At 46.6% G+C, this 287,362-nt stretch overlaps 5 protein-coding genes across 33 annotated transcripts; all 5 read right to left on the bottom strand.

Annotated features, from left to right (window-relative positions):
- Positions 1 to 39,892: 39,892 nt before the first annotated feature.
- On the bottom strand, positions 39,893 to 50,902 carry LOC135187205 (protein disulfide-isomerase TMX3-like). 21 transcript variants are annotated; one of them, XR_010307279.1, is made up of 14 exons: positions 50,318 to 50,892; positions 49,322 to 49,420; positions 48,048 to 48,199; positions 47,450 to 47,569; positions 47,278 to 47,331; positions 46,910 to 46,966; positions 45,978 to 46,100; positions 45,506 to 45,618; positions 44,523 to 44,613; positions 44,271 to 44,425; positions 43,628 to 43,696; positions 41,340 to 41,452; positions 40,830 to 40,927; positions 39,893 to 40,133 (listed from the first exon to the last, which is right to left on the bottom strand). XR_010307279.1 is itself a non-coding variant. In XM_064165778.1 (12 exons), the coding sequence occupies exons 6-12, from the start codon at positions 46,012 to 46,014 to the stop codon at positions 39,956 to 39,958; spliced, it is 681 nt and encodes a 226-aa protein (XP_064021848.1). In that variant the 5' UTR covers positions 46,015 to 46,100; positions 46,910 to 46,966; positions 47,278 to 47,331; positions 48,048 to 48,199; positions 49,322 to 49,420; positions 50,318 to 50,513; the 3' UTR covers positions 39,893 to 39,955. The 21 variants fall into 21 exon arrangements, 8 of the variants coding, with proteins under 8 accessions (XP_064021848.1, XP_064021852.1, XP_064021850.1 ...); XR_010307280.1 differs by having other exon boundaries at positions 40,890 to 40,927; positions 50,318 to 50,890; XM_064165778.1 differs by lacking the exons at positions 41,340 to 41,452; positions 47,450 to 47,569 and having other exon boundaries at positions 40,890 to 40,927; positions 50,318 to 50,513.
- A 10,458-nt stretch (positions 50,903 to 61,360) lies between these two features.
- Positions 61,361 to 171,289, bottom strand: BIN1 (bridging integrator 1). The gene is given in 21 exon segments (XM_064165767.1): positions 61,361 to 62,136; positions 65,402 to 65,503; positions 69,604 to 69,714; positions 70,155 to 70,247; positions 74,400 to 74,423; positions 76,261 to 76,368; positions 79,097 to 79,225; positions 82,836 to 82,986; positions 90,389 to 90,471; positions 94,106 to 94,181; positions 97,542 to 97,627; positions 102,412 to 102,504; positions 105,247 to 105,354; positions 109,691 to 109,786; positions 112,107 to 112,166; positions 112,168 to 112,202; positions 112,670 to 112,724; positions 116,839 to 116,919; positions 160,189 to 161,952; positions 162,076 to 162,166; positions 171,107 to 171,289. Coding segments are annotated over 19 exon segments (1,683 nt in total). The 5' UTR covers positions 160,273 to 161,952; positions 162,076 to 162,166; positions 171,107 to 171,289; the 3' UTR covers positions 61,361 to 62,028.
- A 4,587-nt stretch (positions 171,290 to 175,876) lies between these two features.
- On the bottom strand, positions 175,877 to 198,454 carry LOC135187184 (cytochrome P450 27C1). Of its 6 annotated transcripts, XR_010307227.1 has the most exons (11): positions 198,091 to 198,454; positions 193,368 to 193,558; positions 191,654 to 191,853; positions 189,102 to 189,311; positions 186,812 to 186,975; positions 182,920 to 183,086; positions 182,076 to 182,154; positions 180,892 to 181,095; positions 177,883 to 178,079; positions 177,105 to 177,148; positions 175,877 to 176,124 (listed from the first exon to the last, which is right to left on the bottom strand). XR_010307227.1 is itself a non-coding variant. In XM_064165720.1 (9 exons), the coding sequence occupies exons 1-9, from the start codon at positions 198,427 to 198,429 to the stop codon at positions 177,963 to 177,965; spliced, it is 1,671 nt and encodes a 556-aa protein (XP_064021790.1). In that variant the 5' UTR covers positions 198,430 to 198,454; the 3' UTR covers positions 175,877 to 177,962. The 6 variants fall into 6 exon arrangements, 3 of the variants coding, with proteins under 3 accessions (XP_064021790.1, XP_064021824.1, XP_064021813.1); XR_010307226.1 differs by having other exon boundaries at positions 177,105 to 178,079; XR_010307225.1 differs by having other exon boundaries at positions 175,877 to 177,148.
- An 8,489-nt stretch (positions 198,455 to 206,943) lies between these two features.
- ERCC3 (ERCC excision repair 3, TFIIH core complex helicase subunit) lies at positions 206,944 to 230,300 on the bottom strand. Of its 2 annotated transcripts, none has more exons than XM_064165706.1 (15): positions 230,285 to 230,300; positions 229,702 to 229,907; positions 228,172 to 228,408; positions 227,508 to 227,557; positions 226,196 to 226,331; positions 225,849 to 226,013; positions 225,078 to 225,282; positions 223,838 to 224,152; positions 222,551 to 222,735; positions 219,248 to 219,450; positions 215,318 to 215,414; positions 214,484 to 214,601; positions 213,290 to 213,408; positions 209,048 to 209,200; positions 206,944 to 207,724 (listed from the first exon to the last, which is right to left on the bottom strand). In XM_064165706.1, exons 2-15 carry the CDS (start codon positions 229,741 to 229,743, stop codon positions 207,590 to 207,592), a joined length of 2,160 nt encoding a protein of 719 aa, XP_064021776.1. In that variant the 5' UTR covers positions 229,744 to 229,907; positions 230,285 to 230,300; the 3' UTR covers positions 206,944 to 207,589. The 2 variants fall into 2 exon arrangements, with proteins under 2 accessions (XP_064021776.1, XP_064021767.1); XM_064165697.1 differs by lacking the exon at positions 230,285 to 230,300 and adding an exon at positions 230,045 to 230,115.
- Positions 230,301 to 230,598: 298 nt separating this feature from the next.
- Positions 230,599 to 283,976, bottom strand: MAP3K2 (mitogen-activated protein kinase kinase kinase 2). 3 transcript variants are annotated; one of them, XM_064165653.1, is made up of 18 exons: positions 283,541 to 283,974; positions 264,262 to 264,331; positions 261,910 to 262,028; positions 260,186 to 260,226; positions 256,808 to 256,907; positions 254,889 to 255,002; positions 254,215 to 254,314; positions 253,210 to 253,340; positions 250,400 to 250,479; positions 248,498 to 248,565; positions 245,592 to 245,687; positions 242,830 to 243,036; positions 241,962 to 242,110; positions 240,181 to 240,312; positions 239,505 to 239,634; positions 238,310 to 238,487; positions 236,331 to 237,134; positions 230,599 to 234,573 (listed from the first exon to the last, which is right to left on the bottom strand). In XM_064165653.1, exons 2-17 carry the CDS (start codon positions 264,263 to 264,265, stop codon positions 236,909 to 236,911), a joined length of 1,875 nt encoding a protein of 624 aa, XP_064021723.1. In that variant the 5' UTR covers positions 264,266 to 264,331; positions 283,541 to 283,974; the 3' UTR covers positions 230,599 to 234,573; positions 236,331 to 236,908. The 3 variants fall into 3 exon arrangements, with proteins under 3 accessions (XP_064021723.1, XP_064021734.1, XP_064021744.1); XM_064165664.1 differs by lacking the exon at positions 230,599 to 234,573 and having other exon boundaries at positions 236,597 to 237,134; positions 245,592 to 245,684; XM_064165674.1 differs by lacking the exons at positions 230,599 to 234,573; positions 236,331 to 237,134; positions 238,310 to 238,487 and having other exon boundaries at positions 238,501 to 239,634; positions 283,541 to 283,976.
- Between the last annotated feature and the right edge of the window lie 3,386 nt (positions 283,977 to 287,362).

Raw genomic sequence — 287,362 nt, 5'->3', positions numbered from 1 at the left:
CAGCGCAGCCAATGGGAGCGCTGCTGCCCGAGCCCCACTGGCCAATCAGAGCGTGGCTGGCCCTTCTGCTCGGGTCAGCGCCAGGAGGGAGGGAGGGGAGGGGGGAGGGAGACCAAACGGCAGCAGGGGCACATTGGAGGCTCCCAGCGCCCTCAGAGCAGCTCCCAGCGCCTCCAGGTAAGATTCCCAGTCCCATCAAGCCCCCTCCCAGTCCCCCCCAGTTCCCTTCCAGACCTCTCCAAATCCTTCCCAGTCCCTCCCAAGTCCTCTGCAGTGCCTCCCAGTTCCCTCCCAGACCTCTCCCAGCCCCTCTCTAATCCCATCCCTGTCCCTGCCCAATCCTGCTCCAGTCTCTCCCAGACCCCCCCCAATCCCCCAATCCATCCCAGTTCCTACTAGGATCGCTTTCAGTTCCCATCCAGGCCCTTCCCATGCCCTCCCCTTCCAGTCCTTTCCCAGTAAACTCACAGTCCTCACCCAGTCCCAATCCAGTCCTTCCCAGTCCCTTCCAGTCCTCTCCCATTTCCACCCAATCCCCTATCAGTCCCATCCAGCCCCCTCCAAATCCTTCCCAGTCCATCCCACTAGCTCCCAGTACATCCCAGTCCCCTCCCAGTTCATTCCAGCCCTTCCAACTACCTTTTAGACCCTCCCAGTCCCTTTTCATTCCCTTCCCAGTCCCTACTAAGTCCCCTCCCTCACCCCCCAGTCCCTCCCACTCACTCACAATCCATTCCAGATCCCTTTCCATTCCCCTCCCTGTCCCCTCCCACTCCCTGTCAGTCAATCCCATTCCCCTCCCTGTCCCCCCCCACTCCCTGTCAGTCAATCCCATTCCCCTCCCTGTCCCCTCCCACACCCCTGTCAGTCAATCCATTCCCCTCCCTGTCCCCTCCCACTCCTTGTCAGTCAATCCCATTCCCCTCCCTGTCCCCTCCACTCCTTGTCAGTCAATCTCACTCCCCTCCCTGTCCCCTCCCACTCCTTGTCAGTCAATCCCATTCCCCTCCCTGTCCCCTCCCACTCCCTGTCAGTCAATCCCACTCCCTCCCTGTCCCCTCCCACTCCCTGTCAGTCAATCCCACTCCCCTCCCTGTCCCCTCCCACTCCCTGTCAGTCAATCCCATTCCCCTCCTGTCCCCTCCCACTCCGTGTCAGTCAATCCCATTCCCCTCCCTGTCCCCTCCCACTCCCTGTCATCAATCCCATTCCCCTCCCTGTCCCCACCCACTCCCTGTCAGTCAATCCCATTCCCCTCCCTGTCCCCACCCACTCCCTGTCAGTCAATCCATTCCCGCCCTGTCCCGTCCCAGTTCCTTCCATTCTCGCACCATATCCCAGTCCCCTTCCAGTCCCTTCCATTCCCTTCCCAGTCCTTCCAAATCCCCTCACAGACTCTTCCAGGCCCCTCCGAGTACCTTTCAGACGTTTCCACTCCCCTCCCCCTACCTCCCAGTCCATCCCAGTCCCCTTCCAATCCCTCCACTCCATCCCTGATCCCTTCCCACTCCATCCAATTCCACTCCTTTCCCAGTACATCCCACCCCCCCTCCTAGTCCTTCTCTGTCCCTTCCAGTCCTCTCCCATTGCCCTCCCAGTCCTAATCCAGTAGTTTCCAGGTCCATCCCAGTCCTCTCCCATTTCCTCTCAATCCACTCCCAGTCCCACCCAGCCTCACCCAATCCTTCCTAGTCCATCCCACTAGCTCCCAGTATGTCCCGCTCCCCTTCCACTCACCTCCCAAGTCCCTCCCAGTCACTCACAATCCATTCCAGATCCCTTCCCATTCCCTCCCAATCCCCTCCCACTCACTCCCATTCCTCTCCCACTTCCCACCAGTCCTTCCCATTCCCCTCCCTGTCCCATCCCAGCACCTCTCAGTCCCATTCCCCCTCCCTGCCACCTCTCCGGCCCTTTCCCAATCCTCTCCCACTTTTCCTCAGTCCTTACCAGATCCCTTCCCAGTCCATCCTACTCCCTCCCACTCCATCCCTCCTCATTCCTCTGAATTCCACCCACTCCCTCCAAATCCCCTCCCAGTCTCTCACAATCTCATGCCTCTCCTTTCCCAGTACATCCCACTCCCCACCCAGTCCTCTCTCAGTCCCTTCCAATCCTCTCCCATTTCCCTCCCAGTCCCAATCCAGTCCTTTCCAGGCCCATCCCACTCCTCTCCCAGTCTCTCCCAGTCCCCAGTGCCATTCCAGTCCTCTCCCAATCACTCACAATCCATTCCAGATCCCTCTTCATTCCCTCCCAATCTACTCCCACTTCATTCCACTATCTCCCAGTATATCCCAATCCCCTCCACTAACTCCCAAGCCCAGTGCATCCCATTCCTCTCCCAGTTCCCAACAGTCCTTCCCATTACTCTCCCTGTCCCTCCCAGTCCCATTCCCTCTCTGTCACCTATCAGTCTCCTTCCCAGTCCCAACCACCCTCTCTCACTCCCCTCCCAGTACCATCCCTTTCACATAATCCAATTCCACTCCTTTCCCATACATCACACTCCCTCACAGTCCTCTCCCATTGCCCTCCCAGTCCTAAGCCAGTCCTTTCCAGGTCCATCCCAGTCCCAGTCCTCTCCATTTCCTCTCAATCCACTCCCAGTCCCACCCGGCCGCACCCAATCCTTCCCAGTCCAGCCCACGAGCTCCCAGTATGTCCCACTCCCCTCCCAGTCCCTTCCAATCCTCTCCCATTTCCCTCCAGTCCCAATCCAGTCCTTTCCAGCTCCATCCCAGTCCCCAACCAGTCTCTCCCAGTCCCTAGTGCCATTCCAGTCCTCTCCCAGTCACTCACAATCCATTCCAAATCCCTCTCCATTCCCTCCCAATCCATTCCCAATCTATTCCACTACCTCCCAGTATATCCCAGTCCCCTCCACTAACTCCCATGCCCCTCCCCTCTCTCCCAGGCCCTCCACATCCCCTCCCAGGCCATCCCAGTCCCTCACAATCCCTCCACTCCATCCCTCATCCTTTCCCACTTCCCTCTCAGTCTCCTCCCACTCCTCCCCAGTCCCTCCCAATCCCATCCCACTTCCCAGCTCTCCCTCCCATTCCCCTCCCTGCCTCTCCCACTCACTCACAATCACCCTAGTCTGGAAGGGGACTGGGGCATACTGGGAGACACTGGGAAGGACTGGATTGGGACTGGGACGGTCTGGGAGAGGACTGGAAGGAATGGGACAGGACTGCGAGGGACTGAGGACTGGGAGGGGACTGGGATGAGTCCTTTCCCAGTCCAACTCCAGTCCCTCACAGTCCTCTCCCATTTCCTCCCAGTCCTCTATCAGTCCCACCCAGCCCCCTCCAATCCTTCCCAGACCATCCCACTGGCTCCCAGTATATCCCAGGCCCCTCCCATGCCACTCCAACTACCTTTCACACACTCCCCCTACCTGCCCAGTCCCCTCCCAGTCACTCACAATCCTTTCCAAATCCCCTCCCTGTCCCATCCCAGCACCTCCCAGTCCAATTCCCCTCCCTGACACCTCTCAGGCCCCTTCCCAGTCCTCTCCCAGTTCAGCTCAGTCCTTCCCAGATCCCTTCCCACTCCCTCCCCGTTCCTCTGAATCCCACCCACTCACTCCCAATCCTTCCCAGTCTCTCACAATCCCATTCCAGTCCTACCCAATCCCTCCTGGTCTCCTTCCAGTCTTCCTCAGTCCTTTCCAGGCCTCTCCCAATCCAAATCCAGTCCTTACCAGCCCCTTCCCACTCCCCTTCCCATCCCTTTCCCTTCCCTCCCAATCCCCTCCCAGTCTCTCTGTCCCTCCCAGTCTGATCCCATTTCCTCCCAATCCCCTCCCAGTCTCACCAGCCCCCTTCCAATCCTTCCCAGTCCATCCCACTCGCTCCCAGTACATCCCAGTCCCCTCCCAATGCCTTCCAGGCCACCCCAAAGACCTTTCACACCCTCCCACTACCTTCCCAGTCCCTCCCAGTCACTCACAATCCATTCCAGATCCCTTCCCATTCCCTCCCAATGCCCTCCCAGGTCACTCCTCCCTGACACCTCTCAGGCCCCTTCCCACTCCATCCCACTCCCACTCCATCCCAATGCCCTCCCAGTCTCCTCCAAGTCCTTCCCTGCTCCTCTCAATCCCTCCCACTCCCCCTCCCAGTCCCTTCCTGGCCTCTCCCAGTTCCCTCACAGTCCTCTCCCAGTCCCAATCCAGTCCTTATCAGATCCATCTCAGTCCCCTCCCAGTCTCTCTCAGTCCCTCCCGGTCCCGTCCCAGTCCAACTCCAGTCCCGTCCCAGTCCTCTATCACTCCCACCCAGCCCATCCCAATCCTTCCCAGTCCATCCCACTAGCTCCCACAATATCCCAGTCCCCTTCCAGTCACCTCCCACTCCCTCCTAATCCCCTCCCTGTCCCCTGTCCCCAGTCCCCTCCCAGTCACTCACAATTCATCCAGATCCCTTTCCTTCCCTCCCAATCCCCTTCCACTCCCTCCCATTCCATCTCATTCCTCTCCCACTTCCCAGCAGTCCCTCCCATTCCCCTCCCTGTCCCATCCCAGCAACTCCCAGTCCCATTCCCCTCCCTGACACCTCTCAGGCCCCTTCCCAGTCCTCTCCCAGTTCAGCTCACTCCTTCCCAGATCCCTTCCCAGTCCATCTCACTCATCCCACTCCTTCCCCGTGCCTCTGAATCCCACCCACTCCCTCCCAGTCCCATCCCACTCTCTCACAATCCCATTCCACTCCTTTCCCAGTACATCCCACTCCACACCCAGACCTTTTCAGTCCCTTCCAATCCTCTCCCATTTCCCTCCCAGTCCCAATCCAGTCCTTTCCACGTCCATCCCAGTCCCTTCCCAGTCTCTCTTAGTCTCTCCCAGTCCCTAGTGCCATTCCAGTCCTCTCCCAGTCACTCACAATCCATTCCAGATCCCTCTCCATTCCCTCCCAATCCACTCCCACTCCATTCCACTATCTTCCAGTATATCCCAGTCCCCTCCACTAACTCCCAAGCCCCTATCCCTCTCTCCCTCCACATCCCCTCCCAGGCCATCCCAGTCCCTCCCAATCACTCCACTCCATCCCTGATCCCTGGGGGGCTGGTCCTGAACTGGGACACACTGTTCCCAAACTGGGGGGCCTGGTCCTGAACTGGGATGCACTGTTCCCAAACTGGGGGGGCTGGTCCCGAACTGGGGCACACTGTTCCCAAACTGGGGGGGCTGGTCCCGAACTGGGACGCACTGCTCCCAAACTGGGGGGGCTGGTCCCGAACTGGGACGCACTGTTCCCAAACTGGGGGGGACTGGTCCCAAACTGGAGGGACTGGTCCCAAACTGGGACGCACTGTTCCCAAACTGGGGGCTGGTCCCAAACTGGGACGCACTGTTCCCAAACTGGGGGGCTGGCCCAGCGCAGCCAATGGGAGCGCTGCTGCCCGAGCCCCACTGGCCAATCAGAGCGTGGCTCTGGCCCTCCTGCTCTGTCCGCGCCGGGAGGGAGGGAGGGAGGGAGGGGGGAGGGAGACCAAACGGCAGCAGGGGCACATTGGAGGCTCCCAGCGCCCCCAGAGCAGCTCCCAGCGCCTCCAGGTAAGATTCCCAGTCCCATCAAGCCCCTCCCAGTCCCTCCCAGTTCCCTTCCAGACCTCTCCAAATCCTTCCCAGTCCCTCCCAATTCCTCTGCAGTGCCTCCCAGTTCCCTCCCAGACCTCTCCCAGCCCCTCTCTAATCCCATCCCTGTCCCTGCCCAATCCTGCTCCAGTCTCTCCCAGACCCCCTCTCAATCCCTCCCAATCCATCCCAGTTCCTACTAGGATCGCTTTCAGTTCCCATCCAGGCCCTTCCCATGCCCTCCCCTTCCAGTCCTTTCCCAGTACAACTCACAGTCCTCACCCAGTCCCAATCCAGTCCTTACCAGGTCCATCCCAGTCCTCTCCCATTTCCACCCAATCCCCTATCAGTCCCATCCAGCCCCCTCCAAATCCTTCCCAGTCCATCCCACTAGCTCCCAGTACATCCCAGACGCCTCCCAGTTCATTCCAGGCCCTTCCAACTACCTTTCAGACCCTCCCAGTCCCTTTTCATTCCCTTCCCAGTCCCTACTAAGTCCCCTCCCTCTCCCGCCCAGTCCCCTCCCACTCAATCACAATCCATTCCAGATCCCTTTCATTCCCCTCCCTGTCCCCACCCACTCCCTGTCAGTCAATCCCATTCCCCTCCCTGTCCCCTCCTACTCCCTGTCAGTCAATCCCATTCCCCTCCCTGTCCCCTCCCACTCCCTGTCAGTCAATCCCATTCCCCTCCCTGTCCCCTCCCACTCCCTGTCAGTCAATCCCATTCCCCTCCCTGTCCCCTCCCACTCCCTGTCAGTCAATCCCATTCCCCTCCCTGTCCCCTCCCACTCCCTGTCAGTCAATCCCATTCCCCTCCCTGTCCCCTCCCACTCCCTGTCAGTCAATCCCACTCCCCTCCCTGTCCCCTCCCACTCCCTGTCAGTCAATCCCACTCCCCTCCCTGTCCCCTCCCACTCCCTGTCAGTCAATCCCATTCCCCTCCCTGTCCCCTCCCACTCCCTGTCAGTCAATCCCATTCCCCTCCCTGTCCCCTCCCACTCCCTGTCAGTCAATCCCATTCGCCGCCCGGTCCCCGCCCACTCGCTGTCAGTCAATCCCATTTGCCTCCCTGTCCCCTCCCACTCCCTGTCAGTCAATCCCATTCGCCTCCCTGTCCCCTCCCACTCCCTGTCAGTCAATCCCATTCGCCTCCCTGTCCCCTCCCACTCCCTGTCAGTCAATCCCATTCCCCTCCCTGTCCCCTCCCACTCCCTGTCAGTCAATCCCATTCCCCCCTGTCCCCTCCCACTCCCTGTCAGTCAATCCCATTCCCCTCCCTGTCCCCTCCCACTCCCTGTCAGTCAATCCCATTCCCCTCCCTGTCCCCTCCCACTCCCTGTCAGTCAATCCCATTCCCCACCCTGTCCCCTCCCACTCCCTGTCAGTCAATCCCATTCCCCTCCCTGTCCCCTCCCACTCCCTGTCAGTCAATCCCATTCCCCTCCCTGTCCCCTCCCACTCCCTGTCAGTCAATCCCAATCCCCTCCCTGTCCCCTCCCACTCCCTGTCAGTCAATCCCATTCCCCTCCCTGTCCCCTCCCACTCCCTGTCCCCAATCCCATTCCCCTCCCTGTCCCCTCCCACTCCCTGTCAGTCAATCCCATTCCCCTCCCTGTCCCCTCCCACTCCCTGTCCAGTCAATCCCATTCCCCTCCCTGTCCCCTCCCACTCCCTGTCAGTCAATCCCATTCCCCTCCCTGTCCCCTCCCACTCCCTGTCAGTCAATCCCATTCCCCTCCCTGTCCCCTCCCACTCCCTGTCTGTGCAATCCCATTCCCTCCCTGTCCCCTCCCACTCCCTGTCAGTCAATCCCATTCCCCTCCCTGTCCCCTTCCCACTCCCTGTCAGTCAATCCCATTCCCCTCCCTGGCCCCTCCCACTCCCTGTCAGTCAATCCCATTCCCCGCCCTGTCCCGTCCCAGTTCCTTCCATTCTTCGCACCATAGTCCCAGTCCCCCTTCCAGTCCCTCCCCTTCCCTTCACAGTCCTTTCCAAATCCCCTCACAGACCTCTCCAGGCCCCTCCGAGTACCTTTCAGGACGTTTTCCACTCCCCTCCCCCTACCTCCCAGTCCATCCCAGTCACTTCCAATCCCTCCACTCCATCCCTGATCCCTTCCCACTCCATCCATTCCACTCCTTTCCCAGTACGATCCCACCCCCCCTCCTAGTCCTTCTCTGTCCCTTCCAGTCCCTCTCCATTGCCCTCCCAGTCCTAATCCAGTACTTTCCAGTCCCATCCCAGTCCCAGTCCTCTCCCATTTCCTCTCAATCCACTCCCAGTCCCACCCAGCCTCACCCAATCCATCCTAGTCCATCCCAACTAGCTCCCAGTATGTTCCCGCTCCCCTTCACCTCACCTCCCAAGTCCCTCCCAGTCCCCTCCCACTCCCTCCTAATCCCCTCCCACTCCACCAAGCCCCTCCCAGTCACTCACAATCCATTCCAGATCCCTTCCCATTCCCTCCCAATCCCCTCCCACTCACTCCCATTCCTCTCCCACTTCCCACCAGTCCTTCCCATTCCCCTCCCTGTCCCATCCCAGCACCTCTCAGTCCCATTCCCCCTCCTGCCACCTCTCCAGCCCCTTTCCCAATCCTCTCCCACTTTTCCTCAGTCCTTACCAGATCCCTTCCCAGTCCATCCTACTCCCTCCCACTCCATCCCTCCTCCTTCCTCTGAATTCCACCCACTCCCTCCAAATCCCCTCCCAGTCTCTCACAATCTCATGCCTCTCCTTTCCCAGTACATCCCACTCCCCACCCAGTCCTCTCTCAGTCCCTTCCACTCCTCTCCCCCATTTCCCTCCCATCCCAATCCAGTCTTTCCAGGCCCATCCCACTCCTCTCCCAGTCTCTCCCAGTTCCCAGTGCCATTCCAGTCCTCTCCCAGTCCACTCACAATCCATTCCAGATCCCTCTTCATTCCCTCCCAATCCTCTCCCACTCAATTTCCACTATCTCCCAGTATATCCCAATCCCCTCCACTAACTCCCAATCCTCTCCCACTTCCCACCAGTCCTTCCCATTACTCTCCTGTCCTCCCAGTCCCATTCCCTCTCTGTCAACCTATCAGTCTCCTTCCCAGACGCAACCACTCTCTCTCACTTCCCCTCCCAGTACCATCCCAGTTTCACATAATCCAATTCCACTCCTTTCCCAGTACATCACACTCCCCTCACAGTCCTTCTCTGTCCCTTCCAGTCCTCTCCCATTTCCTCTCAATCCACTCCCAGTCCCACCCAGCCTCACCCAATCCTTCCCAGTCCATCCCACTAGCTCCCAGTACATCCCACTCCCCTCCCAGTCCCTTCCAATCCTCTCCCATTTCCCTCCCAGTCCCAATCCAGTCCTTTCCAGCTCCATCCCAGTCCCCAACCAGTCTCTCCCAGTCCCTAGTGCCATTCCAGTCCTCTCCCAGTCACTCACAATCCATTCCAAATCCCTCTCCATTCCCTCCCAATCCATTCCCAATCTATTCCACTACCTCCCAGTATATCCCAGTCCCCTCCACTAACTCCCATGCCCCTCTCCCTCTCTCCAGGCCCTCCACATCCCCTCCCAGGCCATCCCAGTCCCTCACAATCCCTCCACTCCATCCCTCATCCTTTCCCACTTCCCTCTCAGTCTCCTCCCACTCCTCCCCAGTCCCTCCCAATCCCATCCCACTTCCCAGCTCTCCCTCCCATTCCCCTCCCTGCCTCTCCCACTCACTCACAATCACCCGAGTCTGGAAGGGGACTGGTGGGGCATACTGGGGAGACACTGGGAAGGGGACTGGATTGGGGACTGGGACGGTCTGGGAGAGGACTGGGAAGGAATGGGGCAGACTGCGAGGGACTGAGGACTGGGAGGGGACTGGATGAGTCCTTTCCCAGTCCAACTCCAGTCCCTCACAGTCCTCTCCCATTTCCTCCCAGTCCTCTATCAGTCCCACCCAGCCCCCTCCCAATCCTTCCCAGACCATCCCACTGGCTCCCAGTATATACCCGGCCCCTCCCCCGCCACTCCAACCACCTTTCACACACTCCCCCTACCTGCCCAGGCCCCCTCCCAGTCACTCACAATCCTTTCCAAATCCCCTCCCTGTCCCATCCCAGCCCCTCCCAGTCGTCCAATTCCCCTCCCTGACACCTCTCAGGCCCCTTCCCAGTCCTCTCCCAGTTCAGCTCAGTCCTTCCCAGATCCCTTCCCACTCCCTCCCCGTTCCTCTGAATCCCACCCACTCACTCCCAATCCCTTCCCAGTCTCTCACAATCCCATTCCAGTCCTACCCAATCCCTCCTGGTCTCCTTCCAGTCTTCCTCAGTCCTTTCCAGGCCTCTCCCAATCCAAATCCAGTCCTTACCAGCCCCTTCCCACTCCTCTTCCCATCCCTTTCCCTTCCCTCCCACTCCCCCTCCCAGTCTCTCTCTGTCCCTCCCAGTCTGATCCCATTTCCTCCCAATCCCCTCCCAGTCTCACCCAGCCCCCTTCCAATCCTTCCCAGTCCATCCCACTCGCTCCCAGTACATCCCAGTCCCCTCCCAATGCCTTCCAGGCCACCCCAAAGACCTTTCACACCCTCCCACTACCTTCCCAGTCCCCTCCCAGTCACTCACAATCCATTCCAGATCCCTTCCCATTCCCTCCCAATGCCCTCCCAGGTCACTCCTCCCTGACACCTCTCAGGGCCCCTTCCCACTCCATCCCAATGCCCTCCCAGTCTCCTCCAAGTCCTTCCCAGTTCCTCTCAATCCCTCCCACTCCCCCTCCCAGTCCCTTCCTGTCCTCTCCCAGTCCCAATCCAGTCCTTATCAGATCCATCTCAGTCCCCTCCCAGTCTCTCTCAGTCCCTCCCGGTCCCGTCCCAGTCCAACTCCAGTCCCGTCCCAGTCCTCTATCACTCCCACCCAGCCCCATCCCAATCCTTCCCAGTCCATCCCACTGGCTCCCACAATATCCCAGTCCCCTTCCAGTCACCTCCCACTCCCTCCTCATCCCCTCCCAGTCCCCAGTCCCCTCCCAGTCACTCACAATTCATTCCAGATGCCTTTCCCTTCCCTCCCAATCCCCTTCCACTCCCTCCCATTCCATCTCATTCCTCTCCCACTTCCCAGCAGTCCCTCCCATTCCCCTCCCTGTCCCATCCCAGCAACTCCCAGTCCCATTCCCCTCCCTGACACCTCTCAGGCCCCTTCCCAGTCCTCTCCCAGTTCAGCTTACTCCTTCCCAGATCCCTTCCCAGTCCATCTCACTCATCCCACTCCTTCCCCGTGCCTCTGAATCCCACCCACTCCCTCCCAGTCCCATCCCACTCTCTCACAATCCCATTCCACTCCTTTCCTAGTACATCCCACTGCACACCCAGTCCTTTTCAGTCCCTTCCAATCCACTCCCATTTCCCTCCCAGTCCCAATCCAGTCCTTTCCAGGTCCATCCAAGTCCCCTCTCAGTCTCTCCCAGTCCCTAGTGCTGCCAGTCACCTCCCACTCCCTACTAATCCCCTCCCTGTCCCCAGTCCTCTCCCAGTCACTCACAATCCATTCCAGATCCCTCTCCATTCCCTCCCAATCCTCACCCACTCCATTCCACTATCTCCCAGTATATCCCAGTCCCCTCCACTAACTCCCAAGCCCCTATCCCTCTCTCCCTCCACATCCCCTCCCAGGCCATCCCAGTCCCTCCCAATCCCTCCACTCCATCCCTGATCCCTTCCCGCTCCATCCCATTCCCTCCCAGTCCGTCCCAATGCCCTCCCAGCCTCCTCCCAATCCCTCCCAGTCTCTCCCAATCCCCACACAGTCACAACCAGTTCCCTCCCAGTCCCTGACAATCCCTCACAGTCTGCACCCTGTGCCCCATCCCTGCCCGTCACACCCAGTTCCATCCCAGTCCCTCCCAGTCAGGCTCCCTGGGAGGGGCTGGGAGGGAAATGAGAAGGATTGGGATAGAATTTGGAGGGCCTGGGAGGTTGTGGGATGGAAATGGGAGGGGACTGGGCGGGGGACTGGGAAGGAAGTGGGAGGCATTGGGAGGGAGTAGGAGAGAACTGTTAGGGACTGGGAGCGAGTTGGGAGGGAACTGGGAGGTACTGGAAAGGGATTTGGAGGGACTGGGAGGGGAGGGCTGGGGACTGGAACAGAAGTGGTAGGGACTGGGACAGACTGGGAGGGGACATGAAGATGTGTTGGGGGTACTGGATGGAACTGGGAAGCACTGGGATGGGACTGGGCAGGAACTGCGAGGAAACTGGGAGGGTGTGGGAGGGAACTGGCAAAGACTGGGAGGGACTGGAGGGGACTGGGAAGAACTGGATGGGGAGTGGGAGGGACTGGAACAGAAGTGGGAGGGGAATGGAAGGGACTGGGAGGGAACTGGACCCCAACTGGGGCAAACTGGGCCCCAAACTGGGACACACTCAACCCAAACTGCAGGGGAGTGGTCGCAGACTGGGGGGGTCTGGTCCCAAACTGGGGCACACTGGAACAAAACTGGGGGGGACTGGTCCCGAACAGGGACACACTGTTCCTAAACTGGGGGGGACTGGTCCCGAACAGGGACACACTGTTCCCAAACTGGGGGGGACTGGTCCCGAATAGGGACACACTGTTCCCAAACTGGGGGGGGGCTGGTCCCAAACTGGGGGGACTGGTCCCAAACTGGGACGCACTGGAACAAAACTGGGGGGGCTGGTCCCGAACTGGGGCACACTGTTCCCAAACTGGGGGGCAGGTCCTGAACTGGGACGCACTGTTCCCAAACTGGGGGGGGCTGGTCCCGAACTGGGACGCACTGTTCCCAAACTGGGGGGACTGGTCCCAAACTAGGGCACACTGTTCCCAAACTGGGGGGGCTGGTCCCGAACTGGGACGCACTGTTCCCAAACTGGGGGGACTGGTCCCAAACTAGGGCACACTGTTCCCAAACTGGGGGGACTGGTCCCAAACTGGGACGCACTGTTCCCAAACTGGGGGGGGCTGGTCCCGAACTGGGACGCACTGTTCCCAAACTGGGGGGACTGGTCCCAAACTAGGGCACACTGTTCCCAAACTGGGGGGCAGGTCCCGAACTGGGGCACACTGTTCCCAAACTGGGGCACACTGTTCCCAAACTGGGGGACTGGTCCCGAACTGGGACACACTGTTCCCAAACTGGGGGACTGGTCCCGAACTGGGACGCACTGTTCCCAAACTGGGGGGACTGGTCCCGAACTGGGACGCACTGTTCCCAAACTGGGGGGGCTGGTCCCGAACTGGGACACACTGTTCCCAAACTGGGGGGGACTGGTCCTGAACTGGGACGCACTGTTCCCAAACTGGGGGGGACTGGTCCCGAACTGGGACGCACTGTTCCCAAACTGGGGGGCTGGCCCAGCGCAGCCAATGGGAGCGCTGCTGCCCGAGCCCCACTGGCCAATCAGAGCGTGGCTCTGGCCCTCCTGCTCTGTCAGCGCCGGGAGGGAGGGAGGGAGGGGGGAGGGAGACCAAACGGCGGCAGGGGCACATTGGAGGCTCCCAGCGCCCCCAGAGCAGCTCCCAGCGCCTCCAGGTAAGATTCCCAGTCCCATCAAGCCCCCTCCCAGTCCCTCCCAATTCCTCTGCAGTGCCTTCCAGTTCCCTCCCAGACCTCTCCCAGCCCCTCTCTAATCCCATCCCAGTCCCTGCCCAATCCTGCTCCAGTCTCTTCCAGACCACCTCCCAGTCCCTCCCAGTCTGTCCCAGTTCTTCCTAGGAGCACTTTCAGTTCCCATCCAGGCCCCTTCCAAGTCCTCCCATTCCAGTCCTTTCCCAGTACAACCCAGTCCTCACCCAGTCCCAATCCAGTCCTTACCACGTCCATCCCAGTCTCCTTTCAGTCTCTCTCTGTCCCTTCCAGTCCCTTCCAACTACCTTTCAGACCCTCCCAGTTCCTTTTCATTCCCTTCCCAGTCCCTTCTAAGTCCCCTCCCAGTCACTCACAATCCATTCCAGATCCCTTCCCATTCCCTCCAAGGCCCCTCCCACTCCATCTCAGTCAATCCCATTCCCCTCCCTGTCCCATCCCAGCACCTCCCAGGCCCATTCCCCTCCCTGACACCTCTCAGGCCCCTGCCCAGTCCCACCCAATCCCTCCCAGTCCCCTCCCCAGTTCCGCTTAATCCTTCCCAGTCCATCCCACTCCCTGCCACTCCATCCCAATGCCCTCCCAGTCCTTCCCAGTCTCCCACAGTTCCTCTGAATCCCACCCACTCCCTCCCAAACCCCTCCCAGTCCCATCCCTGTCTCTCACAACCTCATTCCACTCCTTTCCCACTACATCTCACTCCCACTCCTCTCCGATTGCCTCCCAGTCCCCTCCCACTCACAAACCATTCCAGATCCCTTCCCATTCTCTCCCAATCCCATCCCACTTCCATCAATCCCTCCCATTCTCTTCCCAGTCCCATTCTAGGACCTCCCAGTCCCATTCCCCTCCCTGCCACCTCTCAGGCACCCTCCCAGCCTCACCCAATCCTTCCCAGTCACTTCAGTCATTCATAGATCCCTCCCCAGTCCATCCCACTCCTTCCCACTCCCAGTCCTCCCCAGCCCCTTCCAGGCCTCTCCCAGTTCCCTCGCACTCCTCTCCCAGTCCCAATCCAGTCCTTACAGGTCCATCCCAGTCCCCTCCCAGTCTCTCTCAGTCCCTCCCGGTCCCTTCCCAGTCCAACTCCAGGCCCCTCCCATTTCCTCCCAGTCCTCTATCACTCCCACCCAGCTCCCTCCCAATCCTTCCCAGTCCATCCCACTAGCTCCCAGAATATCCCAGTCTCCTTCCAGTCACCTCCCACTCCCTCTCAGTCCCCTCCAAGTCCCTTCCAGGTCCCTCCAACTACCTTCCCATTCCCCTCCCAGTCTGCTCCCACTCTGGCCCAGTCCCCTCCAGTCACTCACAATCCATTCCAGATCCCTTCCCATTTCCTCCCAATGCCCTCCTACTCCAGCCCAGTGCATCCCATTCCTCTCCCAGTTCCCAACAGTCCCTCCCATTACCCTCCCTGTCTCTCCCTGTCCCATTCCCCTGTCACCTCTCAGTCTCCTTCCCAGTCCCAACCACCCTCTCTCACTCCCCTCCCAGTCCCATCCCAGTCTCTCATAATCCAATTCCACTCCTTTCCCAGTACATCCCACTCCCCTTCCAGTCCTTCTCTGTCCCTTCCAGTCCTCTCCCACTGCGCCCCGAGTCCTAATCCAGTACTTACCAGGTCCATCCCAGTCCCATCCCAGTCCCAGTCCTCTCCCATTTCCTCTCAATCCACTCCCAATCCCACCCGGCCTCACCCAATCCTTCCCAGTCCATCCCACTAGCTCCCAGTACATCCCAGTCCCCTTACAGTCACCTCCCAAGTCACTCCCAGTCCCCTGTCCCCTCCCAGTCTCTCACAATCCCATTCCTCTCCTTTCCCAGTACATCCCACTCCCCTCCCTGTCCCTTCCAATCCTCTCCCATTTCCCTCCCAGTCCCAACCACTCTCTCTCACTCCCCTCCCAGTCCCATCCCAGTCTCTCATAATCCAATTCCACTCCTTTCCCAGTACATCCCACTCCCCTCCCAGTCCTTCTCTGTCCCTTCCAGTCCTCTCCCACTGCACCCCGAGTCCTAATCCAGTACTTACCAGGTCCATCCCAGTCCCAGTCCTCTCCCATTTCCTCTCAATCCACTCCCAGTCCCACCCGGCCTCACCCAATCCTTCCCAGTCCATCCCACTAGCTCCCAGTACATCCCAGTCCCCTTACAGTCACCTCCCAAGTCCCTCCCAGTCCCCTGTCCCCTCCCAGTCACTCACAATCCCATTCCTCTCCTTTCCCAGTACATCCCACTCCCCTCCCTGTCCCTTCCAATCCTCTCCCATTTCCCTCCCAGTCCCAATCCAGTCCTTTCCAGCTCCATCCCAGTCCCCTACCAGTCTCTCCCAGTCCCTAGTGCCATTCCAGTCCTCTCCCAGTCACTCACAATCCATTCCAGATCCCTCTCCATTCCCTCCCAATCCTCTCCCACTCAATTCCACCATCTTCCAGTATATCCCAGTCCCCTCCACTAACTCCCAAGCCACTACCCCTCTCTCCCTCCACATCCCCTCCCAGTCCCTCCACTCCATCCCTGATCCCTTCCCACTCCATCCCATTCCCTCCCAGTCTGTCCCAATGCCCTCCCAGTCTCCTCCCAATCCCTCCCAGTCTATCCCAGTCTCTCCCAATCCCCACACAGTCACATTCAATTCCCCTCCCTGACACCTCTCAGGCCCCTTCCCAGTCCTCTTCCAATTCAGCTCAATCCTTCCCAGATCCCTTCCCAGCCCATCCTACTCCATCCCACTCCATCCCCATTCCTCTGAATCCCACCCACTCACTCCCAATCCCTTCCCAGTCCCTCACTATCCCATTACACTCCTTTCCCACTACATCCCACAGCCCTCCCAGTCCTTTTCAGTCCTCTCCCAGTCCCAATCCAGTCCTTTCCAGCTCCATCCCAGTTCCCTACCACTCCCTCCTAGTCCCTTTCCATTGCCATTCCACTCACTCACAATCCATTCCAGATCCATTCCAAATCTCTCCCACTCCATCCCACTATCTCCCACTATATTCCAGTCCCCTCCACTAACTCCTGAGCCCCTATCACTCTCTCCCAGGCCCTCCACATCCCCTCCCAGGCCATCCCAGTCCCTCCACTCCATCCCTCATCCTTTCCCACTTCCCTCCCACTACCTCTCAGTCCCTCCAAGTCTCCTCCCACGCCTCACCAGTCCCTCCCAATCCCATCCCACTTCCATCAGTCCCTCCCATTCCCCTCCCTGTCCCATCCCAGGGCCTCCCAGGCCCATTCCTCTCCCTCACACCTCTCAGGCCCCTTCCCAGTCTCACCCAATCCCTCCCAGACCCACTCACTCCTTCCCAGATCCCTTCCCAGTCCATCCCACTCCCTCCCAGTCTCTCACAATCCCATTCCAGTCCTACCCAATCCCTCCTGATCTCCTTCCAGTCCTCCTCAGTCCTTTCCAGGCCTCTCCCAATCCAAATCCAGTCCTTACCAGCCCCTTCCCACTCCCCTTCCCATCCCTTCCCCTTCCCTCCCAATCCCCTCCCAGTCTCTCTCTGTCCCTCCCAGTCTGATCCCATTTCCTCCCAATCCCCTCCCAGTCTCACCCAGCCCCCTTCCAATCCTTCCCAGTCCATCCCACTCGCTCCCAGTACATCCCAGTCCCCTTCCAGTCACCTCCCACTCCCTCCTAATCCCCTCCCAGTCCCCAGTCCCCTTCCAGTCACTCACAATTCATTCCAGATCCCTTTCCCTTCCCTCCCAATCCCCTTCCACTCCCTCCAACTCCATCTCATTCCTCTCCCACTTCCCATCAGTCTCTCCCATTCCCCTCCCTGTCCCATCCCAGCACCTCCCAGTCCCACCCAATCCCCCCCCAGTCCCCTCACAGTTCCACTCACTTTTTCCCAGATCCCTTCCCAGTCCATCCCAATGCCCTCCTGGTCTCCTCTCAGTCTTTCCTAGTCTCTCCCAGTTCCTCTGAATCCTACCCACTCCCTCCCAATGCCTTCCCAGTCCCTTCCAGGCCACCCCAACTACCTTTCACCTCCTCACACTACCTTTCCACTCCCCTGCCAGTCTCTTCCCAGTCCCCTCCCAGGCACTCACAATCCATTCCAGATCCCTTCCCATTTCTTTCCAATCCCCTCCCACTCTACCTCCTTCTTCTTCTTCTTCCCATCAGTCCCTCCCATTCCCTTCCCTGCCACCTCTCAGGCCCCTTCCCAGTCCCACCCAATCCCCCACAGTCCCCTCCCACTTCTGCTCCTTCCCAGATCCCTTCAGATCCCTTCCCACACCATCCCACTCCCTCCCAGTCCATTCCAATGCCCTCTCAGGCTCCTCCTGGTCCTTCCCCGTTCCTCTCAATTCCACCCACTCTCTCCAATCCTCTCCCAGTCCCTCCCAGTCTCTCACAATCCCACTCCAGTCCTACACAATCCCTCCTGGTCCCCTCCCAGTCTCTCACAATCCCATTCCAGTCCTTTCCCAACACATCCCACTCCCCTCCCAGTCCTTTTCAATCTCCTCCCAATCCCCTATCAGTCCCACACAGCCCCACCCAATCCTTCCCAGTCCATCCAACTAGCTCCCAGTATATCCCAGTCTCCTTCCAGTCCCCTCACACTCCCTCTCAATACTCTCCCAGGGCCTTCCAGGCCACCCCAACTACCTTTCACACCCTCACACTGCCTTCCCATTCCCCTCCCAGTATCTTCCCTGTCCACTCCCACTCTGGCCCAGTCCCCCCCAGTCACTCACAATCCATTCCAGATCCCTTCCCATTCCCTCCCAATGCCCTCCTACTCCAGCCCAGTGCATCCCATTCCTCCCCCAGTTCCCACCACTTCCTCCCATTACCATCCCTGTCCCTCCCAGACCCATTCTCCTCACTGCCACCTCTCAGTCTCCTTCCCAGTCCCATCCCAGTCTCTCATAATCCCACTCCAGTCATTTCCCAGTACATCCCACTCCCCTCCCAGACCTTCTCTGTCCCTTCCACTCCTCTGTCATTTTTCTCCCAGTCCTAATCCAGTCCTTAGCAGGTCCACCTCAGTCCCCTCCCAGTCTCAGTCCAACTCCTGTCCCTCCCAACCTCTCCCAGTTCCTCTCAATCCACTCCCAGTCCCACCCAGCCTCACCCAATCCTTCCCAGTCCATCTCACTAGCTCCCAGTACATCCCAATCCCTTCCAATCCCCTCCCACTCTGGCTCAGTGCCCTCCCAGTCACTCATAATCCATTCCAGACCCCATCACATTCCCTCCCAATCCCCTCCCACTCCCTCCAAGTCCAGCCCATTCCTTTCTAACTTCCCATCAGTCTCTCCCATTCCCCTCCCTGCCCCATCCCACTACCTCCCAGTCCCATTCCCCTCCCTGGCACCTCTCAGGCCCCTTCCCAGTCCCCTCCCAGTTCAGCTCAGTTGTTCCCAGTCCCACCCACTCACTCTCAGTCCCCTCCCAGTCCCAGCCCAGTCTCTCACAATCCAATTCCACTCCTTCCCCAGGACATCCCACTCCCCTCCCTGTCCTTTTCAGTCCCTTCCAGATCTTTCCCAGTTCCCTCACAGTCATCTCCTAGTCCCTCCCAGTCTCAGTCCAGTCGTCATCAGGTCCATCCCAGTCTCTCCCAAGCCCCTATCAGTCCCACCCAGCCCTCCCCCAATCCTTCCCAGTCCATCCCACAGTCTCCCAGTATATCCCAGTCCCCTTCCAGTCCTTTCCCATTCCCTCCCATTTCTCCACAAGTTCCCATGAGTCCCTCACAATCTCCTCCCTATCCCATCCCAGTACCTCCCAGTCCCACTTCCCTCCCTGCCACCTCTCAGGCCCCTTCCCAGTCCCATCCAATCCCTCACAGTCCCCTCCCAGTTCCACTATTCCCAGTCCACCCCACTCCCAGTCTCCTCCCGGTCCTTCCCAGTTCCTCTGAATCCCACCCACTCCCTACAACCCCCTCCCAGTCCCACCCCAGTCTCTTTCAATCCCATCCCACTCCTTTCCCAGTACATCCCAGTCCCCTCCCAGTTCTTCTCAGTACCCTCCAGGCCTCTCCCAATCCAATCCTCACCAGTCCCTTCCCAGTCCATCCCAATCCCCTCCTAGTCCCTTCCAGTGCCCCCCAACTACCTTTCACACCCTCCCACTACCTTTCCACTCCCCTCCCACTCTGGCCCAGTCCCCTCCCAGTCCCAATCCATTCCAAACTCCTTCCTATTCCCCCCAATCCTCTCCCTGGCCCAGTCCCCTCCCTGCCACCTCTCAGTCCTCCTCAGTCCCTTCCAGGCCTATCCCAGTTCCCTCACAGTCCTCTCCCAGTACCTCCCAGTCCAAATCCAGTCCTTACCAGGTCCATCCCGGTCCCTTCCCAGTCCCATTCCAGTCCTCTCCCATTTCCTTCCAATCCTCTATCACTCCCACCCAGCCCCCTCCCAATCCTTCCCAGTCCATCCCCCTAGCTCCCAGTCTATCCCAATCCCTTCCCAGTCTCCTCCTACTCTCTCACAATCCATTCCAGATCCCCTCCCAGGCCATCTCATTCCTCTCCCACTTCCCATCAGTCCCTCCCATTCCCCTCCCTGTCCCATCCCAGTACCTCCCAGTCCCATTCCCCTCTCTGACAGCTCTCTGTCCCCTTCCCAATCCCTCCCAGTCCCCTCACTCCTTCCCAGATCCCTTCCCAGCCCAGCCCACTCTCAGTCCATCCCAGACTCTCCCAGTTCCTCTGAATCCCACTCACTCCCTCCCAATCCCCTCCCAGGTCCATCCCAGTCTCACAATCCCATTCCAGGCCTTTCCCAGTACATCCCAGTCCTTCTCAGACCCTTCCAGGCCTCTCCTAATACCCTCCCAGTCCTCTCCCATTTCCTTCCAATCCTCTATCACTCCCACCCAGCCCCCTCCCAATCCTTCCCAGTCCATCCCCCTAGCTCCCAGTCTATCCCAATCCCTTCCCAGTCCCCCCCCACTCTCTCACAATCCATTCCAGATCCCTCCCAGGCCATCTCATTCCTCTCCCACTTCCCATCAGTCCCTCCCATTCCCCTCCCTGTCCCATCCCAGTCCATCCCAGTCCCATTCCCCTCCCTGACAGCTCTCTGTCCTCTTCCCAATCCCTCCCAGTCCCCTCACTCCTTCCCAGATCCCTTCCCAGCCCAGCCCACTCTCAGTCCATCCCAGTCTCACAATCCCATTCCAGGCCTTTCCCAGTACATCCCAGTCCTTCTCAGACCCTTCCAGGCCTCTCCTAATACCCTCCCAGTCCTCTCCCAGTCCCAATCCAGTCTTTAACCAGGTCCAACCCATTCCCCTCCCATTCTCTCTCTGGCCTTCCCCCCCCTTCCCAGTTCCACCTCAGTTCCTCCCAGTCCATCCCATTGCCCTCTCAGTCCCTTCGCAGTACCTCCCAGTCCCATACCCCTCCATGCCACCTCAGTCCCCTTCCCAGTCCATCCCAGTCCCCTCGAGTCTCTCCCAGATCCCTTCCCAGTCCATCCAACTCTCTCCCAGTTCCTCTGAATCCCACCCACTCCCTCCCAGTCCCTCACAATCCCATTCCACTCCTTTCCCAGTACTTTCACATTCCCAGTCCTTCCCAGTCCCTTCCAGGCCCATTCCAGTTCTCTCACAGTCCTAATCCAGTTCTTGCCAGGTCCATCCCAGTCCCCTCCCAGTCTCTCCCAGTCCCTCCCAGTTCTCTATCACTCCCACCCAGTCCTCTCCCAATCCTTCCCAGTCTATCCTACTGGCTCCCAGTATACCCCAGTCCCCTTCCAGTCCCCTTCATCAGCTCCCAATCCCCATCACTGTCTCCCAGTCCCTCCAAATCCCCTCCCAGTGCCTTCCCACTGCCTCCCACTGCCTCCCAGTCCCTCATCCTTTCCCACTTCCCTCCCATTACCTCTCAGTCTCCTCCCACTCCTCGCCAGTCCCTCCCAATCCCATCCCACTCCCCATCTGCCCCTCCTGTTCCCCTCCATGGCTCTCCCAGTCACTCACAATCACTCCCAGTCCCTCATCAATCCCTTCCCACTCCATCCCACTCCCTCCCAGTCTCCTCCCAATCCCTCCCAGTTCCTCTGAATCCCCCCCCAGTCTAGCCTGGTCCCCTCCTAGTCCTTCTCAGTGTCTCCCAAACCCCTCCCAGTCTGGCTTAGTCTCTCCAAGTCCCTCCCAGACCATCCCATTCCTCTTCCAGTTCCAAGTAGTCCCTCGCAATCCCCTCCCAGTCTCTCCCAATCCCTCCCAGTCACTCATTTATTCCTTCCCACTCCACCCCAGTCCCTCCCAGTCTCTCTGAATTCCTCCCACTCTCTCCCAATCCCTTCCAGTCCCTCCCAGTCTCTCCAAACTCATTCCACATCCCCTCTCACTCTCTCCCAATCCCTTCCAGTCCCTCCCAGTCTCTCCAAACTCATTCCACATCCCCTCCCACTCTCTCCCAATCCCTTCCAGTCCCTCCCAGTCTCTCCAAATTCATTCCACATCCCCTCTCACTCTCTCCCAATCCCTTCCAGTCTCTCCAAACTCATTCCACATCCCCTCTCACTCTCTCACAATCCCTTCCAGTCCCTCCCAGTCTCTCCAAACTCATTCCACATCCCCTCCCACTCTCTCCCAATCCCTTCCAGTCCCTCCCAGTCTCTCCAAATTCATTCCACATCCCCTCTCACTCTCTCCCAATCCCTTCCAGTCCATCCCAGTCCCCTCCCATTTCCTCCCAGTCCCCATCAGTCCCACCCAGCTCCCTCCCAGTCCATTCCTCTACTTCCCAGTATATCCCATTCCCCTTCCAGTCCCCTCCAGGAACTCCCAATCCCCTATCACTCTCTCCCAGTCCCTCTGCAGGCTTCCCACTCCCTCCCAGTTCTTCTCAGTGCCTCCCAAACCCCTCCCAGCCTGGCTCAGTCTCAGCCTCTCCAAGTCCTTTCCCAGTCCCTCCAAGTCCATCCCATTCCTCTCCCTGTTCCCATCAGTCCCTCCCATTCCCCTTCCTGTCCCATCCCAGGACCTCCCAGTCCCATTCCCTTCCCTGACACCTCTCAGTCCCATTCCAGTCCATCCCACTCCTTCCCAGTCCATCCCAGTCTCTTGCAATCCCCCCAGAGCCTTTCCCAATACCCTCCCATGCCAAATTCCCTCTCAGTCTCTTCCAATTCCTTCTGATCCCTTCCAGATGCCTTCCCACTCCCTCCCATTGCCAGTCCAGTCCCCTCTCAGTCCAGCCCAGTCTCTCTCAGTCCTTCCCAGTCCCCTTCCAGTCCCACCCAGCCCCTCACAATCCCTCCCTGTCCATTCCACTATCTCCCAGTATATCCCAGTCTCCTTCCAGTCCCCTCAGTAACTCCCAATCCCCTATCACTCTCTCCCAGTCCCTCCAATTCCCCTCCCAGCCCCTTCCCAGTCCCCTCCCACTACCTCCCAGGCCTTCCCCATCCCAATCCCTTCAGGCCATCCCTGATGCCTTCCCAGACCCCTCCCTCTCCTCCCAATCCCTCCCAGTCACTCTCACTTCCACTGAATCCCTCTCACTGCCTCCCAAACACCTCCCAGTCTGGCTCAGTCTCTCTCAGCCTCTCCAAGTCCCTTCCCAGTCCCTCCCATTCCACTCCCAGTTCCCATCAGTCCCTCCAAATCCCCTCACAGGCCCTTCCCAGTCCATCCCAGTCCATCCCACTCAATCCCAATGCCCTCCCAGTCTCCTCCCAATCCCAGTCTCTCCCACTTCCACTGAATCCATCCCAATCCCTCCCAGTCTGGCCCTGTCCTCTCCTAGTTCCCTCCCAATTGCCTTCATTCCCATTCCTGTCCTTTCCTCCTCCATCCCATTCCCCTCCCAGCCCCTCCCCAGTCCATCCCAGTCTCTCTCAGTCCCAGTCCCTTCCAGTCCTCTCCCATTTCCTCCCAACCCCCTTCAGCCCTACCCATTCCCCTCCCAGTCACTCACATTCCCTCCCAGTCCCTCATGCATCCCTTCCCACTCCCTCCCAATGCCCTCCCAGTCTCCTCCCAACCCCTCCTGGTGTCTCCAAGTCCCTCTGGACCCCTCCCAGCCGGGCAGCAGAAAGGCAGCAGCAGGAGCACATCCCAGCAGTAAAAGGATGTTAAATCCACCCCGACACAGGCACACAAAAGCCTCTGCAGGCAGCACAGCCTCGGCCCCTAGCCCAGCCCCTGCTCAGCTGCCCTGGCACCGCTGCCTCTGGGGCTCCACTGCCATCAGCCCAGAGCCAAGCTGAAAAGGCTGCACTGCACCAGCACCAACTGCACTGTGGCACAGGCTGCTGGCACAGCTGCCTCTCTGCCCAAGCACAGCCCTGAGCACCAAGTGGCACAGCTGCACAAGTGACCTGCTTTGGCCAGCACAGCAACGAGGCCCAGGCAGCTCTGCCTTCTGGCTGCCACCTCCTGCACAGTGCCCCCAGAGTGCCCCTGAGGGGAACAGCTCCCCGAGGGAGACCTTAGCTGCAGCAGCACTGCCCAGCAGCCTCTCCAGGGCAGAGGCCTCTCCCCACACCTGAACACCCCCTTCAGTTTTCACTCCTTCACACCCTGAGCTTCTCCTCTGCAACCATCAGCACACTGAAAGGCCTAAGAGAAGGCTTTAAGCAAGGCTGGCACTTGGCACCAACTCACCACAGAGACATTTCTGCCCCCACAGCCACAGGAAATCCATTTCTGAACCAGCTGCAAGCAGCAATTGCATTTCAAACAGCTCCACGGCCTGGGACCAAAGCATCCCACCCTGCCAGGGCTTGGGGCTGAGGCTGAGTGCAGATCTGCAGCTGGGCTGGGGCAAAGCAGTTCAGCTCCCTGCAAAAAGAGAGAACAAACACAGCAGAGAACTCTCACCCAGGCACAAACAACAGAGACAGAAAGAGGGAGGCAACCTCCAGAGGACCCCAGGCCAACTTAGATGCCCACAATGCCCCTTCTGATGCCCCTGAACCCTGCTGCATGACCCCAGGCCCATTTTACCTGTCCCCAGACCCTTTTGAGGGCCCCCAGGCTCACTGCAGATGAGCCCAGAAGCCTCTAGCACAGCCCCAGACCTTTTTAGAGACCCCAGAACCCCTCTACACACTCACAGATCTCCCTTAGATGCCTCCAGACCCACTTTAGATCCAGCCCCACCGCTTTAGATGCCCCCAGACCACTTTACATGTCCCCAAAAGACCTCTTGATACTCACAGACCCATTTTAGATACCCCCAGATCCCCTTTGGCCCCCTCAGAATCCCCTTAGGAGCCCCCAGATGGCCTTTAGCTGCCTCCAAAGCCCCTTCAGACGCCACTCAAGCCCCTCAGCAGCACCTGGCAGCAAGCAGCACCTTGCCAGGTCCCTCTCAACTCCTTCAGGACCCTGCAGAGGTACCCTTGGAGCACCAAAGGGCTTCCCCCAGAGACCCCCAGACACCTCTGTATGACCCCAGAACCCTTTAGATGCCCTCAGATCCCACTTTGATACCCCCACACTCACCTCACATGTACACAGACCCCTGCACAGGCTTACAGACCCTTTTTGGGGAGCCCAGAACCCCTCCAGATGCTCCCAGACTCCCTACACAAGCACCCAGATCCTCTGTGTCACCCCCAAAGGCCTCTGCACACCCCCAGACTGCCCTGACACCCCGCAGGGGGCATGGCTGCAGGTCCCAGGCCCTCAGGGGACACTGAAACACAGAGCAAGACCTCCCCAAACCCAGGGGCACCCCAAACTCGACACCTCACAGCTCCACAGACGAGCCCAGACACTGTGAGGGCTTTGCAGAGAGCCCCAAACCTCACTGAGAGCATCCCCAGCTCCTCTGGGATCCTCCAGACACCCCCAGGAGCCCCCAGGGGAAGACTGAGAGGCCTCACAGCCCCCTCGGGTACCCACAAACCCCATCCTGATGCCCCCAGACCCCTTCAGATGCCCCCAAAAGGCCTTTCGATAGCCCCCAGACCCCCTTGTCGCTCCCAAAACCCCTTCAGACGCCCCCGGATCACCTGCAGGGGCCGGCAGGGCAGTGGCTGGCAGGTCCAGGCTTGGACACTGAACACCAGAGGGGCACAGCCCCAAATCCTCAGCTCCCCAAGCCCCGAGACTGCACAGCAGAGCCCACGGACTGTGGGGACCCCACAGAGACCCCTAAAGAGCTCACCGAGAGCCACTCAGATCCCGCCCGAATCCTGCGGCGCCCACAGAGGCCACACAGCTCCAGAGACACTGCCCAGCTCCTTTGGGACCATCGGAGCCCACAGGGGACACCCAGAGGCTTACAGGCGCCTCCATGCGCCCCGCAGCCCTTGGGACGCTGCCAGACCCACTCCAGGGGCCCGCACAGCCCCTCCCGAGGGGCGGCAACGCTGAGCGGCCTGGGAAGCAGCTCCGCCGGGCCCCGCTCAGAGCGACACAGAAAACTCACCACGCACTAAGGACAATCCCTGCGACACTGCTACGGACGCTCACCGGCACTGCAAAGCCCTCCTCGGCCCGGCCCGGCCCGGCCCGGCCCCGCTGCCGCTCCACGCCGCTGCCGCCGCAGCCTTCCCCCCGCAGGCCTCTCAGCACGGCCCCGGCCCCGCATGCGTAACGAGGCGGCAGAGCAGGACGCATGCGCCAGCTCCGCCCCCCGCACAGCGACCCAACGCATGCGCGCAGCGCTCACTGCTGCCACCCTGTGCTTAACTGTGGCACTGCAGCTCCCTGGAGACCGTGCTCGCTGCTGCCACCCTGTGTGTAATTGTTGGCACTGCAGTTCGCTGGGGACCGTGCTCGCTGCTGCCACCGTGTGTTTAATTGTCGGCACTGCAGTTCGCTGTGGACCGTGCTCCATAGCAACGAGCCGCGACACGGCGCATGCGCGAAACTCCATAGCAACCGGGGGCGGCGCCGCGAACCCCCATAGCAACGGGGGGCGGGGCCGCGGCACGGCGCATGCGCGACACTCCATAGCAACCGGGGGCGGCGCCGCGAACACCCATAGCAACGGGGGGCGGGGCCGCGGCACGACGCATGCGCGAAACTCCATAGCAACCGGGGGCGGCGCCGCGAACCCCCATAGCAACGGGGGCGGGGCCGCGGCACGGCGCATGCGCGAAACTCCATAGCAACCGGGGGCGACGCCGCGAACCCCCATAGCAACGGGGGGCGGGGCCGCGGCACGGCGCATGCGCGAAACTCCATAGCAACCGGGGGCGGCGCCGCGAACCCCCATAGCAACGGGGGGCGGGGCCGCGGCTCGGCGCATGCGGGATACTCCATAGCAACCGGGGGCGGCACCGCGAACCCCCATAGCAACGGGGGGCGGGGCCGCGGCACGGCGCATGCGAGAAACTCCATAGCAACCGGGGGCGGCGCCGCGAACCCGCATAGCAACGGGGGGCGGGGCCGCGGCACGGCGCATGCGCGAAACTCCATAGCAACCGGGGGCGGCGCCGCGAACCCCCATAGCAACGGGGGGCGGGGCCGCGGCTCGGCGCATGCGCGAAACTCCATAGCAACCGGGGGCGGGGCCGAGGCACGGCGCATGCGCGAAACTCCATAGCAACCGGGGGCGGCGCCGCGGACCCCCATAGCAACGGGGGGCGGGGCCGCGGCACGGCGCATGCGAGAAACTCCATAGCAACCGGGGGCGGCGCCGCGAACCCCCATAGCAACGGGGGGCGGGGCCGCGGCACGGCGCATGCGCGAAACTCCATAGCAACCGGGGGCGGCGCCGCGAACCCCCATAGCAACGGGGGGCGGCACCGCGGCTCGGCGCATGCGCGAAACTCCATAGCAACCGGGGGCGGCACCGCGGACCCGCATAGCAACGGGGGGCGGGGCCGCGGCTCGGCGCATGCGCGAAACTCCATAGCAACCGGGGGCGGCGCCGCGAACCTCCATAGCAACGGGGGGCGGGGCCGCGGCACGGCGCATGCGCGAAACTCCATAGCAACCGGGGGCGGCGCCGCGAACCCCCATAGCAACGGGGGGCGGGGCCGCGGCACGGCGCATGCGCTAAACTCCATAGCAACCGGGGGCGGCGCCGCGGACCCCCATAGCAACGGGGGGCGGGGCCGCGGCTCGGCGCATGCGCGAAACTCCATAGCAACCGGGGGCGGCGCCGCGAACCCCCATAGCAACGGGGGGCGGGGCCGCGGCTCGGCGCATGCGCGAAACTCCATAGCAACCGGGGGCGGCGCCGCGAACCCCCATAGCAACGGGGGGCGGGGCCGCGGCACGGCGCATGCGCGAAACTCCATAGCAACCGGGGGCGGCGCCGCGAACCCCCATAGCAACGGGGGGCGGGGCCGCGGCACGGCGCATGCGCGAAACTCCATAGCAACCGGGGGCGGCGCCGCGAACCCCCATAGCAACGGGGGGCGGCACCGCGGCTCGGCGCATGCGCGAAACTCCATAGCAACCGGGGGCGGGGCCGCGGACCCCCATAGCAACGGGGGGCGGGGCCGCGGCTCGGCGCATGCGCGAAACTCCATAGCAACCGGGGGCGGCGCCGCGAACCCGCATAGCAACGGGGGGCGGGGCCGCGGCTCGGCGCATGCGCGAAACTCCATAGCAACCGGGGGCGGGGCCGAGGCACGGCGCATGCGCGAAACTCCATAGCAACCGGGGGCGGCGCCGCGGACCCGCATAGCAACGGGGGGCGGGGCCGCGGCTCGGCGCATGCGGGATACTCCATAGCAACCGGGGGCGGCACCGCGAACCCCCATAGCAACGGGGGGCGGGGCCGCGGCTCGGCGCATGCGCGAAACTCCATAGCAACCGGGGGCGGGGCCGAGGCACGGCGCATGCGCGAAACTCCATAGCAACCGGGGGCGGCGCCGCGGACCCCCATAGCAACGGGGGGCGGGGCCGCGGCACGGCGCATGCGAGAAACTCCATAGCAACCGGGGGCGGCGCCGCGAACCCCCATAGCAACGGGGGGCGGCACCGCGGCTCGGCGCATGCGCGAAACTCCATAGCAACCGGGGGCGGCGCCGCGAACCCCCATAGCAACGGGGGGCGGCACCGCGGCTCGGCGCATGCGCGAAACTCCATAGCAACCGGGGGCGGCACCGCGGACCCGCATAGCAACGGGGGGCGGGGCCGCGGCTCGGCGCATGCGCTAAACTCCATAGCAACCGGGGGCGGCGCCGCGAACCCCCATAGCAACGGGGGGCGGGGCCGCGGCTCGGCGCATGCGAGAAACTCCATAGCAACCGGGGGCGGCGCCGCGAACCCCCATAGCAACGGGGGGCGGGGCCGCGGCTCGGCGCATGCGCGAAACTCCATAGCAACCGGGGGCGGGGCCGAGGCACGGCGCATGCGCGAAACTCCATAGCAACCGGGGGCGGCGCCGCGGACCCCCATAGCAACGGGGGGCGGGGCCGCGGCACGGCGCATGCGAGAAACTCCATAGCAACCGGGGGCGGCGCCGCGAACCCCCATAGCAACGGGGGGCGGGGCCGCGGCACGGCGCATGCGCGAAACTCCATAGCAACCGGGGGCGGCGCCGCGAACCCCCATAGCAACGGGGGGCGGCACCGCGGCTCGGCGCATGCGCGAAACTCCATAGCAACCGGGGGCGGCACCGCGGACCCGCATAGCAACGGGGGGCGGGGCCGCGGCTCGGCGCATGCGCGACACTCCATAGCAACCGGGGGCGGCGCCGCGAACCTCCATAGCAACGGGGGGCGGGGCCGCGGCACGGCGCATGCGCGAAACTCCATAGCAACCGGGGGCGGCGCCGCGAACCCCCATAGCAACGGGGGGCGGGGCCGCGGCACGGCGCATGCGCTAAACTCCATAGCAACCGGGGGCGGCGCCGCGGACCCCCATAGCAACGGGGGGCGGGGCCGCGGCTCGGCGCATGCGCGAAACTCCATAGCAACCGGGGGCGGCGCCGCGAACCCCCATAGCAACGGGGGGCGGGGCCGCGGCTCGGCGCATGCGCGAAACTCCATAGCAACCGGGGGCGGCGCCGCGAACCCCCATAGCAACGGGGGGCGGGGCCGCGGCACGGCGCATGCGCGAAACTCCATAGCAACCGGGGGCGGCGCCGCGAACCCCCATAGCAACGGGGGGCGGGGCCGCGGCACGGCGCATGCGCGAAACTCCATAGCAACCGGGGGCGGCGCCGCGAACCCCCATAGCAACGGGGGGCGGCACCGCGGCTCGGCGCATGCGCGAAACTCCATAGCAACCGGGGGCGGGGCCGCGGACCCCCATAGCAACGGGGGGCGGGGCCGCGGCTCGGCGCATGCGCGAAACTCCATAGCAACCGGGGGCGGCGCCGCGAACCCGCATAGCAACGGGGGGCGGGGCCGCGGCTCGGCGCATGCGCGAAACTCCATAGCAACCGGGGGCGGGGCCGAGGCACGGCGCATGCGCGAAACTCCATAGCAACCGGGGGCGGCGCCGCGGACCCCCATAGCAACGGGGGGCGGGGCCGCGGCAAGGCGCATGCGAGAAACTCCATAGCAACCGGGGGCGGCGCCGCGAACCCCCATAGCAACGGGGGGCGGGGCCGCGGCTCGGCGCATGCGCGAAACTCCATAGCAACCGAGGGCGGGGCCGAGGCACGGCGCATGCGCGAAACTCCATAGCAACCGGGGGCGGCGCCGCGGACCCGCATAGCAACGGGGGGCGGGGCCGCGGCACGGCGCATGCGCGAAACTCCATAGCAACCGGGGGCGGCGCCGCGGACCCCCATAGCAACGGGGGGCGGGGCCGAGGCACGGCGCATGCGCGAAACTCCATAGCAACCGGGGGCGGCGCCGCGAACCCCCATAGCAACGGGGGGCGGGGCCGCGGCTCGGCGCATGCGCGAAACTCCATAGCAACCATGGGCGGCGCCGCGAACCCCCATAGCAACGGGGGGCGGGGCCGCGGCTCGGCGCATGCGCGAAACTCCATAGCAACCGGGGGCGGCGCCGCGGACCCGCATAGCAACGGGGGGCGGGGCCGAGGCACGGCGCATGCGCGAAACTCCATAGCAACCGGGGGCGGCGCCGCGAACCCCCATAGCAACGGGGGGCGGGGCCGCGGCACGGCGCATGCGCTAAACTCCATAGCAACCGGGGGCGGCGCCGCGGACCCCCATAGCAACGGGGGGCGGGGCCGCGGCTCGGCGCATGCGCGAAACTCCATAGCAACCGGGGGCGGCGCCGCGAACCCCCATAGCAACGGGGGGCGGGGCCGCGGCTCGGCGCATGCGCGAAACTCCATAGCAACCGGGGGCGGCGCCGCGAACCCCCATAGCAACGGGGGGCGGGGCCGCGGCACGGCGCATGCGCGAAACTCCATAGCAACCGGGGGCGGCGCCGCGAACCCCCATAGCAACGGGGGGCGGGGCCGCGGCACGGCGCATGCGCGAAACTCCATAGCAACCGGGGGCGGCGCCGCGAACCCCCATAGCAACGGGGGGCGGGGCCGCGGCTCGGCGCATGCGCGAAACTCCATAGCAACCGGGGGCGGGGCCGCGGACCCCCATAGCAACGGGGGGCGGGGCCGCGGCTCGGCGCATGCGCGAAACTCCATAGCAACCGGGGGCGGCGCCGCGGAACCCCCATAGCAACGGGGGGCGGGGCCGCGGCACGGCGCATGCGCGAAACTCCATAGCAACCGGGGGCGGCGCCGCGAACCCCCATAGCAACGGGGGGCGGGGCCGCGGCACGGCGCATGCGCGAAACTCCATAGCAACCATGGGGCGGCGCCGCGAACCCCCATAGCAACGGGGGGCGGGGCCGCGGCTCGGCGCATGCGCGAAACTCCATAGCAACCGGGGGCGGCGCCGCGGACCCGCATAGCAACGGGGGGCGGGGCCGCGGCACGGCGCATGCGCGAAACTCCATAGCAACCGGGGGCGGCGCCGCGAACCCCCATAGCAACGGGGGGCGGGGCCGCGGCACGGCGCATGCGCTAAACTCCATAGCAACCGGGGGCGGCGCCGCGGACCCCCATAGCAACGGGGGGCGGGGCCGCGGCTCGGCGCATGCGCGAAACTCCATAGCAACCGGGGGCGGCGCCGCGAACCCCCATAGCAACGGGGGGCGGGGCCGCGGCTCGGCGCATGCGCGAAACTCCATAGCAACCGGGGGCGGCGCCGCGAACCCCCATAGCAACGGGGGGCGGGGCCGCGGCACGGCGCATGCGCGAAACTCCATAGCAACCGGGGGCGGCGCCGCGAACCCCCATAGCAACGGGGGGCGGGGCCGCGGCACGGCGCATGCGCGAAACTCCATAGCAACCGGGGGCGGCGCCGCGAACCCCCATAGCAACGGGGGGCGGCACCGCGGCTCGGCGCATGCGCGAAACTCCATAGCAACCGGGGGCGGGGCCGCGGACCCCCATAGCAACGGGGGGCGGGGCCGCGGCTCGGCGCATGCGCGAAACTCCATAGCAACCGGGGGCGGCGCCGCGAACCCGCATAGCAACGGGGGGCGGGGCCGCGGCTCGGCGCATGCGCGAAACTCCATAGCAACCGGGGGCGGGGCCGAGGCACGGCGCATGCGCGAAACTCCATAGCAACCGGGGGCGGCGCCGCGGACCCCCATAGCAACGGGGGGCGGGGCCGCGGCACGGCGCATGCGCGAAACTCCATAGCAACCGGGGGCGGCGCCGCGAACCCCCATAGTAACGGGGGGCGGGGCCGCGGCTCGGCGCATGCGCGAAACTCCATAGCAACCGGGGGCGGCGCCGCGAACCCCCGTAGCAACGGGGGGCGGGGCCGCGGCACGGCGCATGCGCGAAACTCCATAGCAACCGGGGGCGGGGCCGAGAACCCCCATAGCAACGGGGGGCGGGGCCGCGGCACGGCGCATGCGCGAAACTCCATAGCAACCGGGGGCGGCGCCGCGAACCCGCATAGCAACGGGGGGCGGGGCCGCGGCACGGCGCATGCGCGAAACTCCATAGCAACCGGGGGCGGCGCCGCGAACCCGCATAGCAACGGGGGGCGGGGCCGCGGCACGGCGCATGCGCGAAACTCCATAGCAACCGGGGGCGGGGCCGCGGACCCGCATAGCAACGGGGGGCGGGGCCGCGGCTCGGCGCATGCGCGAAACTCCATAGCAACCGGGGGCGGCGCCGCCGACCTCCATAGCAACGGGGGGCGGGGCCGCGGCTCGGCGCATGCGCGAAACTCCATAGCAACCGGGGGCGGCGCCGCGAACCCCCATAGCAACGGGGGGCGGGGCCGCGGCACGGCGCATGCGCGAAACTCCATAGCAACCGGGGGCGGCGCCGCGAACCCCCATAGCAACGGGGGGCGGGGCCGCGGCTCGGCGCATGCGCGAAACTCCATAGCAACCGGGGGCGGCGCCGCGAACCCGCATAGCAACGGGGGGCGGGGCCGCGGCACGGCGCATGCGCGAAACTCCATAGCAACCGGGGGCGGCGCCGCGAACCCGCATAGCAACGGGGGCGGGGCCGCGGCACGGCGCATGCGCGAAACTCCATAGCAACCGGGGGCGGCGCCGCGGACCCCCATAGCAACGGGGGGCGGGGCCGCGCTTCGGCGCATGCGCGAAACTCCATAGCAACCGGGGGCGGCGTCGCGAACCCCCATAGCAACGGGGGGCGGGGCCGCGGCACGGCGCATGCGCGAAACTCCATAGCAACCGGGGGCGGCGCCGCGAACCCGCATAGCAACGGGGGGCGGGGCCGCTGCTCGGCGCATGCGCGAAACTCCATAGCAACCGGGGGCGGCGCCGCGAACCCCCATAGCAACGGGGGGCGGGGCCGCGGCACGGCGCATGCGCGAAACTCCATAGCAACCGGGGGCGGCGCCGCGAACCCCCATAGCAACGGGGGGCGGGGCCGCGGCACGGCGCATGCGCGAAACTCCATAGCAACCGGGGGCGGCGCCGCGAACCCCCATAGCGACGGGGGGCGGGGCCGCGGCACGGCGCATGCGCGAAACTCCATAGCAACCGGGGGCGGCGCCGCGAACCCCCATAGCAACGGGGGGCGGGGCCGCCGCACGGCGCATGCGCGAAACTCCATGGCAACCGGGGGCGGCGCCGCGAACCCCCATAGCAACGGGGGGCGGGGCCGCGGCTCGGCGCATGCGCGAAACTCCATAGCAACCGGGGGCGGGGCCGCGAACCCGCATAGCAACGGGGGGGCGGGGCCGCGGCTCGGCGCATGCGCGAAACTCCATAGCAACCGGGGGCGGCGCCGCGAACCCCCATAGCAACGGGGGGCGGGGCCGCGGCACGGCGCATGCGCGAAACTCCATAGCAACCGGGGGCGGGGCCGCGAACCCCCATAGCAACGGGGGGCGGGGCCGCGGCTCGGCGCATGCGCGAAACTCCATAGCAACCGGGGGCGGCGCCGCGAACCCCCATAGCAACGGGGGGCGGGGCCGCGGCACGGCGCATGCGCGAAACTCCATAGCAACCGGGGGCGGCGCCGCGAACCCGCATAGCAACGGGGGGCGGGCACCGCGGCTCGGCGCATGCGCGATACTCCATAGCAACCGGGGGCGGCGCCGCGTACCCCCATAGCAACGGGGGGCGGGCACGGCTCGGCGCATGCGCGAAACTCCATAGCAACCGGGGGCGGCGCCGCGAACCCGCATAGCAACGGGGGCGGGGCCGCGGCACGGCGCATGCGCGAAACTCCATAGCAACCGGGGGCGGGGCCGCGGACCCGCATAGCAACGGGGGGCGGGGCCGCGGCTCGGCGCATGCGCGAAACTCCATAGCAACCGGGGGCGGGGCCGCGGCACGGCGCATGCGCGAAACTCCATAGCAACCGGGGGCGGCGCCGCGAACCCCCATAGCAACGGGGGGCGGGGCCGCGGCTCGGCGCATGCGCGATACTCCATAGCAACCGGGGGCGGCGCCGCGTACCCCCATAGCAACGGGGGGCGGCACGGCTCGGCGCATGCGCGAAACTCCATAGCAACCGGGGGCGGCGCCGCGAACCCGCATAGCAACGGGGGCGGGGCCGCGGCACGGCGCATGCGCGAAACTCCATAGCAACCGGGGGCGGGGCCGCGGACCCGCATAGCAACGGGGGGCGGGGCCGCGGCTCGGCGCATGCGCGAAACTCCATAGCAACCGGGGGCGGCGCCGCGAACCCCCATAGCAACGGGGGGCGGGGCCGCGGCTCGGCGCATGCGCGATACTCCATAGCAACCGGGGGCGGCGCCGCGTACCCCCATAGCAACGGGGGGCGGGCACGGCTCGGCGCATGCGCGAAACTCCATAGCAACCGGGGGCGGCGCCGCGAACCCGCATAGCAACGGGGGGCGGGGCCGCGGCACGGCGCATGCGCGAAACTCCATAGCAACCGGGGGCGGGGCCGCGGACCCGCATAGCAACGGGGGGCGGGGCCGCGGCTCGGCGCATGCGCGAAACTCCATAGCAACCGGGGGCGGCGCCGCGAACCCCCATAGCAACGGGGGGCGGGGCCGCGGCACGGCGCATGCGCGAAACTCCATAGCAACCGGGGGCGGCGCCGCGAACCCCCATAGCAACGGGGGGCGGGGCCGCGGCACGGCGCATGCGCGAAACTCCATAGCAACCGGGGGCGGCGCCGCGAACCCCCATAGCAACGGGGGGCGGGGCCGCGGCTCGGCGCATGCGCGAAACTCCATAGCAACCGGGGGCGGCGCCGCGAACCCGCATAGCAACGGGGGGCGGGGCCGCGGCACGGCGCATGCGCGAAACTCCATAGCAACCGGGGGCGGCGCCGCGAACCCGCATAGCAACGGGGGGCGGGGCCGCGGCTCGGCGCATGCGCGAAACTCCATAGCAACCGGGGGCGGCGCCGCGACCTCCATAGCAACGGGGGGCGGGGCCGCGGCACGGCGCATGCGCGAAACTCCATAGCAACCGGGGGCGGCGCCGCGAACCCCCATAGCAACGGGGGGCGGGGCCGCGGCACGGCGCATGCGCGAAACTCCATAGCAACCGGGGGCGGCGCCGCGAACCCCCATAGCAACGGGGGGCGGGGCCGCGGCTCGGCGCATGCGCGAAACTCCATAGCAACCGGGGGCGGCGCCGCGAACCCCCATAGCAACGGGGGGCGGGGCCGCGGCACGGCGCATGCGCGAAACTCCATAGCAACCGGGGGCGGGGCCGAGAACCCCCATAGCAACGGGGGGCGGGGCCGCGGCTCGGCGCATGCGCGAAACTCCATAGCAACCGGGGGCGGCGCCGCGAACCCCCATAGCAACGGGGGGCGGGGCCGCGGCACGGCGCATGCGCGAAACTCCATAGCAACCGGGGGCGGCGCCGCGAACCCGCATAGCAACGGGGGGCGGCACCGCGGCTCGGCGCATGCGCGATACTCCATAGCAACCGGGGGCGGCGCCGCGTACCCCCATAGCAACGGGGGGCGGCACGGCTCGGCGCATGCGCGAAACTCCATAGCAACCGGGGGCGGCGCCGCGAACCCGCATAGCAACGGGGGCGGGGCCGCGGCACGGCGCATGCGCGAAACTCCATAGCAACCGGGGGCGGGGCCGCGGACCCGCATAGCAACGGGGGGCGGGGCCGCGGCTCGGCGCATGCGCGAAACTCCATAGCAACCGGGGGCGGGGCCGCGGCACGGCGCATGCGCGAAACTCCATAGCAACCGGGGGCGGGGCCGCGGACCCGCATAGCAACGGGGGGCGGGGCCGCGGCTCGGCGCATGCGCGAAACTCCATAGCAACCGGGGGCGGCGCCGCGAACCCCCATAGCAACGGGGGGCGGGGCCGCGGCACGGCGCATGCGCGAAACTCCATAGCAACCGGGGGCGGCGCCGCGAACCCCCATAGCAACGGGGGGCGGGGCCGCGGCACGGCGCATGCGCGAAACTCCATAGCAACCGGGGGCGGCGCCGCGAACCCCCATAGCAACGGGGGGCGGGGCCGCGGCACGGCGCATGCGCGAAACTCCATAGCAACCGGGGGCGGCGCCGCGAACCCCCATAGCAACGGGGGGCGGGGCCGCGGCACGGCGCATGCGCGAAACTCCATAGCAACCGGGGGCGGCGCCGCGAACCCCCATAGCAACGGGGGGCGGGGCCGCGGCACGGCGCATGCGCGAAACTCCATAGCAACCGGGGGCGGCGCCGCGAACCCCCATAGCAACGGGGGGCGGGGCCGCGGCACGGCGCATGCGCGAAACTCCATAGCAACCGGGGGCGGCGCCGCGAACCCCCATAGCAACGGGGGCGGGGCCGCTGCTCGGCGCATGCGCGAAACTCCATAGCAACCGGGGGCGGCGCCGCGTACCCCCATAGCAACGGGGGGCGGCACGGCTCGGCGCATGCGCGAAACTCCATAGCAACCGGGGGCGGCGCCGCGAACCCGCATAGCAACGGGGGGCGGGGCCGCGGCACGGCGCATGCGCGAAACTCCATAGCAACCGGGGGCGGGGCCGCGGACCCGCATAGCAACGGGGGGCGGGGCCGCGGCTCGGCGCATGCGCGAAACTCCATAGCAACCGGGGGCGGCGCCGCGAACCCCCATAGCAACGGGGGGCGGGGCCGCGGCATGGCGCATGCGCGAAACTCCATAGCAACCGGGGGCGGCGCCGCGAACCCCCATAGCAACGGGGGGCGGGGCCGCGGCACGGCGCATGCGCGAAACTCCATAGCAACCGGGGGCGGCGCCGCGAACCCCCATAGCAACGGGGGGCGGGGCCGCGGCTCGGCGCATGCGCGAAACTCCATAGCAACCGGGGGCGGCGCCGCGAACCCGCATAGCAACGGGGGGCGGGGCCGCGGCACGGCGCATGCGCGAAACTCCATAGCAACCGGGGGCGGCGCCGCGAACCCGCATAGCAACGGGGGCGGGGCCGCGGCACGGCGCATGCGCGAAACTCCATAGCAACCGGGGGCGGCGCCGCGGACCCCCATAGCAACGGGGGGCGGGGCCGCGCTTCGGCGCATGCGCGAAACTCCATAGCAACCGGGGGCGGTGCCGCGAACACCCATAGCAACGGGGGGCGGGGCCGCGGCACGGCGCATGCGCGAAATTCCATAGCAACCGGGGGCGGCGCCGCGAACCCCCATAGCAACGGGGGGCGGGGCCGCGGCTCGGCGCATGCGCGAAACTCCATAGCAACCGGGGGCGGCGCCGCGAACCCGCATAGCAACGGGGGGCGGGGCCGCTGCTCGGCGCATGCGCGAAACTCCATAGCAACCGGGGGCGGCGCCGCGAACCCCCATAGCAACGGGGGGCGGGGCCGCGGCATGGCGCATGCGCGAAACTCCATAGCAACCGGGGGCGGCGCCGCGAACCCCCATAGCAACGGGGGGCGGGGCCGCGGCACGGCGCATGCGCGAAACTCCATAGCAACCGGGGGCGGCGCCGCGAACCCCCATAGCGACGGGGGGCGGGGCCGCGGCACGGCGCATGCGCGAAACTCCATAGCAACCGGGGGCGGCGCCGCGAACCCCCATAGCAACGGGGGGCGGGGCCGCGGCTCGGCGCATGCGCGAAACTCCATAGCAACCGGGGGCGGGGCCGCGAACCCGCATAGCAACGGGGGGCGGGGCCGCGGCTCGGCGCATGCGCGAAACTCCATAGCAACCGGGGGCGGCGCCGCGAACCCCCATAGCAACGGGGGGCGGGGCCGCGGCACGGCGCATGCGCGAAACTCCATAGCAACCGGGGGCGGGGCCGAGAACCCCCATAGCAACGGGGGGCGGGGCCGCGGCTCGGCGCATGCGCGAAACTCCATAGCAACCGGGGGCGGCGCCGCGAACCCCCATAGCAACGGGGGGCGGGGCCGCGGCACGGCTCATGCGCGAAACTCCATAGCAACCGGGGGCGGCGCCGCGAACCCGCATAGCAACGGGGGGCGGCACCGCGGCTCGGCGCATGCGCGATACTCCATAGCAACCGGGGGCGGCGCCGCGCACCCCCATAGCAACGAGGGGGCGGGGCCGCGGCACGGCGCATGCGCGAAACTCCATAGCAACCGGGGGGCGGGGCCGCGGTTCGGCGCATTCGTAAAGGTCCCTATCAATAATACGCCCCCGGAGCGCCGGCCCGCCCCCGGTGCCTGCCGCTTTTAACTCCTCACTCCAATACTTACAAATCCAAACCAGTTCTCAGCTCTCCCTCCCACCTCTCACCTTCCCCTCCTCTCCTCCCCTCCCCTCAGCTTTCAGCCGCTTCAATCGTGCACGGCCTTTAGAGACGAGGCAGGAAAACGGGGGACCGCCGCGGCTGAGGAACTGCAGTGTGGACAAGCAAACACACGGTGGCAGCACTCAGCACCGGCGCCACACCGCAGCCGCTACACAACTGCAGTACCCACGAGCAAACACCGGAGGGCAGCACACACAACCGAGAGCGCCTCTGCGCCCGGCCGGGGGCAGCGCCTTCAGCCCAGCGCCGCTCTGCCTATTGCCTTTGCCAACAGCACACCGCACGCAAGGCACAGCCCACGCTCTGCCACTCCTACACACTCACTTTATAGGGACAGCTCTCAACTCCAGCTGGGGCTACTCAGCACTTCCTTGATCTACTCTGGAGGGATTTACAGACAGCAGAGGAGACACAGGGGGAGCTGCTGACACCAGAATTAAGGCCCTTCTGCAGGAGCTAGAGGAAAAACACAGCTCTTCTGCCAGATGAGGGCCACAAAGAGGAGCAGAGGACTGCAGCACCTCTCCTGGGAAGCAGGACTGAAAGAACTGGGGCTGTGGAGGCTGCAGAAGAGAAGGCAGAGCTTCGAGCTACGCTGCAGTATCTGAAAGGGACCTGCAGCAAAGCTGGAGGACTGTCTAAAAGGGCCTGTGCTGATACTCTGTGCATTTAAAAGGATTGCAGTGAAGCTGCTCCAAGAAAAACTTTAGAGACTGAAGAAATCAAAAACCAAACTGCCAGATTCCCTCACACAACTTCCTACATGACCTCAGCAAACCCCTTTCACTTCACATCGCTTCTGACACCCACTCTGGGAGCTGGACACTCCTTCTCTCCCTGAAGCCGGGAGAAAGATCTGGTGAACGTGGCAGCACGTGGCAGAGGGTCAAGACTTAAGCAGACACCTGATTGCTATCACAGCTCAGAAACGACTGAGACACATGCCCTCCTCCCAAACCTAGCAGTTAGGAAGTGCTACAGCTGCACCAGATCACACTGGGATCTGCTTCTTGCACAGGATGCAGCAGATTCTGGTCCATAGCTCAGAGAGGATTGCTTAGCTACTGCTGTTTATAAACACGAACCAAAAACAACCACAACAACAAAGGCTCAGAGCTGGAAACAGTTCTCAGCAGTGCAGCAAAATCCCTTTCTTTTATTCCATAGAGAGGTGCTGCAGTGACCTCAGGGGTTTTTAAGTCAAAAGCTGCTTGCTGGAATCACAGAATCAGTCAGGGTCAGAAGGGACCACAAGGACCTCGTTCCAGAGACACTTCACACTAGCCCGAGCCAAAACTAGAACGGTAGGAAAAAAGGCAAATCACAAAACACAGGACTGCCTTAACTGTCCTACATTGTAACTAGCAGCACCAAGTCCCAATCAATTCAGAGCCTTGGCACTGTTTCTCCTTGAAGATTTTAACCCTGGACACAAAGGAGTCCTGCTCTCAGCCATGGGATTACAATAAAAGTGACTCAAATGACTCAAAAGGGTAACACAAATGCCTTTTCCTGACCAATCTCTCTACATGTTCCTATGATGCTCCACTAACTCCCTCCTTCAGAGTGGCTAACAGTCTCCAACAGACACTGCACCAGCAGCTACCTTGAAGATCTGTAACCAGCTGAGGGAAGGGCTGTAAAACAAATTCACCTCCTTCAGAAAGCTTCTCATCAGTTACACAGAGCAGTCAGAGCCTGCTTCCATTCACATCTTTCTTTATCAGGTTCCACTGTGGAGTCAGAACACTTAAAGTTCACTTAGTCACAGGTTAAGTCGACTCTGCTGTTGGTATCCAACCCCATGCTGCTGGCTGAAGCAAAGTATTCCAGGGCTTGAAGTTGAGACTGCAACACGAGAGACCTCCTGTGCCAAGTGCTGCTTTGGGTTTCTGGGGTTGGGGTCAGGAGGGGATGGGTGGCAGGTGGCTGACTCCTGCTTTCTGCAAACAGAAACAGGCTAAGGTAATTGTGCACTGCAGGATCTCATTTTGTATTTACCTCTTGATCTCAACCCAGAGGGTTTTTCCTTGGCTGTGTTACTTTTGCCTCACTTCTGTGTTGGAGGGAAACAGGAGGCTAACCCATTACAGCACTGCAAGTTGTTCAGGCACTGGGAAAACAATTCAACAGGCCCCTGCGTTCCAGGAGGTTTATCAAGTAGCCTGCCAACATTTTCAGGTGCTAAAGAACTAATGAACATTCCATTTAGGAAACAGCTCCCTCAGCTCATAGCAAGCAAACATTCCCCACTGTCACTAATCCTAGGAGCTGATAAAAGACTTCATTGAATGGTTTAGGTTGGAAGGGACCTCAAGGATCATCCAGTCCCAACCCTCTGCTCTAGGCAGGGATACCTCCCACTGCAACAGGCTGCTCAGGGCCTCATCCAACCTCAATTCATATTCATTTACACCAAAGCTGAGAAAATAGAAAGGTCTGGGGCAGTTGTTTGGCTTTGGCATCAAACCAATGCACAACAGGTAGAATGGGACTTCTTGGGGAAACTAAACTGTCTTTAGCTATGAGGCTGAGAAAGACTTTTCCTATCTCTTCAGCCTTCATTTCACCTGACTCTGTGTTCAGCTGGGCTGTGTTAGGAGCAGTTCACCACATGCAGCAAGGCCAAGGGGCACTACCTTGATCTCGCTGGCAATGACCAATTCAAAACTCTCCAAACAGGGTCACAGAGTTGTTACCTGCAAAGCTCTTTCAGTCGCACTTGCTCTTGGTTTATCTGTTAAAGACAACCAAGAGAACATCCATGGGTTGGGGTTTTCCCCCCCCATCAATTTCTGAGGGGCCTGGAGTTACAGGCAAGCCCAAACCACCCTAACACAAACCAAAAGGTCCTCTCTCGTGATGACAATGACCAACAAATGACTCCCTTCAATAAATAAGCGACTTGGGAAATTCCAGAGAGTACTTTTGCTAAACAAGTTAGTCTCTTTTCTTTTCCATCAGGTCTTTCTGTTGAAGCTCAGCACCTGAAAGCTCTGTACCTCTTCCCTGCCCTCCTGCCGCTGCCCTCCACCTTTCCCCGGGCAGCCCCTGCCGTCCTGCCCCCACTCTCTGCCTTCCCCCGGGCAGTCTCTGCTGCTTTCCTCCTCCTCCTCTCCACTCTACATTACCAGCTCCTGCTCCATTACCAGTTCCATTACCAGCTGCTGCTGCTGGTCCGTTACCAGCTCCAGTTAGTGCTCCTGCTCCATCTTTGCCTCCATCGCAGAACCCAGAGCAAAACCTTCGAGGATCCAACCTCCTAGAGAAACCTCAGCCTCAGTAGCAACACAGACTTAGCACCCGTGAGCTAAGGTGGATGCTGCAGTGGGTCAGTAGCCCAGCCCTAAGGTGGCCCTAGCTAGCCAGGGGGCCAGCCAGGCCCCCCCGGCCTTTGAAACCCTCCACCACGCACCCGGTGCTCACCCGTGCGCACTCACCTGGGATGCCAGGCGGAGGATCCCTTGGCCCGCAATGGGCCCAGCTTGGGGCTGGGCTCCTCCTGCTCTGCTTATAAAGGGCACTGAGCAGGGAGGGCAAAGTGGCCACAGCTGGGGTGGGAGGAGACTTCAATTGACCTCCCCTTTTTAAGCTGCCCCAGGAGAGGCAGAAGCCTTTGGCTGATCCCCTTTGCGGGGGTAGGTTGGCTGTGTCCTTTGTGGGGTGGTGTTTTGGCTGTGTCCTTTGTGGGGTGCTTTTGCTTTTCTCTAAGCCACTCCTCCCCTTTGCTCTGCTTGGGATTTCTGTTCCTCCTTGGTATGCTGTGCTTAAAACTGTGCTTGAAGTTGTGCTGTTTCCTTCATGAGATAGGTTTGCTTTTGTGCTTCCTGCCTTGCTCCTCTCTTGTTTTCACCTGTTGGGGGCCAGACTCTCCCTTCCTCTTGTTGCAGCCTGGCAGCAAGAGTCAGAGTCCCTACAGCATCTCGTTGCCTCCTTTGCCCTTTGCTTGCTGCGACAGCACAGCTCTGGCCTCTGGTGTGGCTCTCGTTATTGTGGGGGAGAGAGAAGAGAGGAGGTGGGGAGGGAGAGAAAAATGGGGGAGGGTGAGGAGAAGAGGGGTGGGAAAAGAGAGGAGGTGGGGGGGTGAAGAGAGGAGGGGTGGGAAAAGAGAGGAGGTGGGGGGGTGAAGAGAGGAGGGGTGGGAAAAGAGAGGAGGTGGGGGGGTGAAGAGAGGAGGGGTGGGAAAAGAGAGGAGGTGGGGGGGTGAAGAGAGGAGGGGTGGGAAAAGAGAGGAGGTGGGGGGGTGAAGAGAGGAGGGGTGGGAAAAGAGAGGAGGTGGGGGGGTGAAGAGAGGAGGGGTGGGAAAAGAGAGGAGGTGGGGGGGTGAAGAGAGGAGGGGTGGGAAAAGAGAGGAGGTGGGGGGGTGAAGAGAGGAGGGGTGGGAAAAGAGAGGAGGTGGGGGGGTGAAGAGAGGAGGGGTGGGAAAAGAGAGGAGGTGGGGGGGTGAAGAGAGGAGGGGTGGGAAAAGAGAGGAGGTGGGGGGGTGAAGAGAGGAGGGGTGGGAAAAGAGAGGAGGTGGGGGGGTGAAGAGAGGAGGGGTGGGAAAAGAGAGGAGGTGGGGGGGTGAAGAGAGGAGGGGTGGGAAAAGAGAGGAGGCGGGGAGGTGAAGAGAGGAGGGGTGGGACAAGGGAGGTGGAGGGGGTGAAGAGAGGAGGGGTGGGACAGGGGAGGTGGAGGGGGTGAAGAGGGGAGGTGGGGGGGTGAAGAGAGGAGGGGTGGGAAAAGGGAGGAGGTGGGGGTGAAGAGGGGAGGTGGGGGGGTGAAGAGAGGAGGGGTGGGAAAAGGGAGGAGGTGGAGGGGGTGAAGAGAGGAGGTGGAGGGGGGGAAAAAAGGACTGGGGGAGGGGCAAGAGTGGGGTGGGGAGGGGGCTGGAAAGAAGAGAGAGAGGCCTGGGGATGTTTAGTCTGGGGAAGAGAAGGGATCTCCTTAACGTCTATACATTGCCGAGGGGCAGGGGTCAGCACCAAGGTGCCAGCTGCTGCTTGGTGGTGCTCAGCACTAGGACAAGTAACAACAGACAGAAGCTGCTCCGCCTCACCAGGAGCAGAGATTTCTTGGCTGGGAGGCTGACAGAGGACTGGGACAGACTGAAACCAAAACATTGCTCAGAACACAAAAGAACCTCTGAAGCGATGGCAAAAAGCTCAAGGAAAAGAGGTTGGATTTTCACGATTCTGTCCCTTAAAATACGTCAGACTAACAGCAGAGTGAAAAATGTGACATTCCTGCAGGTGGAACAGTTAGAACTGTGGCAGACATGATTGGCTGTTTTAATCCAGAAGTTCATTTGGTTTAAGCCTAGTTCTAAATAGTGACAATAGATACACTAGGCACAGCATAGCAACAAGCTTACATCAAAGCATTTCTAAAGCCTCTGCAACTAAGTCCTTCTTGACTGACAAGAGCATCACCTCACTGAATAAGCAATGAACTCTACCATTACAGCAGCCTTGGCCTCATAGAGGACTCTCTTGCTTCGTTGCAGAAGTCCATCACCAGCCTGTGCCTGCAATGTCAAATGGAACCATGTCAAAACTGCTGACACTTTGCAGTTATGATCCCAACAGTTCATTCTTCAGACCTCCCAACCCTTAAGTCCCTTAAGAAGGAAGTGAAAAGCAATTGCTCTTGCATTTCATGCTGCCCAGACGCTCCCAGCTCCTCCAGTAAGGCTAAGCATTCCAACAGGCTCATGCCAAACTCTCCCACAGTTGTTTGAGACCATCACAGCAAACTAACAGCAAGTTGCTGCTCTGCTCTCAGACCACAGAGGCTGCCTAGGGAGTCGCCGTCCCTGCAGCTGCTCAAGAAAAGCCTGGATGAGGCACTTAGTGCCATGGCCTAGCTGACTGGAGAGGGCTGGGGCTAGGTTGGGCTGGATGAGCTTGGAGGTCTCTTCCAACCTGGCTGATTCCATGATTCTAAGTGTACAAATACCCCAGCTGTGTGCTTTGAACCTTGTCAATAAGCTTTCTGCAGAGACTGAATGATAAGAAACAGGTTGGTTGTAGTTATTAACAACCTTTGCCTGGATACCAACATTAATATTGGTTATTAATTGTGCATCACTCATAACGCACCCATTCCATGGCTCTTGGAGTTCCCACAGTGAGAACAGCAAAGGATGGCACACCCCAAGCACTCCTCACCACGTATTCACTGCCAGCACCCAGCACGGGAAGACAGCCAGGACAGGAAGATAAATCACACGGCGTAACAATCGGAGCCACCGCAGCTAAGGGGGGAAAAACCAAACACCAACCAATATATCTCAAGCCACAACAAAGACTTACTTCAGCAGCACCATCCAAGATATCCTTCATGACCTTAACCATGTCCTCTGTCTTCTCCAGGTGTCTGTCTGGCAGCAAACACTGCTGGTTGGAGGCATTCAAGGCGACGGTAGTACGGATGGTCAGCTCGCTGGCAATGGAAAGCAGATGGGTTACAGGTTTGAAGAGCCACAGTGTAAAACACTGCAAAGCAAAGAATTCCTACAGCATGTCAGAGGGCGCTCAGTGAGCTTCTCCCTGTGTGTGTTCCCTTAAAGGCAAGAGGGGAAGGGGGAAGAGAATGGTACAGAAAAGCTTCTCAGCAGTACTTTGTCCCCTCACATCCGTGCAGGCAACGCGATGGAAGCTTACTGCATTTCACACCCCCACAGGTAGCTCATGACTTCCCCAGCAGCAAGAGATCACAGACAGGAACCTTGCACATGAAACGTACTACTAAGGTAACACAGGAAGTCTTTCAGCATGCAAAGGCAAAAGCACAACCCAAAACATTCCACATGGCCACAGTCCAGCTGAAGAACGAAAAACTGCTGGAACCAGTTCAGAGCAGGACCACGAGGATGAGCCAAGGGCTGGAGCACTTCTAAGAGGATAGGCTGAGGGAGCTGGGGCTGCTCAGCCTGAAGGGGACAAGACTCCAGGGAGACTTTAAAGCTACCTCCCAGTACCTGAAGGGAACCTGCAGCAGGAAGGCTGCAGAGGGACTTTTTCCATAAGGGTGTCTAAAGACAGGGCAAGGGGAATGGTTTGAAGCTGAGGGAGAGCAGGGCTGCTCAGAGTGGATCTGAGGAAGAAGTTCTTCAGCATGAGAGTACTTTGGCTTGCAGAGACAGAAACACTGTAATGCCTGTTCATGAATTTACAGCCAAGGTCACAAGCGTGCTTCTGTCAGCAATTACTGCTTCTATGCCCACCAATCACACAGTAGTGTGTCCTTTGTGAACAAACAGCATCTGAGGCCAGCTGCACCAAGTATTCAGCGACAAAACAAAGCAAATCAACAAAACAAATCTCCTACTTACCCAGCCCAAAAAGGAAACACTTCTCTGCCAGAGAAACAGGCAGAAACATCTCAGCAGACAGACAGAAGAGCTTGCACAGGAGAAGCAGGTGAAGAAGGTCTCCTTTTTGGCACCTATAAAGCACCAGATCAGTCACATCACTTTAACTTCAAATGAGAGACAGCTGCTTTTAGATTCACTGCACTCAGGTGTTCATCTAGAGACAGCCCACAGAAATCCAGAACTTGTGCTCCCTGAGTCCCCGTGAAGCTCCTAGAATCTTCCAGAGCACAAGCACAGGATGTTGTGCATGCTTTGATCACCCAGAGAAAACTTACAGAGCTGACATCTTCAACTCTGGTTTTTCCCTTCCTTCACTCCAAAGGCCAGAGAAGAAGTAGTCAACTGCAAATGCCAAGCAACTTCACTCCCGAATGATGCATTTGAAGACAATGACCATTAAGGGCAAATGTCAAGCATCTCGTTAACCTACTCCAATGTGCCTTGTCTGTACTGAGTGCAGCCAGCATCCTTCATGCACTTCATGCTGCTTCTCTGAGGGAGCTCAGTTGTATGCCTCTCTTAAAGAAAGCATCAAGAATGAAATGGGACTCTCCTGAAATCAGAAGCACAGGCAATGCATAACCATTCTTTACAGCCCCAGTTACAAACTGACATAACTTTGAATGTGCCTAATGCCCTGCAGAGTTAACTAAGGAAAACCTAAGTTACAGCTGTAATAGAGAAGTTAATTTAACAGAGGCCACATTTAATAGAGGGATGAGATTGAACAAGGCCAAGGGCAGGGTTCTGCACTTTGGCCACAACAACCCCGAGCAGCACTGCAGGCTGGGGACAGAGTGGCTGAGAGCAGCCAGGCAGAGAGGGCCCTGGGGGTGCTGGCAGAGAGGAGCTGAAGAGGAGGCAGCAGTGCCCAGGTGGGCAGCAGAGCCAATGGCATCCTGGGCTGGCTCAGGAGCAGTGTGGGCAGCAAGACAAGGGAGGTTCTTCTGCCCTTGTGCTCAGCACTGCTCAGGCCACACTTTGAGTACTGTGTCCAGTTGTGGGCTCCTCAATTCAGGAGAAATGTTGAGGTGCTGGAAGGTGTCCAGAGAAGGGCAGCAAGGCTGGGGAGGGGCCTGGAACACAAACCCTATGAGGAGAGGCTGAGGGAGCTGGGGGTGTGCAGCCTGCAGCAGAGGAGGCTCAGGGCAGAGCTCATTGCTATCTGCAGCTCCCTGCAGGGAGGCTGTAGCCAGCTGGGGTTGGGCTCTGCTGCCAGGCAGCCAGCACCAGAACAAGGGGACACAGTCTCAAGTTGTGCCAGGGCACCCAGGAAAGGGAAGAGCTCTTCATCATACTGTTTTCAGTTCATTAACACCAGATACAAGAGCAGAAAGAATATTCAACCAAGGATTTACTCACTCCATTAGCAAACTGTTCATGTGGTCATTCCCATCCATGTGGCCAAACTGGAAATCCCTGCAAGAGAAGCAGTGAAAGACAGAATGGTGGACAAGAAAACTGAACAATCATTTCCAGTGAAGGGTCTTTCTTAAACACTTTTCCTGTAACTAAGGAGATACTAAGCAATACAACCAGAAACCAGACAGTGTACAGGACAGTCAGCACCTCAGAACACGTTCAGTTAATGGAATAGTCTTGTTAAATTTCAGCATATGAATACTAAAACAGGCACTGTAGCATTTTTCATGCAGAAAACAAACCAATTCCTGCTGGTTTAGGCAGGCTAATGCAGAATGCTATTGACCATGGTACCATGTTGTGCCTACCTGTGAAAACTATCCCCATAATCTCTGGCAACTTCCTGAGTGACAGATTTTAGTCTGGAGGGAACAGAAAGTTAGCTCTGAAAAACTGCTATATTCTCTCTCAAAACACAAAGAATAAACACTACAGTAAGCAGCACACAGTAACTCCTCAGCAAGATGGACCAAAAAACACCTTGCTTGGTGTCTAAGGGTTGAAAGGCTGACTCCTAGAGTCTCAGACATTCAGGCTGCTTCGCTCCGTCCACTGACTCCTCAAGAGGCAGCACTGCGGCTGAAGACAATCCAAAGCAGCCTGGGAAAACAGCCTACACTGCACTGAAAATCCTTTCTTAGTCCACATGTGCAGTCAGAAAGGGACAGAAGAAGGTCTTCTTCCTCTCAGTCTCTTCAGCAAACTACAGTCCGACTGAAATGCCCCTCCTTAATATAAGTTCCATAGACAGTGAATATGTAAGGCATCACTCAAGTTGTTTTTAATGCAACTGAGCTGAGGAACAGTCACTTCCTTAAGCTCACTGAGCTCATCTCAAAGGCATCAGAACTCCTTTGCTCCTGTTTGTGCTTTAAAGGTGACCCAGAGGCTTTAGAAAGCCACGTGATCATTGTTTGCTCCTGTGACCTCATTACCAAATGGCAGAGGAGCAACACAGGAGCTCCCATCATCTCCTTCAGCTTGCAGTGTGCTACAACAGAGTCACAGGCTGAAGTTCTAAGCCAGGCAACATCCACAAGTCATAAGCCAGGGAACATCCACAAGTTCACTCACTCACCCTGGCATCTCTTCAGATCTAACAAAGTTCCCCAAGTTCTCTACATCATATCAGCAAACTTCTCCCACACTGTCACCAACACTCAGTTCTGTTCCTGGTATGTTCCACTGAAGAGTTTTTATCATCAATGACTGCAATAGCCACAAGTTTTCCTAAAATAAGGAATAAAATACTTGAAACCATTTAAAAAGGAAACATGCATTCCCAGCTGGAAAGTATTCCGACTTAGAAGATGAGCCTGCAGTGTGAGTGCAGCCCAGACAGCAACCCTGTGCTGGGCTCCAGCAAGCGCAGTGTGGGCAGCAGGGCAAGGGAGGGGATTCTGCCCCTTGCCTCTGCTCTCCTCACACCCCACCTGCAGTCCTGGGGGCAGTTCTGGAGCCCCCAGCACAAGAAGGACATGGAAGTGTTGGAGCCAGTGCAGAGGAGGCCACCAAGATGCTGAGAGGGCTGCAGCAGCTCTGCTCTGAGGACAGGCTGAGAGAGCAGGAGCTCTGCAGCCTGGAGAAGGAAACCTTGGTGTGGCCTTCCAGTATCTGAAGGGGACCTACAGGAAGACTGGGGAAGGACTATTGACAGGGTCTTGTAATGACAGGGTAAGGGAGAATGGGTTTAAACTGGCAGAGGGGAGATTCAAACTAGATGTTAGGAAAGGGTTCTTTCCAGCGAGGGGGGGTCAAACACTGGTGCAGGTTGCCCAGGGAGCTTGTGGATGCTCCATCCATGGAGGTGTTCAAGGCCAGGTTGAACGAGGCCTTGAGCAGCCTGTCCTAGTGGGAGGTGTCCCTGCCTATGGCTGGGGCTTGGAACTGGATGGGCTTTGAGGTCCCTTCCAACCTAAACCAGTCTGTGATTCCATGATAAAAACTACAGAGCAGATCTACCTCAAAGTTACCTGAACCCATCAGATACAAGACATAAACCCATCCAGACTTAAGACTTCTCAGTTCCCTGTAGGCACTGCAAGAGTTGATAGGTAGTTTATGCAAATCCTAAACTGCTCTCAAATTAAAAGGCCTACTCATTTTTTTGTGTGTGACTACTACAGGGTTAGACATACTCATTTTTTCTGTTGAGGAAAGGACTGGTGCAGGCTTTGGATGAGGCTTCTGGTCAGTAGAGCAGGTCTCACCACCACCAAACACAGACTGGCACTGTCCATCTTAACTGTAAATAATTTCAGGGGCTTGAAAAGTTACTTCTTAGTGCTCCTCAGTTGTTACTCCTGTTCCGTAGAAGAGATGGCAAAGACTTTAGTGGCAGCAGCAGCTCACCTCTGTCTCCAAGTTCATGAAGTGTAAAGCCATCCACATGAAGATACCCTTGAAATCTTGCTCTGTTTATCCAGGATGACAAATCACCATCTTCACACTCTGACAACAAAAGAGAAAGAAAGCAAGCAAGCAGAATGTGTTCTTCTGTTGCTGCTGTGAGGTGGGCAATAACATTTATTTCAGCCTAGAGAAGCCTATTTTTAACCCTCTACTGTTTCCAGACAAGGTCTCTCACCTTTCCAGAAATGTCACTCCTAAGCTGCTAAAGCAATTTGCAGCTGTTGAACAAAAAGTGTATTAGAGCACAGCATGCAGTGCTGATTGGCTGATTAGTTTCACCCAAACCAAGGACAAACAATCCTCTCCCAGCAGGGAATGTGACATGGGAAGGGAACTGTGACTGACAGCACTTTCCTGCCCAATGGTAAGCTGCACATAAAACAATATCCAGTCTCTTGCAGGGCCTCTGCACTGACTGGTTTACAAAAACCCTTCTAATACATTTTAAGAGAGTAAGATTTGTGCAAAGTGAATTAGGAGCCTGGATTGAAACAAGGCTTGTGTGTTTTGACAGGGGTGGCAAAAGCAGACAGGTCACACCACAAAACAGCAGTTTAAAATTGTTTCTCTTTGACAAAATTTCCTTCTCCAGGCCACTTCAAAAGTAAAACTAAATCAAATGCAGATCAAGGAGGTCACTGAGTGAACTTTTCTTTGGTGGGTGACTGGTTGCAAGGCAATAGAGCGAAGAGGAAGGCAAGCACAGCCCTTCCATGACATCTCAAAGAATACCCTTGAGGGCCCACCTGGAGTATTTTGCTGTGGCACCACAGAGTCACCGTGTCTGGAAGCGCTCAGGAACAGCCTGGGTGAGGCACTTAGTGCCATGGTCTAGTTGATTGGTTAGGGCTGGGGGCTAGATTGGACTGGATGAGCTTGGAGCTCTCTTCCAGCCTGGCTGATTCCATGATATGGCCAATATCCACTTTTACTTACCATCAGAAACAAAGGAAGCTCCATCTTTGAAGACCACAACAGCAGGCAACTCAGGCAAGGTCACATACTGAAAGAGGGGTTTTCAGTTAGTCCAGGGAAGATGAAAAGACTCTGAAAGACACCAGCAATATTCCCATGTGGAAATGTCATTCATTCCAGTACAGTTCTCCTGGTTATTTTCTGTTATTCTTATTGTGACCTTCCAGTAGCTGAAGGGGGCCTGCAAAAGAGCTGGGCAGAGACTTTTCAGGCTACCAGGTAGGGACAGGACTAGGGGGAATGGAGCAAAGCTGGAAGCGGGGAAGATTCAGACTGGACGTGAGGAAGAAGTTGCTCAGCAGGAGAGTGGTGAGAGCCTGGAATGGGTTGCCCAGGGAGGTGGTTGAGGCCTCATCCCTGGAGGTGTTTAAGGCCAGGCTGGATGAGGCTCTGGACAGCCTGCTCTAGGGCAGGGTGTCTCTGCCCATCGCAGAGGGGTTGGAACTAGATGATCCCTGTGGTCCCTTCCAACCCTGACTGATTCTAGCATTCTAGAGGTGGTTAGTGGGAAGCTCTAGTTGGCATGAAAACCAGCTTGCTGCTTACATGACTGTGATCAAAGACTCTTAAAGGGGACCAGCCTCCTTCCACTGCACCACTGAACAGTACTTTTGCTCAGCTGGGGCTCAAGTGCAAAAGGCAATACTCAAATTGATACAAGGCTTCTGGAAATCCAACAGTGCACTACCTGTGATGAAGCAAATTGAGATGGGAAAATGCAGGTGCCTAAAAAATAACTGATGCTAGTTCTCAAAGTCATGCATTGTCAGGCATGGAGGAGACTTTTATCTGTCCCACTTGGAGACAACAATACATGGAGAGACCTGCAGAATTCAACAGCAGCAAAGATTTACATGGAGTGGCTCTGGAAGCACCAGCTGCACGTTCCATGGAGTGGCCGTGCCTGGAGGTGTTGAAGCCAAGCCTGGCTGGGGCACTTAGTGCCATGGGTTGGGTGATTGGCCAGGGCTAGGCGCTAGGCTGGGCTGGCTGAGCCTGGAAGTCTCCTCCAGCCTGTTGGATTCTAAGTTATGCATGCTTATTGTAATAAACATACAACTCCTAATGAGATAAATGAGCACTCATCTACTGAGAGGTGTCCCCGCCCATGGCCGGGGGTTGCAACAAGATGATCTCTAAGTTTCCTTCCAAGCCAAACCATTCTAGGATTCTATTTCTCCGAGTCAGGCCACTAGGGTCTGCTGAAGAAAGGCTGCAGAACTCCTTTCAAACGCAGCTGAAAATCTTTACCTCCAAGGCAGACTCTTGAGAGAAGGTTAAACACTCCTCAGGAAAAAGATGGAAAAAAGGAGGAGGGAAGGGGAAAAATGAGGGCGAAAAGGGAAAAAACGAGGAGGGAAAGGGAAAAATGAGGGAAATGAGGGGGAAGAAAGGGAGGAAAGGGGAGAAAAGGAACAAAAGGGGAGGAAAGGAAAAAAGGAGACAACAAAAGGAAAAATAAGAGGAAAAAAGGAGGGGAAAAAAGAGGAAAAAAAGAGAAAATGAAAAAAGAGAAAAAAGAAAATAAAAAAATGAAAGAGAGAAGGAAAGAAAGGAGGAAAGACGCGAAAAAAAGGAGAAAAAAAGAAAAAAGAGAAAAGGGAAAAAAGAAGAAAAAATATTTTAAAAAGGAGAAAAGGAAGAAAAGAAGAAAAAAGGAAAAAAGGAGAAAACCAACGGGAAAAAGAGAAAAAAAGGAAAAAGAAGAGAACAAAAAGGAAAACGAAGAGGAAAAAAAGGAAAAGAAGATTAAAAAAAGGAAAAAGGAGGAGTTTGAGCTGCTCTGCCATTCACAGCAGCGAAACTCCCCTTATTAACAGCGGCGAAACCTACACCCTTTGCCTAAGCCCCCAGTCACGGCGGACGCACGCTGCTCGCCGAGCTCCCCTGTTCTCAGCGGACACACGCTGCTTGCCGAGCTGGAATGACTACGGGACCGGAAGTCGAGCACGCAACCTGCTCTAAGTGTGATCACAGAGCCCAGGAGGGTAGCGCTTGGAAGGGACCTGTGCAAAGCTACCAGCGCAACCCCCCTGCCACAGCAGCACCAGACAGCGCCGCAAAGACTACTTACGGCAGCTGCGCTAAAACGCGTCTCAGATGCGGCGCCGCTGCCGAGCAACTCACCTGCCCAAACGCCTCTGCTGCGAGAGAAAAAGAACGCAGCTCTGCCGGGGAACGCGTGAGGCTTCCCTCTGGCCCGAAACGCCCTGCCCGCCTGCCTGCCTGCCGCTCTGTGCTCGCCGCCATTCCGCTGCAGCCTGCTCAGCGACACTGCCGATCCCTGCGGCTCCGCTCCGCTCCCACTGCCGCGTGCATCCGACTGCGGAGCCCTAGGGCGCAGGCGCCGAAGCCGCCCCGCCCCCAGACCGGTGCCCCATTCCCACAGCCCCGCCCCCCTCCGCAGCCCCGCCCCGCTCCCACAGCACCGCCCCCCTCCCGCAGCACCGCCCCGCTCCCACAGCACCGCCCCGCTCCCGGTGCCTGCCGCTTTTAACTCCTCACTCGAATACTTACAAATCCAAACCAGTTCTCAGCTCTCCCTCCCACCTCTCACCTTCCCCTCTTCTCCTCCCCTCCCCTCAGCTTTCAGGCACTTCAATCGGGCACTTCAATCGTGTATGGCCTTTAGAGACGAGGCAGGAAAAGGAGGGACCGCCGCGGCTGAGGAACCGCAGTGTGGACAAGGAAACACACGGTGGCAGCACTGAGCACCGGCGGCACAGCACCGCTCTGCAACTGCAGTACCCACGAGCAAACACAGGGGGGCAGCACGCACACAGAAAAGCATTTTGGCTCCTGAAGGCTCCAGACAGAATGATCTGTCTTCTTCAGGCTACGCTCAATCCCTTCACTGGCAGCATCGTTTATACACCCGCACATTGATAAAAAGAAGCACTGGAAGTACCATTTCTCTCCTCCTGTGAGTGCTTTGATGGAACCTAAATGAGGCCTGGTAGGAGTTAAAAAGCACCAGAACAGTAGAAAAGTTGATGTGGGAATGAAGAAAAGTCATTACACATTTAACCAGCTGTGTAAAACCCCCAGGCTTGGAATTAAAAGCTTTGTAAAAGCTCCACCTGGACTCACCGAGTCATCAAAATTTAAAGGCAGAATTATTCCAAAGGAGATGTTAACCAGACCTTTAATTCAGTGACGGAGAAAGAAGTGGGGCAGGAGAGGATTTTAAAAAAATAAAGGAAAAAAATCCCCTCAAAGCCACTCATAGGCATGGGCTGGTCAAGTTACTGATAGCAGTGCTTCTGAGTGGTTGTAAATCCCACACTTAATCTGCAGTGTGGAATATGAGGAAAACAAAACACCAGAAAATTGTAGGGCAAGTTGCTGCAAAAGGCTTGAGTGTGCTGCATCACTCTCACCATCCCTTTCCAAGCAGTTCACCTCTTGAGAGTGTGCAGCTACCACACCCGAGATAGTGAGATCTCTAATCCAACATTCAAGGCAAGAAAGGCCTCTCCGGGTTAGAACTTCCTATGCCATGTCCATGGTTGTATCCAGGAGTCACAGAAACCAACGGGACTGATTGGTTTGTGACTGCCACTGTTTGGGACTCTGACTCTGAATATTGACTTTCACCCGTTTTCCCTTGTCCTTTCACACTCTTTAGCCTAATGCACAGACTGCTGCGTTCAAGAGGAGTACATCCTTCTTTGGCTTTAGAAACAGAGCTCAGAGAGACACAAATGTACAGCCAGTCCCAGTTGCAACACTTGGAAAGTCTCCAAAGGAAACTGTCTTTGGGGCATCCTGATTCATATTGAAAACCTTGAGGTCTAGCCCTTTCTTCTTCTTCTGACTATTTTAGTAGTACCACATAATCGAGCAGGCAATTACACTTTCTTTCCCCTTGTGTTTCTTAACACACTAAGCCCACAGCACGATTCCCTCCTGCTGATGGAGGTGAAAACAGTGCAAGCCTGGGGCTCTTCTACTGAGCAATACTCCTTTTGTAAGTCAAACCTGGTCAGCACTCCTCCAGCTGCATCACCCTTATGTCAAGCAATGTTGATATAACACAATCATGAAGTTTTGTAGAATTTCACTAACGTTGCTGAGAACATTTGTAGTAACATTATTATGGTCTAGTATTTTGGATACGGTTTTCAGTTTCACAGTTGCACCATGCAATTATAATCAGAAAATAAGAGTTCTGTGTTTGGCAGAATGCTATTTTGCATTAACTCAATTTTTAACTTACCACCTCAGTTTGCTTTTAAGGCAGATTTGGAGGACTTTGGCTAGCCCACAGCTTTTGTGCAAACTCCAATCCACATTTGTCCCTGCGCAAACCTCTCTCATCCAAGCTCTCATCCCTGACAGAGCTGGCCCACCTTGGCCTGGCTGGAGCCATCATGCCAAGTCAAGGCAGTCAAATTCACCAACTGCAGCAATAGTTTCAAGGGCACAGTGTGCTTCTTCCCCTCCCTTCACCCTACAATTTGAATCAAGTCTCTCTCAGTGCCACAGAGGTGAGAGGCTAAAGGGCACTAAAGCCCCTGGGCCATCTGGACACGAAAGAACTGGGCAAGCAGCGTCTGCCCAGCTCCCCATGCTGGCTCTGAGGCTTGCACATCTGCATGCTAAAGTGGAGAACTCTGGCAGTCCATTCATGTAAGTGCTAATTGGCACCAGTTTGCATCAGATCACATTCCAACCTTCGGCCAGTGCTTGCTATTTACATGCTGTGACCCACGCACAGTTGCATCAAACCTGTCTGAAATAAGGAGAAATCTGGAGGAGATTCAGGGGGGACCTTATCACACTCTACAACAACCTGAAGGGAAGTTCTAGTAAGGTGGGGGTCAGGTTCTTATACCAGGCAACATGTGATAAGGTGACAGGACACATCCTGAAGCTGCACCAGGGAAGATTTAGGTTGGATGTTAGGAAGCACTTCCCTCATGGAACAGGTAATCAGACACTGGAATAGAATGCCCAGGGAGGTGGTGGAGTTGCTGTCCCTGCAGGTGTTTAAGGAAAGACTGGACGTGACACTTAATGGCATAGTCTAGTTGATGTGGTGGTGTTAGGTCATAAGACAGACTTAATCTCAGAGGTCTATTCCAGCCCCAATAATTCTGCGATTCTGAGGCATCTGAGTGGCCTCAAAATAGCTATGAATCTTGCCTCTCTAATTCTGTTGCACATGGGTACCAAATCACTCTGGTTGAAGAGCAAGTGAAGGAGATATCTCATTAAAAGGAGAAGACCTCAAAGCCAGCCTGGAAACTAAGAGCTCACACAGGGTTACCCACAGGTCAAAAGGAGGTAAGCAGTGTTTGGTCAGATGGGGTAGGATACCAATACAGTGTCATACTCCCATCAGAGTGCTTTAAAAGACAAGGATCACATTACCTTGGAGTCAGTAGCTGTTAAAAAAGTAAACCCTCAAATCCTTCCATAGATTGCGTTTGTTTGGTGTCAAGTTCTCACAAGAGACTGGAACAGAGATAGCTGCTAATTTATTCTGCTATTTTACTCATTCAGGGAAGGACCAACACCTCTCCATCCCATGTGTTTGTAAGAAGTGTTAATGGTGCCTGGACAAACCAAGCTTCTTTGAACCTACTCACCTCCTTGAGGAGAATAAAGTCCTGACCTGTCTCATCTTCTTAATACATATGAAGGAAATAGTAAGAGAGAGAAAAACCAACACAGGACTTAGGATGACACAAATTGTATTTCTGAACATCGTCAAGAAATAAAATGGAACAAATCCATCTAGTATTTGTCACCTGAACTGGGTGTCACAGCTCTGAATACAATGGGAAATGTTCAGCTTTGTTTAAATGAAACAAAAAATAAAATAATTTAAAAAACACTCAAACTCCAAACATTTCTCATGTCACTGCAGTTAAAGACTAAATTAACAAAAGGAAAAGAGATTGTCAATACATTGCCAAAGTCATTATCATGTGATTCAGCTAAAGAGAAGCAATAAACCCAGGACTGCATCTGGCAAGTTTCAAGTAAGGACCATCTACATGAAATGCAGACTAGGAACAGTATTAGCAGAATATGCTGTGAAAACAGGTGAAGGAATTAGAGCTGTAAGACACAACCAGAGTACAAGTTCATACAGACCAGGCGTCAGAGCTGTAGCTTCTCCATTTAGCTTCATAAATAGAGTTTCTGAAACAGTCTTCTAATTCTCAGCCCACACAATACCACCCAGAGACCGCAAGGCAAGGAACAGCTTCCCTTATGGCAGCATAGAGAAGAAAAGTTGCTGCTTATTTTCTGGATTACCAGCATTATTACCATCAAGCTGCACTCCATAGGACTTGCTAATGGACATATTTGCGCATCTTCTAGCCTTGCACTTGAGGCTGGTCTAAGTGCTGTGTGCTACCATTGCCCTCAAAGAGCGTAGGAGAGATTGGGAAGTAGGAGATGGAGAGTAGGGCCAGATACTGAAAAACACAGAGGCTACTGAAATCAGGGGCTGCTGTTGACTGTGGAAGGTTGGCAGCTCCTCCTAGAAGGGGCTGAGATACCTCTGCATCCTCCAGTAAAAGACATTCATTGCTTTGGAGCATGAACTGCACAGCATCCAAAACTTACACAATAGTGGCAGAAAGCATGCAATCTGTCTGACACAGAGTAGGAAAGACGACAACTCTGAACTGAAAGTCTTGTGCAAGAGAGAAGTATCTGCTAGCATATTGACCATGCTCTTACTGACCACTACTATTTTGTTCTCCGCTCTAAATAAAGAGGTTCTGGACCTCCCTGGAATCAAGACCTGAGGCATTCAGTGCATCAGCCCAAAATGAAAAAGATGATTTATCATCCCTCCATCTGCTCCAAACATCTCCTTAGGTTTAGGCCTTTTCCCTTCAAGAGACTGTTGCAAATCTTAACTGAGCTGACATCCCAGTTCCAAACAGAACAGACAGCCCTTGCACCTACTCCAGGTCATAAAAGACAGACCTCTTTAACTTGGGGATGTTTCCCTTGGCTATGGTCTTTAGGTAGTGTGACAGGCAAGGGTTCTGCCACTGTGAACAAAGCTTCAAGCGCTGTGGCAAACAGATCACAAAGCAGGACTAGCTCTGAGCAGCTGGAACGAAGTCTGCACAATCCTTTCTACTGTATCACTTGCACAGCCAAGAAACACAAAAGCAGTAAAAGCAGGCAGCTGAGGAATGCCCATGTGTGAGTCCTGCCTGGAACAATGCATTCATCTTTACCCTGGGACCCTTCCCTAATTCTGTCTAATAAAGATATATTCCTGACATCACTCAGATAGAAAAAGGGAGAAAATGCAACGCCTTATTTCTTTTATCAGTTGCACAAACAGCAATTCCTACTGCACAGTGGGACTGGGCTCCAACTGGAGTGGCGTAGTAAATCTGTAGTCACAAATCTGACCAGACTGAGAGAGCAAGAGTCCTTCCAAGCCAGGCTACAAAACCAGTCAATGGCACGGGGTGAGAGAAGTTTTTATTATTCACCTAGTGAACAGTCAAGTGGAAGATTCTTAGATGGGGAAACAGCAGCTTTGCTGGGCCAGATATCAGGTAATTCCTGAAATGTGTCCAGTGTACCTGTCAGCGGAGCAGAACTGGAAGATAGGCTTCTTTGGGTTCTCTTCAGTGGTTATTGTATTCATCAGGGGCAACTGAAACCACTCATCAGATTAAGAAAAGGTGGCAAAGACAAAAAACGTTGCTAACACTGAAACATTTCTTTCAGCATTTTCAAAGCAGAAAGTTTAACATTTTTGCTTCAAAGCAACTTCTTATACCCCAAGCAACGGAGAGGAGAGGAGAGGAGAGGAGAGGAGAGGAGAGGAGAGGAGAGGAGAGGAGAGGAGAGGAGAGGAGAGGAGAGGAGAGGAGAGGAGAGGAGAGGAGAGGAGAGGAGAGGAGAGGAGAGGAGAGGAGAGGAGAGGAGAGGAGAGGAGAGGAGAGGAGAGGAGAGGAGAGGAGAGGAGAGGAGAGGAGAGGAGAGGAGAGGAGAGGAGAGGAGAGGAGAGGAGAGGAGAGGAGAGGAGAGGAGAGGAGAGGAGAGGAGAGGAGAGGAGAGGAGAGGAGAGGAGAGGAGAGGAGAGGAGAGGAGAGGAGAGGAGAGGAGAGGAGAGGAGAGGAGAGGAGAGGAGAGGAGAGGAGAGGAGAGGAGAGGAGAGGAGAGGAGAGGAGAGGAGAGGAGAGGAGAGGAGAGGAGAGGAGAGGAGAGGAGAGGAGAGGAGAGGAGAGGAGAGGAGAGGAGAGGAGAGGAGAGGAGAGGAGAGGAGAGGAGAGGAGAGGAGAGGAGAGGAGAGGAGAGGAGAGGAGAGGAGAGGAGAGGAGAGGAGAGGAGAGGAGAGGAGAGGAGAGGAGAGGAGAGGAGAGGAGAGGAGAGGAGAGGAGAGGAGAGGAGAGGAGAGGAGAGGAGAGGAGAGGAGAGGAGAGGAGAGGAGAGGAGAGGAGAGGAGAGGAGAGGAGAGGAGAGGAGAGGAGAGGAGAGGAGAGGAGAGGAGAGGAAGAGCAACCCTACAAATGAATGTTTCATTTTTGTTTGAAAGATTTTCTTTTTAGTGTTTGAGTTTTTCTCTTTCTCATTCCACTAAGACAATGGGGGGAGGAAAACAAATTGTCCCAGGTCGCCCTTACAATTTTTTTCCCAGGATTTTTCAGTTCAGCCTGCAAACTGAAAAAAAATCACTGTGGGCACAGCCTGCCTGAGAATGTGCTGTCCCTCCTCCGATTTGAATCAGTCCTAAGCCAAAGAAAATGGGGAGTGCATTTCACCAGCTAACACCAGCCAGAATCAAAGTATTTAGCAGACATAAAAATAGTGAATGCTGGAGAGTTTGGGTTGATAAAATGGGCTGAACGTGAGGAGGTAAGAAATCTCCTGGCTCCAAAAACCACTGCCATCTGCAAGCTATGCCATCCTACCCTCATGTAAGGCAATTACAAATTGTGGGTCTGATCCTGCATTTTCAGAACCTAAGATGTGCTGACACCACTTATTTGTGAGCGATGCAAGGTCCAGGTAACCCACTCCACCTGCTCTAAGCAAGAGGGTTTAGGGGCTGGGACTTCGGGGTTCAGGAAAAGCAAATGGACAGATGCAACATCCTCCCCACTAGCAGTATGTGAGCATCGCTCCTGTGACCTGAAAACAAGGCCCCTTTTTTGCAGAGTGTTGCCACTTCTGCAGGGACAATACAGTACTGAATAGTTGCTTTGCAAGCTCAGTAAAATGAAAAGGCCTAACAAGGATCTTTGCTGGGATAGTCACTTGGTTCAGCAGCAGACAACAACAGTAACAGCAAAAAACCCCACAATAAATTAGGTATCAGCACAGCTTTCCAAATGCTCTACAACAGTTACTTGCAAGACAACAAAAAAAGTCACAGCTCTGGTACTTGTCCTTTGCTAAAAAACACAAACACCAATCCACAGGTTTGCATAAAAATAAACATTTTAAGCTGAGAGTCTCAGGTAAATTGGATCAACCTGTTTTTCAATATATAGATTTCTACATGTATTTAAAGGTCTGGGGTTTAAATGAATATTCTTTAAAGGATAATGGGAGTCACGAATGCAGAAAAATAGATATTCTGGAAAACAAGAGGCATAATAAAGACAATCCTGGTGAAAAAAATAAGGGAAAAAAGACACATCAAGCAGGATAGTATTCTAAAGCAACAGCTCACCCTACTTACAGAGTCCAGTCCTTCTGTATTATGAGCAGTTACTCCTAAATACTGTTAGGTTTTGTAACAGTGAAGTAAAAAATAAACTCCTGTATGTTTATTTAGAAGAAAACTAGAGAGAGAGAGAAAGGATTTGGGTATATAGGACAGAATTTGATGCTTGTAACATTGTAAGTAACTATCACAGATCATCTCCCAAGCTGAAAGCAGGAGGAACTCCAGGAATTCATGAATTTATACTACATCTTCTAATCAAAATCTGATCTGTCTCTCAGAATTAACCTTATTTGTTTATAAGTAAATCCACTTTTGCCCTATAAATAATGAAAACAGACTGGAAAAGGTAGGGGTTTCAGTAGTGTGTGTGTCAGCATCCCACGCATCTTTGACAAAAGCCAGGTCCTAACAGTTAGGAAGATTATTTCAGAGAATGATCTCATCCATTTGCAGCAGGAGGTAACCTCACTGTTAAAAATCCCTTCAAGACAGAAAGATCATGGTGGGGGTAAGGAAAGCCACAAAAAATAATAGCCTGACCTGCTTGCCAGCTGCATCAGTATTCAAGTAGAGTTTAAAGTACCTTTGTGGGACTTTAGAGTGTTGGAGGTTCAGACTGGCTTCTTTGAACAAGTGTAATATGCACTCTGAAACAGACTTGTCATCTGCTTGTTTAAACTTAAAAGCAAAACTCAAAAACAAACAGAAGCAAAGGAAAGGTACAGGAAAGGCCTCAGAATCAGTACTAGACTGCAGAGTGTCTTCTGGAAACTGATACTTTGAAATTCTTGCCTTCCTTCCTAATGCGTTGAAATATCATGAAGTCATGCAGGCATCTCTAAATGAGGATTTCAAGAATACAGTTTTCATAGAGGTTAACTTGATCACCAGCACAGCACTGGAGAAAGCTGATCTAACAATATTTCACTTACATAACTCTTCAAAGGAAAACAAGAAATACAATTCCACAAGTAGCAATGCCAGTTAAGAACACAGAAAGCAAATTGTTTTTTTTCTTTCCTTCCATGTTTTTTCTTAGATAGTCTTCCAGAAAAAAAATTCTTCCCTCGTCTTCTTTTTTAAAAGCAAATTTTCTAAGTAGACATATTTTAGAGTGAACTTCCTCCTACATGAATCTAAGCTTTTCTGAAACCACTCAAACGGCTTTAGCAGCAGAGGATTACTTCTCCTGAATTTTGGAGCTATCTAAATGGTATCCACTTGTTTTGTCTTGTTTGTCCTCTTGAATTTGTCCATTCCCCTTACCATTTCACAGGGCAATACTACAGCATGAATTTAGGTGTCTGCATTTGAAAGAACTTTGGACCAAGCACAGCTTCACATTTTTCATCTTCTTTATGTCCTTTCCATGTAGTTTCCTCTATCTTCACCTGCACAAAATCACAGTTTGTGTAATGCTGTTTTAAAGGAAGAAAATAAAACACACACACACACACACACATTGTATTGCTGAACACTATATACTAAATATTTTTCCAACAGCATAACAGAAATTTTGGCCTACTGATGGTTGAACAGGTAGGGAAGGCTGAACTTTTATGGCTGCCATACAAGCCACCTTCAAGACAAAACAGATGAACCCATCCAAGAGCAAATGCAGCTTCTGCTCTCAAGCCATTAAACAAACACTGCCTTTCCAGGGATCAGACTGACATCTCACCAGTCCAGTCAGTGCAGTATTAGAGAACCACACTCAGTTGCTTCTGCATCAGTCCTCTGAATCCAAATGCTCTTAAAATCAAAAGGGGAAGAGGGTATTTGACTTGCCTTAGTATCAGTATGTATCTATTTTGATAACACTTTGAATTTCGATTTACTTCTGAAACCTTGCTATTCAAGAAGAACATCCCCTTCAAGTTGACTTTTTATTTCAGGCTTCTGTTCCTTTAAAATTCTCCTCTTTTTATTTTGCTGCTCTTTTTTTCAATATCTACCAGAAAACTTGTTTCTTCCAGCAGAAATGTTGACTGGTGGGCTTGGACTTTCATTGCACCCGCTCTGTGAAATTCTCAGGGAAAACCCCTCGGCATTGGTCAAGTTCCTTATGCTGGATCCAGTCAGACTCCTTCACACCCATCAGCCATCCTTCATCCTGAGGGAAAAGACAGATCAGATGTGAGCAGGGATTTTCCTTAGAGTGCAGGCCAGAGAGGTGTCAAGGCACTAACAAAGCCATGCTCATATCTGTCTTGGAAACAATCCAGGAAGAGGATGGGAGAGAGGGAAAAAAAATGTTTCCATTCCCCCTTAAACAGGGAGAAGACTACACCCTGTCTGAGTTGGTACCAAAAACTCCTATCTGACCCAGAGTGCCTAGAGACAATGAAATTGTAAACAACTATTAAGTGAAATACAAACATGTCATAATTTAAACTCATTGAAACAGAAAAAGTTCTGCTGAAGAAAGTCTCTAGAGCTGCAAGATAGGAGTCACCCCTGCCTGGATCAGTCAGGGCACATGGATGATTAGCACTTCAGAGAGGTTGGTACAGACAAAGTGAGACTCATTTGCTATGCTGAAATTCTGTTCTGTGAGACCTGAGAGCTGGGGAGCTCAACCCATCTCCCCAAAATCCAGCAGCTTTTTCAGCTTGATACAAGGTGAGGTTGGCAAAACTCCCAAATCTGTACTATACATAAGACTCAAGATCTGTCACAAGGGTCCTCCCTAGCCACCCTATCTATACATCTATAAACATGGATAAATTTTCACTGCTTGGTAGACCCTGGCCAGGAAGAGAACCAGACTTCCCACCCTCTGTCTGCTAGCACTGAGATTTCTGCTCCATCCAAAGTACGACAAGAGAAGGTTGAACTACTTGCAGTTCAGATGTGCAACCACCCTATTCTTCATGCCTTGGATCTGCTACCACAGAAGCACTCCTTCGGTGTCTGAATATATCTACTCACGTGAGTTATTTGCAGTGATGCAGCCCATAGGATGAGGTTGTAGCACAAAGCAAGATCGCTGCATGGGGGACTGCTGCCTCCAAACTTAACAGTCAGAGCAGGTAATTGGGTTTGGAATCAGCAGTTCCCCATGCAGCATCCATTTCTTTGGGCAAAGCATGCACCAGCCTCACTTAGCGATGCGTAATCACATTCAACTACCTCACTCGCCAGCGCTGAAGTACTCAGATGCCCTGAGCTGTGGAGAAATAGGGCATGCATGTGTGTGCTTCACAGTTGTCCTGACATTTGTGCTTTCATGGAACTGAGAGGCATTACCTGGGCCAAGCAATGTCTCCCTTGAAAATTCTTCAAAGCAGTACCTGCACAGTGCAGAAGTAAAGCAGCCCTCACTAGGGGTGATCCATGGGGTGCATACTGCTTTCTACTGCCATTCTGCAGCTTCTGCCCTCTGTCCTGTTCTCTCCATGTTTCTTGTAGCAGCAGCTCAGACCAGCCATTGTATTCCAGTTCCCTGCTCCCTGCAGACTGTACAGTTCCCCACTTCCTGAAGGTTCAGGTAGCCTTTGCTGCTGCCTTAGAGTTGAGCATTCAGGGGATGTGATGAGAAAGGCATGAGACAGGAGCCCAATCTGCAGCAGCCAGCTGCAGAGGCTGCATAAGGACCTACATGCCATAAATCAGGAAATGACTAGGCAGAAGATGCTGGGCCCAAGTGTTTGGAAGGCAGCTTCCAGCTCACAGCATGGCAAATGCAAAAGCTCATCCCTTTGCATATAGCATCTGTGCCATACAGCATGCATTACTCCCACTTCATCTTGCTACAAAGGGTCTCCTCAGCTGTGGGAATTAGACACAAGGACCCAGACTAACCTTTGCCAACTCTGAACCGTGTCACTTGAAGCGCCAGTTCAGAAGCACTGCTGTCCTCCACTCTTGCTTCTATCAAGAGAGAGGAATCCAGATCTGGCTGATGCACCCACAAACTGACAACTGAGCTGCAAGCTGGGGACATGGATCACAGTCTATTATCCTAAGCCTGTTCCACTCACATGCGCAGTTCTCATGCACATGTTAACAGCTAACAGTTTCTGGCTGCACACAGTCCACGTTAGGGAAATGAGTTGTGGCACAAGATACACTGTAGGAAGGTTAGAGGGCTTCAGTACAGCTACAGCATCATGTTAGCAACACTCAGAGCTCACCCTCTGCAGCTTGGAGAGTCTCGAGTTCATGGCTGTTGCACCCACATCCAGCTAGAGTGCAAACACAGGGCATTGAAAAACTCTGCTCCACAAATGCCGCCTCATACCACAGAAACCAGGGGAGCTGCCACTCACTTCCCATCCAGAAAGCTGTCTGAGGAAGAAATGCTCACAAACGCTTCTGCGGGGCAGTCCCGCGCAGTGACGAGTCTTGTCTCCAGAAGGAATCTGTCTCTTTCCCATACAACCCTTCCCCCCAGGCACACCTAGCTCTGCAGGAACATTTCACAAGCAGCAGCAAGATCTACCTCTGTAATTCACAAAGCCACCAGCTAATCCACAACAAAGAGGATCCACATCTTCTACTGCAAGTGAACTACATCACCTTCCCTTCCCTTTACTCTTTGTAGAATCCAGATCTTGTCTGGGCATGGCCAAACTCAAAGAGCTGGGGACTACTGATTCATTTCAGAGAATTCCCTTCCTTTTCCAAACAAAAAACCCGGAGACATGAGCAAGAATTTTATAATATCACCACCTCCTTCAGACAGTGTAGTAAAACTGCTGCAGACTTTATCACCCAGAAGTCCTGAAACACAGCAAGTGAGGGGGTTTTACTCAAGACTTCTGGAAATAGGTCGGATTGAAGATAAGCATCAACGATTAAATTCAGTTTGGAGACTGACAGTAAGACTGTTCTGTAAAGCTGAGTTATCTGCTCCAGTCTTTGGCTCTCCTGCCACCTGTTGACCAAACACTGTCCCAGCCATGATTATGCTCAACTGCAACACATCACCCACGGCAAGAGGCTCTCTCAGAACTCCACCATTCCTCAAGAGAATAAAATATTATCGGAAGCCGGTCACTCCTGGCTATGCCACAGTGTGCACAGTTCATAGGGAACGTCCTTCAAGCTTTGGAGCAAAGTTCAGAAGGCTCTGTTGGGGTCCCTGATGAAGGAAGCCACTGTACTGGCTTAAATGCCCTGATACAGGCAGGAAGCCCTGGCTATTTCACATGCTTTATGCATGATAAAGTATTCACTTTCCAGTCACAAGCAGTGTCCTCCACTCTGCAGGAAGCCAATCTCAAGCCCAAGGACAATCTGTTCTCTGGCCAGCTCCCAGCCACAAACTGATGGCTCAACATCCAGCCAGCCAACTGTTAGTGGAGGAAGCAGCAGCTTTGGAAATCGTCTTGGCTCCTCTCAACCCAGACTCACACCTTGTCATCCCCACTTACCTGCTCCTCAGGGTTCTCAAACGGAATCACAAGCACCACATCCCCAGCCTTCAGCTGCAGCTCATCACTGTCAGTGGCTGTGTAATCATGCATGGCTTGAACCTATGGGGAAAGAAGAGCTTAGGTGAGGCCAAACTTTTTTCACCCAGTTCTGAATGGGCAACAAGGCTTTCCTCTTCACTGATCTGTTGGGTGATCCAGGTTGGAAGACACCTTTGGAGGCCATCTGACCCATCCTGTTGCTTGTCACATCTGTGGCAATAACCATTCTGCTCCATGGCTACATGCTTGCTCATACAGCCTGGAATGCAGCTCACATTTGCCACAAGGGTATCCTGGTGAGTCTCTACTTCTTATGCACCAGCACATCCCCATCCTTACTTAATACGGTTGAATTACCATGGTATGGGTCTAAAAGTCTCACAGGGTAAAAAGACTGGATTCACTTGAATGGTGCCCTGTACTCTTCCTACAGCTGTACTGCAATGTTATTGGAGCTTACAGTCTCCTATTTCTGCCACAAGAGTGTAGGGAAGAGAATCAGTGTGGATCTTCAAGCGATTATATTCTACCCTATTTTTGCTTTGGTAATCAGGCTAATTCCTATCAATATCTCCATCACAGCTTTTCTGCTTCAAACCACAGCTCTCCTCTTCAGGCACTAAAGTCTGTAACACCATCTGTGAACAGTTCAAATGTGTTTGTTCTTCAAGGCTGTGTCATTCTTCTCCTCTTGGTGCCCAACTCCCGGAACAAGACAACTTAGAAGGTAAAATGATGCATGGGCATGACTAAAGCAGAAGAAAAGCATTCCTACGGCAGGAGACCATCATGTCTCTGGGCACTGTGCATCCGTGCTGGCCTGCTCTAATCCTGTCATTTTTTAATGTCCATCCTGGCTTTCCAATTTCCTCAAACACAAAGTTCTATGTCCCTACTGGTGTTTCCAACTCTTCTTTATTTGCCACTTGCATCAAAGCTTAGCCTATCTAGTTTGGAGCACAATTTCTTATCTACTAGCCAGACTTTGTGACTGACACTACCACAGCACCAGAAATAACTGCAGAAGAGAGAAGCAGGGACTTTGCTATACAGCACACCAGGCATTTAGACACTGATGCTCCTACATATCCTTCAAGGGATCTGGAAGTGCATGAAGCAAACTGAAGGAGGCTGAGGGTGGTAGGCCAGAGATAGGGGTAAAACCAGCAGCCCAGCTGAAGTGCATGTACACTAATGCATGCAGTATGGTAACAAACCAGAGGAGCTGGAAGCCTTGGTACAAGAGGAAAACTATGATATTGTCGCCATCACAGAAAGGTGGTGGGATGACTTGCACAACTGGAGTGCTGTGATCAATGGCTACAGACTCTTCAAGAGAGACAGACAGGCAAGGGAGAAGGGGTGGAGGAGTGGCTCTGTATATTAGGGATGCTCTGGATGCCATGGAGGTAGAGATTAAGGATGATCAAATTGAGTCCCTATGGAAGAGAATTAAGGGGAAGGCCAAAAGGGCTGACATCCTGGTAGGAGTCTGTTACAGACCACCCAACCAGGAAGAAGAGGTTGATTTATTACTCTTTAAGCAACTAGAGGCTGTCTCAAGATCACCTGCCCTTGTTCTTGTGGGTGATTTTAACCTGCCAGACATCTGCTAGGACTTAAATACTGCAGAGAAGAGGCAGTCTAGAAGGTTCCTAGAGTGTGTGGAGGACAACTTCTTATCTCAGCTGTTACCTCGTAACAGCCTACCAGGGGTGCAGCCCTGCTTGACCTGCTGCTCACAAACAGAGAGGGGCTGGTGGGGGATGTGGAGGTCGGAGGCTGCCTGGGGTCCAGTGACCATGAAATTACAGAGTTTTCAATAGATGGAGAAACCAGGAGAGGCACCCACAGAACCTCCACACTGGACTGCCCAAGGGCAGACTTCAGCCTATTTAAGGAACTAACTCAGAAAGTTTCCTGGGAAAGAGCCCTTAGAACAAAGGGGTCCAGGAAGGTTGGAGCTGCTTCAAGAGACAACTCCTGCAGGCGCAGCAGCAGCTGTGCCACTGTGCCGGCAGAGGAGCCGAGGAGGGAGGCAGCCAGACTGGATGGGCAGGGAGCTGCTGAAGGGATTAAAGATAAAAAAGAGAGTGCATCACCTTTGGAAAAGAGGGGAGGTGTCCCAGGAAGAGTTCGAGGATGTTGCTAGGTCTGGTAGCAAAAATAAAATTAGAGAGGCAAAAGCCCATTTGGAGCTTAGGCTGCCACTGCTGGTAAGGAGAATAAAACATGTTTCTCTAAGTATATTAATGGCAAGAGAAGGGGCAGGGACAACCTCCAGTCCTTATTGGATGCAGAGGGGAATACAGTAACAAGGGATGAGGAAAAGGCAGAGGTGCTGAACGCCTTCTTTGCCTCAGTCTTCAATAGTGGGACATGTTGTCTCCAGGACAGCTGGACTCCTGAGCTGGCAGATGGAGTCAGGGACCAGTAGAGTCTCCCTGTAATCCAGGAGGAAGAAGTAAGGGACCTGCTGGGCCACTTGGATCCTCACAAGTCCTTGGGGCCGGATGGGATCCATCCTAGGGTGCTGAGAGAGCTGGCAGCTGAGCTGGCCAAGCCACTCTCCATCATCTGTCAACAGTCCTGGCTCACTGGAGAGGTCCCTGAAGACTGGAAGCTGCCAATGGGATCCCATCCACAAGAAGGGTGGAAAGGAGGAGCCAGAAAACTACAGAGCTGTCAGACTGACCTCAGTGCCAGGCAAGGGCATGGAACAGGTCATCCTGAGTGCCATCATAAAGCACCTACAGGATAGCCAAGGGATCAGGCCCAGCCAGCAGGGGTTTAGGAAGGGCAGGTCCTGTCTCACCAACCTGATCTCCTTTTAGATCAGATTCCTGCCTGGTGAATGTGGGGCAGGCTGCGGATGGAGTCTACCTGGACCGCAGCAAAGCCTTTGACACTGTCTGCCACAACAAGCTCCTGGCCAAGCTGACAGCTCATGGCTTGGACAGATTCACTCTGATATCAGCCAAGAACTGGCTGCAGGGCTGGGCCCAGAGAGTGGTGGTGAATGGTGCCACACCCAGTTGGCAGCCAGTCACTAGTGGTGTTCCCCAAACATCAGTGCTGGGCCCAGTCCTGTTCAATGTCTTTATTGATGATCTGGACGAGGGGATTGAGTCCAGCATCAGTAAGTTTGCAGATGACACCAAGCTAGGAGCAGGTGTGGATCTGCTGGAAGGTAGCAGAGCCCTGCAGAGGGACCTGGCCAGGCTGGGTGGGAGGGTAAAGGCCAAGGGGATGAGATTGAACAAGGCCAAGTGCTGGGCTCAGCACTTTGGCCACAACAACCCCAAGCAGCACTACAGGCTGGGGCCAGACTGGCTGAGAACAGCCGGGAAGAAAGGGACCTGAGGGTACTGGTAGAGAGGAGCAGTGTGCCCAGGTGGGCAGCAGAGCCAATGGCATCCTGGGCTGGCTCAGGAACAGTGTGGCTAGTAGGAGGAGGGAGGTTATTCTGCCCCTGTGCTCAGCACTGCTCAGGCCACACCTTGAGTGCTGTGTCCAGTTCTGGGCTCCTCAATTCAAGAGAGATGTTGAGGTGCTGGAAGGTGTCCAGAGAAGGGCAGCAAGGCTGGGGAGGGGCCTGGAGCACAGCCCTGTGAGGAGAGGCTGAGGGAGTTGGGGGTGTGCAGCCTGCAGAAGAGGAGGCTCAGGGCAGAGCTCATTGCTGTCTACAACTACCTGAAGGGAGGCTGTAGCCAGGTGGAGTTGGTCTCTTCTGCCAGACAAGCAGCAACAAAACAAGGGGACACAGCCTCAGGTTGTGCTGGGGGAAGTACAGGCTGAATGTTGTTAGGAAGTTGTTGTCAGAGAGAGTGATTGGCATTGGAATGGGCTGCCCAGGGAGGTGGTGGAGTTGCCATCCCTGGAGGTGTTCAAGCAAAGCCTGGATGGGGCACTTAGTGCCATGGTCTGGTTGATGGCCAGGGCTGAGTGCTAGGTTGGACTGGATGAGCTTGGAGGTCTCTCCCAACCTGGTTGATTCTATGATTCTAAGCTGGGCTGCTGGGGAGTGAGATGTATCTCCCTTTCAACTTTCTTTCTCCATTTCAATGCAGCATAGCCCATGGCCATGATGAACAGAAGCAGTTAATTTATTTGAAAAATAAAGTCACCAGGAACTTGTTACCTCACTGTCACAAACTCACCTTGAAGAGAAATCCTGGGGGCATGTCAGCTCTTTCAGATGAAGCACCTCCTTCCACAGTGCCATTGACGGTAGCAGGGAAAGTTTCCACAACAACAGCAGGCAGAGAGCTCTGGTAGGCAGCGCAGTCAGGGAAGGGAAAAAAAATAAGCCAGTGAGAAAAGAGAATCCAAAATTGCAGCTCTAAGTCCGCCCTGGAGGATTCACATCCCCACCACACCCATGGCCCCAGCAGGCTTTCCCAGCACATGAGTCAGTGACACAGGCACTTCAAAGGACAGCAGAGACAGCTTGGCATGGCTTCACAACACGAATGAAGGGACAGTTCTTTCGCTGGATCTTCCAGAAGAGTTTCTCCATAATCACTGCACAGTTAAAATCCAGAAAGTAAGTCTGGCCTCTGAATAAGACCTTTGCAACTGCTGGAGTGGCAGAACTGTTTTTTACCAAGCAGCCACGCATCTCTTTTCGCAGCACAAACAGCATCCACATTTGCTGTATGACAAAGAGACGTAACAGAGAAAAGGGATTGCTGTCTCTCACGGTGCTTACCGATCCCGAATCGGCTTCAGTTTTAGAAGCTTCAGCTCCAGCTGTTACTTCTGAAACAACTGCTTCTGCTCCTGCATGGGCTGCTTCTGCGGACTACAAGACAAAAGTCATCCAGGGAGACAGTTAACACTCGTTGTGGCTGCGTGCTTGTGCAGAAAAGTGCAGCTCAGTTTGCCCAAGTGCTCTATGCTGCTGACAAATAGATGAGAAGCCTCAGAGTCTTAAAGAGGATTGTCTCCCTCTTTCTCTGCAACCCAGGAAAATGACAGTAAAGCCTGCATTCCCTCACTAGTCACACAGCAGGCAATACTGCAGAAGAAATCAACAGAGCACCAAAAAATCCTGTGCACCTTTATTTTCAGAATCTAAATCACAGACCTACTTCATACATGCCCAGTACCTATCACTATATAGATCGCCTACTTGTATGTGACTACAAATCCTCTCTCACACCAAGGAACAAGGATCTCTGAATAGGCTACTTCGCAGGACCAATAAACAAGAAATAACAGGACAAGGAGTAATGGGTTTAAATTGGCAGAGGGAAGATTCAAAGTAGATGTTAGGAAGGGGTTCTTTACAGTGAGGGTGGTGAGACACTGGCTGTGCTAGTTTGAAGCAAGCTAGAATGTTTTGGTAAAAGAAGTAGATAATGGGCAGTGAAATGAAAACAATTGTGCCTCTTCGCTCACAGTCTCACTGAGAGTTCTGGGAAGAAGAAGTAAAACATTCTCCATTTTGTCTTTCATTCTGCCTTTGCCTTCAGACCTAGTCACATCTCATTAACCTTGCTCCCACTAACCTTGCTCCCTAACCTCTTGGCTGCACCTCTCTTCTTTCTGAGAACTGGGGTAAGGTTGAGAGGGCCAGGGGAGGTGTTGAGGTGGTTTGAGAGCCCCTCCTGGGGACTGAGGTTTCTGGGAGGGGAGTTGTGCTTCTGTATTGTTTATCCTTTGTATATTTCTGTATATAACTGTATATTTTGTAAATAGCTCTTGTATATTTGCTGCTGTAAAATAAATAGCTTCATTTATATTCCCAGAGACCGTCTGAGTTAGCTGGGGCAATTCCAAAAGTGGGGGGGGGCAGGCAAGAGCCCAAACCATCACACTGGCACGGGTTGCCCAGGAAGGTTGTGGATGCTCCCCCCGGAGGTGTTCAAGGCCAGGTTGGATGAGGCTTTGAGCAACCTGTTCTAGTGGGAGGTGTCCCTGCCTACGGCAGGGGGTTGGAACTGGATGAGCTTTGAGGTCCCTTCCAACTTAAACCATTCTGTGATTCTGTAACCCAGCATCTACGTATTATCAGTAGTGAATTAAATGGAATCAAAAACTGCGGTAACTGTCACCCAGTTTGACTTTTGAATAGGCTCAAAGAGCTGTAAATGTGGATTCTATGGTGAATATCCTGTTACTAAGAATTTGCTATGAATATTGCACGAGTTGTGCGCACACATGCACACATTTGTGTAAGCAGAGAGGGAAGCTTCTAGCGCACAACAGCTGCCACCACCAGGGAGAGATATTCAGCACCACCTACAAATCATTGCCTGCTAGAGACTGTTCTGGAAAACCCGTGGATAGGGTTTCTGTGCACAAGAGCAGATCAACCAAACACCTCTGATACACTTCCAGAGGCTCAAATTTTTATTCTCCCTCACCTGAGGTCAGGCTAACTCCGTTTTACACAAAATTAAAGACCTTTATTTGTCCCTTCCAGAACCTGCAGCAATGCAGAAAGTTGATCTGGTAGCACCAATACTGCACGTCAGCCCCTGGGAAGACGGGTCAGGCAGCACCTGGGAAAACTCCTAACAAAAAAAGTTAAGGGTCTAATTTCCATTCCGAGTGTTTTCAGGGTCAGTGTATATCCATTTGCTCTCTACATCAGGTAGCACACACACTTCTTTGCAGAACTTAACCAGAAACTCAGTTTCTACTTGCACATTAGAGATTGCTATACAGGGATTTCCCATTTTCAATACATAATACATCAGCTGTAGCACATCCGCATTTGGTAAACGCATCTAGCCCTGAATACAGCCACTTTCAAAATAAGGCATTGTACCAGATCACTTAATGTAGCAATTCTCATAGTCCCAACTCTGCAAAAGCCTGGGGTAAAGTACTGACCATGACAACCCCTAACTGCACACCTATCTACGCTCTGGCACAATGCTCTAAGTAGGTTTCTCGTAACCGATGCAATATCAAAACATAAGTCCTTGATTCAACAAAAAGCTGCTACATTACCTTCAGCTGCTCCAGCGGTGCCATTTAACACACACTTTCTTCTCCTAGCACTTCTTTCCCCATGTCTCATCATCACCATGTCTACAGGCCTGTTCTGCCAGAGGATATCATAAACAGCAGAGCTGTTCCCATCCTGCAGAGGATTCCCACAGCAGCTTTGGTAGTGCAAGGGTAAATGCACGCATATGAAATGCTACAAAGGATTCTCCTGCTCAGTAAAATTCACTCCCAGGTTACTTTTTATCTGGATTCAGCAGAACTAGAACTGGGCTGGATGACAGTCCAACTCCATCTGGCCAAACATAAAAAACACCTGGACAAGAAAAAAACCCCTCAACCTTAATTCCTTTCTTCACAGCTGTTGATTTGCAGAACCAGTATGTAATAACTACAGAAATGCAATCTAAATTAATCCCCTGTATTTCCACAAAGGGCATTCTTATGCCAGCTACTGATTTTTCTTTGTACCTTTGGGCAGCCCAAGGCCTACAAATGCATTTACAGTCATGGAACAATACTATACAGGAAAGAGGAAGAATTTCTCTCTGCTGCTGTCAGATTTGAAAGCTTGGCTTATTCCAACAGCAGCAACATACACACCAAATGCAAGTTTGCTAGTCTCTAGAACTAAGCAAGTTCTGCTGCATCCAAGTTTCTCTGCAATTTTTAACCTTTGTAACCATGCAACAAGTCCCCTGTCATCAACAGCTAACAACATTATCACAAAAACACTTTGGAAGATTTAGAGAGCAAGAGGAAGATTTCTCAGCTAGAGGGAGCTCTGCTCTTTAACCCTGTATGCCAAGGACTGACACAGTAAGAACACCTTGTCTACTAGCATTCCCTGTTCGCCCAAATTGTCCTTTGGGTGAAATCAGTTTCCACGATGGGAGAAATGGTCCAAAACACGTCCACTGAAAAGGCACAAGATCTTTCCTTGCAAAAACACAGACTTCCTTTCTTTCTAAGACAGACTGACAATGCACATACAGGGGAATGACAGATGATAGGTATTTCCCTTGTGTGATTTTTCTCAGCGTCACCCAAGCTCATGTGAAGTGGAGCCCTGGCCACAGTGAGTCCTTGGGCCAGGCTCTCAGCAAAGGTCAAGTTGTGTTCTCCCAAATACTGACTCTAGGCCCTTGAGAGTGTTGGCAGGACTTAATTGCCCAGCATAAGCCAAGGACACGTGATTACATCCACCCCACGGGACAGAGTTAGCTCAAGTAGCAGGCTGGAGTACCCAGATCAAACGCTTTTTTTGTCCGTGCTGTTGGCTGTTTGTCCAGAGGGGCTCAAAAATAGCTGTGCTTCAGTGGTCTAACCTGGAGCAATCTGAGATCTTCCCAGGCCCAGCACTTTAGATAAAGAGCATAAAATGGGGTCTGGCTTTGGTTCAGATACAGAACCTGTAGCAAACTTCAAAGCTGAGGCTGAAGCAGATGCCAGGTAAGTCTTGGGCCTGAACTTAATTTTCAGCGTAGACACAGGCTGAGCTATTTCACATCAGTCTTTGTGGCAATGATGGTCAATGAACAGCAAATACCACAGGTAATTCCAAACATGTATGTATACCCACTTGTACAGGCAGTAGGGATGAGAGGCAGCTGAGACACTTACGCATTGCGCACAATATCAAGAGGATGGACAGAGTCAACAGTGGAGTGTGGAGGGTGAGCATGATGTCACAGTGGGATTACTTTTGAGAAGTGTCACAGCATCATGCCAAAGGAAAGATGAGTCAGTTAGTATGGAAAAGCAATGAAGCTGTGCACTGATGGTGACATTAAGGTTCAGAGTGCCCAAAGTGATTTGCAAACATCTGCCTGCTGATGGGTCAGTGTAAAGGTATGTTCAGCAGCGCACAGAGCAACTTTGGTTTGGGATTTGCAGAAAGGAATAGCAGCAAGGGAAAGGAAACAAGTATGCACACAGATGGCACTGGCACATGCATAGTACATCATGAGAGATGAAAGCCACGTGAAGTTCTTACCTCCCATAAATCCCAAGGTAAAGACTAAGCATGTCAAAGAGCAACAAAAATAAAACATTTATATGTGATTATTTCAATGAGTACAAACATTACAGATGCTGATCAGACTGAAGCAGACATACACATTCAACACCACTTATCTCTACATGGTTTTAAATTAGTTATTAGCATCCAAATTTATACAACCCTCCCATTGTTATATATTCAAACTTAAGCACCAAGGCATTTGAGTAAGGGGTTTTTCTTCCTGTAGTATGAAGGGAGACAGTCCAGCTACATTCAGTTATCAGTGGCAGATCACACAGACAGAAAAAAAAACACCCAAACAAACAGGAAAACAAAAACCAACCAAACAACCCACACACACACCAAAAAAAAACCAAACAAAACAAACCCTAAACAACCACCAAAGCTTCATGAGTTTGTGGTCTCTCAGGGTTAAATATGCTCCCACATATCCATACCCATTTGACTTAAGATTTCAGAATAAGACTTCAACCAATGTCTTTGGACCAGTAGCCAAATATCAGAGAGGTTACTCTTTGCCACAGTGCTCACTTTACAGGAAATAATTTGACTGCTTTACTTTGCACTAGATTTTCTACTGTGATTACCATTAGAAAGTATTGATTTCAGACTTTCTTTTAATGACTTCTGAAGCTAATAATAAAATACATTACCACACCAAATATGCTGCTGCTAAGGAATTTTGAAAAACCCATTCAGCAAAATAGTTGTTGCTTGTTGGAAGAGAAACAAATAATTCCAGTTTAAGTTAAATTTATACTCATGTCCTGAGTGTACCAATTTACCCAGGTTCTAAGTGGTAATTCAGGAAGAAAAATCCCAGTAAATGAAATATTAAAATAGGTATAACATGCAGCTTGTTCTCCAAGGCAAGAAGACACAAAACGCCAATCTGCCCACTAAAAGGAACTTGCCATACCGGTGTGTGTCAAACTATGATACTAACCACGATCTTGAAAATGCAGTATTTTAGTTTAGAAGAATCAGATGCCTAATGTTTGATTTCTCTAATAAATGAGGTCTTACTGCTACAAAAATCAGTGTTATGTAGGGTCTACTTGACATGATGCTGCTGCAGAAACACTAAAAACACCCCAGTTATGTTTATGGCAGCCGTACCAAAAAATAACCATGTCATACATATGAAATAGACAGCCTTGGTAAGACAACAGCCAGATTCAGAATGCCCTTCAACATCTCCAGCCATTTAGACATAAAATCAAGCACAGTCCACCTGCCTCTGACAGTGAATAGAAAAAGGTATAGAGCAGACCAGAATTAACCATCTTCCTTTTTAATAGTGCACTGTGCAGCAAGCATGCTCAGAGAGGGAAACTACTTCTTAACTATGAACAGAGGCTATGGTATATCCTGAAAAAGGAGGGTTTCACGTGACTTGAATGTCTATCTGTAGCTCTATTGACCTTAAGTATCTGCACACTATCAGTGTCCTTGAGAGCAATTCATAGCAGGAGCACAGAACTGAGGCTGAACTCCCATCCAGAGAGTAACAGTTTAAATCCTCAGAGCATTCACAGGATGCTAATTAAGGAAGAACATACACGAAGTTGAACAAGTTGTCAGCCAATAGATCAAAGCACATCCCACAAACAACTAGTGCCAGACTGTGGCTAGGCTAATAACTACCTGATTCTCACTGGGCTTACACCTCCAATAGAGAAGATCAAAGTGCCTACCTGCAAGGCACAGGTCTGGGCACCCAGCCCAGCTACCCACACCCCGGGCCAACATTATCATTCACGTGAGTGCGGGTCATGCCGCACTTGGCAACAAGTCAGTTATCAAAGGAGAAGGAATGGTGATATGAACCAACCTGGGAGGCGGGTGTGGGGTTCTTCCCCACAGTGGCATCTGGTTTAATGGGATCAAAATCCAGATCCAACAGGCTGGCTCCCTCCTGGAAGGGCCCAGGGGCATCAAACTTGGCAGCAGTAAGGAAGAAAAGCAGTACGAGCATTAGACACACAGGCGTGTGCACAGTAGAGCGAGGGTATGCGATGGCCAGGAGGTAAGGCTGCAAGCACAGATGATGTGGTGACAGTGCGAACGTCTGATGTGACTCCTGACTGCTCGCTGCCTATAATCACGGGCAGCTCGCATGGGTGCCACTGGAAACCAAACCTGAGTCTTTTACACAGTACTCATTCACTTTGCACCTGGCCAGATGAGCTGACAAGGTCTAAGCACCAGAGCTGCTGTGGCCAAAAGAATCACTGCCACTGAGGGTCTTCCACTTATACCAACTCTCCAGACCTCATCCAAATACCTTTGTAATGAAGGTCCTGGACAGACTCCCTTGGAAGCATACAAAAGAGCTGATATCCATGCAACTTCTCTCAGGAACACAGATCCAAGCACTCAAACTAATGGAAGACAAGCCTGAGAAACATCAAGCTAACTCCCAAAGCTCTTAATTTTCTCCTACCTTCTGACAGAATATGGCAGCTTCTCGCCCTAGCTCCTCAGTCCAAAAATGCTGTTTTCAATGGTTTGCATTTCTGGACATCCCAGAAATAGGCACATGTGAATCTTCCAACAAAGCATAAAGTTGAGAAGCTTTGCTACTCTCCTCAGTTAGCAAAACAATTCTCTTCTTTGATTAACACTCCAAAGACAATGGTGGCATATTTGCTGGTAACCACTACTGAAACACTAGGAATGGCAAGAACCTTTATTATTCAAAACTAAGTATCACTTTTGGGTTTTTTAGGTTTAACACAACCACTACAAGACACGACTTTGTAGCTTCTGAGGAAGCTACCCTCTCTAGGAAGATACAGCTCTGTTTTCACCGACCTTCCAGCCCACTGGCCCTGCTGCCTCAGTTACCCTTGCAACAACACAAAGTGTGGCAGGTTGGTCTCTCACAGTTTTTCCCCAATGGAAAAACTGCTGATATGTAGCAAGAGACACCATTTAAGAGAAAGTCCTCTGAATACAACCCACAACATCAACTTTCACCATCTCTAGTTTCCTCTTACTCCAATGTTCTTACAGATTTTTCTCTCACTTATGAACTGTTGAGAATCACAGGAATGAGGGCAAGGAGCCAAGCTCACCCATGTCATGGTAATAAACTCTGACCAGTATGCAAAGCCAACTGCCATTGGCTCCAACTCCAATCTTTGGTTTTGTTTGGTAGTGAGACATCAACGGCTCCAGTCATGGAATAATCTTACCATTCAAGACCTAGATGCAAGGGCTAGTAACCCTTGCCTTTACTCAGATCTCCTACAGAACAGTTCATTAGAGCTAAGACATCTGACAGGAGCGGCACTGGGCCACACAGTGAACAACAGTAGCTGTTGAGTTCTTTGGTGAAGATTACTCTGTCAGAGTTTGCTCTCAGAACTTTCCCACTCGATTGAAAGCCACAGCAGATCCAGTCCTGGGTCAAGGCAGTAGTTGGTGTAGAAGAGTACGTCTGACTAAAAGCTAGCACTCACATGAAAATACATGACACAAACCATGAGGCAGGTAAAGCTGTCCATTACAATACAGGAGAAGGAAGCATAGAAGGAAGCTCAGCTGCCTGTGGTACCCACTTTCCAATACTGCTGTTAAATCATCCCTCTGCTCTGCAAGCTTCTTCTACTGCACTGCAAAATCACACATGGACTCTCTTCCCTATGAACTGCACCTCAGCAGCTGGATAGAAAGTAGCAAACCAGAGGCAATGGAGCAGCATGACGCAAAGAAAGTTAGAGAATGAGTCACAGTGTCACAGTTAAGCTCTGATAGAGACATTACTTATGCTTTAATATGCATTTAAAGGAAAAAAAAAAGTATATATAAATTAAAAGTAGATGCAGGTATCATGATAGAGCCAGAAATCTGGTCAGGCTCCTATATACATAAGGATTCTCTGCCATTCTCCAAGATTCACACAAAATTCCCCACCTCAGCATCCTCTCTTGCAGAGACGCAGATCAAAAGGAAAGTGAAGATACTTATTCATAACATTTTTAAATGTTTTTCCCTTTTCAGTGCTTCAAAAGGCACATGAGAAGAAAAGAATATGCTTATGGGAGCCACTGGCTAGAGAAGAGCGACAGACTGTGTCAGCAGTGCTGAATTCACAGTAAGTACAGTCCTGCTCACCTAAAGTGGAGGCAGCTACTCCCTGCAAACAGAACTTCACACAATTCCTGCTAGCCTTCCTTATGCAAGTGTGTGCTTCAAACCACAAAGCCCATACCTGAAGACAGATGGAGAGCACAAAACTGCCCTCTCCCAGAACTAGAATGGATGCCAGGGTCAGCGATTGGGGATGCACAAAAGCAGAAAAGATACTTCATCCACGCCCAAGATAAGGGTCTCTGGAGAGAGCATATCATGGGATACAAGAAGACCTATAATCCATGTGCATTGTTGCTAAACGAATACAGTGATCACTTTTGGCATCTTCACCAGCCTCATTTTTCTTGTTTCTTTCATGACTGAAAGTTTATAAAAGGCAATCTGTTAGTCAAAGCTGCCTTCTAGCTGCTCTCTCCTCTATGTTAGCCTCCTATCTAACTTGTCCAATGCTGAGCTCATCTTCTTCATTCGCCTGACCAGGTTTCATGGCTTGATACCTCCAAAGAGAAGACAAGTCAAAAGGAAAAGTCCAGAGGCAGACAAGTATAATGCAGGGCATAGCAGCTAACCTGCGAAGGGGTTGTCACACTTATCTCAGGGACAAAATTGTCATCAAACAGACTGATGATGTTCTCCTGCTTGATCTCCTTGGAGGGGGTGACTTTTGGAGGCGGAGGCACCGGAGGCCCTTTCCTCAACTGCATGCAAGTGAGCACACGGCCACAGCACAGATGACGACACCCAAAAAAATCAGAGACAAGAACCAGGTTAGCCACAAAAACTGATGGCGAGGGAAATCACAACCACAGGCACATAGCAGGGTCCAATCAATGCCATCTAAAGAGAGAGGGAGGAAGGGTGAATGGCTGAATTAAAATAAACCAAATAACATCATGCCCCCAGAGAAGGTTTGGCACCATTAGTTACACTTCAGCTGTAGGTAAGCTTCCCTCTGCAGAGGAGAAGCATAACAAAATTAATATGTATTGCCAGGACATGCATACATAATTAAAGCATGTGCAACTTCCAAAGAACCTCTGGGCAGGGAGCAGATTAATCACCGAGAACACGATTTAATAGACTAGGCCAGCATTGCCTGGCAATGGGAGGCCTTTGCCACACTTACCGTGCCCAAGAGAGTGAGAAATCAGAGTGGATTTATCCTATTATGGGTAGGCGACCATGACGACAGACTCTGATCTGCCCACTACCAGCTTGCTGGTACACTGGTTTTCAGCAAGAAAAGTCTGAAGAAGTTCTTGATGGTATCTAACCGCTTCTCAGCTTTAGACAAGAACAATTCAAACTCCCGAGAGGCTATGACTGCTGTGGGTCCAACCCTGCTCTCAGTTTCACCAGTGAGCATTGATACCAATGAAGTCATGTTTCTCAGATGGAGATTCTGGAGGATGCACAAGAAAATCTGACCCAGTAACTCTAACCCATCCCAATATCCACCATCATGTTTAAATAGTCAGACTGACACTGCACCCACAACCTTGTGAGAAGCCATGGTCAGCCCTCTCTAGATCAACTCATCCACATCTTTTCCATACTGACTTGTGCCCAAGGTTCAGTGATTGCTGCTATTTGAAATTAAACTTTGATGAGTTGCTGCCATGTTACTTGATCTTCTCATCACACCTAGGATACCAAGGCAGCAAGACTCAGACATCTGACAATGGTGCAGTACATTAGTGTCAGCACCCACTCTCCCACTCTCAGAACAGAGCCACTATCTGCAGAAACAGAAGGCTCCAATTACAAACTAAGTCAGAAAGATCCCAACCCTTCTACTACTTATTTCTCTAATCAGTCTTCTTCCTTCTCCAACACTTCCAAGGCATCCAGCATTACCTCCAACCTCTAAAACCGTGTTCTGAAGGCAACCAGACTGTGTACTGATGTTGGGTTATACCTGGAGATTCAGATACAAATAACTGCTACGAGGCACACAACAGAACTTCTGAAATTTTTCCTGCTGACTTGGTCCCACAAAGCTTTATCTGTCCAAATTCACCATAGTTGTGCTGACGTGATTCACAAGTGTCATTACAGTGTTTCAGTGGTGTAACTGAGAGCAAAAGCCTGACCTTTGGAATTTCACAGACTTCCAAAGCCCTGTGGTCACCATCACATTACTCAGTGTGGATAGCTAACAGCAGTCGCTTCTTACAGAAGACAGAAATAAGCTGGGTTTGAGAATTAAAGCACAGTAAAAGGTTTTGTTGGGTTTTTTTGTCTGTTGCCTTGTTTCTTTGGTTGGTTGGTTAGTTGGTTTCTATTGGCTTTGGCACAGGTAAGAGTTCAACATTTAGTTAGTATTTTATTTGGTCTCTCCTGTTTGCTGTCTCTCTCCACAGCTTTTGCTTATGGTTTGCATTAGTATTTCAGACAGGAAGAGGCCAGAGATTTGTACTTGCTTGCTGCTTCTTAGTCCGCTCTCCTCCAGAGGATGAGGCCCCCAGTACCTAGGAGGACTCTAGAACAAGTCACTTACCCATAAGTCAAAAGTAGTGACACCTGTGAAGATTTCAGTATTAAAGTTGAACACTGTTGAGAGTGTAGACACTTGCGTTTTGCAGCTGACACACTTTCTAGACTTTATCTGTACAGACCCCAGACTTGGCTTTGAGTATGAAAATTCTCCTCTCCCTCTGGAGTCATCTCTATCTCTTAGCAAATTGTGCAACTGTGGAGTGTGTCTTCGTTCTTTACTGTAGTGAGGCCGTAGAAAATGAATTAAATATAGATGGGGAAGAGCTGCCACCCGGTGGCAGCATTAGCCACAAATAACATTGCAGTCTTGCCCATGGCCCATCTGAGGTTCCAGTTGGGTCTGTGCTGGAATACTCTGCTTGCTCGACAAGAGGTGCCTCCAGCCCCATTCCTGTGGGCAGGAAGGCAGCAAATGCATGAGAAAGCACTTGCAGGATGTCAAAAACAAGGCTTATTCACACTATTTAAAGGAAAGAGGAGAGGCAAACTCAGCAAGGCCAGCCCACAAGCAGGGTGAGTGAAATCTGCAGTGAATAACAATAAATCTGTACAATTTCTTGTTCCAAATTTCAATAATGTTACGATAATCTCTGGTAAAGAAACAAAAAGGCAGGCAATCACAGACACACTATTCTCTCTCTCCTATACACATAACCCTACTCCAAGATCCAGTGTGGTGGTGAAGCTGCTCTAGGCTGCTCAATGTTGAACAGTGCAGAGACCCTGAAGAAGTCCTGAAAAGTCACTGCCAGGCATCCACGCATTTCACAGGGCTGGAGAAGACCCTTTAGTCAATGTACAAACATTGTCCCTATGTAACTAAAAATGAAATTGAGAGAAAAATATTGTAAGAAGCTGTCTGGAAACAGGAGATAGTCTACATCACCAGCCTGGGCTGGGAATCACACTGCTACATAGGACAAGCAGCAGTGAAGTTCTCAAGTTGCACCCATTTCTTTTCAGAAGCAATAGAAATTCAGTTAGATCTCTCTGCTTGAATTCTTCCTGCAAGACTCCTTCCTGTTGTCTCACTTCAGCCATAAATCTGGCCTAGTTACTATTTTTCTGTCCTAAGCTTTTCCAGCACTCAGCAATCCAAAGAAAAAAAAATTCCTAACTCTCAAAGTAAAATCTCTCATATGATATGCTGAGTACCAAGAGTGACATCTGCTATTTGGAACACACTGCTGCATACCTCCTGGGAAAGGAAAGGACCAGCAAAATCCACATGGAAGGTATCAGACTCCATATAACAGAGAGTCTTCTTGGAATCCACCTAATTCTTCATAGCATGAGAATTCAATGACTTTATCTTTAGCATAATATTTTATCTTGAGACAAAATTAAAACAACTATGCAAAGCACAGAGTTCCTCCTCATCAATGTTAAACTTTTTTTCTTTGAACTTTCCTCAGTTACAAAAGTTGAGAAGTAAATGGGCCACTGAATTCCACAGCTTAATTCAAAAGTAAAGAACAAACTTCTTCATCTAGCTCCAACTCCATTCTCCCTGGGTCTTCTTGATCATCCTACCTGTCAGAACAATGTATTACCAGCCTTTCTCCTGTAGAGGCATTCAAAACCAGCCTAGTTCTTCCCTACACGATACAAAAATGACCAATGAGTAGCTTGCATTCTCAGGAACTTCTCAGAAGGCGGCAGCGAAGGGTAACAGCCCATCATGTCCTATCTCTGTGCTCAGGATCAGGAAGAAGTCAAAAAAAAGCAACTGATTGCAAGTCTTTGGCTCTTGTCTGTGCCATCAGTGTTCACACTGCAAAGACACGGTCAACGTCATGAGGACACTACCTGAGATGGTGACTTTGGGATGCTTGCCCCAGGTGCTTCCAAAGTGGATGGTTCCAGCTCATGGTTGACAGTCTTGGTCTCAGGGCTGGTGATGGGAGATCCATCTGGTGGAGGCGAGGGGCTTTTATTTGTTTTCGCTGGGGTGCTGTCACTGAAGGAAGTGGAGAGAGAAAGAGAGAAAGAGGGGAAAGAGAGAAAGAAGTCTGAGCCAAGTTTAGGAGGAGTTGTGCTAACCAGCACGTATCAGTGGCCTCCATTATCTCTCTGCTTCGCTGCCCAGACACGTGATGAAGACATCTGAAGCCTCTACAAGCTTCTGAGAAACATCTTTGCTGAGTCACTTGCAGTCCAACATACTACAGCAGCATTACTCTGCAGCAAGCTACTCACTAAATTCCTACTCTTCAGATATACTTTGCCTCAGACAGAAAAACAAACCCAAAAAACCAACCATGCCTCCTTAAAGGAAGTTATATTAGAATCTAGCACAGTTAAGTCACAATCTTCTAATAGTGGGGAAGCAGATGGGGGAAGGAGTTCTGGCAGCTTATTTAGTTTTAAATTCTGCTGCTAAAAATTGTTCTGCATGATGGTGTACCAAACGCTGCATGGGTTGTGACTAATGGATTTGCAACACCTGAACTAAGGCTGTATGTATAAAGTATCATATTCTTTCATGTGGTACAAACCAGTTAAACAGAAATAGAAGCAAAGTAGCCAAAGGTTTCATAGCTCATGCCAGACAGCAAAGAAACTGTAAGACTGTGGCTACTAAAGACTTCTCCATTATGGGAAGTCCATTATGTTTTCAATGCTTAACACCTTCTGCCTTTGCCCTTCCAGTTGGCCCTTATTCCAGGACTCAGACACAAAGTCAAGAGAGATTCTTCAGGGAATTAAGATGCAAGGAGAATATGCCAATGACATTTGTTGGTTTACAATTTGTACAGATTTAACCAGATTCACCAAAGGACTGACAAGAGGCACACCCCTTCCCCTAAGGGCATGCTCTGGACAAGTGTCATGTCAGTATGGAATTTCATAAGAGATCTAGTAAAGAGCCAGTTACCAGAACGTTTCAACAGGCTAATTCTCAGAAACAGCTAAATCATCTTGGCTGAAATTCAGCTCCTCAAAAAGCAACCCATCAATTCATCTCAAGTCATGCAAAAGCACAGACTGCAGTAGGGGATATTTTCACAGTAGTTATAGTTCGGCAAAACTACGCACAGCTGAAAACCAGAATATCACAGAATGCTGTAAGAGAGCTGTGCAACCTCATCTACAGCGAGCAATACTTGCCTCCACTTAGAAAGCAGCAGCTCTTGGAAAGTTAAATGCTTTGGGAGAAGGCTGAAAAGAACATATCCTTTCTTACAACTTGAGGTAATAAATACTGGCATAGAGCCAGGACTAGAGCAATGCAGACCTGATTCTGTCATTATTTCTTTGCTCTGTCCCAAGAGAGCCCTGAGCTCCAGACATGTACATCCACTCAAACCTGGAAGCCTGGGGTGTGGTGATCACTAGCTAACATGCATGATAGCCTCATTCCTAAACACTCACGAGTAGGGGGATAGCAAAAGGAAGAAGGGACAGCAAAGCATTTCAACAAACCTCCCCTTTGAAGCAAGCACTTTCCCCTGCATGGCATTCCAGCTTTCAAGCTCCCCCTCTCATACCCTCTTCATTCATTCCTCCTTTACCCATTCCACCCACTTTCTCCCCATATCCACACCCCACACACGTATTTCCCCACAAAGCACTTGTTCTCAGGTCTGCATGCAGGTCAGATGTTTCTGATAACACTGATGCCAGCAGCACACCAACAAGATGCAACAAACCCAGTGAGGTTCTCTGCCAGCAGCTCTCAACCAGGGGGACACACACCCAGGGAAAGGAAGAGGGTCTCAAGAAGATGCACACTAGCCTCTACAGATCTTGGTTTGACTGAATATGCCTCCAGGTGTCCTTCCTCAGAGGTACATTGAAATCACTTAACAATGGTGAGTTGTGTGAAGGATTCTGCAAAAGTGACAAGGCTGCTCTACAGACTAGAAGTAGTAATAGCTAATAGTTGGAGGGTGAAAAAAAGAAGCCCTGCTCTAAATTGAAGTCACCAGGGAAGAGCAGGAAATGACAAAATAAGTCCTCTGGTGCTAGAGTGGAGGGGGTTGGAAATCACATTACCTGCCCTAGAGCTGAAAGCACTTTGGAGAAGATAGGGAACATAGCTAGAAAGCTAGGATTCCTCAAACGCCCAGACTACACTGGGAATACTGGGACTATTGGCTACTAGCAGGCCTATCAGCACAAGTGTGGACTGTTCGCTTCCAAGGACCTGAAAGACACCATCTCTCTCACTGAGAAAGGAGTTCAGGCTTGCTTTCTAAAAGCCATGAAAAAACATTTCAGTGCCTTATTTCTGGTGTCTGACAGTGACTTAAATTGGAGATATATTGGTAAAAGGCTCCCACATGAAAGATGGCCCAGTTTCCTCCCCTCATCCTACAAGGGTTGAGAGGGCCCCACACTACAGCCTTCATTAAGTCACTACTATTTACAGTTTGTTTGATCTGTTGGCTGATTCCCCTAGCAAAATGCCAGTACTAATTTTGGCCGAGTTGTTTCCAGCCCCCCCGAGTGCTACCTTCATTCCTGCACTTGTTGCCTTGCACACATTTAGCCAGTGCAACTAGCACCAAGTGAGATTGTCACCAGGATCCTGTCCTTCATGAGTCCCCAGGGAGCACACACTGCCCATACAGAGCAAAGCCCTGTTTCCAAACTGGCTGCTTGCTCCAGCAAACAGGGAAAAGCAAGAGGGTGGGGACTGTCCACACTGACCAAATGCAAGTCACAGTAAACACAGGTCAAAAAAACCCAGACATTGCTCTCTCTCTTTTTCCTTCCCATCAGCAACTAGGATGCCCAATAGAGGAATATCAGGCAGGAAAGGGAAAGTGTCAACTTTCTTCTGCTAACAGAAGGCTGGGAACAGGGTCTAGTGCAGTTACTGCAGCTGAAGAAAAAGCCCGAATCCTCTAGTTTCATTGAGCGCTGCTGAGCTCCCAGACCTCTCACAGGGTTGGTTCATCTGTTCTGGAAGAGCGGAGTAACATCTGCAGATGGGTCTCCATGTGCTTGTACCAATCCTACACTAGAAGATGAAATCTACTTTCCAATATGGTAAAAACAGACCAGTGACCTCCTGCCAAATTCTCAAGCTAAAAAGACAAAAAACAGTTAGCACCTCAGCTAAGGCTCAGACAAGGCTGCTTTTAGCCAAAAGTAATTTATTCTTTAGCATCAAAGTAGGTTGGAGATTGATTTTCTAAAAATTAATAGTAAGAGAGGGAGCAGGAGGACAAAAAGGACCTACACACCCAAACATGTGGTGGCACAAATGCACATTCTTGCTGCAGACCTAAGAGTGACCAAATACTAGACCCTCCCTTTCTTGCACAAGAGGCTGCACATGTCTCAGTGACCCCAGCAGCTGCTCTGACAGCAGAAGCTATGAGTGCAGCCCAGGTCAGGCACCTCAAACACTGGGCCAGCAGGACTTTATCAGGGCAGAGCAGAAGGACATTGTGGCTAGAGCTCATCAAGATGAGATTTACTAGCCCTTCCTCTGCTGTAGCACATCTGTCCTCAGGGACTGGAAATATTAAACCTCCTTCCTAGCACAGGTACAACACTATTCCAACCAAGGACCAGAGACAGACATCCAGAAGTACTACTGTGAATTCTCTATTTCCTACAGTAGAAAACCTCAGAGCAGTAATATCCCAAGACACTCCTTCACTACTTTTCATTTGAAAATGTAAAAATCAAGATTTGCCCACTAGCTTCCCTGTGAAATTACCATTCTCTACTCTCCAGCTTCCCACTTTAAAAGAGATGCTTAGCAGTGACAAAGAGAATGGTTGCATGACTTGCTCTAGTCAGTGAGAAGCCAAGACAGGAAAAGCAAGGATCCCAATCCACCAGCCTGTGCTTTTATGGCTGGTAGGATACAATCTTGAGAATTGTAATTATTTTTTTTTTTCTCTAGTGACTCCATGCAAGGAGCACCAGCAGAGAGACTTAAATTTACCATGCCATTATGCAGCAATTTCCACTTTGCTCCAAAGCATGCTCTTATCAGGGTCCTTGACCTTGGCTATGGTAGCGATGGTAGCTCCAGGCATTGTAGCAATTCAGTTGTTCAATGCCATCATGGTCTTGAAAGGCAAGATGCTGCATTTGTCTTTGTACAAAACAACAGACTTCTTTTTCCTTCAGCCCTATACAAAATCTTTAATGGATGGAGCAAGACAGTGAGGATCCTCAAGAGCAGAGCAAGTAAGGAGCAAAGCTGGAAGTGTCCTTCTCGCACCTCATCAGCTGCAACTGGTAGATGGGACAGGACTTATGAGAATGGAACACTTGCCTCATAGTCCTCCCTAGCCAGGCAGGGAATGAGAATGCAGCATTTCAGACCTGTTCACTATGTAAACCTAGAAGTTGTTAGTCACAAAAGTCAGCTGTATTACCCATGGAAAAATCAACGCTGCGTTCTTAGTCATACAAGGACAACTGAACAGACAATGTCTGAGCTTTCACTCTGCATTCTTAGCTAGGAAAAGAAGCGAGAAATCAGACCAGGCACACAAGCAATTAATGCAATTATCCAGACACAGAAAGATCTCAGCAGGACCCAACAGGCCATGAACACATCATATCATGCAAAGGACTCCACTCCCATCACAGGGTTAACACGTGCCAGGCTGTTAGAGTCCAGTAACAGCTTCACTTGTTTTAAGAACTAAATCAAACACATCGAAATGCTGCTCTCCGTACCGGTACCTGCTCATCTTTTTCCTCAGCCTGGCGAACAGTTTAGGTTTCTTTCTGTTGAGGATGGCAGGCAAATCATTTTCGTTACAGGATGGCACAGTCAAACCAGAGAGGACAAGTTAAGCTTCTGAGCAACCATTCATTTGGTGCCACAAAACGCACAGTAATCAAGATGACAGGACCCTCTCTCTCTCTGTCTCACACACACAGATACACACAAGCACACAGAGACAAGTACACATTTCCTTTTGCTCCAAGAAAGTTACAGTCTGGTTTGGAGATGGCAGAAGAGGCCCTTTTGTTCCTGTCAAAGACCTATATAAATAGGAACAAACTAGTGTTCTCACTGCTCTTTGGAATATGCTGCCATGGTGTACATGGAGAAGAAAAGGAAACTGTACAGACAAGCACAGAACTGTAAATGTCCTTTTACAATGGTAATTGCAGCTTCTGACTCTCCCCTGTAAATACTGTTACCCAAGAAACAAGCTCCTCATTCTCCTTGATGTAAGGAATCTCTGTTCAGTCTTATACATGGAAGCTAATCAGCAGCATCCCTACCATGTCTTTTTCCAGTTTGTCCAGTCATACTAGGATAATGCTACAGATCTCCTAGGTCTTCTCAGCATCTTCTCAACATTCAAATTCTTTCAGAAATAAAGCCCAAACATGTGTGTGGTTCCCAAAGATACATCAGCTGCTCTGTATTGCTGTGCTACACAGGCAGCATCAGATTCATCTGATGCATTATTTCTGTAGAGTCTTGCATGAACGTCATCATGATGCGCAGAGATAACTGCTACTCTTTTCACACCTCCTCATTCATTTCCTGCCATTGTGTTCTTCTCCGATTCCCTTCCCAGAAGAGGGAAGCATCTGCTCCTGTTGCAGACCTCAGTGAGCAATCAGAGCAGTGAGGGCTATTTCCTCCCGTAAACTCTTGCTCCAGCCTTGCCAAAAAAAAGAGAAGCCAGATGTGCAGGAGTGACAGAAGCACCTCACAGCCTTTCCTGGTCACTGCACAACATATTCACTACTCTGGCAAACCTTTGCTACATCCTCCTACAACACCCTGCTTCACTGTGCTCAGGAGGGAGAGTTGCTCTAGGACAGGTTTATCATCTCAGACACGATGCAGGGATTAAGCAATGAAGCAGCAGCACTCATTGTTATCCAGACAGGATGTCTGTGCATACTCATTGCCAGATTTTAGGGCCATGTGGTCTTGTAGTCAGACAAAGAGCACACAACTGGAGCTGAAACACCCATTATAGCCACAGATGAAGCTAGAGCAGTTTTGTGGAAGTACGAGTCACATGGATAGGTAATTTATTCACTGGAAGCTCTTTGAGGCTAGAGACTTCATGCCACAATAACAACAAGCGTGTTTGGCCCAGGTTGTCACCACAATCATTTCCTTGAAGAAGAAAGGAAGGAGCTGGACAAAGCAATAGCTACAGTCCTGTTACCTCATTCTCTTCCAAGGACCCTAGAGCATACTGCTATTGGAGACATGGTTCATGGCAGTTGAGAGGACAGCTACCACAGATTCCTCACCAGGCCTCAGTCTTGTGGGGCTGTGATGACCAAGATGCCATGTGCTAACTTGGAAAGAAGGCAGTATTTTCACAAGAAGCATTCCTACTGGCATCTTGGAAATTTGGTGTTAGCAATCCAAAATTTGAGGACCACATACAACTGAAATGCTCTCATCCCTTACAGCTGGCAAATACCACACACACTGCTGGAACAAGACACACAAGTCATCTTACATGTGACTGCAACAGGAGGTTAAACTGGAAGGAGAAACAAAGCAGCACAAAGGTCTCAACAGCTGATGTAGCCCTTCCAAAGCAGTACACTCAAACCACAGCTTGCCCTTACTTCATGCTGACTTCACCTCCTTGCTCCATCAATACACCAATTATGGATTTGGGCTGTGCTCCTACTCACCCAGCACGTGGGATTAGCAGCAGCTGGAAGCCAGAGCTTGACACTGTTTCATCACTCACGCATTTGGATGGGAGCCAGACAGCTGAGCCCAACCTCTCCCTCTCCTCTCAGAGCTAGAGAATGTGCAGGCTTGCACTTAACCATATGGGACTGCACTCAGCTGAGGAAAAGAAAAACTAAAATCCTGGAGGACATTCACTCCTTGCACATGTAAAGGTTGGAAGCACTCTGAGATCAGGAGGCCTCATGTGATATCCACAATGCAGAGGAAGAGGCACAAGGGGTGCAAGGCTTTGCAAAACTGGTGCTTTAAAGTCTGGAGGGCCAAAGAAGAGGCTGGAGGAACAAACGGGCTCTTGGTGTTCAATCTTACAAGCTGTAGGTACATGCTGGAAGCTTTTGAGGGAAAGAACAGGCCAGGTGCTGGGCAACAGGACCCAGAAGGAAAGACAGCTCAGTATTGACCTGACAGTGCATGGAACTGAACTTTAAAAGAGCAGAGCTAAGAGTCAGTTGCCTAAATATCAGCATCTAGTGAAAGTTTATGCCTTTAGACATTATTCTAGAAAGGTAAGAGGCACTGTATTGTGTCTCAAAGTACAAATCTTGGATATGCTCTAGGGAGTCTCAGGATGGCACTGATTGGCGATATGCAAGTAGTTGAATCACTCCCCAGCTGAGATTTCAACACCCCCGTGGAGACATTCTTGTCCCTCTTCCACTGCTGAGGGAAAGACACTACTCCTACAGTTACTGACCTGGGCTGTGCTTTAACAGGGAAGGCATTGCCTGAGTACTGCTTGTCTAGACCCAGCAGGACATCATGGAGGTTTTGGTTCAACTGCAAAATACAAGAACAGAATAAATAAAAATAATAAGAGCCCAAAAGCCAGCAGAGTCTGGTCTGGCCTGCACAGGCATGTGCCCAGGCGCATACACGCACACAGCATCCCAAGAGAAGACAGCCCTACAGCTGCTTCCACTCCTCTCTGAGGGGTGAAATGTTAGAGAACTCCAACTGTTGAAGAGCCGCTAGTACCTATGAGAATGCTCCATCTCCCTTACAGATCATTCTCTTGGCTTCTCTATCACCTGTCCCCCACAGGCGTCCTGCAGGTACCACTGCAGAAGTGGGCAGAGTGTTTACCTAAGGACCTAAGTGCCAGAACTGAAGCTTCACTCTGGATTTCTAGCCACAGCTGTCCCTCAGACCTGCTTACAAATCTTGGGATATGGTCATCTCAACTGTGGAGCCGAAGGCAGCTGGACCTCTAGCCAGCAGTAATCCTTGACTTCACAAGCTGCCCGCACTATCCAGGTTGGGGCAGGACCTGGAGAGCCTTGCAGAAGTGCAGTATTAGGGGTTAAACTCTCACTGCAAAGGCTGCAGTATTCACTCCAGACACTCCTATTCTGGAACAGCCACTTCACCAATGGGATGAGACGCCAGATTTGTCATTGGCAGGAGGGGGGATCCAATGCAATCAATGTTGGAGGCATAGTGCCAGCAACACCAGCAGTTAATTAGATGCTGTAGCAGTAACAAGAAACAGATGGCTCTTATGGAACAAAGCAAAAGCCATGCTCTCATATAAAACTCCTCAGGAAAGAAAAATCCAAGACATAATACAAGAGAATTCCTGTCTAACAAGCACCTTTCCAGTGTTTTGCTGAATGTATGTTAACAGCAACAAACTGGTAATTATAGCAATCCTCCCTATTCTTAACAATCAGTTCATCCCTCATTGGAGATGAACAGGCTATTAATTTGAAAGGTCCCCATGAAGTGTCAGCAGGGCTCAAAACTGACACATTACACCAAGGCAGAGGGCCTCTGGCTGCTGGGAATTGAAGGACTATAATGTTGCTTGTTGCTTAGCAGCTGTCTTGTTGTCAGGATGACACTGGGGAGGGAATACAAGTTTTCCAGCTGGGCTCTCAGCCACTCTGTAAGATTAGTACAACATTTACAGAGAGCATGCAGCTCTTAGGAGCAGCATACAGACCTAAGGAATTCAAGACTTCTCCAGCTTTTAAGTGAATAAAACAAGAACATATTTGTAAATAGAAGTGGCAACGCAGGGGCTTCCCCAAAGTGTGAAGTCTCTGATGGATGCTGGTGCACAGTACCAGGATCCAGCCTGCTACCACCACATGATAACACTGCTTACTGCTACAGTTCCCAGTTTGTGGCCAAATGGCAGCCCATGCTAAGCACTTAAATGCCTTCTTTTGGGTAATAGGGCAGGAAAGGTGAAAATGCAGAGAGGTACTGCTGGAAAGTGCCTTCTTGAGGCACCAGTGAGGCAGGTCTCAAGTCTTCTGAGATGCACAGATTGGTGGATTCCCTGCTGTTTCCAGCCCCAACAGACAGATCAGGATTCATAGCAATGTACCGCCAGGGAGCAGACAAGGGGGCAAAGCATGAGGAAAAGGCAGAGGTGCTGAACGCCTTCTTTGCCTCAGTCTTCAATAGTGGGACATGTTGTCTCCAGGACAGCTGGACTCCTGAGCTGGCAGATGGAGTCAGGGACCAGTAGAGTCTCCCTGTAATCCAGGAGGAAGAAGTAAGGGACCTGCTGGGCCACTTGGATCCTCACAAGTCCTTGGGGCCGGATGGGATCCATCCTAGGGTGCTGAGAGAGCTGGCAGCTGAGCTGGCCAAGCCACTCTCCATCATCTGTCAACAGTCCTGGCTCACTGGAGAGGTCCCTGAAGACTGGAAGCTGCCAATGGGATCCCATCCACAAGAAGGGTGGAAAGGAGGAGCCAGAAAACTACAGAGCTGTCAGACTGACCTCAGTGCCAGGCAAGGGCATGGAACAGGTCATCCTGAGTGCCATCACAAAGCACCTACAGGATGGCCAAGGGATCAGGCCCAGCCAGCAGGGGTTTAGGAAGGGCAGGTCCTGTCTCACCAACCTGATCTCCTTTTATGATCAGATTCCTGCCTGGTGAATGTGGGGCAGGCTGCGGATGGAGTCTACCTGGACCGCAGCAAAGCCTTTGACACTGTCTGCCACAACAAGCTCCTGGCCAAGCTGACAGCTCATGGCTTGGACAGATTCACTCTGATATCAGCCAAGAACTGGCTGCAGGGCTGGGCCCAGAGAGTGGTGGTGAATGGTGCCACACCCAGTTGGCAGCCAGTCACTAGTGGTGTTCCCCAAGCATCAGTGCTGGGCCCAGTCCTGTTCAATGTCTTTATTGATGATCTGGACGAGGGGATTGAGTCCAGCATCAGTAAGTTTGCAGATGACACCAAGCTAGGAGCAGGTGTGGATCTGCTGGAAGGTAGCAGAGCCCTGCAGAGGGACCTGGCCAGGCTGGGTGGGAGGGCAGACGCCAATGGGATGAGATTGAACAAGGCCAAGTGCTGGGCTCAGCACTTTGGCCACAACAACCCCAAGCAGCGCTATAGGCTGGGGACTCACTGGCTGAGAACAGCCGGGAAGAAAGGGACCTGAGGGTACTGGTAGAGAGGAGCTGAAGATGAGGCAGCAGTGTGCCCAGGTAGCCAAGAGAGCCAATGGCATCCTGGCCTGGCTCAGGAACAGTGTGGCCAGTAGGACAAGGGAGGTTCTTCTGCCCCTGTGCTCAGCACTGCTCAGGCCACACTTTGAGTGCTGTGTCCAGTTCTGGGCCTCTCAATTCAAGAGAGATGTTGAGGTGCTGGAAGGTGTCCAGAGAAGGGCAGCAAGGCTGGGGAGGGGCCTGGAGCACAAACCCTGTGAGGAGAGGCTGAGGGAGTTGGGGGTGTGCAGCCTGCAGAAGAGGAGGCTCAGGGCAGAGCTCATTGCTGTCTACAGCTACCTGAAGGGAGGCTGTAGCCAGGTGGGGTTGGTCTCTTCTGCCAGGCAACCAGCAACAGAACAAGGGGACACAGTCTCAAGTTGTGCTGGGGCAGGTCTAGGCTGGATGTTAGGAGGAAGTTGTTGGCAGAGAGAGTGATTGGCATTGGAATGGGCTGCCCAGGGAGGTGGTGGAGTCATCGTCCCTGGAGGTGTTCAAGAAAAGGCTGGATGAGGCACTTAGTGCCATGGTCTGGTTGACTGGATGGGTGCTAGGTTGGACTGGATGAGCTTGGAGGTGTCTTCCAACCTGGTTGATTCTATGATTCTATTCCAGGAGCAAACAGACACTACGCTGAAAGTGCCCATGTTTTAGGTTACTGATCCATAACAGACAAACAACAAAAGGAAACACCGCAAGAGATAGGCTGGAAAGTGGCTTATCTTTCTTCTGTGGATGAGCAAATGAGCCCTCCCAAATACCACCAGCTCCTCATTGCTGCATAGCTCTGTGGTTTCTTCCTTGTGCTCCATCTTCTAGTGCCTCAGAAAAAACTAAAGGTTAACATTTTCCTTTGGCATTGGGCAAATGCTCCGTTTTCTCCAGCTGTTTCTTTCTGTTGTTTTTTTGATTAACAGTGAGGAGAGGCTGTATTAGTAGGATATACTGTTTAGTTGCCTTACCTTGCTCATTTCTTTGTGGAAGTTCTCTTCTAGGCCTGCTATACTCTGGAATGTGTTGACGTAGAAACCAACACGACTGCCAAATGAAAACCGAGACAGAAGAATGTAACAGACACAAAGTTTTCCCCAAAATTTTCAACCCTTCTATTACACCTCTCACCCACCATTTCCACTCAAACTCAACTCTGTCAGGTCTGATACATGCTGGAAGAGAAGAGTGGCAGGGAAGCACAAAAGCAGCCAAGGCAAGGTATGAGGCAAACATGTCCATGGCGAGGAGGCGGATGGGTAGGATAGGATCTGAATTCGTGCTGGCTAAAGGGAGAGAGAAGCACAGGGCAGGGAGGAAAGACATAAAAGGGAAGGTTAAAAAAAACAGGCCAGTAGCAGGGTGATGGAAAAGGAGAGAGACTATGATGCAGATAGAATATGGAGAGAATTAGGGGAATCAGCACGAAGACATTCATCGACTTTGAAGTCCCTCATCACCAGAGGAAGCAAAACACCATGAACAGTTTGCTTCCGGAGCAAAAGAGTAAGAAAGCACAGGATGGGCACGGAGAGCAACAGGAAAGCAGAAGGATCAGCTGGGTAGCAGGAGCCTGTGAACAACTTGTGACATCTTAAAATCCCAGCAGCCACCTGCCACCCTCCTTCCTCTAGCCAGCTTGCTAGAGGGAAGAGCAACAGCAGAAGGGAGATGCGCTCTATGGCCAGAAGCATCATCATGTTGCACATGAGACCACCTAGACGCCTGTATCCCTCTCTGCCTCTTCATCAGCCAAATCTGCATGCCGCTTTGAGCAGACTGCTGACCCAAGCTGGAAGGAAAGGGGAGTGAAGACAGACATCAACACTCTGCTTTCCCCCCCTGCTGCTGTCCACTCTCTTCATCCCCCATAGACCAGCATTGCCGACCCAGATATGATCACTGCATTTCAAAAACAAGAAACTGGGATGATCCTAGGAGGATTTTGACTGCTTTTCACCATGCCTTTGCCGTATGTCAGTTTCTGTTACCCTCCAAGCTGGATGTTGTCCTGTTTTTTTCCTTCTCCCTTTTCACTGCCATAACCACTGGTACGGCAAATCAGTCTCTCAAGTCTCCTCATTCTCCCAGCCCATCTTCCTCTGCCCAGAATAGCCTGGGCTGTCCTGGGCACAGTAGTACAGTTACAAACCAGCTTCTTGCTGTGCTCTGTGTCACACAGCCAGGATCACATTTAGAGACCAGAGAAAACCAGGATCCTCTCCTTATCTTTGTTCACCCAACTACCCAAATCCAAAAGTGGCACCCAAAGCACAACAACCTGTCCTCTTATCTGCCCTCGTGTCAAGTCTGCTGCTTCATCATGCATTCATAAGCTTGCATTTGCGAGATACAGTGATCAAGACATCATCTCTTGGCACTCTCTAACATCAGTAATCATATAAACTCCTCCAATATATCATCTTCCCTTAATCATTAATCAGGGCTTTAAATGGGATGTGAAGGGGGAGGGGGATAAAGTCATCAGGCTTCCATGTGGCAAGGTTTGGGAGAACACACCAGTGTGGGGAAGACTAGGAACCTGCTGTCCAGAAGCATGCCAGGGACAAAATAATGCAGTCAAAGTCTTACAGAGCCAGATCTCCTTTAGGTAGTAACTGACAACAGGAAAACATCATGTGGCAGTGATGACATAAGGGTAGAGATAGGTTGATAGGTACAGAGGTGCCTGAGCATGAACAGGTGGGATCTGCCCCTAGGGTTGGAGCACAGACTAAGAAAAGAGTTCCCAAAGATCAGGGTAAGGGAAAATCAGTCATAAGCCAGCTCCAATAAAGGCAAAACTGAAATGCCTCTGCACTAACACAAGAAGCATGTGGAACAGACAGGAAGAAATGGAAATCTGTGTAAGCCTACAGGGTTATGATGTCATTGGCATCACTGAGACATGGTGGGGTGTAGCTCACAATCGGAGCTAGGGGATAGATGGTTATAGACTCTTCAGGAGGGACAGGCAGGGGAGAAGAGGAGGGGGTGTTGCCCTCTCCATCAATGATAAACTGGAGCCCATGGAGCTACACCTGGGGATGTGCAACACAAAAACAGACAACTTACAGGTAAAGGTTAAAGGGAAGGCAGGGGAAGGTGACATTGTAGTAGGAATCTGCTATAGACCTCCTGAGCAGGAAGGCAAAGCAGATGGGCCTTTACAAACAAATAGGGGAAGTTTCACAATCACAGGCCCTAGTCCTCATGGGGGACTTCAACCACCCTGACATCTGTTGGAAGGACAACACATCAGAGCACCAGCAATCTAAGAGGTTCCTGGAATGCATCAATGATAACTTCCCCCTCCAAGTGGTAGAGGAAGCCACAAGAAAAGGTGCTGTGCTGGACCTAGTCTTCACTAACAAGGAGGCACTGGTGAGTGGAGTGAAGCTGAGGGGTAGCCTTGGCTGCAGTGACCATGAAATGGTGGAGTTTAAAATCCTCAAGGCATCAAGGAGGGTGCACAGCAAACTCACTCCTCTGGACTTCAGGAGAGCATATTTCAACCTCTTCAGTTGGCAGAGAGCCATGGAAAAAACCCTGGAAGGAAGGGGGGCCCAGGAAAGCTGGTCAGTGGTCAAGGATCACCTCCTCCAGGCCCAGCAGCAGTGCATCCCAAAAAAGAGGAAGGCAGGTAAGAGTGCCAGGAGGCCTGCACGGATGAATAGGGAGCTCCTGGGCACAGTCAGATGCAAGAAGAAAGCCTACAGAGAGCGGCAGCAAGGACAGGGAACCTGGGATGAGTACAAAGCAATTGTCTGTGCCAGCAGAGCTCAGGTTAGGAAAGCCAAAGCACAGCTGGAATTGAGTCTGGCCAGGGACAGACAGGGGAGCAAGAAGAACTTCTTCAGGTATATTAGTGAGAAAAGGAGAGCGAGGGGGAATGTGGGCCAGGTTGGATGAGGACCTGTTGAGCAACCTGTTCTAGCAGGAGGTGTCCCTGCCTATGGCAGGGGCTTGGAACTGGATGATCCCTAAGGTCCCTTCCAGCCTAAACCATTCTATGATTAAGGGAAGATGACATACCCTCTCAGCTGCAGACACTCCTTTCAGCCAGCTAGTACACCCACCCAAAATCTTAGTGACTCAGCTTGCTCTGTCTGCTGTCCATAACAGACACTGGGAAGTGTTGGTGAGGCAAAGGGATTGAAACACAAGGCAAAACACAGAAACACAGCTTTGGTTTGCATCAAAACTGTTTGGGTTTTTTTTTCAAAAGGACCTTGAAGTAAAACCAGAAAGCTAAGAGTGAACCTGCTAGGGGGAATCCTAGGACAGATTCTGAGAGGGTCCAGATGAACAGAGCAGACACTGAGCCTAAGCGAAGAAGGAAACTGATACAAGAGTTTGGGTCTTGCTTCCTTCCAGTTAGCCCTTGGGAAAACTTCCATCACTCACCTATTCCATAGCGAAGGCAGCTCCTCCTGCAGATCGACATTCATCTCTTCAAACACCTTCTGAGCCTTTACTAACTCTTCTTCAGCCTTAGTAACAGAGAAGGGAGGTTGTCAGCTGCACCACAGACAAGGAATCTGCAAGGCTGAGACAACTGTGGCTCTTTTCTTAGGAGACCAGGTAAGATTCTGGTATGGGGCTATCCTCATCCCAAATGACTGTCCCAGGAACCAGAGTTGCATCACAAGTGACCTGATGCCCCTTCAGCTTGCATGTGTTACTCAGGTTTTCTCTCAATAGATTTTCCTGTTTGCATACTCAGAAAGTAATTCAAACATCCAATAATGTTTTAAGTTCTACAAGTTTCCATAGCTTCCAAAATTGAATGGAGCTGGTCAGGTAGTTTGAACTCCAGCTTAGACACAGATGAAGATAATTGTGGTCTCTGCCCTTTTCCAAGTCTTTGAAAGATGTGAAATCCATTCCTAATGGCATTGAAGAAGAATCCTCCCTCATGGGGAGTCTCTCTGCTTGGGTAAGGCCATGGCAAAGCCCCATCTCTTCCAAAGAAGGGAGGAGGCCTGCATCATTGGTTCTTACAGCACTCTCACAAAGCTACCTGGAGAAGCAAGGAAGGGTATGCAAAGCCAGGCTGGAGTGCTTGAGCAGCAGGACTCGATTTCAGCAGTCTCACGTGCTCTTATCAGGAAGAATCTAACACAAGACTAATCTCTGGCTCATGGGTGCCAATACAGAAGGAAATATGCCTCATACAGGACCTCATTCTCTCAGTTAGGACTTGAAACTTGATTAATTCAGTGGACCTAGACACCAACAGATTCCAGCACTGGTGTGTGAATTCTGCTGGGTGTCAGCGACAAAAAGGACAATCCTAGTTTCTCTTGCTGACAGTAGACAGTAGCAACAAGCACACTCTCCTTCACATACTTGTCCTAGGTGACCTCTTCCATTTTTCAGTGCACCAACTTAAAACTCAAAGCTTGCTAATTAAAACGTTCCTATCTGGTGATTTGTAGCAGCAGCATTATTCCATAACCCCGTGTAGTGGGATGTAAGGTGATAAACCCCTGTATAAGCACCTTGATGACACATCTTAACAGGAAGGCCAGCACAAGTGCCTACTTGTATGTGTGACAACAGCAGGGAAGTCGCAATGCCACAGGGCTCTGCAAAGAGCCCACGAGGCAGTGGGGAAGTGATCTGTCTATGAGCATGAAGTCAGATTCTCACCTCTTCTATGAAATGCAGTTATCTCTTCCTTGTGCCAGCCTAAAGAAATCCAGCTTACTGCTCCTTAATGACAAGTTTATGCAAAGACCAGACTGGCAGAAGAAAGGATTCTAAAACAGTTGGTTGTCTGGGGTCCTGTTCCTCACAGCATTGTGCAGGATCCTTACACCCTCGATTTCTTTACAGACTCGGGAGCAAGCTGCTACTTTCCAACTAGCTCCATCTTTCAGCAAGTTGCACATTGCTGACAAAGGCCAGGCTAAGAGTTTACCAAAAAACCCTCTACTTTTCTGCTACACTCACTTAACACCAACACTTTGAAAGTGTTGGCACAAACCCCAAAAAATGCCCGTCACAACTGAGACAGTTTATGCGGGTCCAGGGACAACGATCACAAAGGCTCATTCTGCCTTAAAAAAACCCTACAGATGAATGTTCCTAAAGTAATCACTTTAACAGGAGTTTAAAAAAAAAACATCCAGCCCCTCCTTTGGCTTTTTTGTACTCTGATTTCCAAACCAGACTGGAATCAGAACCAACTCGGGCTATGGAGTAGCTGGGAAATAAGGCACCCTAAATGCTGATCAGTTTTCAGATATGGTGAATGTTTATGAGTTTTCCCACTCTCATTTTACCTGTTCAGAAGGTTAAAAAACCTAGGAAGAATGTATGAATATTGTGACATCCCGAGGTAAAGGCAAAGTCAGCAACAGGCAATGTTCACTCCAGAGCAGCTGTAGGGATCAGGGATCCATCTAGTGCTCGCAGTCCCACAGATAGCACTGAGCTAACTCTTCGCTCCTTTGTCAGCCCAGGGATCTGATCACCAGTGGGATTCACTTTGCCTGAGAAGCACTGGATAGTCTTAACTGCTTCCAGACGGAGCTGCAGCCAGAAAAGCCAGCTCATGCAGTACGGTGGGGAGAGGAGCAGAGACACAGCTTTCTGGGGCAGAGCCTGCTGGTACCGTACCTGCCTGCTTTACTGCAGCTGTCGGCATTGCCAACCTAACAGAGAGCTGAGGCAGGAGGATGTAAAGCTCAAGGGCCCACGAAATCTGAGCTCAGAAAATTCTTCCTCTGCTCTCTCTGCCCGAAAGGGGGAAGGTTTGAGCAGGAGCTGGACAACGCAGGTGCTTTCCCGACCCTCCCCCCAGCCAAGGCTCAGCCAAGGCAAGCATAACCAGTCAGGCTGTGAGAGGGGAGGTGCAGGAATTACTCCTCGTTTCCTACCCTCACCATCCCAGCACTCATGAGTACCTGACGATATCCAGCCTGGTGCTCCCAGGAAATGTGGTGCCACTTCTCTCCCACCCTGCTGCGCGAACTGCGGTGATTACGCACCAGCTGAGTGCCCCACCCCGGGCCCCAGCGCTCAGGGGGCCTCTCCGACGGCAGCGCGGCCCAGGGCTCAACCTGCAGGCTTCCTTCTAAAGGCAGACAACTTTCCGCTAGTGCTACAGCACCAAGGACGCTGCTTTCCAGTCTGTACTCAGCGTTCCTGAGGGGCTCAGCAGAAGCTGCCATTCTGTGCCATTTTTCCTTTCGTTTCAAAAAGCGCAGTCACCAAAACTCGTACCTGAAACCCCTCCAGCAGCCTTTGCAGAAAGCCCCCGCCGCTGGTTTTACTAGCGCTTGCCACGACCTAAAGAGCCAGCGCTTCGTACGCTGGTGGGAAATAGGCTTTGCTGACCTCATCCTTGCTTGGCGATGGTAAAAGCGTGAGGCAAGAAGAGAGAACAACCCAGCTGCTGCAAGGGGAAGGCCCCTCTCTGCCGAAGCGCCTGGCTAAGCGCGGTGTCATCAGCCTCCCTGCCTAACGTAACGACATTGAGTGCTGTCAGGCAAAGGGACAACTCAAGTCTTTTTTCCCCCCCCTGCCTGCTCTTCTCTGTGAAGAAAAGCTGGGAAAACCTCACTTCAGAGTAGAAACTAATCCTCTTTATTTAGAGATTGAAAACTAAGACCTGCACAAGTAGAATCAAAATAAAAAGCACCCAAGATTGACAGTTGTACTAACTAATTTGGGAATTAAAAAGGTAAAGTAAAAAGGAGGAGTCCATTTGATTTGAAAATATCTGGGGTGACTGAAAAAGAGTAGTGCAGGCAGCAGGAGGTGAAAATGTTACTTACTCCCTTGTCACCTCCTGTAGGGCAAAGTAACCCAGTACAGGGAAATTAACAATCCATGGCCAGCAGCCTGAGAGCAGAGTGCAATAAATCAGAGAGCACTCGCTGGCAGCTTCTCTAAGCAGTTATTCCCAGTCACCCCAGACAGGCTAAGAAGAGGGAAAATACCCAAGAGCTGATTTATCTGTCTGTGCCTGCAGAAACTTCCCATTCCTGCTGGGTTTTTTGTCCTCCAGAAATACCACCAGCTAAACAGACCAGTCAAGAACCAGAACGACACAGATCGCTCCCAGCACAGTGGAGGCACAGGAGAAGCCCTCAGCAGTCTGCCAAATGTCCTTCTTTCAATCAAGAACAAACATATTTCCTCCCTTCGCTAGCACCTTAAGCAGATCTACTAACAGCTGTTCTTTCACCAGGCTTTTTACTGATGTGGCAGTCATGACCTGATCTGCAGCCATGAACTGACTGTGAAAAACCCAGGTGCTTTACAAGGTGAGATGGAGTTAGTGTTTCCAAACTGCAATTCATTCTCCGACAAGGAATGTGAAAATGTAGGAGCATTTGAATGAGAACAGATGAGCTCACCAGGAGCTAGTGAGCAGGTAACTGGCACTCTCCCATCCTAGATAATGATTTAATATCCCTTGCCCATTTGAGGCATTCTCTTCTCATTGTCTCCTGTCATTTTCCTCTTATACCCCAAGGTGATCCAAGGAAAGTACCAAGGGGGATTCCAGCAGGAAGCCATGTTTTGCCTATGCAAGTAGGATTGAAATTCTTAGTCCCTGCAGTTTCTCCAAGCTGCTTTCATGTCCCTTAAGATGCTACAACCTAAAGATTCATCCAAGTTCAGCCACATGATGTAATCATGGTCTCAACCACATGGTATAAATTATGTGGTCTGGACTCATCTCTCCTCCTGTGCAGACAAACACTGTATGTCTGGAAACTGCTCTTTCAGACCTCAAAGCCAGGATATCACCCTTTTCTGAAACTTGCATTGTACAACAGAAGAATATGGCAACTTAACTCAGCAGCCATAGAAACTAATTCCGAAGCAACTGAGGTTTTTCTGGCTTTCAGCACAAATGCAGATGCTAGTTTTTCAGTGTTTCCTCCTCTTACCTTTTTTTTAATTTTTGAACAGCAACAGTAAAAATAGACTGCTTCTCTTAGAAGAAACCAATAATTCAAGGAACTATACCACATCACCCTTTGCCTTGGCACGCCATGGCCCTTCTTCATCTTCATTTCATCTTCGTGAGAGGAAGCACAACTTCAGTATCAATACATCTGCTAGAAGTCAATAGGGCAGGCACAGGTTCATTCATTGGTCAGCAATTTCCACTTATCCACTGTGGCTCAGGAGTATCAAGGACACACTTAACAGAAGGGACTAGAGTGAACGTTGCCTAGAGATTAGTTGCATGGCACAATCTAGAGCTCAAAATAGCGCATGCAGGGTTAGAGCCAGGTAGATCAGCAGTCACCTGATTTCGGAGCAGATTAGTTTGTGCAACGAGGTGAGCTTGTAGCTTCCCTTGACACCACTGAGGAGCAGCTTTCTCAAGCAGCGAAACAGGCTGGGGGAAGGGAGCATGTTTGAGTGAAAACAGGAGAAAAAAATAAAAGATAACAAAATAGGCACAAATATATCTCTTTTAGGATAAAAAAAGTTAGAATCACAGAGTTTATCTAGAAGCTGGGCCAAACCAGTATCTCCAAGGTGAGAGAAAAAGCAAACATCCTGGGACCAATCAGTTATGAATCCTTTGAAGCATGCCAAGTTTAGCAGTAATTAATGATCCAGTGTGGGCTGGGATACTGCAGACCGGCCAGACAGCTGCAGAGAGCAATAGATACAGTTGTTAGTGACCTAGCACACAAACAACCCTACTCCGAGCCATGGCTGTGAAGTGGGAACTCCTTAAAGAGAGGTCAGGATTAATTAACCATCATAATTTGCATGCAGCAGCTGAAAGTCCACAGTGCTTTCTTTTAATGGCAGATTGAGAGTTTAGCAGTAAGTGGCAGGAGTCCTGGGTGGGAAAAGAACATCTGCCTATTAGAGGAGGAAAAGAGAGACCATACAGAGCTCCAGGAAGGATTCTCATTGCTATTTCTGTTACCGTACCATGAGAGATCAGTCAAGTCAGCTCCAAACCGTATGCTGTCACAAGCACGGTTTTTCTATCATAGGGGCTATCAGCATATTTCAAAGTACCTTATGCACTGGAACAATCCCACTTCAGAAGGTTCAACCTACACAGGTGTACTTTCTGCATCAGCCTAGTGCATGCTGAGCCCTGGCTGCTGCCCATAGCCCTGCAGAGCTCATGTGGGATTGCAGGCTGGGCTGTGAAACCTGCCCTTTTTACAACAACTCATCCACAGAACTTGAGAGACTCACTGCTCCCACCTTTATAGCATCAAGACACTGCCACATGTCACGCAGTATCTCACATGTGATCTTATGGATTAAAGCACAGAAGAGGGCAAAAAGATCTGATCCAGTGCATATTTTGGCTAACAAGACAAGTCCAATCATGTACTAAGGGACGCTTTCATGGACTGAACCAGGAACAAAGCAGCAACTCCTAAATCTCAACATTGCACACTTGAAATTGCACTGTTCTTCATACTTAACAGAAGTGCAACAAACAATCCCTTGTTAGTAAGGTTTTATGTGAGCATCTGGGGCCACACGAGTGAGTGCAGAAACAATGAAGAAGGCCAGTCTCTGGTACAGATCACCAGATACCAACCCGAGTAGATTGATTCCTACAAAAAAACACTTCCACTGCAGCAGAGACCCCACAGGCACACACCAGTAACAGTACCATGCTCCAGGAAATTCTGCTCTTAGCCCCAGACACGGTGTACAGCTTTGAACAGAAGGCACAACCAGCTGGGCCTCATGCCTTGCATACAGAACCATTCTGGGGAGGTGGTGGAGTCGCCGTCCCTGGGGCAGTTCAAGGCAAGGTTGGACGTGGCACTTGGTGCCATGGTCTAGCCTTGAGCTCTGTGGTAAAGGGTTGGACTTGATGATCTGTGAGGTCTCTTCCAACCTTGGTGATACTGTGATACTGTGAGGACTTGCTTTGCCACACGAATGATGCAGTAACACCTGAGCCATTAGTCTCTCTCCTCAGTACCTGCCAAGGTTAATCACAGTGCACGCACTGGGTGAGCAGATGACTGACGAATCGCAGCTTGTAGAAAATAAGTACCGTGGCCATTAAATGCAGATCTTTCACACAGGAGAGACACGCATCTGTATTTCTTCTATGTGGGAGAAACACTAGTGTCTCTCACGTAGCCCTTCTTTCCTCCTACCACAAATCACCACAGGCAAGGGCTGACAACTCTACTCATTGTGGTTAGAAGACAAAGATTCAGGCTCGCATTTTCCTACGCAGCTTCTAGTCTGCAGAGTCCTGATGCACCATGGCCCACATGCAAGAGAACTAAAGATGTCTCCCCAGCCCTGGACTATCCTGTTGTGTCAAGACTTGAACCCACATGCTCCACCTCAAAGGGCAACTTGGGGTACTCAGCACACAGGAATCTTTTTTTGGCCAGGAATTCCAACCATGTGCCTCCTCTAGAACACCACCAACACTTTGACCTTTCTTCACCTTAATTTAAAAGAAGAAAAACTAAATTTTACTTTTAATCAAATGTATTAAAATAGAATTCTTCACTTGCATGTTCTGCAGTTGGCCTTGGATCAAGCTGTTCACAGGTACAAAAGACTCTGACAAGAGAAAACTCCCAGTTTTCTGCTTTCAGCCACATTTATTATCTAATTATTGTGACCAATAGACGACAACAGAACACAGTCATCAAGTGTACACAGGATGCATTTCCATCAATGTAGCTCACACTCCTAAGAGTCTATCCTAGGATATCAGAGGACTTTGAAAACAAAGCCAACCTCAAGTAATGCTTACTCCCACCACTGCTCTACGACAGGGAGAGGGTCCCAAAAAGCAGACAAGTTGAAATTTTTTTCTAGGGTACTGCAAGGTTTTGCTCTCCCCAGAGGCTTTTCTGACAGAGGTTACAGGTCCACAGTACCTAAAGCACTCTTGGTGGGCCTTGGCCACCAAGAGATTAAGACTGATGGAACTTAACAAATGAGAAGGAAAACCTCACTGTTTCACAACACCTCAATTATCTTAGAGGTCCTTTCCTAACTTAAACTATTCTATGAAAACACATCCAGTGAAGAGGCACAGATGTACTTAAAACCTGCTCAGTAGGCAAATACAGAGCTCTAAAAGTGAAAGGAAAGCTGCACATCCTGCTGCTTACTTTACCTTTGCAATTTTGGTTTCATCCTTTTTCTTCGCAGTTTGCAGAGCTTCGAAGTGGTGCCTGGCACTGTCATAATCCACAAGCTTCCTTCCTCGCTTTGCTATGCGAGACTAAGAAAAACGGAGAAAAGAGTTGTGACAATCTTTCCCAGCAACCAAAACAACAAAGCCTCTCAGGAAACCACCCTCCTCCTCTTCACCCAACCTCCAGAGCACCCCACGCTCTCCACACAAGGACATTCATTGGATACTCCATGAAGGCTGCCCAGAGAGGTGGCCCTGGGAGCCACTTGTAACAACCACCATTCTGAGTGAACGCCTCAACAAAAGAGCAGACCCAGCCAGGGAAAGCAAAGGGATCCAACCATCAACAGGCCTCACCTCTGGATGACAGCGTTTTCAGAACCGTAGCTCCAGCGGTTCCTAAAAGTCTCCCCTGGTACCTATGGACTTCAACACTTTCAGGGCTACAGCCAGACTAACCAACCACTCACAGCCCTAGCTCACATGGAAGCTCAAAGGATTCGATACAACAAAAGGCAGCATTTAAATTGCCAGCACAGCGAAAACAGTCACCCACATGTCAGGATATGCCTAAGACAGGACTTTGGATCCTGTAACAGGAGGTCTAGACAGAAGTGACCACAGCCATAGGCAGTGGCCAGAGTAGTTGGCTATTATGCAAGATGAGCACAAGGGAAAACCTGCAGCACTGTGTCACTAATAGGCAAGACACTGAAGCCACAGCAAACACGAGGAGGGAGACTACTAGGTACCAGATTCATGTTCTAGGAACAGAGTACTGGCAACTCAGTGGGTAAGAACACAGAATAGACAGACAGTCAGGCCTGTGGACTGATCCTTCATTGCCTTTCTTCATCTAAAGTACCTCAGACTCTCTCCCCCAGCACAGTTCCATCTTGGCAAAGCTCAGGCCTGATGGCCTGTTTCAAGAACCATTCATCCCCCTTAGCCTCTCACACTCTACAAACACCCAAGACTATATGGGTTGGAGCACATGCCTTCACAGTCTGACTCTGAGGCGCTTCAGCCTGGAGGACCTGGTTCAGCATCTGTGATCAGTAGACTAGATACAGGCTGGAGGGATGGAGTGAAAAGGCCTGGCAAGGGGCCAGAAGGGCTCCTACCTAACCACAGCACCTAGGGAAATTGAAACTGCAAGCTGAAGAATCAGCATTGACATTTATTTGCCAAAACAAAATACCCCCTCCACTGCACTCGGCAGGGACATGTGGCCTGCTCTCCCTAAGCTCCTCAGATGAACTGCAAAACCGTGCTCAGGGCTGATCTGCCAGACCAGCTGGGGACAGTCTGCACGTCTCCCACGCATGCTCCTCTGCACTTGCAGCAAACGCTGGAGCAGCTCTGCGCCACTCACAGCAATCTACAGCATCTCGGCCACACGCGCGTCCAAACTGATCTCAAAGTGCTCTGCTCAGTCCCAGAGGGGAATCGCCAAGAAGCTGAGCCACCCTGCAGTCGAGGTCACTAGAAGACACCTCCCAGATATCATACAGCAGCCAGGTACAGAGACAGGATGTCAGAGATGCCTTCCAGCAGCATGAAAACCTCTAAGATGCTTGTTTATGCATCTTTCACATACACCAGATAAAACACATGGACAGATCTGGGATTTAAGAGAGGATTTTTCCCTCATGATCATACTGGTAGAGATAGTTACAGTTTTGCCCACCTCTGACCCAGCAAACAGACACTTCCTGGTTTCCCTGCCACTCCAAAGAGCTTCATTCAATGGCACCCATCTCTAAAATAAGGTCTTTCCTGCCCTTTTTTCCCCCCATTCCCAGTCTTCTAATCCACAGCTGCCTCTGATGGGAGTAACGGGACTCAGCAAAGTCCTGGGAGACCTTGCAGGACTCTGCAGCTACCCACTACGAACCTGAATGTGAAAGACAAACTTCAACAGACTTCACTGCTTTGCAAAAAATCCATCTTAATTTGAGCCTCCCTTAAAGGAAAGTCAATAAAAATCACCCCCACACCAGAAAATTAAAATAACCACTGAACCATGAAACACTTTCTTTCCCTCCCCCTTTTCCTGATAGTGTGTTTCAAACCTAATAGGAACAGGACACATCAATGCAGGAAAGAAAATTTACCCATTCCATAGCTATTCAGAACTTGAGCTAAGGTTTATCTTCTCTAGGTTCACTCTAGAGACCTGTACTCATTGCATACTCTGTGACTCCATTCAAAAACTCACTCTGAAATATAGACTAGGAGTGTTATACTGACCTGCAAAGAAAGGATAAACTACTTCTTTTCATTTCCACTTTACAAGTTAGAAAAGATAGAGGCTTTGTTCATCTTTCCCTATCCCATATAAAACATTACTCCCTTGAACTTACAGAAAATCCTTAATAAAGGAATGCTGTTCTTGCTCTCCTGTTGTGGATCCTGTTGCAAGCCAAAAAACGAGAGAACTTTTCCAGCCACTCAAGAGAAGAAGGCTTCAGAATATGTCAGAATTTCACCAAAAAATAATGTACATATAGTCTAAACCAACACACATTTTAATTACTGGGCTACTAACAAAACCCAGACCTTTACACAGCTAAACTGAAATCATCTCTCCATAAGTCATCTTCGATTACCACAATAATTGCCAGACCCTCAGGAAAAGCAGAAAAGTTTGCTTTTGTGAAAATGAAAGCCAGAAAATTCCTACTACAACAACCCCCCAGTACTCCATAAATGACCTAAGACTGGGGGGGGAGGGGATGGGGCGTTCACCTGCCAGTCTCAAGAAGTAATTCCTTAGGTGAAGCCAAACTATACTTTTGTACAGCTGTAGCAGCTTTTAACACCACCAATTCCAGGGGTTTCTAAGGCTGAAAAAACATCCCCTGATTTGAATCACTTCTGAGTTTGAGGCACTTCTTACTGCACCAGGGTAAGGAGGATGATTCACCCAGCTGAATTACTAATAAAAACATGCTGACATTTTACATTTCACAGCACTGAAAGTCCATTTTAAACAAAGCAGCCAATTCTCATGAAATATATCAGTATCTTATTGGAGGAAGCGACAAAGCACCGAATTCCCACTCACTTTAGGACAGGAAGCAGGGGCAAGTAGTGCTCTCTTTAAAGCCTTATTCAAATTCTGCATAAAATTGCTTTTATTTCTCATTTTCCTAGAGCATCATCTGAAGCCTGAAGAAAGGAACGTTAGTGGCCCACTCAGAAGTCAAAAAGAGGATCCATGGGAGCTCAGTGCTCTGTGCTTTGAGTTTTGGTGGAACTTGGGTGGCCCTAGTCCTTGCCCGCCTTTCGGAAACTGCACTGCAAAACCTCTGCAGGACCCAGCAGAATAAAGAAATCCCAAAGGTGGAAAAAGTGACACACTCAGGTGACCCAGCACACAGCTGACAAGGCTAGTAAAATGCTACTTGGCCTGAAGCAGCCCAGAAGTCTGGGTCTACTTGGGAAGCAGTGCAGAGGCTAAGGTGGTAGCTACTGAGGTACATGAAATCCTACCACAGGGAGCCATCAGCGCTACAGCCTTGAGCAGGTGGGAAAAAAAAAACAGCTAGTCTTTTCACCCTTCCTATCTTCAGGTTTCCAAGGACAGAAGGGCCTGGAAGAATGAAGCAAAACCATGAAGCCCTACAAGGCAAGGACACTGTTGCTCAGGACTTGTTTTATGAGCCTGTGACCTGCGCCTCTTTGATAGAGCATAATCCTCTAGAAGCAACAAATATTGACAAACATTTTATGCACATGTGGTGGGAAAAGGGTGGTTTTCACTGGGAGGTAGCCAAGCTGATACTTCCCATATGGTGATAACATTACTAGTGCTTCCATATGGTGAAGACATTTCCTGCATAACAAATGGAAAGGAGGTAAGTGTGGGGGAAGGAGAGCTCACAGGGCACAATTCAAACCTAGGTCCTGGGATATGGTCTCTCCCAGAGAAGAGGCCTATCCAGCAATTCCCCTTTCCTACAACAAGGTGGTTATGTGCACTGCAGCCCTGCAAGGAGAGCACAGAAATCTGCTTTGTATATCAGTCTCTACCTGTAAAGCACATTTGCCACTAACTTTGTACTTACAGGGAAGTAAAAAACCAAAAAGAGAGGCTGAGAGCTTATGAGTTGTTGGTGACAGTGCTCTCTGGCACAGTGACATAATAGGAAATTTTATGGACCATCCTGTTTTCCACTTACGTTTTGTCTTCAAGTATCTTTCCTCTGGACTCTTTGCTCTCATTTTATGCCCGAAGAAGAACTTAACATTTTCACACAGCCCAAAGCGGCAAAAGATCTTGGCTGCTCTAAAAGGAAAGCTTGCAGTAGCCCAGCACACACATCCTTCTAAAGGTGATGAGGATGCAAGAAACTGATTCTTAGGAGGCTTCATCTGCTATGACTCTGTAGATCACAAGGTTCAAAAAGAATCTTACTTTAATGTCTGGAAATTGGCCAAGGTACGTATCCATGGTCAAAAGCGCCTGATCCACCAGCTTCTGATGGAAGTCTGTCCAGAGGAGATCATTGTTCTGAAAAACAAGAATAATGAACTAATAAGAACACAGCAGAGCACTGCATTTCTGTTTTCCTCTGAGTGTTACATTCCATAATTTCGGTCAGTCAGAGCTCTTAGGAAATAGTAATTTCCCTGGAAAAACTAAGGAGTGGGGAAGATCGCTGAAAACAGAGGTCTCGCCAGAAACATAGAACGCTTGATGCAAGCACACAGTGCCCCTGGGGAAACTTCCTTTGAGGGGCTGTCTTCTCCTGTGCAGTGCTAGTCCAAGTCAGAAGGAAAGGTGTAGATTAGGCTGGCTTTACCTTCTTCTCTCAGCAGCTACAAAACCAGGACATCTGACACCGCCAGGCATCATTTTCTGCTCTTGATTACAACGTGGTTTTCTGGAGGATAACGAACAGCAGCAGAGCCTATTCTGGCAGTCTTCAACCTTCATGCCACCTACTTCCACAGCTCAATGGAGGTCACATCTAACCCTTGCACCCTGAGTTGTGTACGCTTTATACTTGATGCTTATCTTAGGCTCACTAACTTCCTGTCAGCACCTTGGCTTGGGTGGAAATTGCCTCCCTCTCCTGCTTTTCCAATTAAAATGAAGGTTTGGGGCTAAAAAAACTCCAGAGAAATAAGTCCATTTTACATATTAATTTTTTTGGATGACATAAGGAGTACATTTCCCCTGTCTCTCTTTTCTTGAAAGACAGAAACACAAACAAAGGCATTAAAGGGTGACATTGAAGACTGGAAATATTCCTGCAGACTGCCACAGCAGCTACAGTTAGTTCTCAGGACTCCTGTTCCCTTTGACTTCTCTGACTCAAATTCTCTGAAAAGATTGTCTCTTACAAGGCACCACAGTAGCTCAGGAAGCGTAAAAAGATCAACAAAGAACTTGAAGCCAAACTAGCTGAATTACAACACTTCCCAACAAGAAGTTTCCACATACATGCAAGAGCTGACCTGGAAACCCTCAGGTTGTCTGATTTCATAGAATCACAGAATCAACCAGGCTGGAAGAGACCTCCAAAGATCATCCAGGCCAACCTAGCACCCAGCCCTATCCAGTTCAACTAGACCATGGCACCAATTGCCTCATCCCAGTCTTTTCTTGATCACTTCCAAGGATGGCAGCTCCACCACCTACCTGGGCAGCCCCATTCCAATGTGTAAACCCCTCCTTCTGTTGCTGGTTGCCTGGCAGAAGACACCAACCCCCACCTGGCTACAGCCTCCCTTCAGGTAGCAATGAAGTCACCCCTGAGCCTCCTTCTTCTGCAGGCTGCACACCCCCAGTTCCCTCAGCCTCATCTCACAAGGCTGTGCTCCAGGCCCTTCACCAGCTTCATCGCCCTTCTCTGGACATGTTTCAGTACCTCAATATCTCTCTTGAGTTGAGAGGCCCAGAACTGGACACAGTACTCAAGGTGTGGCTGAGCAGTGCTGAGCACAGGCAAAGAATAACCTCCTTTATCTGCACTGAAGTTAGTTCTTCCTGGGAACAATGCATATGTTATTTCAGGTGAGATTTTCTGCAGGGCAAAGCAGGGAAAGTGAAGAATCCTTCTTTTTCTCTCCTCTTTATTCCTTCCTCTCTGCTCTAATACCACAGGCAGATGCGGATAAGCCTAGTTCTGCAGCCTCGTGGCAGATGGACCCACAGAGCTGAACTGTCACAGCTGCTGCTCAGCAGACCAACTGAGCAAAAGAGCAGCAGGTGCTTGCTTCCCAGATGGGACCCACCACACACACATGCCAAGGAGATCCAATCTGTCAAATGATAGGCTGTGCCCTAAGCTCCACAGAGAACACCTGGGCAAGCTGGACAGACATCACCTCACTAAAAATATAAGAACAGCAGGTCATGGTCATGCATGGCTCAGTCAAACAAGGTGGCAACTAAAATATGGCAGCCAGTGGTACTGCTGTCAGCGAGAGGTTGTTGCACCTACACAATGACTGCTCTGACCATTTTTGGCCATAGATTTTGCTCCATCTTTCTCTTGCACAGAACACAAGCAATACATCCAGTTTGCCCTAGTGACACTCTTTTGGCATTCTCCATCCTTGTTTAGCCACTGCTGGGGAAACAGACTGCTTGTGGGTGTAAGCATACAGCTCTGTGTAATGTTCAAGCGCCTGGGGACAGTGTCCTACAGATGAAAAACAGGCCACACCACTTTTGCTTTCCCTTCTTTCCAGCACCGAGGTTGTCTCTCTAACTCCTCTGCAGAGCCGTATGCCTGAAGAAACGTGGCACACAGACACAGCTTTCTAAGCTCATCTCCACTGACACATCAAGACTGGTGACCCCACATCCTGGACAATCTTACCTCTGCTATTTTGTTTGTGTCATCTCTCCCAGGCCAATCCGGCTCATAAACTTCCTGCAGGACACTCTGTCAGCTTCTTGGAGGCCTCATGCATTGCTAGGAAAGAAGAAAGAACTGTTTTAGAAAGAGATAGATAGAATGTTCCTCATAGTCTAACCCTTATCCTCTGGAATGAGGTTAAAGAAGGTGCTGAACAGGTTATAACAAATACTAAGCTCTTCTCAACAGAATAGCACATCCCTGTTAACACAGAGATGGGAAGGTATGCAGAGGTAGAAAGGAATTGAGGATACAATCTCGTCCTTTTTTTTTGTGTTTGCTCTCTCACTGTAAAAGATATGAAAGTTAATCTGCTAAGACAGCAACACCTGTTTGGTAACCAAGCACAACATCACTCCATACCAGCAGGCTGTAAAGGATTCTGAAAGATCCTTCACCCAGACAAGGCTGACCTTTCCTATAACTCACATCCGAGGAAACTCCATTTAGAGGACAGCTGCAGAAACCTCATTGCATAGGTAGGCACTGGAGAGGAAAGGATTCTCTGCTTATGCAGACCTTACCTTTCACGGAAGCCAAGTAAGTTCGGAGGTCCTTCTGCAGCCTCGTGCCTTCAGACTGTGAAGGTAAGAAGATGTCCAGTTATTCTCCCATATAAAAACAGCATAAGAGGGAGACCACAAACATGTACAAACAAAGAAACTGGTGTTGCAGATGGGCTACTTGTGAGCCCTATGACCACACAAAACAGAACTGTTAACAGGAAGATCACAGAGCCTACTGGTTGGGTAAACCTACAGATGGTGACCCACAGGTATGTCTGGCCAACAAAAACACTAAGATACCAAGTAATCTGAGGTAGGTAAAGCTGTGTTTTGCTCTTCCCAGCAGACATGGGTATAGTGTTCTGATTCTGCATAAGCAACTAGAGAAGGTCCTAAGGGCAGTAATTAGTTTATAAACTAATGAGTCTATAGAACAAATGTAACTGAAGGAAATGTGTAGGCTACAGAAGATAGATGCAGCTCATCTATTTTGCTTGGGAGCAGTTTAACGGATTCTTTTCCTGCCACGCTGCAAACCAGGAGTCCAGTGCAAAGTGGGTACAGGCAACCTCTGACCTACCCACAGACTCTGTCTAAATTGTTCTGTGCAGCAGAGCTTGCGAATACAGGATAAATCATCCATTTCTTTGCTTCAGTATAGAGGTGGCCTGCAAGCAGATCATCTCACTCACTAGGAAACAAAGGATTAAAGCTAGAATCTGGGCTGAGTTTTGCCAGTTTGAGCCTTCAGATAGCACAGGTGACTGAAGTGCAAGAAGTGTAAGTTAGAAAGGATTGTGGAGATTTTTACAGCAAAGTGGGCTCAGACACACATGCATACATGCAACTCCTCTTCTACACTAAGACAAGCATGCTCGGGCCAGCTTCCCTTCTACCTTGCCATAAGTCATTGTCAGTGATGCAAAACAGACAGGGAATACTCCCAAATCCACACAGTTAACGTTATATAAACAGAAACAAAACCAAAAATAAGGCTTGAGAAGTTGACCAACACCACCACAGAGGATGTCAAAGGAATGGAACATTGAGGACAAACATTGAGGACATTTGTGCAGACTGCCTCTGGAGTATGCAGAAAATACAGAAAAAAGTTTGAGACCAAAGTTCTCTGTTAAAAGAGTGTTTCTCTCACTCTGGGATCTCACTGGATCCTCACTGTTCCCCAAAGTTTAGCTGTAAAAGCAAGAATGCAGGAAAGCAACAACTACATCTCACACCCTTCCCCGCAGCCTGCTGCTATTCCTTGTCTTCTTTCCCAGACTGTGTCTCAGTGGGGTGGGGGGCAGCAGAGAGCCTGGGGGTCAAGGGATGGTAGCTGTGGCAGCTAATGATTTCTGACAGCTGAAGACAACTCCAGAGACCAGGATCTCTCTGGGAACATCTCTGACAGCTGCCTCAGAGCTACTAACTTCAAAAGCAGATGTTCCCCTTCAGACCTTCCCACTACTGAGGCATCTCTTGCCTTAATTGAGCTCATGCTGTGATCCTTCGTGCTTTCAGTGCAGCTGTGCTCTCTAAGCAGAAGCTAAATCTGCCCAGCTGTTGAAGTGGCAGTGCTAGCATAGCTTTGCTGAGAAATCCATCCCACTTTCCAACACCATGGCCCAGTTTGTTTTCCTTGCTCAAAAGTTCTTGGTAAGTTCAAATTTATTCTTCTCCTAGTGCAATCAAAAGAAACAAGGCATGGGAAAGAGGTGGCACCTTTATAAAGAATGTTAGACTCCTAGTCTGGAGAAGCATCAGGAACCAACCCAAAGAGAGTAAAACATGAAAGGAAAAGATCATCACACATCAAGGCGGATACCTTTTGAGGTTATGAGATACTAGTTGGTAGGGAAGGTCTTCTGCAGACCTTAGCCAACTGAATGTCTAGAAACTGTAACCGCTGTGCCAGCAGCAGCTTGTCTCTCGGGCATTTGGCGTGAAACACTAAACCAACCCAAAACCTACCACAACGAGTGACAACTCAGGGAGATATCAAGCCCCTGCTTCTCTGCCAGGCAGAAAACAGACACACTGCCAGGTGTAAGGACTGCCACCAGCCTCCCACTGCCTCGCCAAATGAATATTTAAAACACAGGGCAAGAGAAGCCACAGCCCAGCACACCTCATGGAGGGGCTGTGTTGCACACCTCTGCAGCCAGTCATTTGCTTCCAGGTACAGAAGGACAACTTTTAGGACAGATTCTTGTGCCTGTGCCCTGAACACCGAATGACTGGGAAAGAGCAGAGATGTGGGAGCCTTCAAATGAACTTTCTGGGAGGTCAATTGCTAAAGATAATCTGTCTTGAGGGAGTAATATGTGAGCCAGATGTGCTGTTTGTCAAGTTTTCAAGAGGCACAGGCAAATCCTGCAGCCCTGCAGAAGCATGGTTACATCCAGTTCATTTGTCACACTGCAAGTCCGTTTGTCTGAACTAGAAAGCTCCTACTACTGACAGACCTCAGAGTGGTGCTCTTACACGAACCTGGATGGACAGAGAGCTGGGAAGTGCAACACTTCTCCTTACATCCATTCAACCACTATCAGAGCGGATGAGACGCCCTGCTTGAAAATGAGTGATTCTTAGAACTACTCTCCATTTGTCAGACCACGCATGGGATCATGTGTCAAAGTGGGCCAACACAGCCAGGAGCCACACAGCCTCTAAGCAACAGCAAACAAGGCCACTGCCTGATCACACCCCAGCCAGTTCCACATAGAAACTTACAGCTGGAGGATTTTTCCCAAACATCCCAGATAACTCATATTTATTGCTTGCCCTGTAAAATAGGAACTCTTTCATTTATTTTAGAGAAATTGAGGGCCAAAGCATAATCAACAGACTCCAAGCAGCAACTGCTGAGCAGCTTCTACTTCCTTGGGTAAATTCTTTGGTGAATGTAGTTCCTGTCCTGTACCCGAAAGATACAAAGAGATAGTTGTAAAGAGTACAGAGGCAGCACTGCAGGTTTCTTGGGCACCACTGCAACTCACGGCTTTGGAGACTGAAATCCCAGACAGCCAGATCAAAAAGTCTGGATTTGAATTCTTCAGTATTTCTCCTTCAAAAACGTTTCCTGACTGCTGATACTTCAAATGATACAGAAAAGTCCAAACTATTCCTCTGTGTCCAAGACAGTATCACTGGTGAATGTGTGGTACATGAACCTCTGAAACAACAGCCACTGTCAACTGCCAACAGAATAGCATCAGCCTCCAGGAATCTGCAGTCAGCTCTCGTAAGACATAAGTCAAAGTCAGACTCAAAGATTTTCATTATATTCATCTGCAGCAAATCCCTTCTCAGCCGTTTTTTTTTTCAACACAACTACATCTGCTGGGTCTTAGTAGACACGATGCAGCTGCTGATAACAGCTCTACAGAAGGTTTCTAAAATATGCCAAAGCACAAAAAAAGCAGAAAGATTTCTTCAGCACAACCCGAGGTTTGGTGTAGCATTGGCATGAAACAGAGCAGTACTTCCATACCACCAAGCCCCAGGGTGCAAATCCCTGCGTAACTGAAATCTTCCCCTTCCCGAGTGACTGAAAGCTCCAGATAGAGAGCAAATCAATAAACAAACCACATCCAGTCCAAGACATAAACTTACCCCCGTTTCAGTGCACATGGGGGGAATTGCTGCATTGTTAAAAAAATGCTGTGCGCTATAATACAGGGACAAAGCAGAGACGCTGAAGTACTGACTCAGGGCTGACACAGCGGTTGCGCAAGGATGAGGTAGAAGTGAGATTTGTATCTCTGCCATGGAAGGTTGTTCCCTTTTCACCATTTGCCTCCTTTTTGTCTTTTGCTCTCAGGAACTGCCTTGTTCTTTTGTTTTTTAATTCCTAGTCTATTTCCTATCCAATTCATTTCTCAGGCACGGTGTTGCTCTCTGTCTCCAGCCCGGCACTAACAACTACATTACAAGTGAGCTGCTAACCAAAGGAAATGCTGTGGTTGAGCTGCTGCTTTTCCTAAACTCTCAGCACACACTTTAACTGACTTCACGATAGGGGCACTGGAAGACACAGAGCAGCTTCTCAGAAGTGAATGGTTCTGGGTTGCTTCCATAGGCCTACAGCATCACTTCATGTAATGCCCTTTAATTGCATTTTGCAGAAGATGACTGGAAGCTAATGTGAATCCCAGGGTGTAATTACATATTGCAAATTATCTTACCAGCTGTTTGTTGAAGTTCTGCACACACTGTTCAAACTGTTCATCTTTTGTTTCATCTGCTTTCCCAAGCTTCTGCAGGACCTGCAGAAATACAGAACAAAAGAGAGGAGACTTCAAACACAGAGCAGCGACAAAGGAACACTTTCAAGGTTTTGCTCATACAGCTGAAAGAAGGAAAGTTTAAAGGTCTCCCTCGTTCTTGCACTCAACGTTTCCAGAGTATTTCTCCACAGAGCCATACATGAAAAAAGGACTTGCAGATGCCTCAGGATGAACTCAGGCCTCTTGAACTTTTTTGTACTGAAGAGCATGACTGAGGTTTGTCCTTCGTTGGTCTACTGCTTTTTGTAGACATGGCAAGAGCAATCCAGTTCCTTATGTCCTGTATCAGCAAGAAACAAATCACACACCCCCAATGTGCCTCGTGTTCTGTGCTTAGCCTTATTCTGGTTTAACATTAGTCTCTGTTCAGAACTCTGTTCTGAATTGTTTTGCTCTCAAAACAGCTGCACTGCCCTCAAACACAGAAAATGATGCAGAGACCTCCTTAGAAAGAGACAGTGGCTGGAAGAGTGGAAGTCCCACCTTCTTTCTAGCTTTTCTTACCATGCATATGCTTTGGAGGAGCTGGCTGTTGACAGCAACTAGGGACCTCGCACCATGGATCTACATGACATTTAGCCTAAGCGTCTTGTCTCAGTGTCAGCAGCCAGTCCTGTTTCTCTCACTGCTTCCATGCACAGCACAGCTCTCCACAGCCTCTTTGAAAATCCTTATCAGACTACTTCCCTTATCATCCTTCTCTCCTAACAACCTCTCCAAGCAGTTAAGTGGATCATTCCCAGATGTTGAACAAAGTATTCTACTTTCTGTGCAGGAAGATAGCTCTGTCACAGAAGGTTGGGCAAACTGCAGCAGCTCTAGGGGAGATCAGCAGTTACTTGCCATGCCCCAAGCAACGCTGGCAGAGACACAAGGATGTGAACTACAGTTGGTTAGGATCAATTACAATATCTTTGATATTAAAAAATAAAACCTGACCACAACAAAGGAAAAAAAAAAAACAAAACAAAAACCCACCCACCTAGCAAAACCACCTTGTCTCACAGGGCCAGTAAGAGCAATAAAAGCCCACCAAGTCAGGGTGCTGAGGGAATACCTCATAAGGCAAGGGAGCTCTATCTGGCAAGAGCATGGCTGCCCAAGAGGCAGAAAACACTGTTAAGCTCAAGTCTCCCTTGCTCCTCTGAGCACAGGAGTCTTTTAGCCACAGATCTCATCCTTCACGTTCAGCCCATCCTAGGGAGAAGAGGGTCAGGAAGGAAAAGCAGGTCTACAAGAAGGCCACCAATCAATGTCCCTGGACTAGATGCTCTGAAGGACTGTCAGGTTGCCATCAAAGCTATGGAAAGCAGCTTCCTCCAGCTCCTCTTGCTACTTACAGATCTCCTCAGAGAATGCAAAGAGGACCTTTCCCCTGCAAGGCAAGAATCAGAAATCTATGTTTGGTCCAAAAACTGGCATAAAGATTGGCCATACAACAGGACATAGAATATTTTCTGTTGGAAGGGATCTACAATGACCAGATGGTCATTGTAGATGACCAAATGAGAATGCCAATGAGAGTGGTGAGACCGTGGAATGAGTTGCCCAGGGAGGTGGTTGAGGACCCATCCCTGGAGGGGTGTATAGGCCAGGCTGGATGGGGCACTGGCCAGCCTGATCTAGGGTTGGGTGTCCCTGCCCATGGCAGCGGGTTTTGGAACTAGATGATCCTTGTGGTCCCTTCCAAATCTGACTGATTCTGTGCTTCCATGATTCTACCTTGGCCCATCCTTACTTTTTTTACACTTCCAAGGTACAGAACACTTGTGTTATGTATGTTTGGCTAATCTCAGCTCTCTTCTTCCCCCCACAAGCATAGATCACAGTATCACAGTATCACCAAGGTTGGAAGAGACCTCACAGATCATCAAGTCCAACCCTTTACCACAGTGCCCAAGGCTAGACCATGGCACCAAGTGCCACATCCAACCTTGCCTTGAACTGCCCCAGGGACGAACGGACTCCACCACCTCACCCAGGCAGCCCATTCCAGTGCCAATGGACTCTCTCAGTGAAGAACTTTCTCCTCTCCTCGAGCCGAAATTTCCCCTGGCGCAGCCTGAGGCTGTGTCCTCATGTTCTGGAGCTGGCCACCTGAGAGAAGAGAGCAACTCCTCCTGGCCACAACACCCCTTCAGGTAGTTGTAGACACGCAATAAGGTCACCCCTGAGCCTCTCTTCTCCAGGCTAAACAACCCCAGCTCCCTAAGCCTCTCCTCGTAGGCTTGTGCTCGAGGCCTCTCACCAGCCTCGTCGCCCTTCTCAGGGACACGCTCATGCATCTCAATGTCCCTCCTAAACTGGGGGCCCAGAACTGAACGCAGTACTCGAGGTGTGGTCTGACCAGTGCAGAGTACAGGGGCAGAATGACCTCCCTGCTCCTGCTGACCACACCATTCCTGATGCAGGCCAGGATGCCACTGGCTCTCTTGGCCACCTGGGCACACTGCTGGCTCATGTTCAGGGCGGTATCATCAGTACCCCCAGATCCCTCTCTGTCTGGCTGCTCTCCAGCCACATTCCGACCCCAGCCTGTATCTCTGCATGGGGGTTGTTGTGGCCAAAGTGCAGCACCCTGCACTTTGAGCTATTGAACCCCATCCCATTGGCCTCTGCCCATCTGTACAGGCGGTCAAGGTCCCGCTGCAGAGCCCCTGTCTGCCCTCCAGCTCAGTCACATCTGCCCCCAGCTTAGTGTCATCTGCAAACTTGCTGGATGACTGACTCGATGCCCTCATCCAGATCATCTATGAAGATGTTAAAGAGGATGGGGCCCAGCACTGATCCCTGAGGGACACCACTAGAGACTGGCCCGCCAGCTGGATGTGGCACCATTCACCACCACTCTCTGGGTCCGGCCCTCCAGCCAGTTCCTAACCCAGCACAGAGTGTTACCATCCAAGCCGCGGGCTGACAGCTTAGCCAGGCAGTTTGCTGTGGGGGGGACAGTGTCAAAGGCCTTGCTGAAGTCCAGATCAGACCACATCCACAGGGCCTCCCCACATCCACCAAGGCGGGTCACCTGATCATAGAAGGAGATCAGGTTAGAAAGGCAGGATCTGCCCTTCCTAAACCCATGCTGGCTGGACCTGAGATCCTTGCCATCCTCAGGTGCGCAGTTATTGGCCCCAAGAGAACCTGCTCCATCAGTTTCCCTGGCACTGAGGTCAGGCTGACGGGTCTGTAGTTCCAGGTTCCTCATCCGACCCTTCTTGTGGATGGGGACCACGTTGGCCATTTTCCAGTCTCCTGGGACCTCTCCAGTGAGCCAGGACTGCTGGAAAATGATGGAGAGTGGCTTGGCCAGCTCAGCTGCCAGCTCTCTCAGCACCCTGGGATGGATCCCATCTGGGTCCCATGGACTTGTGGGTGTCCAGGTGGCTCAGCAGGTCCTGAACTAATTCCTCATGAATTTCCAGGGGAGCACACTGCTCCCCGACCCCCATCTCCCAGTTTAAGGAGGCCATTTGCCTCCTCCTCCTCTCTCCTTACTGTTGGAAAACGGAGGCGAAGAAGGCATTCAGGACCTCTGCCTTTGCTTCATCATCAGTTATAGTGTTCCCCTCCTGGTCCAGTAAGGAGTGGAGGCTCTTCTTGCCCTTCCTTTTAGCGTGATAAATTTATAAAAGTGTTTTTGTTAGCTTTCACGGAAGTGGCCAGCCTAAGTTCTAGCTGAGCCTTAGCCTCTCTAATTTTTCTCCTACTAGTCTGTGCTACCTCCTGAAACACATCAGGAGAAGCCTTCCCCTCCTTCCAGAGGCGATACACCCTCTTTTTCTCCCCCACTTCCTTCAGGAGCTCTTTGCTCATCCAGGCTGGTCGCCTCCCACTGCGGCTCATCTTTCGGCACGTGGGAACTGCCAGTTCCTGTGCCTTCAAGAGCTCCTGTTTAAAGTAAGTCCAACCATCCTGGACCCCTTTGTTCTCAAGAACTGCTGCCCAGGGGGACATTGGAAATAAGTTCCTTGAGCAAACTGAAGTTTGCCCTCCTAAAGTCCAAGGTGTAGGTTTTGTTGAAGTGCCTCCCTACCTCCCTGTATATTGAAAACTCCACTAACTCGTGGTCGCTACACCCCAGGCAGCCTCCCACTATCACATCTCCTACCAGCCCTTCTCTGTTGGAGAGCAGCAGGTCAAGCTGAGCTTGACCCCTGGTAGGCTCGTTTAAACAGTTGGGTCTGAAGCTTGTGTCCTCCACGAACTCCAGAAATCTCCTGGACTGCCTCCTCTCTGCCGAATTAAGTTCCCAGCAGATATCTGGCAGGTTAAAGTCACCCACAAGGACAAGATACTTCCCTAGCTTGCTCCTGACTGCAATAACTGACTCCAGTACTGGACACAATAAATCAGCACAGTCATTCATTCAGCACCTGGCTCATAAGTCTCATTATTTTGGCTGGAACTGAATGCCTAGGAGGGAACCACTGTTTTCCCTTGTGCCTCTGCTCAACAGCTACTCTTCAACTCTAGGAATCACCAAGATATTTGAGTGCCAGCAAAATGAGGAAAGAGGAGCTATACAGATGAAGACTGACCTCTTTGTCACCAAAGGCTGAAACAAAAGCCTCCCAGACTTTGAAGCACAACTTTCTACAGCTTAAGCAACAGCAACAAACGCTGCAGCTATATGCACCTAACATGCTTGGTAAATCTATCCGCACAGCAGGGCATACACAGCACAATTCTTCCTTCTCAAACCCCTGTCAGATAAGAGCAGAAGCAGCAACATGGATTAGGCAGTCAAGAGTAACATCCACCAGCCACTGGTGCTTCTGCTTATTTGCTCCAGTGAAGGGGAGCACATGCCACAGCAACACTGCTGCTACACATTCTTCTGCGATGCCAGCAGGACAAGAGGGCTCAATATGGCCTCATTTTTCTCATCAGGTGATGTGGTGAGCCACTTGCAGAAAAGATGCTGTTTCAAGACCCCATGTCCAGCTGTACTCCCCTAGACCTCTATATCTATGGTGTATGGATTTCCTATCTGCTGGATGAATTCCTCGATGTTCCAAGAGCCATCATGCCAGCAGCATCCATTACTGATAAAGTACAAGCTGCAAATTCCAAAGCAGAGTGATGTTCCCAAGGTGCAGATCAATACAACTGTGCAGGATATAAAGAAGTTTTTATGGGGCCACGCATCTGTCTGCCTAGTCAGAATGCTTTCAGGCCTGGAGGGGAGGGAAGGAGACTGTTTGACTGGGAGGAATCTGGAGTATGTCACCAGGGTCAAAGGTTTAGTACAGCTCTCAGTGCTTCCTGGTGTAAAACACTGAGCAGCATCCAGAGACTACTCATTACAGTGGCCCTGTGTCTGCTTCTCCTATGTCCAAGAAGTCGATCTGCAGTTCCACTGCCCCTTGAGGCACAAGCACACTGGTCATGCAGCCACCTAGGAAGATCCTGTTCCACCATGCTGAGGTGCCGCTCTGTACAAATCCTGAAATACACCAGGCACCACAAGGGCTCCAACTCACAGTTTCTTTCTAAGGAAAAAATTCCTCCTGCAACAGTGATGCTCAGCCAAGGAGCAGGAGGGAGGAGTAAGCTTTACATTTTTCCATGATGGTGATGTGGGGCAGGCAAAACAGAGGGCTCAGCTGCCAGCAACCAAAGCCAGTAACAAAGCAGGGGCTGGAAGAAATTAATCTCTGGATAGACCAAAGCCCCCACTCCTACTTCCCACACTCTACCTCCACCTGGCAGGCAAAAGTGTGTGTCCCACACCTCCTGGCCCTATACAGTGGTGAATCCCAGCCACACAGCCCGCTCTGATCTCTTTATTACTTGCTGTGATGGTGGAGAGACTAAAGCACTGGGCTGCAGCATGGCTAGAGAGGCAGGGTTTACCTTCTCATACCACCATCTTTCAAAAATAGATCTTCCACACACAGACAGCCTAGAGGTCAAACCCTAAAGACATTTGGGCAGCATAAAATGATGGCTCCACAAGACCGGTCCTCGTACCTGCTCTCAGCACCCTAGACAAAGAGTTGTACAGGTAAGCTGTACTAACAGATTCCCCTGGAGCCCATAAACCAGTCAGAGATGGAGCAGATGGCCCTGGGTGTGCTGCTGACTGCAGGCACGTCTGTGCACACTGCTAATAACCTGTGAGCTCACAGGACAGTTCCCCCTCCCCGGGCTGACTGGTGCCGTCATAGGTCAGGCTATTCCGGGTGAGCCACGGCTGCTCCCTCCCTTCTCTGTAACATCTTTAATCCTCCAGCTTGCTGCAAAGCCAGATAAAGTTCAGATGGAAACTTCTGGCTCTTTGATATCTATTAATGGAGCAGATTTGCCAGGTTAGGAGTCAGGACCCCACCAGAGCTCCCAAATCTCAGGGTGGATCAGAGATGGAATGATCTGTCAGCTGCTGTCTAGAGGCAAATCACACTGGGTAGTTAACACAGATCTGGCATTTAAAAGATTAGGAAGCAACCACGGCTAGGCTCCTTGGTCTGCCCTTGACCTGACAAGTCCTGGCCCTGCATAAGGACTACTTCAAGATGGTACAAGTTAGGGTGAGGAAGAGAATATTTCAAGAGGAACCTGAGCACATTGGTTGATAGTGGACTGATCGTGAGTCAGCAGTGGCCTAAGTGGCCAAGAAAGCCAATGGAATCCTGGCTTGACTTAGACACACTCTGGCCACAGGAACAGGAGGTACTCAGCACTGGTGAGACCACACCTTGAGCATTGTGTGCAACTCTGGGGCACTCACTACAAGGACACTGAGGTGCTGGAGTGTGTCTAGAGAGGGGCAACAAGGCTCCTGAAGGGCCTGGAGTATGTGACGTATGAGGAGCACCTGAGGGAGCTGGGCTTGTTCAGTCTAGACAGGAAGCGGCCGAGGGGAGACCTCATCACACTCTACAACTACCTGAAGGGAGGCTGGAGCAAGGAGGAGCCCAGCCTCTTCTCCTTAGTGGCAAGCAACAGGAACAGAGGAAACGGTTTCAAGCAGTGCCGGCGAGGTGATGGATGGAAATAATTCTTCATAGAGAGGATTATCAAACATTGGCATGCACTGCCCAGGGCAGTCACTACCCCTGGAGGCATATAAGCAGTGTGTGGATCTAGCACTTAAGGGCGTTGTTTAGGGTTGACCTTTCAGTGCTGGGTTGAAGGTAGGACTGGTTGATCTTTGAGGATTGCCACGCCGATCCTGTGACTTTGCATGCTACTCACAGAACACTCTGTGCAATTGATTTCGGAAGAGGGAAATTGCTGTGGGTTCCAGTTTTGGCTGACTCAGAGATCCACTATGACAGGATGGGGATGCCATCCCAACCAGTATTTTCAACCTCAGGCGGTGTGCATATTTGGACATTTGAACACTATTGTCCTGTGCTCCTCAGAAACCAACAGTTAGCTATATCTGCAGCTGCTTTGCTTTTCTCATGAACTAGGACCACAATGACCTGACCAACTACTACAACATCTCCAGAGCCAAATTCCCACTCATGAAGCCTCAGTTTACCCTGCATTTGAATAAAAGCAAAAAGAAACAAGGAACTTCAGAGTTTGACTGAACTTTTGAAGTACTTTAAGATCCTGGAAGGTAAAATGCTATTAAAAAGAAGTAAATGACCACATTCCTCTTATATCATGGATGTATTTGTAATTTACTGTTACAGGCAAAACTATGTGAAGTAAGCTTTTAGTTCACATACTTTAAGAAGTGAGATAACACATAAGTGACAGAGAAATTCAAAAATCCTCTTTACCAGAGATGAGGCATTCTGCTAGCAATGGTCAAAGTAGTAAAGGCATTAAATAGACTTTTAAAACAGCAATTTTAATTAAGCAAATGCTCCATTTTGCTGGGGAGGGAAATCCAGGCTGCAGACTCCTCTTCACAGAATGACTCAGCACTACCTAAATAGCACAGCTTTGTAGGACTCAGAAGGAACTGTCTTATCTGGCTGCAGCTTATCCTTTATCCGAGGTGTACAGGAAGAAATGTTCTTGAAGGGCAAGCTCCAATGCTGGACCCAGGTGGCCAAGAAACTCAACAGCATTCTGGCTTGTACTAGAAACAGTGGCCAGCAGGAACAGGAAGATGATCATCTCCCTGCATTCAGCACTGGTGCAGGCACCCCTCAGCATCGTGCGCAGTCCTAGGGCCCGCACTACAGAAAGGACACTGAGGTGCTGCCATGTGTCTAGAGAAAGGCAATGAGGCTTGTGAGGGGCCTGGAACATATAACCTACGAGGAGTGGCTGAGGGAGCTGGATTGGTCCAGAACTCTGCTTTGAGCATTGGCATGAGGGAAATGGAGGACCAGGGTCATTTCTATAACCACAGAGCAATGTGATGCCCATCAATCACCATTAAAGACAAACACTTGCCAGCAGTGCAGCAGCAGCTAGCATTAAGAAACTGTATCAGACCAACTAAAATGCTTTGCTCTAAAGTGCAACAGATTCACATTCATGCTTTCTATCAGAGAAATATATGCCAGCTGCTCAATGCATCCGCTCAGCACCTGCCCTCGCTTTCCTGTCACCACAAAACGCCCAACTATTCTCAGCAAACCCCACGCAGACCCATTATGTGAACCAGCAACCTCTAACATAACTGATCTTTGTGGCATACGGGTCACCCAGGTCCAACAGCAGTTTGAGGATGCAAGTGATAAGTAGAAAGAAAAAAAAAATAATGCATCTTGTGGTTCCTACACAGAGCTAAATCTGCATCTGAAGCATTTGCATTTAGAGTGGTCCATCCCTGATAGAGGAGTCATTAAGCCCACAGCCAGAGAACGTGAGCTCTGCAGGTCCACATCTTACTCTCCACTAGATCAGAAAAGGGGCTGTGGTTAAATCTCAGTGATACATGCCCAATGATCCTAAACAACTCCATCTCCTGACCTCCTCCTTCCCCCCTCCACAAAAACAGTGCCTCCAACTTTGGCAGCATCTGCCAACTCCAGTGCATAATCTTAACTACCAAGTGGCACAGAGCCAGTAAATACTGTGACTAACTTTGAATTGCAATACACTGGCATGTACCAATGGGTCAAACAGAAAAAGAACAAATGCATCTTTGTGCTCAGGCTGCTGCTGCTTCTTCTCCCATGGAGTTATTACACTCAGAAGAGGGGGAGAATAAAACAGTGTCCAAATCAGATGGAAAGCACAAAGCCACATAAGAAAACAAACTTCTTCCTTTATTTGTACTTTTTTGTTGTTTTAAGCCTGTTTTCTTCTCTGCCCAAATGAAATGTGACTTGCTCAGTGAAGTAGATTTGTGCTCCTGGAATAATGTGAGGTTTGCACTCAGACTTGGGGAGAAAAGCAAGAGTGGCAGTGGGAGTACTGCTCCCCCTCTAATCTTCCCCAGGAGCAAAGCACATCCTTCTGCTCTTCATGCCTGCCTCTGGGCTGATTTTGGGGACAGCCTGCCTTTCGTCCTGCAAAGCCTGGCACAATTAAGTCTTTCTCTGAAACAACTGGACAAAGAAAGATAGGAGTAGAGAGGACAAAACTCCAAACATATTAATGCTTCAATTTCAATTGAGAAAATTATTCCTATAGAGACCTTCAGATCACAGAAAGATGGGAAAGGGCAATGTCACACTTGGCACAGAGAAGTTCTTGTTTGCTTCTTAATTGCGAATAAGGTTCAACAGATACTGCAAAGACAAGGCATTGTCTCTTCGGTGAGCTAAGCGTTGGGAAATCAGAATTCAATATAGGATGTTGTTAAAGACTTCCTGAATGACCTGGAGAAACTATGCCCACATACATCCAGCTATAAAGAGAAGTGTTGTTCAGCATGTCACAGACTCAACATATTCATCCTTGGAATCTCCAGCTGGCAAATAAGGAGGTAAAGAGAGACAAGATCACCAGCTTTTAGGGCTCAGCTCAAAAGACTGTGTCTAATTTTCACAACTGTGCCTCTAACTGAAGTATGTGATAGTTTCCATGCTTAGCCATATTCTAAGTTTGGGGGGAAAAAAACAACTAAAAATGTATTTTTCTGGTCACACTCTGGTGTTGAGGTCGCAAAGTCCCAAAAAATTATGGCAACAGTAAAGAACTTAAATCGCTAGAATAAATCTCACAGAGATCCTTTGCTAATGACTCTAAAAGAAGTTACAAAAGCATCTCAAGTGTGATTTCAGCTGGACTGATCCTACTCCACTCAGTGGATGGACCTTGTAAGTAGTCTTCAAAGCTAGTCTTCCCAAATCCTGAAGATGACAGCAGAAGATAAATCACTTCGTCTTCAAACAAATAGTCTACAAGAAGACCTCACTCCTTCCTCTTTATCATAGTCTGAAGTCTAACACACATCCAAGCATGACTAAATAACAGTTGCTTATATGGCCTTTCATAAAAGAAACTCACTGCCACCTTCTCCAAATAGTTCTGCATTGCAAAATTTCTGGGGGAGCAAGAGTCACACTGCATTACCCAGACAGAAGGCTCAATTCAAACATCTGCCTCTGCTAGCCTCACTATCATCCACATCTTTAGGACACTTCTTGAGTTTAACAGGACTCGATGTGTCACACTGGGTTGCATTGCAAGATAGATACTTCTTCCTCATTCTGCAGTCAATCAGGGAAAATGAAACCAGGAGATCCATGTTTCCCCATCATTGCCTCAGAAAAAGATCTTGGCAACAAGTTTCATCAGACACTGGAGCTACCATCTTAAAGGCATACTTCTGTTTCTGATCAAGCCAAGTGTGAGAGAATGTAGAAATAAACACAGCAGGTGCAGCACTTTTTTCAAGTCTAGTAGCTTGGGAACAATGGTCAGCTTATTCCTAGGGCTTCTTAAAGGGGTACACAAAGGACCTGTCACTGTTGAAGCCACATGCTGCATCATATTCTCCCAAGCACAAACGCTTGAGAGTTTTTCTTTGACTAGACTGCTGAAGATTTCCCTTTTGTCGAAGGGGGCTGTTTGATCGCAACAGCTTCTTCTACAGCAACTGACATCTTTGTTTTGAACTCAGACTTCCAATATCCTCCTCCCTCTTAGGCACATACTTGAGTGTTCCTTTGCTTCTTTACCACACTGCCTGGAGCACTCCAAGAGCAACAAGCCAACAGCTTCTATCTCACCTTTCTCCAAAACCTTCATGCTTAGAGCAGGAGTATCTCTTGGGCTCCTGTAAGACACTGTGTTATGTCCTTCCATCTTTGGCCATACAAGTACCTTCTATTCAACACTATCTGGCAAGTGGTCATGAAACCGAGGTTAAGCCTATCATCAACCCACAATGCCTCCAGTGGACACCTACTCCTTGCAGCTTCCTGCTGCTACTTCATGAAGAGTTTTACATTAGAAGCATCTACATAATACACAGACTTCAGGAAATTGCCTTTACTCCAGTAACTACAGGTTTAAGTAGCACTGTAGTGTTCAGTGTTTTGGGGGTTATTGTTCTACTTTGGTGCAGAAAGGACATTTACTGATTTACTGCTCCTCTTTTTCAGTACCTTTTCCAGGTTCCCAGGATATTATCACAAACCTGAACAGATAGACAGCTTATTAGGTGAAGGGCACAAGGATATCAGGTACACTACAAATGACACATTGCTTGATATCAGGATTTGTGGAGAACAGGGCCCTTTCACACTTCATCATCCTGCTTACACCAGGCATGGATTTACCAACAGTGTGAGAAGGGATGCTATCCCCCTGTTATCAGTCACACAGGAGGAGCCACAGCAGGCAGTGACAGCCGCAGCTCAGCTTCTCCTTCTTCCCAACCAATCACAACTATCTCTTCTGCAGTGTTGTGCAGATCACAACTGTCTCTTTCTCATGCAGCAGAATATGTGAAGGCCAGTCAGGAGTGGCCAGCTCAGCTGACATTGCCAGTGGGCAGAAAGGACACTGTGCAGAAGCTCTCACACTTGCATCAGAAGACAGGGATTGCTAAGCTTCTGTATCTGAGCTTGCCATATGAAACCAGAGAAATGAGGAGGCATCTTGGGGTTTTTTAGTTTGATGAATTCTTGAAGAAGGTACAGGTTGCAGTAATTCAAGAAGAATTGGTTTTCATGTTCATTCCTTCCTCTCAAAACTTCGTACCAAAATCTCCCAGCCAAGGCAAAGCATTGAGCGCTCCTAGCTAACAACTCGGTCACTTCTGTCCTTCATGCAGTTTCAAGTTCTCAGCTAGATCTGATTCAAGCTCAGCAGCTTTTATTTTTGATGGCAGACTCAGGGCTCAGTTACCAGCCTTGGACAACAAGGCCCTCTGCTCTGCTCCAGGCTGGAAGAGTGTTGACAGATGCTGAATATATTACAAACAAGTGGACATGAGCTATCACTCCCAAGAGGAGAAGGTAAAGGCATACCGAGGAAACATTGCTGTTATGGATAAATGGGAGGGAGATGTTTAAAAGATAAAAAAGTTCTTGGTTTGCTTTTATTCCTGCTATGCACCACAGATTCATCAGCATGAAAAACAAGTCATGAAACCATACAAGGGTGGCTGTTTAAAATTGCTGGGAAAGATTTCAAGGAGAGTACAAAGCTACTGTAAAATGGTTCAAAAGAACTCTTTAATATGATGGGGTGTGAAAGGAAAAAAGTTTCCCATTCAACCTTTCCTGAAGAAAGGCAGTGCCACTCTACCACTTATGTCTTCAGAGATGTCACATGGCATACCTAGGGATTTTGGCACCATCCCATAATGACCAAGATTCATCAGGTCAGAGTGCTGCACCTTTCATTCACAGGAGTGCTTATGGACTGATTTCTCCCTCTCACTCACACCTGTACACCGTAGCCCAGAAAATGCCAAATCCAAGCAACCAAGATTGCTGATTAGTGCAGCTAAAAGCTTGTGTGCAATAAGTGATGATGCAAAGCTGACCAAACTCAAGGGACATGGTCTGTCTTGTTCCAAATGTTTGGTTCCACTGGGATCCTGACCCTGGGGTTTCGCCCTTCTGAACTGCTGCAGCTACTAATGCATTATCACACCAACAAGAATGAATCTGGACCATGTGCTCAGCTTATCAAAGGGCAGAAGATTTGCAAAGCACATGGAAATGAAAATTCCCAAGTCTTATGAACACCAAAGATGTAGTCCATTCAACAAATACTAAGTGCCAGCATAAAATGCTGCTAGGACTGGTTATGTAAATGCAGTTTTGCAAACTTTAAAAGCCAAGTGAGGGAAGCGGAAACAGAAAGGAAGAGCAGGTAAAAGAAAACCTTTTCCAGCAAATCTTTCCCTGGTCACTGGCAGCCAATTGTTCCTGACAAAGAACCCAGAAGCAAGGTAAGGTAAATGCAAAGGCAGGTGGACTGCTGGCAGGATAAAACAGTTCCATAAGCAGTTGACAAAATCATCTCTCTCTGCCTAGATCATACATTTCTGCCTTCATTTCAAATGAAAAAATGAGACAAACTCAGGAGTTCTCCTTTGCTACAACAGATGGCTGAAACCACTTTTCCAAGAACTAGCATTCCAAAGTTAGCTTCACCTGGTGTACACAGATGGCCTCTCTAGACACTACTTGCCACGGCACCTCTCTGCCTACAGAACTCTTTCAGCACTGTCTGAAGTCACAGGTGAACTCTCCAGAAACACGTGGACAGTATGTAGTTCATGGCACCAGTTCCACCAGCTTTTACAGTGCCAGCAGAGCTTAGCTGCAAATCCTCCGTGCATCTAATGGAGAATACTGAGCATCTAGCTCTCAGGGCCAAGTCTAAAAGGCAGTTATTTCTGTCTGGGTTGCATGACCAAAGCCTGGTCTGGCAGCAGGAAATGACAGTATCAGAAGAAAGCCATGTTCATGAAAGAGTGAAAGCTTACCAAAAGTCTGAAATGGGAGATGAAACAATTTCCCTTTAGGTTATTCCTCTGAAATAAGCTTCTGTGATAGTGACCAAAAGCTGTTAGACTATACAGTCTTTAAGAGCTTCAAGATCTCCACAGATCTTTAAGAACTCCAAGATCATCAAGTCCAACCACCAACCCAGCATCACCATGCCCACTAAACCATGCCCTGAAATGCCATGTCAACTAATATACACCATCTGTTTCTTCACCAAGGACTCAGAGCAACCAACCCACAGAAATTCACACGTCTAACATGTCCTGCTTTCATATGCAGCCATGGTTTGAAATTCCTCTTTCATTTTCATTTGCTCTTTCAATTTTATTAAGCACACACAAACAAAACACAAAAATTCCCATCTAAACTTAGACTGGGGGAGATAGTTCTGCTGTAAATGTCACCAGGTTTAAGCCACAGCTGGGAGGAGAGCAAGTTTGTGTTACTGTCAGTCAAAAGTCAGGCAGAGACAGATCGGTGTATGAAACACCATTGTCAGCTGTCTCCTCTAAAGCAATCACAGTCTATTCTCAGAACCTGCAAGCCCTCACTGTGGTCATTAATAACCAGGGAAAGTGTCAGCAACTTCCATCTAGCTCTCCAATGCCCTTCTCCAAGCAGCTTGAAATTTTAAGTGGACCTACTTAGCTTGTCAAAAACAAAAACATTCCACATAGGAATTGATGTGCCTACCTCTGGTCTGCAGAACAGCACACATGAGCAGACTGAGCTGAGCCTGTGCTCAGCAAACCTGCAGCACTGCTCAGATGTGTGACACAAACAATCAGAATTTTCTTTTCATCACCCATCTCCCCAGTTACATCATTTTATGGAGGGAGAGGGAGGCAACCTTGCAGCTGCAGTCTTACATGCCTCAACAGGGCTTTCTGAGAAAGTAACACTCCAGGAAACAAGTGGATTCTTGGTGATTTGGGAGCAAACTCCATTGCTTTTGGCTGAAAGGAGGCAGGGGCTGCGCTCTTCTCCCAGGCACAAAACAAGAGGACACAGTCTCAAACTGCACCAGGGCAGGTTTAGGCTGGATATTAGGATGAAGTTCTTCACAGAAAGAGAGATTGGCCTTTGGAATGGGTTGCCAAGGGAGGTGGTGTTTAAAAGGAGGCTGGATGAGGTACTTAGAGACCAACCTATCACCTAACATCTTCCGATTAACTAAACCATGGCACTATGACCTCAAAGGTCTTTTCCTGGTTAATTCTGTGATTCTGTGAATGACTCCATGTTTGCGGCAGTTCTTGTGAACAAAAGTAAGCCCTTCCTCTTTTCTTTGCATCTCAGGCATGAAAGAGTGTACAGAATGGGAGGTCTTGTTATACACTATTGATTTTAGACTTTAAAAACAGACATTTTACAGCAGAGTAGAGACCACAGAAAAAGCAGAGTAAGTGAAAAGTAGATGTGACCTTTGGCTTCCTGCATGGAGCAAAGATGGGCAGTACCTAAAAGGAGGGCAGGTATATCCTACAGCCTGATCCCTGGGCGTGTGTACCACTGGAATAACAGCTGCCAGGGCCCGAGCACTCCTTTCCCATCACATCAGTAACCATCTTTCTATTTATCCAATATCTGAAGACCATCCACTGAAATCACCTTCATGTCTACAGACGCTGTAGTCATTCCTTCAGTGCTTCTCTGCCAGCATAGGACTCATACAGCTATCAGCCAGAACCATAAAGATTGCTAAGGTGCTCAGGTGATGCCACCTAGCTATATTTTTTCATTCTTTTGCTTGCTTTGTGATCTTCTGTCCACCATTCTAACAAGCTTTGACTAAACAGCTGATAAACCAAAACAGTGCTGCAACTATAAAGTGGTCCTAGCTTCTACAGAGTCTAGCACAATTCTCTGCTTGCACAACTGACTTCACCCTTAGCTTATTTTCCTAAGTGGTAAGAGGGGCCTCTCAGGAATTCACAGATCAGTCTGGGCTTCTCTGTTCTCTCCTGTAGAAGTTGTGCAAGTCCTTTTGAAACCATATGAGCAGTTACGATGCAGAATCATAAAATTACTGTGGTAGGAAAATAAACAAGAGGAGAGAGATGTAAAGTTACAAGGGGCTAAGTTACCTTGCCAGAAATTAACTCCAGTTATATTTTCATTAACAGGCCAGAATCTCCACTTTCAAAACACAACTCCCTTTCCCATCTCATCACACCTCTTGATAAGATAAAGGCACACACATTTATATAGGCTAATGTTTCTCATTGTGGAATAAATAAAGCAGAGTAGCTTTACTTCACCGTAAGGAAAACTCCAGGACATTTTCAAGAGGACATATAAACCAGTACTTGCAGGGTAACTGATTTTATTCCTTTGACTGTGCAAGCTCTATTGTTTACAAAGAGCTTGAAATAAGGGAATAAACTCCAGTTTGAATCCCAGCCCACTCCTATGACAGGAGCAATCTGCTATGCTTTCCATACTTGTGCCATAAAGGTCAGCCATGATCACAGAGGCAGTTAGCAGCCTGCAACCTCTAAGTACCCAAGTGAAAGCAGCCCAGCAGAGGGTATGAAATTTGGCCTCCAGGAGAGAATCTGGTATAATATGTAGCTCCAGTTCTGCGGTACATTGCCTTCTCAACTGGCAAGTTCAAGACCGCCTCTGGGCTCGCTACAGAGCTAAGGAGAAAACATTGTTCTCTCTCCCACCAAAAACTTTAACAAAATCCTTTTCACAGATTCTTTCTGGGAATTTTCACCTTTTTTGGTTAAAAGAAAAAAGCCTTTTCAATGTCTAGGTTTTGAGTCAAGTTGAGAGTTCCTACTTGTCACTGAAGATCTGATTTTGTCAACATTTTCAGCCACATTCTGTCATGATAATGAAAATGCCTTCATGCCAACCCAGTTACAAAAGATTAAAGAACACCTGACTTGTTCTGTGAGTCATTTGGTGCTAATCTTGTTATAAAGGCTAACAATAAAATCAGTTGTCTGTCCAGAGCCTAGAGGCCTTGCTGACCTTCCATGGTTAAAACATGTTTATTCTATAGCTAGCAGCATTGATGGCAAAAGGAGGACACAAGTGCATCCAGTTTACTTTATCTCCTGTTGTCAAGATGCTCATTTGTAAAGGGATACCAGGAGGCAGACAAGAGCAAGTCCAGGTAAAACTCACGCTCAGTCTCTGGATCAGAGTGAGGCTTTTTAACTACATCGCTGCTGCTTAGCAGATGTCATGCCCAGTCATAGTTGCCCATCCTTGATTGTATCATCACTATCTGTACAGCTGCTGATAGAGCAGCACCAAAAGGGTATCTTTATCTCCAGTGCCAAAGACAGCTTTAGTCAAATTTTCAGTATTTCATAAACTTCTTCTGGATTCCTTTTTCAGTCTTAGGAGCCCGAGCCTTGAAGTTCCACCTGTCCTAGCTAAAGTCACGTTGGTTTCCATTTGTTGCATATGTATCCCAAGACAAATCAAAAGATGCAAGGTGGATCCAAGTGCCTCTATACAACTCTCCAAGGTTATACCAGCTGTAAACCCCTCTCTGCTCTGCATTACAGGAGCAGAGGAGGTTTTTGTGATTACAGACCTTCATACTTTACCATGCAAACAGATTGCTTTACATCATTTGGCCCACTGGCTGATACAAAGATGTTCCACTGCACGTAAACCAGCTTGTCAGACTACCTGAGAGCTGATGTACAAGCATGCCTCCTGCCCAGGACACAGGCCACAGGAGCTGCCAGCCATAAAACACCACTCAAAACTCTCAAGCACAAAAATGGTGCTTGAAACAGAGGAGATCCTTCCCACATCTAAGTGCATTCACAGTGTCTAACACTCAGTTTCGTAGCCAGTACGTTAGGATTGGCATGCAGTAGGGTAACCTGCACTACACTAGATGACCAAGAAGGATTCAAGTACACAATCCACTTAAGTTAGATCAACCAAGGAACGTGCTAATACACGTCTGGTTCTGGAGTCACTCTACAGCACTATAGACACTCATGTCCCAGTCATAGAGCCCTGCAGCAAGTTAGCTACAAGAGGAAGGTGTCCAGGGTCCTTTTCTGTTCAGTGTTGCCTGGCAGTGCTGCCAGGAGACACACCACCGCTGCCAGGAGACACACCACCACCGCCCGGAACACAGAGATCTGACTTGCACTGGAACAAGGGCGAGCTCAGCGTAGCACCCTCTTTTCCTGAGATCTGATACATGATAACCATGATCACTAACCTACCTGGCTGTGCTCTGCCGGAGACCAGCTCGTCCTCTGTGCTCTGGAAGAAAAGCCAGTTCACCGCTACAGTGATAACACACTAAGCTGTGAGCTTAACATAGGCTGACCAGGAGAGCACAAAAATGCCAGCACTGTTTTCAACTCCTTCTGCTGCACAAGCATCACTGCAAAGTTTAATGTGACATTCAAATGGCAGAAAAGAATAAGCAAGCTTTTGTGCTTCTATCTATCCAACAGGGTGTATTTATACATTTCGGTATGACTAACAGGGCAAGTTACCTATTTCAAATCCTGCCTCATTTAAACATTAACTGTCTCTAGACAGCCATGTACAGCTTTGGGTAATAACCAGTCTCCTACACAGCCTTTTGAAAAGCTTCTGCCTCTGGAACAGGGAGTACCACGGTAGAATCCTTACTACCAAGTCACTATTTTAAGCCTTTTTACTTCAGACTATGTGCAAGTGAGTTTGTCCCACCTCATCCCAAACACGAAATACAGCAGTGACCTCTCCCACTTGCCCTGTTCCTTGCAGTAGATTTGCTCCCTTATTAGCATGAGATACAGTTCCGCTTTGACATAGTCCCCTTCATCCTGGTGGTTCTCCATTCTCTTCCTGTCCTTGCTGTTTCTGAAGTCAGGGAGGAGATAGGTCCAGAAAAACAAGGGAACTAAAGATTTCAATGTCTGCAGTCAGTCAAGGTTTCGTTTGCCTACTCATAAAACTAAATCCCAGAGAACAAACCCTGCAAAGCAGAGTCCAGATGTGTGCTGAAGGGGAACAGGGAGGGCAGTGGTTGTTGCGGAGGGCAGGAATTAAAACGTGGCCGAGTCGGGAATTTATCAAAAATAGATATTTTTTATTTTCCCAAAAACCCGCCCCCACAACTATATATACAAAGATTAATTTAGTTTAATAAGCAGATTCAGTTGCATGAGAATTAATCTACCAGGATACCATCAATAATCTGACTATATTGGAAGTCAGAAGTTGGAAAAGGCCTCAGCTATTAATTAATAGCCGTTTCTTACTAAATTAAGCTAAGCCAAATAACTCACTCAGGCTGGCTCGTGCGGTCTGTCTTCCTCCTCCAGCAGCTGCAGGAGTCGTTAAGGGTCGTTAGGCACACAAAGGTGTCAGTAGGAAAGCGAATTCCTGAAGGTCTCTGCAGTCCAGCCGAGGGGAGTGTGTGAGCTCAGGCAGACACATACGTCCAGGCACGGGCAAACTCCAAAGCGGGAACCCCAAATGCGGGAAGATCCCCAATAGTTATAACCTTCGCTAGACAAAGGGCAGAGTTACCACACCTTAGGCGCGAAAGCGCACGGCCAGTCCCGGCCTGGCTCCAGCGCGGGAACTCACGGGGCAGTCGCCCCCCCCTTCACGGGGCAGTCCTCCCCCCATTCACGGCTGCAGGGCAGGCGAGGGGGGGGGAAACCAGGTGGCTTTTCCCCTTTCCCCCCGAAGTCCGGGCAGGAGAGGAATTTAGGGGTACAGGACTCCAGGACAGCGGTCAAAGACATGAAGTAAGGCAGAAACAGCAACAGATGACATGGCACTGCAGGAAGCATCAGAACACAGCTAACATGTGGGAGTTGTTTTAGATATTACCTACCAATTGTCTGATTGCTCCTGAAAGCAACTATCAGTGAGCAGGTAAAACAGAGACAACCAGGAACACACAGGCATCCTCCACTGTGCACTGCCAAAAAACATCCTTCTCAACAGAGACAAGGGGATCAAAGAGAGTGGCACTGTGTGCAAAGCTACCTCACCACTCTGCAAACAGGTCTAAGCAGACATTTTAGCTTCACTCATGCTTGCATGGGCACAGAGACAAGCTCTCACAAACATACCATGCTAGTGACCTAGGTGGGAGTCACCAGGTTTTAATAAAGCTAGTACATCTGAGAGTGCAAAGTACACATGGAAGGTATACTATCACCTGTCACCTTGAGAATGACAAAAAAACCCTACTGAAGTTGTAGGCCACCACCACGAACAAATCCACTGCATTAGCTGCTGATCACTACAGGACTGGGTTAAAATGATTCCAGATGTACAAGATCCTGTTAAGAACCAAATAAAGGTCCAAGCTCTGCAACAATCATAGTAGGCTTTATGATGATAGCTTTCAGTTTGCAACCCCCTAAAACACATCCTCCAAAATCTTGTCCACAGAAATCTGTCAAGCAAAAGAAGTAACTTCAGTTTGGTGACAGACAAGGTCATGACTTTTCTACCTGAAAGCTTGAGAAGCAGGCCAAAAGCAGAGTGTTTCTCAATGCATCACCCTCAGGACTGACACAGTGCATCTGTATCCCGCTCCATGCCTTCCCTAGCTGGCTCAGTATTCATAGCTCCATCAGGATAGCATCTCTGAGGGACCTTTGTCCAGGGATCAGGCTACGCTGCAGTTCTTGCAGTCAGGAGTTGAAACCATGCCCAGCTCTATATCCCAAAGGCTCCTGCCAACAAGAGGGCAGCAGACACTTCCATTGTTCTCTCCTTTTTTAGCTGTATCAGGAGATGAATTTAGGGGTAAAAGAGAGGAAATATCCTGTGGGGAAAATAAAGTCAAACATGGCAGTGAAAGTAGCAGTGGCAAGGAGAGCTGCCTCTCTTTGAGATTCCCCTGCACAGTGAGTAACCGGATACCATTATGTGCCACAGAAGCCACGGAGTGCTACTGCTCCCAGGCTGATAAGGTTCAAAGAGTCACCTGTAAAATTAAACAAAGGGAGGTAAAGATACTGCTTCCACTGAGTCCTAATCATAAGGTGACAAGCGTCTGGAACAGAAAAGTGGGAGAGGAGCAGGGGGAAGGGGAAAAAAAGTTCCTATCTACCAGGCTACCTGCATGCATTGGAGAATCTGTACAACAGGAGCTGATGCCAAGGTCCAGGCTCAGAGTAGGAGCTTAAATGGAGACACACAGGATCAGCACTGCATGTGCAGACTTTGGCTTTAAAATCAGATTCCCTGTCAAACAGGCAAAGTTGAAAACTCTTTGCTCATCACATGTGGAGGGACTACAGCTGCCTGCTCCACATTACTCTGCTTAGTATCTTGAAGGGTAAACAGCACGGAGGTCAAAGTGATGGCAAGGCCAGAAGACACTGGATTGAAATTACAGATTTATTAACAAATGTGAGAAAATGTTGTGTGGTTTTCAGCATGAGGCCTGCAGACATCAAGGCCCATGAAGGAGAACCATGGTGAGCAAACTGTGCCTTTGGTATTTACATAGGGGGCCAAACCCCCAGAAAAGAAAATTAAGGTCCCGTGGTTCAAGAAAGGGTTTGAAGCCCTCCCCTAGTTCACCTAGAGTGTGGATAAGGCTTCTTTTTTTTTTTAATTAGGTATATTCCTCGTTATGGTTTCAAAGGTAGTCTTGGTTTTAAGAGATCCCTCTTCAATCCCACTGACATTAGGAGATCACCCAGGCAAGGGGATGGGAAAAGAACACAACTTCACCTTAGACAACTTGCTGTCAGGTCTAACCTTCCAACAGGAGCCAGCACCTGAACACAAGACAATCTACTCCAATTGGGAATAAAATCTTAAACTGGGAATGAGTGGGGTAAAAAAATGTAACAAAAACAGAGAGATTAAAAGTTTATTTCCAGGCATTAGTTGGAGGAGATGAGTAATACCTCTTTCATGATCCCCAACCAGAATCATGTCAGGTCTGATAATGGAGCTAACATGGAAAATCCCATGTTACACATCCAGGAAGGCTCCTATCCCAGCCACCAACCTTCACACTTGGCAACACATGTGCTGTGGCTGCAGCAAATTGCTGTGAGAGGGCAAAGAGGTACCTTCCTATTCAGTACAGAGCACATCAGCATGACACTTGCTAAGCCACACAGATGTCACTGCTCAGGCCACATCTTGAGTGCTGTGTCCAGTTCTGGGCTCCTCAATTCAAGAGGGATACTGAGATACTGGAAGGTGTCCAGAGAAGGGCAACGAAGCTGGTGAGGGGCCTGGAATACAAACCCTATGAGGAGAGGCTGAGGGAGCTGGGGGTGTGCAGCCTGCAGAAGAGGAGGCTCAGGGGTGACCTCATTGCTCTCTACAACTACCTGAAGGGAGATTGTAGCCAGGTGGGGTTGGGCTCTGCTGCCAGGCAACCAGCAACAGAACAAGGGGACACAGTCTGAAGCTGTGCCAGGGGAGGTCTAGGCTGGATGTTAGGAGGAAGTTGTTGGCAGAGAGAGTGATTGGCATTGGAATGGGCTGCCCAGGGAGGTGGTGGAGTTGCCATCCCTGGAGGTGTTCAAGCAAAGCCTGGGTGAGGCACTTAGTGCCATGGTCTGGTTGATTGGACAGGGCTGGATGCTAGGTTGGACTGGATGAGCTTGGAGCTCTCTTCCAACTGGTTGTATGCTTCTATGTCATTCCAGTACAGCCACATCAGTCTCCTGGGCAGTTCCTACATACTAATTTTGGCTTGGCACAATTTTACCAAAAATGAACCATGACAGGAACCACCTAGTGTTCCACAGATGCTGCTATCCACACTAGTAGCTTGGGAACATGAACACAGCCTGTGCATGCTGCTCTACGCCTTCCCTTCCACGAGGCAAGTGCCATCACCTAAAAACTTCTACTATCACCTGCAAAAAAAGAGGTGTAGGTATTGAGGTTGCCATGAACAGTTGCTGCAGCAGCTGCACAGTTCTCCACCACACCAGATGATGCCGCAGATACACCATCTGCCATGCCCAGCAGGTTTCAACTGAGCTTTTGAGATCTCATTGCCAAGAGACACTCTGGAGCTTTCCTTCCCCACCAGTCACGGACACGGCATAATACCTCCCTTGTGGATCTCACCCTGCTACAGGTTTCATTTCCCTCTTCATAGAGAGCTTTGCAAGCATAGCCAGGCAAAGATAGGAACTGAAGTGCTCCCATTGAGAGGAACAGAAATCTGAGAAAGGAGGAGAACAACTTGTACCAGCTCATGCCTCTGATCAACTTGCTCATCCAACTCTTCTTTAACATCAGTGATGCACAGCCTGTAGAGCTGCAAAAGTGCTAAAAGCTAGCACTGCCTCAACAAAGACAGGTCTTAGAAAAACAAAACCCACACACAACTGAGATTTAGCTATAAAAACTATCTGTAAGAGTGACGATAGATGAGACTAGGGAGCAAAGTCTATTTGTCCCTATTGACTCACTGTTTGTTATCTGCACCTACCTCTACAGAGTCACATTCACCTGATATTAAGTTTCCTCTTGTGCAAACTTCAGCAGCCACTTCTTTCACACCATTTCTCCTCTCCCAGAATATGAGGGTGAGAAACACTCCCAGGCCAATGCAACACCACCACCAAGCTGAGTGGGACACATCCCAGGAGGCAGTAAAATCACTGTATGACACCCCAGGAAGAGGCAGGTGCCGAGCGGCACGTGTGTGCGCCTTGCTGCGGCTCCCAACAAAAGGAGCCTTTGTCCCCTGGCAACTTTCAGCATGTCTAGGCCAGAATCAACAGGGATCAATTCCAGCAGTGTTAGAAACAGGATGGGGCAGAAAGGAATAGGCTTGGCTGCTCCTACCTTCCATGCACCTCTGAAAGTGGCTGCACGTCAAACAGGCCTGGGCTTTTAAGAAGCCTAGAAGTCTTCAGGCATTGCCTAGGAGATATGGAAACCATTTTCTACAGACAGTTTATACATGCAGGACCTTCCTTTGAAGTACATTCTCTAGTACACATTAATAAACATCTCTTCCACCCACATTTCCAGAATGGAACTGTCCTGCTTGGGGGATGAAAGGAAAAATTGCCTTGGACTAGAGAATTCCCCAAGGCACAGAGCAGTCTCTGGAGAGCTCACTTTCATGAGTACTTCAAGCTTCCTCAACAAGGCCACTGAAAGTCTCCATTTTTCACTTTTCTTCCCTTGCCTCTACATTGCTGTTTTTCCTTTGTGCTAAACCAAGGATCTGAGCAGCCAAATGCTGAACAGGATTGAGAAAAGAACTTCAAACAAAACCAGGTTTCTGGTGTTCCAGCCTGGCTCACAAACAGTGAAACAGATACTCGGCAGCAGTGTCTGCTTATGTTCTCTTACAAATGTGTCGGGCCATTGTTTTCACTAAGCCACACCAACTGTGAGGGCGAATCTTGGGCTAAAAGACTAGATTCAGCAGCTGGGCAGCTTGAACAGAACGTCTCCTATTTCTGCCCATGAAGTCTCTGAAAAACACCAAGGCTTAGACTTGCCAAGCTTGTACTTCAACTGAACTACAAATTCACTTCCATTTCTAACGAGGGAGAAACTATTTTCTCTTTCAAGATAAGGTGGTGAATTCTTGGCATTTTGCACTTTTTGCACTTTTTTTTAAACTCCCAATTATTCAAGGGAGCTGGAGATAAAGTCAACCCAATTCAGAGCGCTCCAAGAACTAGTTTCTCAACTGAAAACTTCAGCTCCACTCACCGAGAGTCATTTCCAAATGTTGTTTTTTGCATGCTTTCAGGTTTTGTCACGATTCAAGTGTTAAAAAAAATATATATGGGAAAAACCTGTTCTAAGCCTGTCATGGAAGGGATCAGAGCCCTTTTACCCTATTGCAGAATTTTCATTTATACACAAAATTGTGGCTCAGAGAGGCCTTCCATCGAAAAGTCAAACCAATATTTCCTTTCTGCTTGCACCGACGCAGCTGCTGTACCAGCAGACCTACAGGCCTTGGGAGAATCTCTCTCTCGGAGAAACGAAAGACACAAACATGGCTATGTTTTGGAAAAAGGGTTTGAATTCTCAGATATGATGACCACTCGACAAACAACTGCTGTGGGCCGAGCTTGGGGTGGTCTTAGAAGTTGTTTTGGTAAAAATTGTCCAATTATATGGGTTAACTATAACTTGTGCCAATCTGTAAGAATAACGTAAATAGCCTGGGCTGGAGGGTTACACCTCTTTCGAACATTATAAATGGTGTGCCTTCCTGGATCGGAGGCTTGCTGGTGCCTGCTCCTGCCTGCTCGCTCGCCTGCCTGCCTGCCTCGCTCCTGCCCCGGTGACCTCTCGCTCCCGATCGGCCCTGCCCGACGAGGGGCCCGCAGAGGCCTGAACCCGCTTGGGCCCGATCCTGACCAACAAAGGGACACCGCCCAAACCTCGAATCCTGCTAATCTGAGCCGCTGGATCGTGAGTAAACCAAAGAAAGGACTCCTCACCTAAAGACTGAGTAACTTTAAAGACTCAAAAGAACTCTAAGAAAATCACAGACTCTCCTTTATCTGCTGTTTTCTGAACTGTTATTCTACAACTTCAATCCTAAAAGAACTCAGGTGGGGAATTGAGTTCGGGAGGGGATCTCCGTGTTTGAGCAATAAATCACTTGAAATCCACAAGTGAGCCTTCGCCTATTTCCCCCACAACCTCCCAAACTACCTTCCGTCACAAAGCCACATACAGTACAACCCAAACTTAGGAACACAAATCTGTGTGCCCAACCACGCCACAGAAACAACATCCAGCCCTGGAGCAGCAGAAAAAAAATGGTTGGATTGTGTACTAGAACACATCAAGTGCTTCTAGGAAAAGTCAAAAACTCAGAATCCAGAGGGTCCACAGGTATCATTACCTCAGTGTCATATCTACCTCGCGCCTTTCACTTTGGTACTGCAAATATCAAGCGTAGCACCAAGGTATTACTGGGCAGGAAATGCACTTCTGAGTATCCGGAGTCCCAGACTCCGTACAACTGCTTCAGAGGACAGAGACCACTGTGCACTGCTCAGATCTCTTTTGGAAGGGAGAAGAGTCAATGCACCTTGATTATGTTGTTTCCTTATTAACAACCACAACCCTGTTATTTAAACGCAGACTAGGATCAAAGAGGCAGCTTCATTTGGATTGTGGTGTGACTGCACTGTTGCCAGAGGCAAAGGTTAAAGGTGCTGGGGAAAGAAAAATGACAGTGAGAAGCACGTAGAAATAAATAGATATTACTGTGGAACTAAATGGATTATGAGAAAGAAGTCTTAGCTTGGAAAAGAAAGAGTTACCCGTGTTCTGATTGGTCTAGAATTAGGACAGAAAAATCCCAAGAGTGAGTTGTTTGATGTGACAGTTTCGGTTTTGTCAAGGGCAGGAAAACACAGTGAAAGCAGAGGCACTTTTTCCTGCAGCAGAAACGCGCTGGAGACACAGACACATGACCAGGCTCCTAGGGCTTCCACAGGATTTCACTGGGAAAACCCTTCTTGGTAGCTGTCCGATGGGGCCGTCCAGAGTGTTAAGCACTTGGCTTCCTCCCACGTACGGTGATGGCTGGAGATTACTGTGCGGGACTGAAAGGAAGATGTGATTGGAAGGAGGAACTTTAATAGCATGCAGCTGACGGTATCAAGTAGCTGCTTTGGTAGGCAGATGAGAGAGTTGATCACCAGTATCTTGTGAAGCACAAATATCCATCTGCAGCTGCTTTACCACGTGCACATGCTGGTGTGCATGAAATGCTAAGACATCTTCCTCTGAAACGCACACAGAACCCTCTTCTGTATCAAAAGAAACAGTACATCACACAAAAGCATTGCCCCAGCGTGCTGCAAGGACAAAACAAAACACTTTTTTTCTCATCTCAGAATCCAGAGCAGGGACATAAATAAGCCGAAGATGCTCACTGAAAGCAGGCAGTCTGTCTCTGTGCCAATCTTCACCACCACAGACAACACAAGTCTAATAAATTTCTGCTACAAAGAGCAGAACACTCTTGCTCACACTGCAACAGTGCTGTCAGGAGGAGAACAGGCTGTGCAATGCTTGCTGCATCTATGTTTCAAAGAATTTTTTCACCTCGAAACAAAATCACCTCCTCCTTAACATGCAGATGGCAGGATGAGAGGGCTCAAGAACAAGTAACTTGGCCTGTGGCTATACCAGGGGTCGGCAGTAGTGGTACAAAGCAACCCTAGATTACATGGAAGCCAATACTAAACAGAAACCTTTACCACAGAAGGAATGGGGAAACTGCCACAGTTCCCTTGAATACCAGGAACAGCTGCACTGAAAACCTGCCTTTGTCACAGGGGCTCTGTTTTGTTCTGTACAAACTGTGATGGATGCCTCTCCCTATCATTACCTTTCTGTCACACTGAGGCTAGTGTTCTCGCAAAAACAAAAGATACAATTTCCCAGTTCCTGAACGCTGTTCCTCACCATTGCTGAGATCATTGTGTAGTCAGTACACATTTACAAGATTTCTGGTGCACAGGCAGGCTCAGCCGTTGCTGGAGGACATAAAGATTGCACTCCTGGCTTTCCTTCAGCCTTTCAGGTTTCAAGGACTGAGTGATAGTGAAGGTATTGTAAAAAACTCTCTTTACTTTTGCAACCTTGAGTCAGCTTTGCCTAGGTGGAATCTCAGCCACACCAGTGCTTTTCCTTCTGAAAAGCAAGAACATCAATGATGCAGTGAAAGCAAGTTTAAAACGTTCAGAAGAACACTCCTTTGTTGGATTTCTCAAAGTGAAACTTACTGCTTGAGAGATACAGGACTGAAGCATCCAGGATGCACAGATAACAGGCCCAAGATATGTCACAGGGACAAGTAGCACAAGTAAACACACAACAGTTTCTCCCAGCTGCTTGGTTGTTCTTCCCCTATCTGTGTGTTACTAGCTAGAACTGACTCAAAAATTAATTGCCTCAGTCCAGCACACCTTGCAGACAAAGCATAGGGCCAGGGGAACTGACTGAATGAATATCATCTCCCTCTCCTCCCTGTAAGACTCTCCCAGAGCAACCAGATGACTTCAGCAGAGGATATTCCAACTCACACTTTTTTTCTCTTTACAAAAATCAATCCCAGACATCCCTGACTGACAGCTAGAAGTAACACTAGAGAACGACAGCAACAAATAGAAAGCAGATCCAGGGATTTTAGTAAGGAAGAAGCAGAGCAAAAGCAGCAGAAAGCTTAATGTATGAATTTCCACCCCTCAGCCTGTCATCATGAAAACAAATTCTGTTTTCACACATCTTCCTCAAGTTTCCAGCCAGTCTTTAACATCACTGGTTATCCTGGCCAGACTTTCAGAATAGCATACTAGAAACCTATCCAGGTTAGGGGATGTGCATAGGGTTAATAGAACTACCATTACCATTGCGGACAATATGCTGTCATTAAAGCTATCAGAGGGTTGCTACAATTAGGGGGCAGTAGGAGGAAGACATTAAGGGAGAATTTGTTCTTTCACTATCCACTCCCTTTCAGTTTTTTTAATCTTCATCATCCACTCTCTATAGATGAGTGCTTCAGCATGGCACAAGAATGTACAGCTCTTTCAGATGCCAAGGTTTCCCCTTTCTGTATCTTCCCCAGCTGCTTCACCACAGAAAAGATCTCCCATTGGAGGTGGAGCAGGGGGTAAGCAGGGAAATAACAGGAAGGGCTTTGATAAATATTCACAGCCTATCTCTGACAAGCAACCCTACAATAATAAGACAGAGCAGCTGAACAATACACGCTGCCCAAACACGGTTCCAACCATTCCCACATTTATTGTTTGCTTGATGTAAAAGGGACAGTAGTCAGTGTCTTGATTTTACAATGTGTGAGGGAGATGAGGTTTATGTTAAAAAGATTTGCCTTAGTATCACAGAGGCACTAATAGTTCAATAGGAACAGAGAAGGAACCTCTGAAGGTAGCAGATTCTGAGCATGACAAATTTAGCTTCAAAAACAAATGCTCCTTTCATCTGACGAGGATTCTTTTCTCCACTCTGTGAAACAAGGAACTAGTCATGCCTTGAAGAAGACACCTAGTTCCTCAGCATCAGAAGACTGAAAATGCAAGAATAGCTATTTTTTTCTGGCGCCTTCAACTTCTGTCCCCACTCAGTCTGGCTAAAAATATCTACTGACGCTTTCGATACCCTTCCACAACCACAGCGTGACTGGCTTCGGACCCATGCCATCCCCAGTCCTGAAGAACACGCTGCAGGGTGCCTCCCTCAAGAGCCGTCAGCTGTCCCTTTGCCTTCCGCTGCCCATCACCAGAGGTTGGCAGGCAGGTACTACAGGCTCTCAAGGACGTTACTTCCAAGGCCTGCCACTCCACTGTCCCATCCTGGTTTTCATTCACAACCCCATTCACGATTGCGAAACTTTAACTCACCCAGGAAACAAACTTGTGTCACTGTAACTCTGTTGGACCAGAGGGCACAGTATCTGTGTTTCCAGGGCTCTGAGGACAGACATGGTTAGGCATTGCACATACAGTCCCTGCCAAGGTCAGCAGCAGTGTTAAGAGCCTGTTCAAAGGCAGGACTCTCTTCCCATAAGCACATGCTCCAGAAAGACAAGGCAGGCCATCACTCTCTCAGGATTTCTTCTGGCGATCCCTTTCTATCTCCTTCTAAAGTAGCAGCAGGTTTCAGTTAAGAACTGGCGCTAGCGGCTCCTCTGCTGTAGAAATTCTCATTTTCTCCTCTGCAAGCCCTACTCCAGCCCTCACTCTCTCCTGTTCTTCATTACCTCTCATGCAGCTGGATCCTGTCCAGCTACCTAAAACACGTTTGTTCCTCCTGCAAAAGCAGATCTTCTCCTGTGACCAGAACTTTCCCATTCCCTCCCTCAAACGGCTTGTACAGATCCCAAAGTGGTGTTTGCAGCCACTGAACATCAAAGTATTTCTTCACTCCCTGTCACCACACAGCCTTCTCTGTCCACCACAGACTCCTCACAGACATTGTCCAGTCATGGCTGGTACAGAGATCATGCTGGTCTGCCTGCCTCCAAACTATGGCCCCAGTTTCCCACTTCACAGGACTCTGCTCCTTGCACACCATGGGAGACACCTGGAGCTAGAAAACAGAGAGGATTTTAGAGCAGTTCAAATTTAGCTGCCAAGATCTGGAAGGACAGGAAATTTTACCGATTCCACATCTAACTTTTCTTGCAAGCATCTTGCTACCTGTCCTATTCAAGGTGGGAGAGCTTCCCCAGTCCATTTTTTTTTTGGCTTACAGCAGCAGATTGCAGTCTTCTGAATAACAAGTCTCCCAACTCTACATAACTTCTGAGCACCTCTTCCTTCCTCCAATTATCCACCAACTCCCATTAATCTATCCTTCTGGATAATCACAGTAATGCTCTTTAAGCATATAGCTATGACATGGCAAAGCCGCTCTTTGGCTGCAATCTGCATTAGAGGACACAGTGACCCTGCAGGTAATGTAATTGGGACTACTACGCTCTGGAGCCTCCAAGTAGTCCATTTATGGAGTCAGCTCCCCAGACCAGGACATGAGCACTGCAGAAAGGGCACTTCTGTTGAGATTTTCTTGGCATATGCAGGGATACCTGTCTGAATAGGAATTTACTGCAATCCTGAATCTAAGTGTTCCCTCCCTGCAACCACCCTGGGCATCTTGTCACCTAATTTAAGCATGACTTTGGATGAGTCATTTATCCTTGTGTGGCAGAAAATCATCTTGAGAAGTGCTGGAAACATCATTTTCCCCTCCTTCCCTGGTAAGCCGTTCAGGTCACTGGCATTCATACTGCACTGCAGTTGTCCAAGTCGATATGCTGGGATACTGAAGAAGCTGCCACTCAGACTTACCATCAAGACAACAACATTAACCACTCCCTGGTAGCACTCACCTTTCAGCAGCATCTGGGTAAAAAAACAAGGCTTTGGTAACCATTGCAGGGGAAATCACACTAGCACAATGTGAACCAGCAGAAAAGCAAAGCTGCTGTTAGCATCCATCAAGTACTATGAAATTAACCTGTCAAGAAGCTGCAACTTCATTTTGCTTTCACTTTTGTCCCAGAAAGAGAATCCATTTCTCTAATCCTTGCAGCTGTAGCTTTACTCCTCATTCCCCTTCACGTGCAGTAAATCAGTCAGCTTACTACATGCATGAATGGGTGGGTGGCGGGGAGATTTTTCACCACAGCCTGCCAGCCTGAGCACTGAGATTTGTCATAAACACAGCCAGGAGTCTAACAATCAAGGGTAAAGACAAAATTTTTCTTCAAGTGCCAATAACAACTGATTATTGCGGTCAGTCACGTTAAAAACAAAACTAAATGAAACACGGGTGATAGGAGACCCTCACCTATTAAGACACAGCACTAACATTAAGGATGTGGTTACTTAAAAACAGACAAAAAATCTTTCCAGTGGCTTTCAGAAACGACCAAGATGTAGCACAAACCTCTTTTGAAACAGTTCTCACAACCAAAAGGCCAGTACAAGTGGGAGACAGGCCCAACAGCACAGCAACAAAAAAACTAGCCCTGGAAATAAGAGAATATTAGTTGTTTGAGCTCAACTGAAATATGAGGAGAAGCAAAGATAGAGCTTTAAATTCTGTACCCACTGTTGTAAGGAGAAATTAATGCACCTTCAGTATTTCTCATGTCAGCCCTCAAAAGGACTGTTTTCCACAAGAAAGCAGCCACACTGACAGTTTAGGAACAGACACGGTGCACGTCCAGGGTACAAGGGCTGTTTTCCCCAAGGCTAGTCTACAGCATGCTGACAGAAACACACAAATTTCTCAGTCCTCCAGATGTTTTGCAAGCATTATCCCTTACCACCTTTGCACACGGGGCTGCTCAAGCAGCATGTGGACCCAGCACTTAGGGACATGGTTTAGCACTGACCCTTCAATGCTGGGTCAAGAGTTGGACCTTTGAGATCTCTTCCAATCGAAGGCATTTTGTGATCTCCCACTCCTACCCTTTACTCTCTATCCCCCTATCTGTCTTGAGGAAGAACACAGAAATGTCCTGCTTTTTAACCACCCAGGCTTCTCAGAATAAAGACAAGCCTTGGCAAATGTCAGTCAAACTCCAGTTTCGTTTTTTTCATCTATTTTACACCCTTTAGCTGAGGGTTTCAGAGCTTAGGGGCTAGTTGAGCTGAGCTGGCACAGAGGCAAATCTTCAAGCTCAGACACCACCCCATCGCCCTCACAGTTCTGTTGTTTCACTCGTATTTGCATCAGGTCGAACTTGACCTTACTTACACTCTACCTCAGGGCAGATCCTCTCCTAAGCATCCTGGATTGCTGGTATTTACCATGTTCCTGTGTTTGGCCCTCCAGTTCCCCATCTGTAAATAGTATTAAATGCACCTATTTGTGAGGAAAGGCTAAGACAGAAAGAAAGGAAAAGCACCACTGAACAAACAAAAAGCCAGGCAAAACAGCACAACCAGAGGGAGAAAAGAAGCAGATAAAGATGATACATCCCAGTGGTAAACATGATTTAAGAGTGATGTGTAACAGCTGAGCCAGTGGCACTAGCTGGGGTCAGTTCAAACTGCCTCCCTGACAAAGATTTTAGCTACAAGCAAGTGGACAGAGACCTGCATGAAGCACACAGAGCTGGAAATGGAACAGTGGGGTGAGTATTCAGAAGTGGTGACTTCTTCCATCAGAACAAACCCAAAGCCACAAGCAGGCTCCTACCCTGAGAAGTGTGGGAGATGAAGAAACTCAAGGGCTTAAGCCAGAGTTTTCAGACTTTGAATGCTTTAACCTTGATGCAGATGGCCTGATACCAGAGCTGCTGAAAACTCACAGCTTCAGCAGAAGCCACATGAGCTTTGTCAGGGTCACCTTGACCATTTGGCCTTGATCTGTCAAGCAGGGGGTACACAAACTGCACTTGTCTACTACTCTTCCATGGAACTGCCCAAGAGAAAGACCACTGAACGCACAGCTGTCAGGTGTGCCTGTGCAACCAAGCCACATGCAGTTGTATGCCCAATTCCTATCTTCCTGAACATTCCCCCCCCAACTCAGTTTGCTCTTATTCAAAGCACGCAGGTAAAACCACTGAATTCTCCAGTTTCTGCTTTTCAGGAAACCAAAGACTGAGGACGACATCTATCTATCTATCAATGTCCTGAAAAATAAAGAAGCAGGGAATGTCAAACAGCCTCCAAGAAAGCAGGTAAATTTCCACCCTATCTTTGGTCTGCCCCAGCCTTAGTAGATATCAAATTTGACCAAAAAGAGTGAACACAACTGTGGAACTGGAAAGTAGCTACATGGTAGCTCTGTAGCTAATAAGGCAAAATGACATCACTTAATTCATCTGGCATCAATGTGGCATTCCAGGCAAGAGGGCTTCAGCCACATCAATGTCTATTACTTGGCTAGGCATTTAACCTGGCTTAATTAAGCCCTATCTATAGCCAACAGTAACACTAGTAAGAGGAATAGATAGCATCAATAGCGCTGTTTGTACAAATCCCCCTTCTCAAGTCCCCTGCAACATTAATTTTAAATGCTGACACATTTGCCAGAAGTATTTTTATGCAGGCCATAATGCAAAATGAAGCAACCAAATCAGGACAAAAAGTAAAAGGCATTTGGATCCATGCCTGAGCTGGAGGAAGAGATTAAAGGAGCAGGAGTGTGTTAGGAAGAAGAGGGGTAGTGGAGCACTTACAAGGCCGAATGATGTGAGGGAGGGACTCCAGAAGGGACAGGCCAAGTACAGAGCCTTTAAGAGGCTTGGAAAGCTCCTGTACTCATTCGTGAGTGAGCTGCTCAAATGCAGGACAAATGTCAACACAGCAAATGGGGCAAATAGAAAAGACATGGACATTTGGATCAGCTGTTGGGACTCCCTGATCCAGAGAGCAATAGCTGCAAGAGATCAGACATGGGGGAAGACTTAGGAATGGTGCCCTCTACAGCCAGGTCAGGTTACAGAGCATAACATCCCATCAAAGTAAGAATATATGGAGAAGCACAGATAGGAAGAATGAACAAGAGCTGACTACATGGCTTTTGAAGAGATCTTCTTCCTTTCCACCTAAGAGGATTGCTTATACCTCACATGAGATGAAGCACAAGTAACTGGCATTCATGGGCCAAGATATCTTGCTGAAAATGGGTGTAAGGCCACCAGCTTCTTTGCCAGACTACTTACTGAGAATCTGAGCCACAGTGTCTTTGGAGGATAAAAACAGCACAAAACGCTCCTCAAAGAGCCTCCTCAAATATAAAGGCCTCAGCTGGAGACTTGTGACTGACAGCTTACAAGACATTCCAGTGAAGACTACCTCAGCTTGAAACTGATCACCTTCACCCAAGATGGCAACAGAGCTCTTTTCACCTACGACACCCACAGCCTCTCTCTTAACACCAACTTCTTTGAATTATTTGTTCAACAAGGGCCAGGGAACAAGGAAAGCAAAAGCCTCTAGCTCAGCAAAAGTTCTGATCTAGCCTCCAAGTCTAACATCCTTGCACAGACAAGTCCCGGACTATAAGCAATTGGATGCATTGTACAGGGCTACACAATCACTCTTCTGTCTCCGATACATACTCAATACCAGACCACAGTCAGTTTCCAAACTCTCCCCCCCCAGACCAACAAATACAGCTGCACTTCCACACCAGAGAAAGCCAGTCTCATTTTACAATTCCTTCATCTTATGCATTTTCAGACATTTTTTGCTGTTCAGAAATAGCCCTGCATCCTTGCCTACAAAGCTACCCTTACCACACCTCTGCAAAAACATCTGAAATCCCTTTTAAGTCTTCTGGAATGCAGAATTTACTGAAATGAACCAGAAGTATCTTAATTAACTGAGACTGTCCAATATTTACAGTGGAATTGTGGAATGGCCTTCTGTTGGTAATATATAATCCACTCACACTGCAGATACTAAAATAATCATACTGCCTGCAAGCACAATGAGGGAAATAATCAGAGTGGGTACATCCTTTCAATGGCTCAAGTTCATTAACACCCAGCCAGGCTCAGCCTTTTGCAATGGCTGCTCAGTCTGAACAGACAGAAGAATCCCTAGTATTCTCCTACTGTAGAAGTCAGTCCAATGCACAGAAGAGTCATCCCACTCCTCTTCTGAGGAGCTTACACCTTAAGGAGTATCAGAATGGAGAACCCAAGTACATTTGTCCATCTAGATGAATTCAGACTTTTCCTGAGTACTGTTTTTTTAATAGAACTTGCCAACCCTCTCACTCCAAAACATACTTTCAAAGCAACTTTTGAAACATGCTGTCCCCATCACAATAACTCAATGATCTTTTTGGTCTCTTGTATCTGAAATATTTGGGTATTTGCTGTGACCTCAAGGTACCACTTCACCGCCTGGAAATCCAAAATTGAGAGCTGAACGTACAAATTTCAGGAAGGGAATTCCCTGAATTTTTTTTAATTATATTTCACCCCTCAAGTGTTTGTCCTTTCTTCCCCTACAGTGACTGAGAGCATAGGAAGGGAAATACGATTGGTTCTTCCATACTTAGAACTCCTGGGGCCAGTAGGACCAAAAGACTTGCTCTCTAGTTTATTAAGCTAAAAGAGTACTAGAGAGCTGCAAGATCAGCATTTCTGTTAACCAAAGAGACCCACATTTTCTTCAAACGTCAGTCTTGGCAACTTATTCACTACAGGTGCGTGTCTGCAGCTCGCATCATTGTAAGTAAATCCAACGGGATAGCAACGCTAGTTCAGTCTGTAAACGCTTTCAAACTCGGCTCTGAAGTGGTTACGCCACACGTTACTGGCCCGGTAAGATGCACAACCAAGCCAAGCAGCAAAGGGAGAAAAGATAAAACAAAGGGAGAGGGAGGAGCATAAACACTTCTAGCTGTGTTTTCAAACATTGCAGGTACTCTGTCACTGAAGATTGCTGTCCGTCCCAGCTAGCCACTGCAGTTCCAACACTGTTTCAAAGCAGAGTGTTACACATTGCTTAGTGCAAAATGTCTGTACCTTAGCTGCACCAATCTGCCATCTCTGTCCCGAAAAATGTAACTTTGAAAAAACTGAGAAACTAGTGCGGCTTTCAAAACAGGTTTAGCCATAAGTTCTCAGCTTAAAATTAACAACCAAAGATGACCAAAGAAGAACTACCAAAAATTAAATAATTTCATAACAATCATGTCAAATCTCACATCTAGTTCTTGCGGGAAGGCCAGTACTTCAGAGCTTGGTATCTACGCATCATCAAGAGATTAAACACAGCCTGCGCTTTTTGCAGAGGGATTAGTTGTCATTAAGTAGTGCCTTCCTCTTCACTGGTAGTCTGCACTCCCCATCCTACCAGACAGCCTACATGAGGAAGAAACTGTCACCTAGACTTCTTTCTTTTAAAGGGACAAAAGGAAAGGCAACACTGTCTGGCTCTTATGACGCTTCCAGCTTCACTTCTCTGCAAATCTGACTTAATAAATCTCTAACCTGCCAGCCACAGGTTCAAGCAATGCTTACTTTAGCACATTCTAACAAGTAGAAAAATCTGCATTAGACAGCTCTGCTCAGAAAGGTGCACACAGGCACAGTACTGATTCCTTGCTTCATAAAGCTGCTTCACAGCGACTCTGTGAATCCTCTGCCTCAGTCTGTGTAACACTCTGGCTTTCGAGTCTTCTCTAAAGAGCATCCAACATCCAAACTCTTCCTGAATGCAAGCTCCCAACATAATCAAGGAGAAACCTCAGAAAAGGAGGGGGGGAAAGAGGGGAGAAAAAAACAAACCCAAAAACACCCCACCAAACAACTGTACAGCTGTTCAGGTCAGACAGTTTCTGTTCCCACTGAGCAGAGCTGCTCCTGCAGAACTACAGATCTGGGGAGGTATTTTTCAGTAGCAACTAACAAAACTATGCAAGCACGCTGGCATAATGAAAGTATAGCCTACACCAAAAGAGTCATTAGTCCCTTACCTTGCTAATAAACGTATCTCCATTTTTACTCCAGGAATGTAGGACAAGACCTAGCCTGCAGTACTTGCCAGCTTTGTGAAAAACAAGCAGCTATGGAGACTAGCAAAGCCAGGATATGTTCCATGGGAACCTGAACTGTTTGAGCTCCATTAGTGACTTCTACGCATCTGCTGAAAAAACACCTGCCAAAATTCATTCAGCCCTTGCAACACTGCCAGTAGTTCAGGCATATCTGCAGAGGCTCCTCGTTCCTGTTCTGACAGTACTAAACAGTCAACCAATATCATACTTAAAACTGATTTTTAATGATCAGTACAATGTACATGGCTTTCCTCTCTTCCAGTCGCTCCCTGTGAGAGATGTCCCCGTTTAGCTTGGCAGTATGAATGCCAGGACATCAAAGGTCTGCTGGCACTCACACGTTCAGCACTGCAGTTGCTGGAGAAAAGCACACACACAGTTCCTCAAGAGAAGGCTCATGTTAAAACGGAGCCTGATGCGCTCTTCCACCTGTCAGCAGCAACCCAAGTAGGCTTCATTTGGTTTTTAATATTTGCCCACATCTCACTGCTCTGATGTGAAGAAGGTACAGCCTTCTGGTCCCACAAAACAAGCAGCTGGTCTGCACACCCTCCATTTGCCACCCAACTTAGGAAGCTGAGATGTGGGCCAGCCGAAAGGACCACCTAAGTCTGTTCGCTTGGGCAAACTGCGTCTGCCTTTGTGACGCTTCAAGTTGCCGGTCTGGCACTCCTGGGACGACAGCCTGATCCCTGCGCGCACAGGTAGGCAGCCAGGACGCAAAAGGATCCTTGTGAAGCTGCCGAACTCACGCAGCGGGCAGCTCAGGTGTCTGGTCACCATCACGACAGCAGGGAAAAAACAGCCTCTAACGCCTGTCACACTAAGTACCTGCTTCTCACTCCAGCAGTTGCCAGAACCAGAACTTTATGACACAGCTGGTTCCGAGCAGCAGAGTCTTGTCTCTGCCCACAGAGGCAGAACCGAGGAAGAGCTGCGTGGCTCCCGAAGGCCCGGCTGGCCGCAGCTCCGCTCACCGGCCCGGCTGGCCGCGCCTGCTGCAGGCCACCCGCCAGCAGCGCTCACCGGCTGCGAACGCGACCCGCGCCGCAGCCGCGCACCTCCCCGCAGCCACCGTGCGCAGCGGCGCAGGCGAGCCCACGGCACCGCCCTGGCAATGGGCTCTGGAGCTGTCAGTCCTACCTACAGCCTTGCTACAAGTCTTCGCTGGGAAGAGTTCTTCCACACCATGCTTTTCAAAACTGATCTCACAAGAACTGCACTGGAAAGGACTCGCTCTAAGAACAGAGCTGACAGGAAAGATAAAGAGTAACCAGAAATAGGGATAGGCCTTTTCAAGTCAGAAAAAAATATCAATCCCTGAGATTTTGCTTCTGAAAAGAAATCTGTTACCAACACCCAGACAGACGGGCACCTCCAGAAGGGCACTGTAAAGTGCCCTGCAATTAAACCATTCCATGGGCTAAAAAAACCCAAACACATGTGGAGCTGGGTTTCTTATTTCACCTCTTCCTTGCCCCATGCAGATGATCTGATACCCAGTAACACAGTCTGAGCTTATACTAGAATCATCTCTATGTTACAGACACTAACTGAGACCTCTCTTGTCTACCCACTGCCCATTTTCCAGCAACCTTTAGGCACTAAGGTACTTTTGAGACTCTACCTTCCCTAAGCCCTGCATTTTGAGAAAGCCATCTAACAAAGTAAAAAGCCCTTGCCTTGTCATCTGAGGAGTCCTCCAGGTAAAAAAGGAGTTTCATACCGGATCAGCAAGAGAAGAACCAGACCTCTTCGGGCTGTTTCTAGTTGACTGGCACAATGAGGGAAACTGCTACAAAATCATTTTACCCTATGCAGAGCCAAGCAAAACACATAGAATCTTCGGACAGAAGGATCCCAAAGCAAAACCAGTGTAGAGCTTCATTCCTCCAAAGTAAGTAGATGTGATACTTCTCAGTAAGAGTTTTCTACAGTTTCCTATTTAAAGCTTCCCTCCCCACATGCAGAGGTTCTACAGACCAGGCAGCCTCTCACAGCTGAATCCTGAAGGCAGCTGCATTTAATTTTGACTTAAGGTTCTTAGATGCTTCTTGTCGGTACAGACTACCACCTGCTTTAACAGGGCTGAGATTTCACTCTAGGTGTTCTCACCTGCCATTCTCCACCCACTGGAGCATGTTTCACGAGGAAGGAAGAGCATCTTATCTGGGCAAACTGAAAGCACAAACCATGCCTTCTGCAAACTGTTCCACTCAAACCACAACATGCTCGTGTCCAGCAAGGGACTAAAGTGGAAAGATACAAATTCTAAGGCTCTAGGAAAGGAAAAAATCCTTTCTGGACACAGTGTGTGCTACTAGAATTGTTACAAGAGACAAAATAATTGGGAAAAGCACTGAGACATCAGGCCACAGTGGCCTGCCAAAACCAGCCCTCTGCCTTCCTTTTCAGGGCCTGTGTTCTTGGGTACTTCTCTCTGATGGGATGAAAATTACATAGCAAAGCCTTTGGGTTACCGTAATGAGCAGGGAATAAGCATCAGCACACCTGGATACCAACAGCTATAGTCATACTAGTCCTGTGAGGCCGAGAACACAGCCAGCCAGAAAGCAGAACTCTGCTCTGACAGAAGATTTAACCAAGGAAACTGCAAACACCAATGTGGGTAAGCATCAGGCAAATAAAGTAAACCAAGAACAGCAAGAAGTGACATGTCATTGCAACATGGCAAGTCAGTGAGAGAGTCTATGACCTAAACAATACCCACTAATGAGAGTTTGGATGTCTGACCTAAACTTTGCCAGGTCCTGCAACAAAGCCTTCCCCTTTGGTTAGAGACAGAGAGGGGAAAAAAGGGGATGCCTTGGTTTATTGATACATCAGAAAGAAACATTATGAAAATACAATGACCTCTTCATGTCACAGAACATGGACTCCTCATTTTGCCCAGTCTTGTCATGCAAGTAGTGCTAGAGACCACCACTCCTATAGGATAGAAACTTCCCATGCCCAGTCTAAATCTAGAAAGGCGAAAATAAGTTCATCCCTTTCTACTCCTCTCCACACAAAGCCCCCAAGGAAAACCTCTCTTTCCAGTGTCAACTTCACACTTCATCTCCTTAACTGTGACTATTAATCTGCATGCATTTTATATTGCCAGTTGGTACCCAGAGAGACAATATGATCTTTCTACCCTGAATCTCTGCCTAATCTGCTGGAGGAAAGCAGAGTTTGATCTTACGACAAAAGCCCTCACTGGCAGCCGGGCAACAAAATCCTGAACACCTCGCAGAGGAGTTACCTCTGCATCAGGGTCATACTAAGTCACCAAGACACTGTTTTAATTTCTTCAAAGCAGAAATGTTTGTGCATGTGCAAAGTGATACATCCAGAAATAGGGCACTCTTCAAGAAAAATGAGAGCTCTGGAAACTGAGGAGATTTTCAATATTCTTAAAACTACAGAAGCTGCTCATTTAACAGAAAAACTTTTTACAGACAAAAGAAAAACTTTGAATTCTTGCTAGCAAAATTTAAAATACCTTTCAAAGACCAGGCTCTCTCCAAGAGAGCACAACGCTGCAGAAGTAACCAATTTACTCCATGTTAAGAATTATGCAAGACTCAAACCTCAACATCTTGGTCTGAAAACCCTTCAGCAACGTTCAGGTCGAACAATGCTCAGCTCCCAGCCTAAATCTCCTAATAGTTAGGATGATACATGCATTAACAACAGTTGCAGGGGTCTTTTCTGCTAGGTGGGCTCCTCCAGACAGAGGCATCAATGTATTTGGTACACTTCACCAAAGAATGGGCAAATTATTACCATTTTACTTCAGGCTACCTTTGAACAGAGAGGATAAAAGAGTGCACAGACCATTTCCAAAGAGCATAGTCAACCATTCTGCCCCATATTTCCTTCGGAACTGAGAAAATGTCTTCCAGAAATAGCCTGTAATTTTGCTGAAAGGCTCAAAACAAACAGTACTTCTGAAGGAATATCTTACATGCTTTACAAAATAGCCATCTCAGAAAGGAAACAAGGATGCGCACAATGTTTCAGTGAATTGAACAAAAAAGACATCAGTCTTTGCTTAACACAAGACTTAAATTCACCATGAAGGAAACTGCTGAAGTTAAAGCCTCAGGGGTCAAGCTGGGAGGGAGACTCCACTGTGAAGGGATGATTTTTTACCCTACATTCATCTTGAAAGAAGAGATGCAGAAGAAACACTGTCAGCTTCTTTAAGCCTCAAAAAAAAAGTAAAGCTCAGGCCCAGTAAGCATCCCTTTAGAAAAAACTCATACATTTTTAAGTGCTTGGTCTGTTGTGAGCAGAGGTAGATCTGGCAGATTCGGCTTACCTTTTTTTTAAGCACCAGGTCCTTATCTTTGGACAGGTGGTTTACCCTTCCTGTTAAAGCAGTACCAGGGTTTAAAACGGAACACCACAAGACTGATGCCAGTATCTTGCCGTAACTACTGGTGCCTTCCCACCAGCTTGCATTCAGCTGTATCTCTCCTCATCAGCTGAACACGTTTGCCTCACTGAAAATCTGTCCCTTGCAGACAAGGGCAAAACGACTAACACTCCACAAGAGTGGAGTTTTTGCAGGGGAAGCTGTAGCAGTATGAAGAGGGGAGTCAGATGATGAAGCCAGAAATGCCATGTTTTTTTCTTTAAGAGTCCAGAGAACACATTTGTTTTGTTTCCATGGGATAAGAACTGCCAAAGGGCCTAGAATTTGTGTTAACTTATTAAGCAAGTGCTTTGGGGTTTGTTTTCCTTTTCTCCTTAGAAGGAAATAAGCTCTGCTTTTTTCCTATGTAAAGAGACAAACAACTGATTTCAGATCACGCAAGTCACTTGCAGTATACAGCTATACTCTTGATTGTTATTGTTGTCAATGTTCCCATATCTCCAGTCACTACCAAGGAAGCGACCTGGATATCCAGTTGAAAAGAATTTGTGGGAAACTCTGCCTAGGGAAAGAAGCTGCGTGTGTTCAGGTAAGGGGCCAGGGAAGTGCCTGGCGCTCCACACCTGGCTCCAAGCTGCACCAATAAATGCAGTAATTTCATCAGCAGGCCAAAGACCTCAGACTTTACCACCTACCTTAAAGTAACCAAAAATATGGTTGCCATCTGGTGGCTAAGACAGAACGAATTCAGCACCTATGACGAGTTTGTCTTCTGCTCTGATTCCCTGCCCCGTCCCCTCCCGGAACTGCAGTAAAGTGAAAAACCACAGATGTGGCCACACTCTCTTGCGTGCAGAATAAAGCCAAGACCTGGTTGCAGCAGCTAGTTCTAAAATGGATCTGCTGTTCTCATGGGATTTTGTCCAAGCAGCCAGGTAAGATCAAATCGTGTTCCTAGTTTCAGTAAAGGAGCTTAAACTGGTGGAAGCAGCATGGGCAACATTAGGCCCAACAGGTTTGGGTTGCCATTTCGACCCAGCAGCATTTTATAACAGTGCTGGAAACCGGCAGAGGGCTCAACCCAGCACTGCACCCAACCCCAAACCTCCTGGATTAAATGTAGCTGCTAACTCGCAAGGCATAAGAGCAGCAGTGGACAAGTCCGTTCACACCCCCTCCCTGCGAGATGCACCAGTCCTTATTCAGTCAATGTCATCGCACAGCAAATCACTGAGAGCCAAGACGAGCGTGCCGGAGAGAAAAGCAGCTGAGCCATGTCCCTACGTAAAACGCCAATAACCCCTACACGGAGCTGGCATCTGGCATCGGATGCAGCATGCCAGAGAGATGAACATGAAAAGTACCTACTGCATATTCTTGGCACCAGGGTGGGTGGGGAGCAGCGAAAGGACTCCCGGGATTAAAAACAACAACCAAAAAAACCCCTCCACCCCTCCCACGGCAGACACGGGCACAATCTTTAAAGCCCTTAGGCTTTTGCTTTACCGCCATTCCAAAAGCTGGAGCTCTGGGGCAGTAAAGCGAGTCGCGACTATCACGTTATGCTGTTCAAAGATAACGATGAAGGCGCCCACCTTTTTCTCCTCATCTTTGAGATTACGTATAACGCTGTTGCAGAACACAGCACTGCTCTCGAACCTGCCGCATGGAGCACAGCCTAATCGCCACAGACGAGATCTCCTCCAGCGGACACAATAAGCACCTACGCACGTAAAGCACCCGTGCGGCTCACTGTCCGCGATGCCGTCTTTCTGCTTCTCCTACGTGTGCAGACGGAGGGAAGCTCTCACAGTTCTCCACAGCGGTATTTTGTATTCTCAAGCTGCAAAGGGGCCCTAAATCCGCAATCCAAGGCGGCAGCTGCCAGCCCGCTGCGGCCGGGAGGGGATGCCGATATGCCCACTGCGAGACGCATCTCTGCTCTGGGGAAGGGTGTCACCCCCGTACCCGCATCTCCCCCCCTCGCATCCCGCGGGAGGCGGCCGCGCCAGCGCATTTCCCCACCGCCACCTTCTCCCCTACCTTCTCTTGCGCCCGGGTCAGCTTCTTCTGCACGTTGCTGGCGATCTTCCCAGCAGTGACCCCTTTGCTGCCCAGCTCGGCCATCTTGCCTCCTCTTTTTAACGGGCGGCTGCGAACGGCTGGCCGGCAGGAAAGGGGGGAAAAGCCGGCGGGCAGGCGACAGCCTCGACTCCCAACTCCCTCCGCTCTTCCCACCGCCTTTTAAAGGGACAGTGCGCCCCGAGCCGCCTTAAAGAGGCCGCGCTTCGCCCGGGGAGGGGACCGCAGCGGCACAGCCGGATGTCTCGTTTGTGGAGGATGCGATGGTGCTGCCGGGGGCAGAAATGGAGACAGATGCTTGCCAGGTTTCCCCCACCCTCCCTGTCTCCTCTGGGCCGGGCTGCGCCTGCAGTCTGGCCTAGAGGAGACAGGCGGGGTGAGAAAAGCTGGAAAGCATCTCGAGGGGGGGAGGTGGGACGGAGAGAAATACGAAGAGGCCTCCCACACCAGAACGGTGATACTTAAAAACAGCTAAGTGAAGAATGTGGCTTAGATATTCTGGTTAATGATTATAATAGTCTTAGTAGTCACAATTACATGGTGATGTACTGTAACAAGACCCATCCCTGGAAACATTAAAGGACTGTGCACACTCAGGTAACTGAAGATGTCTCTACTCACTGCAGGGGCTTGGACTGTATCATTGCACCTTTGGAGGTCCATTCCAACCCAAAGTGTTCTATGATTAATCTAAGGGGATGGTTTGGGTTTGCTGCTGTCTCTCATCCTGCAACAAAATGGTGTTCTTTCCTGTTGTGAGAGATCTGTACCAGTAACTGCTATCATTGATTATCTGTATTTCTGAATTTATGAAAGAAAGGTATTTTCCACATTAGTCCTGAATCTTTACAAGTGCAAAGTGAGAAATTTACATTCTTGGCAGGGTATCTGTAGGTGGTCTTAAAAAATCCTGGTCTTAGAAAGCAAGCTGCAATTTCAGAAGATCTCATCCCTTAATGTACCAACCTGATAAATGCCTTCACATCAGCCCCGCTGCTTTGAAAACTGTATAACCTGTTGACCAGCTTATCTGACAGGAGCACATTAGGATGTCTCATTAGTTAATGTTTGTAAAGAATTTTTAACCCATAGCAGCTGTGTACATGCTTTAGGATGTGCACAAGAATTTGGATTCATCATGGCTGCACATGATGGCTGTTCCAGTCAGGGAGTAATGGTGGCAGCAGAGGTGCTTTGCATTGAGGTGATGGCACATTTACTGGAAAAAAACAAACCACATCAACAAAAAGCCCACCATGGCTGCACAGAGTGCTTTATGTGCCTAACTTGCCCTGCATTCCTGCGACCTTCATCTGTATGCTATTGTCCTTCAGCTGCGACTCTGCTTTTCAGTGTTGTTGGTCATGACCCAAATACGCACCCTGCCCTTTTGCCTGCCCTTTTCTCTCTTCAGTGGGCCTGGACCTTCTGCCTGTGCGCACTGCACTTATGCCACTGCTTTCACCCCAACAGGCCTTTGGGTGTGCTTTCTAGACCTACTGTGCAAATACCTTTTGTGAAGATCCTTTCCTTTACCAGACAGAACAAAGTTCTCCTTCCTGGAATACAGGAAGCCACTTCAGCGTCATTATTCACGTCCTAATACTTGGCACCGAAGCTTCCATCAGTTCCGCAGACTGGGCCTCGGTCAGGTGGTGAGGAAGCCTCCTTCTTTGCCTGTCTCTGTACACTCTTCCTGCTCCTTTGCTGGGGCTTCCCTCTGCTCTGTGGGCACAAAGTATTCAGTAGTACAGATAGGTATTTAAGGAACTTGTACTTGCCTTTGTTTAAGATAGAGAGTTACATCTCTTACAGCTGTTGTAATTGAAAGATGGTACCAAAACCTACCTTCATTCTGAGACGATTTCACAATCTTTATTTTACCAGCTGAAGACTGTTATGTCCAGTTTCATGCGCACAGGGAGCTGTGTAGTACTCACTATCCCAACATAAAGCAAAAGAAAAATGTAGAAATTATTACTCGAGAGAGCTAGGTCAGATTTTTCAGCTTGTATTTCTTGTTTCTCATTTCTGCTTTACTCCTATTTCTATTCATTCAGAACTTGAAATAAAAACCAGAGCCCTTAGAAACTGCAGGCAGAGAACCTGTCAACACCTCTTTGCGAGGCTCTGTGAGACAGTGCCTCTGCATTTCTTGCCAGTTATTACAATAGCTCTTTTTTTAATGACAAAAGCCCCCGTTCAAAAACCAGCTTAAATCCATACTGTGCTTCAGTGGTGTTAGTAGACATGCTATTCCTGTTCTACAAAGTACTGAATACATGTGTTTCTGTTGTGTGTGAGAAAAGTGCAGTGATAGAAGACATATTCAGACTCCAGTGAATGCATACCTGTGGTGCCACACTGTACTGCAAAATAATTTCATTCAATTCCTTTCTGGCTTTACATTTAAGTATTTGCACTTCTGTGTGGGTTTTGATGCACAGATGTGTATTTGTCTAAAATGCATCTCGTTTTGCCCATAATTTCAGCCTTAGTAGGTATTTTCATATTGCTTTTCCAGTGTATTCTATCTGCCCAGTATTATCTGGAAACATAATTAAAATCTCATTTTCTTTCTCTCATACCCCCCATCTCAAGAGTGAGAGATGAACATGTGGTTAAACATTTGAAACATCACCTTGCTAAAGAGCAGGTATTTCAGGGTCAGGACACATTCCTCTCTACCCTACCTCACAAATTTGCTGCTTTTGCTTAGGTCTTTTCTCCAGTGAAACTGGTTTGGAAGGGATTTTTGCATTCCTTTCAAGTGAAAAGCAAAAAACTGTGTCACGTGAACTGAAAAGAGTCCATGGCAAACATCAGACAACCGTGAAACCAAAGCAGCCAGACACACACATGCTCCACAATGAAAAATGATGACAAACCATGTACGTTTTAGAAACTGGGCTTAGCAGCAAGCAACCGCCTCTCAGCATGAGTCATTCCCCAGTTATTTCAGTGCTTGACTGTATCAGCACCAAAGATACAAAGCATACGGTGGGTGTGTCCCGAAAAGGTACTCCCCTAGCGTGACCCAGGGACCGTTGCACGCTGTGAGTGGCTGTGCAACAGAATGAACACAGAAGGCGTTTTAGCCGTGTGGGATACGTTAAAGTCTGTTACTTTGTGGACAGGAGAGGTTTCAGTCTTGTATCTGTCCACCGTTTTTCTGATCTGATCGTTTGTTACTGTGATTCTGCATGTTAGTAGAAAGGCACAGAGTAATAAACATACAGGCTAGTGCTCACTTGTGCTCTGTGTCACTGGGAGGCACAGCTGTCTAACCCTTTAAAAGCTCTTAGTGACAGATTCTGCACAATTGCAGTTGAAAGAAACAGAACTTGATGCACATATCCATCCATCCATACAACCCCAAGCAGTGCTACAGGCTGGGGCCAGACTGGCTGGAGAGCAGTTAGGCAGAGAGGGACCTGGGGGTACTGGTGGATAGTAGGCTGAAGATGAGCCAGCAGTGTGCCCAGGTGGCCAAGAGAGCCAATAGCATCCTGACCTGTATCAGGACCAGTGTGGCCAGCAGGATGAGGGAGGTTATTCTTCCCCTGTGCTCAGCACTGCTCAGGCCACACCTCGAGTGCTGTGTCCAGTTCTGGGCTCCTCAATTCAAGAGGGATATTGAGATACTGGAAGGTGTCCAGAGAAGGGCAACGAAGCTGGTGAGGGGCCTGGAATACAAACCCTATGAGGAGAGGCTGAGGGAGCTGGGGGTGTGCAGCCTGCAGAAGAGGAGGCTCAGGGGTGACCTCATTGCTCTCTACAACTACCTGAAGGGAGATTGTAGCCAGGTGGGGTTGGTTTCTCCTCCCAGGCAACCAGCAACAGAACAAGGGGACACAGTCTGAAGCTGTGCCAAGGGAGGTCTAGGCTGGATGTTAGGAGGAAGCTGTTGGCAGAGAGAGTGATTGGCATTGGAATGGGCTGCCCAGGGAGGTGGTGGAGTTGCCATCCCTGGAGGTGTTCAAGCAAAGCCTGGGTGAGGCACTTAGTGCCATGGTCTGGTTGATTGGACAGGGCTGGATGCTAGGTTGGACTGGATGAGCTTGGAGCTCTCTTCCAACCTGGCTGATTCTATGATTCTATGATCTGCAGCGAGATCTGTTAAGATCAATGCTGTCTCACTTATTCCAACACTAGACCCTAGGACACTTCATTTTACCTAAGTGTAACCAGCTGAATTTAACTAGATTTATTTAAGCTGAGTCATCAAGGCTCCTTTTATAGTCAAAGGAGAAAAACCAGTATCTTCAAAGAATGCTAAGAGATAAAACAGCTACAAAGGGAGATTAGACAAATAGCTTAAATAGCTAAAGTTAAGAAAGCCAGGTGGGTTCTAAAACCACTTGGTAGTCCATCTCCTTGGTGACAATATGATTTATTTACACAGTTCACAGCGAAGAAGCAAATCTTACAAACAGGACAGCACAAATGCACTATTGTAGCATGTGCATAACTACTATTGCTGTTTTACTGCTTTCTTAATTGATTAATACTCTAGCCAATAATGCCTGTTAGGTCTCAGCCCCACCCGTGCATTTCACCTCTCATTGTCTCATGAAAGAGAGGTGAACTGCTCGCCTGTTTTCACAGTATCACACACAGTATCACAGTATCATCAGGGTTGGAAGAGACCTCACAGATCATCAAGTCCAACCCTTTACCACAAAGCTCAAGGCTAGACCATGGCACCAAGCATATGCTTGTTGGTGTCCTTATTGTTACTGTTTTGCCAAGTTTGTTCATCTGGGAGCAGAACATTTCCTTTGTGATTCCTGACTTAAATTGGTTTGGTTTTTTTTGGTGGGTTTTGGGTTGTTTGGGGGTTTTGTTGGGTTGGTTTGTTTTTAAAGAGCAATTTCAGCAGTATGTCCTCTAATATATCTTTATTTTTTCCAGACTGGAACCTTCTAAATGTAGCTTCTGTGTTTACAGCTATAAGCTGTGACAATCAAAATGTATCTGCTCCCCTACTGCTGCTGATAAAATCTTTCATGTATAACCCTATCTATTTAAGTAAAATGTCTTTATAATTACAGTAGCACTGGTCTCTACCATTCATGGAACTAGAAGTATATAATCTCTGTTCTAGTTACAGAAAAAATGATTCTTCTTTCTTTTCAGCAAGGACTTCTGATTTTAAGTTTACAATTACTGAGATTTTTTTCAAGTATTTTGTAAAGCTAAGTTGATTAAATGCTTCTGATAAATGTAAATGTATCATTATAAAAAGATAAATTTATTTATGTTCAGCCTAAATAACATCATTTAAATCATTCTAAAACTCTTCTTCCCAAGTACTAAAGCAAGTTGGGCCTATTTCATGTTCTTGTTTCCACTCTGAATTATACTACAAGTCAGCTGGCCTTACTCATTGCCAGCACACTCCCTTGCTTTAGTGATGTCAGGTGAAAGACTAACTTAAGATAGTAAACCCAACACTTTAAAAACAACAAATTACACAAAATACATTACGTAGCAAAAATCTAATTGAGTTCCAACTCCAACCTTGCTTGCCAAAAATAGCCTGCTCACGTTTTTCCTTTCCACTGCAGATCCTGCAGTCTTCTGGGCCAACATTCAGGATGAGCTTGCAGAGATGACTGCTATCTTTTCTTTTAATCCCATAGCACTATCGAGGGTACTTTGAGACCTCAGCTCTAACGTCATCTGCTTTCTTTACCGTTCCTTTCTGACTGGCTGTATTCTCATGCAAACAGAAAGCTTCTGGAGAGGATTAGGAAGTTTCTGCCATAGGAAAGAATAGCAAAAAACTTGTTATGTGTGAAAGCAAGAGGAAACAACAAAGTGACAGCAAGGTGCAACAGCTTTCACTTACAAGCTATCCAGGTGTTCTTTCCCACATGCCTTAAACTCACAAGCTCTGCTGAATCTCCTCACCATGTTGTTTGGGGAAACAGATTCGACCTGAATCTTCCCTTGTCCAAACACAATGAAATGCCCAATACCATCTGTACCACCATGCAGGAAAGGAAGATTTCAGTTTTTCATTATCACCAGCCAACAAGAGAGCAATAAGTAAATCGTGGGCTTGCTTTGGAAATTGTTCTGAGAATTCTGAAAGCCTTCCATGACTTTTTTTTCCAATGGAAACTAATGATGTAGTCTCCTAGATGGTCCAGTTTGCCCTAGACTATAGAGAGAGCAGAACACATGGCCCATGGAGTGGAGTCACACAAAGGGCATCACTAGGACACTGTATCAAAGGCACAACACGCCAGTGAAACCCAGACAATATTTTCTCTGTTTTCACTTTGGTGACAGCCACAGCAGGTAGACTTATGTCATGGCAACAGTTGCCCTGGTTGCAATGTCTTCTTTCTGGCTTGCCTTTACTGATAGCCTCATTCAATTTCCCTGGAACCAAAACTGAGTGCAGCCTTCGCCACAAATTGTTTACAAGAGCTATCCCACCTTTGTCTGCTCTAAGGTCACCATCACTGCATATCTGTTCAGGTTTCAAAAATATCCAACTCTTTGCTTCTGGTGTGTGGGATTTGATTTTTCTGAAAATGAGGACAGTTAACATCATGGTTTGGGCAAGTGCAGTTTTTCTTCACACATTCAATAAACCATTGCTATACAATCTATTCTAACTAATAAATGCTGACAATTATAATAGTGTCTTTTTTTAAGAGCAGCAGAATGAAACACTCTCAAACAGACTGGAAAGAAATACAGAATTACACTTGAAAGGAAAGACACGAGATTATACAGCAGTCCTTAACGACACCCTTAAACCTTCCCCCATCCCGAAACTAAACCTAAACTGCTCCCCTACCCCAGTGCCTCTGCAACCCGTAGGACCAAACAGTGCCTCTGGAGGCCACAAACAGGCTCACTCCTTACATGCTTACCGAGATGAGTAGCTCCCACCAGCGAGAGCAGGCGGAAGAAAGGAGTTGCCCTTGCTGCCAACTTATAAAGAGAGAGCAGAATGATGGGACTGAACAACAGTTTTACACTTTCTTGTGCCCACCCCCAAGACATCCTCTAGTCCCTAGAGGATTTTTAACTCTATAGTTTCCAACCTATGACAAATACTGAATCCTGGACCAGGACTGCAGAAAATACAACACAGACAAATGGGTAAAAAAAAATTTCTTCCCTCTAACAACTGCAACTATTTTCACCAGTTGGCTTTGTCAACTCTTGGACATGCTCATCGAGATCCAAACGGGGGAGGTTTCGGAAGAGCTCCAAATGCAGAGCCAGCGATTGAAAAGTTCACAGTGTACCTTTACAACACGTACTCTCGGTCGCTGCTTTTTACTACAGGTAAGTAAAGCCAAGTGTTTGCTTTTCTAGTAAAAGATCTGACATAGGAAAACAGTACTCATGGGTGTCATGGGGACTCTGGGGAATTCTTCAAGCTATGCATGTGCTTTATTTTTTATACCGTTACTTTGTGTACTCCTAAGGGTTAAATTCTAGGGGAAAGAAAAGCACGGGCTCACGAGAGTTAAAGTAGATGTATATTGCATGTAATCCTTCATGCACCGGAATCATTTATATTAGCTACTTGCCCGCTGCATCACTCAAACATTCCGCCTGAATAATAATGTGATAGTACTAGCTTAGAAAAGCAGGAATGCAGGAATGCACAAGCCATTCTGAAAGGAAAGAGAGGATGATTGAAAGGAGGATCCTGATCTAATGGCAGAGGTCCCTGCTCACTGCAGGGGGGTTGAACTAGTTGAACTCTGGAGGTCCCTTCCGACCTGAAATCATCCTAGGATTCCATCAACCAGTCTCAGACATGGACAGCTCTTTGCTATTTCAGTCTGAATTCTTACATCATTCTAAATGCTGTACTCAGCTGCTGTGGATGCTTAGCTGTTTCCAGCTTTAGAGCATTAACAGCTTTCTTTTGTTCATAGACAAGTATTCACTCCAAAATGGATGAAGGAATATTATAGAGACTTAGAGTTGAGGGTCACCTAGGTAGAACTGATATCTTTCTCTTCATAGATTATGCAACATTTTTACATGCTATCCAATGCTTTGATATCTTGCAGTGTCACAGCCAAATTTAGCAGAAAACATTTACAGTCTTAAAGTAAGCATTCTCAATGGTCTAGTGACTCACAGCCTTATGTACGTAGCTATCAGGGTAGAAGATCTATCATAGACAGCGTGCTGGAAAGAATAAACACAAATGTCAGGCCACATTTCTGATTGGTCTCTGAAGTCTATTTTGAAGCAAGGCAACTCTAACAAGTAAAACAACCAAATATCTCAAACTTCACCTTTCTGTGTCGCTATACAAGTGATGGAAACGCATGCTGTTCCCACCCCTTGACTCTGAAAGCCAAAGAATAAGCCTGGAAATACTGCAGCATCTGGGTGTCTTTACTAGGAATTTTGTAGTACAGGATCTTCTCTCAAAACCCCATCTCTTGGAATCACAAGAAGAGGTTTCCAGACGGGAGGAAAGTGTCAAAATCTGAACCCGAAACCCATAAAGCCAAAGGAGGGCAGGGTAAGACATCATGTCAATGTTTTTATTGATTTTAAAGCATTCACAGTAATTTCTTTCCCTACATATTTTGATGATAGTGGCACTGAGTAGGGAAATGCCAACATCAAAATATAATTAAAAATGTACGTAATACCAAATTATACATCAACATAATTGCAGTAATTACCTATACTGCTCTTGCATTCCAGTGTGACTCGGGGTTCACAGATGAAAACATTAAACTCTACTACATATTCACCAGTAATACCTTACTAATCGCGATGACCCAACGTCCAAAGATGCAGAAAGTTAAATTCAACACACTCAGGCTCTTCACTCCAGACATGAAATCTGCACTCTTGCAAGCATACAAACATTAGAGACATTTGTTTTGGTAGAGGAGCATGGTTGAATTAGATCTTTTCTGCATCAGCATAATCTCACATAACCAGTGAATGGACAAACATAGCTGTTCCCAGCAGCCTCAATGAGAAAGTGAATGATCAGCTCCATCATGACACTAATTGGAAAGCTTTGCTAGCTGAGATTGATTCTCAGAAACCTTCAAAGTGGTGATTTTTAACCACTTTTAAAATACAGTGTGGAAGTGAAACAAATGGTTGCCTACACTTCCTGGTGTTGACACCTATTTATATAGCAAAACTAAATTGACTAGCAACTAGTAAATGATTATATCTTGGATAAACTTGGTGCCTTCATGCTGTGTGAAAAGAACTGTATGTTATTTTATACAACTTCATCTGAAAGTAACTAGTGTTAGATAGATAATAAATGCAGAGTAATCCTAGCAGCTATGAGTTTATAACAATGAGATAAAAGAAGCATCTATAGTGTGGTAGTGAAATATTGATTGCCTTCATAGTGGTATCACAGAGGAAAAAAGTTAACCGAGCCCTTCTGGATGCATGTATCTAATTACTCACATACCTCTGATTTTCTAATCACCTAGAGTTAATGTTTGTTTCTTTCCCCTGGAACAAGCCTATCTCCACAGTATTTGGGAATCTTCAGGCAAAGTAAAGTGGGTACTCCATATCTGCATAAAGGAGACAAAGACCTTCACAATATGAGCTACTGAGAATAAAAGAGGCTTGTCTAAATATGATATTTTTTGGATAATCTTCTCTTTCTCTGCACCTGCGATTGTAAACCAAGATAAGCACTAATCCAGGTAGAAAAATAGAGAGCTGAAAACCAATTGCCAAGAGGAACCTAGCTGCTAATGTAAGCATGGCTGAAATCTCTTGATATGGTCTAAGAATTTATTTTAGTACAGTTTTTAAGCATCGATTGTTATCAGCTTCCCCTAGACCCAGGTCAAAGATTTCTCCTCTACCTTAATTCAGCACCTTCAACATACGTACTAGATGCTTCATAGCACACCCTAGATTTTCCATGTTGCCATTTCTTTCATCCTAAGTAAACTGATTGTTGCTGTTGTTTAAGACTAGGTTGCCATAGCTGTGGAGATGTCAGTGTTGATATGTTTCTCCACCAGCGGTTCCTTTAGCACGTTAGTCAGGGAGGTGGTGGAGTTGCCCCTTAGTGCCATAGTCTGGTTGACTGGCTAGGGCTGGGTGCTAGGTTGGACTGGATGAGCTTGGAGGTCTCTTCCAACCAGCCTGATTCTATGATTTTGTGATTCTCTCTATATATAGTTCTTTGACATTTCCCATATACACTTGCAAAAAAGTGTCCTTCAGATGTTGGCACATTTCTGATTTTAAGAGCATTAACACTTGGCATTGGGAAAGAAACAACATGATGCTATTTTCCAGACCACTTGTAACTATCTAATGTTTTATCTCATATCTCACTTTATCTCATATTATTTTATTTTTTCTAGTCTGAGCATGCACTTTAAATTGTACAAATCTCCCATAAATGCTAATGTTCAGACAAATGACTAAGATAATGCATATCAGGCCAGTTTGGTAATTGTCTACATGCACACTTCTGGCACACGACAATCCAACTTTGCTTCAATATTGCTTATTGCAGGCTGCTGGTATCATTTTTCATTTGTCAGGAGCTAAGAGCCCAAAGAAGTTTTCTGTGTTTCAGCTGGCAAGTGGCAACCTGAGTGCAAACACATTTCCATTTCAGGTCATTCTTAAATCTAAGTGGATAAGGACAAACGAGGGAAGATAAGAACAGACATGAAAAGATAGGCACAGACATGAATGGACAAGAACCACCTTCTGTCTCCAGCCACTTCAGCACCCATCTATTTTTCACAATGTCTCCCGTGAGCAAACCTGTGTTCCACAGCCATCCTTTAGCTCTGCAGCAGGTTTTTTGTCTTTTGTATGCAGGAGAAAGTCTTTCTCAGGCTTTCAGTTTACCCCTGAGCACTCTTACCTTCCACTCTGCCACATCCGATGCCTCCATTTAGCCTCCTGAGGACATCTGTGCTTTGTTTAATTTCCTTTCCAGCTTCCTTGGGGCTTCTTTGGTGTCTTTGGGCCCTCTTTAACCCCCTTGACGATCTCATTTTGTTGTAATCACTTCCAAAGTCATCCTTGCACTCCAGAGTGGTCTGCTTTCTGTCTTAGAGCACAGTTCTATTTGGTAACTGGCACCCAGAGGTGCCTGTTATTGCCTCACATCTCTCCAGGTGTATTTCAGAGAGAGCAGTAGCCTTCACCGATTGTTAACAACAGCTCTCACGTGGTGGCTTTCTCTTTTGCTCTGTGTGTTGTTCTAGCTACCTAGGTGTTAATTAGGCTGCTGCATACACTTCCTAACACATTTCATGGATTTCCATGGGATTTGTTGATGTTCTCTCTCTCTTAGGACTCATCTAGTTCTGTTAAGGGAGACAGCAGAACCCTTCAAGGTGATCCTGAGTTGTCAGAGAATTACAGAAAATATTTGACTTGGCATTCACTGATGTTTTTCAGAAGAGGTTCTTACAGCATCTCATTTGGCTGTGTCATTCAGTCCTACCTAGGATGTAGTCCCAGTAGAAGTCAGGTAGGTCATGAGGTCTCGCTAGTTTTGATAACAATGTTGTTACTACACTTAATGCACTGATTTCCTACATAGCTCAGTACATCTCTCTTCTAGGTACGCTCCAGGAAAACAAAGTTTAATGAATTATCCTTCACACCAGGTGCAATTGCATCAAAAGAGCTGGTAGTGTTCCCAGCGGGAGCGGTCTCCCAGTTCAGTGTTTTGCAAATGTTATACCTAAGGCACAAGACAGAATTTACTGTTGCTTGTCCATAAGGCAGAGGACCTTCTGCTGGCTCCTGGTGCCCCTTTCCCAGGGGATTTTGGGAAGCATAGTGGGCAAGGCCTAGGGTATGAGAGCCACAACCTCTGCTTCTGGGCTGCTCTGAGCATAACGTTCTCCAGTTTGAACCTTCATCTGCTGCCACCTTTTGAGGTGGCTGAGCTGCTTGAGCAGAGGCATTTTGAGAAGCAGAGGTATCAGTTTGAGGGAATAATTTGGGAACATATTCCAGGTTCAGATGAGTAAGTAGTGGAAAGTATACTTTTATACAAGTTCTTGTCTCTGTTTGGTAGTTTTGTATTGAGTTGGTAGAACCATCAGGACAGCTTATAATATATATATATATATATATGCATATATTTTAGTCTTTTCAGTCAAAGTGGAGTAGTTACTGCATACAGCAAAGCACGGAACTTTTTGCCTTTAAGAAGTCATTAATCCTTCCCGATGTTGCATTGGTGCTTTCAGTTTTTTCCATCTTTTCCTCTCAAAAACAAAGGATTAAGGCAATCTGTGCAATCTGCTCACACCTTTCAGCTTCAGGTTTCAGACACAAGTTCTACATTTGACCAATTTGAAACAATAAAATGGTAAAAGCAAAACTTATCTTGAATGTTAACTTCAGCAAATACTCTTGCAGTTGTTTATCCCGGGAAATTTCTGGCTCTAGCTTTCCTCTTATCTGAGTAAACTTTGCTGCTTCACTGACTTTACACTTCCCAACCCGATAAACACTTGGCAGCAAACATTATGTTTCAAATGTTGCCAAGACTGGTAGGATACCTTTTAAGTGGTGTCAGAAGGTCTGCTGTTTACTGCAGTGCAGGACTGATATTTACAGTAGTGCCTGAAATACATCCTTATTCTTATCTCACCCAGAATGTCGTCTCCTCAGAGTGGGAAATGCCCTTATTTTGACTTTCGTGTGATAAGGTAGAGTATTGGAGCTCAATGATTAACAAATTCTGCTGAAGAGAAATCTCAGCAGAAAGATTACAGGAGGCTGCAGAGGCTGAGTACTTTTCTACATGAAACTTTGGCCATAGTGCATTACTGGCTGCCTACGAATTTACATTGCAACCAGACATGCAAAACACGGGCACAAATTCAGCACGTTGACAGATGCGAAGGCCAGGAGTTCTCGTTAAGCAAATAGAACAAAACTTCTCTGGCTTTAAGATAGCAAGTGCATTGGTTTTAGATTTGTGTATACATATACAGACAACGTTTGGTTTGTATATATGTATGTAATTATTTTTTCCCGTAGTCAGAGACTCGTGGTAAGGAATACTGTAGGGGCAGCACCACCTAGTGGTACCGCACCCACGGTGTGCTACTGTCAGTGGCTCGCTTGAAGGGGAGTTCGGAAACCATAGGGGAACTTTCAGGTGAAATTCCCTCTTAAATATCGATATGACTGCTACATGCTTTAGGGTTGTTTTTTAATTCAGCATGCACATGAATAAATCATATTTTCAAGATCTGTGTATACATTTCATTATTTTCTGTGCTAATATCCTCTGAAAAGAAAAAAAGGTATGTGAATGGGTGTATTAATCACAGAGGATAATATAGATAGATAGATAGATTTGTGTGTGTGTGTGCACAGATTATATATTTTTAAAATTATCATACTAAAGAGGTTACTACTTAACAACTTTCCATACTTCTGGTATAAAATGTAGGTGAAAACTTCTACATAAGAAATATCAAGCACCTTTGGATCTCTACCCCTAATATTTTCCAAACACACATTCCAGTCAACATTCTTCATTCGAATCTTCAATATTTGCTGTCCATGACACAAGCAATCATCCTGTCCCTGGAGGTGTTTAAGGCCAGGCTGGATGGGACTTTGGCCAGCCTGATCTAGGGTAGGGTGTCCCTGCCCATAGCGGGGAAGTAGATGATCCTTGTGGTCCCTTCCAACCCTGACTGATTCTATGATTCTATTTTGCAAAAACCAGGAGGGTGACCCAGTTAGACTTGTCTTTTAGAGTGGCTGTACTGACATATGCATTTATAGCTGTCCTATGTAGCTGTCCAGGGCTGTGATAATACTTTGGTAGCATTTCAAGCTACCTTAGTGTCTGCTTTTCACATGGTCTTGTAAATCCCTTCAGGAGGTGAAAATCCTTCCAATTCACCTGCCTGCCAGTGAAAGTTAACATTGTTCTGGAAGACAAAGAACTGGTGATTCATTATGTCTTTCCGGAGTCTTTCTCTGGGCAGGCACAGCAGAAGCCTATTGTTACCAAAGATGTTAATCTTTAGTAAGTACAAACCAGCATTTTTTAAAGTTATGAACATTTTATGACAATGTAACCCAAGAAACAAAACCCTCAGTGATCCACACCAGCAGTGGCCTTTTTTCCCCCCCTTGCTATGTGATGCAAATAACACATCAGGTGCCCAAACTACTTTTGCCTCATCCCATTTATCTCATTTTCCCCTATACTGCATGATGAACCTCTTCAGTTCCTTGACTTGGACCTCATGTATGCTTTTGTGGAGTACCTATTTGGCATAGCCCCAAAGCCTCCACTCTGTGTGGCTCTTCTACTCCCCTTCTCCAGTCCTGTGCATGACAACACAACTTTTCTGTTCCTACTTCTAAACAAACCTGCAGTGCCTACTTCTCACACGTTTGCAGCCGACAGGCATCTCCATCGTCATGCTACTCTCCATCTCCATGGCCAATGCTGGGGCATTTAATGAGCTCCTAAGTCTCATTCACCACTGGCACACAATTTTGCTGGAGTTCTGGCTAATTCACTGTTGATCACACATATTCCTTCGACACCTATGTATCTACAACAGAGTAAGAAAAAACAGAGAACAGGCTCACTGAATACAGCAACTCTAGTTAAACAATCACTTGACAGATTTCTTTTCACCATGCTCTGTCTCACCCATGAGACAAGCTCTAGTGTAGTTAAGTCCACACTGTGAAAGGGAATCAGAGCAAAAAGGGCCAAGAAGGAGCTCTTCTGAGATTTTTTTGAAGCCAAGAAAGCAGCACACCTGTGCTAAGGGCTGGCTGCTTATGGGCAGGCTGCTCAGGTGGCAGACAAGGGCGAGTAGGAACAGGTCTCTGTTTGAGGAGGCACATGAACGAGTAAACATCTTAACTTGAAGGTATTTGAAGAAAATGTTTATATTCTCTCTCAACATTCTCTTTTCTAGACTAACTACTGGAATATTTTGAGGACAGGTTTAATCTCTCACAGACATAATTTTTCTACTACCTGTTATCTAATCCAACTGGAAGGAGCATAACCAAGTCAGCACAGTATTGTGTCCAAAGAAACAAATTTTCCTCAGCCCTTGTCTACACAGCTTCCAGATGTGCCAGGGCTTGATCTGTGAGCTTGTGGTCTGCTTAAAACACAGAGAGGCAGAGCGAAAACCACTGTAGCGTAACTTCTCCACATACAGGAACTTTGTTAACCTGATAAACTCATCATTCCTATCAAACTCCTCCTTTCTTGAACACGTAACCAACTGTACACTTCAGATGCAGTCTCACCTGTTCTCCCCAGCCTCTGTCAGAGATACTTCATCTCATACATTACAGGCTGTATTTTTCATTAACCCAACACCTTTGCCATCTCTAGTAACCTGCAATTACCTAGCTCTTCCTCTGCGCATTTAATCTTCAGCCTGTGATCTGTCCTTCAGCCAGGTCATTACACATCTTAGATTCTTGCATGAATGCTTATCTTTTATATCTGAACTAATAATTTCCCATGTAGCAGTAAATCTTCCAATTATATCCATTTTAAAAGCTTTAAGATGCTAAAGAAAACTCAATTATATAAACAGCACTTAAAATATGAACCAGGACTTGTAAATTATGTATAAATATTTTATTAAGTATAAAAGACTCCTCACATTGATAGATGCTCTATTAAAACAAATCACAGGCTTTCTGTTTTCATTAAAATATTCAAATGCTTTAAAGATCATTTAAGAATGCCCCTCCTCTCTTCTACAGTCACTTAGGGACTGATACCAAGCAGCAAATGTACTACAAGATAGTGATGGCTGGTGTTCCTCAGGGTGCTCTGACAATGCAAAGGGAGGGCACCACACAGAATCCAAATTTGGATTCAAGGCTTGGGCTCTTTCATCTCCAGGTCTGCAAAAACAGGCAGGGTTATGGAGTCAAATGCTCAATCCTCAGACTTTTAAGCAGACATTTACATAACACCTCCCATGGGAAGTTAGCTGGCTTTGACAAACACAGCTCTTTTCATTCTATTTATGATGTGGACAATTGGAAATAACAATGGGAGAGAAAAAAAAAAAAGGAAATAATGTGAAGTTCTGGAAAACAGCATCAGAAGGCAAACAAGTAAAAAATCTCCAGAGACTGCCTGTTCTCCTTGTAATACATATATATATGCTCAATACAGGATTAACATTTTGAAGTCATCATGTAAGCATGCCACCTGCTCACAGATCAGATCAATATTTTTAGTGTTATTATTTTATATACAAGTTCCATAAAAGGAGATTCTTTGGGTTTATTTCATCAAAACCTTGAAAAGCCACTACAGAAAGTAACCAAAATACTATATCACTGTAGCAGCTTGATGGAGTTTCCTGCACACCAGTAAAACTCTGGTGTATTACTTCACTGGTAATGAGTCTTTGACTGCTCATACCTAGATGAGCAAAGAAAAATGTCATCACTTTACAAACTGAGTTGCACAACTTTTTTCTAACTCTGCACATGGCTGAAAAGTTTATTATTAGTAGTATGTAAACTACCTCACAAAAATCCAGCCAGAGCCTGACATGTAAACAGTTAACGATACATAATTACATAGTTCGTTCCATATTAGAATATGCAGGTTTGAGTGTTGTTCAGGGCATAACATGGACCCAAGGTTTCTCTCAAAACTGAGAACATAAAGTTAGTGCAGTGATAGTAAAATTATCTAAAGTATCATACAAGAGAGACTTTTCTGTTAGTTGCCACAGGAAACATACAACAATAATTAAAACTAAAACCATTTCAAGTGCCCACTCTTTGCATTAGACACTAGACAGTAAGTATCTCCAAATACTTCAGTAGTCACATTTCTGTCTTGCAGAAGGCAACTGTACACCTACCTATGGGTTCAGCATGTTACAGTGGGAACTTTCCAGCTGAAGGACTGTGAAGACAGTTAATAGCAGGATTTGATTACATTATAGCAATGTAACAGCTACTTAATTTTTGTTATTTACATCTGGGTTTGGCATAACATTACCTAGAACAGTGAAAGTGGCTTGTGCTACTCCACTCAGCTTCTGCTTTGCTGATGAGAAGTGTAGCTGTAATGTGACATTTCAACTTTTATTTTTAATACCTTTAGTTTGTTTTTTAATATGTAGAAACATTTTATGAGGATTATGTTTTTACGTGGATTATGAGGAATATATTTTTAATGGCTCTGTATTTTGAGTCTAAACAAAGTGTCATAGTTGTATTTTTTTGTCTTTTGTTATTACTGTATTAATTTAATACACAGAGTTTTTTTTACAGGGAAGGAAAATTATCTTATAATTTCAGTGTTAAGTGGAAACTTATACAGAACACTAGAGGATAAGAAACAGGAAAACACAAGCTCATCTACTTTTCACATATATAGTAATCCTCTTGCTCTTAAATAGACTCACTAAGTAGCTGACTTCTATGACAAAGCAGTGGAAACTCACACAGCTGAACTGAACTTGTTGTTATTGCTAGAAATCTTTATAGGAAAAAGGAGATTCCGAGTGCAAGAAGAAATTCTTTTTCAATATGTGTTTTTGTTTGTGTAACTGTTTCTTATGCGAGAGGTAATTTCTTACGTACTGCTAGAACAAAGGCAGAACATAATACTTGATCATTTTGCCAAATACCTACAAAGCAGGGAGCAAGCACGACTGAAAGATGCAGCTCTATTCCCACGAAAATCATGCAAGTATTTCCAAAACTTCTGAGTCTCACTTTCTGTCAGAAAATCTCACATTAATGGATCCTCCAGGACTCAAAAGTCCATGGGTTTTGGCACGAACTTGTTTGGTTTGGGGAGAGATTTTGATCTCAAAATTCTGAAGCAACTGTGAAAATAAACAGGACAGGTATTAGAGAAGCTGCAACACTACAGACCAGGAATAAATTTTGGAAAAGAGAACATAAAAGACTGTCACAAACAACATTTATGTTACTAATTCTGTAGAGTCTAAGTGCCAGGAAAGAAAAAATAGATGTTACAAAGATTAATGTTCAAAACCTTCTTCTTCTGACTTAGGGAGGCTTAGAGACAGTCTTCTCTGGAGTTTGTTTCAGCATAACTGAATTAAACAGTCTGAGCTACCAAAGAAGTTAACTTCTCTCTCGGATCTTTTGGCCTTCCTCTCTATGTGGTTTTTATTTCAGTTCTTTTAATATAAATCAATAGGTACAACTATAAAAAGAAACAGTAAGAGTGCCAATCCCATCACACACATTCCTCTTCCTATACAGAGAGAAACAAAACAAACATGATACAGCAACTGTCCAGTACACCAAGTAAAGCAATCACAAGGAATCAAATACTAGAACTCCTACAGGGAATCCCTGGAATTCAATCATGCAAGTTTTCTATGCATTAAACCTCTATCTCCATATACTTAATAAAACTGAACCAGTTGCGAACATCGAATCACAAAATCAAAGAATGCCAGGTTGAAAATGACCTCAAGGACTATCTGGTTCAGCCTTTCTAGGTAATAGTACAGTTAAAATGAGATGGCCCAGCACTCTGTAAATCTGAGTGGTAAAACTATCCAATGTAGTAGAATCCCTTACTTCCTGCAAGAAATTATTCCACTGTCTAACTGTTTTCAAGGTGGAGCATTTTCTTCTGGAGTCCCATCAGAATCTCCCCAAGAGTAATTCGTACCCCTTGTCTTTTCCATGTGACTCATTGTAGAAAGTGCATCTCCATCTTCTTGGTAGCCTGGTACATAGACTACAGAAATCATGAGCTAAACCAAACTTCTAGAAATTTATCTTATCCGTTTTTGAAGCTGACAATAGAATACCTCAGCTATCTATTTTTGAAGTTCAAGAAGTAAATACCACAATATCTTCAACTTTTCCTAACATTAAATATAAAACACTTTTTCCTATAATCAATCTTCTCTTATCCTTCTCCTAGTAAGAATTATTTTCCTATACATAGCTACCTGTAGATGTTTGGTTGTAGGTGTAGCTATGTGTTAGATGTTTGGTCAGCTTTTTGTCTCATTCTTCTCTTTTTCAAAGCTCTCATTTTTCTCTCTGTCTTTAGAATTTCCTCCAGACTACAATGTCCTTAAAATGCAGCACACTGGGCTGGTTATCGCTGTCCAATTGAGGATTCATCAGTGTTTTACAAAACTGAGAGATGTAGCCTTTCTTTCTGACATGCGACATGCTTAACACTGTTAATAAACTCAAGAACAGCACCACTGTGTCATCAATTGTTGTTGGCCAGTTTTTGACTATATCACTCCAGTCTGTTCTATGACACTTAATGCCCAGCCAGGTGATCAGCAATTTGTGTCCATGTATTTGACTTCTTCTCAAGAGAAGTATCTTGCAATTGTCCTCAGAGAACAATTTTGTGTTGATTCTGGAACATTACCCCATCTTTCATACATCTGTATTCACGTCCTCTGTTTTTAAACTCAGTTCCTGTCAGCCTGCAAATCCTGAAGCTAGTCTCTTATGCACCAGTTATACTGATACTGAAAATACCAAACTAAACCAAATGCAGAAATTCTTACAGAGTCTTAATTGAGTGCTCTCCCAGTTTCACAGCAACTAGTTGAGAGCTACTGCCTCCAGCTATTTGATTTTTTCAACCAGTTATGCATGTGTTTTATAGGTACTTATGTCTGGAACACATCTTAGTAATTGTGAGAACAATGTACAGGGGATGTGAAAAGTCAGAATACGTGGTTTATTTTAAATCCACTACATTAGGTAAGTGATCAAGTCTAACAAAGTAATGAGACTGCTCTGAAACAGTTTCTCTTTGATCAGCTCTCTGCTTCATGTTTTTTTATTTTTAAATCACTTAAATATCATCTTGATGCTTTTAAAAAGGATGTCTGCTGTTTTATTCTAGCTTCTTTCCAGAAAACAAAAGCAGGGTCATTATTATTTCCTTGATCCTCCTTTTCAGAAAGATATGTGTGTTTGTCTTAGGCATCCCTCTGACACCTATTTCACTCTGAGCTCCAAAAGACTGATGCTAATTGTCCAGAGATTGCTCGAAGTGTTTACTTAGGAAAAATCAACCAAGCTTTGTTTTGAAAACACATACAAAGTCTACATATTTTTATAGATAAATAGCTACAAATAGTTTCCAAATCTGTGAGTTTTGAATGCGCAATCTGATCTCAGTATTTTAGATAAAGGGTGTCTTTTAGTTAAAAGGATGTAAATATCAGCTGTTGGGAAAGCTTCCTTTATGATAGGAAGCAATGGAAAACAATTTATCAATATGTACTAACAACTTATGTGCCTGTAAATTATGTATATCTAAAATGATAATAACATTAGAAGAGCAAGAAGGGACAGAACACCACAGAACATAGAAAAAAGTCTGCTATTTGCTGTAACACTGTGGTCAGTACAATTTGCTTACAAAACCCTTTTGTACTAAAGTCCATGTATTTCCCTAGTCTTACCTTTACCTCATTTGTACTGTAAAGACTTTTCCCTGCAATGTGGTTTTAACTAGTGTGCTACACTGCAAGCATGATTGTGTTCAATTTCTTAAGCTTTTTCAGGATAAGTATGCCAGAGTTCGAGCACTGTAAGATATCCAGAAATTATATACATAGAAAAGAATCATACCAATATATTTTTCCTCTTGTAATGCTGTTACATAGTTCTAACCTGAATCAGTGCAAGATGAATTTCCAACTCTGCAACTCTTTTTCCTATACAACTTCGAATGCCATAACCGAAGGGGATGGAACCAAAATTGTCTACTCTGTCCAAATTATCTTTCCTCAGCCAGCGCTCAGGTCGGAATTCATTTGCCATGGAGAAATTCTCTTCGCTGTAGGAAGTAGTATAATGACAGAGTGCCAGCTGCGTCTGAGGAAATCAATCACACTTGTATTTATTTGGCTCAAGTATACATAATAATTTCTGCAATTATGAGGTGGCAAAAATTCACAGAATCACATAAACATTCAGGTTGGAGAAGACTCTTGGGATTATCAAACCCAACCAATAACCCTAGTTTACAAAGTAATCCCTAAGTGGTATGCCCAAGCACCACATTTAAGTAACCTTTAAGTCAAGCAGTATCACTATCTCGACTAGTCAGATGAAATAATCTTATAACTACTTTAAATGTCAATGGATATATTAGAGAACATGCAGTGGAGAAAGCAGATCAGAATGAAAGTCATCAGTATTGAGGACTGTCCCAAAGAGGAGAGAATGGGAGAAGAGCAATGTAAGACGATGGAAAAGGAATAAATGTAGAATGGGAAGGAAAGAAACCGAGAACACTTCAGGAGAAAGACCAGCAAAAATCGAAGGTGGGGGGGAAGAGGGAATATGTGTGGAAAAGTATTAAAACACATATGTTAAGAATTCTGACTGTTTTAAGGCTGTGCTGTTCTAATACACAAATGCTGTCACTTAAAAGAGAGCCATAGAGCTCTGCCATGATCTCTGTCTAATTGTCGAATTGCGTGAGGGAAAGATTAATGATTTTAAAAAGGAAATTAAATTCTTTCAGTAAGGGGAATTAATAGGCAAAGTAGAAGAAAACTGCAAGACTCTGTTAAGAGACTCCACCCTGAGGATTTTTAAGAACAAGTCATGATCATAAATTTAATTAGAAGTGAGGACTCAGATCTAAAAAAAAAAAAATCAAGAGCAACAGTTCAATTATGAAATCCATTTTGGCCATATAAGCAAATGCTATTGAAATACTTTACTCTTAGTGGTCTAGCTTGGTGACATCTTTTCAGATTAATGAAGATTATATCTGTTGTAATAAATCACATTTCACATACAAAAACTAAAATATGTTCTTTGTAAAGGACTGCAACACAACCTACCCCTTTAGGTATCAAGTAACCTCCAACAACCAAGTCCTTTTGGGTCACTCTTCCATTCCCTGGCAATACTGGATATAACCTAGAGACAAATATTTATGAGAAGTTCAACAGTAATAACTAACACAAACTAAAACAACTTAGACTCCAATCTGCATAGGCAAATATGCAATATAGATACAATATTCAGCCACAGCAAAAAGGGCTTTCAAAAGTACAGAATGCCCTAGAGATGCAAGGACCTTGAACAGCTGTGAGAGTACGATTAATACCTGAGTAAAGTCATTTACCGGTAAATGGAGGTTGAGCTACTCAGTCTGTGTATTTATTTGCTTTACACACGTACAAACATGCGAACACTTGGTCAGGCTGAAGACATTTTAGCACTACTCAAAGCTGAAAAAGCTTTGCTGATGCCTTCTCTAAAATCCTCTTACCCCATTCACCATGAATGTTTGGTATAAACATATAAGAACAGCATGTCACATGGCTTCAGTTTAAGTCAAGAAGCTTAAAATTATTGCAGAGGCACTGCAAAGTACCAGTGTGGGGGAGGAGGTTGTCAACAGTCCACAATGCAGACTAATACTTAAAAGGCAGAAATAAAGCTTTCGATTTACCTACCTTAAAATAAATGTCTTATATATGTGATACTTATTCTATCATACTTTAAAAGCTTAATCATTCCCTAGGCATCCTTGGACACAATACTAGTGCAAGAAATAAAAGCAGAGCAGCAAAAAGCGGTAACAGCAAATAAATACAAACATCAGCATGGACTCAAAATCCATTACAGCTACAAGGAATTACATTTTGTATTTAATGATTGCAGTTGCCTGCTACTTACCTCAAGGTTTCCTTCAGCACAGCTCTAATCAAAGGCAACTTTGGAACATCACAAGCGACAGGAACTTGTTCTTTCCCTAGCTTACTGACTATTTCCTCATAAACACGTTGTTGAACCTCGGGGTGCTTTGCCAACAAGTATGTTGCCCAGGACAAAGTAAAAGAAGTCTGGGAAAGAAACCACAACCATCATCATCAAATCCAACAAGATTAGATTAAAAATCATTTCAAGCCAAGAAAAACAACCTGTTTTTAACTATGTGTTTTGTACGTTGAAAGTTATAAAACAGACTGGCAATGAGTCACATCTGGATTCAATGCTATTTTGTTAAATTTCACCATCCCCTCCTTCATCCCTTTTCCATCTAAAAATCCCCCACATATCAAAACAATTAATGCTCATATTTTCATGGTGAAATATAAAAAATAACAGGAAAACCAAATGCAAACAAAATTAAATGAAATAATACTGAAACATAAATGGCAATGGAGTAACTGTTACTTTTCAGTTTGTGTTTCACCTTTCCTCCAAACAAAAACACTTCAAAGGAACCGAGATAAGGGAACACTACTCAGAACATTACCAATCCCTTTCAAGCATATGGTGGCCTTACCACAGCATCCAGACAAAAGAACTGATGCTATCATTGCTAAGATACTTCACCCTTTGGTAAGCAATGCTAACCACAACTGGCACTTTCTGCCTCATGAGTGAAAGTCAGCATCCTGCTGAAAGCTTTCTGAATGAAGCTCAAAGAGCAGCTTATAAATGTGAAGTAAATGTTACAATATACCTTCCCTCAATTAATAATTACCAAGACTCCAGGAAACAGCTGTAAAATATTTTGTACAAAGGAAGATACAGAACAGAAAGCAGGAGATTGTGATTTAAGGAACCCATCATGCAATCCTCTTTCACCTCAGCTGCAAAATTGCACTTCAACACACATTTGTGGTTTAGGACACACACTGAGAGCATGAGCTTGATTTGTCTGTAGTAAGTAGGGTGTTTCAAGTCTTCATTTGTGCACAAATACTTACCATTCACTTAACTGCGAGTCCCTTGTGTGTAAACTACCTGGATTTCAGGAGCTAATCTGTTCAAACACTAGACAGACCACTATCAGCTACACCCAAAACATTAAGGTCAAGCACATGCCCTTGCTTGAGTCCATTTCTCTCACAACCATTACTAAGACAGATAGACTGGATGAGGCGCTTAGTGCTGTGGTCTAGTTGATTGGATAGGGCTTGGTGATAGGTTGGGCTGGATGCTCTTGGAGGACACTTCCGACCCGGTTGATTCTATGATTCCACGATCTCCCATGAAAACAGTATTTTCAGTACTCCTCAGTAAGCATGGCAAAGAAAGCAACAATGAATCATTCTATTCCTTATTTGTGTTCTTCTCAGTATCTTACAGAGTTTAAGAGAGAAAAAAAAGTAACTTCTACTCTAATTTTCTTGAATTAAATGTATTTTTTTCCTGCTTGTATAACAAATGCAGACAAGAAGTTTCACTTTCTATGCAGGAAGCAGCTCTATTTTCAGTTTCTCACTCATTCACAGAATCATGGAATCAACCAGGTTTGAAGAGACCTCCAAGGTCATCCAGTCCAACCTATCATTAGCATAACAAAGCTTAAAGTTACAAAAAGTGTATGGATAAAAAAAAGTTTCTGAAAAAGTCTTATTTGGAGCTTACGTTTCAGATCAATTTAGAATATAAATTCATCATGACACTGACCTTTTACATCCTGCCTTCAAACTGGGGTAAAATGTTAGAATTCCCATTCTCAGAACCGTTTGGGTTTTTTCTTTATAATACTGAGTGGTTGTCCCTTGCTAAAATGCAAGCCTGTTCTGCCCCTCTTAGAGCTTAGAGGGGCTGGCAATGGTGCCCGATGTACACAGTACTTCTCTGATACATACAGACTTCCCAGGTTCCCAGCTCCTTCACAACCTCTTAAAAAGTAGCACTGCTCCAGGGACAAGCAAAATGCTTTGTAGCAAAAGAAAAAAACAACCTGTTTTACAATTTTGTTGAAAGGTTTTACAATCCTCCAAGCCTCTTTTAGTTTCTATGACAAAATGAGATCTGAAGAAGTAGCAGTATGAGGGAGAAAAAGATCCCTTAATTTCTATCTTGTACTTGGAAATCAGAAGTACCCTCTTCTCACAAAGAGATTGCTGCCAACTGAGAAAGCTGAGTCAAATGGAAAGAGAAACTCTCGTTGGCATGAACTTGAGCATTGTCTTCTAGTTTAATGAAATCTGACACACAGTAAAAAATGGAAAATTATTGGACTGAAAGATTAGAAAATAAATGGGATGCATGACTGTGCTTTACTTAGGAACTGCGCAGCAAAAAGCTCTCCAAACTCATAAACCCTTGGGATATTTCAGCAAAGGAATAGTTTTCAGCACATAAACAAGCTTTACATTTGGTTCTGTCCTGGCAGGGCATAAATCTTGCCAGGCCAGTTTAACCCTTGCTCTCCTCCTGCTGCGGGTCTGGGAAGTTGGGTAGAACGAACAATGAAGGGTTTGGCCCCAGAAAAGCCTTGAGAGCTAGGGACTTAGCACCATGTGTCAGGTGTCTTGTGCTGCTCCTCAGCGTGCCTGTGTGGTCACGCCAGGCATGAAACGTCGAATTCACTGGCCAGTTTCATTTTCAAAATGATGTATTTAATGGGGGGTGATTTAGACACTGTCTTTCTGCACTGACTCTCCGCTGGCAGCAGCACCTCCTCCGCAACTCGTTAACTGGGAATCACGGCCGCCACCTCTTTGCAGCTTGCACTAGCTCAGCAGCAGCAACTCTGTTCTCCTCTCCTCCCTTCTGCCTGGAATATTTCCTATTTTACTCCGGGATCATTACTGTGAGTTTTGGAAGCATTTTTGTACAGTTAACTGATTCAGGGACCAACGCGTTGTGAGTACATCCACTGGAGTTAATGCTGAGGCTCCATAAGCATAGTTAGCATTTTTCCTGGTTTCGTGTTTCTATTTTCCCAAGTTCTGATTGTTTGAACTGTTTCATTCTGTGTTTATAAATATGCTCTATGCAACTACTTCCTGTCGACCAAAACCTCAAAAAAATCTCAAGGAATATCCCCGATTTTTTATATTAATGATTAAAATAATATTCACACCTAAATTAATATTCATAATTCATAACCGATTCTAATTTTCCACCACAGGTCCTTAATTTGTAATTCAAAGGTATTACTGTTGTGATTTTCATTTGTTTGTTCTCTTAAACCCTTAAAAGTTTCCTTAAATACAAAAACAATGCAGTTATCCAAGGAGGTTTTTTTTTTTTAAGGTCACTTTTGTTGTTTGTTTCTACTTTAGGTCTCTTAAATCAAGTCTTAGATAGCACCTTCTTTATCACATTCAATTAAAAAATCCTCAGGTCAGTCATTATCAATGAACACTGTTACTGTAATTCTAAATAACTCCATATACACTGAATGCACAACACAATAACTCATTTAAATATTTGCTTCTGATTGTCCTGCTGCAGTCAGTACTAAGCTACACTGATAGTCATGAGAGGAGGGGAAAGTATATACATGACCTTAATGTTTCTTCAAATGCTCTAGATGACAAATGAGAAGATAAGGAAAGATGGCCATTTGAAACACTTTACTAGGTGTTAACGCACTGTGCATACCTCATTAATATGTAATGTATCTATTAATATATAGTCTCTCCTAATACTAAGCTCTATTACCACAGCTCCATGCCTCAGAGTGGCTTGCAGTTGCCAGCATAGGCATGGGCAGAGCCAGCTTATGCCTTACCCACAACATAACCCCTTAAAGATAGCTGTGAATGGTACTGGTTACAAAACCAACAATGCACAAGAAAAGTGATATCAAGCTTACTGTGTCCACTCCTGCCAGAAGCATTTCAGTCATATTGGCATAGATTTCTTCCAAAGTAAGCTCCTTACTCACTAGGAGGTGTGTAAGTAGCCCACCATTCACTTCTTCTCCTTGATCCAGCTGCAACTGAATAGTCTTCAATTTGTTGTCAACATGGATTTGACCTTTGGAATTCAGGAAAACAGTTCAGCCTTCATTTTTAGTTTTCTTCTGTCAACATAACAGTAATAATATTTTTTTTTCTTTTTTTTTTTTTTTTTTATAAGGGAAAAGTAAAATAGAGTGGTATTGGGTACTCATGGTAAGGATAGACTGAGCTGAGAGTGCTCAGCACAATGAAAGGACACACAACATTGTAGTTTGGCAGGGAGCAAAGGGAGCTCAAGGTCAAATATTTACGCCCACCTGACTTGTTTTCTGATGACTCTGCAAGCAGTGGCAAACTCTGCAGAGTGTGCTGCAACTTAACACACTGAGGCTGTCACAAGGTTAATGCTCTGGTAGCATCAACCAGAAGGCTGAAGCCACAGAACTGAATTACACTAAAGACAAAGATGATGAGCATCAAGTAATAAAAACTTGTAACCTTCAGCAAATGTCATTTTAAGTAATTTCAGCCACAACCCCTTTTATATTCTACTGACTACAAACAGCATCTTGAATGAAACAAGGGCTTTTAAAAGAGGAAAGCTCCTCAGAGAATTAATGCCTTGCAGAATGAGCTTATAAAAAAGTGAGCTAGAATCAACATGTTCCTTTATGAAACCTACACAAATATACACATCACATACAGTGATTTCCACCATCAACTCCTTTTCAAAAAGGGATTAAATACAGAAACAGCATCACAAGCTTCAAATGGAACTAATTCCTCAAGAAGAGTTTGTCAGCTGCTGTTAGGATAAAGATTATTTTTTTAAACCCAAAATAAGAAACAAGAGTACTTTATTACAAGAAATAATTTAAACGTGGCAGTGTAAAAAAGCGTGTTTCAAAGAAAATACACCTGCATCAGCATTAAATGGATTCTCTAATGCCTAGATAGGTAGAGGTCAAAATATATTTATTAGGTATATTAAAAGTTAAGAAGCTGAAGTATTAACCCTCAAGAAAACATATATAGACCTGCCTAGCCAAACCATGCACCTAGCCAAACAGTGCTCATAAAGTTAACTTTAAAATGCTTTCTAACACTAGAGAGAGAAAGGGGGTTTACTCTCCAAAACAGACAGGCATCTAGAGAGAGACCGTGCAGAGAAAACTCCTTCTTTCTTCTATGAAAGCTGATTTACGAAGTAGCCTGGGATGCTGTATTCACAAAAGCAGTGTACTTCTGTGTTAACTAGCATGCTCATGTGGCTATATATACACATCATGAAGAGTTTAATTAATCGGTAGAGTAAAACTTTCTGAGTTTTAGTGGCGGCTGAACTGAAAACTAGCCAGAGTGCCTAACTGAAGACTTGCTGAAGTCAAAAAAAACCCTATCCTCATTAAATTCAAGAGAGATGTTGAGGTGCTGGAAGGTGTCCAGACACGGGCAACAAAGCTGGTGAAGGGCCTGGAACACAAACCCTATGAGGAGAGGCTGAGGGAGCTGGGGGTGTGCAGCCTGCAGAAGAGGAGGCTCAGGGGTGACCTCATTGCTGTCTACAACTACCTGAAGGGACATTGTAGCCAGATGGGGGTTGGCCTCTTCTCCCAGGCAACCAACAATAGAACAAGGGGACACAGTCTCAAGTTGTGCCGGGGTAGGTATAGGCTGGATGTTAGGAAGTTCTTCACAGAGAGAGTGATTGGCATTGGAATGGGCTGCCCAGGGAGGTGGTGGAGGCACCGTCCCTGGACATGTTCAAGAAAAGCCTGGATGAGGCACTTAGTGCCATGATCTGGTTGACTGGGTAGGGCTGGGTGACAGGTTAGACTGGATGATCTTGGAGGTCTCTTCCAACCTGGTTGATTCTATGATTCTATGAAAATCTGAGGGGCTTAAGATAAAACCTTGGCAAAGAACTTGGATCTGGAGTGAGGACCAGATGCAGAGACAGATGAAGACAAAGAGTGAAACAGCAGTAAAAAATAGGGGAATGGTTAGAATGAACTGGTAAAATTATTTTTCAGTAAAGTATATTTTTAAATAGTTATCTTGGCCAGTCTGCATTTAGTATGAAACTTACTTCTGCCACAGTATCTTCTTGTAATTTTGGAAGAGAAATGTAGCATGTCCTGTTCAAAGACACACACAGACCCTGCATAAAGACAGTTGAACTTTTCTACTACTAAATCTTACTAAATTTGAAGAGTCCATCCCAGGATCTGCAGAACTCTCTCCAGGGCTTTGGAATAAGTGGACGAAGCCATCTGGGGATAGCACCTGCATACATAGTGGTCTTAAACATACTAAACATCAACTCCAGAGCCTCAATATATTCAACAGTCTGCTGTGGGACGTTGTTTTCCAGGCAGCCCAGACGGCATTCATATAGAATAGTTGCAACACCTGCATGTACAAAATCAAAGAATTTGCTATACACAGGCATGCTTACAGCTTACTAATTTAAGGGACTGAAATGCTAACATAATGGAACTACCTTCCAAAAATGCTTTGTTATCATTACTTCAGTTAGGAGCAGATAAAATAGAAACTTAAAATACAGGTAAAAATCCCAGCTATACATTGTAGTGAGACAGGTTACTGTGTCAATAACGCTCAGCATGAGAAGAAAGCCAGGAATTCCACCAGAAACCCTCCAGCCTATCTGCTGTGTTTTGCACTGCACCACAAATCCTGAGCCTGCCATGCTGGCCTCCAGGCATACAGTGACATCCAAGTCCAAAGGCGTTTCTGAGAACTGGTGATAAGGCAGGGTTTCTAGCAGTGGCTGTGTACCGTAAGATGGTAGTAAATGAATAATGAGCATGCATAAATGAATACAGATCTTACACTCTGGGCAGTGATTTTATGCACAGAATATAATCCATGTGGTCCTGAAAAACAGTATGTGACAATATTGACACCTCTCTTGTTCCTGACTTACTATAATTTCATTAGATGGTTTTATATTTGTATTGAATATTTCTCAACTCTGGACCAGTTTTTGCCATTTCTTAAGTTAATTCCTACCTATCCATTAGTGTCTTTGCAATCTCTCAGCTAAATATTTATAAGCATAGAACTCAGCCAGAAACTGCCCCACTGGAGTTAGCCAAAATGTTCTCTTAGTTTGACAGCAAACCATTTTATTTACTTCCTGAACACAAGTTTCTAGCATTTTTCCCTCCTAACCTGCAAAAAAAAAAATCACACAGTACAGTATAAAACTCACTCCTATTATCAAAATAATCTGATTTCATTACTTTTCTAAAATCCAGTGGGGCAATTAGGTAATTTCTCAAAGTCATCTGCACCAAATCCAATGTTTCTTAAAAAGTTATGCTTTTAAATTAATTAGTTAATAGTTTGTCCATATCTTTCCAGGAAATACTGGAATTACTGTTAAGCAGATAATTAGAGCACTTGGTCCCTTAGCACTCTAGTCTCTTCATTCTATTTTTATTTTCCTATTAAAACCACATAGGTACACTAGACAGTTAATTTAACCTTGACCTTGGCCTCCATCAAACTCTCTATAAATTCTCAAATATATATATATATGGATGTATCTATGCACACACACACTTTTTCTGTCTTATTTGCTTTGTTTTTCAGTTTTGTTGGAAAAAGAAAAGTCTGGCTACTTTCAGCTCGTTATTCTTTCCCCAGTTTTCTTCCCTGGAAGGTACTTTTCTGTGCCTTTTTATTTCTCTTGTGCCTCTTTCAGCAACTGCTACTTTTTATGGATTCTTTTACTCTTTACATGATCCTTTAAAAAAAATTTTGCACATTGGTTCCCTGAGCAGTTGACATTGCATTAATTAAAACTGCAATTCATACAGGAAATAAGCGTGTGCCAGGCACGAGTTATAAATGGAAGGCTAAAAGAATGTGAAGAATTTAAACTAACACATCAGTTAAAGTGAATTTGTAAGCTCAGACTTTAAAGCTCCATAAAATTGGTAACTCTTAGTTTAATGCCATTTTTAGACACAATGAATGCAGAGCAGACCCAGGTTAATTTACCAAACGGACAATCTGCAGTCTGATGCAGTATCTTCATAGATGATCAGTGTGGAAATTCTTGCAATTCTCAAATTATCCAGCTGCCTGTCGGCAAAGAGTACCAATATTTTCCAAAGTCACTACATACAACAACATCAGGTCGTATGCAAAGGAATGCATGAAATATGAATAATTATAAAATTTCTGTAAGAACACAGGAAATTCCATCCTAGCTCAGGCTGGACTTCTATTTAGCATTCCCTCACTAATGGTAGCCAGAGGCAGATGACTTTTAAAGCAAGCCTAACAATCCCACACTTGGCATGCGTAGTCTGGGGACAGCAGTATCTTTTGCAACTTCTAGTCACAAACAGAATTCAGACACATTGCACAGTGATTCCCCATCTGGAATTTGGGCAGTATGCTGTAGAAGTCACACTGTTAGGAGCTCAATGCCCTTATTCTTGAGAAATTAACACAGAAATTTGGAGTACTGAAACAGCTCAACATTTCAGCCGTATACCAGCACTTCCACAGGAATTGTCCCTAAATACAAGGTCTCACCTCTTCAGATTCTACACCTATCTGCTGCACTGAGCAGGGAGGTACCTGAATGCAGAATATCAAGCTTCCCTTTTCACAGGAATCACAACTGGGCAACAGTCATTTGACAAAGGTGCCTGACCATAAGCATGACGCTTTAGGCCCATTTCCTTTGCAGACGTTATACATCCTGTGCTTACCTTCCATGGAATACTTGAAGAAAAGGTTGTTAACATTTGTCACTGTTTCCCCATCCTCCTCCTGACTTCTGAGGGCGTGAATTCTTTTAATTAAGTCTGTGACAACTTCATTGACTCCATCAGAGTAAACAGCCACATCTTTAGGCTTCAGAATTTTTTGCCTCAGTACACTTCTCATTTTCAGCCATTGTTCCCCCTCCCTAGAAGGAATTATCGATAATGTCCATACACAATTTTCCTTAACAATCATCCGCTTGGTGAGATCTTCACAAGTGGTGGCAAGCAAATTATGATCATGTGTACTTGTTATTATGCTCCTACATTTTATTCTGCATTTATTGAACATCCTCTTTAAATTTCAGCGTTACAACACAAATGTACATGTGTCCAGTCTATATTAGTCTCTCTATTAGTATTCCAGTAGTAGCTAACACAAGAAAGCATCAAGTTTTACTAAAACTACTTTAAATAAATATTTGAATGGATAATCTGCAGAATCAGCCTTTATCTAGAATTCGTGCTTAATGACCAAAGAAAGGTATAGCATTCAGATCTGAGAAATCAACAGCTTGAGCTAGTACCATAAATTCCATTACTGACATACTACTTTCAGTTACCCCAACTCTAAATCTAGAAAGCAACAGGACAGCAGACCTAGCTGTAGAGAAACACTCTACAGCTAGGTTCTCCTTTCGCTGAGATGTATATTGAAATCCTTGTGCTAATGTATACTGTGGCATCCGCATGCTTCACATGAGCAGAGTATTTGGAAACAGTACTTCCAGGAATGTCTTTAAACTCCTTAGGAGGACAGGCAGTTGTCCCTTATGCATTTATTTTAAATTGCTATTTAAAATAAGTATTTCCCACTAAACTCTTTCACTTGGAGCAGCGCTGCTGCAAGGTACAGAAACTTATTGGTCAGAAAAAGAGTCAAATGTCTTTGACAGACACTTCCTGACTATCTCTTGAGATCTTAAGATTTCAGTTTACAAACTGTCAAGGAACTGCTAGTCTGACTCTGAATCTCAGTTTAAGATTTGAGTCTGCAGTGCAAGACATAATGCCTTTTCTACCACGAAAAAAACAGACTGCCCATGACTCAGGAAATTTGTTTCTCTCCAAATAAACATCCTATGTCAGTGGGGACTGTGAGTAGTTCCCAGTGGCAGCTAACCGCACCCACATCAACTGCCAGTTTATGCAAGCTTTAAAGACAGAACTCTTCTAGAATCAGCCACATGCAAAACTGTCTTCACGGGGATGCTTAGCAGCATGAATTTACCATACAGTGACTTCTCTGCATTAATCTACTGAGAGGGCACTTTGGTGCCAACCTGAAACAACAAGTTCACACAGCACCCTGACAACTGGATGCAACAGTCTAGATCTGAAACAATAAATCCACATTTGTGCAGTGCTCTACCAAAGTTAGTAAGCCCCTTTCTGCTTCCAGGTAAGTGAGTCAGCTCAGACAGCTCTAGCTAACACACATTACCCAAGAATACCTTTATTGAAGGTATTTTACTCCGCATTCAAACCACACATCATTGGCATCTCTTTGAAAATTTGCAGCAAAACAGACAATTTAGCATAAATTCCTACCCTCCTCCCTCAACCAGGTGTAGATTTCCCCACGTAGAAAAGCCTGAACTCCCAGATGACCTGTACAGAAATATCACCAAAACGACAATGAAGGAGTAACAACACTTACGCAGAAATAAGGCCTGTGGCTCTCCCTCGTAAGTCTCTGTATTCCTGCCAGGATTCCATGTTAGCTCTTTGTGGTGCTCTGCCTTCTGCGCGCAGGACTTGAGCAACCATATCTCGATCTGCAATGGATACAACAAACTGGGGACCAAAGTGAGACTTGAAGATCTTTCCATATTCCTGAGTGTGTTTTTGCTACAGTACCATCAACAAAGAGAAACAGAAAGTAAAGTATTACTAAGGAAAAACATCATAAAAGGAAACCGACAATTCGTCATACAGTGAATCTATCCATCACAGCTAGAACTTGATCTCCAGCCTTCCAGTCAGAGTACTACTGTGACAAATTCACAAGGAAAACAGAAAGGTCACACTGCTCAGGGCCTCTGACTGAAAAGGTCCAAAGCTGTGAGGCACAAAGTGTGAGTGAAACCAAATACTGAGAAGATAAAAGGACTTGGGGCACTTAAAAAAAAAACATCCCTTCAGATCAAACATGTTGGAAGGAATGCCTGAAAAAATGTAAAGCATGGAGGTAAACAGGGTGAAATTAACAGTATAATGCAAAGATATAATAATGTATTGTCTACTGTAAGAGTTACTTGGTCATTTTATTTTTCACAAAAAAATACTTAGAAGTTTCTCAACACCTAACTAAGGCTGAAGATAGCATAGGAGCCTAGTGCAAAAATGCACTTTGGGACAATGAACTTTACAAACATGTATGTTAATTCCACAAAATGAAGGAAAAGCTGAGATCTTATTCCTGCAATGAGGTCTATTTAGTGGCTGACCCACAAGTTGTATGATTCAAGCTAGAGGCAAGTAACAGTCAACGAAGAAAAAGGACTGGAAAACATCAAATTATGTACTAAAAAAAAAGAAAGAAAGAAAGGTGTTCAGTAAGATTGCACTATCTCTCCCTCATGAAATCTCTTTATTTTGAATAAATTTCAATCTGACAAGGTCATGAAATAAAGCACCCAGCTCTCATGAATTTATTTGGAGTAGATTTGCATCATTATGTTCCGGGCCAAAAAAACCCTAAAACTGCAAAGAACTTAAGGAGATATTAGGACTTTAGATTTAAGAAAACTGTAAACTTCACAGGTCAGAGTAATGAGAAAGTGATGAAAAGTTAACTCTGACACATTATCTGTATCTATTCTAAAGGCATCTGCTTGCAGATTTGTGTTGATTATAAATCCAAGATGTTTGATTTGACTACACCAGGGAAAGTCTAGAGTTGACCCTAGATTAACTCATGAGAAATATTTTTTAAATCAGTCTTGGTTACAGAGCTGAATTGTTTAATTGCCAACAATAAGTTTAAGACATGAATCACTCTTCAGCATATGGTACCAAGAGCTTATAAAAACTGTAACCCTTTTTGCCTAGTTTCCAAATAAAACAAGAGTTGTGCAATTGTGGTCTCTGCCAGTCCCCTCTTAAATTCTTTCAGAACACAATGGCTAATTTCAATCAAGTTTAAGAGAGAGTTAAAGGTCTCCTACAACTATGTTCTTACCCTTTTCAAAAATCAGCATCTGTGTTGAAATAAGACACACACTCTACAGCAGGGACTCAAACATGATTTCTGCCTGGTCTGCTGCTAACCATACACCACAGACATGCCAATGTATGAATAAGCACTCCCAAAACCTAGTGTATTTTATGCCTTGGAGATATTCTAAGGATATTGAAATTGTACTTGGAGAGAAAAGAAAACACGAGTCTTTAAAGCAAAGCATGAGATGGGAGAGAAGGAGAAGGCAGAGGAGTGAGGGGGTACAAGTCACCAGTCACAGAAAAACAGGTTCATCAAATTTTGCTATTTATGGGACAGCTTGTTTTTCCACACTGATGTTTTAGGTTTACATGGGAGGAAAAACTTCGAGAGAAAATGAACCAAGTGTCAAGCCATACAAACAAATACATTAAATACTAGTTTTCAGCCAGAAACAGACAAGGACAAGGTATTTGAACTCCACTTGCTTTCAACAGAAAGTGTATCAACTTCATGTTTAAAGAAACGCCCAGAATCTGTCTTGCATGTTTTCTATCACAATATAGGTTTTCTTTCCTCTGTTACAAACCTTGAAAATACTACACTTTAACGTCTCACATACCACTGTCACATCAGACATTCTTTCACACATCATAAATTCAAACTGCCGGAATACAAACCCTCCCCCCTTCACCTTTCTTTTCTTTATACTTGCATATAGTAATGATGAGACCAAAGAGATCTAACCCCATCGAATCACTTTGCTTTTGTCATAATTGCTGTAGGCATCACTGCTTTGGCCAGGACTGACTGGAATCATGTTACTGAAAACAGAACCTTCTTTGTGAAAAACCCTAAGCTTCCCCACCCTCTCTGCATATAGCGCACAAATACTTGTGCGCGCCAAAGGACATCGTTTAAAGTAGCTGTGCTGGTTACCAAAGGGTTCCAGATTAATTCATTCCTGATGTTCACTGTATTGTTAAATTTAACAGACTGTTATTAATCTGGGGAAGGCCTATTTGCATCCAGCATCTATACAAACAGAGCATCTGTGACTCGAAAAGTGACTTTTGAGACTCTAAACAGATTTAAAAATAGTATCATGCTGCAACTCCTCCTTACCCTTCCTCTCGCTTTTCTTTCTATGAATAACATTCACTTTAAAATGTCTGTGTCAGCTAGTGACAGTGAAAAGAACACACTATCTAGGTTCTTATATTACTTTTACTATTTCTAATAGTTTTCACTGCTTTGACACTGGAAGAGCTTGAATTCAACAGCTTTTTTTTGGTAGTGCTACAAGATGATGGTGAATGTCTCTCAAATTCTGCACACCACCAAAGTGTGCTGAAGAAAAAGACATACTATGTAATAAAAAGCTCTAGCTTTGTTAGCAAGCAGGTAAACTGAGCACTTCATCGTTAGTAAGTTAGTTTGGCTGCCGCCAAACAGCACAGACTGAGGAGGATAACATTTCTTTTCAGAAATCTAAATGGTGAATACAACAAAGCCAGATAAACCCAAGCAACTTGTGCGATCCCCCTCCCAACCCCCCATTTCCTGCCTGGCTGGTGTTTTTAGGACTTTTAAATCCTAACTTTCACATTTTGATACTCGAACTGCTTAAGTTCCTGTCCTGTTCTTTTCAGTTTCCCTTTTCTGTTTTTACTTCCCTTTCTGTATTACTTTTTCATTTCAGTGATTTTCAGGCAGTGAACTTCTTGGGGTTCTTTGCCAGCCTCTTCCTAGCAGCCTGAGAAAGGTCACTAAGAAAAGTAAAATAACTGAATGGTGCATTCGATGTATTCCCAAGGTCTGTACTGCCAGTGGGAAGCATTGTAGATCCACAGCTATGAAAAGGCGCAAAACACTACTTTACCCCTGCAAAAACAAGCGCTCCCTTTAGAATCACTTGGACTACATGGGGAAAGGGCCCCAAGAGATGCACTCTGACTTTTTAGGAATGAAACCCACATGTTTGGCCAAACAGCCAAAAAAGTTCTTGTATAAAGACAGCCTTATGGTAAGGCAGCTGCCCATGCCAACATCCCGAGCACGGATAGCTGTGCTTCACCTACCCCTGCCAGGCATGTCTGAGGCCGGGGACTGTCCGCGGCCTGTGGACCACCACTCAAGTGGAGTTATCCAAACACAAAGGCCGGCGCTTAAGCCCTTCACCGATCTATCTTATCATCTTCCATCCCACCACGCACTCCAGAGCCGCTATGTGCCAGGTGACAAGAGCTGCTCTTCACTCTCCTTTCTCTCACCCTGCCATCAACCTCCCGCCGCCATCCAGCCCCGCTTCCCGCCACTCGCTTCCCCTCCCCCGCGCTGTCCGCCAATGGGGCCTCCAAGTGAGGGCGCGGTGGAGCTCCGTCCCCGTTCCCCCTCCCCCCGAGAAAGTTTCAAACCGCCCGCCTCAAGCTGAGGGGAGAGGGGCGGCAGCCGAGGGCCGGCCAGCGCTGACGGCAGCAGGGCCGGGCGCATCTACCGCCCCCTCAGGGGACCTATATATGCTGAGTGTATTTATGTAAGCGGAGGCCAGGAAACACAAAATGGTCCCTGGCTATAGAGGAGGAACGCAGAGCTGAACAGAAGGCAGGAAAGCGGCGGGGTGACCCGCACACCGGCCCGGCGGTAGAGCCTCATCCGCGGCATGACTGCGGCGACCCCGGGTGGACATAGCCCTGGGTGCCGGCACGGCCGAACCGTCAGCGCGGGTGCTGCGGCTCCGGAGCCGCCGAGGAAAGGTCCCAGCTCCGCCCACCAAAAACAAGTCCTCCGCGTGTGTGGAAAAGCCCTGCTCGGAAACGTTATGTTTTTGGTTTTGTTTCACTTAGTCATCTAAGGCACCTACCTAAACGTTCAAAATAACGCGTAGAGATGACCAGAGCTCAAAAGACCGGGAGTGCCGGCGCGGCCGCCCCGCATTCGGGCCGCGGAGGCAGGGTGCCGGAGGGCTCGCAAGCCGCCTACTTGTAGGCTCCTACTCGAAATAAAAGTGCTAAAACCCTCCAAGAGCTGCGGGAGCCGGAGACTGAATGGGGGGCACGGGTCCTCTGAGTCCCGGCTCCTTCCCGACAACGGGAAGGCGGCGATGACGGGCTGCGGTGCTGGTAGCCCGGTGATTAAGCAGCGTTCCGTGAGGGGAGAAAAGGAAAGGTATGAGTAATTCCGGCCTGAATACAACATTAAATAGCCCACTAAGATGTACCTGGATTTCATGAATGCGGCCGAAGCCGTCCTTCCAGAAGAACTCGTAGAGGTTGTAGAGGGTGTTGGGTCCAGGCATTTCTTGCAGGCTCTTCACCCTGCCAAGCTGGTGCGGGGTGGGCTTCAGCAGCTCCCGTGGGCGCCCGGGATGTGCCACCACCTCCTCGCCTTTGTTCTTCGCCGCTGCTGGCGAGTTATTCTGCACCTCCAGGGACTGGCTGCTGGAAAGTTTGGGCAGCTGGTGAAACCTGTTGACAAAAATCGCATGGTAAAAGTAAGTTCTCTCAGATTCAAGTGTTCGCTTGCATTTCTTTGTCAAAACTCTCATGAAGAAAGACATGGCTTTTAATTTCAAAAAGGTCCACTTTGCTCCTGCAGCTGTTTTTTATTTAGTTGCTCTTTCTTCACTGCCTGCTTTAACTTGTACAAGCAGCACTTCTCCAAACTCTTACTGCATGAGCATCAGTTTACACAGACCATTATTTAACGCTCCCTCCCCTAGGGCTGGGAAAGGGGGGTGGGTCTGGGATGAGACTTGAATAGAACGAACCTATTATTTTGTATAATTCAAATCAGATAAATGCACCCATTTAAACATGAAGCCAAAGTTTAGAGTTTTTCCCTTCCTGCCCCCATTGGTTTGGCAAAAAGCTCACATAAGGATAATCCATCTTTCTCCTTCATTAAAAAGGTGGGCTTAGGGTCAGTGTGTATGAGAGTAATTAATTCTTATATGTTAGAAAATACTGTATTTTCTGCACTAAGTTCTCTTAATATTGTTCATCACCCTGCAACGTATGTGAGAAACATTTATGCATCCACATGGAAACAACAATGGTTTTACACAGTAACCTTACAAATAGTTCCTGCACGTTACAGTATCCAGAGATGCAATTTGTATTGAAGAATGATGACTCTTTTGGACAGGCTATGCTCCAAAAGTAACTTCCATCAGCCTTTGTAGAAAATAACCAGTGCCCTCTAAGTGCACAATGTTCCACCATGTTTCCTCAGTCCAGTTGCACAGATCCGCAATCACACACAAAACTTGAGCTTCACCCTGCATGTGGTTTGTGGTTTAAAAGTGTTTGCGTGTTAGCGATAAGCTGCAAAATGTTGATTTGTTACAGAAGTTACCTGGAAGAGACCATCTTGAATCAGACATTCAGGTAAAACTTGAGGACAGAGGAAAGTCTCAAGGAAGATCCACATTTCCAGAACTGCGTTATGAATAAACTCCTCGAAAGGAAGGTCTAGTCATCTTCAAAGTAATTTGCCTTTGTTTTCATTCTGTTTATTTTTCTACAATTACATTTTGAGGTCACAATCCAATTATGATTTGTGTATGTGCTCAATTTTATCACTTAGAACACTACTGAAGTTGCAGCAGCAAATACTACAGGAATAAAAGGCACATGGTAAAGTCTTAACATCTATAAAGTACATATTGTTTTAAGCTAAAATAGTATCTTTAAAATTAGCTCAATCATACTTGAAAGTGACCAGAGAACAGCAGCGGAAAAAGTTACAAGTTTTTTAAAATGAGGAGGAGGTTGTGAGAATTTTAATCTGGGAAAACTGACTCCTAGGAGCATGGCAGCAACCTCCTTTTTAACATCTTGTGTTAAAAAGAGATGCACGTTGGAGAGAAGAGGCAGAAAATAATGGGCTTAGTTTGCAGCTATGGATTGCTTGGTTGGATTTAGATTTGCAGGTAGCCTTGCTCACTCAGTTTTGGGTTATGTCTCATACTTCAGACAGTCAAAGTGTCTTAGGAAGTTACATAAGCACTGTCACTGAACTTTGTAAGAACAGATCTGAGAAAGATCTGTCTGGCACATTTAGGTCTAGGTTATCTCTGGAGTTTCCCTTTTTCCCTACATTTCTACATAGTGTAGCTGCACTACTTCTTAATTAAAGTTATTCAAGTTATATTCATGTTGCAATTCCTAGGCTGAAGGAGGGAATTCCTAAAAACTGTTACTCACAGCTACCAGTGCAGTAGGTATTGCTTTATTAAGATGGTGTAAATCATCTGCATCTGCTTCTCAAACTGCTAGTGAGAAAATCTCAGATACATTACGCTGTAAAGGCTACAGTTTTGCAGCTGTCAGCTTTCTCTAGTTGTACAGTTCTGCAGTTAATTCTATGTTTGGACATTCACTCTTCCCCGTTACCTTTTTTCCACAGACATTATTGTAGGAAAGAACGTTTCTAGCCAAGTTACTCAAGTGAGAGTTTTAGAAGTTTTGCCACCAGAGTACTTCACAAAAACAGTACCTGTTTTCCCTCTGAGGAATTTCCGGAGGTGGCAGTAGTCCCAGCATAAGAACTGTGCTGTATAACACCACTTCCACTCAGTCTTCTAGGCAGTTTGCTTACTATTAGGTTTTTGTTTGTTTGCACTAAAATGGTCTGAAATGCACATCCTAAGTAAACAGATAAACACTTTGGGAATATGCAATTCAGTCTTACAGGGAGCTGAAGTCAGCACTCATCATCCAAATGCCATTCACCTCAGGAGACTCTAAACCACAGAACTTGTGTACAACGCAACAGTACAGGATAGAGGGAATGCTGTCTTACAACATTGCTATTAAAAGCAGAGATGAATTACCTTTAATTACTGTTGGGCAGCCACACTGTTTCACACCTGTAGTGTTTCTGGAGGATTATTCATTATATAATTTCCTTGCTAAGCTGTTCTTAAACGGTTACCTTGCTGGCTAATGTATCCTCCAACACAACAGCTACCTGTACATTCAGATATGTTCTCTACTTACTAGCTTACCTTATGTGGCATGCAGAACAGCTGCAGACATTGAGATCTTGCTGCTGGGAAACCTCAGCAGATCTTTAACATAAGTCAAATGTTTGATGACTGCCAGCTGTCAAGTGTATATTTGCAGTTCATACAATCACAGTAAAGCAGATTTTAGGGAAAAATTCTAGCCATCCATTGTACTAAGTCTCCTGAAGAGATTGATGGCGTCTCCGCTGTCTGGATAGGCTTTGCGCTTGTTGGTTTTTAAGTTAGCATTCAACGATGGCAAGTTTAAGACAGCTTCTTCTGTTATTCACACGCAAATATTTATTAATGTCAATAAAAGACCATTAAAAATTACAGGAAAACCTCAAAGTACATCATTAACTTCAAATAAGGTTATATATTTAGTGTCTCCCTGCTTTTACAGAGGAGGTAGAACGTATGTGCCATTTGAGAAGAGTCCTAAAAAAGAAGCACTTATGAGGCATCTTCACTGCTATTAATTGTCTTCTATTTTTATTAGAAAGTGCTATCAGTGTTTTACAAACAAAATCAGATCCACCCCATCCTGAAGAATTTCCAGAGTAGCTTAAAGGCAGCAGCTGAGTGTAACAGAAAGGAATAAACAAAGCAAGCACGAAGTGACATGCATTAATGGTGAGAGTTACCAGGTAGTTCTGAGAAATTTCTCAGGTGTAACAGAAGGAGGGTTTAGAGGTCAATGAGGATGTCGTTCTGCAAATCTGTATGAGGAGTGCCTTCCTTGTACCAAAGGGCAGATGAACGGAGTGACATCCACAGAAGCATAAATTGTGTGTAGTGCAGGTGATGGACCAGTTGCAAGTCTGAGGACCTGGGGTTCTAAAAGGCTGATATACTTTAGTTGGTCATAACAGATCACTGAAGGGTCACAAACCAGTTTATCAAATAACCCTGTTTGAACATTCAGAAATATTTATAAATAAAATATATTTCTAGGAAGTTTGTAAGATGGAGTAGAAATGCAGGGCCACTAACAGATGCAGGCTTAGGTACACTAATACAACATGACTATTAATTCTCAATAATACCATGGTAAGCCACCAGTACAACTTTGTTTTTCCAGGTAAGCTATAGAAAAAGAATACTCCAGACAACAACAGCCAAACACAGGAAAGGAATGTTTATGAATGGGAATGAATACTTGTGGGCTACCACAGCAGGGAATGTGTAATTGCTTCTCTTTGCTACACCAGATCACGAGTGTGTGGTTCTGTTTGACTTCTGAATTAAAGTCATTAATGTATGTATGTGCCACCAAGGCTGCTGCCGTGCTGACACACACAACGTCCTCACTACTGTGAAATCTAAGTTGCAAGTCAAACTTGCAAACCACAGCACATTAAATAACAAACATGAGCAGTACTCAGATTTATGCTGTGAGAAATAAAGTTGAAATAACAGCTTGCTAGAGTAGACCTGAAAAAGAAAAGAGTGAAGGAAAGAAACGAGCAAACATTTGAAAGAGCAGCAGAGAGTTTTGCTCAGTGAAAGGTTTAGAGTGTAAATTTGTGGCAAGATCAGTGCTGCCTGATCTCATTTTCTTCCCAAATATGATCACAGACTTGTTTCAGGTAACAGAACTCCAGTGGTACTGCTACTTAACTCCCAGGAATGATGTGGAGTGCAGTAGCCACTATATAAAACTTTCCTATCTGTGTAAAACCACCAAACTGTAAAGAATGGGGAAGCTATGCCATCAGCTCTAGCCAACCAAAACACATTTGTGTGACTTGGAAGATAAATATTTTCTCCTACTTCTACGGTCTTCCAGCATGTATATTTTTTGGATGTCTTAACACTGACTGGAAAACACACTCACAGTTCTTTAAGTTTAAACAACAACATTTATCCTGGCCTGTCAGTCTGCCCCAGTTGAAAAATTGTTTTATGTAACTAGTCAGTTTGGGCTTTTGTTATTTCAAACAAGTTGGAGCACATTGTCTCTTCACAGTAGAAGTACTTCAGTTTTGGTTAACTGCTGGAACATAACGGGATCACACCATAAACCTGACTATTGGCAACTTAGATAATGTATTATGTTTGGATGATAATTGCCTCTAAACCCACAGTCATAGTCTTCTCTCAGTCTAGACCCCCTAGTGGGTTCCCATTAATTGTACTTTGTTACCTTAGCTTAGCTATTTCTAAATCCAATTTAAACTTGCCCTCCTCTCTGCATGAACTCTGCCAAAGCTCAGTTGAAGCTTTCTTTGTGTCCCAATTGCTATTCTGAGTCAATGGTTACATTATCATCATGTAATTTCTCTTAGAATTATCCTCACTTTTTGACAGCCTTTTTTATAACTGGTTTGTAACTATTTGAATGTTCTTTTACAGTCTGTAGTATAATAAATATTGTACACAAATTCAAATAACAAATGCACCCACAAGCGCAACTTGTGGAAGTAAGACAGGTATTTAACTTTGCCCAAGTAACACCTTCAGCTATGACTGTAGAGACAGGCTCTTCAAAGCAGCTGTAAGAAAGAAAATCTGAACAACAGTGTTCAGATGTCAGAAATGTAAGGAAACAACTTGCAGTGTAGTTTGAAACATCTCTTCGCTGAACAATCCATACAGCTACTCACGATTTTTGCCTTTTCTGATTGTCCTTAAACTCGTCTTCCAGAAGATTTCCTCACGTTGTAAAATTGTGTCTTTGGAATTTCTTCTTCTTTTTTTTTTTTTTTTCTTTTTTAATTCCCATGCTTCTTTCTGAAGAGGGGACAAATTTGAGCCTATAAGCTATGAGGTGAGAACAGAATTTATAGTCAACTTACTATTGAAGCAGATGTAGTTTAAAAGAAAAATCAAGCCTAACAATTACAATCCTAATTGAATATTGCACAAAAGGAAGGTATTTAAATCACCAAGACAGGCCTGTCCCAGGGATTGATATCACCAGGCATGATTTACAAACTATCATGAATCAACTGTGACAAATATTCAGCTCTACTTGCAGACTTTCTGTAGCAGCTTTAGATCCTTATACTGTGCTTCTCTTTGTGTACCACATTATGTTACCCTCAGAACCATTTGCCTTGAGGTCCCAACACAACAGAAAAAAAGGTGTTACTAACAATTACAGCCATCAGGAGGGCATGAGGAATCCGAGAACTAGAATTTGGGTGTAGCTTAGTGCTCTGCTGAGCTGTAATTCTGCTGAGAGCCCCACTCCAATGTCACGGTGCTCTTTCAGCTTGAAAAGATGTCCTGATAAAAACATCCTCCAAGCATAAATCCCTTCACAGTCAGAACTTGCTGGTTCTTTTACCAGGATAAAGAGCACATAAACACAAGCTTCAGTGTTGTAGCCTATCAGAAACAAGAAGAAAATAACTATTAAAAACCCCACAGGTTTGGAATTCAGCCTAAGGAGGTGGCCCGGGAGCAGAGCGAAAGCTTTTATATCAGCAAGGAAGCCCCAATTACATCCAAGGAAATCATGCTGCTCTGTCCGTGTACTTACCACTGAAGCAGTGCAGTGGCAGAAAGCAAGATTTTCCTCCTGTGCACCATTTTCATGGAGCTCTCAGCCATTTGTTGCCACAGCAAGGGATCTTGCTATCCATATGTGCAGGATAAGAGTGTTAATGCATATGAGGACCTGACTGTACTCCAAGAGGCCTGGGTCCCAGGTTCTTTAGGTCAGGCTACAGGGCATCAAGGGTCCACCACGCATTGAAGTGTTACAGCTGCAGTCTACAGGGCTGCTTCAAATAAAGACACCCTCCTGACAAAATACAGTGCAGCTGCTTTGTAGTGAACAAACAAAATCATAGGATTCTTTCAGTTGGGAAAGACCTTTGAGGTCACTGAGTTCAATCATTATCCAATCCCCTACCAATATGGTGTTAAACCATTCCCTTCACACCACATCTATGCTCTTTTAAACATCTCCAAGGATGGCAATAAAACCACCTCCCCAGAAAGCCTATTCCAGTGCTTGATGACCCCTTCAGTGAAGAAGTATCTTCTAATATCCAAACTAAACCTCCCCTGGTGCAAGTTGAGGCCATTTCCTCTCATCCCCATCACTTGTTGCCAGAGACAAGAGACCAACATGCACCTCACTACAACCTCCTTTCAGGTAGTTGTAGGAAGTCTCCCCTTGGCCTCCTTTTCTCCAGGCTAAACAACCTCAGTTCCCTCAGCTGCTCCTCATAAATGCATACTGCCACTCACAGCTACAGTACAAAGAGCGAGCAGGCAGTAATTACTGCAGTAATCAAAGTAATTAAATCTAAACTTCCAATACCAACATACTATTAGTGAAGTATGGAGGTTTTATGGCTTGCAAAATCGTGGGTTTACTTCATGCTGAAAGCACTGCATCTCACACAGACCCATTACTTAGAAGAGTAAGGTCATCATAGCCAAGATCTACTACCTAAGAACCAAAGCTCTGTCCTTCTTAAATCCAACTACTACTTTGTGCCACAACTACAAAAAGCAGTCTTAGCATTTCACATTTAGTAAGTGGACTTTTTAAGTTTATAAAGAGTGGAAAACAATTCCAAAGCCATTAATAAAGTATGTTAGAGGGAATGATGCAGAAGGACACTGCCTGACTTGCTCAGCTATCTCCTTGTCAGATCCCCTCCATTTTTTGGTTACCACAAAAACTGCACTACCCTAAGTAATAATGCTTTAAAACTGGGAAGATAAAGTCAACACCAGAACACTGCACATTAGGCTGTTCACATAAGGCACTCAAGCACTGCCGTGGCTGGGCCCAGTTTGTGCGGCAGATGACTCAGAACAAGAGAAAAACCAGGCACTACGGAGTAGGGCTCAGAGACTAAACAAAGTTTCAGCTGAAGCATTTCCAAAATTACCTGTCTCTGACAAAGAGGCCCAAAACAAGCACACGTGTTCAGTGCCACATTTCCAGTGCTCCTGCATTCTCACTTTGTGAATTCATGCTAATAAGAAGAGTATTTTTCTGAAACACATTTCTCATACAGTCAAGATAGCTCTACCACACATACGCCTTCCAGCACGGTAGATTTGTAACTCAACTTGAAGCCAACAGATCAATAGCACTTCATAGGTTTTCCAAAGCTCTACAAGCTCTCAGCAAATCAAAATAACTGCACCTTTTGCCTAGGGACCTGGATACACCTGGTGGGCAATGCAGGAGGATCGGTAAGTTTCTGTGCTGCAAAGTGATCTCACTTGGGGTGAGAAGAGACAGTAAATAATCATGTTGTATGACGTCGATTGCTGTTGAGCATGACACAGATGCTGTAGGGTAATGTGGGGGGCAGAATGTATTGGTTTAAACTTACTGGCCACACTAGAAGGGATGAGAGAGAAGGGAGTGGGATGTGGGACAGGACTACCACCCTCCGTGGAGCAAGACAAATCATGTATTCTACACCAGTCTGCCATCATGCTCTCTGTACGACAGGGAAAGGATAGCCCAAAGTTCATGGGACTTCTAATACATTCTATAGATGTAGTTTGTAAAAGTTTCCTGTTAGGGGTTTTCTGTTTTTCTTCCCCAGTTTCTTGCCTTGGGCTTGTACCTTCTTGTTCCAGTTGCGGTTTGCCCATGGTGGCAGCAGCAATTTAATCTGCTGTGTATGCTGGTACCTTTTCACCCATTTTTGTTGTCTTCCCGTTGTGTAATCTGAAGAGTCTCTGCCATAGCTGTCCTTATCACAACTGACATTTTGGTTTTCCAGCTCCTTTCCTCTTTGCCCACTGGAGGGGAGGGGGGAGAAGTGGGAAGGAGAAAATCCCTCTGCTTTAAGTGGACTGCTGGGACTCAGCTGCCAGGACACAGCTGCCAGGACACAGCTGCCAGGACAGATACTTAAAAAGCATTCTTCTGCCAGAACACACCTCCCACCCTCCTCAGATTTTTCAGGGCATGCTGCAGTCCTCAGTAAGAAAAAAAGCTCCAAATTCAGGAATCTTTCCTTTACACCTCTGCTTCCAACTCACCTTATGGCAAGTCAAAGTAACAACTTGTGCGCTGACAGCGCACTGTTTGGCAGTTCCGACGGTTTAATGCATGGCTAACAAACAGAATAGAAATGACAAGGGAAAGGGCCTTTATTTCAGCACCTTCTCAACAGTAGCCACACAAACGAGGAAAACGGAGCACAGAATTCATCTGTATTTACTAGTGCTTTGCTTGAGTTTACTCTGGAGACAAGAGTCCTCTTTGCCTTTGAACTGCAAAATAATTTCACACAATTTGTTAGAATTTTAAGAAAGGTTAAGTCCTAATCAGCTTCCAGGTTATATAAAGTGCTACTGTCAGGATCTGTTCAGCTGAATGAATAGCTTTTATTTCAGCATTTTAAAAAACAGACACAACAATCAGATAAATAATGTTGCCAACATCAGTACAAACTTCATGTACAAAACCTCTCCAGAATTCTTCTGAAAAAGGGTCTTCAGCTGACAAAAATAAATTCTATCAATTACCCTGAAAACCAGACAGTTATAGCCAGGACCCAGTCGCTGGATAGTGTATTTCCTGCGGTAGAAGGCGGTTCCTCTCTTCCTTTCACACCCCCCATGAAAGCACACTCACTGCTGAGGAAAGATGAGGCTATACAGACGCATGTAACAGAAGAGTCTTTGGAAGGACCTGTCAGAAATTCCAACTCCACGCTTTCAGCTACAGACAGGAACCGGCGACGCAGCGCAGCAGCAAGCGCCCGGCCGCAGGAGGTCACTTGCGGAAGCGTTTGAAGAGCGGGTGGATGTGCTTGCTGGCAGCAGCCCTGCTGCGAGCAGAGTGGTACTCCATGTACACTGTGTCATCCGCTCCCGACATGGAGCTCATCGTGCCCACACGGCGCGACACCTGCAGCACCGGGACAAAACACACCTGCTCAGAGCCTCCGGAGAAAGACCTGGGAGTGCTGCTGGACAGCGAGCTCTGCATGGCAGCAAGAGAGCCAGTGCCATCCTGGGCTGCATCAGGACAAGTGTGGCCCTAGCAAGGTTCTTCTCCCGCTCTACTCTGCCCTGCTGAGACCACACTTGGAATACCATGTCCAGTTTTGGGCTCCCCAGTTTAAGAGAGACAGGGACCTGCTGGAGAGAGTCCAGCAGAGAGCCACAAGGATGACTGGGGGACTAGAGCATCTCCCCTATGAAGAGACTGAGAAACCCGAGGCTGTTTGGAGGAGAGAAGTCTGAGAGGAGATCTTATCAATGTACACAAATATCTGAGGGGTGGCGATCAAGTGGATGGGGCCAAACTCTTTCTGCTGGTCAGCAGCAACAGGTACAAATGGGAACACAGAAGGTTTCACCTCAACGTGAGAATGAACTTTACAGTGAGGGGCACAGAGCACTGGAACCTGGATGTGCTCCTGTGTGAACTACCCTAGGGGATCCTGCCTTGGAACAGGGGATGGACTCAACCTCTGGAAGTCCCTTCCAACCTCAAAAGTTCTGTGATTCTGTGACTGGACTGGTTCTAACCTGCTGATGGCCACTGGCTATTGGGCAGCACTATTCATTTACTGACCCACAACTGCCAAGAGTCTTCCATGTTTACAAAGAAAGCCACTGCCTGCCACTCACCACAAGTATGCAAACACAGGGAAAGAGACCTTAGAGCAGGAATTCCTAATACTTTGCAGTGCAATGCCACTTAGTTAAAAATTGGCCTTAACAAAATTAACTACTGCATTGCACCTTGACTTTAACTTACATATCAATATTTTTGTTTAATTTGTTTCTGAAAATTTTGGACTACTGCCTAGAACAAGCGTGCTTCTCTTGAAAATGAACTGCAATGGCCCTTCTGCTTCTGCCCTTTGGGCAGAAGGAAATCAGGGCATTGTTCCTAGGAGCACAGTGCCACCACAAAAGGCTATGTGCTGTGGCATATATGTATCTTAAAAATCTTTAAGTAGATTTTCATCACTTGTGACTTAGAAGATCTGTAACAATATATCTGTCGTCATCTCACTCATACTTGATGGAGAAGGACATGGATTCCAGGTCTAACTTTTTTCAGTGCCAGAAATGGAACTGCTGAAATAGCCAAGTGCTAATGCAGCTCAAAAAACCCTAAACATCTGGTCAACATTTCACAGAGGTACTATGGCACCAATGATGGTATCACACTTGTAATTACATTTCTGGTCATCCTTTTCAAAGCATTCTTCATTACCTGAGCTGACTTAGACCCAAATTCTCCAGCAACTACTTCCTCTTCAGCATCCAGGTCAGATGCTTGCAAAACCTTCTGGAGAAGCTGCTGCTGTTCTTCTTTGGATGAAAACGCAAGTTCTTCTTCTTCCATGCCTGCAAGCTTTGTTATTACCTGAGAAAGAGAGCACAAGTAACAAACTAGAGGCTTTTCCCCATCACTGTTAGCTATTCAAAACCAAGACAAGGACTTCTGACTCCATATGTTGTTGGAATCGCCTTCCACTTTTATCAGTGGTGCCAGCAGCTTAACAGTACAGCTAGTGCAGATAAAGTCTTGCTAAGTAGCGCACAGAGACGTATGCGCAACCTTGCCACATTTTAATGGTAAAGTCAAATAGAAACCTTTTGAAAAGATAAGAAGAGAAGCTCCAGCCAGAGGACATCAGTCAAATGCTGTCCGTACCACCTTGACCAGGAACTGCACCAGCGTGCAAACGGCTCAGAGCCATGCCCAACTTACTGTTTGATTAGCTCATGCTGTGGGCTCTGGATTTGTCCAGGTCAAGAACTAGTACTTTATGGTGAACAAAACCAATCCACTAGCTTTCCAGACACTGAACATTTCTGCATAAGGAGTAAGAAAAATCCCCTGATGAATTGAGAGGTATGGCTCAGGCAGCACAGGAACCTGCCGCAAAGCACTGGCAGCAGTGCAGGAGGACTCCTTCACTATTCGTGCACTTGGAGACAAGACAGCCTACTCTGAAATTGTTCATGGCCCGTGTGACAGGCAGCCATGCAGGGCACACGCCATCTACCGGCAGTGCAGCGCCTTACACTTCATCGGCTGCAGCGGCCCTGCGAGCCTCGTCCGGTTGGAAGTGTCCCTGCTCACTGCAGGGGGGTTGCCTTCCAACCCCATGAAATCTGTGGATCTGTGGAAAAAACTCTTCTGAAGAGTCAAAGAGCTCTCAAGTTTCAGTTATAAAGCTTTATGACGGGCAGCTTGCTTTCTCAATTAGAGGTATTACAATAGCACAAGAACTCTCCCTGCGGTTAAATTCGTTCTGGTAAACATGTTAATAGCTGACAATCATCTTTCCCATGATGCTTCCAACTTGGTTTTGAAGAGGACATCTTTAATTCGGTTGTTTCCCTTGATTATGTAGTGTCTGTCCTCCTCATCTTGCTTTTTCAGCCTATCTCTTGAGTGAGTAAAATTAGGAACCAGCCACCTCAAGTATGCTGGGCTGAATCTGATCACAAACGCTGGCAGAACAATGTAAGGCAAAACAACTATCACATCAGATGCAAAGTCCTGCTTTTGAAAGACGGCTATGACACAAGAATGAACCATCAGTGCTGTGGGCTGTTTTCAGTGGTGACAGTCCAGTACATTCCTAGCTTCAGAAATAAATTCAGGGAAGCAATCTGTCTATAATGTGGTCAGAGCAACACTGTGGTGTCCCTCCTTGTTCACTTAGAAGCAAAAACTAAAGAAAAAGGAGCCATGAAAAGCAATTTTAACTTGCATTAGCCTGTTCTAGTTGTGGTTACAAAACAGTACTGATGTGATTTATGGAACGAATTCCCACTGCATCACAATTTTTTAAAGCTGTTCAACAGATGTCAAATTTGAAGTTATCTCCAGTTCTTTGACACAGTGAGAAATTCTGCTGTTGGTTTAAAATTTAATAGATCCTACACTAAATGGCTAAACAAACCCACAATACAGTAATTAACTAAACTAGCTAACAAAAACTTTACTATATAATTAGTCTCCAAGCAGTAAATTGTGATGACAAGGCTCCTATTTGAGAAGCAAAGACAAAATAAGTGATTTAGCAGGAAAGAAACCCAAAAAACTATTCCTGTCCTTTTTCTTACGCAAAGCAAAGAATGGGACTATTGAGAGATGGCAAGAAGGAATTACAAGTCCTTACCTGGCTGTGTAAGCTATAAAGGAGCAGTAAGTTTTTAATGATTTAGGCATTAGGAACAGAAGTTCTGAACGACAGAACACTGGCACTGAAATAACTACCTAATGATGAGACAAAGTCTCGATGCTTGGAAGAGTAAGGCACCAAATGTGGTGGAAATTACATCTACGTAGTCAACCCTGCCTTGGGATGAAGAAACACAACAGACAGCTCACTGAAAGTTTTGTCCAGCCCTATTATTTTTTGATGCCAGCTATGACTAAGGCTTCAAGTTTGGCAAACAGAAAAAAGTAGATATTCCACCATTTTTCTGAAGTGCAAATAAAGAATGTTCCAGTAGCAGTCAGCTAAAACTTTGCTCCAGATACTCAGCTGCCACTTGCACAGCTTTTCCCCTTGTATTACACCAAAACTCCTAGGACTAGGCCTTCCTTGAAAAATAAACCTCCTCTATTTTAGCCTCTTTATTAGTTCTAAAATCCAAAGCATTCAAATATAAGTAAAGGGATTTCTCTAATCTTCTTGGCTACAGCTAGATAAGTGCATTTTCTGTAATTAGCTGCAGCTTAGTACTGAGCTACAACTTTGTCAAAACAATACACTCACTACGAAGCAGAACGAAGGCTTTCACCTCCAAGGACTGTGACATGTCTGTTATGGTGTAAGGGCTCCCTCAAAGCTCTAATAGGCCACTTATTACAAAGCAATTATTTACTTCAGCATAGCTGTAAGCTCAGGGTGGGTTTACCCACCGGGATATCCCGCACTGCATGGATGCCTCATGAGGAAAAGCTTTCACATAGCTAAGCTCAAGTGCAATGCTGCAGAGGCTCCTTGCTTTTGTACCTCTTGCAATCCCTGCACGATTCTGTCAACACTAGAAGCTTGAGCTTGTTGAGAGGTAGATTTGGAGGCCTTGTATTTTTTGTTGTTTTTTTTCAGCAGCATTTTTGTTAGGTAGGTATTGAATCAGAGTAGTAAACTCCAGTTTTGTGAAAGAGTAATGGATCTAAAAGCAAGAGCTATGATGACACACTGCTGCCTTTGACAACCCAAGAGGTGAGCACATGGGGCAGCCCACAGAGTACTAGAAAAATAAATGAGATACACCATGAAATCCATAAAATAGGAGCTTTGGTGGAATAGGATCTTACATTTAGGAGACATCATACATCATAAACTGAAGTACAAAGGGTGATCAGTAGGTATAGAGACATGAGATAGCATTCAACTCTTTAACAAAAGGGACTTCAGGGTGTGATGGTTTGGGTGTTACCCGCCCCCCCACACTTTAGAAATCACCCAGACTTTCACAGCCTATGATCTACTTTTTCTCACCAAAACATTCCACCCTTCCAACTTACAAGTTACATCTGTTACGTTATCAACACCCAAAATGTTCTCTGTTTCAAGGAGTATGTTTTAGTTAAAGTAGGAAAATTTCAGCTTTGCAGTAAACAGTCTTTTCCTGCAGTAAATTGTCATTTCTTAATCAACTAACATTCAACCCAGTTGTTCCATGCAGACAAAATACAAGAGAGAAGTCAAAAGTGTTGGTGGAGGCTAAATAAGCACAGCCTGAAGATCTCCATTAGCCATTCTTTGCTAACAGAGCCACCGTAGCAACACATCTGCATATTGACTTATTTTCTGTACCACTGCAGGCTTTGTACAGCTGTGGAAATAGTGCACAAGATTAGTGTCCAGACAAAGATCCCTGATAGGTATTTCTTTACAGAAGAGCTGCTAAGCAGTTCAGATACCCAACTTTATGATACTAAAGAGCCAGACATGTAAATGCAGGGTGAATGAGTCATGCTCATTGTATGTTCTCTTTAGCCACTATGGATAAGATTTTTCTCCCCACATTGAAATACTGCTCTGAGACTAGAGCTCTTTGGAAATTATTTGTAACTTGTGAATTCAGTTTTATGAATTGCTGCTAGCCACTACAAAGTGAACACCTATGGACAAGGCTTTGCTTTATCCACGACCAGCATAACACATAATGGGAGGTCTGCATGGATGGACAACTGAAGAGCATGAACATGAAGCAACCATGCCAGTAATGTTCTAATTCACTCCTCAGTAGGTGCTTTGTTTGAAGTTAGAACATTTACCCTTCTAGAAGCTGTACTGTGCTACTTGTATCTACCAGTAATACAGATGATAAAAACATACTGCAACAGTTCCTGCTTGTGAGCAAAACTTTCATTACTACATCCCACAAACAGAATCCTCAAGGATTTGACCTATACAACCACGAAAGGATATGGCAGTTATATTCTTAGGTCACAAGTATAACAAAAGGGAGAAGTTACCTTGAAGCTATAACCTTGATCTACAAGAAACCGTTGTCGCTTGGTTGAATATGCCATTTCTTGAGTGTCTTGGGATACCAGAGAATAAAAAAAGGCATTGTACTCTTCTGCAACCATGCCTAGGAGACAAACCCAGAGTGATTAGTTCTGTTTGGAATACTGCAAACGAGAGAAAAACCAGGACTAAATACCGGAAGCAGGTGTTTAGGTAGGTTGTCTTTCCACAGAAACAACCCGCGAAGTTTAGCTGCGCTCAGACCTTACATAAACTGACTGACCGAGTACTTCGCATCAAAATTCCTGCTCTTGTTCTTACTTCTCTTGAGAATGGCTCAAAGGGAAAAACTGGCACTGTAGAAGAACAGAATTACACAGGTGCTCTAAGAAGAACTTTCTGCTTTATTATGCCTGGCAAGGTCAAAGATAAAGTTATTTTTCAGTCTATTATGTAAAGAAGAAGTCAAGCTCAAGGATTATGACACATCACAAAAGTTCAGTAGAAGATGACAGAGGAAGTTTTATCAATGTAAACTAGTCTGCAGTGTTTTCACACTAGGAAAGGCAAGACAAGGGTATTAGCTGAGAACTCATAGGGATACTTGAAGCCCAAGATATACCAGGCTATGTATAATTGATTTTTTGCACTTAAGAATCCTTGAGATCTATTACCCAAGCAGCACTGGGTTCTCTTTTAAAACCCAAGGTTTCACCAACACTGTTACTAACACTGGTTTTGTATGGGCTTCCAAGCATTGTCTCAACTGCAACAAGCACAAACTTCACACACACTAAGCATCTGCAGATCTGCAGTGCAAGTAGAAGCTCCTTGGCTGTATTTTGCAAAGAGACAACTAGTTGGAAACCAAAGCCCATTTTTAGCATGAATTAATCGTCAGTACCAAAAATGTGATTTTGATAGAAGATTTCAAGTTGAGGAAATTCTCAAGGAATGAACAAGTGGAAGAATCACCGTAGAAGGAGAAGTTCATTCTCCTTCAGGTTTTTTGACCTTCGCAAACTTTCCCAACACAAAGCTTTGCTGACCCAGAAAACACTTCATTTTTAGTCACTGGTATATAGGCGTGTATTTCCTTTGAGTAAACATAAACTCAGGCACAGTATAAAGAAGTATCATGAACATCCAGTGTCTCTGTGATACTCAAAGGCCCAGAGTCCAACCACCACTTCAAGTACCTTTTTTGGCTCTCAGCACTCGCCCCAGTCTCTGAGCCTCCTGTCTTCGAGACCCGCCATGGGAGGAAATCTGAATCAGAACATTGGCTTCTGGCAGATCGAAGGATGTGTCACCTACCTGCAACAGAGGAACACCCTCTGAGCAACATCTTATTTCCACGTTGTGCTAGTTTGAAGCAAGCTAGAATGTTTTGGTACAAGAACTAGATAACGGGCAGTGAAATGAAAAACAATTGATGTCAACTTCTCTCACAGTCACGCTGAGAACTCTGGGGAAGAAGAAAGACTTTTTCTCCATTTTGTTTCTCACTCTTGCTTTTGCCTTAGACCTGGTCACATCTCATTAACCCTGCTCCTACTAACCTTGCTCCCTAACCTCTTGGCTGCACCTCTTTTCTTCCTGAGAACTGGGGTAAGGTTGAGAGGGCCGGGGGGAGGTGTTGGGGTGGTTTGAGAGCCCCTCCTGGGGACTCAGGTTTCTGGGAGGGGAGTTGTGCTTTCATATCGTTTATCCTTTGTATATTTCTGTATATAGTTGTATATAACTGTATATATTGTAAATAGCTGCTTGTAAATTCTGCTAGCTGTAAATAAACTGCTTCATCTATATTCCCAGAGGCCGTCTGAGTTAGCTGGGGCAAATACAAAGTGTGGGAGGGGCGGGGTAACCCCCAAACCATCACACACGTGTCATAAACGAAGACTTAATACAAAGAGCAACTTTGTGAGCCGTGATACAAAGATGTCAAATGCACAACATGCATGTGTAACTCGCCGTTAAATAAAGCTTCCTCTGAAGGCAGGCACAAGGACACACTGAATGTCCTCACCTACCTTGGAAATGAAAATAGTGTTGATTTTTGGATTGTGCTTGAAGTTTTGTAGAATTTGCATTCTTTCTCCTTGTGCAGTGGGGCCATATATATAGGGTCTGAAAAGAACAAAACACATGCAAATTAAATGAATTCAAGACTTCCCAACCATTTCCCGTGAGAAAGTAAGACACCATGTAAAAAATTAAGATACAGGGAGTGGAGGATGCATCTGAACTGATATAAAAATAAAACAGATTTCTGGTACATCTTGAAGTTTACTTCTAGCTTGTTGGCTTTTTATGGCAGCTAACCAGCTGCTTGTGGAGAACTCTGCAGCAACCCAGTCTGTCAGAAATAAACTCTGACAGTTACGAACGCTTTGCAATGACATGCACTAACAAAGCTGTAGATCAACAGACTGAATGCATTTGCTAAGCCTACATGAAAGACTGAAAGCAGCTGTTAAAACAAGAGGGTTTTTTTCCCCTCAGATCTACTGACTTAGCACATTGACAGCTGCAATCTTGGTTTCCTATTTAAACACTTGAAAATCCAGACTTCTCTGTCAATGATACGTTGGGTGTATCAAGATGGCTCTTGGATGTCTTTTCAGGAAAATGAGTTTTGCTTTTAAAGCTAAACTCTTGCCCCTCGTAGCACCAACCTGGGGCCACTGCAAGGAGAACAAGGTCCTGAACATTCCAAAGCCATAAGCAGCTCACAGTAGCGTTTCACCTAAGGTTTCTGATGTTTGACAGTAAATCACCTGGAACATTTAATATCTTAATGCAGAAGGCTCACAAAAACTCTCAACCACACAAAGACTTCATGAGTAACCGGGGCTACTATGGTTTTCCAAGACTCTCTCTAGAATCTGCCTGCTCTCTTCCTGTCCAAGCAGGTTGTTTGAAAAAAGGCGGAAACTAGAAACAGTGAAGACCATGTGAAAAAGCAGCAGCACACAGCTGTGCATGGACACTGCTTTTTCACCTGTTGTGCTGCTTTTCCAAATGCTCACTAGTGAGCATCTCCAAAAAATGGGAATCAAGATCTGTAACTTCTGGTTTGCCCACACTTCCATATGTTATTTCAAACACAAGGAACTGGCCTCAAATGTTTCATGTAACTTTTAATATCGTACAGACATGGGTGATAGTTGAACATAAACGTGGAGTGCACATGTACTAAGGTTTTCTGTTCTTATCAGCTAACTGCTGCCCTTTGGCTCCTCTTACTTTACTGCAAACTTCATTCTAGATCTAGTTCACACAAACAATCCTAGTCTCTTCTAATCTAATTCTTCTATTTAAACCAAATGATCCCAGATATTTCTAATGTATTTCTTCTATTTAATCAGGTTTTTAGTAAAACAGAGATAAAAAATGGAAGTGGCAAATGAATAATCTCTGAAACAATACTGTATTATTCTATTAGTAGCATTTAATTAATATTTGTAAGACTAGCTTGATGTTTCATTTCTTATTTCAATTGTGCCAATTTTAATCCCCAGCAAAACATAACAGAAGACTTAAACTGGAACAAAAGCATTTGTGAGTCTTCTGTTGCATAAAATCACCGAGAAGGGGTGTAAACACATTTTCAATTAGAACAGGAGAACCTAGAACTCCTGGCTATCAATGCTCCATTCTACACCCCCTCTAGACCCTATCTGACAGTGATTCATTAACTTGTATCTGAGTACCTTCCTGAACCTAGAACATCCAACGCTAGACTGGTTTTGACTTACTGAAGTAGTTCATTTTCCTTGTTGCAGAAAGACACTTGAGGGATTCGCAAAGGCAGATGCCTTTCAAATGAACTGATCTACCTGGTGAAAGCACAGAGGCATCGCCCTTCAGAAACAGCGATGTAAAACAGTTTAGTAACGCTGGTAGAGAGCTGTCAGCACACGACACTGGGTAACAGACTCATGACAGAGTAAAACCTGGCTGAGCAAATTTCAACTCTCTGAACCCCAAAATTATAGTAAAAATAATCCCTGTCATGTGCATACTATTTTGCTGCCGGTACCAAGGGAAAGGCGGGTGAGGGAGGAGCCAGGAGAGGCAGTCAGACAATGGCCATCTCTCCCCACGTCCAGAAGCCCAACCACCCCACAGGCCCAGCTCAAGTCATAAGTGGAGCGGAAACTGTCCTGCTGAGCCAGCCCCAGCCAAGCACACCACCACGGCCTCTGAGATGCCCTCCCCTCCTTACACATGTAATCCCTGCCCCACCAGGCCAACGGCTCCCTTTGTGTCAGCAGCTCGTAACAAACTGCCGTAGAGAATTCCCTGGTTAAAATGAAGTTTCCACCCCTCTATCCAGCACTGCAAGCCTGTCTTTCTAACGCTGATAGACATACAGCCTGAAACTCTGTGTATGATGTGAGGAACAGAGAATTCACTCAAGAACATGAAATGCAAGCACTCAATATTTCTTCAATTAATTTTCCTGCTATGCTTTTGCAGCATTTGCCCTGCTTAAGAACTGCTGTGCTATTTAGCAAGTGCTCTCTCCCAGCATCACCTCTGCTAAAGGCTCTCTCTGCGGTGCACTGAACACTGCTAGAGACATTCCAGAGGCATCATTATAGCTAATCTCTGTCCAGACAGATTAGAAAATGTTTGAAGAGACCAGGGGTGTTGGAATTCATCCAGCACCATTAGCTCAGCTTACTATTTGATGTCATAGCAAGCCAGCACAGTATGGCTGTTCAATTACACCCCAACATTTCAGGAACTGTAAGGTGTGTTCATGGTTCTGCTAAGAAGTATCTGGACATGAAAATGTAAACAATCAAGATGCCTCACAGCTTCCAGCAAGCAAGGCACTATTTATTCTTGTCAAAGACAGGAGGAGGCCAGTTTCCATGCTTATTTTCCCCACTAATTGTTCTGTACTTGATCCTGGCAAACACTCTTCCTGATGATCCCTGTCCAAACACTTCAAACACACCAATGCTAAATCTCTCATATTAAGACTATTTGCATAACCTTCTGTAGCTGCACTCATGTTAAGAGTCCTTTAAAATAGCTGAGCAGGAATATTCTTTCCTTTGTTAAATGATTATGGTAGCTTCAGGCAGTACCCTGGGACAGCACAGTTCCCCAGAAAGTTTGTCACAGGCTTTTTAGACAAGGTTAAGACCTTCTGAGAATCTGAAGAGGAATGCCTTGGTTCCAAAAGATCCTGAAATATCCATTGTGTGTATTAGAAAACCTTTCTATCAGAGAGAAAGGGGAAGCTACCATCCCTTAAAGAAATCCTTCTAGTTAAGAGACCCTCATTTTTCCACTGGCTTTTAGTGGTAATAAAGCGAATAGAGAAATACTAACAGTCATTTATAGAAAGCTTGGATGAAAACTCTCCTGAGGCAAGTACTAAACAGGCCACAGAATCACAGAACGTCAGGGGCTGGAAGGGATCACAAAACATCATCCAGTCCAAATGCCCTGCAGAGCAGGATCACCTAGGTCAGATCACACACGAATGTGTCCAGGTGGTTTCTGAGTATCTCCAGAGAGCAAGACCCCACAGCCCCTCTGGGCAGCCTGCTCCAGTGCTCTGTCACCTTCACAGGGAAAAAATTCCTCCTCATGTTTACATGAAACTTCCTTATGCATCAACTTCCACCCATCGCCCCTTGTCCTCTTGTCAGGCATCACCGAGAAGAGCCTGGCTCCATCCTCCTTCCTCTCAAACAGTTCTACACTGAAATAACATTGCCATGCCAACAGAACCCATCCAAAAAGCCAAGAAACCCTCCTGAGCTTCTTTATTAAAAACAAAAAAAAGCTAATAGTCCCTCCTGGGTGCATTTCCACACAGGAAGGGTGGAGCTAAGGTGGTAAGAAGTATCTACAGAGTACCGTCAGCTGCACGGTTAGGAGGCAGCTTTGCAGGAGGGAGGCAGAGAAGGACGCCGCTGCCGGCCGCGGACACTCACTTGCCGAGCCGGATGGCATACTCCTTCAGTGCAAAGACGTTGTCTGCGAACACGATGATTTTGTCATTCCGCCGCTCGTGGAACCTGATGAGGAACTGGCAGGCTCTGAACTTGTTTGGGTTCATGGTGTACAGCAGTATCCGCTTCTTGGTTTTGATAGCTACGTATTCTCTGTAGAACTCGGGTGACATCGGGCACCAAACCTAGCGTGAAGAACACAGAAGCACATGCATGCACCAAGTAAAACCCTGCCACTTGTTCATTCCCAGGGGAACCAAGGCGATACTGGGGGATGAGAATGCAACCTAACTCTGGACAGTGCCTGCCACCCATTTTAGCACAGTGAGTTCTCTATCAAAAACAAAGCTGTCGGCTGGTGTGGTCTCTAGCACTGCCAGACCACCCAATCTCATTAATATTCTGGCCTTTCAAAATGCTATGGTACTGAGATCCACAACAGAAGTAGGCAGTGAGACTGGAACAAGATTGGAAGGTATTTCTTTTATGTTTCTTCCTTAGTAATTGTACTGAGTGCTGCTACTTTTCACAGAGTAGCAACTACAGGCAGGCCTGTCACAGCAAAGCTTTTGCCATAAACATTCGTTGTCACCCACGTTCCCCAAGCTAAGGGACACGTTTAGTTCTCATTACAGAAGACATTTACCCATCCTTTTTCACATACTCATGTAAAGGGTGGCCTTTAATTTAACAGCTGTCAAGCTCACAACTCAGAAAACACTGATTACAATTTTTCAATAGGTTTCCCTAAGCAATTATTTTCTTAGGTAAACACCTATCATAGCATGGCACACGTCTAGGCTCACTCAGATATTTACTGTAGCATGAAAACAGAAGAAATTATACCCTTTAAAAATTCATGCAAATGCAATGATACTGTCTGTGGAATATAAGGACAGTATCTGTCAGATTTAGAAGACATTCTTTCTGCTGTACATGGGTTACTCCCCTGTATTTATTACACAGTACAAATTAACAGAACACTGCAAACAAAAGCCTCTTTCCCAACCAGCATTTGGTTAAAGAAATTATGTGACAATTTACAGCAGTTCATTTAACCTAAATTGTTCTGTGCTGCAAAAAAAAAACACTTTCTTTTTTGTCTCTAAACTTTTTTTCCCCCAGAGATTTAAATGCTGGTGAGGCCTTTTTCACCCTTTCTCTACATAAAGAATGAATTTATGCACTGAATAGGCTCCATTATTTTATGTTGTCTGAGAGAGTTAAAATTCTTACATCAGAAGAGAATATTTTGAGGAGATAATGAGGTAAGAAAACTGAACATTTGATTGTAGTATAATAATTTCATCTATTGCTCCATGTCTTTGCCTGCATGGCAAACTGAATGTGTTTTGATTTGTATCTGCACCCTCTTCTGGATTTGGAAATGCACAAAACCAGCTTCTCACCCCAATGATCTTTTAATTCTTACACTTTGCAAGACATGCACTCCAAGTCAAACAGTCAAAGGCAGCTGGGAAAGGGATTATTTGTAAACTACAAAACTGAAAATCTATTTCAAACCCAGACTTGTTCTCTTTTTACTTTTTAGACTGTGTGCTGCTTATGGTCTTTGAAAGCAGCGAAAGAGCAGGACCTGTAATCGCTGTGACCTGCCTTCTCAGGCAGCACTGCCCCCTCTTGTCACCTGGAAAGAACTTCACTTGAAGAGCAAACCAGGCATCTTCCTTGGGTATGGAGAACAAGACAAGCTGATTAAAGATGCTGCTTCTCAACAACATGTCAAGAAAATTCAAACAAGCATGCAATGCAGTTGTACATCTGTTAGATTTGTTATTTATCAGTTAGCAACACTGCTTTTTTGGACAGCTTTTGCTTTTGGTAGTCCCACTGAATGCTACTTCAAAAGACTGACCAAAGTATATAAACTTGCAGAATTCACACTGGCTCGGACCAAAGGCAGCCCATGCTTCACTTTTCAGTGTCTAAAGGGCAGCTGGCGGCCTGAGAAGAATTATGTTCCCAAGGCAGGATTAACCAAAGCACCTAAACAGTCAAATCTGAATTTGCAGACTGGGTACTCTCCCTACAACCTAGTTATTTTCTAGGTTGCTCTTCACTTACATTCTATTACTTAAAGACAGTTGTAGAGTTTCTTCCTTCTATAACCTCCAGTTTGCATGAAGTTTGTAAGAACAGTTGACCTGCATCTGCAATTTTTTATTCCAGCTAGGAAGAACTGCATGAAACTAGCTAAACTGGCTCTAAAATAAAACAAGACAACAACAACCAGCGACAAAATAATAACATCAAAACCTCACAACCACCAACAACAAAACACAAAAGAAAGAAAAAAGAAAACAAAATGGGAAAAACCCAAGAGACAGTTATGAAACCACCACAGCATGCTGTAGCTTCTAAAACTTAACTTGCATTCAACAGGAGCCTGGATAAGTTTATGAAAAGAATCTGCCCATGGCTGCACAGAAACCACACCCAGCTGACAAATGATTGAGGGCTTGGAGAAATTTCTGAAGTGACAGGCCTGTGTTTGTCCTGTTTTTATACACTTGGCCCATTATCTTCCTTGACATTCATCAGACATAATACATCAGGGTAGCTCCTCAGTCTGACCCAGAGTGGTTACTTAAATATACTAACGTGCCTGAGCAAAAGGCTTCCACTTCTCGGGTAGCAGATTTTTCTCTTATCCATACACTGGAAAGCACAGAGGTCGCAGCATTTATACTGGTAAGAAGTGGCAAGATCCAGTCCTACATTCTCCATTTTCACCCCCTGCACTGAGGCTGGAGAGAAGCCACTGTTTTCCTATGTTCTTTCAACTTTACACCATCCTTTAAGAGTTGCAAGAATTTTCCTGTAGTAGCCACAGACTGTCCACTAGGTGAAGCCTAGAAGCAGCTTCCAGCTTGTCACCTCAAGTTACGTTCTTCACAAGACAGTGTTAACGCTACCACAGAGAGCTGAGTCTAAGATACAAAGTCAGACAGCGCAAGGGTCAGCTGCATTGAACTAGGTCTACAATACTGCAACCACTGTTCATGTTTCCCCATGTTCACGTGGAGACAGCAGATTGAGCACCACGATCCCAGCAAAGAGTGCTGAAGTCTTTCACATGGCTACGGGATTTACCCCACAGTGGTACTGACCTTGCCTAAGCTACAAAGTAAACAGCAGGTCTTAAGGCACCCTTTTTTCCCACTTAAATACTGGCAACTGCATATGTAACTTCCTTACAATAACCCACAAAATGTTACAAGCATACTAAACAAACACTTGTAGTACCAAAAAGCAGAGCATCACCTCAGCACACTGGACTTTAGCAATGTAGCCACTGTTCTGCAGCTCCATCCAGTTGGCTTCATAGAGTTTTGGTCCAATCAGGAAGTTCAGGTCAACAATTTTATCATCTTCTCTGACCAAGGTAGCAGTCAGCCCCAGTTTACAATGAGCTTGCACAATAGTGAGCACACGTCTGAACATTTTTGCTAAGAAATGCAAGACAAATTTTCTGTTTACTTTCCTCAGTGGGTGTAGAAGGCAAATACTGCAACTCAAAAATAACCAATTTCAACTGCTGAACACAAAGCATGCAGAGTGCTGGGAAATTTTACCTCATTTCACATATGCTAACAATTCTGTTACAGCAGAACTTCACACTGGCTGTGGCTTTAGTTTACATCTTCAGTGTACTCTGGAAACCCCACTAAACCTTCCACATCTTTATAATTTCCCAAGAGAAAAGTAATTTATCCAGAGCTTACAGGGCTTGCTTTAGATCACAGAGTATTTCACAGAAAGAACTATGACACAGGGATTCTTGGCTGACTGCCACAATCAGGACCTGCAGTATGTAGTGGAATCACTCATCTTTAGTATTGCTAGAGATCATAGGGGAGATTCTATACTTTAATTCTTACAAAATCAAGAACAAATGGTGACAGTGGCACACTGCTATGATAAAATGGCAGTTAATCATCAAGGTCATCTTCTGAAACCCATTATATTCAAATGAAATCATGATAAGAAGGCAGAGCAACCAAGAGAATCCAGGGTGGTATTTTTAGCCACATGATTCCACAGAGACTGCATTACTACATTACTGCTTTCCAATAGCATAGATCTCAATTACACAGCCATTTTACATACAGCAGCCACTTCTGGGTAGTAATCACTATGGTTACTCATATTTTAATGAGTAGAAATAGATCTCAAAAAAGCAGTCTACACTGCTGCTGTATCTCAAAAGAAAAGAAGGCAGATGACTTCCTCTCCTTTCTACAGCAAAATGATACAGATATCACTCAAGTATTTCTAGAGCACTTCAGCCACCTACACGAAGGTAAAAGGCACTTGTACTTTACACCAGCGTAAGAGCAAACAAAAGGTTTCAGAAAAATAGTGGTCAGGCAAATTTTGGTGCGAGTGGGAGGAAGAGAACGAAACAGAACAAGGCAGCTGACTTGCCTCCAAACCCCACGCCGTGGGCTTTTTCACCGTACTAGTCACAAGGAAGACAGCAAAAAAATACCACTTCTAAAAGAGCTAGCAGTGTGTGCCACAGGAAAGGGCTGCACACTGTTTCCTTACCAGGGATAGTATGTACTTCATCAAGTATCATAAGGCCCCACTCTTGACTTTTAAGCCACTCCATTACTCTCTCAGCTTCCCAGGACCTTTTTGTTGTGTGTCCCAACATGGAATAAGTGCTGATAGCAACAGAACAGCCAATGGGCTTGTCTTTAGCATCAGAAGTGAACCGACATATCTGACTGTCGTCAATGGTGGACCACATTTTGAATTGAGCTTTCCATTGCTCTACAGAGACTGCAGAATTACCAAGGACCAGACACCGCTTGCGGACAGTACATGCAGCTGTCACTCCAACTAGAGACTTTCCAGCACCTGCAGGGGAGGAAGGGTGATGGTTGTTAGCTATCTCTCAGGTATCAGGGGAGTAGAAGGAGGGGGAAAAAAAGCAGCAAAGGAAAACAGGAAACCTGTGAAAGGATGATGAAACCACGCAGGAGCAAACTCTTTGTGGTTTCTTTAGGGAAACAGAACACGTCTGAAAAAAACATCTGAATTGTCTACTGGACACGCAACTGTATTTTCTCAAGCAAACTGCTGCTGCTAATTGGCCAAGCCACTGTTCACAGTCATTTTAAGGCTTTTTACATTTCAAAAGCTTCCCCTAGAAGTATGCTATTCAACCAATCTCACCAGCTTTTCATTCCTCCTTCATACTTCTCCCAGCAACCCCTACATACCCTCTCAGTGTGTACTCTTGACCTACCTCCTGTATGCCCCCTCCACCACCAATACCAAAGGCATCTGGCATGCAGTCTCCTGTTCTCTCCCTTTTCCAGTGCTTCCGATAGGTTGTCGCCCCTTTCTCAGGCTCCCCTGTCCAGAACTTAGGCACTGCGCTTATGCCGTATTTGTATTCCCAGTTCTTCCCGGTCTCTCTGTTACCAACCAAGGAAGAAATCATTCCAACACCAACAGCTTTACATTTCACTGGAAGACCAGCAAAGCTGACTCAGAAGAAACAGTGAAAGTCTTTACAGCTGTCTGAAGCCATCACAACCACACACCAGTTCTTCAGTCACTACAGGGATACTGGCAGCACTGTTCAGCAGATACCTCTTTCCCACCCCAGCCCCACTACCCACTTGGTAAAAACCAAGAGGACTCTGCACTATGGTAGCCAGAACAGTCCTTAGTACTCTTTGAAATCTAAGCAGCTGGAAGCTGCTTCATATCTGGAAGCCACTTTACTACTGGGAAATAAAGAGCAAAACCCCTAGCCACCAACCCAGACACTTACCACATGGCAAGACAATAACACCAGATCTGGCTCGCCCATTTCCAAACATCTTCCTCAAGCTTTTTTCTTGATAGGGCCTGAGGACAGCTGTAGGTTTCAGATCTATATTAATATCAGGATTCACAGAATCATTTCTGAAATCATATTCTGCTAGCAAGGGGTACTCCAAATGGATACAACGCTTCTGAAGTTCTTCAATCATCTCCTGAAGAGGAAATAAAAATTCAGACTGGTACATCTTCCATATCTCAATTAATTATTTTTCTCTTTTTTTCCCCCAACCAGACTACATACTTCAAGTGAGCCTATGCTCCAACCTATAGCTGCCCTTCTTAAGTTGTGAAATCTGAACAACTCATAAGTTCCTTCTACACATATGAATTATAAAATAGATGGGAAAAAAACCCAAACAATAGGAAAAAAACCCGAGCCAACAAAACAAATAAACAGAAGTGACAAGGAAGCATTGAAACCAACAGCAGATGTGTCTGAAACTGAATTCCCACTTGTCTGGCAGAAAGCAACACTAAGCAGCACACAAGAACCTCCCTTAGTCTCTGGAGCCTGTGAGCACTGTGCTTTGCAGGCCACCCTCTGTACACAAGAGGAAGATTCTCAGATTTTGGAAGGTAACAAGAACGAACCATTAATGACTTCCAGTGAACTCCCCACTCCAGGAGCCACAGCACTTTACATAAAGTTCTTGTGCCTATTTGGCAGTCCTGGGCACATTTCCCAAAGCTACAAATGCAGAGACTAAACCAGTCATACCTGCTTGACTTCAAATGAGACAGTCTGTGTTTCTTCCTCCTCCTCCTCATCTTTGTCCATCTGCTCATAAAACTCAAATAAGTCAGCTGGGACATCCGGCTTATTCTGAGCATCTGTTCCCTGTGATGTTGATGGACCAAAGCTACCTTCACTGGATTTGGAAATCTGAAATAGATGGACAGGAGCTCAGACTGAGAGTTTCATCAGAGCGCACTCTGCCTGTCTCCAATCCAGGCTCATTAAGGAGATACAGATCACTGCTGACAATTCCCGACGCAACAAACAACAAGCCCTCCCCGCTACTTCCCAATTGTTATGCAGCAGTTTTACACCACGCCCGAACGTACCGCTGGTTTACTTGTGAACGTCTCTGTGATGAGCTCGGTTTCTTCACCCTCAGCGTTTCTCAGGCGACAGTCTTTTATTACATGGTCCTGCAGAAGCTGCTGAATGACGTCAGGGTGGGTACTTTCCACAAAATACCTAGAGGACGAGGAAAAACGCTTTTAAGAGTTCATCAACAGAATAACTAGCAGGAAGAGCAGTACAGGTGCCTGAATCTATAGCTATCCCAGATGCACTTTCAAGAATCCAGTCTGGAGCTGGCAATTCAAAAGTACAAAAATTGCACCAATCGAAGAATTCAAAAGATGCTTCCTACCAAAAGCATCACATATTTTGTCCTTATCCATCCTGCTCAATCGTTCCCTAGGACAACACAAGTGGGAAAGCTTCAGCACAGTTGCTTAGAGCAAGCTCTCACATCTTATTTGTGACATGTGACAGAAGCCAGTGGTTTTGAGCCTGAATTGCAGGGAGCCTGTGAAAACACAGGATGTGGCATTTTAAGCTCCTACCCACCAGACCAGAACAAACCTATATCTACATGTTTGAATTAGTGCATCCTGAGTTTGTTTCTCTTCCTGAAGATTCAATCGTGACACTGGTTAGAGATCAGAGTTAAAATGTGAGCTAAGAAACTTAAGTCTTAAATTACATAGGTGGAATCTGTTTCTCAGAAACACCTAGGAGAGAACAAAACCCTGCTTGAAAACCAGTGTTAGTTCAATCTGAAGTAGCAGGTTCAAAAATGCAGCAGCAGAGGCACAGTATTAGATGACAGTCCCAGAGCTTACCTATGGCTGTCTGACAACTGCGAAATTTGTCAAAGAAGTAAAAGGAGAAAGACGAAATACAGGCAAGACAGAGACAGAGGCTTCATGTTGCTGATGTCTCCTTCCTTTCCCTCTCCCTACTGCCAAATCACAAGCTCAGATAAGAAGATAAAATTGGTCAGCTATCAACTAACTGACCTCTCAATGTCTCCTCCAATCTTATCTTCTGGGTTTAAAACAAATCAACCCAGCAACAAGCACATACCTCTTGCCAATGGATTTGCTTATGCTTCCTGAATGAATCAAAAGCAAGAATGCACAAGACTGAAGGACAGATGCAAAAGAAACCACTTGGAGCTCAGGACAGCCTCATTTAATTCACTGACTGATCTGTTAAACACTTCTGGAAGTGATTTTGTCTTGACACATGCTACACTCGGCTGGGAGCTGCAAGACTCAACGGTCACTGACACCACTCATTTATGCACAGCTCTGCATCTGGAGGACGTTCTCTGCCACATTAGTAAAGGAAAAAGCCACTTACCTGTTATGTTTAAGTACCAGCTTCACCTTCCCATAGCTGACAGTACACAGCTACAAATGAACAAAAGGAGTCATTAGGAATACGCAAAAGTTCCGTTCTATGTTTGGGACCAAATGCTGCAATGCACTTTAGGTCTTTCTGAGGAAGCACAGCACCTCGAAATATTTAGTTGCAGTGTTCTGGTGCCCACAGAACAAACCTGAACACGCCTTTTCAGATGCACACATCAGCCCAAACAGGACACCACAGATACTCAGTTTTCACACCCAATCCCCAACTGCTTCCAAGACTGCAAGAAGATATTTTCAGGGTAAAGTGGACTATGTTTTGCAGCACCTAGTTATTCCAGACTGCTTCCTACATTCATAGTCTTCTTCCAGAGCAAACCTGAAGAAACTTGACCCACTTACAATGCCTGCTAGCTGAAACTCTGCACATGGACACACTATTTTTTAAGCAGATGTGGACCCCACACAGGATAAATTGCAGCCTACTCACTACAGAAAAAGACAGAAAATATGACAAAGCCTCTGTTCTCTTGAAGCAGTAAAAAAAGAGAGTAACATCAAAAACATCAACGAATGATTAAAGGAAAACAAAACAAGCAGAGGCAACAGCATTAGGAACAGCAAGTATATTTCCAGTTTCAGTGAAAGAGTCTTACCTTGATAAACTGAATTATTCCATCTGGGACACCAGTCTTGCTCAGCTTTTGTAAATACTCTGTGATGTCACTTGTTTGTAAGCCAACACTAACAGCAGCATACAGTGAGTAAGCAGTCAGCTTGTACTCATGAATGTGGGTTGGTCGGCACACAGGCTCAGCAATGGCAACCAGAAAGTCCTGTGCATATTTGTAAACTGGAGAAAAGGCTTCTAAAAAAATGTGCCCATCAGGAGCCTACAGAAAGAAGAGGAAATGCTGAAGGCACAACAGTATTAGTTGGGAAAAAGAAGGAATTCCCTACAATGCTACATGGTGACAGAGAGACAGCTCGCTGTTTGAGTAGCAATGCATCACAGGGCTCCAAAAAAAAGCATCTGCCCCAACAACAAAGTCACAAATGAAAATGAAGACAAATGAACACACATTTCTTGTTTTCTGGAAGGGTCCAGACATTGCCTTGACTGTGTCCCTTCTATGGCACTAAGTGAAAGACATACCCACACCGATGACGCTTTTCCAGGTTGATGCGTTGGGGTACTTTGTCTTTTTCACACTAAGCAAATTGCTTGAGCAGAGACAGCTTCCAGCCCTATTCTCCTAAATCAAAACTCCTAATCCTTTCTACACAGCATAAACAGCAAAGAGAGATGGCACTTGTACATCACAGCATTCAGTTAGCAGCCCTGCAGATGCTGACGGAGCAACCACCTCTTCTCCATCTGCTTGTACTACTGGCCATGTCTTGGTCAGATTTACTGACATCCCTTTAGGGCAGAAGAAAACAAATGGTGCAAGTTACTAAAGATGCATACCAGTGCACTGTAAGGCTGCCTCATTCCAACACACACTGCTGTGTCACTGCAATAGCAGACCTCACCTGTAGCATGACATAACGCAGTCACACAAAGCCTTCTACCTCCTTCCCAGAAAGATCTGGCTATAGGTGCTCCTGTCCAGCCAATGGCAAGAGAGGCTTAACAAAGAGAGGATTTGTGAGGAGGCTGCTGGCATGGGAGCAATTGCAAGAGGCTCCCAGCAAAGGGCATGGTGGTGCTGTCTTGGGTGGCCTCACACTGCTCAGAGTCCAAGTGTCCTGAAACAGGTGCTTGCAGGCACCACACTCGCGCCTCTCATCAGAGCAGGACAAACCTCACTTTGAAGACACTGCCAAGGCCAACCCCAGGAACACGCTCTCTCCACCCCAATACACAACTCTTATTCTTTGTGGCCCCGTTTGACTCTGGAGAGCTGAGCAGGCTTGGCTGGATGGTATGCAACACAATCCTGGCTACTTTATGGGGTGAAAAAGCCAGAAAATCGTCCCAGTGAGTCTCCCTTACACACCCTACCGATAAGGGAAAGACTTACAGCAACCAGGTCACCTTCCCAGGCCTACAGCGCGGTACTCTGTGTCAAACCGCTGCCACCAGGTACCGTCAGCTGTACGGGCAGGCCCGGGCACCTCACCGACCCTCAAGGGAACCAAGGGTTGGAGTGGGCGCAGCGAGACCCCGCGGCCGCACCTACCACCCAGAGAGGACGCGAGGAGTGGTCGGCCTTCAGAGGCATCTGATGCCTGTAGTCCTTCGCCCCGTACTCGTCCACTTTGGTGCTGTTGTCCTCCACCTGCTTCCCCGCGGCGGAAGGCACAGCCTCCTGCGACTCCCTGCCTGGAGCTTCGTCTTCATCGTCTTCGTCGTCATCATAATGGCGCTTCTTGGACTTCTTCTTATCTGGGAGCAAAGATGGGACTGAGACAGAGGCACGGGCGCCACCCGGGAAGCGGAGCCCCAGAGGGACCTCCCCTCCCTCCCCGGCCCCGCGGCGCCGGGCAGCTCCCCGCCGCTGCCCCCCACCCCGGGCTGCTCACCGCGCTCCTTCCTGCCCATGGCCGCCCCGCAGCGGCGCCGGGCAGCTCCCCGCCGCTGCCCCCCACCCTGGGCTGCTCACCGCGCTCCTTCCTGCCCATGGCCGCCCCGCAGCGGCGCCGGGCAGCTCCCCGCCGCTGCCCCCCACCCTGGGCTGCTCACCGCGCTCCTTCCTGCCCATGGCCGCCCCGCAGCGGCGCCGGGCAGCTCCCCGCCGCTGCCCCCCACCCCGGGCTGCTCACCGCGCTCCTTCCTGCCCATGGCCGCCCCGCAGCGGCGCCCGCCCGGCGCGTCATTTCCGGCGCGCGGGAGGGGCGGAGGCTCGGTGCCGCCGGGAGCCGCCGCGGGGCTCGGGGCGGGCGGGCGGAGCAGCGCGGCCGCGGTGGCAGGGGCGGCCGCCCCGGGGCAAAGGCAGCGGCGCAGGGCACACGACCGGGTTTAAAGGCAGGCATCACTCCAAACCTCGCCTTCTGCAAGGCGCAGGTTGAAGAGGAGCCATGGGAAAGGGCCGTGGGCAGCGCCGGTGGGCAGAGCTGCGAACAGAGGAGGCACACTCTTGTCCCTACAGAGTGTTTTAATAGAGTTCTAAGTACAGTTCGTGTCTGATCTTGGAAATACAAATACATTTCGAATGGTTAAAAACGAAAATTAAAAAAATAGTTTGAACGTCAGCCAGCTGAAAATATATTTATCTAGTAAATCATCTCTCAAAGCTTTTATAGATTTAATTATTCTAACTAAACATAGTACCCTTAAAAAACAAGTTCATAAAAATGTAGAAACGAAACTGTGGAATAAGGTTACTGGGATATATACACACACACAGTCACTGCGTACACAGAGTCACAAGGGGGCCGCCGGTTTGCCTCTCAGCCTGCAAGGTGTTGGACAACGGAACGAGCGAGCAATGCCCAACGCCCGAGTTCCTCGGCCAGGATAACCGTAAGCTGATGTAATGGTTTATCTGCGCTCGTTTGTTTGTTTCATACACCAGATACTCCACGTAAAGCAGCAACAGCAGCGCAGTCACTGGTAGCAACACCTCCCAAGGCCTGAGCCCCCACCCATCCGGACAGTAGTACATTGCACACACGCCTGATTCTCATACGCCCGTCGACAACTGGTCAGAGTATTAAATCAGTGTACAAATTAAATACTTCCAAAAATGTGCAAAAAAGTCAACGCTGATAGAAAAAAACACCTTTGTGTACATACATTACAAACAGTGCCCAGCATCCAACTGAGAGTAGAAACATTTACAGTGAGAAACTGATAGATTAAATAGAGAATTTAATGGCTACATAAAAATGTACATTAGATCAAGAGTAAATTTACAAATCTTTATTCATAGCTTCAGGAAAACTAAAAGCCTACGTTTCAACTCATCTAAGTCTCCTCCACCTATTTACAGTGATACTCCATTGTATGACTCCTACGAGGTCTGAGATGACAGACACTATACTGCAGTAAACCATTCCAATTTTAGGATGGCACTGTCTTTTCTTACTGGTGTTAACGAGAAACACACACTAGGGAACTGACATTCTAATGCTCAGAAAGTGAAATGCAATCCTTGTTTTTAAATCCACGTTACATAGCTTCTGGGGAAAAGGATCATCTAGCCTCGGGGCAGAAGACACAAGTAACCTCTAAAGTATTTCCCAGGAATATCCGCCCACTCTGGCTTTAGAGCATCCCTTTCCTGTCAAGAGACAATAGAGCCTAACCTTCGAGCCTCGCCAGTGACCTCAACATAAGGGCTGAGACCCACGAGACAGAATTTTCATGTATTTTAATCCAACTCCTCCCCCTTTAAAGTAATCAATGCAAAGCAGCCAATACATGACTGCTACCACTGCTGCTTTGAAATGTGAGAAGTTTAACTCCTCCATCCCATTGAGCCTTCAAATAAGAGAAGCCCCAAGGATTGCTCCAGGAAGCTGCAGTGTCCTGGGTCCAATTGGGAGGGCGCTGGTATAAAGCTGTACATGAACTTGGACCTTATTCGGGAGCTATCCATGGCCACCACCTACACAGTACTTAAGTTACACCTAGTAGAAAGAAAAGTAAACTGCAGGTCAAGTAGGGGAAATAAAAAGAGAAAAGAAGTCCTGTTTCTGATTGAGGATTTTGATTCAGAAACTCCAGGTTGGTAGCAATTCTGCCTGCCTTCTTTGGTATGCATTTGTGGTTCCCCCTGAAGGCAGCATCAACATCCCTGTAACTGTGGGTGAGGTGAGGTTTGGTTGTCACACCAAGCAGACTGCTTCCCATCAGCTTTGAAATGTTTCTGCTGTGGTGCGCTGAGCAATTCAGGTCACAAACCTACTTATGTTCATGGCATTCCTTAAATGTCCCAGGGATCAAACCTAGCTGTAAAAGTCACCATGTCTAATCACCAAGCTTACGGATTAGTTTTAAAATGGCAACAGTAAGATTAAGTTCAGAAGCATTTTTAAAAGTAAACTCATCATTTTAATGCTGCCATCAATTCTGCACATTGAAACAGCAACTATTAGCACCCAAACCTTTTAAATACAGGCATTGTCTATCACTTCTTACTAGTACCTGCTTTACTCAGCCAAAGCTCACTGATGGATATCTATGTATCTATAAGTAACAGTCCTAACCCATGAAGCATCACTTTTGGCTATTTGTCTATGAGGATAGAAAAGCTTTGGTAATTGTATGTGATTGTACACTGGAGACTTGTCATTACCACAAGACAGCAAGTTACCAGCAAGAAGAGGTTATAGTGGCATCATACTTTTGCTCTTCCAGAAACACCGTAGGGATTTACATTCAAGAACAACAAATTATGCCTTCCTATATGCATGACAAAGACTTCCAAGATTAATGAAGTAAGAAATTGGTTATAAATAACTGTAAAATCTGATCAGTGTTCTCAACTCTCTGAAGCTGCAGTTAGACATTGCTCTACGTTGTCCAAAAGTAATGGCTTGGTGTACCATGCTATACCTACAGGCGCTACGAGGCTTTCAGTCAAGACAATGGCAGGATTAGGATTTTCCCAAAGACACGGGAAAGAATTTCATAAGCATGATGCTACCTTCACTAAGAAATCTGTGGATTTGCTTAGGCACATTGCATTCCTGTGCACTAAAAGGAAACAGCTTCTAACACAGTACTACAGTTACAAAGGTACCATCTATAGTTTCAAGTCCATTAAGAACTCTGCTGCGATCCATGCGATACACCCAAAGTATAGTACCCAGGGCTAGGGAGCTAAATCTTGACTAATGGTATTTCTGTGAGTGCAGGAAGTCCTTTTTCTGGTATGTGCATCAGAGTACAGTCTCCAGAATACAAATCCAAAACCTGTATCGGCACGGGAAGCCTTTGGGAAGTGCTCTCACTTTAAGTCTCTGCAACAGATGACAACTAGGTTTACTTTCAGTGCAGTCAGGTGAATTCTGATTTGGCCACTTTGAAAAAAAAAACACACTTGAAGACTGCTTTGGTGACACTGAATTGTCTGACATATTTGAATGTGGTGTTCAAATATGACCAAAATTAAGGCATACAGATAAAAAGGCACTAGCTAAAATAAAACCAAAAACCCAAACAACTAAACCCCTAACAAAACCTTTTCATTTTGTTACACTGGAAGGACTTGTTAGCTAGGATTTGAACTGCAAATCAAGTTAAAATTTTAAGACTACATTTAAACTGTCAAGAAAAGTCCACATAGATTTAACTCTGCACTTGGTAGGTTCATATCTTTAAGTACTTTCATGGACATTTTTATCACCCTAATTAAAAATAAACAACTTGGCCCAGCATGACTGAAACCTACAGTTCTAACTACGAGTTACACCATAAAAAGCATACTGCAGAAGCAGCTTGGGTTTTTTCAGTTTCTGTGTGCAGAGAGTAATGCAATTCATTAGGAGGTAAGTCAGTCCTTTGAAAATCTGCACACTCACTGTGAACCTCCATCCTTATTTTTTGAGAGCATAGCTTCATTGTAGCACTTACAGCAAGGCAAAAACACCCTGTGAGTGCTGTTTTCATTGTCCTTTCCCCAGTAACTGGATTTAACAGTTAAGAATAATTAACAGTTTGAATATGCTGATATTTTTGTTAGTTAGATATGATAAACTGTCAGCTCTGCAACCTCTTCCAAGGAAGTTTATTTCTAGCTCAAAACCATCTAATCTATTCTAAGTTGTTTGAATCAGTAGACAGCCTCCAAAGGCTGAGAACAAAAGAATACAGTTCAAGCTTAATCTTAGTTAAATTAAGGACATTTTACTAGAATCACCAGAACTGGCAAATGTCATCTTCATTTAAGTACTGTCTTTACAGTGGCACCTTTTCTGCAGAAATTAAGGAAGGCAACTAAGGAGAATGCACTGTGCAGACTTGCTTACTGGCTCCACAGAACCTTACCATTGCCATGACCGAATGCCGTTTCTTAGCAAAGGCACAAAAGCAGCAAATTTGATTACTCAGCGATGGAGTATCGCAACACATAAGTGGTGTTGCAGTACACATGAGCCAGCACTGCCTGACAAAAAAAGACACAGAAGAAAACCAGGTGTGAAAATGTTGAGCTTCAGAGTGCAGCTTTTTCTTAGAGTATTACATATATTTAAACGTTATGAATGCTGCAGATAAACCTGGTTACAGTTTCCCTTTAATGCCCTTTTGGGTCATAGAAAATTTCCTTACCTCTTCAGAAATCATTGTCCACCACTGATTTTTAGATACACTTTCACCTTGGTTTTGGTACCTTCTCGATCTGTTTGAAGTCACTTATTTCAATTACATGACTTTTAATTTACCTAAACTATTGGGCACTACATTAAACTTCCCATCCCTGCTGTCAGTATATTTTGCTTATAAAGCAAAATCCTTTTACAGCAGAACACATACCAATTTTTCTTAAAGGCCTCTTTCATAGCTTTTATGTAACGACAGAGAAGAGGGGAAAAAAATAAAACCAGTACAAGTCCAATTCCCTTTCATCTTCCTAAAACTTTCCTTGGTCTGACTTGTTCTTTCCATGCTCATAAAACATTGCATTCTCTACCCTGACCGAGAAAGTTGCAAACTGGGTAAAAAAACCCAAAAACACCCAAACCCAAACCCACCCCCCCCCAACACCAAAGCTTACTGTTCTGTCTCTATGCACTCTGAAATTCTGATAGTCCTCTACAGACGCAGAGCAGGTACGAGCCGTGTCAGAACGGAGAGAGTTCACAGCACCAGCCCCCTCTGCCTTTACAAAGTAACAAAAGCAAGCAATGAATCATCTGAAATCGTAGACGTCGTTTCAGTTCTGCGGTCCAACAGTTCGTTTCCAAATGCCCTTTTAAATGATTTCTGTTGTGTTCTACAATAATGTGAGAGTTTGACTTTTCTGCCAGGAAATCCAGTTATTCACTAGACCTGATGAGTAGCTGGACTTCTCGACTAAGCAGCAGTATTTCAGACTTTTACTTTTGTCCTTTTATTATACTCTTCCGGAAATGGTTAGAGTGAGTAAAGTATTTTGTGGCAGCTGGAAATCTGACCAACATCAGTCATCTGGATTATGAGGCTGGAGTAAGCATACTCATGGTAAGTGTTGGCCCTCTGTGCTTTTGGCCTGTTCTTCATACAATCCTTTTGTCTCTGCCCCCTTGCTCATGTGGATTCATCATCGCTACCTTATTAAAAATATAAACGGAGTCTTATCCTTTTCAGTGATTTAATCCTGGTGTTAAAAGATGTTTCAGGAATTTTCAACACATCCTAGATAACTGAGCTGTGTTACTAACAGTATTTTTCAGTGCATAATGGGAAGAATTGTATATTATTCAGGCACTTGATGTTGATATACATTCCATCCTAGCGCCTCTCAACAGCTTTGAAAACACTATTTCTTATAGGTCATTCTAAAGTAAGCAACTTGTATACTGCAGAGGGTTTAGTCACTCTCTCTCCCCCCAGCCATTCATAGGACTGTGGAGGAGAACTGACTCTCAACATCAGTACTACTTTTTCTTATCTAAGATAACCTTCTCCCTCCAAGCCTATTAACAGAGGTTCTCTTTGGCAGATACAGCAGGAGGCAGGCTCCTAACTATTTACATCCAGCAGCCGACCCTTGCCTATTATGCAAACTTTGCCCTTGTAGTATAGTATTTCCTAGGGGTCTGGGTCCATAATCTCTTTACCAGTAACTGTCTTCCTATTAAGGAAGCTCTACACCAAAACCTCTGAGCAGTACCTCAGTGTTGAGTTCTTTTTTGTTATTTTCTTTTGGTCACACAGACGTACCAGTTAGACAATGCCGCTCTACAAAGAGTTCCAAGCTCTTCTCACTCCATCATCAACTCTCAGAACTACACCTTCCAGCTTCAACTGTAAAATTCAGAAACTTATTAAAATGCTGAAATACAGTAAGAACTTAGAACTCTCTGCCACAAGTACCTACAACATAAAGAAGAATCACAGAGAAGTAACCTTCTTGTCCTTTAGCTGCACATCTGTTTTTCCCTGCACCCTGAGTCAGTCAGCGGTGTCAGAAAGAGTCACACAGTTCCTGACTGTCCAAGCATTTGTCTTTTTTCCCCCTCTTTAAATAAGGAACATATATGTACTAAAGTGCTTTATCTACAAGAACCACATCAGTACATTATAGAAACGAAAGGTTCTAGTCCTGGTGGGAGTAGGGGAGAGAAGATTCCCATTTTAGATACAAAATTTAGATTGTTTACAATCTAAGCAAAACAAAGATTCAAGAGAGTATTCTCTCTCTTGTCTTCTTTTCTCCTTTTTTTGGTAAAAAAGAAACCAAAAAGTGCAGTTGGCTAGAAAATAAGCGCAGCAGACGCAAGCGTGGCGGCGGCAGGCCGCTAGTGGTAGTGCGCAAACGTGTGTCTCAGCAGTTCGTCTGCAAACGGTCGCAGCTTGGCCTCGATAAAAATCCTTTTCAAGAAATCCCGAGCATGGTCAGAGACGTGAGGTGGTAGCTGGGGGTTGGTTGGCTGAGTGGCAATTTTAAAGATGGCAGCCATGGCTTCAAACTCTGCCCACGGGGGCTTCTCCGTGAGCATTTCTACCACTGTACAACCTACGCTCCTGAAACAGAGGCAGAAGTGAAACAGTAGGTTACAACACAGTCATGCCCTTCCAGAAAAACAAGAAGTATCAGAGTGACTAAAACACCATAAATAGTGTCCACTGGACTCTACAGAGCAACTTCTGCGGAAGAGAGGGGGTTAGAAAAGCTGCATGTACAGCGATACGTATGCTCTGAAAGCGACAGAGACCGTGGCCCACAGCTTCACTGCACCAAAAGCTACTGCCTCCGTGAGGCCATGATTGAATGTTTCTCCAGGCCCTACCAGCTGCATTATGGCACAGCTGCTATTCAGTGCTCAGCAGGTTGACAGAGGCCAAGAGCACTGGACAACCTTCATAATCCCAGCTCTGCAGGCACCTGCAGGATCTGAATGCTTGCTAAGGCCTAACAGAAAAGCAAAGCAAGGGGAACGCTTTGAGTATGCTGCATACATTGCTAGCTGGTTAGAAAGGCAGTTATCACCGCTGAATGATGTGCAAACATGCCATGGCAGCTGAGATGTTTAAAACCACACTTTAGTGGTCTCTTCACAGTGTTACGATTCCTGCATATCTGCTATTGCCTTCCTGTGATTCTGTGTTCACAGAATCAGCAGTGCAGAGTCTAAATTGCTGAAAACTGGGCTGGAGCTGTATTTAACTATGTCTTACTACACTGCATATCACAAAGATTTGTCTTTGAAAAGTACCTTTCCCTCTTAATTCTGAAATATTTAGTAACAACCTAAACCAAATTATTTTTTGATGCCTCCCATCTGGCTAATTCATTTTTATGTGCTCACCTTTTAAAGGATGAGCACTGAATTTTCTGTCTTGCATTGAAGGTAGTTCAGTGATAAAGCTCTAGTACAGGACAACTCATGCTGAAAACGTGTTGCTTTCATTCAGTACTTCTCCAGGATTTACAAACAGTCTGGTAACCCTAACTGGCTCAAAGCTTTCTCTTATGATCCTCAAACTGATAGGCTGAAGAATGACCACATGAAAACATCCCAAATTCAGTCTTAAACTCTCCAGCTATGACGGTCGGTGCTCACACTTTCCACCCTCTTTGGCCTAAACCTCAGAACAAGACACTCCCAACTTCAGGTAACAAACACCTACACTCTGTTGCAAAAAAGAGTCCCTTCTGAAAGGACATCTTTTAGCAGAGAAAGGGTTTTTAAACATACCAGATGTCTGCTTTTCTGCCATACCCTTCTCCACTAATAACTTCTGGGCTCATCCAGTATGGCGTTCCTGTGACAGACTTCATTCCTGTACCAGAGAGACAGATAGTCTGCAGTCGCTTGCTGGCACCAAAGTCACCAAGCTTCACATTGCCTGCTGAGTCCCGCAGAATGTTTGCTCCTGGAGGGAAGGGAACACGGTGTTGTATTCATCAAAACAAAGCAGAACCAACCTAGTATTTCAAGCCCAGGAATTTACTTTCTCTGCTCATTCCTATTATTCTACCCAAGGTTCAGAAAATAATGAATTGTAGATACTGGTTTGCATCCTAGGCCTCTTCTGGGGAGCGCCAGTCAGTTTGTAAAGCCTTCCTGACAAAATCAGGAGTGTGCTGTACGAAGGGGGTGAAATAAAACTGGGAAAGAAGTTTCCCCGTAGCTGAAAATGTCTCTATGCTATATTAAAGTAAAAATCTCAAACTGTGTAGCAGATTTGTTCAAGTCACTTGTATGCTTAAGCATGTACAAACCGAGTGTGATACCTCATCCTTTTTTGGAAACAAACTGCTGCTGACACAACACAAGAGGAAAATGGTAACAGTTTCAGGGAACACTGCGGCACTGTATTTAACACACCTGTTTTACACATCACCATCTTCCTACATACTCTAACTTGCCTGTACAGAACTTGCCAGGCATTTGTATCTATCTGCAAAAACAAACACGGCTGTTTCCTCTGGTTTCCTAGCAGTAAAATGGAGGAAGATTGAGTCACTTCGCCAGGCAAAGTCACCTCTGCCAGTCATGTCTTGCAGCAGTGCGGTGCTGGGTAATTTCCACCTCACTGATGAAACAAAAGTCTGAAAATTTAACTGAGTCATGACACTTTCCTCAGCACACTCTGCTTTGAACAATATCATCCGTTGGTATATCCAGAACTACAAATACTAACATAAAAGAACTTTTTTTTCTTTTTCTTCAGACAAAGACTACAGAAACATTGCCAACATTTGCTAGAATACCACAGAGATGTTTATTTTTGTCCCCTCAACAGTAACAAGAATAAATACACAATGCAATCTCATTAGTTTTAAGTCAATCATCTGTCATTTCACTTAATTAAACATTAGTGTTTCAGGCAAGACTGGGAAAGAATCTGCAGTAGAAAGCACTGAACTGTGCACAGAACGATCACTACCTTTAATATCCCGATGAACAATCATGTTACTGTGCAAGTAGTGAACCCCTTCCAAAATCTGCCGCGTGTATTTACGGGTCACGTTCTCTGTGAGGGCGCCGTACGATTTCAGTTGGTCTTTGATGGAACCCTGCGGCAAACAGTAAGTGTAAAACACTGTAACATGTCTAGAATCACAAGGGGGCTGTTACTGCAGTAGAACTTCAATGAGCTTTATGCCTGAGATGTAGGTGAAGTTACAACACTTTTCTGGGTCAATGTAAAACCAGAGATACAGTTTTACCTCCACTGGAAAAACACAAACTTTAACAGCAAAAGTGGCTGAAGAGAGAAGTCATACACTGAGATGACAAGCTCTTAACTTCAAAGACGCTCCAGTAGGATGTACAAAACAACAACTGCAACAGAAGTACTTTTCACAAAACATCACTCCAGGTTTTTTGATGGTTCAGTGATGACACTGAAGTTGTGCAAAAATCAAACACAAAGGACTCTTGCACAAGGCACTGCCTTTCTGAGCAATCCAACAAGCAATGGAGAAGACAGGTAGATGTAAACACTTGTCAGTAGCCATCTCTGGCCACTCTTTTTAACTTAGGCATTTTTAAACATCCATGTGCACCTCTGGAAAATCTGCTCAGAGTATCGTGTGGAAACCATGGCTGGAAAGGCTTACCCCAGGCATATATTCCATGAATATTGAGAGTGTTCTTTCTGGTGGGTCTCTCAGAAAGCCATAATACTGAACAATTCTTTCATGCAGCAGATTTTTCAGCAACTGAATCTCACATTCAAGTGCATTTACTTCCTAAAAAGGAAAACAGAGAGGATTTACCATGTGTAACGTAGTAGTAGTAGCAGTAATAATGTTGTGGAGCTCCTTTGTAAGTGGGACAGTATGTAGGTATTGAGGGTCATGCAAACTGCCTAACACAAACATCTTTTGTAGCTGATGTGAAATTTAAACATTTCATAGCAAGCAAATATGGCTTCTCTATAAATGACTTCGGGATGATTTTGATGCTATTTTCATTTCTTCTCTTGTTCTGAAGTTGTGTTTTTTGCAGAGCACAGCAGGTACCAGTACATGTATGAAGTCTGTGACGACTATGCAACGTGTCACAACCCTCCAACTGGGTCTAAAAAAAAAAGTGAAAGTCTTTGTAGTGGAATAATTAGCATAATCTGTTAACCTTTCCAGGGTGGCAGGCTATGCTTTAAAATAATTTAAAAAGAAAAGCTCCTGAGGCCCACTTAATACTGTGGTGATAAAATTCAACAAACAAAGCCACGAACACATGCTGTGCTTTCGCTAGAACTGCCTGAAATACTGAACGTTTTGCAAACACTAAGGTATTTTGTAAGGATTGTGCAGCAAGATGCTGGAAAATGTCACCACAAATGAAACTTCACTGGTTTGCAGATGTCACCTAGAAGTCTTCCATCAGAACTCGCTTTTTATCAGTTACAGACTCTTACTGGTATCTTTCGCATTTTTGAGGCTACAAGTACAATGGGTTTTTTGCCACTGAGGTACACAAACGCCAAACTACTACAGCAAGTAAGATGACACAACTGTTGCTACAGAAAAGACTGGGGCATTTTATACTTAACGCTTCCAAAACATCATTGGTTTTCTGCTACATTTCAGAGAAGGAGCAAGAACAACTACACTACAGCAAAAATGATTCCTGGCTTCTTTCCTTATCCTACACTACTAGTAGCAGCAACTACAACTGTTGGCCACTCAATTCTGCGGTCATGCTTACACCCATTGTTTCCCCAGCATGGCTCCCCACAGTGCCGAATGCAGTCTTAATGCAGGAGAAGCAATAATTCATTCTCTGCCCTGTAAAAAGCAGCAAGTATGGTTTGGGAAAAAAGAAATAGAAGGCTGGTGCTACTTAAAAATAGTCTCTCTCCTCAAGTGTCTCGTATTAAAGAAGGACAAGTTCAATTTTAGAGAGAATAAACTGCCAAGAGAGAAACACAGCAAGTAACAGTACCTAAGCCTGATGGCCAAGCTTTACAAAAAACCTCAAACCAACCAATCCCAACCCACCAAGATAAAAAAAAAGCTAAAGAAAACAAAAACCTCAAACTGACTTCATGGCATTTATTATCTGGAACACTGAAATTAGTACAATTTTTTATGTTCATAAATGGAACTTGTCCTAATCCTCTAAGTATAAATAACTATCTCTTTCAGAGCACAGTTCATAGGCTTCAAATTAAGTATGTTCACTGTGTAAGGATATGTCTGAACATTAAAAAATGTGATGTAACATTAAAGTCAGGCAACCAAACCAATTCTCTGAGGTACTAACAAAGCAGGTGCCCCAACAAGGAGAAAGACAACTTAAAACAACAACCTGTTCAAGGAAAAGAACATCGGTCTAGTCTGGAATTGACCATTTAACTGGAAACCCTTAACAAACTGTCTCGGGTGTCACTTACCTTGCTGGTTTCTGGACTATCAGGATCAAACTGAACTTGTTTAACAGCCAGTTCTCTTCCAGTATCAGCGTCGTAACACAGATATACTCTGCCAAATGCACCTTGACCCAGCAGTTTACCAAGTCTCCAGTTGGTTGGAGCTCGTGGTGCTGAAAATAAAGCATGTTTTGGTTTTCAAATGAGCTTGTTATTCATCTGATCCAAAAAAACTGGAATACACAGGAAACAATTGTTTTAAAAGACTACATTTTTTCAGCAACAGAGACTCTGCGTCCGAAACCTCCCCATACAAGTTACAAAGACCAATAAAACTTCCTGAAAAATGGATAACATGAGCTACCTAATTTATTCACAAAATCATTTCAGGTAGGGACAGACATACTTAAAACTTCAACTAGCAGCAGCTACCCTGATAAATAGAAAGAGCCTGTTAAATAAACTTAACAACTTTTTTTTTAGCAGCTACTGAGGTCATCACAAAATGTATTTGCTCCTGAAATGTCACTGTAGAGATAAGCCACTACCACTACACATCTACAAACTAGACATCAAGAAAACTTGATCAACATCTGCCAAACTAAATAGTAACTGCAACCCTCATAACTCTTCTTGGGTCCTCAAGTGTTTAACCAATCTTCAAAATCACTTGTATAGTGTTTCGTTATCACAGATTCAAATTTCATGTGAAAAGCCACACGAAGGTTGGCATAGCAAACAACAAACCAAATGATCAGCATAGTCTTGGCTTTTCCCTAGCAGAGAGACAAAAATGTATTTCTCCATTGACTGCCTTTCGATGGCACAGCTTTGGCACGATACGCTGGAAACTCCCGAGTTTGACAGCAGCTCACAAAATGCCTTAGCTTACAGCGGCTGGGCGGGCTGATGTCCATAACTGACAAGGTAGGGTTGTCTATGTCACTCCCCCTTCTCCGCATTCGGTTGTCTTCATACTCTGGCGTGAAGACACTGCTTCCGCTACTGGTGCTCAGGGAGTGATCAGTGGGACTGAAACTGACTGGAGACCGGAAGCTGTTCCCCTGAGTCCTTCTGGCTCTTGGAAAGGTTTTACGACCTTCAATGACATACAAAGAATACTGTCACGTTAAAACACACTGCTACCCAACGTGCCTATGCAAATGCTCCAGGAATTCTACATGGCGCACATGCCAGCGCATGAGACGGTGTCGTGAGCATTAAAGTTACTGTCTTAACTTCCCACCTAGAAGAAAACAAGCATGATATTGCAAATGTATGTAAGGATTAGCCTAAATCAAACACTGGTTTACATTTAAGTGACTGAGATGTCATCAGGAGCTTCAGAAATCTGGAGGGCTGTGCAAGGAGAAAAGTAAGTACCCTGCTTCTACTTGTATTTCCCTAGGAAGGCATAAATATCACATTTCTGATACATAAGAGAATGACAGCTATGCTTGGACTTCACTGCTGCCCATGCTGCCATCGTCAGCCTGTAAGCTAGTAAGAAGCGAACGCAGAGAAAGACTTGCACATGACATCGACAGCAAGAGCACAAAAAATTAGTTTAAAAAGAAAAACAATAAGAAAAAAAAAATGCACAATTCAGAGACAGCTACAGCATCAGAATTAAAAAAAGCATTGTTCTTCAAAAGGTTCATTCCAATCAGATGACTAACAATTTATGCTATGATATTTAGATTATGTGGACATTTTCATGTCAGCAATGCTTGGTGAAGTTTTAGCCCATAGATCTCATAGAGGTGAAGGACTCTGGCTTGTTAGGTATTACACTGGAGAAGGAGCATGCAGGGCACTGAAGAAAACAGAGAACTTCATTGGATTTATATACTAGCCGGGCCAATTTAAATTCTCTGACAGACATGCAAACAAATTATGAAACAGTCTGATAAACCATTGAGAAGGGAAGCTTGTAAAAACCAGTCCTAACTGGTTTGTCACATCTAGCTAATCCAATTTCCCTATTTTATCAGGACACTCTCATAATCCAACTAGTGAAGCATGACACACACCAGCTTGCCATGTGTAGACTATGCCCAAGATAGCTTCTGAGAAGTTACCAGTGGTTTTCCAAAGGAGAGGACAATTTAAGTGAACACCCATAGTAGTTTACCTTCAGTTCACTACCATATTCTATTTTATCTGATGATGTATATATATGATGGAACATAATACACCAAAACACTGCAGATGGCATCAAGTTAAGAGTGGGTGGAAGCTTGTTTAAAGATAAAAATCAAAGTTCACAATGGTATTAGTAAGCTGGAGATGATTCAGAAATCAAAAAGATGAAATTCAGTAAGAAAGTACAGCATACATAAAGAGAAATCAAATGCAGAAACCACGAAGTGTCAACTAATTGTCTGGCTAAAGGTTCTGTAGAAAAGGATAAGGGAACTACAATAGGCCACAGGCTGAACAGCAGTCAGTATGGTGTCATTCTGGAATGTATCAACATGACTTATGTATGGTCCTGAGGTTATGTTACAAAGGGGCCATGAGAAAAGCCTCAGCTAGAGCTGAGGGTGGCCACTATAAGAATGAAGAAGAGACCAGAAGAGGGGGAGAAGGGAGAAAAGAGTAAGTGAATGAGAAACAAAGCCTTTTAAAAAATATCTGGAGTGGGCTTAAAACTTGAAAGAAGAAAACTAAGGAGAGACAACAGATGTGCATGTGATGTTACATATGGGCCGGGACCGATGTTTCACTGCGTTTTAACAGTGAAATGGAGTAACTATTTACTACTATTTTCACTTGCAGGAAAAAATGTTTTGAAGAAATAGAAAAAAACACCTTCTCTTACAACCTGCTAAGGTTAGCAACAAAGGAAATTAGTACCTCTTCTCCTGAAGTCAGTTTAGAATTCACCTAGAAGTCAGTGTGACAGATTTTTGCCTCTTCGGTCTTGCCCTAGAGCAGGGGACTGGACCAAAGCTGCCTTGCAGTGCCTCAATTTGCTATTTCTAGGACTTCTGTAACAGAATTCCATTTATTCCTGTGCTCATTCCATGCTGCAAATGAAACCATCTGGTCTTTAGAGAAATTTCTTCTTAATGCTTCTTAACTAGTACTTGACATGCTGAAGACAGACAATCCTTCAGCTGATCCTCTTCTCTTCCCTTGGAAGTCTAGCATCTTAAATTTACATCAGTGTTACTACTGTCCTAGTCAGTTCTGCAACCACATCAGTAGGTGCCTTCTTGCAGTTCAACAAGTGATTTGACTAACTAAGTGTTAGTTCTCACTTTAAATCTCTGCTCTTCACTTGTATTTACTCTTGATATAGAAACTGCTAATAGGAACTCCACTGTATTTGGTGGTGTTTTTTCAAGTAAACCAAGAATATGAACTAACTGACATACCTACTTTTATGATATCACTTGTGTATGGTCAAGGACAGAGAACGCTTTTGGAGCTGTGCATACGAGACACAAATTCTACAATCCACAACTTCACCAGAGATAAAGCAGCTTGCAGCTTTATCAATCATCAGAAGTTTAGCAAGTACAAAGAAGTTAAGCTTTCCATTTCTTCAATATTTCCATTCACGAAGATGTTATGCTCTAAATTTTCTTCTTTAAAAAAACCCCAGCAGATTTACTCGAGTAGAACTCTGGCAGCATTCACACTTACCATCATTGTAGTCTTGTTGATGATATGAAATATGGTATCTTCGGGGATATGTGCCCCCCTTCCCAAATTTCTCAAATATTGGGATATCATACTCTACTAGAAAATAAGAACATACATTACAAAATTTAAGATGTGACAAGGTACACTAAATCAACTAGCTTGGTATTATAAATAAACACAGGGCAACATATCAGAGGATATGCTTCAAGCTGAAGCACCAGCACAAAAAAATTATCTAAACAAAAGCTACAAATCTACCAAGTCACAAGGAGACTCAGCCAAACATTTCAAAGGATCAAGAATTCAATAGCTGAAGTGATTGGCAACCTCCTGCTTAAAACAATGTCAGAGGACGGCAGCGTGTCTAATTATTCCAGTTTCAGACATAGTGTCTAGAAGGAAACTGGCAGAAGATATGACAAAGAATAAAATTTCAAGAGGCATAAACATGAAAGATTGGTGAATTACCCAAACAGGCTCAATAGGTCCTCTTTTAAAAACTACTGAAGGAGAGAAGTATTCACAAGATTAAGGGAAAACTCCCTCATGCTTTAATAATTAGTTAGAAGACAGGTATAGAAGATGGGAGCAAATGGTCAACAGTTCCACAGAATCTGGGCTACAACTCATGAAGTTTAATTATGCATGAATTCTCTGGATGGAGCAATTAACAGCAAGATGACAAAATCATTTTGAGAAATAAAGCCAGGAGAATAATTACAGAAAGCCTTTGAGAGTCTATATGACTGGATACCAAAATGGCAGATGAATTCAGTGTAGACTAACATAAAGGCTTGTGACAGCGTGTTCTAGTAAGGCAGTAGTTTAACGCCATTGGCAAAGAAGCAAATTAAATGAGATAAATCTTTAAGATATACTGAACAAAGTTGTGGTCTAGTCCATTTGAAATTATTTAGTACAGCTGGTCACCTCTGTACTTCTGATTTTTTTCCAAAGACACAGAATTGCTTGTCCATAAGGAAAGTAGGCCCCTATAGACTAGATAAGCAACAGCTCAAAGGGAGATAGAGATCTGTGAAAAACAAACCAAACCAAGAAAAAAGCCCAGCACAAACAAGCAAACAAACCAAAACATCTTAAAAATCACAAAGGATGTAGTTCTTCATAAAACACAGTGAGCTGCACAACTTCTTGACATGCACTAGTCTTGACACTGGAAAAGTGTATACAGGCTCACAGAACCCATCACACCACAGCAGAGCGTCTTGCATTTGCAGAACATACGACTAGGAATGCACTCTGAGGAATAAATACCTCACAGTCCTCTAGAGAAGCCCCACACTGGCTGTGGCAGAAGGAAAGATTAAGACAGATGGGTATTTCTTCTGACCCTAGGTACTATTCTAGCTCTGTTACCCATCAAATGATGAGAATAAATCGTGAATGTAGAATGAACAGTTGTCTACCCCACTGCCAAAATACCAGAGCATCCCACAGGAAATAAAAAAGAGAAAAAAAATCAGTATTATCTTATTAGAAAAATAACCACAGTAAACAAACACAGGTAAACTACTTTAAGATCACCAAAGGCAAGCTCATTTCTGAATTTTCCATCTTTTTTGGTATTTATCCCTGCCACCTGAATGCTTCTTGTAAATGAAAATAAAACTAAGTGATACACGCTGCTAGGCACTCTATAATGCTTAAAGAGTGCACCTTCACACAGTTATCTGGATAACACTTTATAAACAAAATTAAATGCAGCCTTACAGTATATAATAGACCAAAATTCACCAACCACCCCAGGTTCATTGGAAGCTTATTATTGTTTGACAGCAAAATTCTACAGGGAGGCATGTCCATGAGAGACACTGCAAAACACATACAAGACTGCACATTGTACTTTGTATCCTGGATTCAAGCTGCAGTATCATATGAAAACAACATTAGTGGTGATGATTAATTTATAGGCACAACACACACTTCTCCTTCATCCGTTCACTTTGCAGTGCTTTGAGTTACAGAAGCCAAGAGATTTTAAAAGTGATCCTTATTTCACATGGGAGAAACTGAAGTCTCCATTTCTTAGCTTTGATTTTGGCTGAGATAGTTAAATTTCTTCACAGAAGCTCATATGATGCTGTGTTTCGGATCTGTGACCAGAACAGTGTTGATAATATAGAGATGTTTTAGTTACTGCTGAACTTCATATACACAGCATTCAGACTTTTTCAGTTTGTCACACCACTACACCACCAGTAGGCTGGGTGCACAAGAAGCTGGGAAGGGACACAGCTGACTAAAGCAATATCCCTTATCATATGAAGTTGGGCTCAGCAGTAAAAGCTGGGAGAAAGGAGGAGGAAGGGAGAACTTTGAGTTGCTTGTGTTTGTCTTTCAAGGTAACTGTTAGGTGTGAAGTTCTGCTTTCCTGGAAATGGCTAAACATCTGCATGCTGATGGGGAGCAGCTGACATGTGCAGCTTTTGCTTTACTTAGTAAAATGTCTTTATCTCAACTCATGAGTTTTCTCACTTTCATCCCACTGCAGGAGAGGGAGCAAGCAGTTGTGTGGGGCTTAGCTGCCTAGTGTGGTTAAAATTACCAAGGTTACGTGCCAAATTAGACATAGACGTTAGTCTGATTTAACAAACTGTTCCGTGCTCCTACTAACTGCACCATTTGCTCTCTCCAGAGAATCAGGTAAATTACACTACACACACGTGCAGTGGTGTGACAATAATCCAGAAGAAAACATCTGGAAGACATCCTGTTTCATTGTATCTTTTACTGACTGCATTTGGATTGGACTTTGTTGCTTTGCCTTCTCATACCACTTTAAGTTTGTTAATAAACTACTTCTCAATATGAACATCCCTTCCAAATCCTATGATTTGCCAGAAGAAGTGTTCTGGAAAACTAGGATGTCCAGTGATTTTGCATACCTGAGAATTCCTGATGATTATCTGGATAGCTCTGTGCTCTTGGCATCCGAGATTTGGGATAGTTGTCTCTGAAAGTGCAAACACGTACAGCATCTATAAAACCTGACGTCATTAATCTACTACTCAACCATTTTATCTTATTCTCTCGAAATTGTTTATGACTGAGAAGCTATTTTTATACAAGTTGCTGCACTGGTTTACAACTGTGGAACCCAATTTTGAAAATTAAGTCTAATAGGTATCAATAACAGCTGCAGACCAGTAACAAAAGAAACGTTTGCTTATTGAGTGCAATGTAGTAGGAAAGCAACAGACAGACTCTGTTAATGAGCAATGATATTAGTGAAAACATGAATTTAAAAGCCACAAAGGAACACTGTTATGCCCAACACCTTTATGGCTAAACACAAAGATCTATAGACTGGCAACATTTCTTATACAGCCTGGAGGAGATTGAACCAAAGAAATGTAGAACCTTTTAATGTCTCAAAAGAATTCCTCTTCTCGCCATGAAAGTGACAGGATTAAGAGTGTAATTTTATTGAGTTACAGAATGATGAAGAATTTTTTGGTTCTTACATGATCACATTGTTTCTTACCTACAGTTGGTATGTAACTCCCAGCCACCAAAAGGCATGGATGGGATTGCCAGTCAGAGCAACCGATTACAGTATATTTCCATAAACATACCAAAACAATGTCCTCCTTTTTCTGGCAAGAATTTCTCTAATGGGTAACAGAAGCTAAATGGAGACACAAAACCTACACCTTTGTAGGAAATGTTTGAATGGGAAAAAAAAAAAAAAAGAGGAAAACAAACTAAGTAGAGATGACAACCAAAATAAGCAAAAAACAACCAAAAGAAGTTTTGAAGAAGAAACATCAGTCACTCACCCTTACCCCACAGAAACCTAACACACTGGCCATTATTTCATAGACATTCCATCCTACATGGCTACGCTAAACACTTTTGTGTATAACTTACCACACAATACTTCTCATGTCTATAGTTCTCTTGCTTGTGAAATGAAGATTCATTCTTTAACTCACGTGGATTTTTGTTGGATTAAATGTATTCGTGTACTCAAATCGCATTACTCAGAAATGAAATGGTACTATGGAATACTACTGCTCTAATTAATTGCCACAGGCAACAATTATCAGCTTTTTGCCTTTCAACCAATGAACAAAATTAGCAGTATTACTAGTATAGCAGCTCCAAACGAACAAGCAGCCTAACCTCATAACAAAACCCAACGTTACGTGCCTGACCAACCATAAGCCAAACAAGAGTATGCTCTGTTTGGCTTACCTGGTGGCTGAGTAACTGTGGATAGCAACCCTCTCGAAATACATGCTTTTCCTAACAGAACTCCAGACACCCCAGACTGTACACTGCCTCTTGCTAACTGACAGCTTTAAATGGGAAATCTGGAATGAGAACAAGGGGAGAGGAGCACACAGTAATGGCAAAGAAAAGGGGATTGTCTCTTGAAGTCTGCATGATTCCATCCTCTTTCTTGAAATAGGTACCCACTACCTTGGAAAAGGGAAGCTTGCTTCCCACAGCAGTACCTAAGAAACAGATTTGACGGGCCAGCTCACTGCCAGGGAATATACTTAACATGTATGTAAGACTGGCAAAATTTAGCAAAGATTTTCAGTGCAATTCTGTAGGACCTGAAGTCTGCGTTTTTGTCTTGTGAAGGAAGAGAGCTACTTCTGTTTTCCGTGCGCTGGTAAGCAATTAAATTTCAGTAAGCTTTCATAAATGCTCTGTAACTTAGAGAGGAATTCCTGGAAGAACTTCAGTAATAGCTGTGGCTGAAGAATTCCTACATGTTACAACTGACACACGATTCTATTTAATTATGATAAATAATGAATTTAGGTAAGTTTTACCCATCTAAAGGGCTGTCGAGTGAGGGACAGCTTCCCGAGCCAGAGTTTTCAGGACTGCTCAATGACAATGGATCCAGCATCTAAGAGATAACAAAGACCAGCAAGTTCAAAGTTTTGTCTGAAACAAAGTTTGTGCCTCAAAACACCTAATTAAAAAACAACGCAAACCGAACCGTAACCCCAAAAAAGCCAACCCCAAGGAAAACCAACACAGAGAAGAGTTAGCTGCCATAGTTGAACCTGCATTGCATTCTGCAGTCCTGAAAGGACTCCATTGTTTTTCTCACAACTAATTAGAACATAGTTAGGGTATTTAATGCTCTGTCATGCTCTGTACATAAGCTGTGCTACCACTAGGCCTCCTCTCTTAATGCTTTAGCAATATCTGCATGAGAGCAGCTTAACAAAGTAACAGAAGCAAAGGACGAAAATCTGAGACCATTTAACAAACACGAAAAAGGAGTGCTGGTTTTTTGAGGGGGTAAAAAAGTATCCCAGACACCACACAGGCTATGCTGAGTACGAGTTACATAGTCTCTGTAGTGGCTTAAGTTTGACCAACTAACCGTCACAGAAAACAGCTGAAATCAAATACTGTGAAAATCTTTAAAGCATTTATCTTTACTTAGGGGTTCAAGGAAGTTACGTAGATTTTCACACAGAAAACTGCAGGAGAAAGCGGAAGAATGCTTAAAGTGTATAAACACCCAAACAATTATTTTGTTTCAAATAAACTGTTGTAGAAAGCTGCAGATCACAAAACCGACTGAGACAGAGTGCTAAGTACCGAGCAATCAACGCTGACGAACTGCGTGAAACATGCCATGTATCAGTCAGAAGAGGTCATAAAACTGACTGTCTCAGTCAAATCTATCATATAACGAAGCCAAACCAACAAATCTTCCACTGTGTCTCCAATTCTAGCCCAGAGTTTAAAAATAAATGAAAAACTGGTAATCAAGAGCACTCTTTTTATCACCTGGTGCTTGTTTTGTTACTCTTCAAGTCCCAAGTTTTATGACAGACAAACATCATTCCCTTCTCTTTTGCAGTAGAACAGTCAAAAATGTTTTGCAGATTTAATTTTCAGACATGGAAAGAGAAGTCTGGAATTATTTACTGTGACAATTTTACCAGCCTGCCTCTCCAAAACAGGGCAGAAAGCTCATTTGTTGTTTTAAAAGGAGCTCCTTCCTAAAATTAGGTTTGTCATGGTGTATTATATAACATTTATTATTTTATAGGAGTTGGACACCAGACCTTTGCTGTAACTGACATAGTTACCTCTCCAATTTTTATGGTCTGTGAGGCACCTAAAAAGGTCCTGAGGACATATTGTACTGAGCATCAATCAAGGTCTTATTAATAGTGTCCAGAAAGTGAAGCCTTTCAAGTCAGACACTTAACGAAACTCTCTGTGGGGAGGACAACATTTACCACAGGATCAGAAGTCATATCCCTTTTCTCGTGCTAAGAAGTGGGTTCTGAAAGGGAGAAAAGCCCACCTCCCTCCACATTGCCTACCTCTATTACTGACTGCAGTGTGGCCTGGCTGGCCAACAACGGCCTACTTCTATTCAACCCACCATCTCCTCTGTAGGCAAAGTGTGCAATTTTCCATCAGGATGTGGACAGCTGTGCCCAGGCAGAATAATGCATCCTGGAGCTGGATGTAGGGCAAGGTGATACAGCAACTTAGGGGAAGTGAGCCAGAGGCTGAGAGTCCCCCAGCACTCCAGTCTGGTTCTGAGGCACTTTAGCCTAGCTTCCTCCTAACCTAGCTTCTTCTGAAACCAACAGGTAACACAGCATGACAGGTTACACGTTTCAGTAGCCAGTGACCAAAAATGACCTCACCTATGCCAATAGGATCTGAGCACGTGTTTATGATAACGAATAGCACCCTGGTCCAGAAATTGAGAGATGCAGTCACTACTCCTACGTTCAGTCATTAAAACTGCACCACAAATGGCACAGCCTCCTTGTCTCTTATTCTGTCATCTGTCTCATTTAGTCAGCTCATAAAAAACAATGTCTCTTGCCATTTGTTAATACAGTCCCAATGTCAACAAGCACTTGAAGTGATTTGGGCACACAGCATGATTTTTTTTTTCCTTCCTTAAAATGTCTTTCTGCATTACCAAGTCTGTGAGCTATTACAGACATCCTCTATCTTTTCCTGCTGTTTCTAAGGGCGATTTGGATATTCAGTACATGGGGTTTTCATTCATGTTGATATCCCACACTAATAGTGCAGGTGAATAAGGAGGACAAAATAGCTCACCTGTGATCCTTGCACAAAAATGCGACCGTGGGAAGTATTACAAAGCTTATTTATGCCAGGTCTATTGCTGTCCCCTTGCCTTTACGCCAACACTGTACCAACTGAGCCCAAATAATCCAGACAGATCCAAATTCTTCTTTAAAATGTCATTTAATTACCTGAGAAGGCTGTAAAACTGGTCTTGCTTGCATACCCTTACGAAAATATAGGGGGTTGTTCTTTCTGAAGTTGACATCTCTTGCTGTCATTTCTATCTACTGCTACCTCAGCTCAACTAACATGGAAATCAAGAATATTATCTTGCTCCTTGTAGGAACATATTTAATTAATTGAAGAGACTTACAGAGATAAAAAAGAATAGGTTCTACAAGATTAAACCACACTTATTTCAGCCTTCTCTTACAGATCATGCTTTCTGGTGGTGTTCTACTTTTTAGCTGTTCTTTCTAACAAATCTGGATCTTTCTTGAACAGCAGCATTTCATAAGTCAACCTAACAAAAGCTTTTAATGAATCACACACATACCTGATCCATACTTTCTGGAATGAATTCGCCCTCACTGTTGATACTGGTAAAGGACCCATTTCGGGCCACTTGATGAAGCTCGTCTGGAATGTATCCCGGGGGAGGTGAACTCCTATCACGAGTATTAGAACCTTTTGAAAGAAAAGGGATAGTCAGAATCATCACTAACTCAGAGTCCAGTGGGTTTATTCAGGCATTTCAAAGGTACTGAGCTTGCCTAGATCACTTACTGCTTCAAATACGTCCCAAACACCTATGCAATACAAGCCTTACATATAGCATTTAAAATCTGTAACCCAGGAACTATGAAAAATTTCAAGCAGTGACGTCCTGATGGCATTAAAAAGCATTTTCACTATATAGGAACATAAATATAATCTGCCCACACATCTAGATGGGTAGATTTCTTCTGAAACAAAATAAAAATTCAGAGCCTTCCATCTGTGTTAGCTAATCCTTTCCAAATGCTGCGAACTTAACTTGTTTCTTTGTAGAATACGACACTTGAAAGAACACAAACATCTCTATTCAAAATAAATGCACAATAAAGATTCTGAAAAAAACTACTCATAATTAAATTTGGAAATTAACATCACTAACTCCAAACACAAATAAGCAAAAAGGTTATACTGATGCCAAAATCAGTATCTTAAAGCAAGATCTGAAAAATACAGGAGCCCTGAAGTGAGCGAGAAAACACACTGACATGTAAACAAAGAGACACTTCAGCAAGGAGACTACTAACATGAACAGTTTAGGATACTCATCAGTTATCTCAAGTAACTCTACTTTGCCTGTCATTTTTTGTGGTTAATCTTCTGCATTTTATATAGCTAAAATACCTTTGACTATTGAAAGTCCACCCCGCTGAGTGCAAACTCTCCTACAGAGCCACTGATAAGCAAGAGAAAGTCAAACAGTCTTTGCCAAGGCAAAGATCTTCATGAAGGGAATAGGAGAAAAGAAACTTTTTCACAATTCAATCCGTTGACATATGTAGCTTACCTATTACAGACAGTCTCCTTTTTCTGTCTGTCACACCAAACACTGCATTATCTAAATCTTCCAGTGAGGGCAAGGGTTCCATGTTATTTACACCGGGTGACTGCAAATGCATACACATGACAAACCGCAGTTACTACTCCAACAATGCGAACACTTGACAAACTTTACAGGCTTTGTTCAGCGTATTCTTTTTGCAAGCAGTCAAAAAGAAGTCTGCCAATTAACATACAAATGTATCTATTTTAGTAGCTCATTCTTAACGTTTTAAAAGAATTTTCAATATGTACTAGTACAGAACTCCTATCAACATCATGGCTCTTAATGCCAAAATAAGACAAGTATTTAGCCTGCAGTCCACTGCTATTGTTTGCAACAAACAACCTGCAACTCGCCACAAAGGAGTGTTGCCAATATACGACTTGGAGAATGATGTCAAGTAACTACAGTTACTTAAAAATTTGTTTAAGCTTCTCAAGTTTGTATCAAATAATTATTCCATTATGAAAGGGAAAAAAACAAACAAAAAGAGAGGAATAGGATCTAGGGAAAAGTTAAAACCGAGTTAATAAAAATACTAAAAGATGCTTCAAATGAACTGAATATTTTCAACTGGAAAAAATGTCACCTTTAACATGACATTTTAAGAAAAAGACACTTAGCATGTCAAGCCATACTTGTGTATTTCCATGTATTACAAGCAGTATCTTGAGGCTCTTCATATGAACACTACGGTCAAGCAGTTCAACAGCTTTGTCCAGGTCATCCTGTGTGGTTAATGGAATTACAAGCTAGAAAACAAGGGAAAAGAATAAAAGAAAAGCCTGAAATAGGACATAAGAACAAAATATGTCAAGTGCGGAGAAACAACTAAACTGCTGCTACCTTTCCTTTCATTCAAAACAACTTGAAAATAAGATTTGAATTTAATTCAAAACAACTAGAAAATAAGTTTGCCCAAATATACGTGATGTTCAATCTTAAATCTTCTTGCAGGTGCCTTTAAGAGGCAGAACTCTTCACAATGAAGAAGCAACCATTTTATGTGTCTACAGCTTAGTATCCTGCAGGTTTCAGGGGAACATGCAACAGTGCCAACGTATTTGCCATCATCTAAATTAATGCAAGACTATAAAATAAATAAAAAGAAGCCCTATTTTATAAAGTACATTTTTTTTCTCTCACAACATAACAACTATATGTTTGAAGCTGCATCGCTAACAAGATTTCTCCCTTGAAAAAGGGAGTCTAAGTGTATCAGGCTCGATGTGATCCAAATGGAACAGCCCTACTCCTCACTAGAATCTTACATGGATCTAAATAATTAGAATTAACTTGGTACGCACGTTATCTTTGGAACAGAAAATATTTGGCTGTTAAAATGCACTTCAGCTCTGAGTTCTATTACAATTAAAACTGGGCTTGTTTCAGGAAAGCAAATTACAACTTCTGTTAGTAACAGAGGAACGACAAAATATAGACTATAAAATCTATTCTACTTGTAAACACAGTCTCAGTCAGTGATGCTCAAATACAACATCAGCTGAAATACAGTACTTTTACATAAAGAGAAATGGGAAGAAGGGAAGAAGTCTTGTTTGTAAATGAGCACATTCATTTAAAGTTGCAATTTTAATGCTAAAACAAAGTTATTATCATCACATTTCTGAAAGGTGGTAGGATGACTTGTCAAGTAGTACAGAAGCTGACAAGCAAAAAAACCTGCTCAAATGTATAAAAAAAGAACAAATCTATTAGAGGATGCAGCTGAGGCTAACAGATCATGAAAGGTCACTTCTTCTGACCTTCCTATTTCCAAAAGCCTTCTGTTGGGATTCTTGGTTTTGAGGATCAGTTTCACAGAAGTAAAGTAGCAAGTAACCAACAAACAGCAATTACAGGCATGATCTTCTGCAGAGATGCAGATTAGATACAGTAATAGTCAAGCACAGGAATAATCCTCCATGCACTTCGCTGACTCAGGGCAAAACCCCAAAAGTAACTCCCAAGAACATATCCTGCATTTGTAAACAGATTTCCTCTCTGCTGCTCAGCAATTCCATCTCTGCTGCTACAGGAAAGCTGGAAGTGACACGGATCAGGCCTAAGTGGCTCGACATGCTAGCACTGCTCCCAAGAAATCTTTGTGAACCAGTCTCTGTAAAAGGAGAGATAGTTAAGCCTACTTCTAAATCTAAATATGGCTAGGCTGTAGCTAGACTGCTGTATTCTAACAAGATTAAACATCAAATAAAAAAGGTGTACAAGAAAGGGTAAATGTTATTTCAAATTTACAACCACTACAAATCTCAGAGGTAAAAATACTCCTGAAGTCACAACAAAGCCTGCAGCAGAGCAGGAAGACAACTTACCTGTTCCCCATCAAGTCTGAGACAATTCACTAAGATATGACCCTCCTGCTAAAACACTACACACATCTCCTCTCTACCCTAACTTAGACTAGACTTAGACATTTGAGAACACACACATTACAAATCTGGGGTTTTACCACAGGACTTTTCTCACCACTTCTGAGAGCAAATTCCAGCCTTAATCAGTGTACAAGTAACCAAGAATTTAGAAGACAGAATATTACCTCATTATTGCTGTAATGCAAATCCATAGTCTGCCCAAAAGCAACTTTAGCTTTAGCTGCAAGATCTTCAAGTGTAACAGGCCTTGGTAATTGCAGGATCCTGAAACACAATTTAATTTATCAAGATTTTTTTGGTGTCTATTACTTCTGAAAGTGTCGTCACTCATTAGTTAAGAACCACTTTAGAATTGAAGTTACTACTAAAAAGACGGCAAGAGGCTGTGCTTTATTCCCTGATCTCTGTATTTTGAGTTGTTAAGAGAGGAAAAGCAGTGAAAAAAATTCAAGGGCCAATCACACATAAAATTCAAACTCATTATGAGTGTTTTACTTGCTTGCATACAGCTTCTTCACCTAATGCTTCGCTGTCTCCATTCCAGAGGCAAACTCTTAGAAACTTTTCCAATGTTCTGCTTCAGAAACTAGGACAATAGTGTAAGCTGACAAGCTGCGCTACTTTGAGGGCATCCCAGCTTCCTGTAAGAAAATGACAGCGACCAAGACCTGTCCCGGGCTGTTGTGGTGTAGTTATTCCACTGCAGTGTTCAGTCCCACAGCTTGTTACAGCAGCGCCTGGCCCACAGCGCTCTCTGTGCGGGAAGAGTGAGCGGTGCTGGCGCTTGGCATGGGCCAGATGGCTTCTGGCTGGCAGGCAATTCTGAGCTGTGTCATGCCTCCTGCTGAGACCTCATAGGCCTAAGATTGGGGTGTGGGGACACTTCTGGCCTACTCTCAGGCCTGCCGAGGGTGGAATGAGTGGAGGATTCTGGATGGGTTTAGTCCGATAGACTTGGCTTAGCTTGTGGATGTGTCCATTCTACCCGATTGCCTTTTGCATGTATGCACTAATAAATAGAATCTCCCTTTAAACTTCCAATCAGTGTGCAGTATTTTCACTCCTACTCTTCAAAAGGAATAAGAGTCACTTCTCCAGTCCTGTGTAGGTTGTGGCCTCAAACACAAGCACAAGCATTAAAAAGGATTCATTCCTACAGTCCCCATATATTGGAAAGCCAAAAGACAACCTTATGTGAAGAAAGGAACTAAAAACCACCATCACCACCACAATGAATTACATCTCAAACTGCTGAGTCCATCACTGACTGTGCTTCAGGTGAGCTCCTATAGAAACGGTAGTTGTAGGTCAACAACTCAGATTTTCTTTCAGTTCAATGTCTCTTCAAAACAAACTGCCCCAAATGCCTGTAAGCTGACTTCTCACTGCAGAAAATGGCTGTCTTACTTGAGAAACGCCACCGGTAAACAAAGTTTTTACAGGCAACAAACCTACTGCCCTACATTCAAAAAAGAAACAGCACTCAGATTTTGAGAAGCAGAAAAATTGGCAAAGGGCTAACTGTCCCTTCTATCGGTATTTCAGCTGGAACACTGGTTAGGGTAGAGTATTTCTGGCCAAAGTGAGGCCAGAAACCAGGCCACTTCCAATTAAAACTTCTTTTGAACAAGTAAACTGATTCAAAACCCCAACACAGTCCAACACCAGTTCTCACTGTGGTTCACTTGTTCAGCAAGCCTCAACCACCACATGCTACATTCACTGCTGAAACGAATTCCAGAATCACTTCTCCATTCTACTTCCCTTCTCAAAAACTAGTGAGAAAGCCATTGCCTCACTTACTATTTCTTGCATAATTTCGATATTTTATATTTAGCTCTAAATACTCAGGCAACAGAAGTACTGTAACTTATCCTGGACTGTCCAGTACTCCTTGTGACAGTCCAAAGCACAGCTAGGCTCATCATCCTAACAGCCTGAGAAAGGTATTTTTCCACACATTTGCTTTATGCTTGTATTCATATTTAATCAACTTAATCCACTCTAAATGTGAATAAAGGGAACCTGCAAAACTGCACTGCCCATGCAGACTGGCAGTGAGTGAACAGTCCTGTTCTAAACCCATGCTTCTGACTATTTCACAAGAGATTGCTAGGTAGGAGAGTCCCCAGTTTTCAAAGAATCTGAAAAGACTTATTTCCTCCAAATTACTTACAGCACTTAGCCATTACTGATGCACTGCTACATGTCATTTTTGAATAGGGGATTGAAAGAAGCTGAAGAATGGTAATACCTAGGGAATTTACTTCTATTTTACTACTCAGTGTAAAAAGAGAGCTCATAAAGCAATCGGCATGGATTCACACTGGTTTACTGCACATCATGCTAAGGGCTGACCAAAGGCAGCATAAAGTGAAGGCTGCTTCAGAATGAAACCCAATGAATCCACCATTTTCACTGACAATAACATGACCAGGATAATATTTATTTGTTCATTATTTTCAAAAACCTTATTCTATAACCATTTCTCCACAGGTACACTGAAGGTTTATGCTCTGAGAAAGAGACAGACAAAATGAGTTGTCCACAAACCGCTTTCGCATGGAATTGTGGATCGACTTCTGTGAAAGCTTTTGAGCAGTCACTAGAACACACATAGAAGTGGATGTTTCTGTACTTTAAGCACATGCATCATTCACACACACACACAAATTAACTGATTATTCAAAGTCATCTATAAAAACATTTATGAAGTCTAAGAAATTTTCATATTGTAGTTCTCAGACCGGCTCCTCCAAGGCACAATTAAACTTTAAGATCTAGCTTCAGGAGCTTCCACCTCTGGGTATTCCAGTAACAATATATTATCAGGTATTTAAAACACACACAGCACAGGAAAAAAAACCTGCTGGTCCACTCATATTTGAGATCTATAGCAATGACCTCAGTAATTGTTCTAGACTAAAAATCTCTATCTGAAGGGTAAAAGAATCACAGACTGGTGTGGGCTGGAAGGGATCTCCAAAGGTCATTTAGTTCAACCACCCTGCAGTCAGCAGGGACATCCTCCACTAGACCAGATTGCCCAGAACCTTGTAGAGCCTAACCTTGATTATCTTCAGGGATGGGGCAACCTGCTCATGGTAAAGATCCTGCTCCTAACACCCCATCTAAATCTATTCTAATTTCAAACCATTACCTCTCATCCTCTCACTGCAGGCCTTTGAGAACGGTTGCTCTCCAGCTTTCTTGTAGGCTCCCTGTGGGCACTGGAAAGCCACTATTAGGTCTCCCTGGAAGAGTTTCTTCTCCAGGGTGAACCGCCCCAGCTTCCTCGGCCTGCCCTCATAGGGTATTACATGGGGCATGGCTACAGTAAGATAATTCTACATTTATGTATACCTAGAGCCCACAGTTAAGATAGATTAATTCTCCTTTCAGACTGAAATTACATTTAAGCTTAATCCAAACACACTCAGCTATCCCAAACACTATGAACAGTTTCTTTGAAACTGTGTGATAGGAGCCCACGACAGCTCTATAAATAAAAGACAAGACAGTTTCCTGTGTTGCCATCTTACCTTTTTTCACCTCGATGTTCAAATTTGACTCTAACATCATTCTGCAGGAGAAGAGATAAAGGAACCTCTATTAGTTTGTTACTACCTCTTTAACAAAGGCCATGAAATCCTATTCAATAATCCAACAGCAGAAAACACTTAAATTCCTTAAGCAGTACAAGAATGTTGTCCTTTGTGGTATATCAGGGGCTTTTACCAAGCTGTTTCTGCTTAGATACATAATAAAGGCTTCGAGTGTGCAAAACCCACAAAAACTGGTCCTGAAGTGTAACCCGTGTTTTTCTAAGCAAACACATTCTTTCCTATCAATATGTTCTAACAGATTTGTTATTTCGAATTCAGCAGATTTCTAAGGAATTCTCCATCACAAGCAAGAAGGCACCACAGCAGGTCTTTATGTACCTTTTGGAGCTGAGCGTTCCGGGCTTAAGAAATGGATCCTATTTCATAAGCATTACCATAGAAACCTACACGTGCAGTTCAGCCAGCACTCACGCTATCCATTTCCCAATTAAAATAAATCTGCCTATAAATATCTGCAAGTTACAGGGAAACAAAATTATTTTGAAAAAATTGCAGTTTTAAGAATTAAATTCTATCATCAACTACTGCAGGAGGAAAACAACAATAAATTCAAGCACAGAGATTATACCCAGATAACAATGTTGTATTTTCCAAAATGATTACTGCATTCGCAAGCAGCTACTTTCCAACTTCACACATACAGAGTGACAAACATACCTTTCCCCCTCATCACTACCACATGTCAGCTCAGACATGGCTCAGCTCTATTTCGTCTATCCAAACACGCACTGAATTTTGACTGGTTTGGATCACATAGGCATATTACTATGATATCTGTAGTCACAGCTTGGAAACTGCTTGTATGGCACTAATAAAGCACCAGTGCTATATATAGAACAGTTACAGCCTTTAAAGCACAGAGTGGAAGAGATGTAGCCATTGCTTTTTGGCAGTTTAAGAGACAATTGCACTTTGATCTTTAACAGGCTAAAACAAGATTGCCCGAACTGAACTTCTATAGAATACTGGACTGTCAATTGCATTAAGGAACAGTTAACACAACAGGGCTATTATGACAATTTCAGTACCCATCTACATCCTCTCCTAATTTTCCATACAGGAGTTCAAACCTATCAACTAAGTATTCCCTGCTTTTTCACACATGTTCACTGTCTGCAGGAAAAAACAGACCTGAAAAGAACTCACACAACCAGCACATCAACAAAGAAGGCATCGAGGCCAGAGGTACAGCAAAGGAGCTTAAGCACGTTGCTGCTGCTGCACTGACATTCCTTAGTATGCTATAGCTGACAGCTTGGCGATCTACAGTACCTATAAAATTAACCCAAAAGAAGTATTCCAAGGAAGAGGTATGAGCACACCTTGGCATTTCAGAACAGTCTAGTGCCGATCAAATAATCGTTTTCACCATCATAATACCAATCTACATAGTGTCAAAATACCCCTATCATCTTCAGTTTATCAGGATTATAGTCATGTAAACATACACTATGATCTGGTCTGAAACGCACCGTTTCATTTTGCTGCTAATTTAAGAGCATGAACAAAGAAAACGGCAGCACATGTGGGAGACTAATAGCTCATTCTGGTATGCTCACTGGTCTGGCAAGAAAAATAATTATAGAAGTCACAGCAGGACATTCTGCACTCAAGAGGTGAGTAAGGATATTAAAGATTACCTGTTTTTTAGGTGAAGATGACTTTGGTTTTCCTGTTTCTTGCTGGGGCAATACAGGACGACTGGCCTTATGAAGCACAGCCAAATCCTGCATGATTGAATTCAAAGCTTGCTGCTCATCTGCTCAGAGGAAGACAAGAGCAAATTTGAGGTGCACTGCTGTCTCGTTTCACAATTAAGCAGACATTACGCTAAAAAGAAGTATTACACTCCAATACACAACTGCTAAATAAAAATACTACCACATTGCAAACATTTTTGTTCTGTTTATCACCAATAGTGCTTACGGAACCTAAACAGCAGGTTTAACAAAATCTTAACAGAGATTGACAGCTCTATGGAACTGCAGAACTTCCCCTGAGAGAAGGCAGGGGGAAGTTTAGCTGCTTTGTTCCAAGTAACACTCACAGATGAGACACTCACTAGAAATCACACTTCCGTATCCCACCAAAACTTGTGAAATAAGGAAAAAGAGCTGGTACTTTTCAATCACTTCTCTGTCCTGCACAGGTTCAGTCATGCACGTAGGAAACATACACAAACTCCAGGAGGAACACCTCAATTGCTCAAGCATCTGCTGATGGTCCAAAGTGATTTAAAAACAACAACTACTAAACAAACAAAACCCTCCAAACAAAATTAAACAAAACCAAAACACCATGGAATTCTTCCAGGACTGCAAACATAAGAGATTTTAGAGCTCGCAGGAGTAATGGAGAAGAGAAACAGAAACACTGAACCCAGGAGAAAATCTAGGGGAAGAAGTGCTACACAGCTTAGATTTGGAGTTCACATAATATCCTAAATCCTGATGATCTGCTGCAGCTGCGATGGCCTCAGGCCATGCTAGCCAAGATTTGCCTTGGAACTGAGATGCTCCTTTAAACAGGAAAGTGTTTAGGAGCTCAGAAGTCTGCACATCCACTACTAAGTGAAATTTATTTGTCACTAATATTTTGTGTTAATTTCTTGCCACAGCAACAGCACTATATTCAACACGGACTACTACATGGGACACCAGGAAACAAAAGGTGTTGGTTGTCTGTTTTCACACTTCTTGACAACAGATATGTTTGCTGCAGAAGTCCTGGCTAAGAACACTATTTCTCAAACATGAAATTGAAAAAAACTTTGAATCAACAAAAAAGCAATCCAGGTATTCAGCAATGATGCAAATTCCTTCACACTTGATTGAAATATAAGCAAATATATTTGTCATATTCAGGAAACTGTGGGACTTCAGTGTTCTAATTTAATAGATTTCTAACAAATGAGAAAGCTGGTTTGAAAATGAGCAGCTTCGATCATGATTCAAGCTGCCATGATTCATAATTGCACTACGACATGCAAATCTACAAAAGCAAGTTCTACCAGGAATATTTAAAGGCACAAATGAAGGCATTCTTGCAGCTCGGTTATTCCTTTCGCACACAAAATCATACTTCAAAACCTGTCACAATTAAAAAAGTTAAACTATTTAATAGTGTTATAGTCCATTCTAGTGCTCAGTGGAAAAAAATACTCTTTTAGCAGTTAGGTGCAGGTGATTTAATTCCCTGTGGTCACTAAGAAGCATTTTTCATACAAAGGAAACTAAAGAACTGTGGTAAAACATCTAAATACTCGCTTCTTTCTCACAATATGTGGCAGCATATCAGAATCTTAGAGTATTGCATTCCTAGATTCAGCTACATGGGTTTTAAAGAATAAAAGATAAACTAGAGTGATACAAAAACGTATGTATTTTGGTTATTGGTTTGCTGGAAATCTTTTGAGAGTGAGCACCAACAAGTGATTACATTAAGAACACAGCCAGCTCACTAAAAAGCCTGTACAAACAACTTGAAAATTCAACACCAAATTGGAAGTAATGCAGGTGTGCTACACATTTGGAAGAACAGTCAGACCATCTACACAGCCCTGCCTCTGCACTGCAATGACACAAGACAACACAATCAAATTCCTGAACACAGACTTTGTGGTTTCATTTTTTTTCATTGCTTTGTTGTAGTTTTTTCCAAAAAGCCACTACCATTTAGAGTTGGTATTGCCTAGCACCCTAATACCACAAGTCTCAGTTTCCTTTGGTTGGATTTTTAAGCTACCACATAGGAAGGGAGAAGTCCCATATTCCAATGGAAGGAAAAATAGAAGTAGCAGTAGTATCCCGATTTTTAGCAAAACAGCTGAACACTGCCTTTCCTGGAGGCACTACACTGAATCACAGAGCCAAAGTGTGTATTTCCTAGGAAAAGAAACAAGTGTCTTTCAAAATCATTAATGTTCTTGGTTTTCAATGGAAAGGAAAAGGATCCTAATGACATTTTTTATACAGGTTAGACACAAGACTTACCCATAGTGGCAGCGAGTCTGAACACTCAAACTTCAAGGAAATGGTTGCTTCATTAGCATTATTTTGTTTCCTAAAATGCAAACCCAAAACTTCTGGTTAAAGTTGTCAAAGCTGTGCAAAGCAGTCAACTCGTTCCTGGTCTTGGACAGTTTTGCTAACACCCCATGTATCAAGTGTGCATATAAGCTGCAAAACGACACACAGAGATATGACATGTGGAGAAAACAGGTATTGTCCCAAAGGCTCAACAGGCTCTGCCTAGCTGTCAGAAAACATGAAGCCCAAGCTAAACAGTCTACAGTTAGGCTAATTTTAATCATCACTTGTGGCTGTAGATAGAGATTAACAGCTTAATTAGCCATAGCATTCTGCTATGGGATATTTACTATTCCAGGTTGTTAAGAACCAGTTCCTCTATCTGCTGTTTGAAGTCCTGTGTTCAGAACAACAGACAGGCGGCTCATTCATATAAATATATGCGAAATTCACAGCACAAATCGAGAGGTGTCAATACCTACTGATTACACCAACTACAAAGCTTCAATTGCTACTTTCCCCCCCTAGAATTCAAGAGGACTAAACAGTTACCCCAGTACCTCTGAAAGCAAATGCCTCGGGAAGACACCTCAGGTAGTAACGTTTAAAGTAGTTAGTGGAAAAGCAGAATCATAGCAGGCACATTCATGAACAAACCCTACCATAGCATTTTGAACATCAGACAGGTGAAAAGAAAAAAAAAAAAAAAAAAAAAAAAAAAAAAAAAAAAACACCAACCCCAAAAACGATAAAATGAAGACCCGGTAAGGGCCACTCAAAACAATTGATCTACGAGATGCTATTGTAGAGCTTGAAGGCAAAAAACTGAAGGCAGATTCCTAAACTGACAGTGATATTTACTGTAATGCAGGCTACACCAGGAGGAATTCAGCACTTCTAATGCAAGATCTCTGATTTCTTAAGCAGACACTGTAACCAAGTAGGGAAAGCCTCCCTACTTCTCCCTTTTCCTGGCTGCAGTGAACCATCCATCCCTCTGACTCAGATGTGAAATATCTACCATACTTTGATAACAGACGATTGTCCTGCAAGTTCATTCAAGGAGCTACATCAACAGAATGACTCTCTTTTGTTTTTTTGAACAGAATTTGTTTTCTCATGATTTAGTTCCTTACCAGTGTCAAATGACTGCCGATGCCAGCACAGGGCCACATGTGGGAGCACATGGCTAAGAACAGAGGGAACTTGGGCCAGCTCTTCCAGCACCAGTCAGGCTTTATTGCCCGAATACAATACATATTTTTTAGCTACCATCAAATTCTGAAAAATTTCTGAGGGGCTTCATTTAGGCATCTTTGAGCTTCTGGCACTGCACTTCTCATATCTAACAAAAACAGTCATTTTAGGCAGCATTCATTTCACTAACAGCATCAATGTAAAGTATCTCTGCCATGTTTTTTTCAGAAATAAATTTGGACCTGAAAGCCACACAAAGGTTATGGCTCTATATTGCCTTTTACCTATGTAAAAGATGACTTAGCTACTATTGCCTATTTCAAGCTCCATAATAGCCAAGACGATCCAAGGGTCCCACTCTTCAATCAGAAATCGATTCAGCTGCGAGAGCACACAAAAGAGCACAGCAGTCCTAAAATAAAACTGAAAATACAGTTCAAGTATACTTAGAGTTACATATTCTCAAGTCTATGGACAGCCTCAAAACAATACCTGAAGCGGCTTCCAAGTGTTGTGGGAAAGAAACTCCCACCTAAAACGCTTTTTAAAGTATTAAAGTTTGCAGGACTGTGAACAGTTTATCCGGCCTGGGCTGCCCACAGTCTCAAGACACAGCCATTACCATGGTCTCCAGCCTCTTGATGCAGGAGACAGAAAGAGCTGTTTCAAAAAAATAAAAAAAAGAAAAGCTTCTGTTGCTCCATAACAAATAAAAAACCATGAAGAAAGGGATTTGTACTCATCCCCAGAGAGGAAAACAGGGTCTGAAATTAATTTACTTGTCAAATGACAGTAGCCAAGATCACTCAAATAAAGGACAGAATCTTTGGGCTTTGCTCTCACACGAGATGTCAAGAGGTCTGATTTACTTACAATTAACTGGGTTTTCCATTACAGCCTTCATGTATCACAGCTAAATCTGCCCAAGTCTTTGCATCTTTTGTGTTGTTAATGGTCAAAAAAAGCAAACTAGAATATATATTTGATTATTTACAATGCTATGAGTTGTTTTGGGTAATCTTACAAACAATTATTCAATGAAGTGCCTAGAAAATATTTTAATTCTCTATCTGATTCGACTGTCTTAAAGCGAGAGCTACTGCCAGTTTCATAAAATGTCTCATTTAATGAACTGTCTTAACATATTTTAAAAAAGGAGTATTTAATTAATCTGGATCAGGTGCTTATGTAAAACTTCCTTCTAAGCATTTAAAAGAAATGCAAAAATTCTGTAAAGCATTTTAAATCTGTCACATTTTAAGAAAAAAGAACAAGTTCTGACTCCAAACAAAACCACCCAAACCATTCATCCTCAACCTACACGAAATAACCAAACTTGCAAGGTCAGGATGTTTGAGCTGCTGGGCCCACGTAAGGCAGGCAATCTGAAGAAGAAACATCTTGGGAAACATTTTCTGCCAAAAATTGTTCCCAAGTATTTATCAGTGACGTCTCTCTATAGAGCTACTAATAAGGGAGCCTCCATTTCTTTTCCCTTCCATTTCCCTCCTCTTCCTTAGATGAAAAAAAAAAGCAAACTAAAACAACACAAAAAACCAACAAGCACCAGATACAAAACTCCCCAAACCCTAGAAAAAATTACTTTCTCTGAATAATTTAGGGACTTCTCACTTTACTACCCCTTTCAAGGAAAATGTTTTCTATTCAAATATAAAGTATAGTTTGTCGCCAACTAAACATAGCAATCTTTTTATTACCATCTTGTGTCACTTCAAAAGGAAGCTATCAACATGAACACTTCAATTACAGAGGCAATCCAAATGAAAATGAAGACATCTTTGTGAACTCAGTAACCAGTCCTGGGTTTAAATGCACGTTTTTCCAGTAGACTATAACAAGGTGGTCATGGGGAGAAAGGGAAAATCAAGCTGACGAAAATCAACATTTCAAAAACCAGAACCCCGCATTCGGTAGAAAGGGAAAAAAGGCTACACTAATCTGTGGTTACAAAGTAGCATTAGCAAAACACACACAGAGTAGATGACAGTCAAGGACAAAAGGAAGCGAAGCAGAAATTGGAACTCGGAGAAAGACTCGGGAGAAGCAAAGGCAACAGAATACAAGAGCAGATGCAAAGGTAGAATAAGATTATGTCAAGGTCTCCCAGAGAGACCCAAGCAGCTTGAATTTGAATGTAATTAAAAGAAAAGATGACAGAGTGTGAATTTCAAAAAGGTGATGATGTGATAAGAGTAGCAAACAAAGAATATCCTAGCAACAGCATTTTGGGTACAGGAGCGGAGAGTCACTGATTCATATTCATGATTCATTTCCCATCAGCCACCTTCCTCGGAGCCTGGAAGTCTTTCAGAATCTGAGAACGCCACTGAAGGAAGAAAATATCCAGGTGATTCCTGGAAATGACTTTCAGCTTTCTCATGGCAAATGAAAAAAGCCTGAGGACAAGTCAGTCATGTGGACAACTGCTTAACTGTTCAAACGGTCGGTGCTAATTGTCCATGTGCACACACATCTCCTGTAACAAACAGGGCTAAAGCTGCCTGTGCACAAACCCCTGCAGACATATCACATCTTCCCTTACGGCTGACTTGGTGACATACAAAACCGTGTAGACTACGATGGAAAAAAAGGAGAGAAAGAAAGACAAATCTCTACCCTCACACTGTAGAGGAAGAAAGCAACCTGAAGCTGTATGGCGAGTGTTTGTCAAGCGAACTAGAAAGGGCTTCTTCATTCTGTGGAACAGGGATATACACAGTATGCAGAAATGGTTTCTACAACATCCAACTTCCTAACAGAAGCACAAGTTCTAAAGAGTAAAAATAGCTATGGCTACAACGAAAATTCAGCTAACCAAATGAGAACACTAAAGATGGTATTTAAGCAGTTAAGAACAGAAGTCTGCTGTCATGCTGCCTCGGTACGTTAAAAATGAAGAAAAACTTACACTGAAGGAAGTGATCTTGAGCTGATTTCACAAGGAACTCAGATTTCTGCTGTAACACTTGACCTAGATAGGAAGGGGCCTTACACCTCTGGAGTCCAAACTTGTGGTGGGATTCTCAAGGATATAAGTTCCCTAGGAGTTTTCACTTAAAACAAATCAGTCCAAGGACACATTGTTCCCCACTCGTACATCAAAGCAAAATGACACAGTGTGAACTCCAAAGAGGAGAAATGCACTATAATTATTCTAATCACATGTAAAGACTAAATTAGAAATGATGCTGTATTAGGCACAAGCAAGTTAAACCAAAATGACAAGAAATCAAAACATGCTAGCATTCCTATTCATAGACATACGTGGCCATTGGAAAAACAGATGCCACAGAGGTACATGTGAAAAGCCTATGTATTCAAAGATAATTTTTGTGGAGTGGATAATGAGAATATAAACTAATACTGTAAAGAGTTTATTAGAACGAAGCAGACAGACAAAATGAGTTTACCTCAAAATGTTTCTTTTAAAGAACCAAATGCTTGGTCTGACAGAAGTCATCATAGTAAGGCTGGCAAAAGCTCGAGTGGTCACCTAGTCAAATACGTCTATTTAGCCTTTAACTAAAATAACAGGCAGCACTGCTTGTCATGTTTTGTGGGTTTCTTTCTTAAGAAACAAATTAAAATGGTGCCTGCAAACAGGACAGCATATAGTAACACCTAAACCTGATCTTCTCTAAAAGACTTTTTCATAGCTCAAAGTAACTCTTGGCAGAAATGGCAGAACTTACATGCTGTGGCATGCACAGAAAAAAAATCAGCATTTTTACAAGACACTAACAGACACCCAAAAGAAGGTAACTCCATAGAAACAGGTGCAAAGGAGAGGATTTTATGTGCCACCTTTTCCAAATCATGTGAAAGCAGCAGCAGTTAGCAAAATCATGAAGGTCAGAAAAAGAGAAGAGTAGTGACAAGGCAAATATTTAAGCAGATGACAGAAATGTCTGTTATTTAGAGTCCAACAATAACATCAGATGTTAAGTTTCCTTATAGAAAAAAATCAGATTTTTAATGTGGTAGCGATATGTAAGAAAGTGTCCAGAGGAAAAGTAGAAAACAGAGAGAAAGATTAAAGCAATCCACATCAGAAGTCACACTATTACACTGAGGTAACATTTGGAAGACAAAACAACAACAAAAAAAAATACGGCTCAGTGGATTGAATTTGGAACATGAGAAATGAAGAACTTAACAGGCGAATAAAATAACATAAATAATCTTCCTGTCATAGAACAATAGGATCTTTTAAAAATAAAATATATTGGAGGCAAATGAATGGATAAAAGTGGATTTTGAGGGGTGGGTTTGTTTTAGAAGAAAAAAAAAAGCTCTTGGAATATTTGATTCCAGTCTCCTCTGAACACTTCAAGAAATCAGTGAAAGCTGGCAGGGAGAGATCTTGCCTGTCAACAGATCACCAGGAATGGCATAAGCCACAGAGCAGCAATATTCTTCCAAGTTCCTCTGTCATGTGCCCCCTTCTATTCTGAAGCGCTCTCTTTTCCCCCTGAGTTTATCACAAGAGAGATTCATTGTACTGGACAGGATGCACAAAGAGCATCCACCTAGCTCTGCTGTGGCAGGAGACTGGCAAACAATCAAGCTCCACCAGCTGACGCTCCAGAGCAAGGAAAAAGAGACAATCTAGAGCAGAACCTCTCACAGTCAGTAATTCAAGACTGACTACCTGTCCTGGACTTGGACAAACTGTATTGCCCTCTATTTTCCTCTGTACTGCTTCTTTTTCCACACTTACCACCATCATTCTACAGTTCATCCCAAACAACTCAACTAAACCCTTCTGCCACTAGAATGGCTGCTCAACAGAGTGAAGAACAAACATGTCAAATACTCCTTTGAATAAAGGCTACTTGGGGGTTATTTTTCAAGATATTTCAAGTATTGTTCTGATCGTATGTAGCTCAGTCAGCACAATTCTAAACTTTGCCCTGAATTTCTTACTCTCTTGTTTTTAAACCAGCTTCTTCTGAAGCCCAAGATATTTTAACCTATTGTATGGACATCAAGTAACCTTAAACACAGAGTATTATGAGCCAAATGCCTGTATCAATATAATAGGCTCCATAAAACAGTAGAACCCAAATAAAAGAGACTTCTAGGAAAAAAGATATTATAAAGAGAGAGAGGAGAGAAAAAAAAAAAACCCAACTCCTCAGATACTGAATTCAAGTGGTAAAATATCAGTGGTGATGAAAACCAGGAAGAACTAGCCAGCAGATATTTTTTGTCATGGTGGTGAAAAAAATCAAGAGGGTGTATCCAAGACACAGCACAGTTATTGGAAGAGAAACTGCACCATCCACAACAATAAAGACATACGATGCACTTATTTGTAATAAGATTCTTCACTAAATTATTGGCTGAGTTTTCTGGACCATTCTTGCAAATATTTGGAAATACTTGGAAGAAGATTCTAGCAGATTGCAAATATTGTATGAGAGAAAAGGATAAAGGAAAGGATCAACAAGCTGCCAATTATTTACCTCCACATCAAGTGAGAGTAAAAAGAACGTAATCATTAGCGTGGTTTCTATCATGGAATTAAAAGCAAAACCACAGTAAATGCTTTGACTTGAAGAATTATTATTGCTGCCAAGCAAATCGAATTTTTATTGCTTCTGGAAATTATTATAGATTAGTTAATACAACTCACTACAGTAATTACCCTACTGACATTTTCCCAACATACTTGGTTTAAAATCACATTACATTAATTATTTGCTTTAAAGTCTCAATTAACTAATGGGAAACTCACTTGATGGCTTAAAATATTTTGAGATCCATACTCCTCTTTGGTAGAAAACATCAATGAACTTGACTCCTAGTGCCACCTCTGCAGATAGCAATGGTCAGGTACACGCAATGAGATACACAAGTAACCACTGAAGCAAATGACCTCAAATGTGATTAAAAACAGTCACTGTCCAACAAAATTAATTTACACACAGTTTAATATTTTAAATACACATAACAATTTTATTTCCCTCCCATTTAATGTTTTAATTGTATGTATTTTTTTCCCTTAAGAGCAGATGCATTTACGTTGTTAAAACTGACAGAACTGCTTTTTGAACTTTTTTTCCTCCCTGCAACCAGGAGAGCACCATCCCATAACAAGAATATGCATTTCATGTAAGCCTAAATATTGTGGGTTATTATGTTTACTGAATAATGGTTTAGCACATACAGAATCACAGAAACATTCAGGCTGGAAAAGACCCTCAGGAACACCGGTAACCCTGCTCCACAAGGTTCAGCCTAAACCTTATCCCCAGGCACTCCATCCAAACAACTTTTCAAGCACATCCAGGGTCGGCAACTCAATCACCTCCCTGGGCAGTCCATTCCAACGTCTGACTACTCTTTTGTGAATTTTTTTTCCTAATGTCCAGTTTAAATCTACCCAGTTACAGCTCGAGGCCATTCCCTCTTGTTCTATGACTAATTACCTTTGAGACCAACACCAACCTCTCCACAACATCCTTTCAGGTAGCTGCAGCCATCGTTGAGGTCTTCCCTCAGCCTCCTCTTCTTTTTTGACATAAAAACAATCATTCAGAAAACTAGATTGGACAGTCTTAGACAATTCAGAAGATCTATTAAATCAGCATCTTCCAACATCAGCGCACTAGATAATGAGCATTATCTAACCTAAGTGCAATTCAAAAATTAAAGAGGGATAATGCAAATCCTCGTGTAAGTAAAAGTGTAGCGTATGCAAAAGCCACCTTGCCTCCGTACACAGCCTACAGACGTACTGCTCCCTGCAGAGCATCAGAAAGACTGCAACGGCAAGCGGGGGATGGCCGAAGCATCAGCACCGCTGCAGCCGTTACAGGGGTATCCAGGCATCTCTACAATACGCAGGCATGAATTTCCTTAAACCGAAAACTTTCTACATCCTCCTGGCAAGGGCAGCAGTGAATTTATGTCTAATTTAGCACACAGCATCACAGAGACTTACTTTAACTGCACAGCTACAGATAGTGGTATTTGTTTATTTCCTGAAAGGAACGGTTACTAGCTCTACTCCTTCCAGAGCTCCATCTCAAAACAAAACCAAACCAACCTACCCAAGACCTGCATAAAATACAACTTCAAATGACGGATGACACCCTCCCAGTTACAGGAAGGATAAAGCCTCAAAAAGCAGTGCTGTCATAAATGCAGCTCATCTTTCCAAGTACCTTGAGAAACAGACTTCAGAACAAACTGAAGGATCCAACATACCCAGTAACAGAAGTAGAACTTCATCCTACTCCGATTAAATCTCTAGTTCCTGCTGTTCTACAAACTGTATTATGACACATTCCTATAATACTTATCATCTTGATGAACAATGATTGTGACTTGAAAAAGTTAAAATGCAGTAAGAGGTTTGAGAATGCAAAATGCAGAGGAGCAAGTAATTTAGTTCGAGATGACTTTACAGCAAAATTAAACTTTTGAGATAAATATCTTAACACTTACAGCAATATTCACAAAGAGTAACTGTAGTCTAGGAAATCTAATCTCCCTACACTTCCCCTACAGTTGATAAGGAGAGATAAGCATATTTAGAGTTTCAAGGCACTTAAATGCAAGTTTCCTGCTCTGAATGAACCTCTTCTTTCCTAATGCTATCAAGAGCCTTTGCTGGCTAACCCTTCATAAGCCCACTCCATTTCAAGCACAGAGAAGAGATAAGACTAATTGGTCTCAAACAGAAAAGCACCTACTTTCCTTAAGAAGATCTCTTTCTTTACCTAATTAAAGTTTTTAAAGAATTTCTCTGCTTCCTGTATCTGTTATTGCCTCAGCAGCAACCAAAGCACACTTGATGGCTTCATTTTCCATCTAATTGAAGAATGGCTTTGCTGATCTATCAAGCAAATCTGCCTGGAAAGTCATGATGCTTTCATAAGATCTGTTCATGATTCCAAGAAGGGGAGGGGGGGGGGGGGGGGGAAACCCAAACAACAACAAACCAACAAAACCAGAAATCCAACTAACTATTCTGAAGCAAAGATTGTGGAAGGGTCACAACAGCTGAAACTTGCAGACATATGCCACAGTAATACCTTACAAAATACTTCAGCGTTGCCAGTTTTCCAACAGAACACACTGGCTAGAAATCAACTGCTCATGCTCCTCTACTTTCATCCGAGACCAAATTGCCCACAAAAGCATGTTAATAATTAACAGACACAGTTCATTGGGCTACAAATAATTCCATTACTGCCTCCAAATCACTCTGGCACCTTGGAAGTTTATCACTACCATGGTGCAAAGTCTTAGAGCATCTCAACACTAAGAACAACAAAATCCTTACCATTAACTAAGATATGTGACACACAAACCGATCAGTGCTATTTACATCGTAAGAATCAGTGCTTAGAATCATAGTGCTCACAAATACCCACAAACACTTCTGTGAGCTTTTCACTTTTTACTAGCTTATGTGAACTAGGCAGTCCAATAAAAGGCTTGCCAAAGAGAACAGGTGCATGAAATGATAATCCACACAATACCATGAAACATGCACTATAGCAAGTGTCATAAGATTTAGCTGCTTCTGTTTCTTCCTCCAAAATCTCAGTGTTGCTTTCAGTTCAGCACCTCCTGCTGTCATCTGGCCTTCTGCAGATGCTGTCAGGAGTGGTATCAATGTTGATTTTACTCCAAACTCTTGACAAGCAAGCCAATATATTTGTGAAGAAGGGCTACCAGTGTTCCAATGAAAACAACCCTCTGCCACAACAAGCACTGCATTTCCTGTATCTAAAATCCTACAGGAGAAACACTTTTTTCCCCATCACAAACAGCTCACAGCATGCACCATAAAACAATACAGTACATCTCTCCTCCTGTGACAGAATTCAAAATCACTGGTAAGGCCAAAGAACTTGGACAGGGCTGGGGGATAGGTTGGACTGGATGATCTTGGACGTCTCTTCCAACCTGGTTGATTCTATTCTATTCTATTCTAACTCATTGCACACAGTAAGCAAATTTAATCTTACCAGCACAACTGTGGTTGGCAATTCCTGCAACCCTCACAGCTCTACAAATGCCAGACCGTGCTACAATCAGTGATAAATGTAACTCTTCACTAGAAAGGTAAACCCATCACAAAGCACTTCGTACAGTGTACGAAGTTTATTTTTAAAGCAAAAATAAAGTACATGTAAAAAAAAAAAAGCAGGCTGCCAGCAGAAGCGAGTATCACAAACAAGCGGAGCAGTTCAGTTAACGTAGAGAGCAATTACATAGAAATTATCCGACAGGTTTTCCTTTTGAGAACATACAGAAGAAAACACATCCTTAACTTCAGTAACTAGTTCTGTCCCTTTATGTCCATCTTCCAGTTCCGTGGCCGTGAAGACAACTATTTTGGGAAATAACCCAGAGGAATAAAGTCTCAGTTTCTATGGTCAGCTTCAGTATCTATCTTCAAGTGCTAAAATCAAGCAACTGTTTTCTTCAGTATACCCGTTACATTTGACAACACCTTCCATTCAGAGCAAAACTCACAGATGCAGCAGCTGGAAGTTTTAATCATGGCTGGAAATCACACTACTATCACTTCAAATCAAGTACCCCAAAGCCTGCAGACGGCAATAAACATAAAACATTCTGTTAGCATGATTTGCCTGGCATCTTGTTGTGACATCAGCAAGGACAAAAAGTAATTCTCTAGCGACAGTTTTGTTTCTTTGTTCTGAGGACATCTTAGTCTGGTTTGCTACACATCTTCCAAATACTGCAACAAATCGAGGAGGAATTCCACAGAGCACAGTTGTCTGCACACTATGTCAGGCAGTAATAGGATAAGGAAATTTAAAGTATGGTACAGCTACTTTGCTGTCAAGTTTTGCCATCCCATTAATACACTATCGCCTGAAACTTCTGTCTGAAACATCTTTCTGTTATTTCTATCCTCAACAGTAAGAACACAAAATGCAGAAGAATCTCCTCATATACCAACATGAGTATTTATGTAGGATAAGACATAAGTGATTCCCATGTATTTCCAACAGCACAGAAAAAAACGTTCCTGAATCAATCTTCAGTTCAGAATTAAAGTTCTGAACAAGGACAGTAACAAAGAACAGTAAACTTAACCAGGGAGCAATGGGTATGGGCAGACTTAAGACCTCTCATGCTTGGAAGTGTACAGAGCACACAATAGGACCGCTGAGAAGATGGGAAGGTGGGTATTTAATATGCACCAAAGGAAACCACGAGAACCTTTTGTGCACTCACAGGTAACACACGCTATTTCTGCCACACATGTAGTACAATCGTGCATCACTCTGGTAGCAAACAGCTATAAATGGGCTAACTTCTAAGTTTTTATCCACATTCAGTAGGCACTCTTTTTAAACTGGATGACTAACGTAAGTCAACAAAATAAGATCTTGCTAAGTTATCAAGCACACAAACTCTTTTTGCCTTTGTGCTTTGGTAACAATTTTTAGCTTCCCCAGAACAAGAAAACAAGTAATTTCACTCAATCCCTTACAATAACATTTAAACCAAAATGTAACAAGAAAACCCAGGCTTTGCCAAAGCATTCAAAACGGACCGCAAAGACACGAAGACAGCATACATGCCTCATTTCCCCTCTTGCATCTCCCACTGCACATCCCTCAGCAGTGAGTAGCAAATCATTACAGTGACATCTTTGAGGCTACATAACTACACTTTTCCCTGAAGTGCTAAAAATATAAGAACCCTCATAAATACAGCTAAGGTAAACTAACTACAGACTCCAAAGTGCCAGAGGCAAGATTACTATGTACATGCCCATATCTAATCCTCATCTTTAAGACTACAGTTCCACTACAGAAGTTACACCTCCAACAAGAGGACAGTCTTGCCTGTCTAGAGTAACTGCTGCTTTCCAGACGAACCGCAATGGCAAACGGGAGATTGAGAGAAAAGAGATGATACAGTTGAAAAGATTTTGTGTTTTAATTTACCATCAGCCAATTAACCACCATACCAATACCATAATTAAGGACTAAAAAACATCCCTCTTGGTCGGTGCACAGGTAAAAGACCTTTTAAAAGATAGCATGTGTAATGCAGGGATTTCAGAAACTACAAACAAGTAAAGGTATCTCTTGGTGCACTCTGAACATATGCATCAGGAGCCAAACTTGGTCACTATCATGGTCTACTTGGATTTCCAGTGTTGAAAAAGTCTCCCTAAAGGCTTTCCTGCAGTCATAGCAGAAGAAGGAATAAAGGCCCATGCATGAATAAGTTGTTAAAAATACAGAAAACATTAGACAGACAGTTGGTTTCTTAGAAGGAAGGAGGATACCAGAGAAGTTCCACAAGTTTGTGTTGTTCAACATATTCTAAACTATCCAAGAAACAAAGGCAAGGTGAAAAGTTTTCTGACACTGCTGTATCTACCAATATTGTGTTATTCAGCAGAGCAAGGAAAAGGTTGACTGCAGTAGAGGAGATGGCCTTTATCTGACCAGAGAATTGAACAATAAAGCAGATGATACGTGGCACAGATAAAAGTAATGTTAAGTTGGGAGGCTAAGGGGAGGAGGGAGAGAAGCAGTTCTAACTCTTCTTATAACAAACCAATGGGCTTTGCACTGAATACTGCCAGCACTCAGAAATGAAATCCAAGGCTAGGAATTAGGAAAAAATAAATCAATTCAAAACTGATCACTGTCTATCCATCTGGAGTACCACAAGCAGTCCCAACCTTCAGCTTCAGGCAAGGATGCAGCAGGACACAATACTCTCATAGAAGAGCAAAAGGTACAAAGGCACATCACGAGTTCTAGAGGGGAAAACAAAGGCTGATTAGGACTCTTCTTAGTTTCAGAAGTATTTTGAGTGGAGGGAGAAAGTGATACAGAGAGATGGATTGTTACATTGGACAGAGATGGATTGCTCCCTTTCTTCTGGAAGAAACCAGTGTGAGTTTAAAAACATAAACCCAAAAATGGTAGATGTTAACACAACGAACAGCATGCCTGTACAACTTTTTACCAAAGGGTATGTGGATGCCAGACATTTAGCTGAATGCAAAAAACACCCACTGCTTGAGGATAAAAATCCAAAGGTTACCAGCTACACAAAAATCACAAGAGATTTAGAATATTTTTTAGTTGAAAATAGTTGGAGATTGAAGGAATAGTCAAGCTAAGTAGTATATACGCTTGCCCTGCGCTCACTCTTCCACAAGCATTCATTCATGCTCACCACTGAGAGAAGTAGACTGGACTATCTTTTCTCTGATTTCATTACAGATTAAGATTGTACCTAAAACCTGGTCAGCCATTTCACCAAAACATCTACATACTAATTTGAAAGTTTCTTCCAGTATTTATGGTAGTGCAAATGTCACAGACAGAGCCTTACTAGATATTCTCCATGGGAACATGTTGCAGCAGCTTAAAGGGTAATTTATTACACTACCTATTCCATCCCTGCCTGAAGTTACTGCACTTGCCAGTGTCAACAGTGCAAGAAATGCTTTTTTAACTACTACTTGCTATCTATTGAGTTATCACGAAGCTGTTATAGAGAGAAAAATACAAAGCGGTGTTAGAAGGTTTGAGGGTTTTGGCATTCCAATTTATTTGAATTAAAAACAACATCATCAACCAAATGAAATCAGTCCCATTCTAGACTCACAATAATTGTGGTACTGGCAAAATACACATAGTGAGTGTGACAAAACCATATTTAAATACAGGTTCAGCAGTTAGATTAAAAAAATAGTGACAACTCTGATGTTGTTCAATAGAATGCCTTATTTTCATTAGATTTTCTCCATAAATTCAGTTACTGCTTGTGTCAGTGTTTCAGTTCTCTCTCTCTCTCCCCCCTCCCCACTCCCCCCCCCCCCTCAATTCAAACAACAGCTTGATCCAGATTTGTCCAGTTTTAAAATCTTTGTTCAAAGGTGAGGCTATAGTTCTGTTGTCACCACTTTGGTAGCATGGCATTCAAACTGTTGTCACTTCCAGAACTCTCTTGTCTAATTTATTTTTTAGTAACTTTGAGGATATAGGAGAGGCAATCAACACTGACTACTTGAAATACTTCCTCCTGCAAGAAACTGAAGATCTTCTTTAATAATCATTATTGGAGCCCATTTATTTTTTTCTTTTTTTTCTTGGTGAAGACAGGATCCCATGATTTGTCCCATCTGTGATTTTGCCTCAAAAATTATGGATATCATTTGCATCAGTCAGATGAAATGGAGTAAAGCCAGCGAACATGCTGAACACATCTGCTATATAGCTGGCCCTGCAATTCTTTCAATAAAGCATGCCTATAGGATAAACATTTCTTGGAGAGTTTGACATCACAAAATGGCCAAAGGCTTGTTCAGGTACAGTTTCTCCGACAGAAGTCACCTTAGCAATACAACTGACTTCAAAAACAGCACATATACAAAGGGGGCTGCTAAAGACACTTTCCCCACCCCCCAACAAAAGTTGCATCTAAGCCTAGGAGAACTTGTTCCCAGTCAAGTTTCCTGTTATAGAACGGGCTTATGCTCAAAAGCTAGAAGGATTGCATGTGCTGGGAAAGAGATGTGGAAAACCAGGAACTACATGCTTTCTTGTAGAACAACCTATTGAGCAGTGATCCTGTCCAGTCTAGAAATGCTTAGCCTCAGAAAGCTAACATGAAATAAAGACTGAATTCAATACAGTGTAAGGTCCCAGTACTTGCAAATGTAACTCAAAATTCAGCCACGTGAAGAAAGAGATACCCAATTTAAGAAACACTAATAGAAGCTCCTATGCTAATGAACTCTGAAGTCAAGAACCTGGTGTTGGAAAAAGCTAACCAACCAAAGACTATGAACCAAGCACAAGAACTCTCACCAAACAAACAAGATAAAACCCAACCATACCTGGACAAACACGCCCTAGAATGACAGCTTAATAAGGCTGTCATGATACTTCTGCTGCAACTTACTCCAAGTTAATTACTCTGTCTGGGAACTTTGAAAAAGATAGACACATCGTGCTGGGACCAGTGAGAGTTAGCAACAACAAAAATCCTGAGAAAACATGACCTGTGAAGAAAAGGCCTATTTGCACAGTTTAGCCAAGAGAAGCCTGGAATAAAAAGGGCCAGAGCAACTGTCTTCACATACGCAAACACTTGGTGCAACAAGTACAGAAATCATCATCCTGCATGAGTAATAATAGCTGGACAAGAACTAACTGGCTTAACTAGCACCAATGCAGAGACTTAAGTTAAATATTAAGAAAAGCCTCCTGACTATAATGATAGTTATGTACTAGCTATAAATAGACCAGGGAAGTGGTGTGGTATTCCCCCCACTTTGAGTTTTTTAAAGAAAAGATGAGACAAACATCTGTCTGACGACTTCATTCTATTTGCTGCTGCCTCAGAGTAAGAACTGACCTCACGAAACCCCTTCCCTTCTCAGACATCTCTCATTTCTTCCTTTATCCAAACAAGAACTGTTTATCAGCACTATATCTCAGCCTCAAATGTACAGTCTTTGCAACATAGAAATCTTAAACATTTGAATTTATTACATTGCTGCTGACAGACTGTTAGTGTACTTGGCACAAAACATCTCAGGAACATAAAAGCAACGTCTTTCACTACTGCAGATAATTCACAGAAGTGGGCAAATAATTGAATGGTAATATAGAAAGAGAAGGAAGTGAGAAAAAAATAGCTGAAAAACAAGCTACAACAAAAGAAATACCTTTAGCCCACAGAAGAATAGTTTTCTTCTGTGACAAAGTTACAAATTGCTGGCACAATTTAAAAAATAATTTGAGATATCAAAGCAAACATAAAAGATTTTGCAAACAGACAGGAAAAAACATTAAATCTCTCCCTGCGCCACCAATTCCTAATTCTCAGTTTTTAAAGCAAATGCAGATATTCCTGCTTTGGTCTTGCTCAAGCGAATCCAATGTCAAATGATCATATTGAGACAGTCTCTAAACTGTGCCATATGTGCATTTGTGGGTCACGTGTCTATGGAGTAGTGGTACCCACAGATGGAAACCAGTCCAATATCCTAGCACTTCTTGGCACCAAACCCTCTGCAGCGCCTCAAGGAACACACGTAAAATCCTGCAAAGAAGCGTTTTTAGTCTAAGAAATTAGGTTAACACAAAGCCATAAGCTGCATTTGTCATGATTACTGTATTACCAAACCAGGACCTCACGCCAAGATCCAGAGATGGGAATTGCTACTACTGCACTGCATTCTGAACACGTTCCCACTGCTCAATTAAACTTACAGTGCTAGTTTACAAGACAGGCACAACAACAGCATGTATGATCTATTTTGACCTATTCCTTAGCCTTACAAAATACCAGATTTTAACAACAAATATCCTATACATTATTTTTTATTTTAAAAAGAGTTTTCCTCTTTCTTTCTGAACCATTGAATTCACCATTTATTTTTTTAATTTAATACTGTGTTATCTCTGCTTCAGAATGCTAAAAGCTTAACTTTTGAAATTAATCTTTCAGGACATCACACTTATCTTCTTGCTAATTAGATAAATCTAGGTAGAGTCACTAGTCAACACAGATATTTAAATAATTACTTCATCTTATGTATGAAAATAAGCTCTGCACAAGGAACAAGTAACTGGTAACATTTTCAACATTCATTTGTTTTTCTAACAAAAAACCAGAACAATATTGACAGGAAAGACAAAGAAGAACAAAATAGAACATGTGTTTATTATTGCAGACAAAAAATGCACCCTCCAAACAGATCAGAGCACCTTTGGCGATATGGTTGGTATGAGAAGGGGAAATGGATGAAATAAATCACTCTGTTATCATTCTCAGGCTGCATGTTGTAAGGAAACGTTATTTTCAGCTCAGAGAAAGTTCAGTTTAGCCTCTCAAGAATCCATCACAAAAATAAAGTACATGTTATTCACGGCTTTTGACGTGTTGATGCAAAAAGTCAGTCTGCAGTAAGTACAATAGACATGAAAGACAAAAAATGAAACCTAAGCTGCTAACATGCAAAGCTTTTTTAAGGAAGCTATCCATAAACACTTACTAGTAATGGCAAGATTTTTAAACAGAGTAATTCTGATTTGCAGCCAAATATTGAAAGTGCATTTTAAGAAACTGTAAGAAAGTTCACTTTTATAGTGTTTTCTTTACATTATTAAGTTTACAGCATGATCAACTTTCTAGCTTTCCCCAGAAGAAAAACTTCTAATAAACCAGTAAGTCTTCTGCATTTAGCCTCAAATGGCTTTAAATTCCTTAAGTCTGCACATCGACTAGCTTTTCTAAGAATCACAGCAGGAAGCTAACTAGTATACAGGCAAATCTGGAAGTTTATTTTTACTGTAAGTAAGTTTTCTCAACGTTAAAAAATCCACCAAAACCCACAAAAAGCAAAAAGCTTCCATGCTGTATTAAACAAGATAACGCTCTTGTTACAATACGCTAATAAATTCTACCTGTCCCAGACCTGCCTGCTCACCTGTATTAAAACAGGTCTCAAGATTACCAAACGCTACAGCTACCCTAGAAAAAGTTTCCTCTGAAACTTTAATTCAGAGATCTCGGCAAGCCAAGACAAGCAATTCAGAAACATCTGTTTTCTTTGCCGTAGTCTTCCATTAGTGTCAGATAAATCACTGACACAGCATTCATCGAGACAAACTGTGCACTGGGTCAGTTTGACAAGCATTACCTTACTATTCTGCTTTATCAAAATACAGTAAAACCTTAGCAAAAAAAATAATCTAATTCATTAAATACAGCTTCACCCTCTGAATCAAGATATGGCTTCAGAACATTTCAGTGGTAATTATGATGGAACACAAAGCCTAACAAAAAACAGGAATTAAAGCAAGTTCCCATTCTAATGTATTTCTGAGGAAAGCAGTTACTTAAAAAAAAACAACCAACCCGGCAAACAAAAGCATACCTGAAAGTAAAATCACACAGCACTACTGTCATTTTCAAACGACAATGAAGGGTTTAGTCACAGAGTAAGAAAAAAAGACAATCAATCAAGAAAATTCTTCTAAGGTCCTTCAGTGCAGCATAAGCACTAACTCACTGCTGCCCATTCCCTTCAGACTAAGCATAACGGGAATTCCACAGGAAAAATGCTTTCTAGGGCATTCTGCTCCTAAGTGCGCTGCCACAAAAGAATCCGAAGTATCATACAAGACAAGCACGTAGACATCCATTCTGCAAATAATATGTCTTTGCCACAGACATAGCAACACATTTCTGAAGGCCTCTAACACTCTGCAACGTGCTGCATTGTTTAAGCGCAGAAATGTCACAGCCGAGGAAGATTTTTTGCAGTGATCAGAAATCCCCCCTTATTTCATGGCAGGCTCTGTGATCTGTTATTACCCTCCTAGAAGACACTTCATGATACAATATAGCGTAGAAACGCTCTGCTTACTTAATGCTTTTATCTTCCAAAAACTAAAACCAGATTCACAAGCAACAGAGGAAGCCGTGGGGGGAAATTAAAAATCGTGGGTGCTGCAATGAACCTCAACAGCAATAAGGGGAAAAAATAACCTAGCTTTCGCTTTATCCCCCGACAAAAACGTCTCGGAGAATCTGACCTAAATAACCCAATTCGTAGCACTGCTATCACTGCAGAGCAATCTGAAGACAAGAGGCTAGAGCATCCCCACGCAGGTTTACAGCGACGTACAGATGTTTGTAGAGCTCGTCAAACCCTTAAGATTCTGCAGTTATAACGTAAGTAACTAACGCGCCGTGTACCCCCAGAACCTCAACTACGCTGCTCGGTACCTTCATCTGCACAGGCACGCTGTCTCCGGCGGCTCCCGGCAGTGCGGTTCGCACAAACCGTCTCCCCACAGCCCCGAGTCCGGGCACGTCCTAGATGCCGGAGCTGCCCCAAGCTTCCCCCACACCGGCGTTCCCCTCCAACGCGCGTTGGCAAACCCGCCCCCGAAACACACACGCATCCGCGCAGCCAAGAGCCGCCCCTCGCCCGGCCTTTCCCAGAGCCACCCCCGCCCGCCCCGCCGGCACCGACCTGTGTCACAGCAGAGGCCGGGCGGCCGCGACGGACCCCCCGCGCTGCCCGGCGGCGGCGGGCGCAGGCCCGGCTGGGCAGGCGGCGCGGAGGGAGAGGCCAGGTTTCCGGAGAGAAGCCCACCCCCCCGAAGGAGGGAGGGAAAGGGCCCGGGCCTGCCCGCGCCGGGGAACGGCGAGGAGGATTAACAAGAGGCACCGAAGCCGGCGCGGAAGGAACCGCACACCCAAGCGGGCCCAGAAGGGAAGCGAAAAAGGCGCCCCCGGAGCGCTGGCACCGCGGGGACCGGGCCAGGATAGGAAAGGACCCAGTGAGGCGTGAGACGCCGGCGGCCGCCGCCGCTCCTGCTGCCAACCGAAAGCTCCGCCTCCCCCCGCCGAAACTCGTGACGCCGGCGGCGCGGCGCGGGGAGGCGAGGGCGCAGGACGTCACCGCGGGCGCAGCGGTCACGGGAAGAGGCGGTGACAGCGGGCAGCGCGCACGCGCAGCGGCCCTTCCTCCGCGCCGCGCATCGCGCTGGGAGCTGTCGGACTGTGGGACTCGCCGCTGGGCAGCTCGGCGCCTCCAGCACCCGGCAGGACGTGGGGCGCGGCCAGGCCGTGCCTTCCCCGCTGCAGCGAGGAGGGAGCGCTGCCGCGCCGCCTGTTGGGGGTGTCGTACCGAGGGAGGCAGCCGGCGCTCCGGCCGCAGCGCGCCGCGGGAGTCTCTGCGGCACCCAAAGGCCGCAGCAACCTGACAGGCAAACAGCGTGGGGCTTGTGTGCCTCCCACGGACACGGCTCGGGTCCTGTGCCGCACGCCATGGCACGGAGAGGCGGCAGCTGCGTTCTGACGGGATTTTGGGTTTGGCCTAGCCTCCTGCTGTAGGCTTCAGGTCGCTCTTGTTCACACATAGGATATTGTCATTCACCTCCGTACAACCATGACTCCTCCACTGCTTACTTTAGAAAACAATAAGCCCTGACAAGCCCAGAGTCTTGCAGTAGGACGAGCTGCCGTGACTCCACAGCAAGCAGGCTTAGCGCGGTTTTTACACAATCCAAAGTGCTGCTTTGCTGCCTTGAGGCTGTCCGTTTCCCCCAGCGAAAGGCAGACCATTCTGGGCAGGAGTCACCTTCTTCCCTTCCGAAGTCAGTAATTTAAGACAGCATCTCTCCCGCCTGTAATCAGCAAGAAAGCACTCCTCAGTGCAGAGCAGGGCAGTTATTACCACTGCCCACAGAGTGTAAGTAGCAGGTGAGCATAAATATTGCTACAGCACTGCAATTAGTTTTGTACAGCTTCTGAAATAAGCTTACAGGCACGCAGCTGCATGCAGAGGGTGCGCCAGTGACCGTGCGCATCAGCAACCCCCCGTGAGGCGCTGACAGGCTCTGCCTGTGCGGGAGTCAAGCCGCGGTGGCGGCGGCCGGAGCTGCTGCACCTGGCTGCGCAGCGCGGTAATCCCCGCTGAGCTGCCCCGCACGTGCTGTTTTCCAGCCATGAGGCCAGAGGTATTTAACCTTTAGACAATTACAGATTTGTAAGCCTGGACAAGTCCTCAACTCTACCCAAAACAACAGATGGGGGCTTTTTTTGGCCACCTTAAAGAACTCTGGGAAAACCCAGTCAAATGAAGTGTACATTGTTATTGTAAGTGTATATAATCAGGCAGAGAAGTCTTCAGTGGGACAAAGACCCAAGCTGCATACCCAGGACAAGTAAATTTCCAATTGGAACCACATACAAAATGAATCAATGGCAAAGCCCACAACCTGAGTGTTTTATTATCTTCCACTGATGTAGACCGTGGGAAATTATAAAACCAGATAAGCTTAGGGGGGAAAAAAGAGTGAAGAGGACGGTGATAGAGACCAAGAGTCTTTAACTAGAGAAGTTAAAAAGGTGACCTCTTCTGCTAAATGATAGGGAAAGAACCAAGAAAAATGCTGACTGTGTGTGATGCTCCTACACCAACAGGCAAGATCAATGAGCCACAGCTGCTTACACAGCTTTGAAAACACACCCTTGCCTTAATGTTCCAGTTCATGGCCAGTCCTCAGTTTTTAGCATCTTGCAAATGGATTTCACTGATGGAGGAAGGGTTAATGAATGCTAAGTTTTTAAGTCAGAGTTCCTTCAGTACAGAAGGAGCTAACAAGCGTTGTGAAAAATCATCGCACATTCCTCTGCCTCCTGGTCCTTTTTATTCTCACACAAAGTCTGCATAGCACAAAGCACTCTCACTGAATATGAGCATCATCTCGAGTGCTTTGCGGAAGTGACAGCACTGCTGTGCCATAATCTCTGAAACAAAGTATCTTCAGGAGCAGGATAGGCGGCTAAAGATTGACTAAGATAAAATCATACTATCAACACCAGAAACTAGCATGCCTGACACCATCTCACACAGTTCAGCCCAAACCCAGGGACACGGTTCTCAGATGATATGTAATGCTACGAGAGCAAAATAAAGCTTGTAGGAAAACAGTGTAATTGCTGATATAGAAGAGTATAAAAACAGATGACAGAAGTTGCAGTAAATCATATTAGGTATTCAGGCATTCGACACAAGCCGCATACAGGCAATGGAAGTTGGGAGGAGCAGGGGTGGAAATTACAGAGTAAGCACATCTTGGAGCAGTCTGCTCAAGCAATTGACTGCAATCCGACAGTATGGCTCTCCCCAAATTCCAGAATCAGTATCTCATTGCAGTAAGAGGCACTGTTTGAGGCCAACAGGCCTTTCCCAAGTGTCACTGCCTCTTCACCACTCTATAGCTAGAGCTATGTTACCACGTCCAGAAAAAGATACAATTAAATGACTACTTTCGTGTCTAGAAAAGGCACACTGTAAATGAGACTGGGCAGCAGTACTGACAAGTTTGTCTGCTCCCACCACACCACTGAAGTTTATGAAGCAACACATTTACCTTTAGGACTCGGCTATATTCAGTAATCTGGAACACAGTCACTGTTGACTTGACTACATAGATTATTCCTCTAAATTTACATTACCCACCCATTTAATAAAAGTCTGTTATTCAAGATGGCAAAAGTAAACTATCTGGCAAAACAGGCAAATGTGGGATATTCTACACAAGACTAAACACAGCCATAAGAGCTTGTAACAACTGTTGCTCACATTTGTTCATTTACATCTTAAGGCAGACAATGGACCTTGCTGCAGTGACACTGCATAGACTACGTTCTCTTTAGGAAACACCACTGTTAAAGTTTTTAGACAATGTAGATTTTTACAACACAGACTTAATTTTTACATGAAGTAAAACCCCTGAATAATCAATGACCAAAAGCTAAGTAACTAAATAATCAATATTCTCAACACAAAAGACTATCTGCAAAACATAAGTACAGGTGGTATAATTTGCTCTTCATGGACCTACACCGCTTTCTATGACGCATTCAGCTGTAAGACCAGAGAGCAGAGCAAAAAGCACCTAATTTGATAATCAAATATCCGATGAGGGGTAGGCTGAATAGGCAAAAGTTTATCCAAAGGCCAATATTAAAGCAAATGAAAAGAGATTTCTAACAGAATGGTAATTGTACTGTCATTCTAACATTCTTCTCATGTCTTGTTACAACTGTACAGTGCAGCAGCAAACATTTCAGTTTCACTATTCAGTCAATAAACCTCCTTGATTCCTTCTGAGTTTCCTTAGCCCTTTTCCCATCTACCTCTCTTGTAAAATAAATAAAGTAAAATCAAGTCCTGTTCTCTGAACTTCAGAGACCCTAATCTTACACAGGCCAAGGATGTTTTTGCTACCATACCCATTTTTTTAACCTCTCAGTGCCCTCTGATCGAGTGCTGCTGGTG

The sequence above is a fragment of the Pogoniulus pusillus genome, chromosome 2, assembly GCF_015220805.1.
Source record: "Pogoniulus pusillus isolate bPogPus1 chromosome 2, bPogPus1.pri, whole genome shotgun sequence".
NCBI classification, from domain to species: domain Eukaryota; kingdom Metazoa; phylum Chordata; class Aves; order Piciformes; family Lybiidae; genus Pogoniulus; species Pogoniulus pusillus.
Note: the sequence above shows the minus strand (reverse complement) of the source record. Positions and strands in the feature narration are given on the sequence as shown.

What these genes read in the sequence shown, in the direction of transcription:
- MAP3K2 (XM_064165653.1), bottom strand. An exon ending in GAACATCGAGGTGAAAAAAG is followed by an intron (nt 256,908 to 260,185) that starts GTAAGATGGCAA and finishes ATTGTGTTTCAG; the next exon opens with GATCCTGCAATTACCAAGGC. An exon ending in TCAACAAGACTACAATGATG is followed by an intron (nt 243,037 to 245,591) that starts GTAAGTGTGAAT and finishes ATGTCATTGAAG; the next exon opens with GTCGTAAAACCTTTCCAAGA.
- LOC135187184 (XM_064165720.1), bottom strand. Translation starts at nt 198,429, where the DNA reads ATGTCTTTCTTCATGAGAGTTTTGACAAAGAAATGCAAGCGAACACTT. An exon ending in CTTCAAGTATTCCATGGAAG is followed by an intron (nt 189,312 to 191,653) that starts GTAAGCACAGGA and finishes TTGTACATGCAG; the next exon opens with GTGTTGCAACTATTCTATAT. An exon ending in TTCATCTTGCACTGATTCAG is followed by an intron (nt 178,080 to 180,891) that starts GTTAGAACTATG and finishes TTATTTTCACAG; the next exon opens with TTGCTTCAGAATTTTGAGAT.
- ERCC3 (XM_064165697.1), bottom strand. An exon ending in CGTTCACAAGTAAACCAGCG is followed by an intron (nt 226,014 to 226,195) that starts GTACGTTCGGGC and finishes CATCTATTTCAG; the next exon opens with ATTTCCAAATCCAGTGAAGG. An exon ending in ATCAAGGTTATAGCTTCAAG is followed by an intron (nt 209,201 to 213,289) that starts GTAACTTCTCCC and finishes TCTCTTTCTCAG; the next exon opens with GTAATAACAAAGCTTGCAGG.
- LOC135187205 (XM_064165778.1), bottom strand. Translation starts at nt 46,014, where the DNA reads ATGCTGGCTGCACTCAGTACAGACAAGGCACATTGGA. An exon ending in TACAGACAAGGCACATTGGA is followed by an intron (nt 45,619 to 45,977) that starts GTAGGTTAACGA and finishes GGTGCTTTATAG; the next exon opens with GTGCCAAAAAGGAGACCTTC. An exon ending in CGACTGAAAGAGCTTTGCAG is followed by an intron (nt 40,134 to 40,889) that starts GTAACAACTCTG and finishes TTCTGTTTGCAG; the next exon opens with AAAGCAGGAGTCAGCCACCT.